Here is a 240,102-nt window from a genome sequence, read left to right as displayed (position 1 = left end):
TTAAAATAGTAACTTGTCGATGTTGAGACTGATCAAGTCTTGTTTTACTACGTAACTTACCAATCACGTTGGGCTTTACTATTCATCATCCTTACATTATACATCACATATGTTTTGATTCTTTTTTTTTTATTCCTACTAAATTAATTGAGTTCTTCTACTCATCATCTCTACATCACATACTTGTTAAGAAAAAATAAATAAATAAAAAGATAATAAAAAATTATATATGGTGTATGGTATAGAAATGATGAGTAATCTTTTTTTTTTTTTTCTAATTTCATGAATAACCCAATTAGAGCATTGACAATAGTTATAATTTGCATAATACCAAGTGACTTTGCATTTGACTATTCCATTTAAAACCAATTCTCATATTAGATTATCCAAATACTATATATAATAATATTAATTTTTTATTCTTTTTTGTAATTTTTTTTATAATATTTTGTATTTCTAATTTCAACAAAATTAAACAAATACTTTTAGCAAGCACCAATTTCAGCCCATAATAATAATAAAAAATAACACAATAGCCAACTGGAACAGCTTCTAGCCCATAATCAAAAGTTCCACACAAAATACTAAATCACATAAACAAGATAACTAATTCCACAATAACATTACACAATTAAAACACAACGACAACAGCAGGTGCTATACAATTCACCACAAACATGCAGCAACACATATACAATTCTATTACTTGCTATACAATTCCACAGCAGCACAATCACCATTTTGTTCATAACATTTCACCTCATCACATAATCAACACAATCACCAAAAATCCTAAACCACATTTGGTCACATAGTTGTTGGCCAACCACATGTATTTCCATCACACGTGGTTGGACAGCCACTTATTAGATCAGACAAATTGTACTTTACACATCTACTAATATAATTTCAACGTGGACATAGGCTGGACGAAAAGTTACACATCGCCACAAGGTGTTGATGGATCCTTAGATGTAGATGTAGTAGCAGACTTATTCTTTGCACCCTTGTAAATTTCATTCTAAAGACTTTGAAAACAATCTTGTTGCACTGAATTTATGCCAACAAGATCTAATTTCATAATCTTAGCTTCGAACTTCTTGTCAAGTGCAGGTTGTTTACTTCTATCCCATTCTGCCTTGGTGACTGCTTCTCTTCTCTCCACCATTTACATCTTTCTATCATCAGCCATGCGAGCTAGAGTGTAGTTAAATTCAGCATTTGTTCCTTCTTTGGGCTTCCTCTTTCTCTCCCTTAGTTTCTCAGCATTCTTGCTTGGAGGTCTCTCATGGATGACCTTGACGTTGTCATATAAAATGTCGTCTCAGTTTAAAATTGAGTTAGCATTGGCCAGATGTTTCTCAGGTGGTTTCCTTCTCGTTGACAACATTGACATATATTTTTGCCATTTTGGTTGGTGTCTCAATAGACACCAACAATGCTCCATGGTGTAGGTTGCCTTCTCAACTTCTTTATATATAATTTTTGTCTTCTCAATCTTAAATGAACCAAGTGATAAAGTTAGTATGTAAATGAGTCCAAACATATAAAAAATTAAAGGAGAAACAAAATTAATACATTATCTTGCTCTATGCACCACTCGGATGTAAAGACTCTATTTGTATTACAGCAACACAAAACTTATTTGTGCATTTTTAGATGGATTGCGATCGATTGGTCAAATGACACAATAGAATGTTCAGGAGCGTTTGGTTCTTCATACTCATTATAATATTCATAAATTATTTCTCACATTTGTGTGAAGTTTTGGTTAGTCTCTCGTATAACACCAATACTAATGTTTAACCAAGCTGAAACAATGATATTGTCCTCCTCTATGGTAAAAAATACATCTCATTGATCGCTCAATACTGTGGTTGATGGAGTTATATTGTGGACATATAAATCTCTTTTATGAAAACTTAAACTTTCAACAATATTGTTGAAAGTAATAGATGTTATCATCAAGATACCAGATCCATCATTATAGAGGTTACTCTCAGAGATATTATTAGTCGAAGAAGATCCAATTTCTCTTACACAGAGAATTTTATTGCTCTTTGAATCATAAGGTAAAATACACCGAGATTGATCTGTTGTTGTTATTTTATTAGCTCGACATTATTTTTAACTCAGGATATCTCTCTCTCATTTCTCGGTGAATTTCTTCCTCTCTCCTCTAATTGAGAATTAAGCATACCAAGTTTTTTTTCTTGACTGTTTTCTAGTTTCTTCAAAATTGATTTATGGAAGAAGTTAGATAAAAGAGTAAAACAAACGGTCTTCATGATATTTAAGTGTATTTACTGATTTAATTATTTCATCTTACCACTTGCCATAAAAGTTATCAAAGATTATAAATTCCGCATCAATTTGGGAGAATGATATATAAAGCAAACCAGCTAAACGTAATGATAATAGCGCCATACGGAAGAAGTGAAATCTAAGAGATAATTCAGAACGTAACAAACATATAAGTATACAAGAATACATATGAGAATATAATATATAAATACTGTTACAACCATTTATATCCAAAGGATAAAAAGTAATATTAAAATTGGAAAAAAAATCATATAGAAGACATTGAACTAACTAATATAAGATCAAATAATATAAAAAAACCGATGAGATTTTTATGAATTTATGTTTATTTTTTTTTATTCAGATAATATATAAAGATTTGTACGAAACGATCGATAGATTCATGCGTGTTTTTTGATAATAAAATTTTCTTAATATTAGACTATGCGACGTTTCATATTGTATTTTACTTGTATATTCTGTTTAATAAATTAATATATTATGATTTTACGCCTAACGAAAAATAAATAAAAAAATAGATAAATAGTAAAGAAATTTCGTTGTTGAAATTAACTTAATGGTAGAAGAAATATATAGTGGAAAAAAGCATCTTTATTAATTTGGAAGAAATGGTTTTCGTTAGTTTTTGTAAATGTAGAAACTTTTATTAATTTGTTCTTAACATTCTTAAGAGACAACAGTTAGAAACAGTTTTATTCATATTATGTTAATAAATATTTACGAGAAATATGGAAATATGTATTTTATATTTTGTTTAAAATCTGATCAAAACATTAATTACAATTAGAATACATATACGTCCATAATAACATTAAAATTATTACTAAGAAAAGTTCTTATTGTATGGCTAACCACAAAGAAAAAGAATTTATATAAATCAAAAAAAGATTATTTAAATATTGCTATTTTCGTCAAAGATATTTAATTGTATGCATATTTTTAATTATTAAAGAACTATAATTTTTTACCGCATTAAATTTATAACTATAGTAATAAAATTATTATTGTTAATTTTAATATTTATAATTCGATGCATATGTTATATATTTGTTACTTCCAAAATAAATACATAACGTGATAATTTTAAACTTACAAACTACAGTACTAAGTTTCAAATAATTTAATCATATAATTATAATATAGACTTTCATCATTTACAATTAAGAAAAAAATTTAAACAAACTATACTACATTACATATTTTAAATGTACCTAAAATAGTGTTATTAATTTCAGATTACCTATCATCCTTTACAACTAAAGAAAAATTTTAAGCAAACTATACTATATTAAAAATTATAAATCTACCTCAAATAGTGTTATTAATTTCAGGTTAGTTATTAAACTATTAAAGTTATCTGGACATGAAAAAAATATTTACGTTTCGAAATTATATATCTAAACAAATCATTGAATAAAAATTATTATTAAAAGAAAAAAAATAATATATAACTAACTACAGATTTAAAATTTAGATCAATATTTACAGAACTCAAAATTAAACAAAACAAAATGTTGGACAACATTAAAATTTAATTTTTGAAATTTTTTTATTAGAATTTTATGAACAGTTGATATCAATTGAGAAGGAAAAATAAAAGACTATACCTAATTGTTAAGCCCAAACTCATTTCTAGGGCAAATGTCTCCTACAAGTGCTTTTTATCGGAGTCAAATGGGAACGTGTCATGTAAGGAGTTGATGAAAAACCTAAGTCTTTGCATTACAGGAGATCCCCCCCCTCTCTCTCTCTCCCTTTCAACTTCTGGGCTTCACCCCTTAACTGAGTCACCATTCATACTTGTTTCAATCGAACAATGAATTTATGCAAATGCTTCGTAGTGTTGTTATGGCTCTTCCATTCTTCATTTCTTTGCAAATGAAAAAAGGCAAAACCAAATGATTTTTTCTTCATAGCCGCCATCGATGATCCTAGAGGAAGTCATAAAGCTCTTTGATTTTTACTGATTCGACCTCAAAATTTTTAAGAAACAACTTTCAAATGTACAGAAATTTGTCAGACTTCAAAATAAACACAGATCATCAAATTCAAGAAAACCCGCAAAAACCAAAGATTTCTTGCATCCACAAGTGGGAGACGAAAAACAAACGAAATGAAAGGGGAGAAATATTTGGTTTGCCTCTGTTCATTTGCAGAAAAATTTGGTTTTGCCTCTATTCATTGCTAATGCGTGGGGATTCTTAAGTTCAATCTTAACTCTGTTTGGTTCCTGAGAAAACTTGGGAAATGAAAATAAAATTGTGATTTTTCTCCTAAAGATTATAGGAATATTAATGGCATTCGGGAGGATTGAAATAACAAATATAAGTGTATAAGAATATTTTGGTGAGAAATTGAAATAAAATCTACAAAGTTAACGATGAATCAATTGTGTGAGTAAGAGACCAATGTCGAATCAATGGTTAACAGTAAAAACTGTTTCAGATAGGTAGAGAGAAAGAGGAAGGTAATTTTGGATTAAGAATTTTGTGAAGGAGAGAGAAGGAGAGGGACGAAAGGAGAGAGGGGGGTCGGGGGGGTTCTGCCCTACAACGCGAAGAATTGGATTTTTCATCGACCCTTATGTGACACGTTCCCATTTGATCCGATAAAAAGCACTTATAGGAGACACCGACTATAAACTATTCTCTTCTGGCATTATCTATTTCTCAAAGTCCAAGAAATTAAAATTGAAGCTCAACCCTCTCTCCCCAATTTTACTCAACCCTCTCTACACCCCCCCCCCCCCCCCCCCCCCCCCCCCCCCCCCCCCCCAATTTCCACACGACATCGTTAACCACCAAACCCTAAAAACTTTGTCTCTCTGTATTTTCTCACCATCTCTCTCTCTCTCTCCCCCCCCTCCTCTCCGTTAGTGAACAACGCTGCCTCTTCTCTCCTCGCGTCGCCGGCTCGCCGAGGTTCCACTAACAAAAGCCGCCACGCTCTTCCTCCATCGGTGTATCTCGGTCTCAGAAACCCTCTGTTCGGCCTCCATCTCATTTTTTCTCTCGCTGTCACTCAGTCCCAATCTCTCCTCCCTTTTCTCTGTTCCATCAGCTTTCCACCAAGAGCAACCGTAAGCTTCCAGAAAATCACACAAAACAGCGTGTGATTTCAACAGAGACGACGAAAACGACAGCCATTGGGTCTGAGTGTAAGGGTCTTTTGAGATCTCCCTACTCTCTGTTGCTGTAATCATCTGAGGAATTGCTTATTTTCTTGTTCTCGTGTACATCGGTATGATTTTTTTTCTCAACTTGTAGAAATTCCAACATCTCACAGATTCTGTTTGGGTTTGGTTTGTGTTTGGGTTTTTTTTACTCATACCCACCCTCCGTTGGTTGCCGTCAGATCGTGTATATGGGTATGATTTTTTTTGTGAATCTTTAGAAACTTGAACAGATTGTGTTTAGCTTTCGTTTTGTACAAATCCGAGTGTTCATTTCTATAGTGGCTGAGGAAATTTTTTTCTCTTCGTTAGATCTACACGTATTAGATTTTTTTTGGATTCGGTTTCCTTTCGTGTATATGGGTATGATTTATTTAGTGAATTTGTAGAAATCTCAAGGGATTGTGTTTGGATCTGCCTTGCTTTCGTCTATATGGGTATCATTTTTTTGCTGAACTTGCACAAATTCGAACAGAATCTGTGTCGGTTTGATTTTGGTCTCATGCATATGCGTATGATGAAGTTAATTATTCTGCAAGAATTAAGACATCCTGCAATCAGAGAGAGGAAAAAAAAGCGTACCCAGGAGATGCCGAGATTGAGAAGAAGGAGAATCAATTAGAAGCCCATCGAAAGGTTTGTGTGGAAAAGTGAGGAGTAGAAAATGAAGAGACGAAGAAGATGAAGGAAACGGTTTCTGGAAGGTTAAAATCAAATAAGTACAAAACAGATAGAACCATATAAATGTAGAAAGACCAAAAAGTCAGTCGGTAGAAAAATAACCAAAATGGAATTTCGTCATAAAACCAGGGGCAAAGCAGGAAAAAAATAATGGACGAAAATTCACTGTTCACTCTGGATTCGTACTTATTTAATAGAGGTAGATATGAAAATTTTGAATGGATTTCTTTGTAACTTTGAGCATAATACCTGGTCTTGTGATTTGATAGATATACGTGAGAGAATTGCGAGGAGATGACGACTGCAGCCCGACCCACTTGGGCGCCTGCAAAAGGCGGTAATGAGCAAGGCGGTACTCGAATATTTGGTCCATCCCAGAAGTACTCATCAAGGGACCTTGCAGCCCATACAACATTAAAACCCAGGTGGACTTTTCTCGAATTGTGTGCTTTTGTGCTAGATACCTCTATCTTGGGGAGTTTATGTCTGTAACGTGAGTATACATTCTATTTAGTGTGCTTGAGCATGTCTTCAATTTGGATGGTCCTATTTTTAATGGTTCCCGTGATTCTAGCTTCCCTTTCCCTCTCCCTCTCTCGGGGGTAGTTTTGTGTTTGTTGGCACTAGGATTTTACTTCGTATTCAGGAAATCTGGCTCCTTTAATCATTGAATGGAGACTCAATGTGGATTTTAAACTCCTAACGCGAATTCAAAGTTGTGATAGAAAGAATTATTAGCTGTAAAAGGATCTTAAAGGGAAGAATATGGTTAGCCCAGGAAATTCAGGAACTGTTGTATAACTTCAAAAAAGGGACAGGAACGGGGTCTGAAGTGCCTTTTCTTTTACCTTTTAATTTTTGTTTCTCTTATTTTCTTTGGGATTGTGGATGGTTCAAGATTTTAAGTTCTTACATTTGTATTTGAGGGTGATATGTTTATAATTATTACCTGCTCATCCATCTGCATTTCAAACGTCGTGTCTGTATATTCAGTACATATGAAGTTATATTCTGGAATGTGAAATGACTTATCAAAAAAATGATTTGTACAAGGCCCAAATAGACAAGGCCCCTGCAACCCCTTTGTAAAAAAGTGGACCCCACCTCAAAAAGTGTAAAAAAACCTATTAGTATTTAGTGGGACCTACTTTTTTACAAAGGGCTTGTGTGGGGCTTGTACCTAGCATTACTCGGAATGGAATACCATTCTTTGTCTATGTTCTTGGTCCAATCCCGCAGTTTCTTTTCATTCATGTGTGCAAGTGCATATTTTTTCATGCCTGTGTGGGAACTTTCTCTGACTGTTGTATGCACCTCCAGAAAGGAAGGGCAAGACACCCAGGATGAATTGCAGAAGAGAAACCTCCGTGACGAGCTTGAAGACCGTGAGCGTAGGCATTTCTCATCAAAGGATAAGTCCTACATTGGTAAGAAAGGAAAAGGGGAGAAAAGAATATCTTCCAACTTTTTGTTATCCTGCAACTTCTTATTGTGAATTTATTGAATTTACCTCACTCACGAATTGCATCAGGAATGTACTTGCTAGCATTTTGCCTTTCAGTTTAATTGAATTGTATGTTGTTGTAGATGAGAGGGATCGCAGGAGAGGAAGCCATCTCCTATTGGAAGGTGAATTTACTGGCTCACCTGATGTGTGCATCAATTTACTGTGTCTAATATAATTACATGGTCTTTTAACAATGAAATTACAGGGAATAAGAGGGACACTGAAGATCGTATTGCTCCACGTAGCGTAGATGCAGATGATTCTGATGTGGAAGTAAAAAGTGACAATGAGAGGTTATTACACTTGACAGATATTCACATGTGCAACAGAGACAATAGTCTACTTTTGATCGCTATGTTGCTTTCTTCCATTAAGTTTGGATGTTCTAAGAAGGCATGCTTCCTATGTGATATCTAAATGATGGGCCTTTTGAATTGAATAAAATATTCCAACTTATGAAGTGCTTCAGCAGGGGAAAGTAACTTTATTGTTGCTGGTTCTCAGCTTCTGCTGGGGTTCTAGTTTTGGTTTCTAGGAACTCCAGTGGCAATACCTCTAACCTCCCAATGGTTGCCTCTGTGCTGTCTGTTTGTATATTTATTTTTTACCTTGTTCTTGAGCATTTGCAAGTACAATTTCTTCCTGGTCAGTGCTTTTTGGGGATGGGGGAGCTTGGTTGCTATTTTCTTCGGATCAGTACTAATATGTATAGTTTACAGGCAACTTTTGGAGTTTTCTTTTTTTTCTAAGAATTGTGGGCACATTTCTTTTTTCAAACAATATTATTTTCTTTTCTCTTTGGCAAAAGAGAAGAAAATGAAAAAAAGTTTTAGCATCTGGAATGGCACACCCTGGATTCCACTATTTCTTAATACATATTATCTGCTGTGCTAGTGATGAAAGTGACGATGATGAAGCGGCTTTGATACTTGAGCTTGAGCAAATAAGGAAGGAAAGAGCAGAGGAGAAACTACGGAAGGTGTGTAACATGTGCTACTTTATTTAGGGGGTTCTGTAGTCTACTTACATAAGCTAGGATAGGTTTGAACACTACTTATTGGAGGCCATGACTTGGCTGTATAAAATTTGGTTGTGAGGATGTTATTTGATTGCTGGCCAAAACAAAGGGAATGATATTTACTGTTTTCTGGGTCATTTTTTCAAACTCTTAAACGTATCACCGTGAGCGTGTGAATTTTTTTTTGTTTGAAGTTGTATGTCTATGCCCCAAAACGGAATTATTCTGTCTGCAAACTCATCACCATTATGTATCAGTGACTTTTGCTACAGTAGCATAACAATGCTTTGTGCATCTGTAGGAGCGACAAGAGCGGGAGGAAGAGCTTAAAGTCAAGGAAGCAGAGCTTCTCCGAGGAAACCCACTGCTCAATAACCCAACATCTTTTAACGTGAAAAGAAGGTCAGTAGCTGAGAGGATCCTACTCTCCACTGCTCTATAATTTTTAGTTGTCACTCGAATCCTGTGGTAATACAATGTTTTGCGTTCATTCATTGGCTTAGATGGGATGACGATGTGGTGTTTAAGAATCAGGCTCGTGGTGAAACCAAAGCTCCTAAGCGCTTCATTAATGACACCATCAGGAATGACTTCCACAGGAAATTCCTGCATAAGTACATGAAATAGCTTGTTATTTAAATCTTGAGCCCAGAAGCCGAAGTAATCTTCGAAAGAAACCTCTGATGTGCAATGATTATATGTGTACTAGAATGTAGTAAATAGCTATGCTGGACATGGATTTGGTTTTCATCAGGATTCAGAACTGAATTATGGAATTTAATCTCTATCCTGACTAGAGTTTGATCTTTTTGATTTGTTTGATATATAAACGACCTTTGTAAGTGATTTGCCTTTGAATTAAGTTCTCTCCGACATCCATTTTAAACATACATTAAGAAACGTACTACACCTATCTGCTACGGGTATGTTTGGTTATCAAATTTATTTCAACTCATTATTATAATTTTTTTAAATTTTAACATAAATATAATAAATAATTTAATTTTTTAAATTTTTAAATTTTAAAATAATAATAATATTAAAAAATAATATTTTAATAATATTTTATGATCTCAATTCAATTAGGTTAATGATATTATTTTGAGACAAGAAATGAAACGTACCCATCTGTTCAGAGATTGCATCAGTTTAATTTTTTCTAGCCAGGCAAAAGGTAGGCACACAACCGGTAGAGCATTTGTTAATTCTTCCCACCATTCAGGAGAAGTGTTAACTCCCGAAGCCAAAGTACAGGAACGACAAGTAGTTCAACCATCGCATGCACATTTTCAATCGTTGATGTTTCCCGAAACAGAGCTTTTACAAATTAATGATTTGGAATTAGAGTTTATTTATGAGCGCACAGGATGGATCTTTTGCAGCTTAACCAAATGCAGGCAAAAGAAAAGTGAACCGTCAAACTTGAGAGGGTTCCTATCATTGATTGGCGTAGCACCTAACCTTCCCTTGGCTCTGGCTCATGTGGGGGACACAAGTACAACAACACCAACAACTTTGCCAGTTACCTGTTAAAACTTCAATTCAATTCTTGGGATGGCAGCAACTCACTTTCATATGTCTGTCGACTTTACTTTCTTGTGATAGCAGCAAGTTAGCAGCAACCACCCTTTTTTTCTTTTTCAAAAAAATAATACAACGTAGTATTATTGTGTGTGTATATTTCATTATCATCGTCATCATCCTAAGATATGAATCGACCTTTGTATTTTAAAGTAAACGTTAATCTAATTCTTCATCACAAAATTATTTTACGAGTCGTGCTGTATAGAAACTCTACTCTTACACACCATTTAAAAAATATAATTTTATGGGACTTATATCTAGAAATTTTCTTATCTCACTCAAATTCAATTACTCCATTCTCAAAACAAGTTTTTTTTTTTTTTTTTTAATCCTCACAAGAAGACCCATAAGTGCTTTGTAAGGATCAGAATGTTTGAACATGTTCAAGATAGTGTATCGAGAAAAATAACAAAAAATAAAATTATGGGCCTCCAGATGTGAAGAATATTCCGATAGTAAATTCTACACTATTTAATTAAAAAACTATTCAAACCTTGTTTAGGACTTTCATAAAAGTTAATAATAATAATAGTGCAAAATAAATAAATAAAATAAAATAGGGACGCGGCATGAAATATACATGGACAATTTTTCAAATCTTGCTTGTCATGTACATAAAAAACAGTACTGAACGATCATGTAGGCTCATGTATTGACTCTTTCTTCATTACGTAAATTAATATTTCTTAACTTCTCCGCAAATCCATGCACATCCTACCTAGTATTGTATTGGGAATGCTATCCTCACCCACCTATATATACTCCTGGTATTGAAAGGAGAAAAAAAAAACACGTGGCATAACATTATTACATCATTCGCTCCCACAATAGAGCTGGATTTTCAAATCTCGTCCAAAATATATAATTAACTACTACTGTTGGTAGAACTTTATATAGGACTTGGCATCTATATATATACACTTGCAACCTCAACAAAACATCCAGCTTCTTGTTTTGTAGTGTAGTAGTGTGTATACATAATGATGATTATTACTGCAGCTTTTTAAATAATATGTGATCCCACATATGCTTTTGTCGGGTTGTTATGGGGTTCTTCGATTCTTTGTTTGGGAGAGCTGCCAGAAAGTTCATCAAACGGAAAGACAGTGATGCAGGAGAAGCAGGTTTTATTGAAAGAATGAATCTCTGTGCTGCATTAATCTCATTCTCTCTTTTTAAGTTTCAATTTCCTGCATGTAATTAAGATGTTTCAATCCCCGCAAAATTCTTTATTGTTCCTGTTCTTTTGTGTATTCCTCCTTCATCATCGTTGTGATTTGTGTTTGCTACTCAAATCAATTCAAGTAGATGCATGGGTTGGTATATGATATAGTCAATAAACGGGCTTATTTGTTAGTTTAGTTGAATGTCAATGACATTTTCCTTTTCTTCCATTTTTCATCAAACTGCTTCAATCAATGTGATATTTGTCCTTGGTTATGGTTAATTTTAAATCTTGGCTTGATGCTCTTTAGTATTGTGTGATTTCAGCAATGAGAGAGTCTCACATGCCCTGAAAATTATAGTATATGTTAGGCAATCACAATTTCTCTAACCTCAGTTTCTAAAACGATCATGCAGTTTCAGAGATATGAACTACTATTACCTCTGAGACATGACGAACATTAATTAGTAATTCATGTTTCCAAACAAGGTACTTCCATTAGGTTTCATTCTTTTCTGAGGTATGAACTATTATTATCTGTAGCCACTTATCTATCACCACCAAGGAGTTCTCCACAATGTGGATCTTTTATCATGAATGTATACTGTTGTTTGAATTCTTTTGATCTAGAATTCATTCTACTTCTCTTACTCCAAATTATCAGGTCGAGCACTGGAAGATCTCAGAAGTTCTCTCTACAATGAGCTACGAACCTCCGAAAGTGCGAAGCGCCAACAGCAACGGTTTTGTGGGCCAGTGGTGGCATTGACCTTTAATTTCATGGTTGCTGTAGGCATCATTCTGGCAAACAAATTAGTCCGTCCCTTTTCTTTCTCTTCTTTTTTTGGTAGTTTATGCTTGTAAGGAGTAAGCAAGTCACACAGGTTTTTGGCTTGGATTTGAGCTAATAGCTGATAGTTTTAGATGACTGTTTTTTTTTTTTTTTTTGGGAAGGGGTGGGTGGTGGTTAAAATTTACTCCTTTAATCTGTCTGGCATATACAAGATCAAGTCTAGAGCTTAACATTTAGTTTTTGTATGTTCTTACAGGTGATGGGGAAAGTAGGATTTAACTTCCCAATTTTTCTTACATTAATCCATTACGCTACAGCATGGCTTCTACTTGCCATTTTTAAGGCATTCTCACTGCTCCCAGTCTCCCCACCATCTAAAACTACTCCCTTTTCTTCTCTCTTCTCGTTGGGTGCTGTCATGGCTTTTGCCTCTGGCCTTGCCAATACCAGCCTAAAACATAACAGGTTCTAATCCAATATTCTACGTCTTTATAATAAATTCCTATTGATCTATGTCTTTTGAGTTTTGTGTCCTCACTCTTCAACTCATGGGCAGTGTCGGTTTCTACCAAATGGCTAAAATTGCTGTTACTCCTACCATTGTTCTTGCAGAGTTCATCCTTTTCAGGAAAACCATCTCTTTAAATAAGGTAGGCGAAAAATTGTCGCATATTTTCTCCCTGTCGCTTTCATACTTATCGGGATTAAAATCATGACTTGCTAGTTTCATGCAAGTCATCAGAAAGTCCATGTTTGTGCAGGTTTTGGCCCTGGCTATTGTCTCTGCAGGTGTGGCAGTAGCAACTGTGACAGATTTGGAGTTCAACTTATTTGGTTCTTTAATTGCAATTGCATGGATTATCCCAAGCGCCATAAACAAAATCCTGTGGTCTAATTTACAGCAGCAAGGCAATTGGACTGCTCTTGCGTAAGTAGTAATTCAATCCGGGCTTTTATCCCTGACAAGAAGATTTATATCAGATAGTCCTCTGTAAACAACAATTTCTTTTTGAGTGTAGGTTGATGTGGAAGACTACCCCGATTACAGTTTTCTTCTTACTAGCTCTGATGCCGTGGCTGGATCCACCAGGTGTACTATCATTCAAGTGGGATCCCAGCAGCACTGCCACCATTCTTATATCTGCTGCCCTTGGTTTTCTCCTACAATGGTCTGGAGCTTTAGCACTTGGGTGAGATACATACCCTAGTATAATTCTCTTTCTTCTGTTGCCCTCTTCTAACAAATTTTAACTGCTTTTCTTGTAGCAACTGCTCTGGCCTCTTGGCTTGCTTAATAATCATATAAAAAAAAAGACAGATAATGATTGCATTTGTGTAAATGTAAGTATAAGGATAACTTCTCTTAGTTCCTAATATCTGTTCAATCTTACGCAGCGCAACATCAGCAACTTCTCATGTCATTCTAGGGCAATTTAAGACTTGCGTGATACTACTTGGAGCGTATCTTATTTTTGATTCGGATCCAGGGTTTGTAAGCATATGTGGAGCTTTTGCGGCTCTCTGTGGAATGTCAGTTTATACTTCATACAACTTGCAAGAATCTCGTGAAAGTTCGAGTAAGCAGCTTCCAAAGATTAACTTACCACCTCCTTCAAGACCAAAAGCAAACAATACTGAGGAGACCTCAGAGTTGGATGACAAAGATACCACAAACGTTGTCTGAGATGTGAACTAAGCAAAGCTTTCTTTGAAAGGGATGTCAAAGTTCTGTACAGACAACAGCAGTCTCATCACTAAACCAAAGTCCAATGATCATGCCAACTTCGTTTCTATGCAGACCATGTTCTCAATGAAAGTGTCGTGGGATTTCTTTCTCAGGAAACATTTTTATCATTGCAAAGAATACAATACGTCTGTAACTGCAGCAGTAAAAATGAAAAGCAAGAAAGATCGATCTTGCAATCAAAACGTCCGAGTTTGCCAATTAAAACAAAGCACAGGTGTCAATTCTCTCATGTACCAATTGCAATTGTATGATCCAACAGGTTTATGCTCGACCAGAATATAATTATACAGGTGGGGGCAAAAGAAGAAAGACTGATGTTCCACCTATTTTATTGACCTCTAAGCTTCCTATAACTCTTCAAGAAAGTACAAGTTCTAATAAAACAGCAACTGTTCACTGATAAAAATAACAGAAATACGTTAGTTACAAAAAGATTTTACAAAAGTAAATTTACAAACTGACATGGCTTGATGTGGTATATCTGATTGTAAAATTACTTTTACTGTAAAGTAGATCTAACGTATCACATGAAACTACGTCAATTTGTAAATTTATTTTTATAAAATTTCTGTAGCCGTTGCACTTCTCCAAAAATAAAACGCTGAAAAATAAATGAGGACAAAACTAACTCTAGGACACCACCTGCTTCCTGTCAAAAGTGTAATCAGTACACGAGACTTTATACTCAGCTATCTCCACAAAATATCATTTCCGAAAAGATCTGGGCCAAGTTCCATATTTACACTCAGGCTTGTTTCTCGTACTCTCCCAGACTTATCGACATCAATCATCTATTTCTATAATGCAGCCTCCCTCATGCCAGATCAAAAATTACTAATCCAATTCATCTGTGCATGTTGAGGCTGCTGAAAAACACCAGATGGAGGACCTCCTGTCTCAACAGCTCCGGCCAAGGCTTGTGACTGTTGCAGAAGTGTTGAAGAAGCAGTTAATGTCTGCCCCGCATAGATTCCAGTAAAGGCACCATGGCTGGCCTGAGCGGGTGAGAAAGACATATGCTGTCCATGAGGGGAGAAGTTATATGATGAATTGACTGGTAAGCTGGATATATCTTGGCTCGGAATCCAGACAGCTGAAACTTCGCTCTGCAAAATACAACAGAGAGAACTTTAAACATGGTATGAAGAAATAAGAAGGTTTATGAGGTACACATCTCCAGATGGGTTACAATGGGGATATTCCACACTAGAAATTGAAAACAGTTGAGCTTACAAGCCTCAACAAAAAATTTTAAGTTGAACAAAAAGAGGGGTTGAGAAAGAATTAAAGAAAACCAACCAGTGGCCCAGTCGTGTAGATATGATTTTCCTTCAATTGAGATGTTGCAAGATCCTCAATACCAGCTGAGCTTCCAGAGGTCACTGCTGAACCAGGACCGTAACCAACAGGGGGAGGTATGAATGAACCACCAAATGAAAGTCCAATATGATTTGGGTTACCTGCATTAGCTTCAGGCTTCAATTGAGGCAGAGACGATTTAACTCCAGCGTGAGCAGCAGGTGCTGGACTTAGATACACATTGGCAGTAGAAGGCTGCTGGGGAAACCCAATGTGGCTTAAATATTGGTGTAAATGTGGCATATAAAATGGATGGTAGTAATGGCCATACGGAATGAAGTTAGGAGGATAAGGCTGCCTTAAAACAGGAACCGACTGTGGAATCACAGAGCTCTGAAGAGGTGGAGTTGGAGTACGACTAGACAAAGCCAGAGAATTTGCACTCTACAATACAACATAGAATCAATCAGAAGCATACAATAACATCTAAATTTCAGCAAGAATACAAAAACAATAACAACCTGAAAATAAAAGCAAATTATGATGACCTATAATTCTGTGCAGCTGTATACAAGAAAAATCTTTGCCCATTTAGTAGGATTCCATATAAAACCATCAGTCTCAACAAGATGATTCTTACATATCTCACGAATTGTGCATTAAAATATAAAATCTCACTCATGGTGGGGATGCTATGCAACTGCCAATCTAGAGAGATGCCAGCCTGTCTTGTACATAAATTAGGATCGAGTTTGACAAATTGACATTGTTCCCAATAGATAAAAAAATTAAAAGAAAACTTCCACAAATTGATTGGCAATAGTGATCTGCCCAAAGTAGAATTTTCAGGGCACTCTAAATCAATGAATACAAATGACAAATGCAAAAAATTGGAGAAACAAAAATTGCAAGTGTGCAAAACTACAATATGAAGCAAGGCCCAGTTTTTTCATATGTTAACTAGCGTACAATAAAAATCTGAATTGTTTGAACAGAACCAACAAAAAGTGAGATATTAAAACAACTTTTTTTTTTTACAAGTAGAGTATATTCAACATCTTTTTTTTTTTATCGGTAGTATATTCAAACAACTATCAGGAACAAACAGATTAACATGAAAAAAGGGATATAAGAATGACAGTGAGCAGCAGGAACTTGCCAAGTTTGAATAACGAGATGTTTCCTGAGCCTGAGATTCAGATCCTCCAAAGTGCACAAGTTGGCTCCCTAGCATGGTCGACACTAAACCAAGATTGTAGTTTGGTGCATTTTGAACAGTTGGGTTTGCACCTTCTGGAGGCGACGATATTTCCTGCTTCAACTCGTCATCTTTTGAGCCCGCACTAGCCACATTGGATTCTGAAGGATTTACCTTTTCAAGAACAGGCTGAGGGAGAGATTCTTTGTGATCAGGAAAATTATCATGTGCATTTGAGGATACAATTTGATTGCTGCATGTAGATATAACATACCATGCTTAGTTCAAGTTTTCTTTTTCCTTTTTTGATAGGAACAATAATGGTTAGTTCAAATTTTTCAAGAAAGAAAAAGCCAGAATTCTTTTATTTATCGAGCATTGCCCATCAACCTTTATTTTTATTTTTTGAAAGATAAGAGATGATCTAAGGGTGATGAAAAGTATTGCATTTATAAAGTGGGATGAAAGTGGAACAGTAGCATGTAGCATTAATATTTATTTATATAAATGAAACGAAAAGCAAACCACAATAACCTGACACCCCCCCCCCCCAAAAAAAAAAAAAAAAGAAAAAGAAAATAAAAGTAAGAAAGGCAAATCCACATGGTCATAATTGACAACTATCTACACATTGATGTTCTTGTGCAAGACCATCCACAAACAGTAGAGAGAGAAATCAGAGTCCACTCCAAAATTGAAATGACTAAAATTAAGCTAAAAGAAATAAACATTCACCAACCTAGAAGGTTCCTTGGCAATTTCATAAATCCCCTGAGAAGACTCAACAGCAGAAGATGAGTTATTGCCACCACCAATTCCACCAACAGATTCTATATTTAATCCAGCATTAGAATCAAAGTTCCCAAAAGTTAATCCATTCTTCAGTGCTTCAGAGACCCAAAAATGATTTGGAAAAGTAACACGTGGCCTGAAATTAACATTCAACTCATTGGGTGATGGAGAGATGACTTCAACTATAGTAGTTGCAACTTTGGATGAGATCACTGTTTCAGAAACAATAACAAGTACGAAAGTAACCAAAATTAAACAAGAAATCTTCATTAGAGAGCAAAAAAAGCAACCAAAAATTAATGCTTTACAATTTTTTTGACAAGTCATTAATACTTAACAAATTTGGAGGACTCAAAGAACCATTAAAATGAAACCAAAAAAATAATTCTACCAGCTAATTAATACCTCCTTCGGGAACATCAGACTCTTGTGTTGAGCGGCTAGCAGAATCTGAAGAAGAGCTAATGGCCAAAGAATTGTCTGATACTGAAGAAGGTAGAAATGACTGAGAAACAATATTTGTTTGAACTGCCCTGGACTTCTCCGATGACTCTTTTTCGTGGATGGAGCTCACATCCCGGGAGGCTGTTTTTTCATTCTTAGGCAACTCTAAGTCACTAACATCTTGGGGAACATCTTTTTTTCCTTGAAGATGATTTGGTTCAGCAGCTAGCCTTTGGCTCCCTACGTGTTCAGTTGCATATACGGCACTCGGATGCTGGGAGAGAGCTGGCGTCAGAACTGGATCTAAAACAGAGGAACAGGCACTGGACACGGTTACTGGAGCAGCAGAAGGTGACAGTTGGTCAGAATCTGATGTAGACTTTGCTTGCTTAACTACTTCTGCAGGGCCAGTGGGAGAAATGGCTGCAACAGCAGCATATTTTGGTTGTGCACCCCCCAATTTGTTCACATCAACTGCTGAACTATCTTTAGGGACGTTGGTAAGACCACCCACAGATGAGTGGGAGGAAATTCCATTATGTGAATTGCCATCTGACAGACTTCTGGGTCCATTTGGTATGACAGTTGAAGATCTGTAAATGATAAAAAAACTGTATTGTAAATTTAAAAAGGCTATATATAGTTCCAAGGGGTTGGGGTTGGGTTTGGTGTATTTTTGGTTGTTTTTCACGGGCTTTTTGGGTTATTAGGGGTTTTCTATTATGGGCAAGGTGTTCTCTTGTATACATTCAGTGTACTTGGTTGCTCCTTTAATATATATAATATTTTTACTTATCAAAAAAATACTAGAATTAGATTTTTGATCAGTATATAAGAATGTTCCAATACTAGAATTAGATAAAACACAAAACGCTGTGTATGAGTAACTAAAACAATAAAATTAAGAAAAAAAAAAAGCAATAGTGAAAAAAATATACTTTTTTAGGAGAGGAGCTGCATTTTTTCCTGTTTTCTGTGCAACCGAGAAAGCAGAGGGCATAGAACGTCCTCTCTCTGTGTTGTGACTGTCACCATTTTCCTCTCTAGCAGCCACATTCCTTCCACCACTATAATCTGACAAAAGCCATTCGTAAGACGAAGTGAGATATAAGTAACAAAAAAAGTAACCCAGAAGCAATATAATATCTGTATCTATAAATGAAAACAATAGGACAAAAAACAGCAGGGGTTTTAAAAGTGTGCAATAGCTTAAGTTGTTTGAAGTAATTGCACATAGAGACAACAATTTAATCAACAAATATCCATGCTGTCTTGATCATAGCTATTTCACTACATTAGAAGGATAATATGCCACTAAGTTTTAAACGGATAACATTTTGGGCACAGACAAGCCAATGTACTAAATTCTTAGTTGCACAACTCAGAAACTAAAATAAGGATCTCCATTCACATAATAGCGAAAAAGAATGGGGCCCCAAACTTCAGCACCATAAACTACTATACAGTAAGTATAGAAAGAGTAGTGCTACACCTACAAAGGGATATTACAAAAGAAATGCTAGTATGCCCCCTCATTTTGACCGTTCATGTATTTAATTTTTTTTTTTAAATTTGCTTAATGATTAAGGAAGTGACTATTAGTGTATTGGTATTTTTTTTTTAAATCTTTAAACATGTTTTAAAAATGTTTGAAATAAAAAAAAAAAGGTACAATTTGCACTAGGGGGCACACCAAGTGGACAAATTGAGGGGGCATATTGGCACTACCCATTACAAAAACAAACTTACAAACTAATGTGGCACAACGTGAGATGTCAAAATCTACTTTACAATAAATTAAGTTTTATAATCTGACATACCACATCAAGCCACCATTTTGTAAATTGTAAGTCTACTTTTGTAAGATTTCTTTGTAGACAAAGCATTTATCTAATCTTTATCCAGCCATGCAAAGTAAAAATTTGCCAAAATATATTAAAAGAGTACCTTGACCACCCTAGCCAATCTCCCCTGCATGAACCTAGAACCTTCAGATTTTCTGTTGCTCAAATTCTGCAATATCACAGGCTCTAATGAATAAATTCATCTAGCAAGCTTGATACAGTAAGCAAAAAAGAAGAAGAAGAATCAATTTATTCCACCGCAGTGAGTTGCATCTTAGAGCATAAACTTCCAGAAACACAAGGTTAAGTGAGACATTTATCAGGGAACTTGTGGGAAAATTACTTTAGCCAGTGGACAAGGACAATGATATGTTACCTCTTTCCTACGATCACGTCTCCTTTTCACCTCATGGAATGTATCTGCCAACCAAAACAACACATACCACCAATTTAATACATGTCACTGTTTAATTATTTATTTTTACTTTTTCATTTAAGTGAGGATACCACTCATTAGATATTGCACAGAATTGGACGATGAGAAACTGTAAACGGAATAATAATAAAAAAAAAAAAAAAACAGAAGAAAATTTATTTAAAAAATAAATAAAAGAATTACTTTTACCCTCAGTTTCTTCGCAACCAAGCACAAAACAAATCAATAACAGCAATGAAAACAAAAGCTGATAATAATGAAACTTCTACTAGTTCCGGATTATTATTAAGCAGTTGTTTTGCTGTGTTCTCTAAAGACTACAATTTTCCCTTTTTCTCAGCCAGCAAACAAAACTTCTAAAATAACACGCAAACCCAGGAAAAATCCACCGATCAAAACCGCAGAACAAGAACCTCCGCCCTACCCCCTCCCCCAGAAAAAGAAATAAACGAATACACATACATGTAAGCAAAAATCTAGTGCATAGAGAATGAGCTAAAGCGCAACAAAAACCTAATGCAGGGAAGGTAAATGGATGGAAAAAGCATGGCATGTATACCTAAATAAAGGAGCTTCTGGGCGGTCTCATCGGGATCCATGGAGCACTCCTTGAGCACGGCGTAGATTTCATCGTCGCTGTGCTGCTTGCCCGTGATCTCCCTGATGTCATGGATCGTCCTCCGCACGTGGGAAGGGATCGACGTCGAAACCCTACCACCTCCTCCTCCTCCCCCGACAGCAGCCACGCCGTTCATGTTTCTTGTTGTGTTTAAGACACAGCAATGAACCAAAAAGAGGCTGTACTATATATATATAACTATATATTTATATATATATATATAGACACACACAAGCATAAACAGCAAACATGAAAAATAAAAGGAAAGCATTAGGTTAGCAGGAAATCCTTGGGTTACAAGCAAATCCAATAAACGGATTTCTCTTTTATTGGAAACTTTTGATTATTTTATCTCTTTTTTCTCATCTTTGATTAGTTTAAAAAAAAATATTATCTCACCATAAATTATTTTCATGTGTTAATTAAACACAATAAATATTATTAGAACCATTTTCAAAATGTCAAGTTTGTAACTTTGGTTAACAAAATTATTCTTACTTACAAGTGTTGTCTAAATAATTCATTTGTTGTACTTCCACTCCTACCAATAAGATGTGATATTCAAAATATTACTTTTGTATTTTGATATACATCAGTCACTATCCACCCTCATATTCTATACTTACATTTTTTTTTTATAAGATGTGAAGTATAAGATAATGAATAATAGTTGATAAAAATAATTATTTGTTACTTTTACTTTTGGGTAACGCTACTTACCCCCACATTTGACAACCTTTCATCAATTTTTTTTGGTTTTTATTTAATTACTTTACAATTATAGTTGGCAACCATTAATAAAAGTCACTATTATTTAAGAAATTTATTTATTTTTATTAAAATTTGTCAAATACGGTTATGAATGAGGTTGTATATAGCATTTTCCATTACTTTTTAGTTTTTATTGACTAAAGGAAAAGAAAAGTACTAGATTTATAAAAGCAAACTTAACAAATGATGTGGCTTAGTATAATATGTTACATAAATTTGAAAATAAAAAATTTTATAGAATTGTGCTATTTCTAAGTTTGATATGTCAACATTTAATTATAAAAATTAAAAACAGTATTTATTAGTTGGTACGATATGTTTCTCGACATCACTTATATTTTTTTAATATGTCAAAAACAAAATATTAATTATATTTGTGATTTTATTCAAATGACCATACATACAGATGTATCAATTATTAAAATAGTGAATATTATAAAATTTAAGATTTGAATAAAAAAAACTAATAAAATTGGGCAAAGTTCGTATATGTAGAAATAATCACGTCCAAATAGCTGTTAAAAAAAAAGAAATTGGTATCTATAATTATAGAATATGTAAATAATGCACATTCTTTTCAAAAAATATATAAATATAAAATTTACATAAAAATTAATATTTTAATAATAAAAATCACAGTTTTTAAAAATAAATATATAATATTAATATAATTATATCTAACGTTACTCTCTTCTTTCTTTCTTAGATAATAATATCTAATGTTACTTTAATTTAATAATATACCTTACTTTTCAGATCTTAGCACAAACATCTCTGAAATGTAGAGGGAGGGTAGTGGGACACAAATGGGACTAGATCTCCAAGGAGGGGTAAATCAGAGATTTAAGCTGTACCTCTCCCTTTTATATTCTCCGCTCACTTATCCTCAAAAACCCTAAGCATCCTCATCTCTCCCCCAATTGCCTAACCCAAAGCTCTCGATCCTTCCATTTCTCCCTCTCTCTTTCTCGAAAAAAGTCCTAACCCCAATCACACGCAATGGGTTCGAAATCAAGGAGCGATAATCCGCACTCAGGCGATGGCGCTAGTCCTGGGTTCCTCTCTCTCTCTCTCTCTCCCTCTCTCTCTGTCTTATTTAAATTCCGTTTGGTTCCCTAGAAAATTCTGGATCTATATGATTTCCTGATTGGTTTCTATTTGGTCCTGCGTTTCCTTGGGGACCAGACGGGACGAGTTGTTTGTTTTCTATGTTTTTTTCCTAACATTATGTTATGTCTGTGTTCTGAAACGCAGAAAGATTTTTATTGGAGGATTGCACAAAGAAACGAGCTTTGGTAAGTTTTTTTCTTTCTTTTCCACATTGTTTCTATTGTTTTTTCTATTTCAATTGAAGACTTAAAATGGGAAAACTGTTTCCAGAATTTAAAACCGATTTTCTGGATAATATATGTTTCGCTAATTTATTGATTAATTTGAAGAAGAGGTCTACTTAAAGCATGGGAGAAGCCTTCTGCTCGTACATGGCTATACGTGTAGTGCAATTTATACCTTTTTCTATTCATTTGGTTGATCTGATTGATGAATGCAAGGTGTTGTATACCTATATTGCTTCTCTTGGGTGATTTGCGTATGAGTTGCCTCAGTTGGGTTAGTTTGATGAAGTATGTGACCGTAGATGTAATTGGATTAACAGATCACATTTGGATAGCGCCTTAGTAAGCTAGGAATCTTGTTTGTGAGTTTATATATATCTTACCCGTTTTCTTTCTGTTGTGCTTTTTTTGGCTGTGTTTTGGAACTATTAGGGACGTTTCGAAACCACTTTGAGAAATATGGAGAACTGACTGATGCTGTGATAATGAGGGATCGGTACACTAATCAGCCTAGAGGATTTGGGTTTGTTACCTATGCTGATCCGTCAGTAGTTGACAAGGTTATTGAAGACACCCATATCATCAATGGGAAACAGGTGACGGTGTCTCTCTAATGCTTCCCTTATATTATGATATAGAACATCATCATTTAATCATATATTGTTGTAAATATATATGTTCTCTCCTCCTTCCCCGCAGGAATGGATGATGGCCTCACACTTTAGCTGCTGTAAAACATCAGGAGAAAAGAGAGTTCTATAAAAAAAATTTGTGAAAAAAGTTTTTGACACTTGATTTCCCTAATATTGGTCTTTAGTTAATTTTTATTTGCTTGGTAGTTGGTTCTTTAGAAACCACACACTGTAGGTCATTTAGTAATAGTTTTTTCAGATCAACTTCTGTTTTTTGTTTTTTGATCAGTAAAACAAGAGCATTTTTAGGATATAAATAGGCATAGTCCAAGTACATGGGACATGTACAAGAGTGGCACCTAAGCATGAGTGTCCAACTGATAAACTTCTAAATCGTACCAAGCAGTGTGAACCATTAACATTTTATTGGTTAAAATACATAGATTGGATGGGACTTTGAAAACCAAAGATAACTTAGGTTCTTATTGTTGTAGTGAGGTTATATAGTTGGAATTAATAGAAAACATGTCAGTCCCCTGAATGGGATCTAAAAAATTCACTTGCCATCTTATGTGGTATGGTCATGTCAATATCTGTGTGTGCATTTATGATGCCTTTGACTCATTTATATATTATATGGAGTAATTGTTTTTTAGAAAACTTAAGTTCTGCTAACTAAGTCAAATTTGAGCAGGTTGAGATAAAGAGGACTATTCCAAAAGGCCAAGGGCAATCAAAGGATTACAAAACAAAGAAGATTTTTGTTGGTGGCATTCCATCTTCAGTCACCGAAGGTAGAGCTATTAGTTTATGTTATTGCCTTATGTCTTGATTGAAAATTGTCTTTGCGAAGGTTTTAAATTAATGCATGCTGTGTTCTAGTTTATGTAGCATGTCTTTTCTCATCTTTATTTAATTAGTTTGTTTAATTTTTTAGATGAGTTCAAGAATTTCTTCTCCAAGTATGGGGAAGTGGTGGAACACCAGATAATATGTGATCATGAAACGCAGCGATCTCGAGGCTTTGGATTCATTATTTTTGACAGTGATGAAGTTGTAGATGAAATGTTATCAAATGGAAATATGATTGAAATGGCTGGTACCCAGGTGAGCTTGTTTAGGTGGGGTCTAATAATTCAGCATGTAAACCAGTTCTTGTTTATCATGGAGCATGCATCATTGCATTCTCCGTATAAATTTATAACATATATGTTAAGGGTTTTTATTTGCTCGGTTTTGGGTTTTTTAATCAAAGAAATTGTTGTATTTAATTGCTTCTAATTTAGATGGAGGTTGTTACAGGTATAGACCTTCTCAGGAAAGGGCTATCATGGTAGTTTATGCAGCAGAACCTAGGTTAACTAAGTTGCTTTGTTGTAGGTGGAGATCAAGAAAGCTGAACCAAAGAAATCCTCAAACCCACCACCTGCCCCTGCATATGGTAGCAACTCTAGGTCTCGTTCTTTCAATGATGGCTACAGTGGCTTTGGCAGTTCTTATGGAGGTTTTGATGGAGGGTATGGTCCTGGTCCCTATAGGACACCGGGTGGTTTTGGCAGTAGGATTGGTGGTGGATATGGTTATGGAGGTGGTAGTGGAGAATTTGGGGGTGGTTATGGGGGTTTTGGAGCCAGTAGCTTAGGTGGCTACCGAAGTGAATCTTCCCTTGGTTATTCTAGTCGCTATGGACCCTATGGTGGTGGTTTTGGTAGCAGTTATGGAGGTGGCTTAGGTGGATATGGTCGTGGGGGTGAAGGCTACGGTGGTTATGGCAGTTCAGGCTATGGTGCTGGTTATGACTCTGGGCCTGGTTCTAGTTATGGTGGAGCAGGTGGGATGTATGGAAGGGGAGGCTATAGTGGCAGTAGTCGGTATCACCCTTATGCAAGGTAGAATTGAAAGGCAGTAGTCAGTTTCGTCCTTGTGGGAAGTAGAAATGAAGGGTTTTCACACAGGCTCCTCTAGTTATGTTTCTCATGCATTGATAGATACCTTCTTGCAACTACTAGAGATCCCCTTTTACTGCTAGAGGGGAAGCTTTAAATATCAGAAGAGTTCTACTAGCCTTTTTTCCATTGTATGGCATAGAGAAACTTATAGATTGATTCAGATTAGCCTGTCGTCTACTATGGAAGTCATGTTCTAGTGTAATTTCATTTTAGCATGTTATGTAGAATAATAGACCGACCATCTCATGTGGTGTTTATTATAATCTACAAAAGTCGTGTTTTAGTGTAATATTTTTTTAGCATGTTTTGTAGACTGTTAGACTATATAGCCATCTTAAGTTTTGTTGTTATAATCTACTTTAGTTTGATCTAGATGGGCATTGTGTTGTTGGTATCTGTTTAGCCTGTTATTTTTTATGTTAGCATTTTGGATCCGTCGCTGTTTAGTGTAGATAGAAATGTCTTCTGTGGCTTAGTTTGTGTTTATGGGGGATATTATTTGGGGGATAGACAGACTTAGATATGCAAACAATTGTGTTTTGACTCAGAACAGAGCCCTTATTTCAGTACCCAAAGAGTACAGATACCTAGTGTTCTCATCTTATATAACATCATATCATTAAAAATTGATACTGATGTATATTATTTAATGGGAAGATCATATATCATCATCATCATCTAAGTACTTTTAACCCTCTATTTAGGGTTTTATGAGTTGCCTTGTGCAATGGACCGATATTTTTACATGCAATGAATGAAGTGGTGTATGGTATGGCATTAATTTAATATCCATCCAATGTAAACTTGATGTTGTCCTTTCTTTTCCTGTTACTTTTCGTAAATTGATGAATCAATTATAGTTTCGAATCGTTGGTCTACGCGTTGTTTTATGAATAAGGTTAAATACAGTTTCATCTTCAAAATTGCTATATGTTTTACATCTTGCATTAAGGTAAATTAAATTAATACGTTTTATCTCCATACAATTAGAAATTAATAAATAACAGCCTCTGGCACAGGTGTTGTCTCGTTAAAGTTAAAAACTTCTTATAATTTCATTTTCAAACTTTACATTTTTTTAATTTTAAAATTTTTCATTTCATAATTACAACTTTTTCAAACTTAAACCTAAAAAATAATAATTTTTTTGAAAATTATAAAACAAAAATTGTAGTCAACTAATGGTTGAACTATATCATATTTTTATTTAATTTTTTTTTTTGTTTTTATTTTAAAATTTTAATAAAACATTCTAACTTAAATTATTTCATTACTTTTAAGAGAATTTTCATTATCCAATATGCCCTAATTGTTAAGGTGGGGAAAGATGAGTGATATTATATAATTCAAGTGTGTTTATTAAAAATGAAGCTGTGATGTTGAATTAAGGGCGTAAAAAAATATTATTCACTTTTGAACTTCACAATTTATACTCGTAATTATGGCTTGTATGTATGTATGTATGTATGTATGTATGGGACTTGAGGATCATGCATGTTATGATTTGGACTGTTAGTAATTAATTGGCAATTTCCAACCACTGTTAGTAAGGAACAAGCAATCCAAATGGTATGTGAAAAGAAAGGATCGCTGTCATGTTAATAAAGACCATCTTACATGGAGTGTTTGGGTCATTTTACTTTGTATAATAAGCAAATCAAATATATTAAATAGATATTATTAATTTTCAATAAAATGGAGAAGATGATATTATTTTAGCACCAAAATATAGCTCTCCCTTTGTGTACTTTGGGTTGTCTTTGATCGATTCAATCAAGTCAGCCTTCCCTTAACCCAAAAGCACTTTGGCTGGCTTGGAGGTTCAATTTTTGCAGAGAAATGATAGTTACAGTTATGAATACGCAAGTACCACGTAATCACTTTGAAAAAAGTGAATATATACGAGATTCATATGAAAAAAAAATTAATTTTTTAATAGTTGACTTCATTCTTTTTCAAAGTGACTGCACGGCGTTTGTACATTTTACGACTGCATGTAGTATTACTCATTTTTGCAAGACCTCTCCTTTAAAGGGATTCTTTCTTTTTATTATTGCAAGACTACGAATTATCTTTAAAAGAGTTATGGTATAATGTCAACTTTAAATCTGAAATATCCAAATTAGGCCTGTGCAAAAAAGTTAGGATCTGATCCATCTGTTTGACCCGACACGAACCCACCACAAAAAAAAAAAAAAAAAAAATCGGGTTGAAATAACTTGCGGGTCGAACCAGCTGAAATCGATATCCTTTTAAGTCGTATAAGAAAAAGTTCAATGAAACTGAAGCTAGAAGCTCAAAAACCCTAGCCTCCATCAAGAACAACATCTGTGGTCTCTACGGCTTCCATCACCCTACTCTACGTCGCCATCAAGAACAACGTCAATATCGAGTCCTTGTTCGAGAAATTGCACATGGGTGGTGTTAGCTCCTCCACCAAGGTTCACGCTCCCCTGAAGATTCTTCTTCTTCTTCTTCCAATGGGTTTGTGGCTGAAAACGAGACAATGAGAGATGGTTGAGATTTCGTAAAAGGTTCTGTTGTCTGAAAGGTTTTAGGGGGTTCCTGTATTTTTTACCAATGTACAACGAGAACGAGATGTGCTTTTTGTTTGTCTCTGTGGATTTGTTTAGTGTTTTTTTTTTCCTACTTTCCTATTTTTTGCCATTGGGGTTCTCTTTTTGGTGCTATTTGTTTTCTTCTCGGAAGATTCTAAAGCTCGATGCTTTTCTTTGCCTTCTCGATGTTTTCATGGATGTTTGGGTCAGGTCTAGAAGTTGAATCGATTCGTTCTGTTTGTATTAATATGATCGGATTGTATAGGGATAGTGGGATTTGTAAGTTTTTTTGGATTTGATCGAACTACTCTGTAAGCTGTACTCTGTAACAATGGTTGTTTCCAATTTGTTCCCATTACCTCCTTCTAATCTCGGGTCGAATCGTCCCATATCGGGTTGATCTACTATTGAGCCGGATTGGGTTGGGTCGGCCCCAAACATGAACTGGGTTGATCGGGTTGCAGCCTTAATCCAAATAATTACAATTTTTTTATAATAATAATAATATTAAGTTATAAATCAATTAGAAGTCTTTCCTTATTGATCATCATTGTAAATAAAATTAAAGAAAGCAACGAAAAATAATCGAGCCGGAATATAAACGACGTCGTGGATACTGATCTACAGAAGATTCCTGAAAATATTCTAGCCCAGTGCGGTGCCTGTGAGCATTGAGCACCAATCTTGCAGGCTCTGCGATCTGCCTCCCAACGAAGTTCTCCACATATATATATATAAATATATTCTCCAATCTTTCTTTGGCGTAAGCGAGTCAGTGATTGTTTCAGTAACTCACTGAGTCATGGGCGGCGACTCACGTTACGAGATCGCACAGGACGCATACGTAAAGCTTATCCTCCATGCCCTAAAGCACAAGGCCTCCGCCGTCAACGGCCTCCTCCTTGGTCGCGTTTTCCCCCAAAACGACGTCGTCGAGATCACCGACTCTGTCCCTCTCTTCCACTCCCACATAGGCCTCCTCCCTCAGCTGGAGATCTCCCTCCTCCTTGTACGAATTTTTTTTCTCTCTCTCTCTCCCCCTCCCTTCCTCTAACGTTTTCATGGTTTATGATCCGTTTATTTTCGGGAAAATGAAAAACTAAATAAAATATCTTCCTTGGAAAAAGGTTTTCCCAGATTCATCTGAAAGCCCATTTTTTATGTTTTCATTTCGTATGTGTGGGATTAGGACAGCTCCAGGTGCAAAAGTTCACAGCATATTAGAATCTTAACTATTACTATTGAACTAAATAGATTCATATTTTCCAATCCAGTGTTTAACATACAGCCTACTGCGTCATGATGATTTAAGAGCAAACGGAGGATGAATTAATTAAACGTTAACCTGGTCGAAAATCTAGAGGACCCTGGTCGAAAATCTAGAGGACGCTAGTCGCTATTTTAGGGATATTCAATTCTATGTAATTACGGTTCTGTATAGTTATTAAAGGCTCAAGGCTCTGTTCTTTTTGTTTTTTGTTTTTTTGGGTGGAAATAACTTTCTGTTATCCTAGTTTTCACAATGCCACAAAAAGCGGCTTTATTTCTTTGATTATAACGGGAAAGGTTTCTTTGGGAACTTTAGTTGAAAATGTGAAAAAAATAGGGTTTTTTTGTTGTTATTGAATTCTAGCCTGGTTGGGTTCTCTTTGTAGATAGAGGAGCATTATGCCGCAAAAGGAATAAATATTGTGGGTTATTTTCATGCCAATGAGAGGTATGATGATTACGAGCTTGGCGGTGCCGCCAAGAATATTGGTGATCACATCTACCGGTACTTTCCGCAAGCTGCTGTTCTTTTGGTATGTGATAAGAAAGATTGATATACAGATTTTGGAATGGTTTTTTTTTTTTTTTTCCTTGTGTTTAGGGCTTGGTTTTTATGTATTTCTATTTCAATCCCATGTTGTTTTGATTCTTTGCAGTTGGATAATAAAAAGCTTGAAGCTTTACCAAAGAGTAGGGACTGGAGCCCAGTAATGCAGGTCAGTACTTTCCATCTTTTGCATTGGTAAAGGTGTGTGTTTGCTTTTTATAGTTTCGTAATGGCTTCTAATGTAAAACCAAGTGACTTTTAATTTATCACGCTTTAAATTGAATTAATCATCTGATCCATTGGTGTAATACCTTAGATTTAATGTGTGAGGATAGTGAATGAGATCCTACATTTAATGAGAGAGAAGTTATTGTGATTTATAATGATTCCAAGGAGTTCCAATTATAGTATTGATTAATATAAGTTAATAAAAAAAGTATTGATTAATATAAGTTCAGTTGTGGTATAGCATTACTTTTGGGTTGTTACAAATGGTATAGAGTCAATCTATCAGAACTATGGGACTTGAGTTGTGCCACATACAATGGAATGACTTGACGAGGACATCCTGAATTTAATGATGAAATTTAGTATGAGAGGATTGTAAATTTATTTATTTTTTTATAAGTAAAATAAGCATTAGATCGAGAGGATCGTAAATGAGATCTTATATTGCTTGGAAGGGAGAAATTCTTACGGAGTATGATTGTCCCAAGGATTTCCAATTATAACATTGACTAGTCCTTTTAGAGTATAAATCTAGATTTGGCTTGAGCTCTCTTTGAATCGTTACAAAGGCTCACTAGGTTTTTTGAAGTATTTGTTTAAATCAAATCATACATCATTTTTAGAGTTAGATTTATTTGATGCTTCAAATATTTATATGTATTCCAGTCTACTATGATTTGGCTTCTCTCTGGATAGTGGATGGTTTGTAATATTCTGCCAAATTTGAAACCATGGCAGAAATATTAAATATAGTCCATGATGTTGCAGCATTGCGATTGGAATAGCATATAAAGTAATGATATGTTTCAACATTATGAAACTGTGCAATTGATTTATGTGCATATATGAAATTTTATTGCTGTGGTGATGGGCTTTGATTGGGATATGCAGAACTTTCTGGAAATGGTGGGGTGATTTGTATATATGATGGGAACAACTTAACTATATATGGTCCTTATAAGTTACTCTGTCACTCCCTAGAAGAAGTTGTCTTGTGAATAATCTTGCTTGAAATAGCCCCACCCCAACTCACTAGTGTTGCATTGAACGTCGTATTTTTGCTTATACTTGCTGCAGCAAAACTCTGCCTGTTAACATGCTTTAGAGAAAGAGCTCATGTCCTGGCATGAATGCAGAGGTGATTGGAGGAAAAAGAAGCTGAAACTTTCCACTTTCATGGCACCCTGTTTCAGTCACACGGGCCCTTCAAAAACAAAAAGCACCATGTATGTTTGATCATACACATAAGTATAGTGCATGAACATTTGGAAGAGTGAAGTTATCATGTATGTATGATCAGTAGGAAGACTGTGCGGAGTTTATGGAGCAGCATGTATGTAGATTGGGTATACTTGGCCTCTTCAGGGGCATCGGGAGGAATTGTGGTGATGTGGGATAAGCGTGTGGTGGAGAAAGTGGAGGAATACATAGGGAGATATTTGATAGCATGCTCATTTAAATGTGTATCAGATGGTTTTGTGTGGGCATTTGCAGGTGTGTATGGGCCTAATCAAGATGTTGACAGAAGATTGTTGTGGGACGAGCTGGTAGGGGTGCATAGCTGGTGGGAGCTCCCTTGGTGTATTGGGGGGGACTTCAATGTGGTTCGTTTCCAAAGTGAAGTTTCTGGAAGTAGAAGATTGAGGCCAGCAAGTTTGGAGTTCTCTGAGTATATTTTTTACTTGAATTTGATCGACCTTCCACTTGCAGGGGGTGTAGCCACATGGTCGAATAATCAGTCCTGGTCCCGTTTGGATCGTTTCTTAATTTCACCTGAGCTGGAAAGCCATTTTCCTGATGTCTGGCAAACACGTTTGGTATGCCTAGCATCGGATCATTGGCCTATTTTGCTTGATTGTGGAGGTATTCGCAGCGGTAGAAGGTATTTTAAGTTTGAAAACATGTGGTTGAAGTCTGAAGGTTTTATGGAAAGAGTCAAACAATGGTGGAGCTCGTATCATTTTGAAGGGACTCCCAGTTTCATTTTTGCAAATAAACTGAAATGTTTAAAAAGAGACTTAAAGTTGTGGAACCAACAGTCTTTTGGCAATATAGAGGATAACAAAAATACTAAGTGGGAAGAAATACAGGAGTTAGAAAGGCTACAAGAAGGGAGACCACTTACTGAGGAGGAGCAAGCACAGAAAACTTTGCTGGTTGCAGATCTTGAGAGAATAATTCTACAAGAAGAGATGTCATGGCGCCAGAAATCAAGAGCTCTTTGGCTAAAGGAAGGGGACCGGAGCACAAAGTTTTTCCATAAAATTGCAAACTCTCATAGAAGAAATAATACCATTGAGATGCTGAAAATTGAGGGGGTCGAGTGTAGAGAAGAAGAGGTAATAAAAGATCACGTGGTTGGTTTCTTTGGAGAGCTCCTCACTGAACAGGTGGGGTGGAGTCCTACTCTGAATGGTTTGGTTTTTGATACTATTGAGTCGGGGGAAGTTGCTAGGATGGAGAGGGCTTTCGAAGAGGAAGAGGTTTATGATGTAGTTAGGAAAATGGCAAAAGATAAGGCCCCCGGCCCTGATGGTTTCTCTATGGGTTTTTACCAAGAATGTTGGGAGGTGATAAAGGAGGATCTTATGAAGGTGTTTCAGGAGTTTTTCTCGGTAGGTAAATTTGAGAAAAGTCTCAGTACCACTTTCCTTGCTTTAATCCCTAAAAAGGTAGGGGCTTTTGAGATTTTTGATTTTCGGCCTATTAGCCTAGTGAATGGTACTTACAAGATCATTGCTAAAGTGCTTGCTAATCGTTTGAGTGGGGTTTTGGGGAAGATTGTTACTAAGCCTCAAAATGCCTTTGTGAAGGGTAGACAGATACTTGATGCGGCTCTAATTGCTAATGAATGTTTGGACAGTAGATTGAAGGCTGGCAGCTCAGGGCTTATGTGTAAGTTAGATATGGAAAAGGCGTATGATCATGTTAATTGGGATTTTCTTCTATGTTTACTGGGTAGGTGTGGATTTGGAGAAAGATGGAGGTCTTGGATCAAATGGTGTATATCCACGGTAAGATTCTCTGTGTTAATCAACGGCAGCCCAGAGGGTTTCTTCCCGAGCTCTCGTGGTTTGAGACAAGGGGATCCATTATCTCCATTACTTTTTGTTATTGTTATGGAGGCATTAAGCAGGATGATCTCGGCTTTAGTGACTAATGGTTTTATTTGTGGTTTTCAGATTGGATCGCCGAGTAGGGGTATCACTACCATTTCACATTTGCTGTTTGCAGATGATACGCTTATTATGTGCAAAACTGATCCATATCAGTTGAGGGCTGTGAAGGCATTGCTGCTTTGTTTTGAAGCAGTGTCTGGTCTAAAAGTGAATTATGACAAATCTGAGTTGGTGCCTATTGGAGAAGTTCAGAATTTGAGGGAGTTGGCTGGCATTTTGGGTTGTAAGATAGCGTCTCTCCCTATGAGCTATTTGGGATTACCACTGGGTATAGCCCCGAGGGCGCGCTCTATTTGGGATACTATGATTGAAAAAGTAGAGAGGAGACTGGCAGGTTGGAAGAGAATGTATTTGTCAAAAGGGGGCCGGACTACGCTAATTAAAAGTACGCTTTCTAATCTACCCACTTACTTCTTATCCTTATTCCCTATACCGGCAAGTGTGGCAGGTTGTCTTGAGAAGCTACAAAGAGATTTTCTGTGGGGGGGCTTAGGTGAAGAGTTTAAATTCCATCTAGTTAAGTGGGAGATGGTGTGCCGTCCTATCTCCAATGCCGGTTTGGGTATCAGAAATTTGAGGGTGTTCAATCGGGCATTACTTGGCAAATGGTTGTGGCGATATATCAAGGAACCAGAAGCCTTATGGAAGACTGTGATTGAGAACAAATATGGTGGTTTAGGGGGGGGGTTGGTGTACTAGAGAAGTTAGAGGGGCCTCTGGAATGGGGCTATGGAAACATATTAGAAGAGGATGGGTGGTTTTCCACCAACACACAAGACTGCAATTGGGTACAGGTTCCAAGATCAGATTTTGGAAGGATGTTTGGTGTACCACTAGTACTTTACAAGACTTGTTTCCTACACTGTTCTTGATTGCAAATGCTAAAGATGCCATGGTGGCGGAGGTAATGGAAGTTGTAGGAAGGAACATCCACTGGAATATCAACTTCAATCGGGCAGCACAGGATTGAGAGTTGGGGAGTTTTGTAGATTTTTATAGTCTTTTGTATTCTTGTAGCCCAAATACCCAGCATGCAGATGATCTGTGGTGGAGACCAACAAGGAAAAGGGTGTTCACTGTTTGCTCTTTTTACAAGGTACTCACACAAGTTCCTGAGATACAATTTCCCTGGAGAAAGCTTTGGCGTAATAAGGCTCCTCCCAAAGCTTCCTTCTTTGTGTGGACAGCGTCTTTGGGAAAGATTTTTACTACGGATAATTTGAGAAAAAGAAGCATAATCATAGTAGACTGGTGTTGTATGTGTAAAAGAAGGGGTGAATCATTTACTTTTACATTGTGAGATTGCCAGGACTATTTGGGATGAGGTGCTCAGCAGAATGGATTTAGCGTGGGTTATGCCGAAAACTGTGTTGGATGTTTTGGCTTGCTGGACCTCGATTCGAGGTGTGCGACAGATCAAAGCGGTTTGGAAGATGATTCCTATCTGTATTATGTGGTGCTTGTGGCAAGAGCGCAATGAGAGGATTTTTGAAGTCAAAGAGAGATCTATGGCGGAGCTAAAAATGTTATTTTTTAGGACTCTTTGTACTTGGGCCATTGCTGTGGACTTTAATGGCATGGACTTTCATGAGTTTTTAGTTTCTAATGCTCCTACATAAGTAGGGCATATTCTGATTTTGTAATTGACAGTTGTTTGGATGAATATATACTTATTTTACTTATAAAAAAAAAAAAAAAAAGTTATCAGATCACCTAGTGACCTCATGGATGCTTAATGTCAAAGCTATTGCGAAAATTGGCCTGGAATCAAACTTGCCTCTTTTGTAAACTTTGTTAGACTTTATTAGAGAGAAATTGATATGCCCTGGAAACAATTTGATAGAGGCTATTTGTATATGTTGAAGAGCTGCATCAGACCATCTTTAAGTGCTACATTCCTTCAAGATCCTAACTTTTGTATAGCTGCTTCAGACCATCTCTAGTGCCACTCTACATCAATTCCAACCGTCCACCTGTATTATCTCTTTTTTTTTTCTTTTCTTTTTGAGGGAGCGGGATGGGCGGGCGGGCGGGCTTGGTTGGACATTTTATTCTCCCTTGATTGTGATTAAGTTATGGTGCTGTCCAGAGCAGCATGTTGGTCTTGGAGTAACTAATTCATTCCGATCAGGTGTATATGATCTTAAGGTCATTTCCTTTCTAACTGTGTATGCTGCTGATTAGGAACTTGGACTTTAGGTAAATTGCCAGGTGAAGATTTATATGAAAGGACTTATAAAAAAAGGTTTATATAATTGAGTTTTCAAAAAACACTTGTAAAAAAAAAAAAAAAGTTTTCAAAAAACTTGGAAATAACGTTGCTGTTATTATTGTCTGTTAGCCTTGGTGGAATTATTGTTCTTTGTTCTTCTTGATGGTGTTTTACTTTCTTGTCTTTTTCTCAATGCGGTGTGCCTTATGTTGGATTTTTTTTCTTTTTGATAAGTAGTCGTCTGTTAGATTTCCGTTGACCAAAATTTCATATGTTGTTTTTTACTTGTAATTGTATGTTACTTTTCATTAAATCAGCTCTACACGAGGGATGCATCAAAGAATTGGAAGCCCGCAGGATCTGATGGAAGCAGCCAGTTGAACATTCGGGAGCCATCGGCAAATGTAGTACTACTGGATTATATTTCAACTGAAAAATGGAAGGATGTTGTAGATTTTGATGATCACCTTGATGATATCAGCAAGTGAGCGCCGAGACCCATGTCTTCCACGTCTCTTGTACCTCCAATTTATGTTGTTATGTAGTTAACTGTTACTAATTGAAACTGTACTCGCTCGGTGATATGCCTTTTATTTGTTTATATTTTGTGCAGGGACTGGCTGAATCCCCAACTCTTCAAGTAATCTTGTCCTTGGTTCCTGCTACCAGATTGTAATGCAGCTGGTTGATGTTTATGGCTAACTCAGTTTTTATTATACTGGATTTGGGATGATAAGGCTAAAATGGATTAGCTGGGCCTGGTTTTGGGGACAAGGCTAAATTAATCAGAGAATTTGGTCGACCCCCACGTAGCTGTGTGTGTTGCTTTAGAGAGTTTTTTTCTTGGTTTGGTTTGCATACCAAATGGAAATGTATTCTCTTGTTTTAGATTGAAATTCGTGGAGAATCTCATTGGTTTCTAGTATCAACCTAGTAAAGAGTATTATTTGTCCAGGTTTCTATGGTATTGGTACTCATGGGTGACTGTTGCGGTAGATGAAAGTTTGCATTGGTGGAGGGTCATGAGTCGTGACAACTCAATCACAATTTTTACACAATTATTTAGTAAAAGAATATTTTAAAAATTTATTTAGACTTTTGCTTTTGATTTGATGAGTTTAATTTTAATTATTTTTTTAAAATAAAGATTATTTTATTTATTTTAAAGTTGTGTATAGGTCGTAAATTTGAAATTTAAATTTTGAATTTAAAAAAAATTAACAAAATGAGTATTGTATTAAAAAGTGCAAGTGATACTGAAAGGACATATAGTACTATTCTTTTTAATTAAAACGAAAATCTACCAGAGTTTATCATTGCGGGTTTCCCTTCCAATCCCCTGCCCTCCCTATCTTGATAACAAATAATGATTCCGTAAGAGCATCCATTTTGTAAAACCTATTTTTATGTAAAATTTGAAGGAAAGTTGTACAAAAGTGTACCCGCATTTCATATCTATTTTCAATTTTTCTACAGTATTGCTACTACATGTAGTATGGATTGTGCACAAATATAAACATTTTTCTTTATTTTCTCTCTTTTCTTGTACTTTTTCCCTCACAACAATCTCTCTTCTTGTACTTTTTCTCCCACAAAATATTAAAAAGTATAATATTTAAATGATATGAAAAAAATAGATAAGTTGATGTATGATATATTGTAAAAGTCAGTATGTAAAATAGAAAAAATAGATTTTGGTAATGTAAGGATATGATAAAGAATCCATTGGGAATGTTTTAAGAGTAGTGTTATACACTACATTTCCATCCCACTTTTATTCTGCTATGTAAGATATAACACATTTATCATTATTGAATGATAAAGAATTATCTAATAAAAGATCATTCAATGATGATAAGTTATATCTTATATAATATAGTGATATGGTAGTATGGTATATAAAATTCACATGTGCATAGCATTTAAGTACATTTGAATTTTCTTTTTTGCCTTTATATTTAAACACATTTCTCTTTCTCCCTCTTTCTCCCGTCCCCTTCTCTTCCCCCCTTTTGATTTTCACACGTCCTTGCTCTTCTTCTCATTTCCCCTGTTTTGTTCTCTTGCTCCCTGTAGAATTTAGAATAAGAAAAGTGTTTGAAAGTATATTTCCAATTATCAAAATGTTTATCATGTACAGACTATTTAGAGGAAAATTAATGCCTAACAGATGCCGTGAGTTGTGCCTACGAGTTACAAATTTCAAATTTAAAAACAGCTAAACTTTAGACTCCAGGATTGATGACTTCTCCTAATTATTTGTCTCATTCTTCTACATGCAGGTTTTGTAGTTAGCTTGATCCTCGACACTCCCCTTTCTCTCCTCCTTCACGTCACCGCCATCGATCTCCTTCTCATTCATGTTCTGGCGAGAACATAAGCTAGGGTGGGCAGTGAATACCAAGGATTTCGGCTCCTCTAACTTCAGCATTCCAGCGAGCAAGACCTAGAGAGAATTTCATTGGCATTTCCCTTCCATTTCCTCCTTTAATGTTCCTTCTTAGTTCGGGTTTTTGTATTTCATACTCAATATTTACTCTATTCCAATTTTTTGATGATTATTCCTTTGTTTGATGATTAAGGTAATTACTAGCATGCATTGTTTTCTTCAGCAAACTATTCTTTTTTTCCTTTTTTTCTTCTTTCTTGTTTGTATTGATTAGGTTGTTATTAATGATGGATGGGTAAGTTGATGAGGTTCGACTTGGACTACATGGGAAGATTAGGAAGCAGATCTTCATATTAGGCCTAATTGGCAGTTAGTTTTTTTTTTTTTTTTTAATTTTTTTTTGGGGATTGTTCTTTTCTTTCTCAATTCTTCAATGATGGATTTCTCAATTACAAGCTGATGAATCTGTGAAGATAGTTGCAGATTTAGAGCTAGGGTTTCAGATGAGTCTGTGAAGACGAGTCTTCTTTCTTGGACAAAGACGAGAACATAAGGGTTGCTTTTGTAGGTTTTTGCATGGGTTGATTTTCACCATTTCTATTTTTTTTTTCATGTCATTGGGTGTGCGGAATGTGTTAAATCTTGGAGCTATTGTGTAGCACGACTCGATTGTGCCTATCTCTCATATTCAACAAATATTCAAAAAAGAAAATATTGAAACAAATTAAACTTGAAAGTAATGTTATGCAAGGCTTTGCATGAGAAGGAAAAAAGACCCAAGGGAGGAAATACAAGGCCACAATTCTTCTTCATAGTATTTATATCGAGCTTCGCTTACTACCAGGTGGTCTACCAGGTGGTGTCGAGCTATCTTTTTCCTTCAATATCAGCTCTTTCCTTTGTACGTTGCCACGTTGGACTTGGAAGGACTCTGTCACCACCCAACAGATTGGTGGAGGTCTTTATGGCTTCTTGGGCAACCCTTTAGCCACCCTCGACTTTGCAATCGACAATACTTTGGTGCGTTTGTCTTGATTGTCTATGTTCTTAACCTGATCGCTTATTGGAGTAACGCATATGACGCTAAGAAGTTTCCAATATTTTCCTCCCACACTTGACCATACCTGTCAACCTTACAACTTATCCAGAGTTCTGAATCCGAGACTTTCCATATTGATTTTGGAGTACGCTACAATACCTACAGCAAGCTTTATCTGAGTGTCTTCTTTGCCCTCACTTACGGGTTGAGCTTTGCAATGCTAGCAACTAGTATTTCACATGTTGCCCTAATCTTCCATGGAAGGTAGGTTCCTAAAATTAATTACTAGTTCTTCCATCATTCTTATGAAATGACAACCTTTTTCATGAACTTTGTTTCTTTCTATGTTTTAGTTAAAGAAAAATCGAGCAGAACAATTTGGCAACTATCGAAAAATACTACAGTTGTAGCAAAAGATGATCTCTCGGATGTTTCACCAGACCCTGCCTTAACCTGTCCCCAGACAGCCAGCCCTCACCAAGCTGCTAGCATTGCTAAATGCTTTGCCACGAAGCAAGCTCTCCCAAATATGACAGATGCGGAAATGGCTAAAGAAGTCAGATGAATAAAGTTGTTGGGCAACTGTATGCACTCGGGTACATTGTTAGTATTCTAGGAATTGGCAACATTGACAGAAAGAGGAAGAAAATGAGGTAGGAATAAACTTATACAAGGCTGGTGAAGAAGAACTATGAAGCAGTGCCTCAATGGTGGTTTCATGCCATCTTATTAATTGCAATGGTGGCTCTTGCCTTGTACGCTTGTGAAGGTTTTGACAAACAACTCCAACTTCCGTGGTGGGGACTTTTACTTGCTTGTGGTATTGCGATGTTTTTTACCGTTGGGCCGTTGGGATCATTCAAGCCACAACAAACTAGGTAGGATCTGTAGCATTATGGTTTTCACTATTCTCTGCATTTTTGTACTTAAACTTTGTTAACATCAATTGCAGCAACTAGGGTTTAATGTGATTACAGAGATGGTTATTGGGAATATTTACCCTAGGAAGCCCCTTGCTAATGTGACCTTCAAGACTTATGGCTATAATAGCATGGCACAAGCACTCAGCTTTCTTAATGACTTCAAATTAGGTCACTATATGAAGATCCTTCGAAAATCCATGTTCATTGTACAGGTGGGTACCTTAAGCATAAGTTTGTCATTTTCTTTTCGTATATTATTAATGTGGTTTTCTTAATCTATATTCTCAGTTAGTTGGAACCTTGGTTGCTTCAATCGCCTACTTCAGCATAGCATGGTGGGGTGGCTTTTGACAACGATCGAGAACATTTGTGATGTATTGTTGTTGCCAGATGGGAAGTCCATGGACATGCCTTTGGGATGATGTTTTCTACAATGCTTCTAATTAATGTCGTGTTTCGCACACTTTTAAACCAGGCTTTGACAACTTAGGTATTTAGAAATGGGCATGCGAAAGATATGAAAGAAGACAACTAGGAGAGGGCGGCCTTGAGGCCGAGGAGTCTTCGATGCCAAAATTAGTCAATTCTCTAGAAAGTTTGCAAATAAGTAAATGAGTCTAGAGATTCGAGAGCTTTCTTGTACCTGAGGCTTGCTATTTATACCATGAGTTTGGGGTGGTGCAAATCGTGTTTGTCTCCACGGAGTTCACGCCCCTCTTACTATTCCTACTGTCAGAGTCCTTTAATGTGGCGTGGTTCTGCGACGGTACCATAAATGTGGCGTAGTTCGGTAGTGGGACCATGAATGCGGCGTAGTTTTCAGACTTGTTTTTATCCTTTGTGAGCCGTAGATGTTCTGATGTTAATGGATCAAGGGTTTTCTGCATTTCTCATTGCGTTCCATGCAAATTCCCAAGTTCAGAACGCGGCCAAGCGATGTTAGGCTGACCTGTCCTATCAGTTACTTGACTCATTTCCCTGGTTGACACCTTACTCCCAGTATGGTCTTGGTGACCCTTGGGTCGGATATTGGGTTGAGGCCCAGTGGGTTTTGTGAAGTGAGAAAAATCTCCTTACACTTCCATTACATGGGGAGTCATGGGCCGGCTCCGAATGAACTGGTTCTTCCTCATCGGGTTCCTAGCACCTTTTCCCGGCTGGCTGCTTTCACGCAAGTTCCCCAACCAAAAGTGGTTACGCCTCATACACATGCCTATTCTCCTTAGAGGTACAGCGGGAATGCCACCAGCTAGAGCAGTGAACTACTGAGCTTGGGGAGCTGTTGGAATTTTCTTTAACTTCTATGTTTACAGAAAGTTCAAAGGATGGTGGGCTAGACAGAACTACATCTTATCTGGCTGGTTTAGATGCTGGAGTTGCCTTTATGGGAGTCATACTTTTCTTCGCCCTTCAATCCAGGGATATTATTGGACCAAACTGGTGGGGTCTAGACGGCCCTGACCATTGTCCATTGGCTTCGTGCCCCAAAGCACCTGGTATTTTCCATTGACATGCTTGATTTAATCACCATGGCCAATTTAAGGTCTTGCACACATGTTACATTCCAGGTCCTCCAATGCTGATAGACGAAGATGAAGCAACGCTACACCATTGCTGATGAAGGTCCAAGATGAAGCAGCACTAGAGTTCATTATATTTCAAATATGTTACTTCATATAGGGATAGGCATTGTAAAGATGCAAGTAGTTATTATTACTATGGTTATTATTGTTGTTATTATTACTATTTTGAAGTTCTCAGTTGACGGATAGGAATGCAAGTTTGCCTACAGATGAAGTGGCGTGGCATACGACAGAACAAATCTTTGATGTGAAATTCAATTGAATGCTTTTCAAAATGATGAAAATTGCATAATAACAATCTACATGGAGAAAAACTACCAGTAATCCCTGCATGTACAAGAACCGTTTTTGAAACAATGGAACCGATTTCTGTCTCGCACAACTATTTCTCGATCGACAATCTCTGAGATAAGTTTGAAAGCAGCATGACAGTCCTCACAAACACGAAGATTTTTCAGTATCCTAATCGGCATTCTGGATGGTGTTTTCATCAACCCAAAAGCCAGTGCTAATTTCTCGCTATGACGATATAGAAATTTCTCCTTCTCATTCTCGTCTATCTCCAGCAGTACAACTGAAGTCTTTGGTACATATCCTTTTAGCTTTATTTTTTGAAGTAGTTTGCCCCACATCTGGAATATCTCCTCAGCTTGAGGATGGGATTCGTCCCCAGCAACAAACTCATGAAGCACTCCATCTACCGTGATTGAACTCCACCCAGGGGTTTTCTTCACTCCATGCTCTCTCATCAACTTTCTCACTTTTGCCGCATCCTCCCAGCGTTGTGATTCCGCATAAATGTTTGATAGAACCACATAGTATCCATCATTAAGTGGATCCAGTTCAGAAAGGTGTCGGATTGCTTCTTCAGCCATTTCAATGTTTTTGTGGACTCTGCATCCACCGAGCAAAGCTCCCCACACAACCCCATTGGATTTTATAGGCATTTTCATGATAAACTCGTAGGCCTCTTGAAGAAGGCCTGCCCGACTAAATAGATCAACCATACAACCATAATGCTCAATACTGGGAATTATCCCGTAATCTCTAGTCATGCTGGCAAAAAATTCGCGCCCCTTGTCTATCATTCCCATGTGGCTACAAGCATGCAATAGTCCAATGAAGGTCACATCATTCGGCTTCATGCCTATCTGAATCATCTTACAAAAGAGTCTCAAAGCTTCCCCAGCTTGCCCATGCATTGCAAGCCCTGCAATCATTGCCGACCACGACACAATTGTCCGTTCTTCCATCTCGTCAAATAATTTACGAGCATCCTCCAAGCATCCACATTTGACATACATATCGATCAAAGTGTTAGAAATATGAATATTCTTCCTAAACCCACTTCTGTTTGAGTAATCATGAACCCTTCTGCCCAAATCCAAGGCACCCAAATCAGCACAAGCTGCAAGAATAGCCACCACTGTCACCTCATTTGGCTTCAGACCTTCCTCTTCCATCTTCATAAATATGTGAATAGCCTCCTTGGGCTTCCCGCAGTGGACATAGCCAGCAATCATAGACGTCCATGACCTTACACTTCTCACGGGCATTCGCGAAAAGAAATCAAAAGCCTCCTCAATATCTCCCCTCTTCCCCAATTGATTTATCAATATATTCCACGTCACGACATCTCGTTGTAACATTTTCTCAAACATTAGCAGAGCATCGTCAAGTGCTCCGCACAGAGCATATAAATGAACAATCATGTTTTGCAAAAATAGATTGGACCGCAACCCAAGCTTCTCCATATAACCATGAACAATTCTGCCATGTAAAATATCCGATAACTGGGAGCACGCCTTAAGAACAAAAGAACAAGTGAAGGTGTCGGGAAAAACATCGAACTGACGCAATTGATAGAAAAGCAAGATTGCATCACTCGGAGAATCGCTTTCAGCAAAGGTTTTCAAGCACGAGTTCCAGAATGCGATGTCGGGCTTTCCGAGGCGGTCGAGGATTCGTTGGGCGTAAGCGAAACTAGGGGTGAGAGCGCAAACGGAGCAGAGCCGAGAGAGAGGGAGAATTGAGAGGGAAGTGTTGGTTTTGACGAGGTGGGCATGGACCTGTTTGAGTTCAAAAGGGGTGTTGAAGTTGTGGAGAAGATCAGGTGTGAGGCTCCGTGGAGGGCGTGAGTGAGGGTTTGTAGGGTGAGGAAGAAGGTGGACTCCTCCCAAGTATGCGGAGGAAAGCATCACCGTTACCAAGACCAGAAGGGCTACAGGGAAGGCCGCTCAAGTGCCGCACACCGGCTGACGTGTATTAAAAAACTGAAAAAAAAAAAAAAAAAAAAAAAAAAACAGAACTATCTCGTAGTCTGCAGTTTTCCTGGTCGAACGGCTGCTGGAGAAAGAAGATGGGAGAGAAGGGGGACTGTAATCCGTGGTGATCAGCTAAGGAAAGGTGAAAGGTTGTATTTAAAACGGGGGTAAGATAGATATTTCACAATGCTGATTTGGACGGGTGTGCGGGGTTTGCGATTAGTTAACGGGGCTGTTATAGAATTTTTGTTCTCATAAACCCTAAAAACCCTATCCGAGAAAACATTCGATTCGACGACTTCCCCAGCTATAATGGCCGGCAATAAGATAAAGGGTGCTAAACCACAAAACCCTCCTCCCATAAAGAAGCAAAGGAGTGACTTTTTTACTGCTAGACTTGCAAAGAAAGATGACTTTTCTGACCATTCTGACAGCATGGATGAAGTAGAGCAACACGAGGAGTTTGATGGAGAAGAGCAACATTTTGGCTCTGGTTCAGAAATTTCTTCTGATGGGGATGATCCTCTAGCCGATGGTTTCTTCAAGGAAGTGATGATGAAGAAGGTATTACGTTTCGCAATCGTTAAGGTTCATGATTTATTTATTTCTTTTTGGTTATTTGATATTCGGATTTGTTTTATTATATTTGTTCAGAGAAAGGCTTGGGCTCAGACTCGGGTTCAGATTCGGATATCCGAATCTGATATCGAGGAGAAGTCAAGAGCTATTGATGCTGAAAGGGACAGGGCCCAAAAAGAAGCAGTGGAGGAATTGCATCTCAACATTAAAGCGGAATCTGATGAGTTTAGATTGCCAACCAAGGAGGTTGATTATTGTTGTCGCGTTACATGTTGTATTTTAATTGCTTGACTTTCGAATTTTATTAAATTTTCTTTTTGATTGGCTTCTATCGTCATGCTTATTTCTCTTCTACTTCTGAAATAACTTAGGAGCTTCAAGAAGAGGCACATCGGCCCCCCGACCTTCCAAATCTCCAAAGGCGGATAAAAGAGAGTGAGCAATATTTCTATTATTTGTTTTATGCGTTTACTATTTTCACGGTTCATCTGCTTCCGTTTTCTTCAAAGTTGACTTTAACATTTATCTTCAGTTGTTCGAGTGCTTTCAAATTTTAAGGCCTTGAGGCAAGAGGGAACTACAAGGAAGGATTACATTGGGCAGCTTAAGAAGGATTTAAGCTCATACTATGGCTACAATGACTTCCTAATTGGGGCTTTAGTGGAGGTGGGTGGTCATCTGTCTCGCTCTCTCTTTGGTCCCCTTTATTAATTATATCTATGCTTCCTCGTGTTTCCGGGACTTGTTTACAACAATTTGTTGTTTTTGTTGTAGATGTTCCCCGTTGTTGAACTTCTGGAAATTATTGAAGCCTCGCCCGATATGTTTGCGAGCTAACACTTTAAAGGTGACGTAACAGTTTGTATGTAGATGGGTCTGATATGTGACTGAGCATTGGCATTGGCTTCGTAAAAAACCTAGACAAATGTAAAATATGATGAATTTCATCAAAAGATATGCATTAGATTAGCCAAAGATACAAGTGTGAAACTTTGAGCTACAGTAAATGGACGTGTTTCTTCAAATTTGAAGAGCTACTATTCACTCATCAAATTTATTTTTTATTCACTTTTTATCTCCAGCTGTCTTGCAATAATAATGTAAGAATCAAATTAAATTATTAATTAACATATAATTAGTGTAATTATAAAATATGAAAAAAATAAAAATATTATTATTAAAAAAATAATATTATATTATTATTTTGATGAATTTAATGGCTAATCCAATATAGAGTTATGGATAAGGAAGTTTTAGATATATGGAAAACATGTACTTTTCATCAAAATTTGAATATGAATTTGATGAGTCCAATGCTATTGCTTATATGAACTGAGAAGTTATTCTCAAAAAAGCTTGATCTGAGACTTATTTTGCAATTTTCTACTCAATATCTTATATCGTTTAAAATATTATTTTAATGTACTTTAGACATGGAGGCGGGATTTGGCAGATGTTCTGATAAACAGAGGTGTAAACCTAGATCCCTTGAGCAAGTGGTCAAAAGTAAGGAGTGCTTTATCTGTTTATTTTTTCATTCTTTATTGATCTTGTTTTATAACAACAGTATAAGACATACTAATGCTTTCCATTGGTAGGCAGTTTCTTTAGTTAACAATCTGCCATGACTCCTGATTTTATTTTGCATATTCCATGTGGTTTACTTAGGGATCTCATTCTGTTTGTTACAGCTTCAGAGTGCAAGCTCTTTTTTGCCTGTTATGGCCCTTGCTTCTCAAGAAAAGGAACGAATCATTGATATGGCGTAAGTAGTAGTTACAGATGAAAGTACTCTCTCTCACTTAGTCACTCACACACACACACACACACACACGCACAAATGTCAATCAATACATTTGGTACCCAAAAAAATATAAACTTCTGAAACATTAATGATTGATGTTTTCTTCTCGGTAGCTATTTTTGCTTATTGCGTTGCCAGCTTGGTCGTATATGTAAGCATTATATTTATTATAATATAAAAGTACGAATTTACAGAATATTTATACAACTCTTTCTACAAGTACAATTATCATATTTTCTATTTTTACAACAATTTCTATTCTGTTTCAGGGCTGCACCTGGTGGCAAAACGACCTATATTGCTGCGCTTATGAAAAATTGTGGTATGTGGTAATATCTAAATGAATGTTCTCATTGCAGTTGTTCCCCCCTTTACATATTACAATCATCTGTATGCTCAGGATTAAAAGTTCGACTCCATGAATGGAAAGCCACTCAACAAGTTGTAACTGAATTTTCTTCATCCTGCTTCCATTTATCTAATTAATGAAGCAACCAATCTTGTTAAACAGATTTCTGTTTGCATTCTTTTATGTGCTACTTAGAAAAAGAATTCTTTTATGTGCTACTTGCCTTCTACGATGGAGAAACATAGTATGAGCTTTATTCTTGTTCATGCCTTAACTTATATTGTATATTTGAGGTGGAATTTTCATTATTTATATATCAGTTTCATGTTTCACTGTTAAAAAGAAACTTATCAAAAGTGTTGTATAGTGAAAGAACAAATTTTGTGTAATAAGTTTTGAAAACTAATATAAATGTTACTTATCACCATGCTTGCTATAGAGAAGTTATTACTCGGTGTAGATATTATATGAATGAGTGTATAATGTACTGTATCTCCTTGGAAGAAAATGTGCATGATGCTTTGTTGTTAAGATGTACACATGCTGCCTGGTCAATAATCTCTTTTCTAATCTGAGTATCATATAGAAGTTCCATAGTTCTATTCCCTTAATTTTCTGGTGTTCTGATGCAATTTTCACCAGGAATTATTTTCTTCAAATGAGATGAAGGCCCCAAGGCTTAAGTCCCTCCCTGCTAATCTGCATCGCATGGGAGTGACGAACGCCGTAGTTTGTAACTATGACGGGAAGGAGGTTTGCTTTTTGTTTCCAGTAATTCGTCTACAATCTACAGAAAGTCTTGTTTGAAGGACTCTTATTTTGTTCATATTGTGAATTGGTTCTTTGTTGAATAGAAAAATGTTCTGAAAGACTTAAACTCAACTCATGTATAAAATTTTTCCTTTGTTTTCCCATTCTTCCATTTCAGCTCCCTAAGGTTTTGGGTGTCAACGCAGCTGATAGAGTATTGCTGGATGCCCCTTGCAGTGGGACTGGGGTAAGCAACAGGGCTGTCATGGCTGATGTTGAGTTATTTACTCCGTGTCTTTTCCTTATTTTATTGAGTACTTAAATATATTGAGTGATTTCTCCTTTTTTGCAGGTTATTTCTAAAGACGAGTCTGTTAAAAACTCAAAAAGCTCTGAAGAAATACAGAAATGTGCCCATTTGCAGAAGATATATTGTACTTTTTGTCCTCAATAAAATCCTTGTTTTACTATTAAAAAAAATATTGTACTTTTTGTGTTAGAAGGGAGTAGAAACACGAAGTAACTGTGGTATCATGGTATCAGTCTTAGTACAAATATTTTCAGATACTGGAAAGAACTGCAATTTAATGCTAAAATCTAAAGTTGGAATCACTAGTCAGTGCTCCAGTTTGCATAATATCTTGAAACTGAAATGCCCCAAAAATTCTTGTCATGCAACGTTTTTATCTTCCCAAAGAAAGGGTGGAATTACTCTATACTCTTTCTTCCTTACATTGATCATTTAAGATGTTAGCATGTAAAACTCTTTTCAAGCTGTTTTATTTTTTCTGTAGCAACTCATTCTTGCCGCAATTGACATGGTGGATGCCAATTCGAAATCTGGGGGATACGTTGTCTACTCTACCTGCTCCATAATGGTTGCTGAGGTTTGTTTATAAGGATGGTTTGAAATTCCACTTATTCTTCCCCTGCCCCCTTCTTTCGTTTCTTTCCCATCTTAAAGTTGCATCTTGCAGAATGAAGCAGTTGTTGACTATGCACTCAGGAAGAGGAATGTTGAATTAGTGTCTTGTGGGCTTGACTTTGGGCGTCCAGGGTAAGGATATTTCCACTCTTTGTGGATCACATCTGCTGGCAAAATTAATGGATTTCCAAGTTTATTACGGTTTTCTGTCTACCAGGTTTATCCGCTTTAGGGAACAACGCTTTCACCCATCCTTGGAAAACACAAGGCGTTTCTATCCTCACGTTCAAAATATGGATGGATTTTTTGTGGCGAAAGTAGGTATAGATCTGTGATATGATTTTTTAATTAGATAGCCAACATTTTTCTTTCATGGCTATGCTTGTGAGTGTATACGTGCATGTGGTTTTGATTAACTGCACTTTCCGCGGGGGGGTGGGGGTGAGGGGTTGGGGGGGGTGGTGGTGGGGGTGAGGGGTTGGAGGAGCCACACCTTTGATTAAACAATTCAAATGCTTCTGCCCATTTCATGTGCGCTTAAATTTGTCATACCCAGCAAATGGAGTAGTATTTTTTGTACCAAGCATCCTTCAGGTGCTTCTGGGAATACTCAAACCTTTTAGTGTCTCAATGGCAACTTCTACCAGAATGAGTTTTCTTGAAAAGTTGTCCAAAAAATAAGCAACTCAAAGCCAGTTGCAGAACCTTCTGAACCATCCGAAATGGTGGAGCAAGGTTCAAGGACAAATGAGAGCAGCAGTGGAAAGAATACCGACGAATTGACGGTTGGCAATTTTAAAGAAATTGAGGTTTTGGGAAATGGTGTTGTTGAAAATTATAAAGAAGAATCACGGGCAACTGCCAACGAGGGGAAGAAAAGGAAGTTCCCATCAAGAGAGGAGAAGGGGAGAAAAAGGAAATTCCCATCAAGAGCAAGGTAAAAGCTGTCTCAATAATTGATCAACCTCTTTGTGTCTATTTAAAGAATTGCATCTATAGATCCCGCTGGAACATGGAAACTTGATATGGTTGGCAGGGAAGAGAAGAGAGGAGCGTTGAGGAGGAAAGAGAGGCTGCACCCGCTGAGGAGTGGGAAGTAGAGTCACCAGCTGCAACTCATGAATCATGATGGATATAGTTCCAAATGGTTAAAAAGTTGTGGTACGCAAGGAGCGTTCACGAGAGAAGCTACAGCTAATGTTTGCTTTTTGCAACGCTGCGATCACAACAGAATCGAGGAATTGATCACCAAAAAGTTTTGGCTTCTCGAATATTGTTGTCGGAAAATTATTATTATTATTATTAGTCTTAGACACCTATGCCACTGTTACTCAAAAAAAAAAGATATTGGATGGAAGAAGACATTGAAACGATCGGGTGGGTTTTTAGTGGTTGATGGAAAAGATTCCACACTTGTCTGTCTATAAAATAAAACCATGTTTATTTTTTTATTTGTATATAATTAATTATATTTGGAATAAAGGAATCCTGTTTCTCTGGCACAAAACAAAACGTATATAGGTATAGGTATAACACAGAGTGGCCATATACAGCGAGAGAAAAGCACCACTCATTAGATAGGACGGACACAGACAGTCCTAAATATTTGTGTGTATAGTTGACCGATTTAATAAAAAAAAAAAATTATTTTTTAATTTTCACATTTTCTTTAAATAAAAATCCAATTCAAAATGGGTCAAATCGAGAAAGTGGATATTTTAATATTTTTCACACCAATAAAAGTTCACTAAACAAGCATTATCTATATTAAATTAAACCAAGGGCGAGAGCCCAAGTTCCAATAAATGAAATGGAAAGAGTAGTAATGGAGATTAGAGATTCTTTCAAAAAAAATAAAAAAAGGGGGTAATGGAGATTAGAGATGGGTATCATCAGGCCTTGTGACAAATTGTTGCCTAAGATTTGCATGCTATTTTATCATTAATGTGTCAAGATGTTGTCGCCACTAGTTTTTCAATATACTTGATTGATTTGCAATTAACCAGAAAATTTGGTATTTCTTAAGTGAGAAATGCTAGCAGATATCACCATGCTCACAACTTCTGTGTCTTTTCTTTTGTTTTTTCATTTATATGTAAGCAAGCAATTTCGGTACCAACCATAGGAAGACAGGTTCTGTTGAAGGGCAGGAGTGGATATAATTTAATTACACCTCATCATCTTGATGCTGTTGGAATTAATGTTGAATATTGCGGTGACATGTGAATGGAGATATTGAACACATTTCTCCATTGTTTCCTTGTGGATGCCGATTTCATCCCATGAGGAAAAAGCTGTACCATAAATGCTTGTGGAGAATCTAATCGAGACCAGCCAATTCAGGATCCCTGACCTCTCTCTCTGATTCCTTGGACTCATCTCATTTCATGTTCAATTTACCATTCTTTTTTGTTTGGGCCAAGCTGCTTGAAATCAATTATCAGATACAATCAACGTTCGATTAAATACACTTAAAAATGTGATTTAGGCACCATGTGATATTTGTGATTAGAATGTTTCATCTGCTGCTTGTATTAGCCTTTGTTGAAAATTGAAAAATGTTTTAACCACAAAGAGATCTTATAAAAATAAACATACAAATTGACGTAACTTGATATAATGTATTAGATTATAAAATTATTTTTATTGTAGAATAGATCTAACATATTATATTTAAATCATATCAATTTATGTATTTAGAAATCTCTTTTATAATTGTATCACATCTCTTACAAATTTAGTCCATCATCACCCTCAGCCCCCCAACCCAATAATAAGCAGTCCCCAGTTCCCCACCTCTTCCAGCGACTCTCCTCCACGCATAGCCATCTCTTTGACTTTTCAAAAACACATCCTGGCCCTCCATCCCCATCATCCCTGGCCTTTTCAACTACTTAACACTATCATGGACCATTTGCCTTTAACTTAATTATCAATAGCCAAAAAGGCGAAAATAGGCAACATTTGTGGACAATTTAATAGGCAAGGAACCTCACAAAACACAAGCATAAAACCTAAAAGAAAGATGTTGTATTGGGGGCACAATAGTCATTCAGAAAGAATTTGAAGCCCTAAATGGGAAACTCAAAAGGCACAAAACATGAGGGGACAGGATGGAGCCAGTGGAGGCCCATGTGTTGATTCAGACCCTTATGTTTTCGGGAACAAAATTCATTGAAATAATTGAACCAGAAATAGAAAAGAAAAATCCTCCGCTTTTAACTTTGACCCTCCTCTCTCTCTCTCTCTCTCTCTCTCTACATGGATGGTAGCCCACAGAGACGCCCAAAGCTTTTTCTCACACACTCAAAAGCTTTTTCTTTTCCTTTCCTCTCTCTCTCTCTCCCTCCCTCTCTCTTTACATTTTGAGAGAAAGGAGTTCTCACAAATTGCTCTCTTTTCTCTCTCCCTACAGTAGACAGTAAGTGCTCTTTTCCCACTCTGCTAAAGCAAAAGGTCCCCCCTCCCCAAAGTCCTGATCTTTGAGGCTCTTTTGGGCTTCCTTTTTCCTCTTTACTTTTCTACTGGGTTTTCTGATTTGCTCAAGTGGGGACTTTCTTTTTCGCTTCTCGTTGCATTCTATATTGATTTTTAGCGTCTGGTGTATTTGTGGGGTTCTTGGATCCAAATAGGTGGGTCTTTGTTTTTGGAGATCTGTCATTTCTCTTGACTTTGCTCTTATCTTTGGGTCTTTTGGCGTTTGTTGTTGTGTATTCAGAGCTATGAAGAATCTACATTTAGGTGGGAATTCGTTGAGTTTCTCTTACTTTTACATGGTTCTTTTATCCATTACATTTTTCCTCTTGAAAGTCTAATTTTTCATGGACAGAAGGATTGGCATTTTGAGGTAGATGTCTGACGTATTCCTGTCTTTTGAAAAATTCCAACCAGCCTTTCGGTTATTTTTTTCAATAGTGTATGAGCTATGATCTGGGCTTGCCTGCAATTTCTTGTTTGTGTTATGTAACTTTTGTTTTGTTAATTGCTAATCAAATCTTAAACTTTAAGCTACAAGAGCGGAGATTTTTCACCTCCTTGTTCCTGCTTAAAAGATAATTCATTGTCTAAGTTTTTTTTTTTTTCCAATTTAAGACGGGGGTCATGTAGATTTAGTGGCAACTAATGATTCTTAATCTCCGATTAAGTTCCTCTTTTTACTCTCAGTCTGAACTCGAAAACCTCCATTCAAGCATTTTATGTATTTTGAACGGTGGTGATTTGTCTGACATGTTCCTCTTTTTGCTCCGAGTTTCCTTTAATTTTTGTGTACTTGTTTGTAGTCTTAATTCGACACTTTGGTTCAAGCATATTTTGTACGTTTCGGTGTGGTGATTTCTGTGATTGATGTCTCACAGATTTTACCCTACTATTGATGGATTTGGAGATGGAAATTGTTGGAGATGTCAATGATGGTGGGAGTCACGTCGTCAAATCGGGGGTTGAGTGATGGGTTTTTGTAATCTGATCTATTTGACTGCATTCCGTGGATGGCCTCAAGATCTGGTGCCGGAACTTCTCCGGAAAAGCAGAGAAAATTAATCGGCAGTCAAACAACAGAAAGGAATTTCCGCAAGCCTCCACCTTTACAGATTACGAAGACTAACAAATCGGAGCCAGTTACACCAAGGAAATTACCTAAGAATGTGCAACTAGTCACGTCAAAGCAGGTTTCTGTCGAAACCAGGGAGGAAGAAAGATCGCTGAGCTCTCGTCAAAAGGAGTCCAACAGTTCTTTAGCTGAGAGGTTAGATTCGACGTTATTATTGGGTGAGCCAAAACAAGTGCCAGCTTATGTAGTCTCCGTGGGGAAAAAAGAGGCCAAGGGCTCAGTTGAAGGTGGGGCTGATCCAGAAAAGAAAACTTCAGAGCAAGGAATTAGCCCAGTTTCAGCTAAAGTCAGTGATGGAACCAGCAGTGTTGCCAAGACTAGTGGCAGTGCCAAAATTAGCGATCGAGCTGATTTTGTTGACAGCGGGAAGAGCAGTATCTGTAGAGGCAGCACAAGCAGTGATGTGAGTGATGAAAGTACTTGTAGCAGCTTAAGTAGCAGTATCAACAAGCCTCACAAGGCAAATGACATACAATGGGAAGCAATACAGGCTGTCCGAGCAAAAGTTGGTGTATTGGGTATGAGTCATTTCAGACATCTTAAGAAGTTGGGTTGCGGGGATATTGGAAGCGTGTATCTTTCAGAGTTGGCTGGAACTAAGTGCCATTTTGCACTGAAGATTATGGATAAAGCATCTTTAGCAAGCCGGAAAAAACTGCTTCGGGCGCAGACAGAAAGAGAGATACTCCAGTCTTTAGACCATCCTTTCCTCCCGTCCTTATATGCCCATTTTGAGACGGAAAAGTTCTCATGCTTGGTGATGGAGTTTTGCCCTGGAGGCGACTTGCACACGCTTCGGCAGAGGCAGCCAGGGAAGCATTTTTCTGAACAAGCAGTAAAGTAAGAAACCCGTGCCTACTCAATATCTACGTGGTTCATATATGGCATTCAATTTTTTCAACTGTTTGTGTCAGTCCACGTTCATCTCATCTTGGTTCACTGGTTTATCGAAAACTCATTGTTATAAGGTGGGTTGGGAGTTTTTATGAGCGTGTATCTATTAGTCTCATGCTGTGGAAAGAAATTTTGGTTTTGTCTTGCCGTTTGTGACATGATGAAAAACGACCTGTGCAAACAAAACCGTATCAGCTGGATGTATATGGACCTCCAGCAATAACTCTAGGAAAAGTTCATATTTGTATAAATATGAAATGGTCAAGTATCAATTTCCAGGGGATTTTATATTCTTTATTAGATGTTGTGCATAATTGGCATTGAGGAGCAATTTTTCTTATGCATCATAACAGGATTTAAAGTTGTCACAAATTAAATAGGAATCAATGGTAAATCCCTGTGCATCTAGAAGATCTTTCCATTAATTTTTTTAACCTTCTTCCTTGTATCGCTAAGCTAGCATGCATAGGCGACGCCAATGTATATGGCCTTTGTCTGCTTTATGCTGAATAAAATTTATTTTTTTAACCTTAATTATTTATCTTTGCGATAGTTTATTCAGAGTTTCTTATTTTCTTCCACGATGGAATTTCCTCTTTGAAAAAAGAAATGGGCATCCCTAGGATATTGGAGAGGCTGATCAATTCTTCTTTCACTATTTATTAATGTGAACCAGCTTTCTTAGTCATTAGAGGGAATGACAGAGGGGCCACTGTGCTTTAGATTCCGTGTGTGCATCGGAAAATAGTCGTGGGGTTGTCTTAGTGGCCATATCAATAGAAGACTTATTTCTAGTTGTTTTGTCAGAATTGTTGATAGGACATTTGCGGAATGCACTTCACTAATGCCAAGATCCTTGGTGCAATAACAAGATATATGAACCAGCACAATGATGAGAAATTTATGAAATCATGGGATAAATAACTGGAATAGACTCTTGGGTTGTGATTCTTGGTATGAGAGGCCAGTATTCATGTGCTGCTACACAAATTAACATGAAAAGCTTTAACACAAATTATGATTTTGGTATCAGGCTAATATAGCTAAAACAAGTTTTCTATATTATTCGATAGTGGCCTTTGGTCCAATGGCACCGATCCGAATATCTTAGTGGTGATGTCTGGGGCTTGAATCCCCCTACCCATTAATAACAGCAGATCTAAAGGATTATGACGCTTCTTATAGATTTTTCTTGCTAGCCTTTTTATAGAATAATTACATAACTAGAAGAAGTTCCATGTGAGTTGTATTCTTTAGTCCTGTGTTGAATAGCCGTTCCAAGTCAATTCTCTTTTCTGCCTTGCATAAACAATGGCTTGTGATATTAATTCATTCTTGTTATCCCTTAACCTTCAATATGCAGGTTCTATGTAGCAGAGATTCTCCTTGCTCTTGAGTATCTACACATGCTTGGAATTGTTTACCGTGATCTCAAGCCTGAGAATGTACTTGTGAGGGATGATGGCCACATAATGCTTTCTGACTTTGACCTTTCCCTTCGCTGTGCGTACAGCCCTACGCTAGTCAAGTCTTCTGCACCCGAATCTGATCCTATGCGCAAGAACCCAGTTTATTGTGTCCAGCCAGCTTGCATCGAGCCCTCCTGTATTCAACCATCATGCGTGGCACCTACAACATGTTTTGGGCCTCGTCTGTTTTCAAGCAAATCTAAGAAAGACCGGAAACCCAAGAATGAAATGGGAAACCAAGTCAGTCCATTGCCAGAGCTTATGGCAGAGCCAACCAATGCCCGCTCAATGTCATTTGTAGGGACTCACGAGTATTTGGCACCCGAAATTATCAAAGGTGAAGGGCACGGCAGTGCTGTTGATTGGTGGACTTTTGGGATCTTTCTCTACGAGCTCTTGTTTGGTAAGACTCCTTTCAAGGGATCAGGGAACCGAGCAACCTTATTCAATGTTGTGGGTCAACCACTGCGATTCCCAGAGTCACCAGTGGTAAGTTTTTCAGCAAGGGATCTGATAAGAGGGTTACTAGTGAAAGAACCCCAACATAGGTTGGCATATAAGCGAGGAGCAACAGAGATTAAGCAGCACCCCTTCTTTGAAGGCATAAACTGGGCATTGATTCGGTGTGCTAGCCCACCCGAGATCCCCAAACCTTTTGAGATCGAGCGAATTCCAGTCTCCACGGCATCAACTAGTGACAAAGCTGCTCCCGCTGCTTGCCCTGATCAAAATTATTTAGAATTCGATTTCTTTTAGTTACTTCAAGAACCAATCTTTTTTCTTTTCCTTTACTTTGTGAGAAACATGTAGATTTTTTGAGTTGTTGGTTATTGGAAAATCAATTAGTTTTTTTTTTTTCTTTTTAATCCATAATGACATTATGTTTGATATTTTTATGAATCAATTTCAAATTTTTATTGCAGAAATATATGTTTCAAGTCCATGAAATTCCTCGTGCGAGGAGCAACTTGCTCATACTTGCTCATTGAATGATTGAAGCATCCATGGTAACGAGCTCATAATCGGGCTTGCGCGCACACATGAACATATTCGCATCTATCATGTATGTTATGAGAGTACAATCGGGAGAACTTAAAAAATCCTGCTACAAGAGTTGAGTCCATCATTTTCCTCATCCGATTGAGCCAAAAGTGTGGCTCCTGCTGTCTAAGATAATCTCATCTGGATATCTTTGGCTCAACGATCACATATTTTTCTTGTTTTGCTGCTCCAATCTGATGTACTTACATTTGTCAACACTAGAAAGCTCGGGTTCTTGTCATGATATTGAAAACCGAAAAGAAGTCAGTGGAGTACGATGCATACTACCCTGCCCCCCTTCAGCTTTCTTGGAAGATCGAATGGCATTCAGCCGCAATAGTTGCAAAAATCTCGCATATTAGCACGGAAGTATGGCTGGACGAAGTTGGGTTTAGCTTAGCAGAAAATAGGATAGATGTAAAAACAAAACATATCATTATGGATGGACATGGCCGCCACTTTGGTCAACCTTAAAGGATAAAAGTAAAACATTGCGGTGAGCGTGGATCGAACACGCGACCTTCAGATCTTCAGTCTGACGCTCTCCCAACTGAGCTATCCCCGCAGGCATGCATGTGTGAAGCGCTACTAAATATCATCTTTTGTTTCTTTTCCTTCTCTCTATCTTGCATACTTCTATGTATAGGACTTAAATATATGGATGGTACTAGTGTGCCGTCTGGATTTGATTGTTTAACATATTTAAGTATTTTTAAAAAATAAAAAAAATACACTAATATATTAATAGTTATTTCCTTTGTTAGTAAATAAAAAAAAAAATTAAATATATGAGCAATTAAAATAAAATAATAAAATGAGGCGCATAGTTCATTATTCTAAATATATAACATATGGTGCCATCAAGAGTGGATATTTTTTATATTTATTTAGATATTTTAGAGATTGGAAATTTGAGCATTGAATTTAAATAAATAATTATATGAGAGAAAGGAAATGGAGTATTGGGAGAAGAACAATATAGATGGCATCTGCCCTTTTCCTATCTTTTCTTTTTATTTCCCAATGAGTAATAATTGTTTTGAGTGGGTGATTGGGTTACAACATGCCACGCTTTTTCCTTACCATCAATTAATGTCTTGACAAATCCCACCAATCTTTGATGCCAATTGATATTGTCCCTCTCCATTCCTTTAAAGCATTGGTTATGAAAGTTCATATGGCTTTTTGATTTTGAGGTCCTTGCAAAACATGTCTTTTTCTTTCCTGTCCTTTGTTTTTTTCTTTTTTAGTAAAAATTGGTGAAGAAGCTTTTTTTTTTTTTTTTTTTTTGTCATTTAACCATTATAAATATTAATTTTGAGTTTAAAAAAATCGTCAAATCAATGTGAAAATGTGGCATTTCCAAATGGGTTTTGAAAACGAAACCAAACATCACCAAATCATTGAATTTTGCTAATACGAAGTTTCTTTGAATTGTTCATTAACAGTTAGTTAATAGGTAAACAAGCAAGCAGAAAAAAACATGACAAGGAATAAAAGATAAGGGAGCATTATTTTATACCCTTTGCCTTTGGTTCTCATTTATTTACTGTTGGAGATACCAAGCAACAATGTTTAGCATATATTCCTTTTTTTTTTTTTTTTAATTAAGGCAGCCTAGCCTGCCTGAGTTTGTGTCTTGTTTTTGAGTGAAAACCATCCAACACAGCATTCTTGGTTCAATTCTTCCAACTTCTTTTATCATCTTCCATAAAACAAGTCTTTGAGTAACGCTAGACACTACGTTTTTAGAGCACCACATTTACATAATAGTGAGATGAGTGTTGTATATACAACATAAAAGAGCATAACAAAACTACAAGGACAATCGGCCTTGATAGATCATGAACTCCTTGTTTGGCTTTTATATATATATATATATATATATATATATATATGGAGTTTGTACCTCTGATAATCACATTATTAATATTCATAAGATTTCAAGTTTTAAAGTTTTGAATTAGAAAAGGATATGCACATGAAATATGAACTCTATATAAGCCATGAGTCTCATACTATTGTAAAAACTGTTACCTTCATTTATAAAGATCTGAAAATCTAACTACTGATTTTGCAATTATCTCATTAAATAATTACAGATTCTTTATATACTCGATGTGACAGAATCATTAACGTCATTCTCGTGATATTATCCACATTTATATCTGTCATGAGCATTATGAGATATATTTGAATGAGGTTGAAAATATTCTATACGAGAGAAATAGGTTAATAACATCGATATTCACACTCGAATATCAAATAATTTCAATATAAGTATAGTTCTATTTAAAAGTTTTACACTATATATCATCTACGTAATATAATTTAATTTAAAAAATAAATTTTAAATTTTAAATTTTAAATTTTATAAATTAAATTATACTATATAAATAGTATATAGTATAAATAGTAATTGTGGTATTTATAATCTGGTATTTAATTCTGTGCAAATAATTTCAGCCCTCGGATCTATTCAGCAAATTAGCCGCTCATCAATTTAGTATTAATTTGATAAATTTCAAGTACAAATAATAATTCAGACGAGGTGGATATACAAAATACAATAAACCCAAAATTTCTGAAAGGGGCACCCTCACGTCTCTCTCAACTTCGGAACTCTTAAACACGGAGAGCGGGAGAGAGAGACTGAGGATCAGAAAACTCTAACCCAGTTGAAGATTTTCACGAATTCAACTAAAAGTTTCTGAATTTCTACCAACTCTGGCGGAGTATTTGAATTTACGCTTCAGAAAGAAAAAGCAGGAAATGGATGTTGCTAATGAGGAAGCGATCAAGCAGTTCCAGTCGTTAATGGAAGAGGGTAAGCTTAAAAAATCCCACTTGTCTTTTGCTTAAATTTCTTCTTTTGACTTTGTTTCGCTTAAAATGTTTTCCCTTTTGTCTCTTTGATTTTCGCAGTAGATGAGCAACTGAAGAACACATTCAAGGTTAGTTTCCCTGATCTGTATCTGTTTTGATGCTGGGAAAAACTTGTGATTTCCCTTAAAGTATTTGCTGCCTGAGAACACAAAAACCTCTTCTCAACTTAGCCTAACTGAATCAATTTAAACCCCCCCTCCCCCCTCTCTCGGCACCCCAGGAAGGGGGGTTGAAGATCAGGGCAGCTCAACCTTTGAGATAATTTTGCGGTCACAATTCATTTATTCTTATTTTTTGTTCTGCTTTCTGAGAAAGAAATTGAATGACTGTTAAATCATATGTTAATTTCAGTGTGATCTGGGTCTTCGATCTTGCTTTTCTTGGATTTTTTTTTTTTTATCTTAATTAATTGACTCGTTGCTGTCAGGTTCACCTCATTAACTTTAGGGTGGATAAGGTTTTTGACTCTGTAGTTCTAGATATTATTCTGCTTTAGGATGATGTTGGATTCCCTGTGAATTGGCTGATTCCTTTGTTATCTTAATAGTTTGATTTGCATTTTATGTAGAGCTAATGAGATTTTGGCTAAGATAATAAGTTTCTTATAAATATATGTGTGTTTGTGTTTTAAAAATAAATTTGAAATTCTGTGCTTTTTTTGCTCCATCTATTGAGCCTTTCCTGGTTTCTGATGCTTTTTTGAATTGGTGTACAGTTTTTTCAATACTTACTGATGATCTGTGTCTGTCTTAACTCGAATCATGTACCATGACATTCAGAATATGCACCAGGGTTCTCCAATCGAGACATTGGTACGGTTTCTCAAAGCCAGAGACTGGAATGTTGCCAAAGCACATAAAATGGTTAGACCAATTTATGTCACTCTGTTAAGTTATTGTTTTCTAAAAATATTATCGTCTCCTTCAAGCTCATTCATCTTTGATACTTCTGCTTTTACTAAACACACAAATCTGTTCCAGTTGGTCGATTGCTTAAAGTGGAGAATACAAAATGAGATCGACCATATACTAGCAGTGAGTTTCATCATTATGGCACTTATAAAAAAAAAGTTTGATCAGTATGAGATTATTATTATTCTTTTATAGGTTATCATTATGGGTAAATTATCTAAACACGATATATTGTGATTAAAGTCTCTTGAAGCTTCTCTTTGGTGCTTGTATATCTAGTCTGTTTTGCGAATTCTTGCAATCAGCAAATACATTGTCTTCTTGGCTCAAGTGAAAAGTATCATATGAATAGTAAAGTTAGAGATCTACAAATGAGCAACTGATAGGCAAGAAAGGGAAACCTAAGACTGGAACTGACACTCAATGCACATTTATACTACTCATTGGATGGGACTTAGTGAGTGTGCATCTCATATGATGTATATTTAGTGTGAATATGTACATATGCCCTGTAAAAACCTTATTTAATATGTAAGTTGTAGTAGTATTTGTTCACAGGAGAAAATTAGCGTCCCGCAGTTCTGGGCTAAGAGCATATATTCATGACCATCGCCAATCATATTATAGGCAATATCTAAGACAAGCTGGTATATTCTTTAATTGGCACTTCTGGTCTATATTGGTATTTTGTGGTTGATTTTTGACCAAGGCCAAAAGAGTAAAAAAATTTTCATGATGAGATGTAATGATGATTAGGCATCTAACATTTGCATTGTAAGTTAATCTTGGCCTATATTGAAATAAAGTTTTTGGGTGTTCTGTCCTCTCTTCTGCTTTGCATGTGTGGATTTTAGTCTTCAATTACTTTGATTAATGATATCTCAAAAGCATGTATTGATTAATCAAAGCCATGTTGGATAAGAAACTCTACACTTAATTCGGTGATCAAGAATTTATTACATCACAAAATCTTCTTTCGTTTCTCTGTACAGAAACCTATCAGCCCCATTGATTTGTACAGAGCAGTGAGAGATTCTCAGCTTGTAGGATTGTCTGGTTATTCGAAGGAGGTATTCCTGTGTTTACTTTAAATTATTGTGGCTGTCAATCTCTATCATGTCCCATCCAACTTGCCCAGGCTGGTCTGGCATCTCAAAAGTTAGTTTGCTGCTAGTATTCTACTAAAACTCTTTGTGCCCCTACGGGCTCTCTCTCTCTCTCTCTCTCTCCGGGGAGGGAGGGTGCTTATGGTATTTTATTGTTCATTCATTGTTAAGCAAGGATTATTTCATCCTTGCATTCATAATTTTGTTTTCTTTTCACTTTTCATGCTAAATTTTTCCAGGGACTTCCTGTCATTGCTGTTGGGGTTGGGCTCAGCACATTTGACAAAGCATCTGTAAGGACATTATGCTATATTTTCTTTAACTTTCACAATAATAAAGTTCCATTGGATTAATGGGATAGGGTTTGCAGTATAATGGAAGACATGATGTGGGATTCACAGTATGCTTATTAGAGGATTTTGGTATATAATGGAATACTGGTTTTAAGGGCACAAAGTTCTCTCTCTTTTTCAGTACCAAGAATGTGCATTAAGCATTACGTAATTTCTCCTCAAATCTCTGTTTAAGGGATCAGGAAAGACTGCAAGTGGCATAGATATTAATAGTTACTCACGATGGATGTGCTTATGTTCATCAAGTTCGCTGGCATCTCTTGTTGACAAGGCTGCATTAAACACTGATAAGTGCACATTTAACAATTGCATTTTCTTTATTTCATATTTAGTTTCTTTTAATTTCAGGTACATTACTATGTGCAGTCCCACATACAGATGAATGAGTACAGAGATCGCATAATACTGGTGCATAATTAATTTAATCATAATTTTTTGTAAGGAAGATTGCTTAATCGTATATATGACTTGTGAAACCGTTCCTATGGCCTGATTTTAATTTTATTCTAGCCTTCTGCAACAAAGAAGCATGGACGGCATATTGGTACCTGTCTGAAAGTTTTAGACATGACTGGTTTAAAGCTTTCAGCTCTGAACCAAATTAAGGTATCTATCTGTATTCTATAATTTGCTAAGAAAGGTTTATTAGGTACTTTTAGATTTTAGAACCCAATATTCATTTTGCACTCGATATTTCCTTTTTTCAGTAGATAGTTTGTCAGCTATCAGATATCAATACGTTCAATATGTGCAAATTCTTATGTGATACTGAGATAAAAGCATGCTGGTTACCTATGAGTGGATTATCAATACGTTCAAGACTTTCCATTTGGAAATGTGATTTAGTGTAAAAACAAAACCAGCCTTCTCTCTGTATGTTGTTGCACTGGCAACAGGAAGCATGGGTCATCTTGGCTTACATATCTTTCATATGAAAATGAATCATAAGGTCCTGAGCAGTCTTTTCCTGTGTGCATTTGTGGCTAACACATGATATATCTTATTCTATGTTTCTCAGATGAGTTTGTATTATTTTATTTATATATCTTTAAGAAAGGCAAGTACGTTCAATTTCAATATCAATTACTAATATTTTGCTGTCCTCATACTACGGACCATGTATTTGACGCATTGCACTTCTGGTTCAATCTTGATGCAGCTTTTGTCTGCTATATCTACAATTGATGACTTGAATTATCCAGAGAAGACAGAAACATACTACATTGTAAATGTCCCCTATGTATTTTCAGCATGTTGGAAGGTTTGTGCCTGTCATCAAGTTTTAAAAAGTGTATTTTCTTATTCTGCAACAAAATTCTTAGTGCTTTATCTGTTGGCAGGTTGTGAAGCCTCTTTTGCAAGAAAGGACAAGGAGGAAAGTCCAGGTTCTGCAAGGTTGTGGGAGGGATGAGTTACTGAATGTAAGCATGTTTTCCTGTTTGATTATCATGATGTTAAATTTTTATCATTATTCACAACATGCAAATCCAATTTTTCTTATGTTACCATTGCTTAGTTTCTTAGAAGGGTTTGTCTAAGTTATGACTCATGCAATATAATTTCTATGTTGCATCCAGCTGGTGAATCTGTAATATGAATCTCTTATGTGAAAATTACTTAATCAAGGTGGGTAGATTTAGTTCCTCCAATTGATCTGGAAAATGCATTTAGAATCTTTCCTAGTCCTTGAATGCGACTTATCAATTGTTGTTTTTGTAGTGATAATGTTTATGGCCCATGAAATTGCATGCAACTGAATTGTTCTCTGACCACTGTTTCTATGACATTGTTGATTTGTATCCAGATAATGGATTATGGATCCCTTCCACATTTTTGTAGAAGAGGGGGCTCTGGATCGTCCAGGCATTATGGAAATGGGGGTGCTGACGATTGTTTCTCCTTCGACCATCCATTCCATCAACAGCTCTACGAATATATCAAGCAAGAAGCTTTGCTTATGGAGCCTGTTTCACTTACCAAGCAGGGTTCAGTTCATGTAGATGTTCCGGAGCCAAGCCTAGAAGATGCCAAGATTGCAAAGACCATAGAAACTGAGTTCCACAAGTTTGAAAATCGGAATGGTCTTGCCAACTCATCGAATGGCTTTAAATTTACCAGTGATTGAAACTTTAGGAATACAGCCCCCACTTGCTAGCCCACAGTACTACACTGTAACCTGATACTCAAACGGCCGGACACTCTCGTCGGTGACTACAGTGAGAGAGGTCGCACTCCAATTATCAGACTTGAAAATGTTTACTTGCATCAGCTCGATGCAGGTTTTTTTTTTTTTTAAAGGACACAGCCTAACACGGTGTAGTTTGACATTATCACCTTAGGGTGGATGATCAAAATTAGTTTGATTAATGCATGCATGCAGCGTGAGAACAAGTGTTATAAAGCAAGCATAAAACTTCAAAAATCATACAAAGTCCCCTTCGAGTATGCTGTTTGGGCAAAGGTAAGCTAGAAGATTCCTTGACCGCCAAAAAGTAGCGCACATGCTTCCCCTCCTCGTTTTGTGCTCGTTGATGGCAGTTTTTGAGTCAATACATAACACACTTTTTTTTCTCTCTTGTATTCACGACAGGCTGCTGCTGCTGCAGCAACAACTGCATCACTCCTTTTTAGGAAAAAAAAAAAGACATTGTGCTGCATGATACTTTCTCGTTGCCCCATCAAAGTTTGGTTTATAAAAACGCCATTAGTAAATGCTTTAATTTTTTAGATGCTTTGAATTATCTGGCAACTGGCAACTGGGGGATAAGGTGATTTTAAGGATTGTGGTTCAACTTGACAAAAGAGGAAGAAGAGTTTGATGAGGAAACTTTTCTCGATATAGGACGGAAGCAGGTAAGATTGGATGTTGTGGGCAACAAATTCCAAATGATAATCTAGAGTAGAGTAGAGGAAGAGTTTTAACCTGTCTTGTTCCAAAACGGCAACCAAATTAATAATTTTGTCCCAATAATGAGTAGTGCTTTCCATTCTTTTGGTGTGTTCTTATGCCGTTTTTCCGTGCATTGTACAGATCTGTGTCTAGTTCATCAAGGATTCAAATAGCTCGTTTAAAAAAGAAAAAGAAAATAAACGCCTACTTCATCAAATGGACATGCCTTGAAGCTCTGTAGGGCGTTACATTAGGATACAAGGAAATTAAGTCAGTTTCTCGAACAAGATATATGAATAATGGGACATATCTATTTGATGATTTTCTCCCACTCTGTACCCTTCTAATTCCAATGATCCTTCCGCAGAGGCGTTACAACATGAAATGACACTGGTATCCTTTTAAGATAGGAAACAAGAAAGGGAAGAGTACTCTAAACATGTATCAAATCAAAACAACCATTTGATTGGGAGTTTTATCTCAGCTGTTTGTAGCAACTATAGGCAATGGCAACTGAAGCCGCAGCACAAACAACAGCAAGAGCTGCATAGGTATCTTCACGCTCCCAGCTCTCGAAACATGTTGGCATGGCACAAACTTTGCGTGTACTAGCACCTTTACCACTATTCATCCGGAAATTTAGTTTCTTGCTGTTCTTTTTTTGGGCCGTCGCCTTTGCTGTACCCACATTGGCATCAAGACTGTCTAGCTTTTCTTCTAACACAGGGTTCTGACAGCAGTTGGACTTTCCCTTTTCCTGGCAACCCGCCAATACCTCAACTTGAGGTCTACAGGCAGCAGTGAGCGTCTCACTCTGGTGTGTTTGTGTCAGTTCTTCAGTCTTTTGTTCTACATTTATCTCTCCATTCAACTGGAGCCTTAGTTCTTGAGATTTCTTCTGTTCTTCTTCTGATAAACCCATTTGCCCCCTGAACTCAGCATCAAATGTTTCATTAAGGCCTAGCCAACAATCCCAATTAAATCATACTTGGAGATAGAAAATGGAGCAGCATATATGTGACACTATACAATAAACTCTATGCCCCGTTTGGATACAGAAACACTCTCAACCCATCTCATCTCATCTCATTATTACAACTTTCCCAAGTTCCTATACAAAATATAATAAACAATTCAACTTTTTCAAATCTTAAAATAATAATAATATTAAAAAATAATATTCTAATAATATTTTATTCAACTCATCTAAAACCATTTCATCTCATCTCATCTCACTATCCAAACGAGCCCGTGCTCTTGGCTCTACATGGGTAAACCACCAATTCCCAATTACCACTTTCGTTATCATTATTTTATTTTTTTTAGCAACCCAAAATTGTACCTCCCAACATTCCTACAGCTAAAAGCAGTATCATAAGTGGATCCAGTTCGCTGTAGTCTGCTTCTAGATTAACTAAGGGGATAACTAAACAAATGCGATAAATGCAAACTGCTGAAAGCAATCCTACAGTTTACCAAAAAACATAGAAAGAGGAAGGTACAAAAAAGATTACCTCCACAACCTATCTACAATATCTCCTTTCACAACATGCTGCTCAAGCAATGCAGGTACATCCTCTGGAGTAACATAACCATACCTACAGATTTTATGAATTTGTTTTCAATAAACTATATACTGTTTGAATGAAGGACGAAAAACCACACCTGCTAGATAACAGATAAAAAAATGGAAGCAGTAAAAACAGACCGATTAACAATCCCCTTACCAGTGCCCAGTGACTTCTCCATTGAGATTGGATCTAAATATGATAATATTTCCTGCATACTTATGGCCTCCAATGTGTGAGCATGGGCTAACAGACACTGTACTTTGAAGACCATGTAGTTCTATCTCTCCTTTGAATCTACTGACAAGGGCAGGTCCACAAACTCCACAACGGCGATCCTGGGACATATGAGAACATACAAAAACATAGGCACCCTTTAATGTTTCAGGAGTTCCAGGAAGCCATTCAACATCCTTAACAAGCACTTCCTCGACGAACGTGTCAACATCAAAATGTGTCAATCTCCTGCATTTTTCACTAAATTCTGTCAGCATTAAATTTGAGGGAGAGCTAAAAAAAGCATCTCAATAGATGCTGAATGAGCAAGAAATTTACCTGTATCTGATCATCTCTGGAAAGATTAGTACATCTCCATTTGATGTCTCAGTTCCATCATGTCCCTCACATATTGTCAAGCGGGTCTAAAGACAAAACAAACATGATTGACACAAGATTGGGGAAGTGAGGAAAACAGCAAGCAACATGAATGATGCTATTTTAGGCAGCAAAGGATTTACAAATCATGAGTTCTGATAACATCGAGGATCAACAAACAGAACCATACACCATCTAACAAGAAACATTACCATTATTAAATTACTCAATTCATTTGCCTTAGTAACTCAAATGATGGTATATACCCATTGCCATTATGCTCATTATAAAACAGCTATACTTTGTAATGGTTGGAAAATATGTATGTGCGTATAGATACACATACAAACACATACTAATGAGCATATACCGTTTGTGTCACAGTCCAAGAACAGTATACATGGGCCATGGGCCAATTTGGGCCTATTACTTTACTTGTTGTTTTTCTTTATGTTATGTAAGGAAGTGGACCATAGAGAAGCTGGGCCGTTAGCTTGTTATTTCTTTTTATCTAGTCTGTTAGTTATTAGTTTTGGGTCATGTTTTATTAAGGTTGAGGCCTTTTCCAGATGTTGGGCAAGGTTCTAGCATATATGTTCACTGTAGCTACCGAAATGACCTATCCAGAAAAGTTAATGCAAATGCTACTTCTCATTCTCTTATAATCTTCTTCATTTCTTCAATGGAGGTGCTCCCCTCGAAGTGAGTAATTTTTTTGTATTTTCTCGTATATTTTCTAGTCACCCAAACACCTACTATCAGGTGTGTTACAAGTAGTATCCAGAGCCAATCTTTCCTTGGCATTGGCTTCATCAATCCGTGAGAATGGAAAACATCATCTCATCCTTACTCAATATCAAAGAGCTAATGGAACACAATCTTCAACGCTTCAATGTTCTTCAACAACATCTGAAGGATTTTCGGGAGAGCCAAAACAAAATGCACCAAGTATTTCAACAGTCCCTTGACGAATTTGCTAGCAACTTTCAGGAAAGCTTCAACCAATTAGAAGATCGAATTGGTGATATACAAGAGGAAGATGCAGTGACTGTGGAAGGTGACTTCGAAGTCTCCAGACTCGATTTCGAAACTGGGATTTCCAAAATCATGTATAGAGTCAAAGAACGGCGAGAGAGGAAAATGAACCGTGCGATTTTGGGGATTTCTCAAAGTTGGAATACAACATTACTACGGCTCCAGCCTCAAATTTCACACTCAGATTTTTAGATTAGGGAGTTTGATCCTGGTGGTGCGACTTTCAGTGTCTCCATTTTGAAATTTCTCTGTCCTCACCCTCTTTTTTTCTTTCCCATGAGCGCCAAATTTTTTTCCATTCTCTGTCCTCACCCCAACGATCCAGCAACAGAAGACCCAAAATCTGCTGCGTAGAAGACCCAAAAATCGGCGACAACACCTTGAATCTTGAGTTCTCAAATTCATTTTTTATTATGTCTATAATAAAAAAGACAGAGAATTGGAAGAAGCTCCATCACTGTGCACCTTCCCTTGCTCTCAACCGGTCCTCTGCCTCCGCTGAGTCGACCTGCAAGAAGACCTACGAGTTCCTTCCATGCACCACCACTGTGCTGGGCAACCTGTTCCTCATCGTCGTCTATGGCGACCTCATGTTACTCTCCGCCACATATTTGTCCAATGGGAGTGAGCTCTTGTTAGAGATTCGTGGCATCTTGATTCTAATTTCTGTAAAATCTGGGGAGAATGAGAGTAACGGGCGTAGCACTTGTGTTAGGGTCAAGAGAATTGTTTCTCGCCAATGCACCTTCGATTCCGCGTCTTGCAAAAATGAAGCACTATGTACGGACCATTTCAGTCACGGTGATATGGAAGCGTATTGGAGGTGATTGGTTGTGTTCAAAATTTACAAGAAAAGTTACAAAAGTATGAGGGTTCTTGCCAAGGATCGAGTTCCGAGACCACGAAGTTGATGCCGTGGAGAAATGGTCACTGGCGTGTTCAGAGTTTTTTTGGTCACCTGCAAACAATAAACAATGGTTCTAATCTCGAAATCATGCCCATAGTTCTGCAAGCAAACATGCCCCCTTCTGACAAAGGCGATGGTGTGCAAGCAATGGCCTATCTCGAAATCAGAAGGGCTGAAAAGGACTGCACCGTGACCTTGAGTTTAGATGATCGATATATAAAAGCATACTCACCTCGATCAACAAGTATTTTTCTGCATGCATACACTTGTCTTGATGGTCATGGAAGGGTGAAAGAGTTCAATACCGTTGGAAAGAAGACCCACAATGCCTTTTTGGTATTTAACAAAGCAAGCCCAATGAGTCTAGAAAGTGATCTTGAATTCCCAGTCGACAGGATGGTTGAAATGGGAATGATCAAAATGGCCATGGAAAACCTATATAAGCTAGACTCTGGCAATGGGCGATTACTGGTAATGCTTCTAGTCAATCTCACGAAGTTGGATGCTGGTATTGCTTCATTACTACAGACTGAAGACGAGAGGCACGGACTGTATTGTATGAAATTTGTGAGATCATTTTGTAGAACCTCCAGCGAAAGTAGTGATGATCCATTTGAACACGTCGGTTCAATAATTGTAAAAATCTCAAAGCTGGAAACAGGAAGCAATCTTTTATTGGACCCTAAACGAGGTCTGAAGCAGATTATTAAGAACCATGCATTTCCTTCAAGATGGATTAATGAAGACTTGGGTGAGACTAATCTTTTACTAGTTAAAGAAAATCATTGTGTAGATTCTCATGCACGTGAGCCCTGTATAGATTCATTGAATAGTCTACAGAAGCAAGATGTGGAAAGTGCGGGTAAAGGCTATTCATCTTTTCATAACATGGAAGATTATAATGGGGTATTTTCTACTTTGTTTTTAATCTCTGGTGGAGGGAAATGGCAAATTCGTATGGGGTTGCAAGTTTTAGGAGATACAAAAATTGCCCATCAACTGCTTTATTTTTTGCCACTTAAAGTTATTTTTAACCCCTTTGATAGAGGAAGGGAAATAACTCCCGTGGAAATGAATTGTGATGGCCAGGACACTATTAAGATTCTGATGGACCCCTCATATGAGGTGCAAGTGGCATCACCTTGTGATTATTTAGCATTCACTCCTCTGCTACCCGATATTACACATAGTACAAAGTGTCATTTTGCTATTGTTGGTGGTGGCCCAACTAGCCTGGAGTTTTCTACAGAGCTTCATGGAGAGTTTGTTTCAGGTCACCTTAAAAATATGGGCATTGATGAGCATTCACTCAAAGCTTTCACATTCTTTGAAAAGGGGGACAACGGAACTTCTAGAGGCAGTATAGGGGCTTGCAAACTTGATGGGTTGCTTAATTATCGAGCATTTGCTGTTGCTTGGGCAACTTACCAAGATGTCTCACTTGTCTAGTTAGATCAATATCTACTGGGGTATGCAGCAACACCCATCGACGGGGTTATTATTGTGAAATGTGAAGTGGCTGTTGGTATAAAGAAAATTTTTGTTTTTGACCTAGGTGGTGGGACAATCGTGACCACACCTTGTGGACAAGGTGTTTCTATGGGGGAAGGTTTGTCACAGTTCAGGAACAGTATACATGGGCCATGGGCCAATTTGGGCCTATTACTTTACTTGTTGTTCTTCTTTATGTTATGTAAGGAAGTGGGCCATTGAGTAGCTGGGCCGTTAGCTTGTTATTTCTTTTTATCCAATCTGTTATTAGTTTTGGGTCATGTTTTATTAAGGCCGAGGCCTTTTCCAGATGTTGGGCAAGATTCTAGCATATATGTTCACTGTAGCTACCGAAATGACCTATTCAGAAAAGTTAATGCAAATGTTACTTCTCCTTCTCTTATCATCTTCTTCCTTTCTTCAATGGAGGTGCTCCCCTCGAAGTGAGTAATTTTCTTGTATTTTCTCGTATATTTTCTAGCCACCCAAACACATACTATCAGGTGTGTTACAGTTAGATTATTCGTAACTGCATATTTACAATACAAACATGGTGATCAGTCATTGCTTTTGGTGGATTGTTGAAATATGAGGCACTCTCTTGGACTCGATACCCAAAAAGATCAAGATAACAGAAAGCAAAAGAAAATGGACAAAATTCAGGCTGAATGAGCCATGTTATAGCCTTAAAGAAAAAGAAAGAAAGAAAAGAGGCCCTATGGTGTTAATATATGCCGCTAGTTCTTTTTCTTTTTCTTATATACAAGTATCCATTTTATCATGTACAACTTAAAGGGCATAATTGTTTAGATTATCCAGAACTAAAATACCAGTCTTCTCAATCCCACATTCCTCAACTTCATAAACACAGACGATCCACAAGATACACCCCCCCCCCCCCCCCCCCCCCCCCCCCCCCCCCCCCCCAACAAAACCAAAAATAAATAAAAAAAAAGCCCTGAAAACGAAATAAGTCCACAGATGATCAAACTAACGAAGAAAATCACAAACCTCCTAAGAAATCCGAAAACAAAACCAATCCATAGAAAGCTAACAAAAAAAAACCGAACTGAAATTAACAAATGCAGAACCAACACTCCCATAAATAGGTAGATTTGTAGTCATGTTTAAGGGGTTGTTTGGAAGTGAGAAAACTGAAAATCTACTCATCATCAAAAGTGAAAGCAAGAACCTTCAAATACTTCTAAAAACATAGTCAATCCTCAAAACCCAGAAACCAATCCCAATGCGCTCAAATCGCAATGAGCCCATATCAGAACTGAAACCAACAGTCAAAATCAGACCTGGAGCAAAAACAAAACCTTTTTCAATTCTTTAAATCCAAAGCAAACCTTCAACAAAACGGAACTTAAAACCCACAGATCACAACGACAGAACACGTACAGACCTCTTTTTTCATATCAGCCTTCCTAGCCATCACAGCAGCGGAGAGCAGCCTCGGCAAGCGATCGAACTCGGAGGCCTCGATTCTTGGGGGCCAGACCTGGGGATTCTTGTAACAAAGAAAGACATGGCGCTGGTAGAAATCGACTGTCCCGGCAAGTCGACTCGTCCCGAAGTCGGGGCGAGAGAAGCCAAACTCGGCGTCGCTGATGGTTTCGGATAACAATCCCTCGCTCTGGAAGCTTCCGAAGCTGCCGATGAGAGAAGGGGTGTCAGTAAGGAAGCTGTCGTGCGGGTCGGAGGCAATGATTGGGGACGATGAGGACGAAGGGTTAGTGAATGCCAAAGCATCGTCTCTGTCTCTGTTGCTCGCCATGTCTCTCAAGAGAGAGAGAGAGAGAGAGAGGGGTGTCTGCGCTTGAGAACTGAGGGGGAGGAGAGAGAGAGAGAGTGTGTGTGTGTGTGTGTGTGTGTGAGAGAGAGAGAGAAAGAGAGTGAGAGAGAGCGTTCCAGTTGTATGGGAACTTGAAGGAGGGGAAGTTTTGGACAGGACGCCACATGTGACGCCGGGGGAATTTCAGTCTCCACCCCACATTTTCGGCAGAGGTTTGAGGTTTCCCGTCCCCTTCTTTGACAAGTAAAAGTCTTACCTCCTTTAACATACGTAATGAAAAGAAAATTAGTTGACGTATCTGTCAACCAAAATCAACGGACGATAATGATATAAATAAATTATTTTATTTTCTCAACTCAACTTATTTTATCTATTTAATTTTTACAATTTTTCAAAATTTTAACATTAAATAAAATAAACAATTAACTTTTCCAAATTCTAAAAAAAAAATAATATTAAAAAAATATATTATGAAATTATTTTATTCAATTTTCAACTTTCATCTCATTTAATATGTGAAAACAAACTAGGCAATCAGCCTCCTCTCCTCCCCGTAGTTATCAAGATTTTTAAACGTATACATTTTGTTGATTCCGTAAGTGATACTATCAGCCAGAAGGAAAAAAGCAGGGTCTACAACCATGAAGCTTTGCTTTCACATCATCAACTTTGAGCTTCAAGAGGCAGGCAAAAATCATTGATAATTTCATAGGATGCAATGTGGAGGGCCATCTGATCTCTCATCCACTAAAGAAGACAACCACTTACGCAATTGGTTTATCATCCTGATAGCTACCAAAGTAAAAATCTCAGATTTCTACTGTAAACTTTCAAATGAATATAATCTACTCGCTTGTCTCATTTACAGATCACACTTCCCTGAACTTGCTACCAAGCTCATTTCCTGACAGTTCCACTTCTTCCTCTCCAAACAGACGAGAGAGAGAAAGGGAACCTAATCCCATTAGTCTCAAATATACACAAAACGAAACAAGTTCCACTCTCAACCATGCATTAGGTCTGGCAAACCCAAATATCACACAGGTTTCTCGCCAGGCAAGTATGAGGGAGACCCACCCTCAATCTGGTTCTTTCTTCTGTTAAAGATGTTGCTGATGCTAGGCAGAAGTACCTTCTTTGAAACGAACATCTTCTCTTTCTCTAATTTCTGGGTCTCGATAATATCTGCTGCTGGGTTCTGCTTTTGAAGCCTAAAGTGGAGAGGTGATGATTCTGACAGCATCTCTGTTTCTGCCAAAATCCGAGATGCAGCTTCAGCTGCCTTCTTTTGTTCCTGTTCACGCCACCTCCGGAGTTCTCCCTCCACTGCTCTCTTAGCTGCTTCAGCCATCTCTGCACTCTTCAAAGCAGCTTCAGTTGAACCCTTCATACTCTCAATCTCCTTCCGAGTTGCCTCTAACCTCTTGAGGGCCTCATTTTCACTAGCCTTCACAGCTTCTACCTGTGCCAATGCAGCAGCAACTTTCATTTCTGCTAATGCGTCAGACTCCTCAATTTTACGACTCAAAGACTCAAACTCTTCCCTTGATATTGTGATATTGGCACCAGACTCAAAGGTTGAGGCGTGTGCAGCATTAGTTTTCTCAGACAAGGCTTTAATTCGATCAAGGGCTCTTGCCTCAGCTACTTTCGCTTCTTCAGCTTCTTCCAGAGCAATTCTCAGCTTATTTTCTGCTTCTTCTAATGCAATGTTGGTAGCTTCAGTTGCTTTCTTCAACTCCTCTACTTTAGTCTTCATCTCTTCTGCTTCTTGCCTTGCATTTGCGGTTTCTGAAGAAAGCTGGTTAAGTGTGGAGATCAGCTCCTCAGAAGTCCCTCTTGCTTTAGACTCGTCCACTAAGCATGCCTCAAGCTCAGACTTAACTTTCCGGTGCTTTATATGCAGATTCCCAGCAATGGATTCTGTTTCTGCTTCCTTCGCCTTTAGTTCAGCATGTTCCTTCTTCACATTATCCAGCTCCAACTTAAGAGCTTCCACCAAGCTTCGCAGGGAGGTTTCCTCTTCTGCAGTTTTCTGTAGTGACTCCTTGGCATCATCCAACTCTGAAGTGACAGTTTTCATGGAATCTAAATCTGAAGCCTTTGCATTTTTCATTTGCTTTTGCAGAGCCCCAATTTCACTCACTCGGTCAGCCAGCTGTGCTTCAAGATTTATGGTGAGTTCAGGATCCAATTCTTTCTTCAAAGCAAGCAAATTCTGTGCTGACTCTTCTAGGGTAGCTTTATATGACTGTATCTGGACATCCTTTTCAGCAAATATCTTTGCTTGCTCTTGCTGAGCTTCTGAAGTGGCAAGCTTCACTTGCTCAAGCGATTCCTGCACGGTTGAAATTTCCTTGGAGAGCTCAGTAATTTTTTCCATGTTTGCTTTCGCTGCATCTTTGGCTTCTGCAGCCTGCTTGAAGGCAGCAAGTTTTGCTTGCAAGGAAGCATCAAAGTCCTGATGAATTCTCCTTAATTCTTGCTTTGCAGCATCAAGTTCAGTAATCACTGTCATGTACTGCTCTCTTGTGTCTTCTAAGTCTTGTTTCAAAGCACCATTATTTCCAATAGGATTGTCAGAGTTCCTTGTGGCTTCTGTAGCCTTGATGGCCGATTCCTTGGATTCAGTAAGCGAAGTCAACTTTTGAGTCAAACCCTCAACAGTTCTTTTAGCTCTTTCAAGCTCTACAAGGGCTTGCAGTTTTGTAGTTTCAGCATTCTCTAGTTGTTCCTTCAACTTGTTTAGCTCTTTCTGAGCCAAATGGAGCTGTGTCTCCTTGGCCAGTATTCTCTGCAATGGAATAGACAAAATAAATAATCTTTGGAACTCAAAGAGAGCAACTGAATAATGGGTCTAAATACTGAGTAAACCTTCACAGTGTCACTTTGGCCAACAATTTCCAGTAATTGAAAATCTTTTTTTTTTTTATAAGTAGTAATTGAACATCTTAATAGAACTAAGAGTGCCTGGATATTAGGAATGTTAAGTGGCGAAAAGAAAATTTGTTGGAAGTTCTTTAAAAAGGTAAAGATAACATAAGTTTATCCCCCTAGTCCCTCCTTTAGAAATATCTGCTCCCACTTAATTCAAAAGAAGAACCAAAAACTGAAGTACATATGTTAGAGACACAAGCACTAGTAAAAAAATTTAAGGAACACTTCCAGACTTGCAGTAGATGCTCCCCATACTTTGCTGTCAATATAGACAATGTGATTGTCAAATCTAAAAAAGATTACAACCACCACAAGTTAACAAGCTGGAAGTTCTTTAAAAAGAGAAAACAGTCATTTCTTATTCTTTTGTAAACACAAGGCACCATGCCTGCAATATTATAAAGATCGCCGATGTTTGTGGGTAACCTGTAGTCCTTTTAGTTTATTAAGCTAAATAAAACAAAAATCTGTACTAATCCCATGGATATACTATATAACACTTGTAAAATAGAACCACCAAAAATACCTCTGCAGAGTGAGGTTTTGCCTTCTTAATGGTAGGTCTTTCCCCTGATAAAGCACCTTCACCGAAGAGGTTGACAGCATCTTTAACAGATTGAAATGGTGCACTGGTGTCTATCTCTCCCACCTCTGCTTTGGGAGTAGGAGAGTTGGTAGCATGTCTTTGGTCTTTTGCAACCATAATGCTTTACTATTTTCCTTATTTCTGTCAATCACACCTGCTGAAAGCAATTAAAAAAATTTAATTTTGAAATTGTTTGAAGAAAGGAGAAAAAGAGAGAGAATGGCCACAAGAAGTTGAAAACACAACATGTATCAGCAAGTTGGGGGTAAACTTCAACCCAAAAATCATAAACCTTAGTATTTCTAAAGAAATTTGCTTCCACGCTTAAGGGTTAAAAGGAATAGAAAGGCAGGAAAGGTATATATATCTTTACATGGCAAGATCGCATGACTTCCTAAAGCAGGATCCAACCATTCACAAATAAAAAAATAAAAAAAATAATAATTAACTTCAAAGAAACCACTCTCCAACCTGGAAAAATTCCAAAGAGATGTTGGTATCAGCCATGATATTCTCAAGGAAGATGAGCAGTCAATTTTGCAAACTCATGAAGAGATTCAGTTCAAATAAAATCTGAAGCCAACCTCAAATTTCAACCAGAGCTATAAGACAAAAATGAACCCCAAATGAAAAAAAATAAAAAATAATAATCAAACTACCAATATAATGGATCAAGAAAGAACAAACTCACATGCAATGAGACTACTATATAAGCCCCCATCTGCAAACACATAGCCACTAATCCTGATGTGCTAACAAACATTCTGGATGAGTGAACACAATGCTAACCAATACTATCATTCTGAACATGGAAAAAAGGACAAAAAAGTTACCGCTTCCAATCCAAATGACTCACTGATGCCATCTTTACAATATATAGTTAACAAATGTATCTATTAATTTCCAAAACTTTTTTTTGATAGGTAATCAAAGATATTATATTCAAAGATATTATAATCAAAGATATTATATTAATTTCCAAAACTCCAGGCTCGAGTTTCTTAACAAACAGAGAATCACTGATGCCATCTTTACAATATATAGTTAACAAATGTATCTATTAATTTCCAAAACTTTTTTTTGATAGGTAATCAAAGATATTATATTCAAAGATATTATAATCAAAGATATTATATTAATTTCCAAAACTCCAGGCTCGAGTTTCTTAACAAACAGAGAATGGAAAATATAAAGGGGATTTGAAATCCCTAGAGATAGAAATCCCCATAATTTTGCATACAAAATCCCATATAGTATCTGCATCTCCCAACAAAGAGTAAGTGATGAAAGATATAAAACCTCAAACGGGCTTGTTTGGATACAGAAACTATCTCATCTCATCTCATCATTACAACTTTTTCAAATTTCCACACAAAATATAATAAACAATTCAACTTTTTCAAATCCCAAAACAATAATAATATTAAAAAATAATATTCTAACAATATTTTATTCAACTCATCTAAAACCATCTCATCTCATCTCACTATCCAAACGAGCCCTAATCATGTAAAGCAGATCATATCTTGTACTACAGAAAAGCATGTCAACTCCAAATAAGTGACACAAGATATTTGGTTGCCAACAAACAAACTTTTGAAAGACGGCCTTTTTTTATGAGCAATGAAAAGACGTAAGGTTTTTAATCAGCCTTCTGAGAACATAAGTGCAAGGAAAAAGAAAATGCATATATGTTATACCCTGCATCAGAAGTTAACAAGGAAACTGGTGGGCATCATCTTAGTTGCAAGCTAAATTGCTTTACTTTACCTATAAATATTAAAAAAAAAAAAAAAAAAAAAATTAATTGACTTAATTTGTGACCGAACTTCTCATTGATGTATTGTTTCATCCAGATTGAATACAAATCACGATGTCCATCATTGGACAGATATCTCACCATCCTTTTTCCAAGTCCCCTCGACAGCTATCTCATCATCCTTTTTCCAAGTCCCCCACCAAAGGAAAATCCGGAAATCTAAGGTGGACCAAACACACTCCATATAAAACTTGTGATCCACATGGTTATTTGACTCCCAACCCAGAGTTGAGATCTAAAAAAAAATAGCTCTAAAATATTTTGCTTGGCACACCACCACCCCCGCACGCGCATTTAGAACGCAATGCAGTTGCTCACTGCTTTTGTTACAAGTTTCCAAGGCTATACCACACTTTTTAAGACAGAGCAAGAGAACAAAGTTCCATGTGAAACATACCGTATTGATCAATGGCTCTTTGAATAATACAACTGCCCAATTTGTAAGTACTAAACTCCAATCCTACTTGACCGTGCGCGCATATACACACACAAGCACGAAATTAGAAACTTCGAAATTCTCCATGAAACTTTTATTTAGACTGCGGAGAATGCAAAAGAAAAATGCGAAAACTGAAAGTAGCTGGAAAGAAACAAAGAGAACAAGAACTGAAATTTGATAGATTACCAAGCAAAATTGAGCAAGAAAAAAGGAGCTTGCAAACCATTAAAAGAACAAAGGAAAAAACTTTCTTACACAGAAACCCTAAACAAACCTAGAAATCATTCAAGGGTCAAAACAAAAAGAGCCACTCCTTAAAGCCACAGTACCACGAAACACGATGTTCCAATCAGAGACAATCTTCCTTCGATCATCTTCTCCGATCTTATTTCTTCTTGCAAAAGTAACAAAGGAAAAAGGAAGAAATAAAAGCAACTTTGAATTTCAACACCCAGAAAACAAGCCCACCAAGAAAAATTGTCGGCTGTGCAAGATCCTCCGAGACAATTGGTCGAAAAAATTTCCCAGACTAGAAAATGCAGTTTATGGGATTGGAAAACATACGGAGAATAATTTGTAGGGTTTGAGATCGCAATGGTATCCGAGAGAATCAAAATGTAAAAGAAAGAGAGATTGGATTGGAAAGTTCGAAAGCTGTTGCCTGTAGAAGACAAGTTTCATATGAGCAAATCGGGGAGAGAGACGCCTGAAAATCTAGTGTGTTGTTTATTTTGTGTATTCTCACTATGTGTGCTTCCAATGTTGTGCTTATTGTACATTTTTTACCCATTTAGAGGCTTTGGTGTCTTATATGTACAACCCAAAGAAGCGAGGATGAGAAGTGGCCGAAGCAGGGAATAGATGGCAGTGGAGTTAAAGCAGTGAATATATTTTTTAAGAATAAATATTGATGGAAATTACTATTTGATAACATCTATTTTGCACACATGATGTGGCATTATCTAGACCATATATCTCTCCAAGTGAGTGTTGAGAACAATCAACTAGAAGTAATCATACAGTAAGTATAAAATGTTCATTGCTATAATAGCTTCTCTATAGTATTACTCATTTTTTAAATTTTATCTAGATAAATTATTCTGTAAAATGTTCAGCAAATCATATAATAAAATAATTAATTATAATATTGTATTTGTATTATTATTTTCAAGTAATTATCTATTATTTAAGTGATAAACATAAAAATCTGTTTAAAATTTATCATAATAAATAGTACCGTTATACAAAATTCTTTAAAGAAATACTACTTTTTGAATGATTTAATATGCTAATTAAACAAATAATTATTTAAAATATATTGATATCCCAAATACTATTAAGACTCAAATGGAATTAGGGTGAGCCCAACTTTCGAGCCTATCTAGCTAAGCTAGGAGCTCTTGACACATCAACATATAATATAATAGAAATATTTTGGACTTCGAATTAGTGTCCTGAATGAGATTTTTTTTATTTATTTAATAATTAAAAAAGTATTTTTTATTAATGTTGTGAATTTTTAATTTTTTTAAAAAATGTTTATGATGTTTCAAAAAATACATGAAAAAAAATAAAAAAAATTACTTTTACCTTTTCGGTGGGTCTCGGGCTACACAGTACTCATAATATTACAAAAAGAGTGGTGCTAGAAAGAAACATGGGATCCGTACGTGTTGTCCCAACCATTTTTGTAACAAGCCAGCTGAAGGCTGTGAGTAACAATAGCATGCATGGATGATTGCACGTGTTACGTGTAATATTTAATACTCTTCCCTGCGGATTGATCGAACCTTTTAAAGTCCAAATTAAACATGCATGCATATATGGTAACCAACACACTACGTAAAATACGTCTAGATGTTAAATTGAATTGAGTTGAGTTGAGTTAAGATGATAAAATATTATTTTTTAATATTAATATTATTTAAAAATTTAAAAAAATTAAATTATTTATTATATTTAGTATTAAATTTTAAAAAAAATTATAATAATAAATTAAAATGAATTGAAATAAATTTGGTAGCCAAACGTAAAATGATCAATCACAAGAAGCTAACTAAGGCATCAACCCAAGATCAGGAAGGATCGATGCATCCGCGTGCAATATGATTGATGGCAGAGATCATAAAATCCTCGTTACAAACATTTGGCCATTACGACATCATAAACATGTCTCTTTGGATATTAAAAATATCTATAAAATAATTTATAAATATTGATAAAATATACAATAATAAAATTATATATAATTATAATGAAATTAAAATTAAAATAAAATTGTTTTGGATTGAGGCACGCAAATCTCGTTCTCTTTAAAGAGATTCAAACTTTTTGCGGTATACAAAGTTCTTCAAATAAACAGATATAGCAGAACTTCTCTTGACTTATTTTTTCAGAATATAACAATGTAACTGATCGTCGTATAACTCAAACATACTCTGCATAAATAGTTGAACCTAAAGCTCGACTCAAATAACACCTCTCTATTGTCAGAAAAATCTCTCAAGATAATATGCACACTTATTTTTTTTTTTTTTTTTTCCGTCTCCAACTCCTCTATGTTGTACGCAAAATAATAAGTGACGCTTAAACAGCCATAGTAATAACCCCTCTAGGCTCTATGTGATCTTTTTTTAAAAACAATAACTAATTGCCAAGTAATTAAGACCTCAATAAAGATGCAAGGAATTATGAGTAATTAGGGATGGAAACGTACAAGAGGCCATCAAATCGGATTTTACTATTTATTGGAAAAATAGACACTCACGTAGAGAGTTTTCAAAGACCACCGTCTCGTTTATTTTATAAGATAAAATGAGATGGAAATTGATAATTGAATAAAATATTATTATAAAATATTTTTTTAATATTATTTTTATTTTTATATTTAAAAAAATTGAATTGTTTATTTTATTTTATGTGAAAATTTAAAAAAATTGTAATAATTAAATAATATGAAATTAAATGAATTGAAAAATTAAAACATACGTGTATTTTGAAAAATTAAAATTATAAAATATCCATTTCCTTCACAAGTTAAAATTCCTTCAAATTCACAAATAACGGTGTGAATTAAATTTAACAATTTGATATTTTTCTCAATACTTTTATAAGGTCGTTTTATAATTTCTGCTTGACTACAAATTTCATATTTTTTAAAATCATTTGTCAGTTTGGAAATTAATCATAAACTACTCGTAGTTGCAACATATTTACCATTGATATGACATAAGCGTGCATGCCAAAATTTATATAAAAAAGCACATAAAGAGAAACATCATATGCTTTGTTCTTAATATTCAATTTAAACATTCCATTACAAGCATAGCCCTTGCTCACAAAAACTCTATTTTTTGTAATTACATATTGATCAGATCCTATAGTTTATTTGAAGCCTACTTTGTTGAGTAAAAAACTCGACATCAAATTCTTCCTCATAGATGATGTGTAAAGTACATTTTTTAGCATCAATATACATCCAGATGTGAATTTCAGCTCAACCTCACCATTCACAAGCATAATAGTATTCTCTTCTTCAAAGTGAATAAAATTTTTGAACCAATCTTTATTATAGCAAACATGCCTATTGGCATTGGAATCTGCCCACAACCCTTTAATAAATTGAACCATGTTAATTTTTATTATTGTTACAAATAGCTCTTCAATTATGTTAACTTGATGATTATTTTCTTGCTTCTGAAACTTACAAATTCGAATAAAATGTCTATTTTTACCACAGACAAAACAAGTTTGATTTTGTGAAGGCGATCCATGATTCTTATCATTTCTTATCATTTTGGCTTTGAAAGCCTTTTTGTGAGGTCTACTAAATTTTGAAAATAATCTAAGGAGATAAATATTTAATTTGATTGTCAACAATCATAATTATATTGAGTGATAAAGATCATTTTGACTGCTAACATTTATTATATATATAAAGATATATGTGAAAAATATTAAGGTGATAGTTTTTTATCATTAAATTTGAAAATAATAATAAAAAAATATATTGAAAACCATATGATAAATTAAAGCATCTGAAATTAAAGCATCGTCTTCGATCCAAACTTTACAAAAGAACAGTTAAAAGGAAAAAGTCTTTTTCCTAAAAAAGTAAAATGTCTTTTTCTTTTTTCATAATAAAATATGAAAGCTGGGTCCGTATACGTGGTCCATATATTTCCATGTTCTGGTCCCTCGCTGGCAAGTGGCAACCTGCACAAATTCATGCAATTTTGTTCTGAGTAATTAGGTCCAAGTTTTAAATGTATATGTACATTCTCTATTTTAAAAAGAGTTTTTGTTATTCATCATATTTACATATTATACTTATTTTTATTTTTATTTTTATTTATTTATTTGTTCTTTTAAACTAATTAAAATGTTATATTCATCATTCATACACCATAATATTTGGTAGGAGAAAAAAAATAAAAAAATTATGTGTGGTAGTGTATGGTGAGAGGATGATAAGTATAATCTTCCTTAAAAAAAAAAAAAAAAATTCAAACTTTTCTATAGTGAAATTCACTTTTTTATAAAGAGGTTGCATGAGACTTGTGAATTTTGAGTTTGTATATATCATTTATCTTTTATTTTTCTTGGATCTAATCAAACTCATGCATGCAATAGTAATGTATATTTGAATAATTACAATTTAGATTTGTGTGACTCTTGATCCTTTTTTTTTTTTTAAATAGAGTATTGCTTATTATTAAAAAAATTAAATTTATCATATAATTCCCCTAACAATCTATTGTTTTTTTTTTAAAAAAAAAGGTACTCTAAGCTTATACATCTACAAATACCATCTCTCTATCTACTCTATTATAATAAGTACCTATTTAATTGTGAATAGTAATTTTTATTATTTTTTTATTAGCTTTTCTTGTTTTTCGGTTAAATCTTGTTTTACTAACAAGCTTATAAAACCCTTAATCATTTGACGTGTAGTTTCCTTATAAAATTTAATGAAGAATCTTATTTTATCAAAAAGTCATTAAGATCCTTGATCATTTGAGGTATAACTCGCTTATAGAATTTAATGAATAATCATATTTTATCAAAAGATTCTTAATAATCTCGCAATTATTATGTTAGGTGCACTCGGAGACTAACGAATCGAGACCGTTCCCGTGTGTGTATATATATATATATATATAATTACAGAGCTGATTACATGAGTAGATCTGAACTATTGCTTGCTTAAAAAGACCACGCCAGCTTCTAATTTCTTCGAGTTTTACTGAAATTCTGCTGTCTCGGATTTTGACATATTAATTGGTCACGAAAACAACTGCTGGCCGTCTGATCACTACTTGCAGAACTTATACCAAGAAATGGAGAATCGCATCGAAAATGTGCCGAAGATAGGTCGCTTCAAACGTCACAAGCATTAATTCTCAAGTTTAATACTTTTCTTTTGGAGATTGTTCAAATCTCGAGGTAAGAACTTATCCTCCTATAAATTTCATTTTGTGGATCAATTTTAATCAAAGCTTATGTTTTGTTGTATTATCGGTTGATGAGAAAGTAAGGGAATGAAAAAGTGAGAATATCAAGGTATGTTTTTTAACCTTCTGTTTTAAGGGTGTTTTGATCTTCCAAACATTTTTTTTCCCTTTTTTTTTTTTTCCCCTTTGTCGACAGATGAAAATTAAATTACCCAAATTTGCTATTGTCCTGCTGGCACTTTTTTCAAGCCTGCAAGTGGTGTTTGGAATTAGGTTTGTCATTGACAGGAAAGAGTGCTTCTCTCACAATATCCAATACGAAGGGGATACGGTTCATCTCTCTTTTGTTGTAATTAAGGTCGATGGTGCTTGGCATTATTTTCAAGATGGCGTAGACCTCGTGGTAAGCTCTACGTTTGGCTTTGTTGCTTTTTTCAAGTTCTTGAATTTTTTTGCCATAGCTTTGTTGCTTTTTTCAAGTTCTTGAATTTTTTTACCATGCTATAATGTTACCTCTTGTACATATATTTTCTTTAAAGAATTGTCATTAATGCACATGAACCAGTGCTTGGGACATGAAACCATTCATCTCATGGCTTTGTTGTAGATTATATTTAGTCCTAACAGCGTGATGTTTTTCCAAAGGGGTGTTAGCTGGACTATGATTCTAAGCCCATGAGTCCACTTTTTCTAAGTCCTGTTTGTTGGTGTGAAAACCTCCATTGATCCTATTACGTGTTGAAAATTTCAGGTTAAAGGACCTTCTGGTGGTCATATTCGTGATTTTCGTGACAAGATAAGTGAGAAGTTCGAGTTTGTGGCTACCAAGGGACTCTACCATTTATGCTTTACTAACAAATCTCCCTATCATGAAACAATAGACTTCGATGTTCATGTTAGCCATTATACATACCATGATCAGCATGTCAAAGACGGTAAATCATTCTTCTGTTTTCTTAATCATTGTTTTGGTATTTGTCATGCCCTTTGAATTACGAATTTCTGACTTGCTGGCTTTGTAATATCTCCAGAGCATTTGAAGCCTGTGTTAGAACATATATCGAAGTTGGAGGAAGCTCTTTACAATATTCAGTTCGAACAACATTGGCTAGATTCAGACTGAACGTCAGGCAATAGTATCTGTTGGAACCATGAATACCTATATAGAAATGATGAATAGAAAAAAAAAATGGTGCTAAAATGCTTTGATGCTTGCATCTTTTTTCTTTTTGTTGTTCTGTCCTTAGGATTCCACTAGGTCTCCTTTTCTTTTTCATGGTAAAAGGATACAATCACATGTTTTTAAATGGTGCGCAAGATTGTAAGGCTTACGTTTATAATTTTTCAAAATTAATAGATTATGGTTAAAAGTTCATACACACTTATGTGCACATTAACAACATAGAAACCTCTCTCTCGTTTATTTGTGAATCATTTCTGAACCTAACATTGCCATATCAATTTGGAAATGCAGTAAACGATGCAATGAGCTGGAGAGCAGTTCACAAGGCCTTTTTTGAAATCAGCAGCACTAATTGGTGCGAGTGTTCTCCAAGTTCACCTTCTTCGCCGCCTGTTTGAGCGGAAGCTTGGGATGTCTAGAGTTTAGATATGGAAGTCTCGTATGATGTTTATCAGTTTGAAAATTTTGAAGCCAGATTCTTCCTCTACGCCGTCGGTTTCCCGTTTGTTATTAATCCAGGAAAAAGAGAGAGAGAGAGAGAGAGATCAATTTGCCAATTCTTTGACGACCATTCCTTGTGATTGAGGATGTCGTAGAGGCACAAATACATGCATTTCAATTTTCGGCCATGTTGATTAGATTATGCATTAATAATAATAATAATAATAATATGAGTATGGCCATATTGTTTCAGAGAATTGGTATGGATGAGTAAGCGTTTACCATGCAAGGTGATCTGATCGTTGTTCATCAAATTTTCTGCGATGTTTGATATAAACCTGATCAGTTCCACCGAAAACTCGAACTTTAAAGAATGAACTAGAGCTTCCATCAAAGTTGTGTGTCCCATTAAACAATTTAACTTTTTGACAAGAGGTTTATATAAAGGCGTTCTCTAAAGTGGGAGGAGTTTCTTGATTGTCTCTCTCGCTCGCACTGGATTGCCATCTCTTTCCTTCGAATATAATATTGTTGTGCAATGTCTAGGTTGGTTGTTCAACTCTCATTGAAGTTGTGGTCATTGCTAGGTGCAACAATTTTGTCTATGTTTCTTTCTGTCAACAAACCTAACCATGGCTCCATTATTGATGATCATGCCTCTATTTCTCCATCTTTAATGATCATACCTTAACTGTAACTTCTCTTTTTGACAATGAGGGTTGTCTGCAGGCACCTGGCACTTGGTTGAGAGCGCACTCAGACTGGGGATAATGAGCAATTTTATGTACAATCTCCAAGCAACGCAAGTCTAGGCAATTTTATCTTTAAAATTTTTTAAATTACAAAAATATCCTTCCTAAAATAATATTTTTTCTCATTTAATAAATGGCATGTACATACAATTCCCAAATTGCGAATAAAATTTCTCAGGAATAATTGCAAACTCTAGATGCTCGATGCTTAGCCCCCACGAGTATTGTTCAAGTCAATTACACTCGTGGACATACTTAAACTAGTTTTGAATTGGGGGGAGAGCTAAGTCCAATTGTAATGATAATTTGAATGGGTTAAATTTAATTTTCCCTATCATTGAGATTATTAGAGTGGGGAAGAGGGTAGTTTGGAATTCAGTATTTCTCCTTTCCTCTATTCCCCATATCTTAATTATCACACAATAATCCTCTGCTTCCACTATTTCTAGTTCTCCCAACTAAAACTTTTTAGGAATAGTAAAAATTTAAAAAAAAAAAAAAAATCATATCATAAACACGGGCAATCTGATAAATACAAATAACCAGAGAAAAGATACCACAGGCAAATCTCTACAGCTCTAGCGGAATACAAAGACATACGGAAAGAAATATCTGGGTTTCTTATAAATAAACCGCAACATCAATACATATAAGTTACAATAAGTGTTCGTCTTCTTCACCTATTTTCTCACCATAAATTGTTTTACAGCACACGCTAAATTCCAACAGGGCCATCATGGCTCTACAGTTCCCATCTTCTTCGGGCAATATGGCCTTACAGAAAAACATGCTCTTATGTTGAAGCTCTTACGAAGTAAGGAACTTATCAGGAGTGTGTAGGTGGGTCTTGAAGGCAGCAAAACCATTTTTTCTGAAAACCAGTCCACATAGCAGAAATGGCAGTCTTCAATCTCAAGCATTTTTTTCAAAAAAAAAAAAAAAAAATTTATAGTAATCTAGTTAAAATGAAGGTAGATATAATTGATATATATATATATATATATATATATATATATATGGACCGCACAGGATGATGTTAGAGCTACAAATACTTCTCTCAATAATTAAAAGCCTTTCTTTCTTTCTCTTTTACTCTTTTTTTTGCAATAATTTTATCACATTTAATCAAACTGATATTCATCAAGTGCAATAATATCTCAGGAATGTATCCAGTGGTAGAGAGAGAAGGAAAAGGGAAAAAGAGAGAAGTTATATAACATCTTACAGCCTGAGGCTTGCCAACATCCACTGCAGGCTTACTTTGAGAATCAACCTTTCCTGGTGACTCTGGGTTCCCACCGGTCTTCTTTTCATCCCTAGCCTTATTAAAAATCACAGTAAATCCCTCAGCCGAAGCAGGATCATTGACATCCCATTCCCCAAATTTTGGCAATGGTTGACCCTTGTCCTGAAACAGAAACGTAAAAGATTTCTATCACGATTGAAGCCCAGAAGATCTTCATCCACCTTTCCATTATGAACTTCAGAAATGGTACATATAGTATACCAATCACAATTAGCAAGAAAAGCCATTCAATTCCACCCAAGTACTTTTCATGATAGAACTGCATGTAAATTCGTAAGACTTGTAAAAAATGAAGACTTAAGAGAGGAGGGGCTGAGCATATTATATGGAGCATTCTTTATCCAACAGTAAGGTGCAAACAAGCATATACATGAAAACAACATAATGATATTGCTAACAGTGCAATAATGATCAGCTAGGAAAATGAATTAAACCTTTACGAAATGTTAAATAAAGTTTGAATATGTTTGTTTAACAGTCAATTGCCACAAATCAAGTAACAAATGACCAATTTTTTTTTTTTTTTTTTTGATGATGGGGGAACCACCCTACGGCAGAGCCCTTAGGACTCACCCATGAAACCTAAACCTCTGGGGAGACTAGCACAACTACCCACTGCCATGGCCTCCCACTTCAATTGCAGTTTGATCCCAGGGGGAATCGAACCTGTGACATGGGGCACATGCACACGAGCTCGCCCTTACCACTTGGGCTACCCACAGGTGGGTGCAAATGACCAAATTGAAGGGATGCTTTAACACAATTGCTACTTATGTAGTCATAAGTCACCAAACATAATTAACAGCTCATAAAACCAATGTGCTGGATGGGCATCTGATTTCCTATTTTCCAAAAAGGCTGTGAACTACTCAACACACTTATCCCTATGCATCACACCAAGATTCTAGACACTCTTAAATTCATAAAAGGACAGATCTTCATCCTGTTACATCCTGATTTTATCTAGATTGACTGGCCAATCATGAACCCCAATACATCTCTATAAAAAAAATGATCACTATAATCCTGCCATAAGACTTTGAAAACACATGGCATTCTTACGTTAGGTGTCCTGATACAAGGCATTCTCTTAAAATTATATTAGGCCCCTCGGCCCCACCAGCCAATCATACAATGAATGGGGTCGCTCCAGCTTTACACACCAAATAAGGTGCCCAACCACAGTAGCACATTCACCTCATCCTAAAGACCCAAATTCTTGATCAGCTAAACTCTAATAGGTTGGAAGTTTTGTTTGACTAGATGAAATAACCCATCAGTAAAATCCCACTGTTGGCCCATTTATTGCAGCTTTACATATATTTTGTGCTAATTTTGAGAAAAAGCATATTTGAAATAACCCAGGTTACTTCAGCTCTGTAACTCATGGTGAAGTGTTTAGACAAAAACTATGTAATTCTCCACAACTTTCTAGTGCCAGTGCCAGTGCCATAAGACAGCTTGTATATCTATAGTTTACTACATAACATTCATAGTTAGATAATCAGTGCACAATCAAAGAAATTGCATGTAAAAATACTAAAACTTCATAGTTAGATAATCAGTGCACAATCAAAGAAATTGCATGTAAAAATACTAAAACTACAGCATATTCCTTTTTGGCAGGTGAAAGGAACACGTGTATACTAAAACTACAGCATAGTCATAGCACAAAACCTAAAACATGCCGGAGCAGCATAACACCAAGAGCAAGTACCAGAATGATATCGCAAACATGTCCTAGTCTCCTAGATCCATACAACTATACAAAGCTAATATATATAGCAAAATAGATTCTCTAATAATGTCATAACATACTCAATTTGAGACAAATATAACTCTGTGTGTGTGTGTGGACACACCAAAAAAATCTGACCTTTTGCGGCAAAAAAAAACTCTATTTCGCAATCACTCTATGCTCTCCATGATCGTGTTTTCTTTCTTTTCCTATTGACTGTTGCAAATAAAATTTCCTCCAACAACAGAAAAACGAATACAAAGCTAATCCGAAATAATTAAAAAAAAAAAACAAATCATTGGATAAAAAATCTTGGATGATCGGTAAAAGAAGGTGAACATTATTTAGAATAAATAATATTATCGATCGAAGTTAAAACAAAAATGATAACGATAGATTATGGAAAAAACAAAGGATCGAATCGATTATCAATCTTAACGAACCGGAACTGAAGCTCGAATCGATCAAACATATATAAATTCGAGTAGAATTAGCATCAAACACAATCAAATACAGAAATGTTGAAACAAGAAACAAAAAGATAACTGTTTCTAGAAAGAGAAGCAACGTACCGACATGAATTTACAGGGAGAAACTTTTCTAGGAAGAGCAACAAAAAAGAAAACAGCAAGTGAAAACAAGAGGGAGTCGGAGAGAGAGATAGAGAGAGAGAGAGAGAGAGAGAGAGAGTAGTGATGAGGACGCTTGTGAGCTGGGCCAGAAATGGGCCTTTGTTTGTTTGGCATGTGAAAGGGGGTATTAGTGACATTACACAGAATAGCGTTATGTTTGACGGAAATAATACGTAGACGTCAAACAGCGTCGGGCGTGACGTGGAGGGTTGCACTGAGAGAAAGCAAAGGCACAGACTACAGAGCAAGTTGATTTGATATCCTTATTTTGTAAATCCCATTTACACATGTTTAAATATATAAAATAGATTAAAATGTGTTTGAATTTTGAATATACAAAATAAGTTGATATATGTTTAATTTTTTATGAGAAATTGAGAAAATAGTAGATTTCATCAACGATTAGTTTAAAAGAGTGAACTCAGCATCCAAACATACCGTCTACTCCACTCCATGGTAATCCATGTTGAACATAACATGAATCGGTTTGCTATGGGTTTTTGTTTAAGAAAATTGCTGGAAATCTAAAACTGGTGGCTGCTGCCATATCTAGTTTTGCATAGCTCTTTCAGGGTTGAAAGTTCCCAAAGTATATATATATCTATATATATATATATATTATATATATATTTACAACCAAAGTGGTCTGAAATCTAATCTCTCCATTATCTTCATCAAAGGTATTTAACCTGCTGCTGCTACGAGCTAATAATTTGAGAAAATCTAATATTACCGTTCACGTTAAGGGGAAAAAGAACTGTCTACAATTAAGGCCATTACATATACATTCCCAGGCTACCATCTGCTGCTATGTAGTTTACAAAAAGCCTTTAATATGAACAATGAAATATGTGTGCAATAACATTTTGTACACTTCCTACTACCACTCGTTGACCGGGCAAGAACCCAGCCTTAAATTTTCTAGCCATTTGTTACTGAGCAGCCAGCCTGTGATTCCTCAAAAGCATAATTTCGTCTGTTGAAATGATATAAACAACTGATTGCCAGCCTCGGGGAAGAAAAATTAGCTGAAGAAACTTCCCCCCATTGCCGACCTGGAACAGTTGTCTTCATCTGCAATTAAGAGGAGATACCAATAGAATTCAATGTTGTAGCCATCAAAACACGGTATAGACCACACAACTACACCAGGGATTTTGACCCATTTGGGTGCCAAACAGAATGCGGGGAAGGAAAGAAAACTCGCAAACTTCCTTTTCCCCAAGCAATCTGTTAGCTATCCTTTCCACTCATTCATTGTTTTCTAGATCCAATCAAGCCCAAAATAATTCTTGCATGATATATATACCCTCTAGGACCTCAACTTCCAATACTGAAAGATCTAGGGATGCAGTAAAAACACATCTTACCTTTTATACCAAAAACATCATTTAAATAATAACAGTACAGCAGATGATCAATGCGAAATTTTAAAAATAAATTAATGGAAAAATATGTCCAACTGACATGTACAAGGGAACTTTCAAGGTAGATTGCTGGCACTGTGGGGCCACAATTCTACATTTAGCTTTGGTCAGCCAAAGCCAAACCCTTCATTGGCTTCATGGATAGCAAGTAGCAGGCGTTCTTGAAGCTGTTCCTTGGAGGTATACTCAGGAAGGTCAAGTTGATTAAAGCTGCATCACAATGTGGAGAGTTGATTAGTTTAAGACCTAAAAGAACACGCATCGACTCCAAGTACCCATCTGGCTAAAAAAGATGGGGTAGATATGTTTACACAAACCATGTATGAGCCGAGGGTAGGCGGTCAGGAGCTCCATATGCCTTGTGAATCTGAAACCTTTGAGGACCAGAGATACCTTGCAGGGCCCTAAAACCCTCCAAAGGAACCTGAACAACCAAAAAGTTGAACAAACAATTCATAATTACTACAACCAAAAGTAAAGTATCATACACACACACACAAGAACCACTCTTAACAAACAAGAATCCTGAACCAGCTTGAAATGCCCTTCCCCAAACCACATGGTTCAACATACCAATAATGAGAATAAAAAAATGCATACACCACTTAAAAGGCATACATTACAAAAAGCATTTCAGAAACAGGAGATTCTGGCACCAAGACATTAGCTTCTCCTATGTGCTAACCACAACTTGCATGCCAAAAGTATAACATGTCAGATGAGGAAACAACCACAAAACATTACCCAAACAAGATAAAAGAAACCAAAATCAAATTAACTGAACAAACCAAATCTGCTCATGGGAATTAGAGAACAAATTCTTGGAAAATTCCATATCTTCAGTAGGGTTTCATGGGAAAGAAAGATTGGCATTAAAAAAAAAATGCAACACAAAACATGGGTGATGGAGACAACGTGAAACTTGTGTTGCAATTCTAACTAACATTTTATCTAGTGCACCAAATCACCTTAGATGTTCCAGTGACAAATTGCAGCAGTCTTGCCATGTCTTCCTTGTTAAAAGCCTTAACCACCTCCCAAAACCATTGAATAGCACTAGATGCTGCTGTATAGCCAGTGTACTCCGTGTTGGCCTTCAAATCATCCACTGCCAAAGCAATGACACCAACCACATACTGTTAAGTAAACCAGAAGCACACTGTAAATATTAAATTATTACAAGGGCAGCCAACTTACAATCAATTTCTGGAAGTCCACTTATAAGTAGCTCAAGCTCTTTGTCATTGAAAATAGAGATAAGTTCCCGTGGTACCAATTCCTCGAATCCTTCTAAAAAGGAAGTAATTTGAGGACGGATGGCATTTGTCAGGATATGTCCAGCAACAAGGTCCACATACTCATGCTTTGTTTCTTCTGTAACCCTTATATTTCTTCCTCCGGGTTTAAGCTCATAATCAGTAACCTTTTAAAAAAACCACCACCGCCAAATATTTCTTATATTAGATTACTTGATATTGAAAAATATTCATGTCTTATGAAAATAAGATTGAAACTTCTGAAGATTTTACAAAGCAAAGAAGCTTGATATATTCAAATTTTATGCAATTTAAGAAGAGATTATAATTTCTAATTTAAATACCTCACTTTTCCCATAAAGGATATGCTTTTCTTCATCTGCATCCATGCTAAATGTCAGGTCAAGAATGTCACTCACATCATTCTGAAACAGGCCAAATGAAGGAAATGACACAAAAATCAACACTTCATACAGAATAAGCCATAGGAAAGCATGAGTAGAACCACAAGGGTTAACAATACTGAGAACAACAACAACAACGATAACAGGAAAAGAAATCGGATTGTGAATATATGAACCCACTGACCTCTAACATCCACTTTAAATTCTTGTAGTAATCAGGATCAACTGCCTCTATATCATGGTAGGTCACCTTGGCATCAAGTATGTGCTTGTAGAACGACCGAGTAAAATAAACATCCAAAAGTTGCCCATCAAACAGTGCTTTTGCAACCTAAACAAAAGTTCAAAGAAAAATTGTAAAAAAACTTCTTAGACTAGAGTTGCAAAAATATTTAAACAAAATGAAAATATGAAAACAGCCTCAGAACTGGTGTCTCAAGAATTACCACACGGCCCACAAACTTGAAGTAAGAAAGATGTTCTGTCTGGTAGACAGAATTGGGGTTTGGCTGGAAAGTTGCGTTGTTTCCCACAGTAGTGAAGAGCAGTGCTCCCTTGTCAAATAAAACCCTTGACAGTAATTGATACCATTCTCTAGTCAGACCTCCAGCATCAATACCCTCTTCACCTTGGAATTGCACATTCAATCGTCCCTTTAAGTCCGGAGTGGGACGCATCCGCAACTGATTGTAAGAATCCTCCAAAACATAGGCCCTCCGAACACTTATCCGCAGTGGACCAGAGAGGTGCTGCTCATGCTGCTGCCTGATTCTTGAACGGAAATATGCTCGCTTATTGTCAAAATCAATCAGCCTTGGTGCCTTCAGCAACATCGAAAGTGACTTCTCTAGTAAACCTGGATTCTGTCTGATAAAAGCATTCAATAGCCGACGATGCTTCTCAGCAAACCTTGTAAATGTGACTCCACCATCAAGCTTCTTCTGAAAATCCACACTGCCCTTGGTAGTTGAAAAGGTTGAACTTCCAGCAGATTCGTTTACTTCTCTTGCAGTTATATTGGCATGATCTTGTTGTGCAATGGACAGGTTTGCTTGTAACTTTTCACACAGAACAAAGAATGCCTCGATGAAGGGCAAGAGTCTCTGGGCTCCAAGAGGAAGAGGAGATGAAGAAGTCGTCCCCTGGACATGATCTCCTATGTTTATGTTCGACATAGTCTGAGAGGAGGAGCTTTGACCCAACTGTGTCTCAGTTACACTTATGCAATCACTTAATTCTTGCCACAGGGGCTCAAGTGCAAGATTCAGCTTTTTCATAGTAGCCTGCTCCTCCTGTTCCCCATCATTCTCAAGTCCTGTACTCTCATTAATTCTAGATGAAGTGAGCGAGCTAAGTGCTTGTAGAACACGTAGGATTGCTGCACCAGCCATGGAACCAGCACTCAAACCAAGCATGTGTGTTTTCCGCAGAGTGACAAGCTCTTTGACAGCTGAACTGCTCAATCCATGGGCTGATTCAGAAAGCTCCGACGTAAAGAACTTTCGATGGGGTGCAACAACAGCAGCCAACTTCTTCAACACCTCACCAGCAAGCATATACACTTTATCTGAAAGCCTAGATAAGTAACGGACAGGTTAGTCACTATCAAAACAATAAGGCATGAAAGAGAAAGGGTGAGGGAGGGGATAATGCAGAGTGGCAATGGATGCATAGCATAGATAAAAGTGAAACACAAGAAAATGGTTAGCGGGACATTAGAGGGAATTATATACGCTACAATATAGTAACAGAACATCTAAACCATTCAGTAATAAGAATCAGAGCATTAATCGTACCCCTCACGACCAAGGATGCTGCACAGATTGCTAAGTTCTGATTGGGGCAATCGCAAAAAAATACTATACATATCAATGCTCCTCTTTTCATCTGAAGCAGATGACTCAGCACCACCACGGTTATCTTCTTGCTTGGAATCTGGTTCTGATATAGGAGGATCTTTCTGGACATCACCCGGAACTTCATTAACTGGCAAATCTAGGATATTTGCTGTTGCCGTTTCAGATTGTGGCTGATACTCTAATTTTGATGCTGCAGTATAAACAACTACTTGAAGCAGACCCATGACCTGAAGCATTTAGAAAAATAAATACATTAAAACAAGATGGACTCTCAGTTCTTACATTTAAATCATAGAAAGAGTATCAACCAAGCTAGTATATAATACATAATTAGAAAGAGCAAGATTGTGGCCTGAACTATTTTGAAATCACTTGACCATGATATCAGATATACCTGCTCAAGGTGAGCAGTGCTGCGTAGAAAAAGTGGCCGATTCAAAAGCTTAAGGAAGAGTATCAATGGAATATCCCCATCCAGAGAGCTTTCCAAAGGTATTGATGACAGTCCTTCCACAATTTTCTCCTTGCCTTTATCCTTCTTGGCTTCCATACATATTGGACTTAGTGACTCTGGAACAAGTGAGGGATCAAAGTAGAATAACGCATTGGCAACAGCAGAATGATTAGTAGCCAAGTATGTGAAAATCTCAAAAGTTCGATGCAAGACCAATGGAGGAAGACCTGTAAAGGGGCAAATTTGGGATAACATTAATTAAAAATAAAAACAATGAGCAACCACAAAAACAAGCAGATGGATATGGTGATATCATATGAAAATCTTACCATCTAATAACTGGGATCGACCATAAACAACATTTGACTGACAACCATATAGCCTCTGGGAGTTCATTGTTGGAAATCCACTGGCTGAGCCTTCAGCCTCTGGCTTGATCATATCAAGCAAAAGACGAACTAGAATTGCCCTTGTCACACTATGTGCACATAGGTTTAACAAGAGTCTCTGCAAGAGGCCTTTGCCAAGGGGCTAGATGCATGGTAAAACAATTAGCCAATCATCATAATACAGCATAAAGCTCACCCAGATATATCACATTGCCAAAGCAAATTCCAGAACCATACTTGACTCAGTTTTCCAGATTTTTATTTTTATTTTTATTTTTTATAATTAAGTCAGTTTTCCAGAATTTCCAAAGATACCGAAAATTCTCTTTAATGCTTGGGAACACAGATTCTGAATTCTACAACAATTTTGACCTCTTTCCATATGAGATTTTTGCTTTTGCATTTGTCTATGACGAGTTGATTCATGAAATCATCAGTTTGAAGTAGTAATTTATCACAGAAAAATTCATAATTCCTTCAACAGATCGATGCAAATTTTGTTCATAATTTAACCTACCTTCAAAATAGATGCTGACCACAATTCTTTTGTATATAGCAACTAAAATTTATTTTCAACTATCATACACTGTCGCAGGAAATCTGGTAAAGAAAACATAAATATTTCCCGACTAGAGCTAAAATAGAACATGGTATTACCTGCGCTAATCGTAGGAGTCGGACCAAAGCTTTCAATGCATTTGCATCCAGAAGTGGCGCACCTTCAATTTCCTTCACCTTCAAGCTATCTGCAATGGTAGAAGCTGCCCTCCGACCTAGTGCAACTCCAACACCCCTGTCCATCACATGTTGCCTGTCAAAACCAAACCCATTCCTCCGATTATTTAGCCTGTGGCTGCTTGCAAAAAGGCTGCGAGCCTGATAATGACTCATTGCCCGGTCCCTTAGCAATTGGGCTTCGGCAAGTAGTGGAGAAGGCAATGCAGACAGCACTGCTTCTGATGAAGTCAGAAGTACCTGAAACAGAAGCAAAAGACGAAGGATTGTTATAAACAATAATATAACTAACAGTTATCGCAACTCAAAACCTAATCAGAGAGAAAGTTGAAGATGCAAACCTCTTCACGCAAATCAGCAGGAAAAGTGGCAATGATTGAAGCATTATCCATGTCAACTGGTTGTCCTTCAGCCTGCTGTGCAACCCTCTGAGTTCTTTGTTGGGCCAAAACTTCTGCTTGAATATCTGGAGGAAGAGCAGCTAAAAACTCAGGGTCAATATGTTCAGCCAAAGGTGGTGCATAAGTTGGAGGCTGGATAGACTGAGCTTGCTGGGAAGCTAGTACTTCTGATCGTAGGTCTTCAGGTAGTGCTTCCAAGAAGGTGGGATCAATGGCATTAGCACCAGGCACCTCACTATTCAAACTAGTCTGCTCAGCCTGGTTATTGTCAATAGCAACCAGTGTATTTTGCCTTGACGAAGGCTCATTTGTACCATATTCAGAAGCAGACACGGGTTGCTCAGATTGATTTTCTCCAACATCAATATTATTCATAACAACATCAATACTTTCATGGATGGAAGAAGCATGACAACCATCTGAATTAGGCATTGGCAAACCAGAAACTGCCAGACCATGATTACTGGCCTGATCATCAGTTCTTGAGAATCCATCACAATCGGTGGCCTGAAGTAGCACATCATGTAGACCTGCAGGTGCTTCAGAAACCCCATCACATAGTATATCAGCATGGACGTCTGCAGATGAGTTGACAATTTCTGCCAATGTCCCTACCTGCTCATCAGCATTGCCATTTCCTTCACCAATTTCCATGTTATCAAGCCCATCTGGTGTAGTGTTCAGTGAAAATGGTTGGATCAACATAGGTTCGTGCTCCTGTAAACATTCGCCTGCATGTTCAAGAATGGATTCTGGATTAACTTGTTCTCCTTGAGTTACACTCTCAACTGTGGGGTTAACTGTGGCTTCATCACCATTTTCTTCATGCTGTTCTTCGCTTTGTTGGCCGTTGGCGTTAGCACCCTCTGCCATCACCAGACTATCATTGGATGGAAGGGCATCTGGTTCCTTCTCCTGCACTCCCATGTTTTGGGACTGATTTTCATCAGGACCTATAGCAGGAGCAACACTGCGCAATTGGGAAATGAAATGTTCCTCTACCGCTTGAGCAATTGCAGCAGCTTGAGCACCAGCTTGTGGCAGACCATCATCAGTCCACCGACCATCACCAGGGCCTCTTCGTCCTGGTAACTGCAAGGAATCCATGCCTACAGAATAATCAGTCAAAGGTGGGGGTGCTGCCCCAACCAAACGGTCACCAAAGAGACTGCTTGGAGCATTATCATATGGAAGAAAAGGAGAATCAAACATGTAGAAATGAGCTATGTCAAAGCTCCCAGATGGCAAAGCTTCTACATCTCTGGAAGAATTCCCACCAGATGACCACATTGAGACCAGATCCCCTGACTGGGATGATCTTAAAAGAAGAGGATGTTGAAAACCATTTACTTCTGCAACAGATCTCTCAAAGGAAGACCTACCTGTTTGACGACGCCGTTCAAAGCCTAAAGGCCTTCGAAGACCAAAAAGATCATCCACATTAACTCCTTCAAAAGGCTCAGCTGCAACATCAATTAGACCACCTGCAGCCCCAGGTTGCCCAAGTACCTGCAAATGATCTAACCCATCAAGGGCTTCCCTCCATCTTACCTCTATGACACGATTCTCATGAAAATCATCATCATCCTCCTCGTCAATCATCTCATCATTGTAGTCATCTCCCAAGCCTGTGTCATCATGGTCTTCTACATCCGTATCAGCTAGAGGCATCATGCCACCACCATCTTCTGCTATATCCTCATCGTCATCCTCCCCCTCATCATCATCCTCATCATCCTCGCCTTCATCACCCATGTCATCATCTTCATCACCCATATCATCATCTTCCCTGTTCTCAACCCTAAAATTCATATCAATTTGGTCAGTGTTGTGCAAAACACCACCCTCTTCCATCTGTTCATGCATAAAATTCATACCAATCTCCATAGGTGGATTGGTATCCATTGTCTCCTCCATTTCTATCCTCATATCTTGCTCCACAGACTGATTAGGATTTTCATCATGGTTACCTTCATTTGAAGAAACTCCTTGATTCTGCTGTTCATTCTCCTCTGCATCTCTGGCTTCCTCTTGTCCGTTTGTATTCTGATTATGCTCCAAAATGTGAACAGCTGACGGTGCGGTTGGCTGATCATCAGGTCTTCCACTTAACCCCATGGGTTTTTTCTTGCTTGTCCTCTCAGATTTAAAAATTTGCTCACTAGCATTAGCAGCCCTCGTTAAACATTCCAAAGCCTTAAGTATAAGATTCACAATTTTAGGAGCATCAGGATGGTCCAAATCGATCACTTGAAGAATGCTAGTCAAGCACTGAACCATTCCTCCATCTATCATGCTTCTTGCTATGTCAGGCGAGCACCCACAACCACCAGGCAAGTTGCTGGAGGATGAATTTTTTGACAAAATAGAATACACCAAATCAACAAAAGCAAAGACCTTATCTGGCAATAAAATGGTCTTAGTAGAATTGCTCTCTATGTTTGATAACAAGAACAAGGCTTTCACAAGTTCACTAATTACTCGCCTACGACCTTCACCAGATCGACCACACAGAACAACTAGGAACCACGAAGCCTTTTCAGACAATTTACCTCTCCATTCATCAGGTCCTGCAGATTTATCAACAGAAACTGGAACCAACTGATGTAGAATATGATGAATTATTCCACCACCATTTCCAGGACCATCTTGAGGATTAGATCCCCTGAGTTGACACAATTCCAGATCCCGTTTGAGTATAACTCCAACTGCATGTACATACATCAGAAGAACGTCACTTAATAACTTGAGGACAAAAGTCACCTTAGCAAGCCCCGCAGATCTTTCAGCTTCAGACTCTAATTTCATTGTCTCATCGACCTTTGATTTACCCTTTACCTTTGTAGCAGGTTCATCAACCTCCATAGAAGATAATTTACTCACACCAACTTCGTGGTTTTTTGGCAAACCATATTTTAACACTATATCAAGAAGTTGATCGATTACTTGAGTGAGATTGGCAGGGATCTTTTTGTGGCTTTTAGAGCATTTACCAGATCCATCATGAATCTTATTTTCAGAAATCCGAACACATTCATTGGAAGATAATCCAGCTTCAGCGGAGGATGCCTTTGATTTGTCCTTTTCCTTCTCTTTTTCTTTTGATAACACCACAAAGGTCCTACCTGCAGATGTCTCCAACTGACAAACAGCACTGGCAGCTTTCATGAAAACCACAGGATCCCTAGAGATAACGGGTGCCATTGATGTCAAAAACGTTCGTGCAGAAACACGCCCAGCATGCCCATTTCCAGTCAGAGTTTGTCGTATCTCTAATTCCATTGCTGTTTGCAGTGTCTGGGGATCTTCAAGGAGATGACGCACAATAGCAGATGCAACAGTGTCATATCCAGGGAAGAAACAACTTCTTGGGAGACTAAAAAGAGCAGCCAAACCTCCATTTTCAAGGAACTGCAAAGCTAGGGAATGTGTTTTCGTCAACCGAGCACATACTTGCAGAACAGCCTGCATGATCACTGCTGGGACATGCTGTTTTATCAAATCACAAGCAACTAAAAGCAACTTATGACTCTCTTCAACAGTCAAATATCCGGTCGATTTTCCCAATATTTTTTCAAATGTCGTACCAGAGTCATTCTCAGGGGCATCTGAAGCTGGTTTTTTCTCTTGAACAGATGCAGGAGCTGGAAAAGAAGTAAGATTTCCAGGCAAATCCAGCAGAGACCCTGCAGGTGTTCCTTCCATATTCTCAGAACAAATTTTGGGCCTGGACTGCAGCATGTTATCCAAGATAAGCAGTAAAGCACTAATGCACTTTGGGAACACAAGCTCCTTTCCCGACTCATTTCTAGCCTTACATTTCGTTAAAATATCTATCACAGCTGGTACAATACCATTCTCAGCAGCAATTTCACGGGTACTTCCATCCTCAAAAAGTAGTAACGCTATAACATGTGATAACATGCTCAATGCACTGATATCCTTTGGAAAGTCCAAAGGGCAAAGCTTCAGCTGCTGAATAAGATAAGATGCCACTCTTTGACGGTCTTCTCCTTTGTTCCTATTGCAAAGTGTAGTAAACAAATCTGTTAAAGGAAATGCCATTGTATCACTGCTCTGAAATAGTTTCACCGACGCCACAAGAATATCATCAACAGGGGGTGCCTTCATATGACCATCTTCTGTCGGGACATCTATTGACTTGTCCGCATTATCAACTTTAGATGTTTCTGATGAACTTCCCAGTGAAAGAGCAAGTGCTCGAGCTAGTTCATCATCCTCCTGTACAGGATCCTCAGCATGACTAAACAGCCATTCCATGGCCATTTCAACACTATTTGTTTCCACTCGTCTTAATGCTTCTTCCGCTCTTGCTCTTGTAAAACCCATCTCAACAATGGTGGCAATAGTAGCTTCATCAGGTGGCGGGGGCATGAATCTCTGGTTTGTAGTCCCAGCAATGCCGCTGCGATTACGTTTCACATCTCCCACACCAGAGTATACATGTGTAACAAGTGAAAGAATGGAAGCAATGAAACCCAGACTACAATTGGGAAACATGGGGTGGTTCCAGACAGGAAGTACAACATCCAGAACCTGCGATTGCAGCATACGCACAAAGACTTCAGGATCCCTTGGAACTGGAAATAACCCGATTGAAAGACCAACTGCAACCGGCTGCACAAGAAGCTGTGCTTGGGATGCAGAGGTTGGAGATATAAGTAAAGAAGAATTAACAAAATACTCGAGCACACGGCAATAGCTCTGTAGTGTATCAAGCAGCCATGTACTGTGAGACAATTTACTTCCTTCACCCGCCTTTTCATTCTCAAGACCTGACGTGGATGTAGAGCAAGGTAGTGTCCACAATAACTGACTTGTAGCTTCAAATGTTGTCAGTAGCTCCTTAAAGGTACCGTGAACATAAAAATTATTAACCATTGCAGTATAACAAGTGCGTCGCCTGCTGTCAAATGTAAGTGATGCCATGTCGTCCACTACCTTTCCAAGATATCGACATTTCACAGATAATGACATGTCAATACCCGCAGGAGCAGAATACCCAGAGAAATTAAGAGCATCAAGAAATACTTTAGCCAGGCCAGTTCCAAGAGTTTTTGCAGCTGAACTCAATGACCCCAAGTCGGCTCTACGACGGTTTGGTGATGTGAATCCCTTAACAAGAGCTGTGTAGAAAGAGCGCAATGTTGACGCAAGCTTGTTAAGAATCTCCAAAACAAGAACATCAGGACTTTTCTTCTTCATATCCTGGGAAGAAGATGTCTCCAGCACATTAGACGGAACTTCAGAATCCATGTTCAAAGCCTCAAGTTGCCGGCCCGTCCTTCCCCGAATGCGTGTCAACCCATGTCGACTGCGACGGTGCAGACCTTCACCAGAACGAACAACTGACAGAAACTCCCGGTCACCAGCCCATAAGGATTGAGAGCCATTCCTGAGGGACATTGGGTTCATGTATCTCACCACCGGTATGTTTGCATCATCATCACTCTCTCTTCCAACAGCATTAGATGGAGCAGCCTCTGAACTCTCAGGTTCTTGGTCAGCATTCCACTTCTCATCCACCTTGGAATCATTGCACAAAGAAATTTGCCAGATTATTTCCCTGTATGCGCTCCCAAGATCTCTCAATACATCAGCATCTGCAGTGCCAAGCTCTGAGACCACACTAGAAGTCCCCTTCAACAAAAAATTAGATAGAGACAGAATGCCTTCAAGACTGGAAAGATTTCTCAAAGCCTTTGTTTGCAGTGCGGATTCAATTACAGCAAGCTGAGTCCCTCCAACGGAAGCTAAGAGCTCATTTGTTGATTTCAGATGCTCCCTCAGAAATGAACATACTGCCCGAGCAAGAGAAGCAGAATGCTGTGGTGAGAAATTCTTGAAGGCAACAGAGATATTTTGACCAACGGAAACTGAAAGAGGCATTAAAGGCAAAGTAAACAATTGCAGAACAGCTTCAATCCCCTTCTTCTCTACAAATATACGACATGTATCAGAATTCTGAAGAATTGTTTCCAGAAGACGAGCAACATTGCTCACACAGTCAGAGAGGAATGACTCAATATTAACTGTTGAGGAATCAGCAGATGGCTCAGTTGTCTGCTCCAAATGATCCATCTGGGATGCGTCCTTATCATCTGTAAAAACCAAGTTCTTCTCTTCACCATCAGTTTCCATGGGAACAGGAGTAGAAGAGCACAAAGGATCAGTTGACAAGTCAGAAGCATCAACCCCAGATCCAATTCTCAAAATGGCATTCAAGATCTCAATCAACATATCCACTCCAGGCCCGCGCAAAGAAGAAGCATGGCGCATTAGTTCATCCAGTCCACTAGACAAGGATACTGGGGTATCACTAGTGAGGGCACGCAAATATGTTCTTGAAGTAAATATTTTCACAAAACACCTCAAAGCATTGCGATCTCTAACAGCCTGAAGGCCATTATTGTTCAGGCACAAAGCATCCAAACACTGAGGTATGCATGTTATGGCATCAGAAGAGCACAGAACTCCATCCATTATAGCATCCAAGAAGGCAGAAGGAAGACCGGCTGCATCCAACACAGGAAAACAAGTGGGATCTTTGTGAATCAAATCACTCATGACAGTAGCTGCAAGTGAAAACACCCCACCACCAAAATCTTTTGCCCTTCTAAAAATTAAGCATAAGCAATATGGTAAACTCTCTTCTGATCCATAAACACGTGCAGTATTTCCAGGGGCATAAGTTCCAAGGGAAATAGCACGCAGTAAAGCTTTCATCAGCAATCGCCTGTGATATGAAACTAATGCTTCAGAATACAGAGGCTGCATGTCATCTAGCTCACTGGAGGAGCCTGCAACCACTTGCTTACTCCCACTACAATCAGAACTTTCACCTTGTTGCTTTGAACCATTTTCTATATGTGACACTTCCAACTTCAGACGAGAGATGGTATCATCCAAACCACCCAAGTCCCTGAATAACGCAGCAGCTGGATTGCTGTAATCCATAAAAGCTTCTAGGATGTGCACAGTGGCGCTTACCAAATGCAAGTGCTGTGGATTTGTGTCTTTAAGAAGGGGTAGAAGAGTAGGAATAAAGCCTGCTTCGCGCATGGCTGAGCAACCTGAGGAAGTCGAGACCAAAACAGTGACAAGATATAACAGAGCCTCGGCAAAAACTACAGACCACTTTGAGGCCTCGCTAATAACAGAATCAATAGCCTTTTGCATGAGGCTGGATAGGATGCCACGGTGACCACCCGATGTGACAGCAGTCAAGACAGAAGGCTGGCGAGACCTATCTTGACAAAGAGCAACCAAAGACTGCAGACATAGAATTCGAATCTTCTCAGGAACTGCATCTTCATAGCTTAATAACAACACTAATTCATTGACAAACTCAGGCTCAGTGTTGAAGAAAGAAACTAGCCCTTCTGCATCACCACTTGCTTGAACAAGAACCATAAAGGCATACAAACGAATGCAGGTATACTGCTGACGAGAAGCTAAAGAGCCAAAAGCCCTTGCAAACCGCAGTCTTGTCAATAGAGAAAATCTTAAACTGGTGGGTACTTTGTATTCTGCAACTAAATTGCTTAAAAGCTCTAGATCAGTCTCTAGGCGAGTATTGATGTTGGATAAATGAATTATCTGCAAACCCTGGGTTGAATGTGCTGCAGCAGGGTGTTCACGTGACGACTCACTGGACACATAAAATTCAAAATGCAGGGTGCAACCCAACTCATAGGCAATAGGGTCACAACCATCCTGTACAGCAGTTGCAATTAATCCAAGCCCCTCTTCCTTTGCCCCCCAACCTTGTGCAAGAGCAAATAACTTTGAATTCAGAGAAGCATCTCTAATAGAGTACTTGCCAATCGTTTTTTTTCAAAAAAGCAGCCAAAGTCTGCAGGCATGCCTCAACAACATCTGTATCTGTGGAAGCAAGCAGTAAAGAAAGATGCTGCTGCAATTACATAAAAACCATGGGCATAAGAACTTATGAGGGGTAAAAGAAGAACAAAGCTTCATGTAAGAACTTTAAAACAGAATTAAAAACCACTACAAAGAATAACAGCAACAACATACTAGTATGGTCGTATTGACCCTACTCCAACCAAGTACTATTCCCAAAAAAGACAAAAACTACAATTATATTTTTTAAACAGAAATATAAGTGTACCTCATAAGAACTATAGAAGTGCTTGTTTGTGCAATTCTCCAAAACTATTCTTATAACACGGAGAATTTGAATGATAGCTTCTCTTGGAAAGGGAGGATCAGAGTCCTGAAAATTATCCTCAACCCGTAAATCCTTCCTTGATTTTATGTGCTTCTCAAAATATGAATCAAAATGATTAAAAAGATCCACCCAATGATGGAAATCTCCCTGCACCACCAAAATAAACATAAATCAAACCACATAGCAACAACCAAAACATCATAACATGTAAGGTGAAAAAAAGGCACCTTATCAAACTCCCAAATGAAACCTTTGAGGGGTTCTTGAATATCCTCGAGTGGAACAGCAGTGACACTATCAATGAAGGATCTAATTCTTGGAGGCTGAAACAAATAATCAGGTAAACATAAGTCATGTTTGGGTTTCGTATTTTTTTCATTTATAAAAAACATATTCAAGCCAAACATCTTTTAAATCTTAAAAAAAATCATATTTCTAAAAGACTTCCTCTAAGCATATGCCTAGGTTTTCGTAAAAAAACACAAAAAAACTTTCACAAACCCAAAAAACATCTCTCACAAAAATTTTATCCAAACAAAATTTGCAATCTCTATAACCGCTTTTACAAACCCCAATAAAAGCTCATCTCTAAAGGTTTTTATCTAAACAATTTCTTGTTTTTCCTACCCACTTTCACAAAACTCAATAAAAACACATCTCAAAATTTTTTCAGAACTTCTAAATTTTTTTAAAAAAAATTCTACTAATCAAACATGGCCATAATTAGTTAATCTTTTAGGCATGCCATATCACTGGGAAACATAGTTGTATCTCACCCATTAGAAATATCCAAAAATAGAAATAAAAAACGGAAACCAGATTAATCAAAGCAATTTGCGAAGTACATAGCCCTGTGCTAACAGTTGCCTACCAGTTGTTAATCACAAAATTAAGACTACCAGAGCTCCCAGAAGGCTTTTCCAATGCCAAAGGCTAAAGGGACAAAACTTTCACTACCAGATATCCTGAAAGGCTTTTCTATGATCAATTGTGGTAGTGATCCCAAATTCCTCGTGAAAGAGTTCTCATTTTTTTAAAACAAGATATTTTCTTACTTCAGGTAGCGGTGGCAATCGAATTCACTTCCTTACTTTGCCAATTTTCCCACATTTCCCAAGCAACCGAAAAAGGAGTAAATAACATATATTGGGGCCTTAGTTATTTCATTGAAAAACAAACCAACCTTTTCAACAAGAAATAAAGATGCGGCAAGCGCTCTAATAAGTAGGACAACTGTATGAAATTAAAAGATAGCACTTCTTGACTCTTGGTTAGCAGTTTTTTCACCATGTGAACAACCATCTCACTGAAGCAGTTGTCTTCAGCTCAATACACTGAATATTTCCAAATTCACAGGCCCCATGTGATAAAACTCAATAAAAAAGATATTATTCTCCAAATCCTAACCTTTATCTCGGAGTTTCTGGGTAACCAAGCAGAGAATGGGAAATATATACACAGAAACAACCAAAAAAAAGGCAGTAAAACAGCAATCTGTAAGCCATCTAATTCACAATCACAGCAACGCAGGCATAAATGATGACTACGGAAAAGCAACCATTCCGCATAAACGATAATACCAGCACACTCATTGTATTCCAACATTTCGGGACATAATACATAACTATTGATGTATGTATGAGAGAAACAGATAAAACAATATATATACACACGCACACAAGCATAAATTTAGGCAATCGAATATTGTTTTATTAGTGAATATGCTGACCACTTCTAGTGCCCTCCTCTTCTTCAACTTCATCTTGGAATAAAAAGCATTTCAAGAATCCAAACCGCTTCAAGAAACCGATCAAATCCCCCAAAAAACCGAGGATCGATCGGAAAATCAGAAAACTCGAAATCGAAGACTAGAAAACGTTTGTTTCTTTTTTTTTTAAAGTAGGGTTTTCAGTCAATATTCACAATGATCGGATCCTACGACTATGATTCCGATGAATAGTCCGGTAGAATTGGAACGAAAACAGAGAGAATTCGAGGTTTTTAAAGTGGGGAATTGAGGTTTCGATAGGATCGCACGGAGAGAGGGATAGAGTTGGAGAAGAAATCCAACTGAAAAACCAAGTGCCGTGTTTATATAGATTGGTGAAGAGGAAGAGACGAGACGAGAAGAAGTCGGAAATTGATGAAACTAATATAATTAGCAAGATTACTCTATTTTTTTTTTCCTTAATTTCGTAATTTATTCTATTCCATAATTACCCTTGTAATTATTTTAGCTGTTGGTACTTGGTTTTTCACTTTTTTCTTTTTCTTTTCCCCCAACTAAAATGGATTTAAAACCAAAACAAAAACAAAAATGCTCACTCACTCTTTGATTTCTGTTCAAAAGTTTTCCTAATTAACTTAACGAGAAATGAGCAAGGTTAGATATAATATTTTTTATTTTTTATTTGAAAAAAAATGGGTTTATTACTAATATATAATTATTTTTTATATAAATTTTAGATTTATTCATTTTTTAAAAAAAAAATTACGAAATTTACCCACTCTAAACTTCCAGATATCATTTCTCTTAACGTGTGTACACACACATACCCAAAAATCAAAACTCATTATGCATATAATTATATTATAAATCATTTTATAACTAACTAATATTATAGTGTAACTTCATCAAAAATATTAAATTTTATTTGATATAACTATCATCCATTTAAAGTAAAAATAAACAAATAATTATTAAAAAAATCATAGTTGTGTGATTTACTCATCAAAATTCTCACCTGTTAAGCTGTTAAAAAATATTATCTTTTAATTATATTGATTAATGATACATATCACACTTTCATCTTATTTTTATCTCACTTTATACTTAATTATATTTTTTTTATAAAAAAGAAAAATTCAAAAGTTGAAACATGAAGGCAATGTCATTTTCATGTAACAGAGTGAAGAGTTCAATGAGAGTGTGGAATATATATATATATATATATATAACAAAAATCTTTTTACAAGCGAATTCGCGCATCAAATTGAGTACTGATGCTGACATGTAAGACATTCATTTAATGAAACAGTTTAAATTAAATACGGAAATGATTTTCATGAGATAGAAGACATTTTCTTCTCTCAAAATTTGTCTTTCTTTGTTTTTATTTTCAATAAAAAAAATCATGTCAACATCAATACGCAGTTTGGTGTACCAAACCGTTTGTGCCTAGCAAGGTTTATATAAAAATATTTAATTCTCTATTTTTCATTTTCCTGCCATTCAAGTTAATAAAAAACGAGTAATGCTATATGCAATCGTGGAGTGAGTAAGCGCTGTGCAATCGCTTTAAAAATAACGGGATCTACTATTAAAAAATTATTATTTTTTCATATAGATCCCGTATTTATTCATTTTTTTTAAAGTGATTGCATTGCACTTACACACTCACGACTATAACTATAATTTCTAAAAAAAAATTGACCAAAACGACTATGCTCATTATTATTATAACTCATCTAAGATGAGTGTAACCCGTTCAACGTAACCATTTTTCACAGCCATGGAATTTAGAAAGACTTTTATTACACAACTTCTATCACACTTCACATTCTATATTTTTTAAAATTTTTAAATTTTTTTAAATTTTTTTTGAGTTTATTCTTTTTAAATTATTTCAAGTTTTCTATTCATTATTTATATAATAAATATTTGATAAGAGAAAAAAAAAATTTTAAAAATATGAAGTGTAAAGTGTGAAGAAGTTGTGAAGTTTTATTCATTCAGAAAAGGTTACTTTTATGGTAAAACTGGTCGTGCACAGTATGCTTGGACTTATCTTAGCGATGAAGGTTTGGGAAGACTAGAGGCCCACAGCAACTTTATTCCACGAACATTTAACAGTGAGAGAGAGAGACCCTTTTTTTCCCCAAAAAAAAAAAAAAACAATGAACAAAGTAGCAGAACCAATAGGCATTTGCAACGTGTGGACTTCATATTTTGTTTTGTGTCTGTTAATTTGTCCACCGCTCATTTTTGGAGGAATATACGCATGTATATTTACATATTTGATAAGTTAGTATTTGATTTGTAATGAAATTTAATTTGAAATTCAAATTGTATGGTGTCAGTAATATGAATATCTTTGGGAAATTTCAAATAAAAACATCGCATGACATTTTGTAGACGGTTTAAGAACAAAAAAGGGTTTTGATCACTCATTAAGATTGGGAGTTAATCATAAGGAATAAGATACATGTAAAGATTATAAATCCTATGCTGGTGTATCGACGCATTTTATTGTTGCTACATTCTTATGTTCGCTTTTTCTAATCGATAATCAAGATAAAGTGGTCGTGAAAGTCTTCTATAGTCAGTCCAGACAAACAAGATGTAACACATATTGATTTATCGTGACTTTTAGTTGCAGGCTTACAGTCTGTCTATTAGATTATGTTAAAACCGCTTCAAGCCACTTCCCTTTAGTGGTAAATGGGTGGGAGCCAATTTTTAACTCCAGATCACTTTTTTTTAATCCATTTGTGTTGCATTTATTTATTTTAAAATGATTATTGAAGACTCCTACCCATTAAGTTTAGTATCACGTAACCACTTAGTTTGTCTTATCTGTAAAGATTACCCTCCTTGCATATATACGTACTTATCTTTACACATGTAGAAACTCAAGGTGTGAAAAAAGAAAAAAGGGACGGGGGGAGTCCTTTTTCATTATGCTTTGCTTGGTGTAAAGAACCATTTTAGGCTACCTAGCTAGGTACCACTGTTTTGTTGCAAGGTGTCAAAGAATTAAGCATTGGCTCTCCATAAGATACCGCTAAACGAGAGACAGGGTATAAAACATAGGAAACTTTCTCAACCAATCCACATGTTTCTTGTTGCTTTGGGGAAACAGATTACTTAAAAGAATCCTTTTTTCCTTCGCCATAGGGATAAAGGCAAGAGAAAAAAGGCAACAATTAAAGCAGATTATTCCTTTTTCTTTAGATTTAATTCATACTTACTCCATTCTTTTCTTTATGGGGTGGGAAAATAATCTTAAAACTTGACATGGACAAGCTGCTTTGGCTTTAGGAGGTTTCACTCCCAGTGACAGACTGAGTAGGATTATAGTGTGACCAATTGGTAAACTAATAGACTACCAAGAACTGACAAAACTACCGCAGTATTTTTAGTCTCATCTTGCTGAATACAGTCTCGGCACAAACTCTTGGTCCAGTACTTCATAATAAATTAAAAACCCAAATCCTGTCTCCTCTATCTGTCTCTCAAGATTAATAGGTCTAGTTACATGCAAAATGGAAATTAAATTTACAAGACATTTCCACCTTATAACGCACGACCCTTTTACTTGTAAGCTTACAACTGATCTTAATAAAATTATATCTTCTTCTATAAGTACTGCTGAAACTTAAAAATTGATCACTTGAACTACCCCCTGAGCATGCATTTCTTTGTCGAAGATTATTCCTCTTAAAGAACCTCCTAGACTGGCTGTCTTCATCTATTATGATATCCCCAACAATGTATAAATGGAAGGCAACAGTTGTACCGGCATCATCCTATAAAAGATCACCATGGACAACTCCTGTTCAACCTAGATCACGAGTCTTGTTGCTCCATATTCATGTTTTCTAAAGAATGTATAAATCGTCCCTTTGTTGTAGCTCAACCTGAATCATAAGTCTGATTTTTGGTAAGCAGGTATCAAGGTTCATAGAAATAATTACTCATGATTCATCCATTCTTATCATGCGCTCAGCAGAAAAATTTACCCCAACCAAGAGGCTCCTGCACTCTAGGTCCTCCTCAGTATGAGCATAACCTAATAGTTGTCCTGGTCTGCCAGGAGGCCTCCAAGTGGTGTCAGTCATCACTGTCACTGATCTCAAAGACTGAACTTCTAATATTAAAAGAGGAATTGGGTTCTGGGACTTTTCTCTCTCTGAATCTGCATAGAGAAACTGCAGGCTTTTTCTTACTCCCAGAATTTGCGAGATTACATGAGGCCAGAATTAGACGTTTCCCAACTCCAGATCTTTGAAGCTTATCCTTTGAAGAGTCAGGAGTTGGGGCAGTTGGCAATGGCGACAGCAACATCCTTGGGGGTGTTTTGACAGTAAACTCTGGGAGAGCCTCAACTTGCATGTTTGAGTACTTATCATCTCGTTTAGCCTGTGATTGTTCTTCCACCTGACTTTGAAAGGCTCTCTCCGTGGCATTGACACCTGAGTTTGAAGGGCTGCCAAAACTGCTTACCTCATTGGAAGCTGGAAAGTATCTCTTGATAATACCTGTGACTGATATTACTTCTGATGACACCTCACTTGGGGCCTCTGCGGATGCACAAAAACCAAACCTCTCATTGGCAGTGACACCAATTCTACCGCTGCATTCCTTCTTTATTTCACTTGCTGTGCACTCTCTGAGATGGAGATTCTTCCAACTTTTAATTTTCTTTTTCTTTGGAATAGAGAAAGTGCTGGGAAGTTCTTGGGTTAAAGGTTTAACGTACTTTGATCCTCCTAAATTCATTTTCTTACATTCTCCTTTTGAGTCAGTCTTACAAGTGCTTATAAGCAAGTTTGGTGGTTCCAAATAAACAGCATCTTTGCTACCATTGCACGAATGTTCCCCAACTTTTCTTGCCACACCCATGGATAGACCTGACCTACTTAAATAATTCAATGGCCCAGCTTGCATATGCAGAAACCATGTTCCTTTCTTACCCTGGAAAGCATACTTTATAGGCATTGACTCCGGCAGATGGTAAAGGCGTGATTTTTGCTTCACCTACTAAACGATGGAAACAGGCTCAGAAGCATTACTGAATAAAAGAAAAGCAGAAAAAGAAAAGAATTCAACTACAACATAATTGAAAATATAATGGAGTAAAAATAAAAACGATAAGGCACCATTAATCCTTGGATGGTGATCTTTCCAGCTTCTGGGAAACAGTTGAAGTGCACTCCTTCAGCTTCTCCTACAGACAGATTTGAGACTAATTAGTATTCCATAAACTAGAGCCCGGAAGATATATTTAGATATTAAATGCCGCATCAAAGTTGAATGATATGCTCAGCACATGAATTGAAAGAAGAAATCATTGCGACGCAAACTTCAAACAATGAGTCAGTCTTCAGGTGAAACTTCTTTTTTTCTTTTTTTTCTTTTTTTTTTTATAGGTAAACCAATAAGCTTTATTAATAAGAGAATAGGCATCGACCAAGTATACAGTACGTATACATGAGTAACACCAAACGAGGATTTGGAACCGAAATAATCAATTCGTGGACACTTAGCCCATTAAGATCTATTGCCCCCGTCCAAAGGAGCGAGGTTTAAAAAAGTAAGCTTTCAGTCTTTCCATTGTCCGCTCGTGATATATAAGATGCAAGTAAACAAGAGGCTCTTCAATTGAGATACATACAGATTCATAATATGATAAGTTAAAAACAAAAAACAAAAACAAGAAGGAAGAAAGTGTTGATCGGATCTCCACCAGCAAAAAATTGAGACAGCTAGACACGTTTTGGTAATAAATATCATCATAAGTAACTCTTGAAAGAGATTTACTTATACAACACTACCTAGAATTTAATCTGCTCAAGTGGCACCACTGGGAATGGAAACCCAACAACAAATTTATATACCGCAAATATTTCTACAACCCAGAGTAATCCACATAATGGTTTTCCACAGTAAACTGTATTTCTATACTGCAAAGAGTATCGCAAATCATTACTCATACTGCAAAAAAGAATGGCTAGAACAAGCGAGGGCTACAGAACACAATGTCGTAGCGAACTGATTTTAACCATAAACCAGAAGAAGATAAAGACTAATACATGAAAAGAAGAAAATGGGAGTGAGATTTTTGGCTTACTCTTGAAATCTCTTGCTGTGATATCTGGAGGGACGGCCATCGCTATGCGCGTGCCCAAGTTGGTGTCAGTGAATACTGGTACCACTTCGGCTGTCGAAGCAGCCATTTAAATTTTAATCGGTCCCGTCCAGAGGGAGGCAGAGAAGCCAAAGCATTCAAAGTTCAAACAAAAGGAACATGTCAACAATATGGTCAGGGCAAAGTCGCCGCAGAGAAGAGTAGGTTAAACTCGATTCCTAGACAGAACCCGCCATCATCCCAGGCCCGGACTAGGATACTAGGAGTGGGTGGCCGGGTCCGCCACCCCTTCTGGTCGAGGCGGGGCCCATCCACAAAATGGGAGATGTGCAGACAGATGCCCGCACGCAAGCTGGGCGTAGGGACGGGGACTGAGCTGGGCCAAGCCCGCTCGATCCAGCTTATATATTTATATATATATATAAATAAATTTTTTTAATAAAATTTTAAAATCATGTGATTTTATCTCATATATTCTCATAATATCTCACTATTATTTATTATTTTATTATTAATTTTTACATATTTTTTTATTATTATTCACTATTATTCAATATCCTATTATTACTTTTTCATTATTTTTTCAATACTATTCACATAATACCTAAAAATACATCGCTACCCAAACACAATCTAAGTCTTCCTCGCGTCTCTCTTTCTTTTCTCTCTGTTTAAACTTCTCCTCCTCGTCACCTCTAGTTAGTTGTCATTGCAGCCTCTCTCCCTTTCTTAGTAACCCCCAACCTCTCTCTCTCTCTCTGAGTTTTTTTTTTTTTTTTTTTTTTTTCTAAGCAAGTTTGCATATATTATAAATAAATAAAGTACTACAAAATTTAGAGAGGATCTTTTCTGTTATCAAGAAATAACAAGCATCTAGATAAAAGGTTATTGGGTATACAACAAAAAACAATGTTGGTTGCTGCCCATTGCGCCACAAAGTGTACACATCAATTTACAAATCGATGAATTTTGGCAAAATTCCAAAGCCTTCAAGTAGCAGAGATATGCTTGATATCTTCAATGATGGGTTCAATATGCCATTGAGTAGAGGTTTCTCTATTGTTTATGGCTTCTATTACCAACTGCGAGTCTCCTTCCAAGATTGCTATTTCTTATTGTCTTTGGGAGGCCATTTTCATGGCTAAGAGAGTTGTATTTGCTTCAGCTACTAGAGGATTGGAAGTGAGAACCTTTTCTGTCTGGATTTCTAAAATTTTTCCACTATGGTCCCTGCATACTATTGAGGCCACTGAAAAGAAATCTCTAACTGCTGCGTCAAATGAGAAACTCTGAAAATTGTTAGGAGGAGTCTTCCAACTGCATACTTGGCTTTGTTTTTTTGTTTTTCATGTTTCTTTATAATCCCGGTATATTTTGTTTAACTGGATTTTTGCTAGTTCAAGAGAGAAATAAGTGTGATTGTGGAGTATGTCATTTCTTTACTTCCAAATGAAATCCAAAATTTGTTGTTTAATCATCTCTCTCTCTAAGTTGGTTGTTGTTGTGGGTTACTTGGATTGTTTGTTGGTCGCCATCCGTCATGTGTGGTTGGACGGCCGCGAGACCAATCTGCCCTCCAACATCCAGATAGGGGACTTGCCCATGGAGTAGCAATCTTATAAGATACTCTTATTAAAGAAAAAACCAATTTATAAACTTATGTGGATATGGTAAAATGCTTATATAATATAATTTGATTTGAAATAAAATTTTTAAAATTTAAATTTTGCAAATTAAATATTATAATTTTTAAGGAATGTGAATGATGCATTCTATACACCGGTTTGATAATATATTAGTTTTCAACTTCTCCTCAATTGGTTCATAGTTGTTTCCTCAATTTTTTAGCCGATAAAATGCTAATTTATTAGAGTATATAAATCCCTTTTAGGTAAAAATCAACATGCACTTGTAATGTTTATGTGTTATATAGGAGCGTTTCTAAGATTAGTAAATAAAAAAAGAGTGTTGATATTAATATATTATCTTAAAATTTAGATCATCTCTCTCCCCTTACTCATTTTTATGTTAATGATGGGAATTCTCGTGTAATTTACTTTTATAAGAGAAAAGTGCTTCATTTTGTATATATAAAAATGGTCACATGGTATATCAAATAATTAGATCATCGAGAAGATATGTTTATAACTAATAAATACTTTATAAATAAATAAAAAAAGTAGCTCGATTAGAAGAATTATATTTTTTAATAATTTTAACTTCATATATTATTTATTTATTTTTATTTAAAGTCATATAACTGGAGAATGGATGATTTTGACACTTCCTTCTTAAAAAAATATATATCGCAATACAATCTATTCATTTTGATGTTTTAAATTAAGTATATTTTGAAGGAAGATTAATAATTATTGCACATTGAAAATAATCTAAAAAATTGTTAAATATATAAAAGGACGTTAATAATCGCGGTGCGCAAGAGGGTGTATTTTCGTAATTCTGTAAACACTTGCATATTATTATCCAACCCGACCTCTTCCTCTCAGAGACAACTTGAGATGGAAGTTGGATCAACAATGGCGCACCTGCTCCCTCTCCGTGTGAGTTTCCCTGCAGCCGAGAGTCAGAAAGCTTCGTCGAAGCCACTAAAGTTTGCCAAGAGAACACGGGAGTCCAAGACACCTATTTACAATCCTAGAAAAGGTAGAAAGTAAGAACTTCCTACTTGGTTCCCGAGAATTTAAGAAAAGGAACAGTTGGGTTCCCTTTGGAAAAAAAAAAAAAAAAACATTCACTTCAACGAGTGTAATAATTACCATTGTGCGAAGTTTAGGCTGATAATTACGTGTTTTTTTCTCAGCAGCCTGGATGGCGTTCTTCAGTAATTGGTTTCGTTTAATGCTAATGGAGAAAAGGCAAACTTTTTATTTGGTTAGGGGGAAGTAGCTGGGAAGAATGAAATGGGTTCGATGGAAATCTATAGGCATCCATCTAAAAGAGTGTAATGGCACCATTGGGCCTAGTTGTGGTTTTGAATTTATTTCTCAGAAATTAGGGGGAGGGTGTGCATACTAGTATTCGTAGTTTTTGTTTAACATGCTTCTAATTTACATTTTATGTCATGGTGATTGACTCGAAAAATGTGCAGGTTCTCACGGTGCCTCTAACAAGACCCAGAAGCTGAATTTGGAGGTCTCACCCCATAGGGCTGGTAATTATGGCTCCTCTGTGTGTGTTTCCCTATGTATGTTGTACAGTAGTTGGATTTTGGTGTTTGTTCCGAGGTTAATCAATTATTCATTTATTTGTTAAAATGAACTTGTCTTTGGGATATATCATAGGCTCATCTATATTGGTTATAAGAATATTTTTCAGAATTTATGTGCTTTTTTCAGTTTTCTCATGTCAATTTATTTTTGGCTTTATACAGTATCTGCAGTGAGGCTGATGAGAATAGAGTTCGGTGGTGCTTTTGCTGATCTTTTGAATGAGAAAGGGAAGGGTTCTGGTGATAACGAGATGGGATATGTAGCAAGAACTCTTGGATTTCGCACCCGGGAGTTAGATTATCGGGATCTTAGATTGGTTCTCTCTCTCTCTCTCTCTCACTCTTCTATCTCTGTTTTTGTACATAATTTTATTAATATTCTAAATTACAGTTACACCTTTTCCCTTAATCTCATTTCATTTTTTCAAGTAATAACTCAGAAAAATCTTGACCATTTGAAGGGTTTAAACCTTTTCGCATAGATGTTTTAGTGGAGTGGAATGCTAATGCTCTTTTGTAGTCTGCCAAATCTACCAGGGAACTGATCTCTTCCATTTACATCTTTACGTTTTCCTTTTTAACTTTTTTTCCTAATTGCTATATAGGTTACAGATATTGTTGGTGGTACCATCCGTTGGAGGAGGTTTCTTGATTACTTGATCTGTTCAATATGCCATGATGAGAACACATTTAAAAGCATGGAGCCTCTTCTCTTACAGGTATTTGCTTTCACACTTCTTGTTAGCTTATTTGTTTGCAACATCAACTACTTTGTAAAAGCAGGCAATATGACCAATACAATTGAGTGGCCTTGCGTGAAGGGCAGATTTTATGAAATTAAGCCTACACACACACATATATACGTGTTTCTATAGTGGGACATATGCTACTCATTTATTCATATATGGGCATCTCCTAATCATTTACTCAGTTACGTGCAAATTTTTCTAAATCTTTCTGTATAGATTCTCAGAATAGGTTTCTATGAGATTATCAAGCTAGATATGCCACGATATGCTGTTGTGGATGAGGTAAATTTCTGCTTCTTTTTTTAATAAGGTTATTGTTGGCTAATTATGCAGTTCTCTGTTTTTTATTTCGGCTTAAGACGATTATCAGCAATTATGGATTAAATTAATTGGAGATATCTGTGTTATCATTTTCTTTGTTAAACCATTCGAGGTTGATATAGGTAGACTGAGCATTTTGTTATGAAAGCGGGTCCTAGGTGTGGATTTTTAGGATGCACATTCATCAATAACACATGTCAATCATTAACTGATCATACTTTGCCCACCCTTTTAGTGACTTCTGAATTTTCGGAAGGTTCTAGTTGTTTTCATGACATTACCATTTTGCTTCTGCCATGAACATGTCCTACGTACACCTATCATAAGTAGGGTTCAAACCTTTGAATGTGACAAAGTTAGGTCAAGTTGGGCATGGCCTAGTTTCAGTTCTGGCCCTATAACCTCCTAAAGCTTCACCCATGGGCATATAACTATTTCTTTAAATGTTTTCCAACTTTTCATTCCTTTATCGTAATTGCTACATATCACTGCAGAATGTGAGGCTTGCAAAGGTTGCCCTTAGACCAGGTGCTGGTAACATGGTCAATGGGATTCTGAGAAAGCTTATTTTGCTTCAGGTTTGCCATTATCAATTCATATGTGTTTTTCTCATGGTGTAGTTTCGAGGAATTTGTTGAATCCCTAGAACTTTGGGTTGCAGGAAAACAACTCTCTTCCTCTACCCAAAGTGGAGGGTGATGAACGCACACAAGCACGTGCTCTTGCCACCCTATACTCTCATCCTGTTGTAAGTACATAGTTGCAAGCTTTTGCCACTTCTGATAATGGTTGTATTAGATAGCCTAAGAGCATCCTTGGGTTAGAAAAATATCACAAGTAACTGAAATTTCCCCAGACCTTAAGAGTTACTACAGTTTAAACTTCATTCATTAAAGGCCAATTCAACTAAAGGTCCAAACACTGGGTTAGCTATCTGATCGACATTTCTTGTTATACACAAGAAATATTGAAACAATCTTCCAGATGAATGAGTTGATGCTTCATATGTTCTCTGAACAATTTGGTCAACTGTCAAGGCCTTTTCACTGCATCCTAGTGGATTTCTTGTTTGGTAAGAAGCATGCTTAATTTTACAACCATAGAAAATAGTTTTCTAGATCGTTTAAAGGAAAGTGATATTTAAATCTCTTAAAACGAGAAGTCTGTAGAAATAGACATGCATTCTCTGAGCATATTCGTTATATGTCTCCTTTCTAGTGGATGGTACGGAGATGGACAAAGTATATTGGGCAAGAAGAAACCATTAGATTGATGACCTGGAACAACAGTGATCCCAGTTTCAGCTTGAGGTTTTTTGCTGCAATATCTTGTTCTCCTTCTATTTGATCTAAAACAGATATAATAGCTGCCTTTGTATGGTAATGTCAGGGCGAATCGTGGGAAAGGTGTTTCAAGAGCTGACCTTGTTATGAAGCTTAATTTGTTGAAGGTACTTGATTAACTTTTTGAAATTTCCGTAAAACTTTTGAGGGTGCTTATTGCTTGACATAAACCACTTTATGTAATACCACAACTCACTACCCCATCCCCCCCCCCCCCGGGGCAACTTACACACGCACATAACTCAGTATTTGTACTTTTTATCACTTTTCTTAGTGTTCCTGGTGCTAGACAAACTTATTACCAATTTTCTTCTCTTATGCTTCAGGTCCCACATGAGCTTTCTTTGCATTTGGATGACTTTGTCCGCATGAAAACCGGGTTGCAGGTACAAGTTCAGTTTTTGGTTTCTTCCAACAGCCACAGATTATTTAAATGGAGCACAAGAGTTTTGTTCCTGTTATATTTCCAAGTTGGTTTTAGGTGTTTCCGCTTGTATACTTCCTGTGTACTTGGGCTATGCCTATCTACTTGCATTAATAAATCTCTTATTACTTATAAAAAAAAAAGGATATATTTCCAGGTTGGTGTCTAGGATTGTCACAATGCAGTTGCTAGTTGCTGGCATTTCTTCTGCACAACAACAGAATCAAGTGCAAATATATGGCTTCCATATTTTTTAACTTGAAAATTATCCACAGAATTTCAATGTTGATCAGTAATTCACTACTATTAGTTGTTATGTGGCAATTGTGCGTGCGTTATTTTTCTTGGGGTGGGGGCAGTTACATGGTTTCCTACAGAAAGTGGGCACTATCGTGATGCACTATGTTTTACCTATAAAATGGAGCACTCAATTTCTTGTTTATTTTCTACTTACTTATGTGCTGTCTTCATTTCAGATTGTCATACAAGCTGGCTTGCTGAGAGATGGTTTATGTTCTGTTCAGGATGAGAGTGCAGGTTATTTTATCCTAACTTTCATTTGGGCTTGAGTCAGGTTATGGTTTCCACTAAAATAGGAAGTGGATTTTTTATTGAAAATTTTTCCATGGACATGTGGCCTTGGCGAATATGATGATCCTGTCAACATGACTAGGTGTTTGATAATCTCATCAAGACCATAGTGCCATAGATATTTGGATAGGCCATGCTTAGATATGTCCTGACTTTAGCATTTCAACTAGACTGTGTTTGAATTTGTATCTTGATTTATCATCAGATTCCTTATCACAATCTCACTGCAGGTATGGTCGTTTCTGTTGTGGATCCTCAACCGGGTGAGAGTATAATTGATTGTTGTGCTGCTCCAGGAGGAAAGACTCTTTACATGGCATCCCATTTAAGTGGCAGGGGTATTCTTCAATTTGGAAAAAAAAAAGTCATTTGCCAGTTTGAAGTGATTACTGCTATTTAGGAATGATTTTAAGTATTTATTTTTGCTTAAATAATGACTAGTCTGAGGTTTATTCACTTTCTTTTGAGAAAGCAGAAATGCACATCAATGTTTCTTCTTATAAGTCATAAGAGGGCTCGTGAGAGCTTTGCCATCATTCTGTCAATTGAACACAGAATATTGTGTTCTTCCCCCCCCCCCCCCCCCCCCCCCCTTTTTTTTTTTTTTTTTTGTTGTGAAGAGAGAGTGGGTGTACGTGAGCACTTCATACAAGCTTCAAACCCAGAATCTTTTTTTCCTCACGTTGCCTAAAACCAACTAAGGTTAGGTTTTATGAACGTGGAAGATAAAGCACCAGCTTGATCTGTCAGAGAATCTGATCTTGTGGCAATTTTGATTGATGATAATATCATTATTTGCTTTAGTAAGAGAATATTTCTGACCTTTGTAATCATGAGTAGAGTTTTTTATTTTGCCAGAATAGGATAACTTGCTCTATGTTACATTGATTTTTAAAATTTTATTTTCTCAACTTCCCCCTTTGAGCAATCACAAATGATATGAAGATGTCTCATGGTGTCTCAGGCATGGTAACAGCAATTGACATAAACAAAGGCCGATTAAGAATCCTTAAAGAGACAGCCAAGTTGCACCAAGTAGATGGCGTCATCAGCACCATTCATGCTGATCTTCGTATTTTTGCTGTAAGTTGTCTTAAGATCTTACATAAAGCTGGAATCTCTTCTGGAACTTGTAATTTTGTATGTTTTTCTCATTTTACAGGAAAAAAATCCCGCGAAGGGTGATAAGGTTTCGTTGGATGCTCCATGTTCTGGACTGGGTGTTCTCTCAAAGGTTATTGTCTAAGAACCACATGTATCTCCATGTCTTCGTCCATGTTAACTATTAAGATTCTATTATTTTTAATTATTGGCTTGTATTTACCTAATGTTGTCTGCCTATTTGACTTTTTGAAGAGAGCGGACCTGCGCTGGAATAGGAAATTAGAGGATGTTGAACAACTGAAGAATTTACAGGACGAGCTATTTGATGCAGCATCTCTGTATGAGCCAAAGTTCTTCCTCCCCCTCCCCCTTCACTCTCCTCTATAACCGAAACACATCGCCAACATAAACGCATTTGTTTTTGCTCAGGCCAACATGAATCTTGCTTCTTAAAAAAATTATGTAAAAGTCTTTAAATCTATGTTATTCTAAAAGTGAGATTCTTGTTTATCATGGTTCACAATATCAAAATTTGAACCTTCACTCTTAGTGGTGCTTGCTCATTTAGATTTGAAATGAATTATCGAAAGGTGAAGATCAATTAGACTACTGCAAAATTCAAAGACTAAGCTTCTTTCTCCCTTCAAATAAACCTGTAGAAATTTATGGAGTTCATATTTTGAATGATGCTAAAGGACTCCACTCCCCCTTCGAGCCTTCAACATCTTTGATAGCTAGTGTGTGTAGCAGTCGAGTCTTCATATCCATTGATCAACTAATGCATTTTGTCTATTTGTTTTATTGTGCAATTATAGATTGGTAAAGCCTGGTGGAGTTTTAATATACAGTACCTGCTCCATAGATCCTGAAGAGAATGAAGAGAGGGTGGCTGCATTTCTTCTCAGGCATCCAGTATGTTTTCTGATGATCTTATTATATGATGTGGCATGTTTCCTGCTTATTCACTCAAGAAGGATACAGACCGTTCCATAGGTGATAGTTCCGAGTTTTAGGAGCATTAAACTTACCAGTAAATCCAGGAAATCCAAATGCGTTGATACAAATGTGCAGAGGATGAAATCTATTGTAATTTGTATATCTGTCATTGTCCATAGGACGTCTAGGATAAGTGATCAAACTGAAAATATAATTTTGAAGCTTTTCTACCGTGCATTTTCCTTACGCATAAGTTTTATTGGGTCTCAGGAATTTTCTATAGATCCCGTCGAGAGATATGTACCATCTGATTTTGCAACGGAGGACGGTTTCTATTTCTCCAACCCCATAAAACATTCGCTTGATGGGGCCTTTGCAGCTCGTCTAGTTCGAGACTCAGAAAGCAGACGTAAGTATTGTAACCCTGGTGATTTCAGTAGGTCTATTTTAAATTCTTGCAAATATTGACAATGATGATTGATGGGAATATAGGTAATAGTTCAATAGAAGCTTAACTTGGAGGCTTATCTGGAAGTTGATAAAAAAATGCAACTTCAGTTTCAAGGAAATATACGTCTGTTTACAGGCGCGGGCAATCTTGTATCTAGGATGATTCCATTCCCATAATGAGGATCCCTTCTTTTGTTTTGTTATTTTTCTATCCCCCCTTGCTGCATGACTGATACTCTCTCAATTCGCAAAGGCGGTGGTACACCATGAATGATTATGAGGCCGGCCGGAGCACGGGAAGGATTCAATGTGCAGCACAACCACAATCAAAAGGGAGGCTCAGCCTTGGCGGTTGCAATCAAAATCTGACTTGGAAGATGACGCTAGTGGAGCAGCTCCGCCAAACAATGGCTTTTAAATACTTTCATTTTTCTGTATAAATGTAATTGAGACAATCAGCTGTAGTACATCCATAATTTATTTATTTTTTTAAACAAAAAATCTCTATATTTTACGGAAGGCTCTTAAATTTAGTTTATTTATTAATTAAAATTCCTGGCATCTGTTGAGAATATCATGTGCCATAATCTAAAGGTTATTGAGTAATGTCATTGTTTGTACTTTTGTAGCTTCTAAAACGACGTGCCGTTGTTTTAAATTCAGTAATTGAACTCGGTCCCTGCTCCCCGTCTGGACCGTATGTATGTCTGCTCCTCCAGGAACCTATAGACACTGAACGCAATATGAAGTACAAGCACCACCGTGCAAGGATGGCGCTCTCACGGGCTCTGAGCCTCCCTTTCTCCACCACCTCAACCTCTGCCCAACCGCCGCAATCCGCCCCCTTCCATCTCAAGCATGTCACCAAGTCCAACTTCGCCTCGGCCCTGGCAGACCTTCGCCGCCTTGTCCGATCCGCCGACTTCGTCGCCATCGACCTCGAAATGACTGGCGTCACTAGTGCCCCTGGCGTGATTCCTTCGAGTTTGACCGCTCCGACGTGCGGTATCTCAAAGTTAAGGACTCCGCCGAGAAGTTCGCCGTCATCCAGTTCGGCGTCTGCCCTTTCAGCTGGGACCCTTCCAATCACTGCTTCCTTTCTCATCCGTAAGTGCCTTTAATGCTGTGTTTGATTTCACACCCAAAAAAGACAAGGAAAAAGAGAAACCAAATCATGTCTTCTTTGTAGGTTCGATCCATTGAGAAAAAAATGCATGTAAATTAGATATCGGGCAGGGATTAATAGAACGAGCAAGATATATGATTTTTTGGTCTTATGCTCAGTTTGGTTGCACGGATAATTGCGCCTCTGGTTTGGGAACTGGCAAGCTCGTTTTAGTGGAGTTTGGTTAAGAAAGTGTACGATAATGAACCCGCGCACCCCTAATAAAAAGCTCTTTTTAGCGTCAATCATTCTCGTCAATTTTGTTTGATGAGACTGACAATGATTTATTTCCTTTGGCAGGCACAATTTCTACGTGTTTCCTCGTCAGGAGCTTCCGGTAGATGGCCCCTCTTACGAGTTCCTCTGCCAGACGACATCAATTGATTTCTTAGCTAGATACCAGTTTGATTTTAACGCATGCATACATGAAGGTAGTTATGTATTGGTTTTTGTTTTTGCTTTTTAATTGCATTTGGACCTTACGCTAACTGTTATGATTTTGACTGGTGCACATGCTTTGTTGCTTTGTTTGCGAATGTCCTGATATAAAGAATGTGCTTGAATGTGGATATAGTGATTTAAAAATATTATCTATAAACCTTGAGAAGGGGGAGGGGGAATCCATTTCTTGGGTAGTTTTTGATGTAGTTTGATTACTTTCTTGGTAGCTCTTCAAAGAAAAGTTTGATAATGTGGGCTTGCTGCAGCTATTTAAACTATTTTCTCTATTGCTCGAGTGTTGTGTTGTACCAACTACTCTCGTACTTCTACCGTGTTAATTCATCATGCTTTCTATATGCTTTAAGTTTGAGAGCTTAATCTTGGATAATCTCAGGAATATCTTATTTATCCAGAGGACAAGAAGACGATGCATTGAGACAACTGAATATGGCATATGAGGATGAGTTATCATATACATGGTGCAGCTCGAAAGAAGTTAATGACAAATCGTTAAACCGCATGGCTGATGTTCTGTTCACTGAACGAATCAAGATCAGGTTCAGTGAATGGTGTGATGGGTTGTTATGGGATAGAAGTGGGGGGTTCCCACTTCAGTGGACCTCAGATAATGCAAAGCAACAATTTAAAACCATTTTCTTTAAGATGCGTCCAGCTCTTAATCTGACCGGGTTTACTTCTCATCAGCTTAGGCTAATTAAATTGGTAACGTGTGACAATCTCAATTCATTTAAGATTCTGATGCTCATTGACATTTAGTTTGGAACATTATCCTTAGGGGCTGTTTGGAAGCTTTCCAAATTCAGTCAAACCTAGTCTATCCACACATCCTATCTTCTCAAAGAAAATAATGGAAACCTGATTTCAAAGCATTGGTTTTTGATGCATAGATGGACTTTGGTAAAGCTGTATATTCCCTGAAAAACAATTTATGTATGAACATTAAAATCCTTAAATCAAATATCAATTATATCTTTTTCTAGTATGCCAGATAGTAAAGTGCAGTTTGGATGATTGATGGTTCAAAAAGATTGCAAATTGGTAGTTATGTTTTTCCATTTATTAATAGATTTTTATGTTTTATTGGTAAATAAGATTTTATTGATCATAATTATAGGCAAGAGCCCAAGTACACGGGACATATACAAGAGCAACATCTATGCGTGATGTTCTTGTGATAAAAGAAACAATTTCTCAGTAGATTATGCTTGGTGCATTATACGGTGAAGACTCTGCAATGAGTCTGCGTAATACTTCTTTCATTTTAGGCAGTGTGTACAGTTAATCTAGCAGGAGTCACATGTATACGTGTCCTCTGTATATCTAATCGGATAGGATCTGCTGATTCTTTTATTTCCTTATGAAGTGGCCGCCTTCTAAACTGTGAAGCCCTTTTTAAAAATCTCTGAATTCAAGTTTGGTTTGCAATTTATATTCATGTCTAAATTCATTCATCTATTTTCTTTATTGTGGGATTTTTGGGATCTTTTGAGTTTTAGATGCTAGTTTTTCTCTTTGGGTGTTACTCTTTTTAGTTCCCATGTCCTAGCTTGTGCTTTTATTTCATAATGAATTGATTATAAAAAGAATGTAATTTTGTAGAGAATATTGTAATTCTTTTTTTGCGCAAGGTCTTATCTCACTGAAAAGAAATTGGAAATATGCAGGTCATTAACAAGCACTTCAAAGATCTTACTTATATTCGTGTGAATGGTGAAAACAACTGTTCACAGGTGCTGGTAGTGTATACAGAAACCAAGGATGATAGGGACTTCATTATGGTAAGATAACTTCACAAGTCCTTGGGGAAAATTTCGGGAAGTCCACATACATGTGAAAGTCAAGTTTCCAAATGTTCTTCTCATTTAAAGGACTGTTTAGTGACATTTTTGAACTGTCACAATTATTAAACTTGTCACTTGAATTTGTTTTTCCCTTCAAGGAGGTCCTAGTGATTTCAAAATTGGGCTAGCTAGCATTTTATAAAATTTCAGCAGAGAAATTTAATTTCAAGAAATCAAAGGAGAGAATTATTAGAAAGATAAAAGTTAATGTTAAAAATATGAAGTCTCAAGGAGTGGATTTTTGGCATCTTTTTTATTAGCGTGATGTTGCTGAAAGTGAATATGGAGGGAAAAAGAAATTTGAAATTTATTTGTCATGTGATTTCACATTTCTTTTTTTCCAATTTTCTGCAGAAAGAGGTAAAAGATGAGCATCTCCGAGGAGAAGAGAATAAAATCAAAGCTGCAATTGGGTTTCGTCATGTCATTGACCTCCTTTCCTCAGAGAAGAAGTTGATTGTTGGTCACAATTGCTTTCTGGGTAAAAATTATCATTCCAAGTTTCATGAAGAGGATATAACAATTATTTAAGTATTACTAAAGAAGCTCTCTATTTATGACACAGATATTGCACATGTATACAGCAAATTCTTAGGTCCTCTTCCTTTGACTACTGAAGAATTTGTCTCCTCTGTTAATAAGTACTTTCCTCACATTATTGACACAAAAATAGTCTTGAATACCAATTTTTTACTCCAACAACGGATGAGAAAGCCCAGGACATCGCTATCCGCAGCTTTTGCCTCTTTGTGTCCACAAATTGCTCTTAGTTCTAAAAGCACAGGGCTGGCTTTACAACAATGTGTGCAGGTGGAGGTTCAAGTGGATGATTTGAGGTTTGCTTGCCCTTCTGCCTATAAAGTATATCTTGGTAGTATTTTGTTATCGGGAAAAGTACACTTTGCACCCTCAAACTACCAGGAGTTTCACCCTTTGCAACTGAACTACAAAAACTGACACGTGACCCAATTCAAGTGCCAAAACCGTACATTTTGCACCTTCATTCAATTCTGGTAGTTACACATTACAATTAATAGAGGTGCAAAGTGACGGTTTTTAGTAGTTTGAGAGTGTTGGTTTTGGTAGTTTGGGATATCAAGTGCAAAACCCCTAGTAGTTTGAGAGTGCAGCGTGTATTTACCCCTTTGTACTAGTTGATGCTATTAAGCTCCGTAGGGGTTGCCACCCTCTCTCTAGGCATACATCGGAGTTGTCATTGAGACTTGAATAGTAAAGAAAAAGTTGTTTTACCATTTTGGCTTGGCATAAAGGGTCAAATAGCGAAATATTGTTCCTATACTTGGCTTTCTTGTCCAATCTGAGTGGATAACTCTTTCAAACACTTTTGCAGGTCATCCAACTGGAACTCTGGAGCCAAGCATGAAGCTGGTTATGATGCTTTTATGACAGGATGTATCTTTGCCCAGGCCTGCAGTCATCTAGGCATTGATTTTAAACTCCATTTGCCCTCTGAAAATTTAGCTCACAATGAAAAGCTCCATAAATATATCAACCGTCTGTATCTCAGTTGGACCAATGGAGACATTATTGATTTTAGTACTGGAAACAAGATTACAGAGCCTTTGGGTACCATGAACTTCAAAAAGCAGTACCCCAAGATTCTGTTTGAGAACATCATTCTAATCTGGGGATTCCCATCCAAGCTCAAGGCAAGGGAGATAAGAGAATGCATCTCTAAAGTCTTCGGCCCAACCTCTGTGACTTCTGTCTATCACTTGGATGAGACTGCAGTGTTTGTTCAGTTCAGCAAAGCAGGGTTTGTCTCTGACTTTCTGGTTCTGAAGGAAACTTTGGAGACAAGTGATAGTCTAATCTTCGTTTTGCATCCTCTTGCAAAACTGTTGGAAGGTGGAAACACTTGTGCTGCTACTTATGAAATCTATAAAGAGATTTGCAGCTCACCCATTTCGAAAGTCTTGTTTGCAGATCAGGCAGAGGCGGTCGGTATTAAATCAAAGACTGAAGTGGTAGAAACGAAAGTAGCAGTACAGAGCCAAGAACATGAAAAATTCAGCGAAGAAAATGAAGTAAATAATGTTCCTAAATCGGCTGAAAAGTCCAAGCAAGGGATGGTACACAATGTGAAGGAAGTCATCTTGTCTGGCCGTTACAAGATCACAGATTCCTTATATACGGCAGAAGGCAATCAGATTAGAGCTAATAACATGTGACTGAGGGCATAAGCTGTCCGATTCGTTTCTTCGATTTACTTGTACCATTTCCAAGTAGGTAAAAAATTCCCTGTTAAGCAAGGTATTTTATTGAATTTATTTTGTCAACTGTTAGGATTAGGAATGTAACAAGTAACAGCAAATTAAAGGAAATGATCAATGTATGGCTTTCCCATCAGAATTGCTTTCTTTTCATTTTTTTAAGTACAGTTTATACCATGCAATATGATCTGTGAAATAATTTCACACTTCGTTAATAACTTCGTCTTATCATCAAAATGCAGCTCAGTCCTGGCCATATATGCATGGTTGCAAGCAGTGACTCAGATTATGATAAAATGAATTTCCGTCTCAACTAAACGGTTCGAAGCAGTTTTATGACACCTTTTGCAATGAAACTACCGTGTGGATATCTTTTATTTTTACAACATTTTAACTGCTATTTAGATTCACAGTGCCTTGCTACAATTGAGATTTTCCAATTTTGTCACCACAAAAAGGAAAAACTACAATTAATTAGCAATAAAATTAAGCAAAGCAGATAATTAGATGATTAATGCTGATCATGATCTCCATATATATGGCCATGCATGCATGCAGTAATTAATCTACAATCCCACTAAATTAACCTGATATATGAAAAGTACAACAAGGATCAATCTCCTATACATTAGGATTACCATTGTCACTATATATATAGATCATAAATTCAATCCTACACGATGAACAAAGAGAGAATAACCAACACGCCCCCAAGAAAAGTTAAAAAGCATGATGCAGTACTATTAGACCGCTTGATGGTAGAATTCAGCGAAGGCGGCCCCCAGTTGAAATAATCCCAACCATCATCGTCGCCAGAATCACCATTATTTCCTTTAGGTGAAGGTGCAGTTCTTGGGGTCTTTGCAACTTGGGAGGACTGCACCATTACACGGATAACAAGTTTCTGACCTGCTTTGCAGTGACCAGGCTGCCCACTGATGAAGTAGAAAAACCCGTATCGATCAATCCGTAATAGTGTATTTCCATCTGAAAATTTTGAAATTGGATTGAACACAATGCAGTTTTTGTAATCTGTGTAGTTCACTGCCAATACTGAGTCATTCGGCCGGTACCTGAAATCTGGAAGACGAAGAAAGAATTTTAAACGTACGATATATGGAGCTGCATGCCAGTAGTACTAGTGTCATTTGGTTAGATGGAAAATATTTAACCAAGAAAGAAGAAAATTTCAGAGTAATTAAAGATGGATACAACGTCGATCGAGTGCTCCCAAAAATTAGTTCAACAAGCAGCATGCACGTACGTACGCTCCTCCATTAAATTAAAAAAGGGGCTGCGTATAATGCATGCATGCATGGTAGTAGTACGTAGTACTGCAAACTTACAAAGAGTATCTCCAACATGGAATCTATTATTTGTTGCCCATTTGTCGTAATTAGTCAGTGTCTCATTTCCAGAAGGCTTGATCCAACCTCTCTCACCACCAACTTGGAACTGAAACGACGACGCAGATACAGCAGCCAAAGCGATACAAAATATTGTAGTAAAAATGACATGATAGACGAAGGGTACTACTAGTTTCGTTTCTGAAGGAATTAAAGCCATCGATGATCTGTACGTAATTCCTCTCATCCAATACGCCTGGAGCTAAAATGCAGCGAAGTGAAGGAATTAAGAGATCATTTAATGAGCAGTTAAGTCAGTTATTTCGTACGTGGGTTAGAAGTGGCCGGCCGGGTAGTTAAACATAGTCGCAAAGATCATCACGTACTAACTGACCAGTACATGGCGCACGTGCGTATCTGGCTTCTCGATAGCTCGCTAGGATCACTAACAGGACACTGCATGCAGCTGCAAAGATGATGGCCCCGGCCCTCTCCCGGTACGTATCATGTTCAGATCATTCGGTTATAGCTGATCTCCGTCACCAACAACTCGTCTCCAAACTCCTCATCGACGGAATTGCTCCTCCCTCTTGGCTCTCGGCCCATCAGATGCCAAAGGTAATTAATTTCAGACCTCTTCCCTAACGCTATCATATCATCTCCATTATTCTATTTCACTTTTTTTGTGGTTTTCTCGATCAATTGGAAAGCGTTTTTTTCTCGAACTACTTTTTGTACTTATTTTTACAATAGACTGGCAATAGGGCTTGGATTTTAGTAATTTCTTTTGTTTGATCTAGAATTCACCAGTCAATTGAAAATCAGTCTCCGAGAGAGAGCGCCGCCGGTCCGGGATGAACCGTGAGGATGGGGTGGCGTTTAGCGCGGTTTGGATTTCAAATTTTTGACTAAAGGAATTTTTTTTAGCCACGGTCAAAAGTCAATCTGGCAGTGATTTTTAAGTTAGACAAGAAGGTCACGAGTTGACATACAAATTCGTATCCTAACCTCCCATGTCTCCCCCACCGACGGAAGCATAAAACACGAACGATTTGGTGTTATTGCGAATCGGAATTTTGGCTTTGGCTCCTTTGGCTTCCATCTACCTACCGGCCCGCCGATGGTAAAGGTAAGTATTTTTGTGCGATTTTCTCCTCATCCCCTAACAGAAATCCAGGGAAAAGCCTCCCCACAATTCTTACATATCCATCGTATCATACACATCAAGTTTTTGATCATTTGTCCAATCGACAGTTTCAATTCCATGTGCGCAGACTCACCTTCTTCTAATCCTTCACAAATAAAAGGTTACTAGAAGACATTCTATTATCCACGTGGCCTCTTTTTATTTAATTAATTATTTCACTTTTTTTACGATGTTACAGGTGATCAGTCCTCGGTCATCTCCGTCCCACGCTCGATCAGGTTCAGAGAGTCCTGCGTTGTTTTGCCGCGGAATCTCTCTCTGTCTCTCCCTCTCTCTGCGGGTTGGTGGTTTTCCTTTCCTTCCCTTGAATTCTTTACCTATAATTTTATTTCCCCTACTAAACATTTGTGTTTCAAAATATATGCATATATACTCGATGCAAACTTGGCTGTTTGGTTTTTCAGGTGTCATGGATATCCCATTGCCTTTCTCTAAACTAGCGTTAGGGCCAAGCGATCAGGACGATTCGCCAGGAACCACAGCCAAGTTAGTATTACCTATTCAAGTACTTTTTGTTTCGGGGGAAAAGAACTCATTTCATAGTTTCAATTGTATAATCTGATTCAAAAAGATTTCTTTGGGATGCCCGCATGCGCCCCAACATTCCGATTTTTCGAAAATTCCGTCCTTCATTCTGCTTCTACGATATGCTTGAGAATACAGTAACTCCCTCTGTTTTAAATTTAGGGAGAAGATAAATGTAGCTCTAGTGGCGACCGGAAGCTTCAATCCTCCGACATATATGCATTTACGCATGTTTGGTATGTTCTGGGGAAACCTTAATTTTATCTCTGAATTTTGATGGCTGTAATTTCCAATTTATATTTATGCGAATTGGACGCTTTTTTTGGGAAACCTTAACAGCACTTTCCTTACCCGTTGTGCTCTGTCTGAGATAAGGAGCAAGAGGCTAGACGGAAGACCTCTAATCTACCAGTGTGTTATGGATTTCTATGGTGGTGTTTTCAGTTATGAAATTAAAGTTTGGGCTCTGGTTACACAACCACCCTGTGAATTTTGAATTGCGACCTACCATTTGAGATAGAGCTCATTGACTGGTTCGTGAATTTAGTTCTAAGTTAAAGTCAATACATCGTTAAACCAATTCATATGGGATCTCACTTAATTGATGCCCTACCAAAAAGAGTGGAATGGTTGCTAAATACCTTAAATGTAAACTCAAATATAGAAATTTGTTATTTACTTTTATAACAATGCATGCGTACTGGTTTGTCCTTGCCAAACTGACTCCTGCATGCATTTCATTATGGACCTGATTTCTTGCTAGTTGTATGACAGGATGGGCTATAATTCGTGTTCATGAATGGTAAAACTTGTGGAAATTATTACTCGGTGCTATTTTACATGTATATTTGACTGTATTGAATTATTATTTTGCTTTTAGATGGTATTATATTGATTTGATCAATGTCAATTTTTTCTTAGAGCTGGCAAGAGATGCTTTGAGTGCAGAAGGCTATTGTGTTATTGGAGGTTATATGTCACCCGTTAATGATGCATACAAAAAACAGGTAATTGTTGTTTTTAGCATATTGATAGCATATTGATAGACATATAACTTGTAAATGGTTATTCAATCAGCAAATGAATCCTGATGCACATTTTACATCACATTTCCTAAACCCTTAAAGCTAAAGGCCATATTACAAAGTTTGTCTAGCTCAATTTCTCCAAGACCTCTCCTCATCTCCTATCCCCACTTTAATAATAATCTGACTGACTCTGCTAATGGGGAAAAACAATCTGAAAACCCTAACCCCCCCCCAAAAAAAAAAAAAAAAAAAAAAGAAAAAAAAAAAAAAAAAAAAAAACAAAAACAAAAACATGGAGAGGCACTTTGCAATTCAATAGGAATACTGCTTTCTGGGAACTTCCTTACCAAAATCACTCATATTGGACAACCTCCTCTTCCTTTTATTTTTTTTCCTTTTTCATAATTTTCCCATGGCAGAGGATGTGGATACTCAATAATCATTTGTAAAGACCACGATTGACTGTTACCTTACATCATAATCATCGATTACTTGGTTGAATTTGTTTTCTATTGAGTTATTGCATGCCTTAGTTATCACCATCCTGCCTTCTGAACTGTTATAACCTTTTTTTTTTTTTTTTTTTTGTCATCAAACATCAACATGCTCTAACAAAGAAGTCACTTGATTACTTGTTAGGGCCTTCTATCTGCTGAACATCGGGTACAGATGTGTCGTCTAGCCTGCAAAAGTTCTGAATTTATAATGGTTGATCCATGGGAGGCAAGTTACATGCTCTCTCTCAAGTTCATTGTTGCAAATTTCTTGGGATTAGAGCTGATGCTTGATTTGATAGAACTGTGTTTCACTTTGATATATTCTAGGTTCTTATTCGCAAGTGTAAAGTCCAACGTTTGGTCTTACCTCATCATGTTTGCATAGTGGGAAATTAATTTTGAAAGTTCTAAACCCTTGTTACAGGCAAGCCAAAGTACCTTCCAACGCACTTTAAACGTTTTATCTAGAGTTAAGGGTACTATAAGTGAGAGTGGGCTTCTACCCAGAGGTATGTTCTGCAAAACTGGTATATTTTATTTGCTTTCCAGTTATTAGGCTACCAGGCTGAGAGAACTCATGCACTTACATGCACAAAAATTTGGATTTAAGTGGAGGGGTCTGTTGTTGAAGAAAACCCTTTATAAGGGAGAGGTATTTCTAGTTAGTTTTTACCAATGGGAGGGGCACATTTGGGGAAAGAGAGGGAAAAGGCGGCAATTGGGTAGCTTACAACGGCCCTTACACGTGAAATATGTTTGTTGCTAACATTAATTCTATTTTTATATTCAGCAATTTTTTATTTATCATTTTAATGTATTCCTGTTCTGAATTGGGTGACATGTGTCTTCATTGATGTTTTAAGCAGAATGGCATTGACTTGCTCTCTCTCTTGCTCCTTGTAGAATCCCTCAAGGTTATGCTTGTCTGTGGTTCTGATCTGCTCCATTCTTTTAGCATTCCTGGAGTCTGGATCCCTGATCAGGTATATACTAGTACTACCACCATATTTATCATGAGATTTGGGCATTTTCAGTTCTTTATTTTATGAGAATGCCAAAATTCCAATCATGTACAAAGTTAGTATATAAGAATTTATTTAAAAAGTTTCTATCATTAGGAGAGGAAGAATTTTCTTGGTATATAGATATGAGCTCTTTATAGGCTATGAGTGGACCTTTTGAATTGATATGTTCTTCATTGCAGTGGACTATAGTATCTAAAAATCTTGTTATTGTTCTCCAGGTCAGGACCATATGCAGAGATTATGGTGTGGTCTGCATTCGCAGGGAAGGACAAGATGTTGAGAAAATTATATCCAATGATGAAATTTTGAATGAATACAGGGTAACCAGAATAACCGACTCATTTTGTACTACTATGGATGACCATGCAAATTATTTTCCCAGATTTTATCGTTTGATTAAATTACAGAAATCATCTGAAAATTGCTGAACTGGTCCAAATTTTAAGTTGTCTACTGAAGAATTGTATATTTCCTCTCAAATTTTAAGCTTTCCTAGGGGCTTTAATTGGCTGAATCCTTCTACTTCATGGCTGCTTAACTCTGTGGCTCGCTGATCCATGCAAAACATAGTCTCTAATATTGGATATACATTTTGCAGAATAACATTAAGGTCGTGGATGAGCTTATACCAAATCAAATCAGCTCAACAAGAGTAAGGTAAACAACAGTTTTTATTGACAAGCTAATGTGACTTTTGAATTTGATAAAATCGACACTGAAGAGTTTTTCTTTCAAATTAAATGTACAACAGGGACTGCATTTCCAGAGGGTTGTCGATAAAATATCTTTCTGCTGACGAAGTGATTGATTATATTAGACAAAATCATTTGTTCTTGAACTGAAGTTGATAAATGAGGTTCACCATCATATTAGTAATCTTTATCTGTATAGAAAACATAATTTATCAAATCTTTCAAGTACATGTAGCGTTTGTTTGTGTGCAAGTAAATACAAAGAACACTCTTGGAAGTGGACTTTCTGAATGGTGGTAATGTAACGTTAAATACTTCAGAGGTAACAACAACAAAGGAGGACATAGCCAAGAATAATAGAAGGAGATCCTAAAAAGAGAGCCATTTGGCCAAGCGTTACAGTAAAATATGGTAAAAAAAAAAAAAAAAAAAAAACATATCGAAATGAGGGAGAAACAATCCATGTTTAAAAAAAAATGAATAGATGTAGGAAAACCATGTTTATAAGTGCTCAAAGCGAGGGAGAAAGAGACAGGCTTAGCGAAATGCCAGCGTGAGAGAATTGAGAGAGACGGCTGCCGAAACTTGGAGTTTGTGAAATTTCGGAGAGAGAAAGAGAGAGAGAGAGCAAATAGGAAATGCTCGCTTAATGATCTCGAGATGATCTAGCTTGCCAAAATAAATCATGCCAACCCACTAAACATCACTGCTTCCCCTGCCCATAGCTGGGGAGACCGAGTGTAGCATCTAACAAAATTCACTCAGTCCCTACCTAATTTACTTTCGCTACTCTCTTAATCAACCTCATATATACAAAAGTTAAAACCCAAATCATGGCCCTTCATTTGCTAATTGCTAATATCTAAATTTGCGCTTACGACCTTGTGACCACTTCTTAGATGTTCCAGTACCGTTTACACTTTCTTTTCGCCTTTTAACATCGCTGTTACTGACAGAATCTGCTGAACCTTTGGAGGTTTTATTGTATTGAACAATGTTTGTCACAATGGCATAGACAGTAACCTCACTTTTCAGGGTCAAGGTGGCCTTCCTCTCAATAACTGCATTCAGTCCACAGCATAAATCACGAATTGCTGTGTCTCTAAGCTTCTTAAGTATGGCATCTTTCTCACTGTTAAAACAATCAGTTGAAACCTGCAAATTAAGTGAAAGGGTTTGTCAGGCTTTTATTGGAATGAGAGACCATTATCCGGTGCAAATTTGAGAACAAAAGGAGTACTTGCTCAGTCTACCTAGAAAATCTAGGCCAAAGGTCAATGAATATCTAGAAACATGCCTACATGTACATATATGAGTGCTCAAACAAGACTCGAGAATTCAATTCAAGACTTATTTCTTTATTTCTGTTCTTTTTTAATTTCTTTTTTAGTCCAGCACAAAATAGTTTTCAGAAAATGTTCCTCATTTCTCAATGCTGCTATACGTGAACTAAAAGTTGTTAGTCAAAAATAAATTTCTATGTTCAAGAGAAAACTATGCCCCAAACAGTGAAAAGTGGCTATACACTAATGGGGCCGTCAAACTAGGGGAATTTCCCCTTGAATTACATGATGTACGCTTGCGGGAAACTCATTCCAAGGGCATGTGCAGCCCCAAGATTAGTTGAAACTTTGTCCCGAACACCCGATGCAATTAAAAAAAGATTATACAAGTCAAAAACCATGTCAGAAATGCCAAGCTCTAGATCTAGCTCAAATGGTGCCTACTCCCCTTATAAGAATGGGGTGGAGGGAGGAGTCATAAATTCAACAACTACTTGGTGCATATATAATGTAAAAAACTATCAACCAAAAGAAATGCAATTTATTACATAAATAAGTAGAAGTAATCTATCCTCTCACCTTAAAGTCAACAGGGATATTAATTTCAGCGGACTGACAGCCACAACCATTACTGAAGTTGAGTTTTAAAAGCAATTCAAATGATCTTGTCCGCATGGTTCTCCTGATACAAATCAATAACAACAATGTAAGCAGAAAAGAAGGCAGCAGAATATATAATGCATGACCAACATATCAGTGATGGCATGATTGAAAGTCAACAGTTAGAAAATTTTGCTAATGAACGGCTGAGCAACTTGATGGCAATCCAAATCACTAGTGAGGACCCTGCATGATGTACTGATAATGTGCAATGAGTACCATTATGGGATTTTCTCATTTTGAAGTAAATTCATATTCAATACAGAGAAAAAAAATATGATGTCACATATCAAAATTAAATTTCCCAATCCTTGGTAGAAATTATACACAGCAGAATACATTATGACATTCCCAAATTACCGAGTTAGATAGTCTAGCAAGATCCACATCATTTTCGTTTTCTTTTCCTAGCAGAATACATTATGGCATTCCCAAAACCAGTCAGTAACTACAACAATCTTCACATGCGATAGCATTAGAGGCACCTTTTTAACCAAAGTGGTTGCATATGTAGAATAGCTGCTTTATAATCATGCTTGTCCAAGAAGGAAACCTGGGTACAATGCAGCAGAAAGATTAGCCCAATTGGAAGAAAAGACAATGCAAGAACAAAATGACTTGGTAATTGAAATGTCTCATGTGACACAGGGATCCTATAGCCACCCTAAGTTTCCCTATGGAAATTAACTACACAAGTGGACCACTCTTACATATTAGTCAATTGCCTTTTAATTTATGTTTAATTTGATTACTGTACCCCCCAACTTTGAGGGTTAAGAGATAAAATATCGCAGAAACTTGTGAGACTTCGAATAATGTTTTTCAAGGGAAATGGGCAGCGGCATGAATTTCTTAACATAAATCACCTCAACAGATTTGATGAATGGCAGTGGGGCTCTGTGTCCGTGTACACTTGCTACTTGGAGGGTCCAGTTCACATATTTTTTATCTGTACTTCAAGTAGACAGACTATGTAAGAAGCTATAAGACCAGAGCCTCAAATTTATTACGAGGCATTCCTATAACTCCTGGGTTTTTGTTGCTTCTAGAATAATGCCCAGGAACTTGAATTAGAAGGAATTTAAGAAATACCATATCTTTAAAAAGAAATACAATTTCACACACTGGGTTAGTTGATTTGACATTAACCCAGATAAAAAAATTAATCAAAATCAGATTGTGTTAAGATACATATATCACTTTTATAAAATATGTCACCAATACGCTTAGCCCAGTCAAATTGAGTGATGTGACTTCTAAAGATCTGGTTCAAATGGAATTTCCTAATGTCTGTCAAAACAAAAACCAAGAGGAGAGAGAGAGAGAGAGAGAGAGAGAGAGAGATTTCATCCTAACAAGGTATGCATTAGCCAAAAATAAATAACAAAAACTAAAGCATAAACTATAGTTGTTAGCGGAAGATAGAACAGAAACTCATAAAAAGACACCCTGATGATAAGTATGGGCTCCACCGCCAGATCTACTAGTAATCCCAATGGCAAACAATTAATCCAGTAAAGTATGTAGATGGTCAGGCCCATCATGGCCACACCAATTTGTCATAGCTCAGAGCGTAGCATAAAAAAGGGGCACATTGGAAGGATAACAGCATATGCGTCACACATATATCACACAAGTTCATGTGACTTTGAGTATCATAAACCAAAGTATAAAACATATTGATTATAAATCCAAAGAGAGTTACCTATACTCAAGGCTTGAGTTAGAATGACATGGAAAAGATCAATCCTGACAAATGGCGGAATCTGCAGGTTAAGTGAGTCCATGACACCTGCAATAACCTGTTCTGTTGCAAATCAATACTTGGCAAAAGGCCAAGTCAAGACAGAAAATATGACGGATAATGAGCAACTAAATACTAAGTACACTTACATTATATGCATGTTGAAAAACTTCAAGTTAAAGTATACTTTTATTACTAAAACTTGAATGCTGATCAGTTATATACATCCAATACATTGTATAGACTTGAGAGGGCAAAGAAGACCTCAACTAGGTAAAAGAAATTTCAAAGGTTGCTTGGTGCAAGTTTCACCATTCCAAAATCAGGGGGAAAATGAACAGAAAAGATCTCTCCGCAATCAAAAGACATAAATTGCAATACCTTATCTACACACCCGTGGATCACCAAACTTGCTTTCTTGTCCTTTGGGGTTTTCTGTAAAGTTAAAGAAACCACAACTTAAGTAACCAGAGCATAGATGGCTAAGCATAAATGTATGATGTCATACCAGTGAAAGTGACAATTCAATATTGCATCAGTTTATTTTACCTTGTATATGGAACTGGCTACTAAGCAAGAAAGAAAGAAGTTTAAAGTAGAGGGTTTAAAATTTTAAGTAAAGAAATCATAGAGCACAAGTTAAATGTCAAAACTTATCGAATCATCCTATAGTCAACTGGTATAAACCTTCAGCCAAATGCATACATCCTGATATGTTATCTAATAGCAGTAATGTGGTGACATATAACTTCGGAGCACTGGTTAGCAATTGCTACTTGACACACAGGAAATCATTATTCAATAATAACAGAATTAAGTTACTAGTATTAGACTAAGTAAATATTTTTTTATAAGTAATAAGAGAAGACTGTTTGCCAACTTCAACCACTCATCAGCATTCAAGATTTTAATTTAGGCAGTAATTGAGCTCTTAGGGGATGCTTGGGAAATGAGATGAGATAGAGAATTTTATGAATAGTAGTAAGATGGTTTGAGAATAGTAGTGAGATAGTTCGAGTTAAGTATTTTTTGAGTTTTGGAAAAGGAAAGAGAAAAAGTTGAATAAAAAATATTATAAAGTTAAAATATTGTTAGAATATAATGTTTTAATATTATTTTTGTTTTGAGATTTGAAAAGGTTGAATTATTTTTTGTTTTTTATTTGAAAGTTTGGGAAAGTTATAATGATTAGTCTGAAAAATTTATAATGATTAGTTTGAAAGTGTTTGTGTTTGAGTGATGTCTGAGAAGGAAATGAGATGGGATGGGATGGGATGGGATTGGAAATACTTCCAAACATCCCCTTAATGCACTTTGGTTTTTCTGAGCAAGCAGTGAAACCATTTAGAACAAAAGAGTTTCTGAGTAAGCAATGAACTAGAACAAAAGAGGAAATACCTGAAGATTCACAATGACAATCTTTCCCCCACCACGGAGTGATTTAAGAGGAAGGTTACATGCTGGAGTTATTTGCAAACTACGAGGAGAAATTATGCACAGTCCATAAAAAAAAGTACGAATGGAAGAAAATTAGAAATAACAAGGGCCCTTATATTCAGTTTGCCCAAGATATAAAGAAAAGAACCGATAATAAGATTTCTGTATTTCTCAAAAAACAAAAGTTGAGAATGAAAGAAAGATGATTCACTGCAAGGATCAAACCTTACTCTTACCTCGCCCCCAAACATAATACAACATCAGCCATCCTGCAGTGCTTCTCAGCAGGATCCATCTCCTTCGAGGGTAAGGCATCCTGCATATATATATATATATATATATATAGAGAGAGAGAGAGAGAGAGAGAGATTTCTCAGAAATTTAACTAAATTAGGCACCAGCTCAAACAAATTACTATTTATAATTAGTATACTTGCATTATAAACAAAAGGATTAGCTTGAAATTCCATGTCCAGCAAACCACGATAAACCAATTGCAATTTAGATTCTGAACCTCAACAAAAATAAAAATTAAAAATCTTTTAAAAAAAGGTAACTAAAATTTGTACCTCCCAGTCAAGAACCGTATCCTTAAGTTTTGCTCCACATTTTGCATCAGAACAACGTCTTGATGTCTCCTTCAAACCAATAGTTTCCAACTCAAAGTCCCGCAAGTACCTAAACAGTAAATAGGAATCTTAAGCTTCAGAATGGAAAACAGAAACTTTAGGTGTATAATAATAAGAGCATCAACAAGTTATTATATATTCAAACCAAAACAGCCCTAAGAAGGAAAGGAGAGGCATTCAAAATCAGAATGCTATAATTACAAATCAGTTCTAGTGAAAACATTTGGTCTTACTCGACTCCACAGGAAGGGCAAGCTTCCATAAAGGAATTTCCATGCAATTCAGCAAGTTTCTCCCTTGGAATCCCGGACCAAAGATGGAGGCCATCAACATTCTAGAAATTAAAAATAATATGTTATGAGAAATGAAACCAGAAAAATAAATTCATAGAGTTCCATATAACGCTACATATGACCCACTTCATGGAATAATGCCGAGAGACACAAGAAACACAAAGGATTTATGCGTTTCAACATTATTTTGTACTTAGCATGATTGGGAAAAGAATCAGCAAAAACATAGAATGTAAACCTAGCATTGGCAGTATGTCTGAATTGTTGCAGATAGCAAAAACTATATGAACCAATGGAACAACACAAGCTAATCTCAAAAATAACAATTAATCGAATGAAATAATGACTCATGCAAGCATCAAAAGAGAAAACAGATTCTAAGCAGAATTATAATAAGACTAAATTTGGCATTCATCTACATAGTTTCAAGCTAAAGTATCTCCCACGTCATAGAAGCATACATGGTTAAAGAATGACACAAGGCATCCATACCTGACTAATAAGAAACTTCAAAATACCAGCCTTCTCTAGTTCAACCAATGCTATATGAGTCAGGCTAGGCATTGCACGGTGAAAAGGCAATGATGCTTCAGGCAAGGCTTGACCTTCACGCTGTACTATAATTCAGGGTCAGAAGAGTCATACAAAGGGATAATTATGGTGTTGATTGCTATCACAACCATGGTATGTTGCACATGGGATGACATAAGAAGCAACTGCAAAAGAATGCCACTGTTCGACAAGGTAAAGAAAATTTTTCTTTTTTTAATTTTAAATTACAGGTCATTGTCTTACGAGTAAGATTCCAACAATAATAACAAAGAAATCCCCACGTTATGGATGATTCAGAAGGCAAAATTGTATGAGAAAAGTATACCGTCTGCTACTTGTTAAATTTAATTAGCCCATTCCAAGCTCAATAAGAGTTATTTAGGTAGAGGATGAAGGATTATTTAAACTAATATGCTTTGCAAAAAAAAAAAAAAAAGATTAAAGGAAAGGAAAAAGACGACGAAGAAGAAGAAAAACAGAGGGTGTATTAAAGCTCCTGAAAAATTTCACAAATTTTCACCTGAAGTGTCCATATTCCTTTGGGGCCTCGGAAATCAGGTATACCACAAGAAGTTGATATTCCTGCACCTGTAAACACCACCAGATGCTTACTCTGCAAGTAGAAACAAAAAACTTAAAAAAGTTGATTAATATCATCAATCAATAAAAATAAAAGATGCGTATTTTCTATAATATCCTCGATGATCCCAAACCGCGACCTTCCATCTCTCAACTTTAGAGAACATGAATTTATGATGTACCTCGACTATCTGCAGAATGCAATATAAATAATTATGAACTGCATCTCCACGGCCCTAGGCATGTATTTCGAAGCGTCCAAAGTCCCAAAGCAAGTGGTTGATCAAGAATGCCACGCATAATTATATTACAATTGCTACTTAGCCAGAACATGAATGCCAAAACCAATATATGAGATATCATAAAACAAGTTAGAATAGCACATGGTTGCAGAAGCAGAAAACTAACCATACTTTCTCCAGGATTAAGTACAGAAAACTATGTTACATTCATGGGTATCAGGGTGCCTTAAGATCATCAAAGTTATCAAACCGAAAGAACAATGACAATCAAATTGAAAAAACAAACAAGCAAACAAACTACGGAGCGAGAATGTGAATGAAAAACAAAAAAGCCCCACTTTTTCTTGCAAAATGTAAGGCGAGTCGAAATATTCCGCCATTCCAACTTTTCCCACATCTTCTATGTACGAAAGCTTCTCTGCATAGCCCAGAGACATGGTCACTGATTGACTCTAGCTGCTTTCTACACCCCTTTCTCTCTCTAAGAGCTAAATCTCTCTATTTCTCTGAAAAGTTGATCAAAGCGAATGTGGGAGTGGGAGAGGGAGAGGCTCTTTATTTTCCTCCCTGCATTGCTCACATGGGGTATGCTGGTCTAATATTGAGGAGACCCCAAAAGCCAAAGGATCACTGGCTGCAACCTGCATTCCCTGCGTAACCGAAGATTAGCATAGTCCCATGATTTTTTTTTAATTGAATTTGGTTTTTTAAAGAAAAATAAAAAAAATACAATGCTACTTAACCTTCAATTCTAAGTTGATTGTTTAACTCCAAATAATATATATTGTACTTAACTTTTTATTAAAATCTATTCCAGTTGTTATTGGAATATGAATTAGAGATAAATATATAAAATGCGATCTATAATATTTATTATTATTTATATAAATATTTTAAGTATCATTAAATTAAATGCTTACATCTGGTATTCCTTTATCATTTCGCCTCAAGCATGTTTCTATTTCTTTCTATTTGAGTCATTTAAATTCGCGTAAGAAGTTAAAAGACATCCTAATCCAACATTTTAATCAATGATATATTTTTAATATAAAACATGAAGTATTTGAGATTGAGTAATGTTATATTTTATACTGTCATCTTATTTTAAAGAATCATCTATTAATGATAAATATATCACATTTTATATAAAAGATTTAATACCATTAATTTTCTGTACAGCAAAGATTCTATTAAGAGATATGTTATTATGTCACCTGAAGTAGTTCGATAGAGGTGTCTTATTGATGTGTCATCAACATGTGATATCAGTGATTTATTAAAAAAATTAAAAATATAAATATAATTAGGTAGAGAGAATTTGAAATTATAGTCTTCATTTTTTTATATTTTCAAATTCTATTTTATTTTTAATATTTTTATATTTTTTAATAAGTCACATGATACTAAGTGATGGTGATGTGATGTGCCACATCAATTGGACGACTCCAATGATATATTTCAAGCAGTAGAGCAGCAAGACTCTTCTGTTAGTTTGTATATATTTGCTCATGTATACTTCCTGTGTACTATAGATTTATGATTTGTGTTTGTGTATATTTTACTTATATGAGTTTTTTCAATACTTCAATGTTGAGATTAGTGACTAGTTCTAATTTGCTAGAGGAAGGACCAGAAAGTTTGTGTTAAGCATATAGTAGGTTTTTGTCTTGTTTACGCATTTGGTGTCCTCTCTACCGGTGTAATTAGCTACAAAGCCATCTTCTTTGTGGTCAATGAAGAGGACAAGACAATCCTCCACTCTAGCAGCGAAATACATCATCCATAAACAAGCTTTGAACTAACTCCCTATGAATTAGTTCTAAGAACCAAAGAAAGAAGGAAGAGGCGATGGGCCTCATACATCAGAATGCAAAAGGCTAATGGAATTGAAACAATTAAAAGAGTTGGAATTCGTAGGTCTTGACCATGTTTGGCCTGTTGGCAGCTTGAGCAAGTTCCAAGTTCTAAGTTCTATTTGTATAAATAAAAATCTATTTTGTTACATGAGTACTTCTTCATATAAATGATATAGGATCTATGGAGCGATTACTTTCATAATAGAAAACTGACTCAAAAAACTTCCAACCAACATCTCCAATTGCATCTTGGTCGTGTTTATATATATATATATAGGAAGCCATTTAGCTGGCGCTTTGCTGGCAGAGTATGGGTTTTTCTAAAATGGGTTGCTTGAATTTTAAGCCCTATACATGAGAAAGATAAACATAAATGATAGAAAATATAATAAAATATAAACTAAAATGAAAAAGAGAAGGAAGATAATAGGGACTTTGGAGGCTACATATGTGCTGTTTTTAGCTATAATTGAGTACAAAACATTCATTGATCGCTAATTTAAAAGAAATTACATATAGATAAGATAAAGTAAAATAAATATCTTCATCATAATCAAAATCATATCTCTTAATTTGATACTAAAATAAAATTAGGTAATTTAATAACTATGGAGTCAAATTAGGATAATAATCAAATCAAATTTTTGATTTGTTATTATCTTCAACATCCTTCCTCAAAGTCAAGGTAAAAAACTTTGAAATATTAGGTTTGAAATTTGAGTGTAACCTTAATATTTATTGATTGATCGCCAATGAAATAATGAAAGTGTCGTTGGTAATGAAGTGACTAGTAGCTAGAATATCAAACATGGGGTTTGTGACCAACAATGCGTTGACAATGGGCAAGAGCCAACAAATAACTAACAATAAACTGAAAGATTGAACCAACAATAGGTTACATATGGCCTTGGTCAATTATAAGATCAAAATTGCCAAGGTCTTTTTGATTAGATGTTATAAGGTCTACTCTCTAAATGGGTGAACTAGGTTCAAGCTCTCCATCCCCTGAATAAATAAAAAGAAATTATAAGACCAAATCAAAAGGCCAAAAATAGATTTAGAGTTTTAAACAATACTCACAACATACTAAAACTTAATAAAAAATAATTTACAACTAATAAAGATATTCCAAATACATGAATTTGAGATAAAACATAGTTGAACGACGGTAAAAATTTTGTAAGAGATAACAAGCATTAAAAACTTTAAAAGAAATAGTCAACAGGATCAAAATAACTGTTATTTCTTTGAATATTGAAAATTATGTAAAGATTGTACATGGTATTTATCTGTCCCTCAATCATGATCCTTTCTCTTTATATTTTTATAAGGGGGAGATACAACTATTTGCAGAGTGAGCCAAACAAATACTCCCAAAGAGTGAAAAAAAAAAAAAAAAAAAAAGGCGTAAGCAAAGTTGTGCATGACTTGCCCATAATTTGTGAAATTTAAGGCAAAGTTGTGTATGACTTGTCCATAATTTGTGAAATTTAGTCCCAAATTGAAAGAAATAAGATATGAATAAAGGGTTCTGGTCTCAATGCGGAACCAGTACGTGTATTGGTTTATTTATATAGCTCAAATTGTTACAATTACAATGATAAGAGTACATTTGAAATAGACAATAGATATCAGGTAGACGATATGCAGAAGCAAAAGTTGAAAGTAAATTAGGTTGTTGATGCCGATATGGATGTTGCAGATGTGAGAATATCTGATAAGTGTTGAAAATGTTTATGAATAGTAGTGAAAAAATAATAATAAAATATTTAATAGTAATAAAAAGTAGATAAAAATTAATGAATAATAAAAAAGTAGATAAAAAGTAATAATAAAGTAAAGAATAGTAATTTATCAAATGTCCATAATTTACTTGAAACAAATGACCCAAAACGTGCATACACAATCAAAAAGAAAATTATATTATAAAAAAAAAAAAAAAAAAGGAGGGGGAAAGTTTAATATAATTTTCAGTGCTTGTCCCTCTCTAGGTTTACTAACCAACCAAACAATGACTATCACATCCAGCCAGGCTGGAAATGTGCTTTGTTGAATTCCAAATTCAATCCTTTGATCAGACGATGTTCAAAAAAAGTATGTATCTTTGTGATATCTACGTCATGTTTGATGGTAAGGATTTTTTTTTTTCCAAAGGTTGACTATCTATCTCTAGTACGCAAATATTGACTATAAAAGGACAAAACATACAACAACAATCACTCTACATCAAATTAAAAATTTATTTTTTCAACTTAATAATAAATAAATAAAAAATATCCTTGTAACCGTTCAAAGTACCTTTAAAAAAAGTAAATCTTTAATACTCAATTGTAATTGGGTTGTGTCATGATGAGTGATGAGATTATATGTGAGCATCATTTCAATATTTCTTATCAATAAATTAACGAATTGCAGCCAAATAGATCAAAAAACACAAGGAAAGATGATTTTCGTTTTAAAAAACATGCATACTAAAAAGTAATTTTGAAATTAAAAAAGAGTGTTACATGCACTACTCGTAGCTCACAATTATTGAGGCATAAACTGTCGGTCATTCCATTAGGATGAGAAATAATTTAGTCATAAAATAGTTTTATAAAAATAAATTTATTGATATGATCTAATAATATGTTAGATTGTAAAATTATTTTTATTGTAAAGTAAAACTAACGTATCATATAAAAACACATCAATTTATAAATTTATTTTTATAAAATATTCTTATGACGGTAGTATTTCTCTTTATCAAATTAATTAAAATTAAACAAAATTTAATTATATAATAGAATAAAATAGAAAATAATTTATACAATCATAAGATATATAAATTATATATAATCTCTTTAAAAAATGAATAATTATGAGACCCAACTCATTCACTATTTTTCAAGTGGATTGCACAAAATTTGCATATTTAGAATTACATTTCGTTTGGATTCGAAGATGAGTTGAGATGAATTGTGAATAGTACTGAGATGGGTTGTGAATAGTAGTGAGATTTATGAATTAAAGTTGATGAATAGTAATGAGATGAGTTGAGATGAATTGAGATGAGTTACAAATACAAACCAGGACTTAGTATGACTAGTGCTACCGTCATAAAAAGATTTTATAAAAGTAAACTTACAAACTGATGTAACTTAATATAATATAGTATATTACATTCAATTATATCAAATTATATATATATTTTTATAAAATCTATTTATAACTAAAATATCTCTAATTTCAAAAATCATCGTAGTCAAAAGGATTTAGGGTGCGTTTGGTTATCAAACTCACCTCAATTCATCTCAACTCATCATTATAACTTTTTCAAATCTCAATACAAAATATAATAAACAATTCAACTTTTTCAAATTTTAAAATAATAATAATATTAAAAAATAATATTCTAATAATATTTTATCATCACAATTCAACTCAACTCAACTCACTTTAACATCTAAACAGACCTTAATAATCAAGCATAAAGTTGCGTTTGAACGAAATTATTGCTCGAGCCTTTAGACCGATGGTGGTCCATAGCACTCCCCTATTCACGTCAAGAATAAGACGACGGCGGCTATGTAAGCGGGACCCATCCAAAAGCTTCCGAGAGATCCCATGGGTTCGTACAGAATGAGTGGAACTACTACGCACCGCGCACTCGTTGCATACGAGTTTTTCCCCGCATGTAAATTGGTCGTTGGCAACAGCCCTCAACAGCCAGTACCACTTTCTCCCTGATGAAGCTCAATCAAACAACAAAATAAGCCGTAGCCAGTATATCTTTTCGTTCATCACTTATTTTCAGAATAAGCTGTTATTGTCCTGATTGTGTAGTTAGAGAATGCTTTCTGAATTGATTTATGTTGTAATTCCTTGATACATGAGATTTTTACGTTGCTTCAATCGTGAAGAATTCTTCTAGTTTTTATCGGATTTTATCATTTTTTATTATTATTACGAAGAATTGTACGAGGACAATATGGTTGTCACTGTTGTTTTCTTCGTCCTTCTTGTCATCCACAGTTTCAGGCTGTATCATCCGATTTGCTAATTTCGGCTGTGGAATCTGACCATGTCAGTTCCAGCACAGGTGTGTGAAAATGGAATTGAGCATGTTGAACTGCTTCCGGCGACCAACGATGACCATGGAGGGATCATTGTGGAGATGAAGGAGGCCATGGACTCCGAGGTCTTTGTTACTTTGCTTAGAGCTTCTGTCTCTGAGTGGAGGCGACAGGTTGTCATTTCTTGCATACAAATAGATGAGGTTGTTGCATTTTCTGATAAATGGTCTGAAGCTCTGAAAGTTTGTTCAATCTACGGTCTCAACTTTACTCAGTAATGACAAGCGTTGGCTTAAAATCTTCATCTCACGGTAACAAAAAAATGGACCAAATGGGATGAAGTGGTGTAGCTTTTGGGCCCCTCGCTTAGTTTATGGTGTTTCATTATAGCCCGCTTCTTCACTTTCTTTTACTCCTTTCTTTCCATTTTTTTCCTAGTTAATGTAATAAGTTGTCAATCACGCAGATTATTATCCGTTGGTGAAAATAAAAGCTTTTTCTTTTCTTGTTTTCAAGTTTGATTAACTTTAAGATGTAATTCGCAGGGCAAGAAGGGTGTCTGGATTAAACTGCCCATTGGTCTAGCAAGTCTGGTGGAACCTACAGTGAAGGTAATCATTTTCTGCTTCTAAGCAACTTAGTGGTGACAACAAATTGCCCTTCTATAGCTATAAGCATCTCAATACATCTTCCTTCAAATGGAACTGGCCGTGTTGGAACTGCAGCATTTGCCATATCTAATATTCTAAAAAGATTAAAAAGTAAGTCTTCATGTTGAATTTTTGAGTTTTAACTCGGTTTTCTTGAGGTTTTGGCACTGTGCTATCTTGCGGCCCATGAGCTAGTGAAGGTACCTAATTAAGGCGTAGAAGCATCAACATGATTGAGTAAGGGTCTTAGGGCGCTTAGTCCCGAGTCCTGCAATTAATTTAAAGAAAAAAAAATTGTTTGGAATTTTGTGTCTATTTCCTCATCGATATATGTAGGTGGTTCATCAACACTATGTTTCAAATTCAATGACCATTTTCTATGTAATGCATTGTTGATTGAGGCATCTGATCCTTTAAATATTGATTAATTGATTTCTCTTTCGTGCAACACTGATATAATGCTGACAGGAGGGATTTTGGTACCACCATGCCGAGCCAAAATACCTGATGTTGGTTTACTGGATTCCTGAAACCACATGTACAATTCCTGCAAATGCTTCAAACCGTGCAGTTATTGGTGCTATCGTCTTGAATGATAAAAGAGAGGTAGGAACTTCCTCTGGACTTACTAATATCTCTCCTAATCATTGTGAATAAACATACATTATGTCATAGAAAATGTCCAGTCAACACCCCCCCCCCCCCCCCCCCCCCCCCCCATATTGCTGAATTTGAATCTCTCTCTCTGTCTCTGCTAGTTGCTTGTTGTTCAGGAAAAGAGTGGTAAATTCCAAGGAACGGGTGTGTGGAAAATTCCTACTGGGGTTGTGGATGAAGTATGTACCTTAACAAAGCTGTTTTTCTTTATTTGAAAACTAAATGCATTTTGTTATCAATCACTAAAGGAGTTCTAAAATTTGCAGGGTGAGAATGTTTTTGAGGCAGCCACAAGAGAAGTAAAAGAGGAAACTGGAGTATGTGTTAGATGCATATCGATAAATTTTGTTTGTACCTTTTAATTTATGTGCTGGTATGATTGTCTTATGAAGGCAACTGGTTTTTACTGATTCAGATTGATACAAAGTTCCTGGAGGTACTAGCAGTCAGGTATACATTTTTTATTGCCTATACTAGACCTTTGGGCTAGAGCATGATCCTAGGGTTTTGAATTTGCTTATTCTAACCCTAGAGTTTGAAATTCTTGTTCAGTCCCCTTGGTTTGTAGTTTGTTCACCTGAAAAATTATTTGGCATGAGAGAAAAAAAAAATGGAGTTTGCTGAGTTGTGACTTGGTTGAATTTCTGTTGGTTCAGTTTAATGAGCTGTTAGGATCAGGTATGCTGGTCCTTGGCTTTTGTTTGTGAAGGTTACATTGGAGGTGTCTTTGGTCGTTGTATGCGTTGGTGTGGAGGTTGCCGGTTGTTGCTGTGGTGCTTGGTTGCTGTGAGGTTATCATCAGCATGTGTAGCTATGGTGTTAATGAGTAAAAAATCGCACAACAGGCCGGAAGGGGAGAAATAGTTATTCCCAGCTCGCTATGTAGGAAAAGTAAAGAGATTGAGACATAAATTTACGTGGTTCAGCATAATGCCTACGTCCACGAGCTTTTGAGGAGGAGAAACCCATTATAATATGCTTGTTTACAGTCTCTCATATCTTCTCATTTTTCACTATACAATGGAAGCCGGAGATCTACTTGCTGGAGAAGATATTCTCGCTAGACCTCCCCTTCGAGCGGTTGAAGAAGCTGAAGAAGCCGAAGTCCTCTTTTATCTCTTCTTCCTCTTTCCGCGTGCCTCCCTTTCCTTTGCATGTCTGACCACCTCTCCCTTCCTCCCTTTCTCTTGAAACTGCCATTTTGACACACTCTTCTCCCTTTCCTTCCAGCTTTTCCTCTTGTTTCGTAGTCGTGGCCTTGTGAGCTGAGCCTAGATATTTTGTTCCTTACATATGGCACAATCATTATTGTTGGTGGTTTGAGGCCATTGCCGGTGTCGCCAAGAAAATGTGGTCTCGTTGAGTTCGTCTGCATAGATGAATTATTTTTCGTCCAGCTCTCAGCTCCATCTTGCTTTGTCTTTTGATAGCTCTCTTCTCATACTGAACCTAGAAATTTCAAAATTTAGAAGCCTTTGCGTAGCATATCCAAAATAATTTACAAATTCTGTTGAAGTTAACATACTGCATTCATTTTTTTTTTTTTTTCTGTTTTATCTTACAGGCATTTACACAAGACATTATTTGAGAAGTCAGATCTATTATTTATTTGCATGATGCGTCCTCTATCGCTTGACATCCAGAAGCAAGAAATAGAGATTGAGGCAGCCCAGGTAAATCTTGGTTGACAATGATAAACGAAAACACATTTTTCTGTTTTTTCTTCTTTTTGATTTGAGAGTTCATAATATTCTCAAAACTCAGTTAGCTGGTGCAAGCAGGCAATAAAAATATTTTATTCTAATGTGCTGCATAAAATACTTCTCCATAAACAATCTAGCTTCATCAGCGAATAAAACATGCTTACACACGCACCCCCATATTGTCTATGACAAGTTAGAACTGGTAATGCTGGAAAAAAACTAACATAAAAAGCACTTGAGCTTTAATAGAAGTGGGGGAGAACTTCAAGTCCCTGTTGCATACACACGTACCAGTATCAAGTTGGAAACCCAAATATTACTTGATGTCCCTTTTTCTTGGCTGCCAAGGTTGCAGATGAGCTCTCTTGCTAAAAGTGAGATCTAGAATATCTGTTGAGATCAGATACTTGAAACCCCTAGCTATTTATATTGATTGTTCCCCCTAGCCTCCATGATGCAAATGTTCCATATTTTCATAATTGAATCATGAACCTGCTCTCATAATGGCCTAATGCATATCATTAGTGACTAATATATTTTTTGGCATGGTCCACTTTTTTTCTATTTAGTGGATGCCATTTCAGGACTTTGCAGCTCAACCTTTTGTCCAGAAGCACCAGCTTTTCAAGTACATTATTGACCTATGCTTGGCAAAGCTACATGGTGACTACAGAGGATTCTCACCGCTGCCTATAACGTCAACTTTCAACAACAGTACGAGTTATTTATATTTGAACAGCCGGGATCTGAAGTATTCTGAACAATTTCTCAATTCCTTCTGACGAATTCTAGGTGAAAAATATCACCTAGAATTGGTATTTGTTGTCGGTGTATCAAACCCCTATTTCCCATATTATTTGATATTTTTAATGAATAAATACTCGATACAGAGCTGACCAATGGCATTCTTTTTTTCTTTTTTCATGTTTTTCTGTTCTACAAACATGTCCCAATTCAGACACTATTATTAGAGCATGTGAGAGTTACCACCCTGCGGGGTGGTACAAGGGTCTTATAAGGATTGTGTCTGTAAAGAGAGCTGAATGGAAGAAAGCACTATGTAGTATTCCTATTTATGACCACCAAGGCTTGGTTGCATTGAGCTGGAAAATCCTACTTTATGCTGTGCTAGTTTACTGCTTCCATGAAGGTGTCTCTTGAATTGAAACGTGTCATTAGGTTGATTATATTTAAGACCAGAAATCATGGACTGAAGTTAGTGTATTCTCAGTGTTGTCACCATTGTTGACAGCATATAGGTCTTTTATGTCATAAAAGAAGACAATTTTAGAGCGGAGGACAAAGGAAAAATGGAAACAAACAATGACGTTGCCTGCATGTGGACTGTGTTACCTGTACATCATTATGACAGATGGTTGCCATGCGGCACCAAATCCGGGGTGCAGAAGAAAAAATGTGAGATATCCAGATTCCAAAGGTCAGTAGGTTGTTGGGGTTATAAATCTGAAGAAGGGTGTAGAATCGTCCGAACCATTCACAAAGCTCCCCAAGGCCCAAGTGACATTCTATCTTCCTCTAGATACACCCTTAAATTTCTTATCCTAGTAGATACTTGATCCTATCCATCCTAGTTCTGTTTCTCGATTTTCTTCCGAGGTTTGACTTTCTAGTAGGAAATATAATGTTTCTAGCAGAATATGTGTTTCTCATAGCAATATGGTTGTTGTCGGCGCCCAAACTTGGTTGCTCAGCGTCAGGGGAAGTTCCTGGCGATGTCATACCTTCTTCACCTATTGCTTGTATGAACTGCACACTTTGTCAGTCTTTATGCCATGCACCAGCTCCTCCACCTCCCTCTGGCTATCCTTCATATGAAACTCCACCGCCGCCCGCCCCAACATATGAAGCACCTCCAACATATGAAGCGCCACTGCCACTGCCACTGCCACCGCCACCGCCACCGCCTGCTCAAGGAAGCTGCCCAACAACTCCTGTTGTCCAGTGCTGCCAATACCCTCCTCCCACTACCTACGGATATGTGCCTTATGACAACTATTCCGCTTCATCTCCTCCGCCTATGTTCCTTTTTCCCTGTATGATGTCAGTATTTTCCTATGCCGTTTTGTTCCAAGTGTGACTCTTGTTTTCATATTTTAAGTCGATCGGAATACATCATGTTTTATAAATTGGAAATAGTTTTGTAATAAATAAAACCCTATTGATTGCTTTTCAGATTTCAATTCCTGGCGTGTTTTCGATATGAGATGATTGACTATATGTATTCGAGGATTAATTAGACTGAATCCCCACGAATCATATATTGTCATAAAAATTTTAAGAAAAAATGAAGGATTTTGAAGGTAGAAATACATTTTAGTTCAGAAAAATTATATTTATCATCAATTTTATCATTATCTGCTTAATATCTCATAATTTGACATCAGATCTACAAGTTAAACATAAGAAATAATTTTCAATTATTCAATATCATTAATTTATTTTAACAAGATAGACATGGCACACGTAGGTGGCACAGTTAATTGGACCGCCAAAATAATGGTGTGCCTTAATTTGTTAGGCTTTTAGATCAAGACCCAAGAAGCCCATGGGAAGGAATACGCATCCCGTAGTTTTCAGGATCTCTCTAGTTTTCAATCCTTTGTTTCTCTATTTCAAATACCCAGCAAGATGGCCTACAACAGCTTGCAACAATGATAGTGATGAATGCCTGAGGATCCAAGATGGCGGCCACTGGTAAGTTAATAGTTCTGGATGAACAGCTGAGGAGACAATTGGATATCCTGAGCTCCAAAACCTATAGGCCAATGTGGCATAAAGCGTCTGTTGGATAGTTGATTATCTCATAGGCTTTGATGGGGAAGCATGCCACTAATGTCCTCTATTCAATCAACTTGCAATAATGATCTATGATGAATGTTCGATGCGTACAGAAGAAACTTTGACCACAATTCTAAAGTTCTAAAAGAATGATGCTGATAATTTACCCAACAATGCTTTTTTTTTTTTTTTAAGTAAGAGATACATATTATTGATATGAATAAAGTAGGCATAGCCCGTGTACACATGAGTATACAGAAAAACACGATAAATTAAAGACAAGAAATCATGATTTACCCAACAATGGTATTTCAGTTTATCTCATTAATTACAAAGACATATTACGCTTGTTTTGGGGCAACAATAGTGGATCAACATAACTAGTGGAATAAATCAAAGTTTTATTCCATTCTTTTCCCTAAACAATAGGAATAAGAACAACAAAGATAAGTTCGAATGTTAAAAGAGAGAGATCTAAGTGCAAACACACCTGATTGGAAAGAAAGCTGAAATGGCTTCAATAGATGAGAGGAATGTTGGGAATGGAACTCCGAACAGGGGCCACTGAACATCATTTCAATTAGTTCCAATTGTTTCACATTGGTACTAGATAGACAGGCCTCTACATCCATAAGATGCTAGCAAAAAGAGAACACCTGTTTCATTTGATACTAAGCATTTACACCATCATAATACCTTGAGTTGGACTAAAATTCACTGAATACCCGTTGGAATACCCAGACACTGACCAAAGTCTGGTATCAGCAATCTCCAATATCAGCATGCTCTCTAACAAAGAGTTCTATCTACCACCATGACTTGCCTTTCCGCAATGGTTGTCTGATATATGGATTACAAGTTCTTGCCATGTGAACCATCAGGGGAACTAGCTCTCCACCATCACCACCTGCTTGGCAAGAGCCTCTACAGTCTACACTCAAGGCTTCCCTAAGCAGCACAATGAAAATCGATCTACCATGGCAACATACGTAACGCTCTACACTGACAGAGATGTGATGAAACCAGTAGAGCATGGAAAAATGTACAATAGTTACCCCTGGTCCCGTTTCCAAGGCTCCTCCTCAATGCAGGATATCCTATTTCTTTTAGTGAGGCTCCATTACCAACCAACATGTTCAATCTTTCAAATCCAGAAAACTGCAGGAAGATCACCTCTCTTATGGTGCCGCTACTGCTCACAAGACTAGATTTTAGATAAAATTCTCCAACCAATTGATAACTATCTTCTCATCTACTATCTTTTCCTCGTCTACCAAAGGAAAACATTTCAAAGAGAAACTACGTGAGCAATAATGACATGAATTCATCCATTGTAGAAAAACTTAGATTGCCTACCCAGGACCATTCAAGTACGCCTAAAAAACCCCACAATATCCTAATGTTCGGTATACTTCAGTATCCCAAACATGAACATCAACCATCAATGTCAAAAGGCCACTTCTAAATTCCCATTATATATGGTACAAGTCAACAACCTGCTACCAAATCAAGAGTTTCCTCCATTTCATTGGGAAAAAAAAAAAACGTAGTGATACAACAATACCAGGAATGAATTATGCAAGTTTCTTCCTTTCATAACGAGTACATCCTAGTGTAAAAATCTAGAGCACTTTCTTTAAAAATGAATTAAGATCGGCTAATAAAGCTACAGATGAGAACCAGACGGTTGCTCAAAGAACTTGCCTGTCAGCAGCTTCAGCAACAATGGGTAATCTGGGCACCTGACCCAGCAAGCAAGAAGAAGACCCATAAAGCAAAGAAACCAGAAGGAACAGAAACACAGTGCTGTCCAAGCTCATCAACAAGTCCAAGCCCCACCCACCCCTTGGATTGAAGCTTCTCTCCAAAACATCAGGAAAAATCAGCAGCACATCAAGCACAATAGCTTGCATGGTATTGAACCTCACGTACCTAGTAAAGTTGCGGTTCCTCACAACCAAGAAGTAAAGGATCAAGAACACCAAGAACCCATTAAAGGGAAAGCTCTTAAAGACCCTTATAGCAGGTACCAAAGGCTGGATAAGAGCTTGCATGGGAGTGATCTGGGTGATAACGTACTTTCCGTACTGTATGCCATCGAAGAAGGGGTAGAAGTAACATACGGCTGAGATTAAGCGGTCGGGGGCATCAGCTGAGCCGCTGCCATTGGACTGGGCATTGATGTGTGTTCTTCCGTGTTTTCTGGTTGGGTATATGGATTTCTTCGTCAGGTTAAGTTGTGTAAAAGAGGAATTAAGGAACGTGGAGTGGAGGAGGGGCCTGAGACTGGAATTTAGTGGGTAGAAAAGGTTGGATATCGCCATATTCTTTGAGAGTGTTCGAGGATTGGTTTCTGATTATTTGGGAATAAATAATTTCCTATAGTGAAGAAAATATCTTTTTTTAAGATAAACGTACCTAACAAACAACGCAGCCGTCATCGTTTTCGGCCTTTTCCGGAGGCCGCAATAAAAAAATAAAAAAATAAAAAATAGAAGAAGCTACGGTTCTAAGAGCACTTTGAATAGATTCTTCTTTTTATCTTTTAAAATATATCATTAGAATGTATTTTTTTATTTTATATACTAATTTTTACAATATATTATTTATAAATTTATTTATTTTTTTTATATCATTTTAATATTATATTTTTTAATATTTTTTATTCATTTCAAATATGTTCTCTAATTATCAATAATATTTTCATATCTTTTAATATTTACAATACTTGCTCATATATAATATTGTATAATTATGTCTTATTTTAAATTAATTTAAATTTATAAACTAAATCAAAATATAAATTAATTTAAAAAAAATTATATAATAAAAATATTCTCAAAGTATATACAATGAGTTGTTGCACGTCTACAAGGATAGACAAAGCGATTGGAGTCATATGCAGTTTTTTTTTTTTATCTGAGTCATATGCAGCTTTTTTTTTTTTTATTCATACACAGCTAGCTTTTATATATATAGACCGAATATTGGAGTCACCCCAGCCAACAAAGAGGAAAGCGTGGGAATAAGAAAGAGAGAAAGGGACCTAAAATAAAAATAGGAAATCCGGAAGAAATGGGGAAAATCGGACACTAAAGAGAGAGAAATTAATTTAAAATATTTACAGCTATAAATAGTATTTTCTACATGTAACGAAATTACTATAGTAAAATCTAAAATAAAGATGATATAAAACATCCATTGGACCTCACTTTTGTGCAAATTTCTTTATATTTTAAAGGCAATTGTATTTTACATCATCCATTGGGAGTGCTCCAAGGCCTTGATTAGTTACGAATAAGATAAAATAAAAAATTAAAATTAAAAAAAATATTATTATAATATAATTTTTTAATAGAATTTTTATTTGAAAATTTAAAAAAATTAAATTATTTTTTATATTTTGTATGAGAGTTTGAAAAAATAGTTATGCTTTTTGAGCGATAAGACTTTTTTTAGCCTTATAACAGCACCCAATCAAAACTGACATCTCAATATTACACAAGGTAAAACTATGAGAATGACTGCATAAGATTTCTACCTAAAATTAAAAATCCTAGAAAGTATTTTCCATTTTCTCTTTGTTGCTATCTCGACGTTGTGCCTCTTTGTTCCTTTACCACTTATTGCCGCCACCAGCCAGTCTGACGCAGCCACCATGCAGTCCAATGCAGTCACCATCGTCGTCCTCCATGATTTGTTTTAAATATGCATTTTTATTTTGGAGTCATTCTTGCCAATAACATTAAGATTTTGTTCCGATAATGCACCTCACCCATGGATTTCAAGTCATCTTCGTTTGGGAGTCATTTTCATTCTAGGGTGTTCGCCAAAAACAATAAATTACATTTTTAGTATACTTTTGAAGATGCATTTTTCATTTCGAAGTCAATTTTCGTATGCTCATGTTCAATTGAACAAGATTTTCAATAATGTAGTATTGTTTAATTAATAATGCATTTTACCTCTTTGAGTCGATCTGTGCGAGGAGAGAGGATGTTCTGTTTTTGGAGGGGGGGAATTTTCATTCTATTGTGTCGCACATCCACTGTTAATCCATGGGTGAGCTACGTAGCAAAATATTACTGAAGGTTGTCTTGAGCCATTTATAAGCATGATCGGTGAGAAGATATTTCCTTGAAAAAAATATAATGATTAGATGAGATGAGATAATTTGTGTAACCAAACGAGTCTGCTAAAGTTGCCTCTAATGTGATCTTGTCACGTGATGGCCACGTCATTGATTTATCTAAAATAAAATAAAATTGATGCTTGTCTTGGAGCATTTATTGTGACGGGATTTTGTTGTTTGGATTCGCAAGGGAGCGAGAGAGGTGGGAGGGGAGGCGGGAGGGAATCGGATTTTTGTCATAAATGGAGCTATGTCGCTTTATTTCTTGAGCGGTGCTACTTTACTGCTTGAGTAGCACCGCTCGATGTTACTGTTATTTATAAAATTAGTTTTTTTTTATTTATTTATATTTTTTAATATATTTAAATATTTTTAAAAAAATATCAATACATTTAAAATTATTTTGTTCATATAAAATAAAATAAAAATACCGAACAATCAAATCAAACGATATAATTTGAGTGGCATAATAGAGTTTTCCTTATTTCTTATGCTCGGTGACAGGTGCTGTGTTGTGTCAAATGAGACTCTGACAACACTCAATTTAAAACGAACAAATGGGATAAATCGGGGTAACCTTATCTTGTCGGTATACTTTGCAGGCAGCAAAGTAGCAAGACAAAAAATGAAAATTCGTAACCCGTTTAAATTGTCCGAATATTGTAACGACGACTTTGAAGCTATTATAATTCTTAATCGAGTTCATAAAATTAGAACTTCATTTTGTGTTGATGTTTACAAAGTTATCTCTGCTACATGTACGCAGAAGTTTTATACATGATATTAACACGTTTTATATGCATGAAATTGTATAAATTTCGTGTGAGCTTTTGAAAAAAAATGTGGAAATCTTAATCCATATGAAATAAATATTTTTTTAACGGTGGATTCTATTTTTTATTCAAATAGAGTGTGTAAGACTTGCATATATCCTAATATATCTTCCTAATTTATAAGAGCAATGTTACGTACAGTTCTCAAATAAGAATTACATTTGCAAGCCAGTCAATTTTATTTTTAATTTTTTTTAAATTATAATAATATCCTTATAAAAATAATATTTTTTTTCATTTAATAAAGAGTTTACACATACATTCTCTATTTGATGAAAAAAAATATTATTTTTATAATGATATTATTAAAAAAAATTTTAAAATTTTAAAGATAAAATTAACTAAATTTATAATGTAATCTCTATTTATCGTTCAATAAAAATACAAAGAAGGTTTTATTAAAAAAAAAAAATCTGGTTACAATGCCAAACAAATGTGAATAATGTGGGACAGGCAGGGGGGAAAAGGGAAACAAAAAAAAAAAAGAAAGTCGGGAAAACTAAAAGGACAAAGCCGCCACAATACTCAATCCGCTCAAAATGATCCGTGCCTTGTAATTCGAATCCGAACCCGAGTCATCACTAACCGGACCTTGTGCAGTCTCCGTCGACAAACTCCCCGGCGCCGGACTCGGAGGACTACTGCTAGATGGAAACACTACTGGTGCCTCCCCAGGCGTCGCAGAACTTGATGGAATGTTCGCCGAAGCCTCAGGAGCGATGCCACTTGCTGGAACGTCTGCCGTTTCCGGGGGGCTCGCGGGTGTGGTACTCGGAGAAGAAACCGGTGCAGGGAACCGTATTGGAGAAGGCCCATTTGTCGATGGACTCTGGGTCGGAGAAACGATGGGCTTCGGCGGACTTGCTGGAGACTTTTCACGGGCAATGGAAGGAGATTTAACAGGTGAAGTCGACGGTGATTTCGCTGGCGAAATGGACGGAGATTTCGCCGGTGGGTTCGAAACGGGCGCGGGACTTGCTGGAGTGTACGTAGGCGGAGATACAGTCGGAGACTTCGAAGGCGATGCCGGAGAAATGGAAGGAGAAGGTGCCTGAGCATTTGACGGAGGGGGCGACTTTGCTGGTGGCGTCGTAAGTGTTGGGTTTGGCGAAGGAGCAGGCGCATTGTCTGCTTGTACCAGGCCGGACCGCGTGACACACAGAACAGACATATAAAGTAGAAGAAGAAGAAGCCTATGCATCTTTGGAAATCGAAGAGTGAAGAGAATCTATAGTGCGTTATGAATGTGTGTGTATCTTGAAGATTGTTTTCCGATGAATAAGAAAAAGGTTTCTGAGAGATTGAGGATTATATAAAGGAGTCTGAGACTTACATAAACGTTGTGACTTGCGATTTTCAGAAAATTTTGTCCAAGGAAAATGTGACCGTTGGCGTTGGGGCGGCGTGGGTGCATTCGTGACCGGCTATGAGGAGTGGAAGTAGCCGTTACTTGGAAGGATGCGACTCGCTAAACCGGTCAACTTGTCGGACTCGAGACAATCCTGCTTCAATTGGGTACATACACTTTTTACATAGATATTTTTTAGAACAAAGGAAAATGTTAAAAAAAAAAAAAAAAAAAGGTACATTTTGTGTATGTGTATGACATTCAGTTGATTTGATTCTTTGAAGTATAAATTTAGACAATATTTTTTTCTTGAATATAAGTTAATGAGATTTCACAATTTTGTGAAAGATTAACTAACTCTTATTATATATAATAAAAAAAATATTTGTAACCGTGAATTGTTTTGATCAGCTACTATATTTATTACTCTATAATTCATATCTTATAAAAAATACCTCACATTTTATGAAAAAAAAATTACCAGATATGGAGTATGGAAAGAAATAAATAATAACTGATGTATATCAAAACTCTATATATGTATATATAATAGAAGTAGAAGCCATTAGCTTAAGGATTAAAAGTCTATGAGCAATACTATTTTGTTGATAGTAATGCTTAGATATAATTTAATCTCGCATATTTTTAAAAATAGTTAGTGTGAAGTGTCAGCCAGTTCACTTCCAATTTCCGAAATCATTCACATATATAATTGATAGATAAGGCAATCTTAGAGGGGAATATGTTTCTTGGAATGAAAACACTCCACAAAGTAACTTGCAATAAAACTGAAAAGATCACCTTAAACTTGCAATAAACTGTGCCTTTCCATCCATAACTGAAGTTCCCCAGCCCTTAAATTTCTATGTATTTCTTTATTTAAATACTCAATAAGTGTGAAATGGTTGACGGCGAAGAGAATGAGACCACGACGCGTTTCGGTTAAAAATTATAATTTTCGTCATATTAATTATTAGAGAAATGATATTTGTAATCGTAAGTGTATAAATACTACATAATTATTTTTAAAAAAATAAATAAATATAAGATCTACATAAAAATAAATTAATTTTTTAACAATAAACTCTACTCTTTTTCAAAATGACTGTACGATATTTACATATTTTACAACTATATATAGTATTACTCTAATTATTAATAACTAATAGGTCAATATATATTATTACGTAAGCTAAAATTATAATTAGAAATATGATTTTTCATCTCATATTTAGTATAAGAATAATGATATAAATCTCAAAAAGATAAATCTTATATAAATTTTTTATAAAATAATAAATTTTATTAATAAATAATAATTTTTTTATACCTTTTTACTTTTTAAAATAAAGTCTATTTTTTTATAAAAATTTATATAAAATTTATCTATTTAAGATTTATACAAATAACTTCTCTTACCACAAATCATTTACCTTTCGTCCAGATAACAAATGGTAGATAGTCCAACCGAGCAGTCCAACTTCTGTTGGAAGTACTGATACGGTGGATCGGATGCGTACACCCATGGAAGCTTACCTTTGTCAATCCGTGGATTAGTTTTGGACCATTGGTAGATTTTTTTTTTTCCCGAGAGAGAGAGAGAGAGAGAGAGAGAGAACCCAGAAAATTCACACATTTGCTCACAAATTTCCAGATTAGGGTTTCTACAGGTCTTATCTCTATCTCTTAAAGACCGTATTTTTCTCCTGGTAAGATCTCGTGCCCAATCTGCTTTGTTTCTTGCTATGTATGTTTCCAGAAAATGCTTCCATTTGACTACTTAAACCACCCTCAAACTTCAACCAAAACGCACCTAAAACTTAGATAAAAGGCGGAGGAGGAACCGGGGGAGGGGGGGAGAACGTTTCTTTTGAAATACTGAAAATAAACTATGGATGACGGTGAGGGAGGGTTCGGGGAGGGCTCGGATCAGATGGATCAGTTCCATCGCAACGAGGCGATCTCGGCTGTTGCCGAAGAGGTTTTCCTTGGTGAAGAGGACGACGACTACGAGGATTTGTACAACGACGTGAATGTCGGGGAGGGGTTCTTACAATCTCTGAGAAAGGGCGAGGAAATAGGGCTTAGGAATGATGAGAAGGAGAAGGTAGAGTCGTTACCAAGGGTAGCACCGGAGCAGCACGGCGTGTCTATTCCAGGCGTTGGTGAGGGTAGTGGTGGCGGTGGGGTCAGGCCTTCTGGGTCTCAGACTAACCAAGGGGTTAGAGGAAGTGACGTGAAAGGGACGGATGGATCGGAGGCTGGTGGGGTTAGGATTGAGTTAGGGCAAGGGGGCATGATAAGTAAGATGAACGAGGTGGAGGAGCAAAGTGAGAATAATATTAGTAGTTTAGGGGTTCAAGGGATTGTTGGGGGGAAGCAATCACATGGTGGCGCTGTAGGGAATGTAGGGAAGGTGGGGAATGAGGCTTTGGTGAGGCAAACTAGTGGAGGAGGGGGAGGAAATGTGAATGGGATTGCTGGTAATGGGGTTGCTAATAATCGTGGTGTTGGTATTGTTGGTGGTGGCGTTATTGGTGGAGGAGGAGGAGGAGGAGGTGGTGGTGGTGGTGGAACAATACTGTTTGTGGGCGATTTGCATTGGTGGACCACAGATGCGGAACTGGAAGTGGAGTTGTGTAAGTATGGGCTCGTAAAGGAGGTGAAGTTTTTTGATGAGAAAGCGAGTGGGAAATCAAAAGGCTATTGCCAGGTCGAGTTTTTCGACCCAGCTGCTGCGACTGCGTGTAAGGAGGGGATGAATGGGCATTTGTTTAATGGTAGGCCATGCGTTGTTGCATTTGCATCGCCGTATAGTGTTAAGAGAATGGGTGAGGCTCAAGTGAATAGGAATCAACAAACGACAACAACTGCGCCAGCAAGGAGGGGACCTAATGATGTTGCCGGTAAGCCTAGTGGGAACAACATTGCAACAGGCGGGAATTATCAGGGTGGGGATAATAACAGGGGTTATGGGAGAGGGAATTGGGGAAGAGGTAACATGCAAGGAGGAATGGGGAATAGAGGGCTAGCTGGGCCAATGAGGAATAGGGGTGGGATGGGAGGGAGGGGTATAATGGGGAATGGTGGTAATGGGTTTGGTCAGGGTAATGGGTTTGGTCAGGGTATTGGTGCAACCCCGCCTTTGTTGCACCCTCAGTCTATGATGGGTCAGGGTTTTGATCCTGCATTTGGTGGGCCTATGGGGAGAATGGGTGGCTATGGAGGCTTTCCTGGTGGTCCAACGCCTCCATTCTCGGGGATTTTGTCTTCTTTTCCCCCTGTTGGAGGTGTTGGTTTGCCTGGAGTAGCCCCTCATGTGAATCCAGCATTCTTTGGAAGAGGGATACCCATGAATGGAATGGGGATGATGCCCACTTCAGGTGTTGATGGCCCTAACATGGGAATGTGGTCAGATCCTAGTATGGGTGCATGGGGTGGTGAAGATCATGGTGGTGGGAGAGCCGGGGAGTCTAGTTATGGGGAGGAAGCTGCATCTGACCATCAATATGGTGAAGCGAGTCATGATAGAGCAGGTTGGTCAAATGCTGTGAAGGAGAAAGATAGAGTTTCAGAAAGGGACTGGTCTGGGTCTTCTGATAGAAGATATCGGGATGATAGAGATCCAGGTTATGATAGGGACGGGCCTAGAGAAAAAGATGCAGGCCATGACCATGACTGGTCGGAAAGAAGGAATCGCGATGATAGAGATATTGGTCGAGAGCGGGAGAGGGAGCGTGATCTGGTCAGAGAGCGTTCTCGAGATCGGGACCGCGACCGTGAGAGGGATCGTGATAGGGAGCGGGACCGTGACAGGTACAGAGAAGACAGAGAGAGGTATGCTGATCATCATAAGTATAGGGACCATGAAATGGATCAAGAAGATGAATGGGAAAGAGGGCGGACTTCAAAGGCTCACACTCACAGTAAGTCGCGGATATCACAAGAGGAGGAACATCGTTCAAGATCAAGGGATGCTGATTATGGGAAGAGACGGAGGCTTACCTCCGAATAATGAAATCTTATGCTCCTTGTGTTATGCTATCCATCAAGAAAGGGAACACACAGAAACTTAACAAACTTTGGATTCATCATGCTCATTTGGATTCTCTTTCAAGTGGTGTTTGCAGTCCTTAATGTGTTGAGCCTCGTTTTCTCACTCCATTGCATTAAACTTCTTGATTGCATATTCATCACAGAAGCTTGGTTTTATTCTAGCGCGAAGAAATGTAAGTTCCCAAAATTCTGTTTCTTTTCCCTTTACAATTTGTTAGGAGTGTTCATGAATCTCCTCTGGAGGTGGCACTCGTGCTGTTGTGCATTAGATACAGTGCTTTTTGCACATATCGTGGCTTATTAACCTGTCAATGTAGTCAAGTATGCTCATTGTAATGCCAGTCTTTATTTTTAATTGATTTGTTTGTGCCATTTTTCCTGTTCTTTTTGTTATCTTTTCTGTCATTGTGTTACTGCTAAGACTGTAGAAAATGTAGTTTGTGCCTGACGGACCAGTTTAATACTTTCACAATATGGATATGCTCATGTTACTTAAAAAAATCTGTTCATATTGACACCTTTCATTTTGTAATATTTTGATGCTGCAATAAAATTGCATTACTTATACCAAAAATTGTTCTGGTGCCTATTTTGAATGATTTTTTATTCTGAGGAACTTGGCAAAAATGCCTATTTGGTTGTACTTGGTATTGTTTTCTGTCACCGCAAATTTAAAGAAAAAATAGTCTGTTTAATTTGGAATGGTGCTGTTTGTTAAGTTTTGACTTCAACAAGCTGTTATGCTATTGCTTCTAAAGTTACTACATTGTTCGTTTTTTAATTTATGCCTTGTTTGACTATGAGTAAAAGATTCTGTACTTTTGGTTTCATTTAAACCAGTGCTTTAATTCGCACTTTTGGTTTCATGTGTTAAATATAGAGATATTGTTTCTTTGACATATGTGTTCTCACTAAATTTATCATTTCGTGCATTCCATTTGTGTGAGCTCCTTTTCCTTATTCTAGTTTCTCTTGTCTTTAGGCCTTCATTTGCTTATGAGATTATGGTCAACATGAATGGGTGCAGAATGTGGCTATGATATCATTCATCATCACTACATTGATTCAACATTTTTATTCACTATAGTTTATTTATAAGAGGTGTCAATTGGCCATTGAAACTTCCCTCTCTGTTTGCTCTCACAATTTTAGAACCTTTGATAAATTAGCATTATTGTTACCAAGAGCAAGATTATTATGAAAATCTTTATTGCTTCGAGAAACGATAACATCAACGACATACAACTTGGTATATTAAACATTGTAGATCATCAAGGAGAAGAAAATATTCCGTCTTAAGGAGAAGTATAAATCCACCCTGGGTGTCTTCTGTGTGTTTATTTATTTATTTTTTAATGTTGGGTGTGGTGGGGGGAAGGTTCATCTTTCATCTGCCTTCAGTCACGAATTTATTTGGACATTACTTGAGACACGATGGGTGGGCTTTGGCGTGTACAAATCTCCATGTCTATACTTGGGCAATTTAGAGTAAGATGAACAGGTTTACTTTTAATGGTGGTGAGCTCGATGGAAACTCAATCAAAACTACTCCTAGTTTGCATGCATTGGGCACAATATATAGTGGTTCTGCCTTGGATTTTACTGCCCTTTTGAATTTGCAATCATAAGCACTCAAGAGGATGTAGTTGACATGTAATGATTTCTTGATATTTTTATCGTCCTCGAAAGAGGTTCAATGGTAGTCCCGTGACTGGCCAACCTGTATGTGGCATGCTAGAAGTCACCCTGATTAAGTCTACCTTCAAGTGCAGGCAACTTCTGCTTTATGCTGCTTGTAGTTGCATTACTTTATTATTCGCTGCTAGTTGCTAGTTGCTAGCATTAATTTTGATTGTGGCAGTGAGATCTAGTTTACATTTTATGCGTCCTTGTGGAACAACGACGGATTTAGCTGTTCCGATTTTTTCATATTAGACGTGATTAGTGATTACTTGCAAAGAACACGAGATATTTTTTATTTTTTAAATCTTATTATCTATGTTAGACCTTCATTTTGCTTTCTTATGATTACTTTGTGTGAGTTCTTTTGGTAGGTACTTTGTGTTAAGAGTTAGAGAGACTTGATATCAAACGTTTCCTGTCTTATCATTGTTGTTGCTTTCGTCTAGCAATTGGGCGCTGTGATGCTTCTCTTTTATTATTTATCGTTTTAAGAATTGACCTGATAGTTTCAAATGTATTTATTTTCTCACCTAATTTTTTCTCTTTCATAGCTTGAAAGACAATTGATAATGGAGAACAAAAGCTGTTCAGCAGATCTTCTGGTTTTGGGAGATAAAGAGGACTTCTAACTTGTACAAGGGAGAGTCAAAGGCATGGTGTTTTCTCGTTGCGTGATTGATATTGTAGTCGCATCCTTTTTCTTTCTGAGTTTTCAGCTTTCTTTTCGTTTTTGTTGTAGTCCATTAGAAAGAACCTGTTGAAACCAAAGCTGTCGAGGATGATATATCTTGAAATTGCTGTGAAATGTGCTAATATTCTAGATTTAATGTATGAATGGTGATGTACTAGGATTTAGCTGAGAGGACGACAGTAATGTGCCCATTTTCTGATTGTATTGTTATTGTTGTATCCTTTTCACCCCTTCATTTTGTTTTGTTTTGAGTTGACCATGTTAACAGCCCCTTTTTCTTGTTTTGTTTTTGGTTCTGTTGAAGATGTAGAGTTACTAACCATTCAATTAGTGCAATCATTTCAACCCGGAGAATTGTATAGTTCATTGTCTTTGTACATACCTCTTTATATGAAAGTTTTGATGAGTTTTCGTAATGTAAATACATACTCTAGTTTCTTCCCTCTTTTTGTTTTTTAATGCTTTTCAGCGGCTAATTTGTATTTTTCTCCCCCATCTGTTGTTACTACTCCATGAAGACAGATCAAATGGACCCAAGTCGATGCCATCCTTGTTGGATTGCTCGGATTAAGTACCCTTTGAAGTTCAGTACCTCATTGTTCGTTACATTTCCAACTCTCCCAATATTAGGAGATAATCTTGATGAATAAAGTTTAATAATATAGTAAAAGTAATAAATACTGAGATGATAAAGTTATAACAATTTAATTTATAAAAAATGAATGAGACAAAGTCGGTAAAAATGATGCATTTTTTGGTATTTGTTTTTATATAACATCTTTATTTAGTGACTTAATAATATTTTCAAATTAGGTGGGTGGGTTACAACCTTAAAAAGTCTTTTTGGACATTATCTCGTTTGGATTCAAGAAGTATTTTATCTCATTTCATTATTATAATTTTTTTAAATTTTCACATAAAATATAATATATAATTCAATATTTTCAAGTCTCAATTTAACTTTTTTAAATCTAAAAACAATAAGAATATTAAAAAATAATATTCTAACAATATTTTTTTCAAATTTCATTTAAAACCCTCATCCATCTTTAATCCAAACCAGCCAAATTGGAATTGTAGGTACTCTCTCCCTCCCCTCTTGGATTGATCATCCTCCCTCCTTATCATACATACATATATATATACATACATATATATATATATATATATATTTCATGTAATGTTTGCTCATTTTTACCATAAAAAAGGTCAACTATATAAAACACAACTCTCGGTGTCCTCGTTGGGATGATCCCATGATGATGCAATTGTTCTTGCACTTAAATTAAGGTTGTCACATAGCTCGGCAATTACCAGTCTACGCAAACCATATGAAGAAATGGTGATGACATGAATGAATCTGAAACACAATAGTCCTCCATGAAAGGTCACTTATATTGAGGACAGGAGAATTCCTACAATTTATGTTAATGTATACATACATTCAAGCCGCAATCCTACAGCACAGCTCGAGTCCTCTGCTAATTTCTAGTAACTACTGGTTTGCTTTCAGGCAAATAGTGTATTCTATGAGATTTTGAGCGACGATGGGAGTAAGTGGGCATAACTGGAATTAGAAAGGAACATACAAATAGCTAACTATTTCCCTGCAGTCGCGTTCAATCCTATTGTTCAGGTTTCCACTTCTTGGCTGAAAGACTGGTTTTCATCTTTTTCGGCATCACCTTCTCCATCTTCGTCATCTGCCTCATCAGCCAGTTTAGTAAGCTCTGCCTGGATCATTAGCTTTATAGATGACTTTCTTGGGGTGAGATCCATATTGAACTTCTTACCTGAAAATTTGTCAAGAGTTTTGTTAGCCACCAACTAATGCTAAGAAGAGCTTATCAAACCTCTGTCCATTGATTGTAAGGTTTTTATTTCAAAGGTTTCTAATAATTTTTTCGATAATAAACCAATAGTGGATCAGTTCATAAAAATGAAAACTGATAAAAATAGGTTATCATATCAACTGAATGTGGACCTTTCCCCAGATCTTAAATGTATATTTTAACCACGCAATACATAAATTACAGTAGCGGACATTGCCACAGTTTACTATATAATGCAGCAGATGAAAGTTTTAATCTTTTTTTTTTTTCGTCATCAAAATATGTAGAGCTCAGACAAAGGTGTAATTCAATATAATCCAATTCAAGAAATCAATTTTTGTTTGATAAGTTATTCATTTTGTTTTATAAGTTATTCAAGAAATCATAAACCACTACCATAGTGAAAATGAAGATGAAGACATCATACCAAGTTGCGTCAGGATATCGGTAAAAGTGGCCTGCAAAATAAAGCTATACAATTTATTTAAGCACGACACAACCATTTAATAGCAAATATGATTAAGGTATTAAACTCAACAAAGCCTTTAATTAAAACAAATTTCAAGAGAATTACCACAACATAAAATGTTTCCACATCCTCTCAGTTTGATTACCAAGATGTAGGAAATAAAGCAAGCTGGAAATATCACTAACAAAAAAAAAAACATGCTGGAAATATTGCAACAGGAATCCATTACAACCTCTTATTATTTAATAAACATCCAAATACCTCAGCAATTAAAATGCCATTTTTCTCTATCTTTTTGTGCTCCTACTCGTAATGACATGTAATGAAATATAGGCATGCATTAAGATGTTGAAAGAGAAACATCAGGGAGAGACGGATAGACAAGCATGCATACAATGATATATAAACGTTGATACTTGAATACATATATAGTCGTGAAATTAATTGTATAATGGCTTCAAAAGATGAGAATCTAAAAATCTTAAGCTACAGAACTTGCAGGAGTTTAGGAAGAATAAATGTAGGCCCACAAAAGCATGTCCAGCACGATTACCGTAACAGCATGTCCAGCAATACTTCATTCTTGCAGGCTAAATACAACAACTCAGCATGATTACCACTTTTAGTCAAGATCATTCTGAATTTCCATTACAACCATTATAGACAATATCGATATCGACAGCTTACCGTATTAAAGTCAACTTCTTTAAGAATTTCACAAATTGCATCCCTCAACTTATCATCACTTGGCCTGAGTTTCTCTTTTTTGACCTTGTCCTTCACTTTAGCAGCCTTTTTGCCTAAAAGAACAATAACAAATTTTTAGTGTTGCTGATTATGACCTAAAATAATATAGGAGCTTCATAATTCCTCTGTTTAATTAAGTTCAGTTCACAATTACAACTTATTTCTAAGCAAAAAATTTAGGCAACTATAATATTAATTGCATATCTTCAAATATATTAGCAAAACCATTATTTTTCAGTCCATCGTACCAACAGAAATACCACAACAGTATGCGAGCAATAAGGGGAAGGAGAGAACATGACTTGTACCAGATTTTTCCCTGGAGACAGATCTAATTTGAGTTGAAGCTTTTTCTTTTGCCGCAACCTTTTCATTTTTCCTCGTCCTTGAGAATGCTTTTGGATTTGTATCATTGTCATCATCACCCCTGGAGCGTTTAGAAGATGATTTCTTGGGTGTTCTTTTAGGAGGTATACTGGATTTAGTTGGAACTGTGATTTTCTTGGTTTTAGCTTTCCCAGCAGTTTCCTTTTTTCTAGTTGATGTTTTAGAACTTCGTTTGTGTTTCTCCACCTCCTCTTCAGATTCATCTTCAGAATCAATTTTCTCCTCATTTTCAGAATGCTTAGGCATCTCATCGTCAGATTTTTCTGGAACACCATTCTCATCCTCCTCCGCTTCATTTTCTTCATCCTCTTTCTTTTCCTCTTCGTCAGACTCGTCCTCCGCTTCAATTGAACTCTTTTTCTCCTCTTTTGATGTATCCTCAGTCTTTCTTGGGCTCTGGTGAATGGGTCAAAATTTTCAAAATAGAACAAAGGACAAATGGAAAAAGATGGTACAAAAATTTTCTATATAGACAAAAAGACAATGTGAGTTTTCACATCCTTCAGTTTCTTTTTAATCCCTAGGATATATACAGTTTAGTTCTTCTCAAGGAGTTTGAAATCCTATAATGATCAAGCATATTTTAGACATGCATTAGCCTTTGCTTAGTCCAGTAAAAGAACTTAAAAAATTGTAAATATACAAGAATAGATTGAAGAAAGGTTTACATATGACAATAAAAGCAACAGAAAAAAACATGAATATAGCAGAAGTCACAACCACCCTTCTTTAAACTGGGCGTTTCTCCTATGTATACTTATCCCCAATATACTTGGGTTGTGCCCCTAGCAATCTTTAATAAAATGTGGTGTCTTTACATAGATATGTCTGTGTGCATAAAGAAGTCGCAAGACACCTACTGATCCTATTGAAATGCAAACCCCTGGCTGTGGACACACTTGGGAGTTAGATCGAGACCAAATACAGTCTCTCCCTCTCAGCCTATTACTTGGAGTCCTTCCTCTCTCCTACCTCTAAAATCCAATTTATAGGTATAACTGAAACAATGAAGAGCTTTTTTCTTTTAATAAGTAAAACAATGAAGAACTTAGTCAAGAAAAAAAAAAAAAAACTGAAACAATTGAAGAATATTAATGGATCACAACCACACAATCAAATTAGCATTGTGTCAGAAACATATTTGGAGGGATTCTTGAATCCCGACAGCATATCAAACTTATAAAAAAAAGAATATAATCAAAACTATAACAGCTATGCTATGAAGTAAAACGGACTTGGAAAACATCATGGCCAAGGCCAAGGAAGGAGGACCGCTTACACTCTTACAAGATTGCCAGATGATATGGAATACCATAGTATTCACTTATACAACTTTACGATGGACTAGGTTGGCAAGACATTGTAGTGGGGAAAAAAAAAAGGAAAATGTCCAACCCAAGAAGGAAATGTCTATATATAATTTCCACCCCGATCTTACCCAATGAAGAGGGAATTACCAATTTTACTGTCCTTCTTTATCTCAAACCATATTTTGACGTCAATGAGATGAGAATAACACCTTTGCTGAACGTTTTGAAGCTGCACTTCCAGATGATGAACTTCCTCTGACCACCCTCTTCCGTTTTTTGGTGGATTTACTTGACTAATTATCATAAAAGGATAAAAAAGTATGAGGATCCATTACAAGATATAAATTCTTTGTAAAAATGGAAGGTCAGTAGAATATTAGTGGTCACGTAAACAAACCTTCTCTTTTTCTGCAAGAAGCACAGTATTTGTAGCATGAGGGGCCACCAAAAAGTCTATCAGCTTAGCAACAATGTCCTCCTGGATGTGCACTTTCAGCTCATTAAAACAATATCCCTTGACATGTAAAGCTTGAAGAGCATCAAAGCTAGCTCTTAAACACATGGTGCAAATGTATACTCATAGCAACTTTGGTTTCAGTAGAAAATATTCAAACTGTGATTAAACCCGGACAGCAAAGAGTGCAGGTGACACCACATCACTGAAACTATCTGGCTACTCGGTTTACATGTTCACATGAACGAAAGGGTGATTAATAATACCCAGATTAATCAATTTGCAGCATATAATAAACAATTGAAAATCTTCCACCACCAGCCTCCTAATTCAGTTAGTGAAAACTAAAAGAACCAATGTTTAAAATTGGGGCCGGAAAACAGATTCATTCAACCACAATTACATTCTAGAATCAACATGCAAAAGTAGCAAATCAACAAACCTTCCTTGTAGTAGCCTTGGCAATTGGAATGTCAAGGACATCACAAAATTCTGACAACTTCTCTTTGTTACACTTGTCAAATTTCTCTTTAACTTTGATCATCTGTTTTTCCTGTATTAAATGGAATCTCAGAAAGATCAAGTCTGCCACACTACAGCTTGCTATAAAAGCTCATACAAAGGAAGGATGTTCATTCATAAATATTTAATCCTTTTACCTCATTTTCATGCCACACAAAACCAGAAAACTGAGATATATTATTCTTAACCTGAATAGCCTGCAAAACCAAAAGTAGAAATTTACATTGAAGCAAGATTGGTGTAGTCAATGGTAACATCTTTATATATATATATATATATATATATATATATATATATATGACGTAACGATAATTTAAGAATAATACGTCCCCATCGGGGTCTTAGCCAATGGTTACATCCTAGATGAACCAAAACAAAGAATCAAATATTCTGCCTTACGCAGTTCACCATATAACCAACTAGAAAGGTGGAAAAAAGAGCAAAGCCAAATGTATATGCAGAAACACGCACTAAAATCCTCAGAATATGCATTACCTTCCCTCTCCTTCCAAAGAGAATTGTATGAAGCAGTTTGAAAGTGTCATCAGTCTTTCTTCTTGATAGCTTGAATGCAACTGAAGGAGAAAACATACTCAGGTTCACTTAATTTCATCTACTGCCCGTAGATATCATACACTCACAACATGATTTGCAGAATATTTGGTCCATAAATATCTCAATGCATGCCTATAAAAGCCAGGCTTTTTACCGTTGGATATTTTTATTATTATAAACATATTTTTTCTTCATCCTTGCCTTAGAACAGGTAGATCTAGTAAATTAAAGAGCTTGATCAGGTATAGAAAATTTAAAAAGAATGTATGAATAATCAGCCTATCTGAATTAATATCAGGTTGGGACAGAAAAAGGAAAAAAAAGATTTGCACATAGTATTATAATTTTTTTTTAAAATATATATATAAGGACTGCAGACGTGTTGTTAAAATAAGTTAATAAGCATACCGTTAGGAATATCTTTAAGTAGGGTACCACAGCCCTGCAATTTCAAAGGTAAATTATGAAGGGGAAAAAATCCTCAGCAAAAATACAATTTGAATTTTACGGAATAAAAAAAACTTTAAAAAGTTACCTTTTCAATTTGGAATTCCTTGGCTGCTTCTTTCTCAATTGATGCCACCAGCCTTTCAACAGATTTCCTTTCACGTACGGGGCGGTCAATAGTTGGAGTCCTTGGCTCTGGCTCCTTCTTCTCTTTAACTTCCTTTGTCTTCTCTTTTGCTTTCTCTTCAGTCTTTCCTTTCCCGCGCTTCTTTGACCCCTTTGCTGCCTTACTCTCTGCTTTCTCATCATCCTCGTTTTCTTTCTTCTCGGCCACATCAGCCTTTTCATCCACTTCGTATTTAGAGTTTTCCTTTTCTTCAATCACTTCTTTTGCATTTGGACTAGCATCTTCTTCCATTGTCTCTGTTTTCTGATCCTCTGTTACTTCTTTTTCATTTTCTTCGTTGCTTTCCTTGTTTTCTTTTACTTCTACATCTTCATCAATTTTCGCAGCCTTGTACTTCTCATCCTTCGTATCTTCTTCCATGTCTTCTACTCCCTTTTTCTCCTCTTTCTCCTCGGTCACAGCTTTATTCATTTCCTCTGGCAGGCTAGTCCCATTTGCTGCTGTCTCAGCAACTTCGGCCACTGCATTCTCCTCACCCATAATCAACTTAAGTCAAGCAAATGCTCCAACAGCAGATGCCTTTTACCCCCTCCTAATAGAACTTGTCAAGCTTGGACAACAAAATAACTGCAGTTCAAAAAAATACCATGAATGATGGTTGAAGTCAAGAAAGCAGAAAGACTCAAAAGGGTTGAATAACACTGTCTTTTAGTAGCACTGCCCTAAATTTTGCCCTTTCAAGAAAACAATAAATTCGTACATTTGACGAAACAATTCCATGGATGGCACCCTCAAGTTGTGGTGCAAACCTGGCCCTTTGAACCAATATACTCCTCAAATAATAACCCACGGCACAAAATGTATCCTTGAAAAAAATTCCCTCACCATTAAACTCAAATGAACTACAAATGCCCAGAACAAACAGACCCACAGAGTAAAATCTAACATAATTTGGAAAACAGGTCAAAATGAAAGCCAATGTATAAGGAAATGGGCTATGTTGAAAGACGTCCACCAACAATATTTTCAAGAAGAACATACAATTACAAGCGTAAAGTAGCAGGCGTAGTGGATTAAAGTGCAATTGCAGATAGCTTAACATAATACAAAATCCCCTCTCCCCCAAACAAGATCTACAAAAAGGTCAGAAACTTGAAGACAGCCACCAAAAGAAAGAAAACATAAAAGTGACAAATATGACAGTCAAAATAAACAAAATTAAAGCAAGAATAACATCTAAATGACTACCAACCGACGAACAAACTATAAAAAAAAAAAAAAAAAAAATCAAAACTTTTAACTTGCGTGCAGCTCTAAAAGTGTAAAACTCAGCTAAAACAAACCTCACACTGACATGAGCCATGGTTCAGCTAAGCCAGCTGAACCCCTGGTTTTCTCAAGCCTAAATGGCAAGAAAAAAAAATCTTGAATCCAAATTCAGAATCTCTGAACGTTTCTACATTTTCTCGTCGACCAAAGAGAACTAAATACCAATTTCACAAATAAGAAAAATTAAAAAAAAAATAAAAACAGAAAACGAACCTAAAAGGCCAAAATTTTACGGAGAACCATCTCAGAACCCTAAGCTCTGAACCACAAATTCCATACCAGATCACTAAGAAAATTAACAGGAAAGAAAAAAAAATAAAAGAATCGTGACAATAATTGAAAGAAGATTTGTGTAATACTGACTTACAGAGAATCTGGATATAATTTTTATTGGTGAATTTGAAGCCTTCTATCAGATAGTCTCCGTCTCTGTACTCTCTGAGTGTACTCCGAGTAGGGGGAACAGGTTCTGCTGCTCTCTCTCTCTCTCTGGGGGGTATTTTCGGGATTTAGCCAAGTTTGGACTTCAAATCCGGATTTAAAATACAGAAATTCCACGTCGGAATTTTGGGGTGTAAGAAGCGGGTTTGGAAGTTTGAAAACGGAAAGAAGAAAACGGACGGCTGATATGGTGTTTGGATGCTGTCTGTGAGATTAAACGGCCGATAATGACATCTGGCAGCATGGTGGGAACGAAGTCGAAGGTATTTGTCAGCGGTTTTAGGACAGACGGTTGAAGACGCTTCCGGATAAACGAAAATCTGGAGAAATTCCACCATACAGTACACATTTATTTTTATTTTATATATTTTTAATTTTTTCTTCAATACATGTATAGAGGAAGTAGAGTGCAACCGGTCAGATCTGATTTTGAATAAAATTTAGTATTAAATTAGTATGTACTGATGCCCATTTTACATTTTTACAAATCGACCGTATACTAATTATCTCCTAAATTGATACTTTCGATTTTTACCTATTCAAGTCCGATTCCGTCTGATTTTTTTATTTTAAAATATATATGCTAATTTATATATAGATTTTAAGCATATTACTAATAGTAATATAGTATTAGACTATTAGCATTAGACTATAAAATGTAAATTATAATTAATATATATTGTATACTTATATATATTGGTATTACTAATTTACTAATATATTATGTATTATAAAAAAAAAAACATTGAGAATTTATTAGGCCATAAAAATTGGGTAATAATATTTGAGTATTTTTTTTTTGGTAAATAATATTTTAGTGATCTTATTTACAACTTTAGTATATAAATTCAAATCTTTTGATATTTAGGATTTTTTTCAATTAATGTAAATTATCAATTTCAGTTTAAAGTTTTACAATTTTAGTTTATTTTTAAATTAATTTATATTATTATATATATAATATTAAAAAAATAATTTAAAATATATATTATATAGAACCGGTCCGGTCCGATCCTAAAAAATCTAAAATCGGCCGGATTGATTCCAACCGGTTTTGCTATTACGAAAACCAATTCTGGACCGATTTGACAGTTCGGACAGGTCCAGTCCGGTTTTCTAGTTTTGTTTTACACCATTAAGAGTAAGGCTACTAAATGGAATAATTCATCTATAATGCCACAATTAAACTTTAATTATTTAAGCAATTTTGATTTTGAATCGACAATTTACTATAAGATTATAAGATGAGTTATTTTATTCTCAAATCGATATATAAAATGCACAACTTATATTACTAAAATGATAAATTTTGATTTTTATGATTTAAATTGTAAAATTTATTTTTTAAATCAAATTATATTATATAAATCATCAATTTGATAATATAATTTTTTTTTATATATAAATGTAGTAATTTGAATAGGCATAATCCATATATATCTCATGGGAAAAATATTGGGAGCAGCCACTTTTGTACACTCTACGTGACATCATCCAAACCATATATCTCTCAAATTCGAAATTATTACCAGACTGAGAGAGAGACAATGAGAGAGAGTCGATGAAGGATGAGAGAGAGAGTCGAGGAGAGAGAGATGATGAGAGAGAGAGCTGCTAATGAGAGAGAGAGAGCTGGAGAGAGGGATGATGAAAGAAAGAGGGGTAGAAGCCATAAGGTCTGGTGCGTTTTGCACAAAAAAAAAAAAAACAAAAGACTAGAAACAACCATATAGTATGAGTAATGTGTGCACAACTACAATGAATGTCTGGTAGCAATACTCCTATCTCATGATATATAGTGGATATTTAAAGGATGTGTATGTAGATTCTTGCCTTCTTGATTGTTATCATAAAAAAGATAAGTGTTCATGAAAATAAATTTATAAATTGATATAAATTCATATAATATATTAGATTTATTTTATAATGAAAATAATTTTATAATTTAATATATCACATTAAATAAAAATACATCTATAAAAATAAAATTCATAAAAATAAACTTTTTTGTAGCTAAATAATTGATCTATAAAAATACGTCTCGTTATTTGTGAAAATAAAAAGAATGCATCTCGTCAGTTTACGAATGCCATGAAATATCAAAAGGACAACTTTACAACTTTAGGCTTCATTTGATATATAAATTCATCTCAATTTATTATTATAATTTTTTAAAATTTTAATATAAAATATAATAAATAATTTAACATTTTTAAATTTCAAAATAATAATATTATTAAAAAATAATATTCTAACAATATTTTATCATCTCAACTCAACTCAGTTCAACATCTAAACGAAATTTAAAACTCGTTTGGATGCTTAAAATATATCAAATTGTGTGTTGATAAATTATTTAAATATAACATTTAAATATTGTTTTTATTTTAAAGTTTAAAAAAGTTGTATTGATTTTTATATTTTATTTTATAGTTTGTAAAAATTGTAATGATCACTCGGTAATGGTGATTAAATAAAAATGTTAAAAAAATTAAAAAATATATTATATTTGAATAACGTATGAAAATAAAATAGTAGAAATGATATTTATAGGACAAATATTGCACAATCCTTTTAAAAGAAGTGAATAAATATAAAACTTACATAAAAAAACTAACTTTTAATAAAAAATTATATATTTTTTTTAAAAGATTACATAACGTTTATATACTTCACGAATTTATTCATAAAATAATAAAAAATTTAAGAATTTATAATCTCACCGCATTAATGTTGAGTACATTTGGACTCCCCGGTTTGAATATCGGGCTTATAAGCCACTTTAGGGCTTGGGGGGAAATTATGGCCCAAGTGTTTCCATGGGAACTCCAGCCGAGGTTCACTTTTCAGCAAATCCTCTTCATATGTATTGGTTGAAATAATTTGTTTTGGAGCTTAAAATTGGTGTAAACTAATGAAAAGGCCACCCCATTCCCTTTCAAATAGTTCATAGAAACCTTTTGACACATAAGAGAGAGAGAGAAAAAAAAAAGAAGTAGATCATAAAAATGTTTGTCTTTCTACATTTTAAAGCCTCTATCGATTGATATAAAGACTTTAATTCTTTTCCCGATAGAATAATTATTTTCATCAGTTACTATTCATCCCCACATCTCTAACCTGACAATTTTTTCTTTTTTTTTTTTCTTGGTGATAAGCAAGCAACTTAACAAAATAGACTGGATCCTTTTCAGGGGAAACAAACAGGGCCTCAGCGGTGCCTATGCACATCACGGGAAAGAACATGAAAAAGTGCAAATCCAACTGGGATTCCATGCCAAGCAAAATCATCCAAACAAGAAAGCCTCTTTTACTTTGTTTATCCTTGAGTGCTTATTAAGGGATTATAAAAGCAAAAAAGGCTAAGCTAGGCGTGCTCTACTAGTCAAGAGTCAAGCCTTGTAGAAAAGGCCAAGTAAATGAAAGGCAGAAGTCCCACAACTGGATTAACAAAAAACTAACAAACACCTATACCCTCATCTGAACCCTAATCCTCTCATGATCATCATTCATTGAGATCAAAACTTGCAACCAATTGATCTCTTTACAGTGCTAGTTTCAATCTCTAACCTTGAACATTTGATGGGGTCCCTTTGAAAGATCAATCTCGATCAAATTTTCTTCCTCATTCATTTCATTGATCTCTGTCAAGAGCTCCATTAAGCTTTGTTGCTGGAAAATTGAATCCGGCAAGAGATCATGAATATTGGAGTACTGTGGCTTTTGCTTTGGCTCTTGATCATGATCTAGGACACCTGACTTGCTGCCCGGAAGGGATATTTCAATGAGGCTATCATCATCTTCATCAGAAACCGAAACATCCGAGATTGCCTCATCTTGTTCCATATAGTTGGAACCCATCAGATTGAGATCAAAGTTTTCACCTATTATAGAGTCATTGCTGCTTTCACTGTCTGATGAAAATAGAATATCCAGAGGCGATTCATCTTGGTGCTCTTGCATCAGACCATTTTCTTGTTGTCGGGTGGCCTTGGTCTTGCTAGCTGTTTCTAGTAATGGCTCATGAAGTGTGTCTCCAACTTCTTTTCCATGCAGGATTTTCTGGTGACAGATGAGATCCTCATCATCTTGCACTGGATTATAATCCAAAATCACCCTTTTCTTCTTGAATGTGACAATGAACATGGTTGATAGAACCAAAATTGGAATGCTAAGAAGGAAAGGAGACAACCCAAAACTAACATGGAATGTGATAACTAAAGAAGGAACAAGGACTGCAATACATAGCCCAAAGGTTCTGGAGAAGCACAAGGAGGTACAGATTCGATTCTCAGCTGTTTTTCCCATGTCCAACATTGATAACAGAAGGTGGGAAAGATGGGCCTAACAAAAATTAGCAGAAACAGATGAAAAAAAGGTTGGATTGCAAGAAGTATAATTCAAAACTATGATAAATCTTTTGGAAGGTTTTTTACCACATGCTAAGAAATGAGCCAAAGACAAATTGGTGCTTGCTAAAGAATAAGTCAGAAAGTAGAAAGATCATATGAAAATAGCATGTGAACAGCTTCCATTTACCTGATCTGAGCTTCCAAGGAAAATGTAGCCCTGCAGCAAGAAGCTTTAATCAGGCGCTGAAATAACTAGCCGTTTCCCAGTTTCTCTCACTTCAAAGACATAACTGGTTCTTCTGTTTTCACTAACACCAAACAGTTTGTTCTCATCTGCAATCGATTCTCTAAAAGAAAGCAAAACCCTTGTTTTCCACTATCGTTTTTACAACCTCAAAGCCTTGGAATTACCAAATGCATGTCGAACGTGTCTCTGCTCCCCACATGCCCACAAATTATGAGACCCTTCAAAACAATAGCAACTTACAAGAATGAGAACTCTATGATCTATATACAACTGCTTTCAGGAAGGGTAAAAATCCTTAATTTTTCACTTTCTTCTTTCCACAAGCCAACAAAACCCACTAACAAAAAGTGAACACACTAAAAAAGGCAACTTCAAAGTTTTCCTTAATAATCACCCTTCTAGCTAACAAATTTTCCCAGCAAACAAGCATCAAATAAGCAGAGTTTGTTTTTTCCACGGACTATATTGCAACCCAATGGATTGCTCTGAATCAAAACCTTTACAAAAATGAAATCTAGTGCTAGACTTGAAATAAGGATCTGCTAGTATTTATTTATTTTTTAATTTTCTTTCCATCATTTTTTTAACATCTTAAAGAGTTCCACTAACATTTTCCTGAAATAATAGCACCCCACCAATTTTGTCAGAACTCAGAAATTCTACTTGAAATGTAACAGTTCTCAGTAATGATGACCCATTTTCAATTGTCTGCAACACAACTCACGAGTGTTAAAATTTGATACATTCAACGTTTCTTCATGTCCTCCAAGTTTTAATATAAGCCCATAACCATGAAGAGACCCTTTGAACGGTTTTGTCAGGTGCCATTACTCCTATTTTGTCACAATTAGCAAACAGAGGGAGGTGATAAAAGGGTGCAAAGCAAAGCATTCACTGCATTGCATTTTGGGAAATTGCATACATTCTTGATTCAATAAACAAAGAAGGGTATCATTTATGAGCATATTATATACAAGTATTGCTATAGATTAAAGAAATAAAAGCAGACGGTCACAAACACCGGAATTAGCAAAAGAAGAGGTGTCACTGCTGGATTTGGGAACCTTTTGCTGCTTTCAAACAATGCCTCGGGCTAATCAATTTCTCGTGCTCATAAAGTAATTATGTATGTAAGAAGATTTCCGGATATCGGCAGTCAAAGATTTGTTAATCCAGGTCAAGCTGGTAACAGGGGATGACCAACCAACATCGGAGCTTGTGCACTTTGAGTTTGACTCGCATTCCGATATCCATGTTCCACTTTTGCTTCCATGGCATTTAAAAACAAATGGGGGCGGCTACTATGCCGCCCCATTTTGACGTAATTTTTTTTTTTTCTTTTCATATTTTTTTAACATATTTAAATATATTTAAAAAATAAAAAAAATACATCAATACACTTAAAATTACTTCCTTAACCATTAAATAAAAAAAATAAAAAATAAAAAAATAAATTTTGATTAAGTGTCAAATAGAAATGTCAAATTAAGGAGACAAGTAGACTTTTTCAAAACAAATTTATCATTTTTTTTCTAATTATATTTAGAAATTATTTAAATATTTAAATAAAATAAAATAAAATAATTTTTAATGAATCGAATAAAATATTTTTAAAATAACGAATTTCATTATTGTTTTATAATAAGTTAAGCTCACCACTACGACCGGATATAAAAACTTAACGGTTCCCATCTGTAATCCACAAATCTGTGGGTGACCGCACGGGAATTATTCCCATGGTAAGTAATTACATTAGAAACTGATAACTCTCATTTTCCACTGTCGGATTTTAAATATGAATGGAAATCATGTACTGTGGGTCCGACACTCCAACCTCCGATGTTGACCAAAAGACGCTCGTGATCAAATCTAATTATGATTCATTATAAACTTACCCAACCCCTCCTGATCTACCATGCCACGTACTCAAATTCTCCTTTCGTGAAATCACGAGTTCACCCTCAATCCCTTCACAACATAGCTAGAATAAAAGTATTCTAGTTATAAAATAATTATATAAAAATAATTTTATAAATTAAAATAATTTAATGTAATTTAACAAATTATAAAATTATTTTTAAAAATTATTTTTATTATAAAATAAATTTAACAAATCAAATAAAATTATGTCAATTTAAAAAGATTACTTTTTTTATAAATATAGCAAGAATGAAATTCATATCTCACAATATATTTCATAATTTATTTTATAATATATGTTAAAAAAAAATATTTTTTTATAAAATAATTTATAAAAAATATATATTTTTAAAATATTGTTATGTAAAGTTTTAGAAAGAGTGACGTTTCAATTTGTCAAAACAGATCTAAAGAGATTAAAAACATAATTTAATTAAATGATATGGAATTATAAGGAGCAATAGTTCTAGGGTTAGGGTTTTAAATTTTTAATTACTGTATTATCTTCTTCCTTATTTGGGGGATTCTTTAGGGTTTCTAGTTATATAGCTCTTTGCTTCAGACGCTCACAGATACAGAGTGCTGGGGCCTTTTTCTTTGTATTCGAATCGGTGGCGATTGGCCGTGTGATCGTTTTCTAGGCTTTTGCGCCCTTTGGCCGTTGAAATCCATGTTCATCAGCGTCCCATGGACTCGTCTCCAGTGCCAACCCATCCTCCACTTGAAGAAGAAGATGAGTGGGGTATCGGTTTTTCTTTTAATTTTACTTATATTTTTTCCGTGGCCCCTTTTTTGTTTGCTGGGAAAATGCTGGAAAGAAAACATTTCGAATTTCATTCGGGTTTCCATGCGATATTAGTTTCTAATTCTCCGATTTTTTTATGGTTAAAAATATTATTTTGATTTGGTTATTTTAGTTTCACTATGCTTGCCTTTCTGGGCGTGGGCACTTATTGTATTATAAGTTTTATCTATTTATTATTGGGTTTTTCTCCCTTCTCAGGAGCTGTTTGCACATTTCAAGTGGTAGAAAAGTTGAAATATTTAAGGGGGTTTGATCAGGACTTGAAGTCATAAATATGCATATGAATATACATTTTTTGACCAAGAAAAAAAATCTTATGTAGGGATTTAGCTAAATCAGATAAAAACCTGAAATTTGAAGTTCCATTTTTATGAAGGAAATTAGTTTGTTTCCATTGTTCTATTCGTTCGATATGCCCATCATATAATATAAAAACCTGGAATAACGAAAGTTCGTTTACATGGTCTAATTAGGTAGTTGGAGGTTTTTAGTTGTCAGCTTGAGGGGAACATCCCATGAACAATGTTTCTTGCATACATGCATGTACTTGGCCATAATCGGCTTTTGGGCAAACATAGGTAATTGAGGTTATGGTTGTCAGTTTGAGGGAAACATCACAGGAGCCATGTTTCTTGCATACATGCATGCACTACGCCATGCTCATGTAGTTGTATTAAGCGATTTTATCTTAATATAGGATAAACAATGCTACCCTTCATCCTAAACCTTATAATCTCCAGTCACCTTTGGTGATGTGGCTGGCACATGTCAAGTGGCTTATTCTATCAAACACTTAAATGATAGCCACTTGGTGATGTGGCAGGGATGACAACATCTAGGATGAAAAGGAGCATTACTCATATAGGATAAAAGACCATTTTTTAAATTGTGATTATAGGAATCCAGGATCTCATCTTCATGCTTATTTTTGTGTGGAGAGGAAGTACCTTTTGAACTAGAGCTCCTTGTCATCAATTTAATCTACCTCAAAACTGAATCTGCATGTTGGATTTATATATGATTAATCTCAATTGGGTTATTTTCCCCACAGAAAATTAGCTTCATCTGTAGACAAAATTTACAAAATTTTCACTTTTCACTTTTTAGGTTTACTTTACTTTAGACAGTGATGGGAGTTATACGTAAAATACAACACAAGGCAGCTGTTTTATGATGTTGCTTTGGCTAAGGCTGTGTTTATCTTGCTGTCTTATAGAATACAGTAACGTTTCAAGTGAATGGTTCCTCTTTTGCATGGCACTTAATAATTAAGGACACTTTGAATTCACTGAGTTTGACTAATCTTAAGTTCAATTTGGAATCTTTAACTCTTTAGTAATTGCTATTGCATTGTAGTGTGCGTTCCATGGATTGATTTGTAGTTTTATTACATGTTAGTGAAAGAATGAAGTAGATGTGATGTTAAAGGTTATTAGGAGGCAGCCGTTTTGATAATTTCAATGATCTGTTTGCAAGAAATCCATCACTGTTAAACACACAGAGTTCTCTGGTCTCAGCAGTGCTAACTTCTGCAAATTTTGTGAACTGTTTCTGGCAGTACTAACATAACTCTTTGGCCGGTATTTGCATTAGATACCGATGGATTCGTGATTCCAAGCTTGGAAATTGGAGACCCAGATCAACAAAAGCTTGATGCTCCAGAAGTAGAATCTCCAAAACCTCCTTCTCCAAAGGTCTGCTGCAAGAATCCTAGATTCTTAATGAGGAAGATAATCTGTATACGATGGGACTACTTATGCACTTAACCTCGTATCATAGAAATTTTTGAGAAATTTTTGTTATTGCACTTGTGCAGGCCAAAAAGGAAGAGAACATCTACCTAGGACCACACGGAGCACCCCCTTCCCAGTCAAAGCAGCAAGAGCAGAATTCTTCTGGTCGTAAGCAGCGGTTCAAGCAAAAATTGAAGGAAGCAGACCAGAGGACTAGTGGGACAGTTCGGGAGAATAAGTTAGAAAGTCTTCGAGAACTTGTGGGTGGTGGCAAAAGAACTGTCAACATGGAGAAGGGCATTTTCAAGGATTGGCTAGACCCACATTGCCAAGAGTCTCAATTTGAAAAATGGAATCCCCAGTGACCAGAGTATCTGATAGCTTATTCAACTCGGCGCCAATCGGCCTCTTTTTCTTTTCTGCTGTAACGCTACCGTAAGCTTTTATCATTTTGCAAGATTGAAATCATCGAGGTTATGTATCTAGGCGATAAATTTTCTATTGGAGGACCTTGGAGTATTGCTACTGTTGCTAAAAATGATTTAAAAGTTACGGTTGTTTGCCAATATACCCTTTTCCATTGCATTTTCGTGGCTCAAGGTAAATTGTCTTCTTAGACCTACATGTTTGTTCATTTCTCTTGAAAGAATGATCATATATCTTGTATAGTTGCAGTTGACTCATTTCTCTTGACAAAACTTTAATTGTCATCCTTTTGTAATACATCTAGAATGTGATACATACTGTTGTCTCGAAGGGTATGAAGAAAAATCTCCATATCCTAATAAAAAGAGATGGTTCTATCCTGATCAACGCCAACCTCTGATTGTGGAGAAATATTAGCTGCATGGGGCGGGCTACTCAAGCTTTGGATGAAAGAAAGATATGAGAAACTCAAGGTCAAACTAACTCACTGGATGCACAAAAACTGCAAGGCAGGCGTGTTCATTATCTTAGGGGTTCGACTTTGGACTTTGGACATGGACTTGCACTTTGTTTGAGCTTTCGTTCATTGGGCTTCAATATTGGGTAACTCTCGGCCTCGAATTACCGGGTCCTGTTTTAGATCTTATCTCCCCGCCCCCACAAACCAACAAAATCCTCGTTTAAACCCAAACCCATCATTAAAATCAATTAATTTATAACCGACAGTTGCATGCAGCGAAGGGACAGTGACAAAACGTCCTTGTGATTAATTTTTTTTTAACCAAGATGACCTTAATATCCCTCCTTGTCTCTTTGGAATAGTGAAATAAAAAGATTCTCCTTCTAAACAGAGTTGCAAACATAGTTTTTTTGAAAAAAATATTACAAAATAGTAATAATATCAAAAATCTTGTAAGAATGCAAAAGGTAATAATATAAATTCCATTTAATAATGATGATAAAAAAACAAAAGATGATGAAGGAAGAACAAGCTTAAGGATGGGTAATTTAAAATCTATTTGGAATATCAGGCGGTTTAAATAGTAAGATGAGATATCTGTCAAAATAATAAAAAAAATCATTTCTACCAATAAATACTGAAGAAAAGTGAGTGGAAATTAGATAAGCTGTAAGCACACGGTGACACGAGTAAAAAGAAAATCACGGTACTCACTCTCCTCCACAGACCACCCAAGAACAAACAAGCACTTCATTCTCGCCTCAGAGAATCTCTGCATAGTGGAACTGCAGTCCAATCCCTCCCCTTCCCTTCCTTTGTTAAAATCCAACACCAACACACCTCTCCTTCTCTTTCTCTCGCTCTCTCTGCCAAACCCAAGAAGCCATGGAGATCCCGGAAAAGCTTCTCGAGTACAAGTTCCACATCATCTTCGCTCTCACTCTCTCTCTCACCACCGTCTTCATCGTCCCCGTAGCACCCAGTTTCGTCACCATCTTGGCTTACTTCTGGCCCCTCTTTCTCTCAACCGCACTCTTCCTCTTCGCGGTGATCTTCTTCGGCCGGACTTCCGTGAAGGGCACCGACGTCCACGGCGACGACAAGGCCGTAGAGGGACTCCTCGATTACGTTGCTGGGCAACTTGAACATCCGGTAGAGAGCTTCAAGTCCGAGTAGCAGCACGAAACAACAAAACCCATGTGTAATTTCGAAACTCCTCCCAACCCCCTTCCCTTTTTTTGTTTTTGTTTTCGTTTTTGTCTCTGGTGAACTGTAAATTCTTTCCGGGGAAGAATAATTTTGTTCATGACATTCGGATTCATCTTTGCATTATTATCTAAAAAAAAAAAAAAAACTGGGTGTATAATTTATTATGTTTGGAGGAGTGCGGTGAATCCGGATAGACACTTGAGACGCAAAGCTAGTTTCTTTAAGACATGCATATTTAGGTGAGAAAACAAACAAAAGGCGTAGGATGTGATTGAGAAACGATGGGCTCATCGAAGTGGGGGATGTCTTTCTAATTCTAGGACTAGGAAACCCGTTTTATTACACGTCAGTCCATTTTTGTTTCATTTTCCTTTCCTCTGATATTATTTTACCGGGGTGCGTATCTTATACTCTGCCAAGTGTGATGTGGAACGTTGGATACGTTTGTTGTGGGCCCATAATTGGCGATGATGCTGGTATGGTTACATGTCATCCCACTGAATTATGGGTCCCATGAACTTGTGGTTGCTCGAAACTTCAAGAGGGGCTGCATGATTGATTATATATTCGTTTGCCGGTGGTGTGGGACCTTTGTCAAATCCATTGTCATGGCATTGAAAATGGTTGATTGCACCACAGTATAAATATAAATATTTTAATTACATAATTTATATGTTTAATTAAAGGCTCAAGGCTTTCCAACATGAAAGCGGAAAAAGCAGTATGACGACACCTTTTGCAGATCTTCAATCATATGATCATCATCTATTAGGGCTGATCTTTAATTTCTAAGAATTCCAATTAGTAAGACTCTTCTTTTTTATACAAAAAGATGTTTCATTTTATCATTATAATTTTTTTAAATTTTTATATAAAATATAATAAATAATTTTATATTTTCAAATATAAAATAATAATATTATTAAAAATAATATTTTAACAATATTTTATTCAATTTTCAATTCAATTTATCTCATTTTAACTCACTATTCAAATAACACTTAAATGATTTTAGCTCAGCTTCAGTCTGTTACTTCCATGGCCATCATCCGTTCATGCCCAAGAGGTACAGGCCTGAAGAAGTACTGTTGGTGTTTTGTATGCGAATGATAATTGAGACTGAATTATTGGGCTACCAATATATTGATCATGTCAAAAGCCATGAACCAGATGTATCGATGATGAAAAGTTGATTTTACACAGAATATTTCACATCTCTTTACAAACCAATTACCAGGTTCCCATGGTATGGTCACCTCTCTCGTCTAGATGATTGAGCAAGCATTATATCAGAAACCGACAAAGTTCCAGACTGATCAACATCCAGATCTTCGAACTCTTCCATTACAAGTGAAATGTCTTCTTCAGTTATCTTCCCCATCTCTTTCAGCTTATATAGGATGAACTCAGCAGCACTGTGGAAAAAGAAAGCAATTTGTGAGCTTTAGTAATATATTAAATAATCTGTGCATTGAGAAAGATTGTTTTTTTTTTTTTTTCTTTTTTTTTATACATAGAGCATGTGGAGAAAAGCATCCGTGACAAGAAAGATGTGCTCTAAAAAGAAAACAGATAAGATAACTCACTCAACAACCCCATCATCATCAAGATCAGCTGCTTCAAGATCTACATTTGTCACCTTTCGAGCAAGAACCCACTTGACAAGTGCTCTTTGTCTTCTTTCAGTGTTTAACTCAGCCAGGTATAGAAAAAACTGAGCCAAGGTAATAGTACTTGTCAATATCCAAACGACAGCAAAAGCACGCCCCGCTTTAGTAGAGAAGCTCTTATCTCCGTATCCCAGGGTTGTGATGGTAGCACAGACACAATAAAATGCATCAACAAGTTCTAATTTCTCAACAGTAGCTAGGAAGGTTGTCCCAGCTACTATGAGCACCATAAGAAGGACAAAGACAGTTATACATTTGTATTTCACTCGGTTGGTCTCAGCCTCCTTCAGAATATCATTGGGACCAACTTTTTTACGCATATTGAAAGCTTTAACAAGTGATATTTCCTGCTTCTCTACCAAATAATCTGCTGCTTTACTCAGGACTAGTCCAATCAGAGCCATTCCCGTGAAAACAAAAGCACAAGCAAGTAGTTTTGTAAGGGCGCTATCAGGCACCAAGTCTCCATATCCAACAGTGGTCATTGTCACGATACAGAAGTAAACAGCATCCAGAATCCCATCTGTTTTCTTCCCCTCAATCTGGTTCCTTACAAGATAGAAGCATACTGCTCCTATACCGAGATACACAGCGAAGAATATAGCTACTTTCTTAAAACTTGGGTGTTCTTTGCCAACATTGGAGCCGGAATTTGGAGTCGAGCTGATCACATCTTTCTCTGGAGGAACAAACTCTGCGAGAGGAGCACTTTTACACCGCCGATATCTTCTTCTATTCAGACCTTCTTTCTTGTTTTTCTGAGCTGTGGGCTCCAGTGATGCTGACAACAAGGGCTCTCTCACACCATTGCTGGCCATTAAAATGATTCAACAAAATTGAACAGCGCTAAAAAACCTGTACCGTCACATTCGAGTTATACAAATTACAATAATAACATAAAATGCTTTATTGATATCATCTCTAACAAAGATTAGTCATGTCGCCAAGGGTTATGATCTAAATTCAATAAAAAACAGAAATCCACCAGTCACATTTAGCATCTGAAATGTAGAAGCAGTAACTGCAACTCATACTGCTTCTTGTTCCTTTCTATTAATATTCAATACCTTGTGCGTCGTCAACTTCCGATTGGAAGCTCGATTGCCGACTCGATTCAAGCAGAAATCATTGACTTAACAAATCCAAGTTTATACATTTAAGAATATGGGCTTGAGGAAACATGTATTCCCTCCAGCAGAACAACTCTAATCATGGCTTCAATTGTGAGTTTCTGTTGTTTCATTCACAAAATCAAAGATCTATAAAATAATCGAAGTAACTAACTGGCTGTGAGTCCAAATGCTTCACGCGATTGGATCAGCAAGATTCTCACAGCCCTCTACTCATGCATGGATAAAAAACAAACCAACTGAAGAGAAGAGGAAGTGAAATGAAGGGACACACACATATTGGAGTCAAACTGAGGTTTTTAAAAGAGGTTTCCATAGAAAGTAACATAAATGGATGGGTTTCCAGCAAGATTTAAAGAGAGAGAGAGAGAGAGATGCAGACAGGCTTACCAGTGTAAAGCAGGATTGGGTTTCGTTTTCCGATCGGTTTGAAGTGCAAATTCTCGAGGAATTCCCCGCGGAAAGATCTAACATTTTCAGCCACTTCGCAAATTTCAAGTATTTATAAGCGTTGAGACTTTTTCTCACAATTTTTTAATTCAATAATATGTAAGCGAGGATGAAGGCGAGAGATCGTGAGATGGACTGGGCCTAGACCTTAAACTAGTGGGCCGAGTCTCTTGGCCCGTTGTTTACTTCTTCTCTCATTTCAGTCTTTCTATTTTTTTTTTATGAACAGTCTTTCTATTTTTAAATCAGTCCTATATATTAAAATTTTAATTTTTTTTTATAGTTATCATATTTACTTAATTTTTTTTTTTGAAAAAATCACACAATATTTACGCACCATATAACTGCAAATATCGTTTCTCGCACTAGAAGTTTAAACTTTTATTTTATTTTTAATTTAACGTGTTAGCAACATGGAGAACACGATTTTACACCAACTAAAATTATTTGCTAAAATCATTCCATTCTAATGAGCAAGGTGTAGCATTAGGGTCTGATAAAAATCATAAGATAATCTTACAATCATTTCAATATATTTTGTCAAATTTCGAGATCTTCCTATTTCATATCAATAATCTAGTTTTTATTTTTAAAATTTTCCTTATCTAAGAGAGGTGGAATCCCTTTTTTATTGAAACTTAACTAATTGAGAAGTTATTACAACCCTAGATAAAAAAAATATGAAGTCGAGATTATAAATATGAGTAATGTTAAATGTAATCTTATGATGTGTAAGTTTTGTGCACTCTCTTTGAAAAAAAGTTGAGTCCACTAAAAAACCCGTTTTTTTATATGGACCCTAAATTTCTTGTACTTTAACCAAAAAAAAAAAAGCATGCTAGACTTGTATACATACTCTATAGTGTATAAATAATTTTCCTACCAATACAAGAAGCTATTGCAACGCCCACATTCTTCTTTTCTCTCGCTGGATGACTAGGGGCGAGTCGATCAGTACTGCCACCTCACATGAATTGGTAAAGTCACTTGTCTGCTTAGAAGCATCATACAATGATCAGAAAGTAGTACTGATCAATTAAGGTTCTTTGATTGATCTGTTAACAATCAATGTCAAGGTGTTCGAATTCCTCCCTTACAGTTCTTACAAGAGAAATATCATCTTCGGTTATCTTGCCCATTTCTTGAAGTTTATATAGGATGATCTCAGCAGCCCTGTGGATCAGAAAATGGAAAGAATATATAAGAAGATTAAGTTGTATATATCATGTATAAACAAGATTAAAAGAAAATTTGCTGATTTACTTCCTAATTATGATGAGTTTCACATTAATCATACGTGCATGGTGATGGTGTTTGTAACAATAAAATTAAGAGAAAAAAAAAACTTTTAAGCATTCAAGTTACCTTACACAACTATCATCATGATCAAGATCATCTGATTCATCTGGTACTGCCTCCAGTTCATCATCTATCGTCTTCCAATTACTAAGAACCCGCTTGACCAATTCCCCATGTCTGCTCCCTGTGTTTAGGTCAGCAATGCAGGCGAAAAACTGAGCCAAAGTAATAGTACTTGCTAGTATCCAAAACACTGCAAAAACACGCCCTCCTTTGGTTTTGAAGCTCTCATCTCCGTATCCCAGAGTTGTGATGGTAATGCTAACACAGTAAAATGCATCAATTAGGTCCAACTTCTCAACAGTAGCTAGGAAGGTTGTCCCTGTGATTATGAGCACCAAAAGAAGCATAAATACCAATAAACACTTGTATCTTCCTCCAATATTAATGGTCTCAACTTCATCTTTGGTACTTTCAGTTGGACCACCATTTTGGTATATATCCAAAGCTTTTACTAGCAAATCTTCATGCTTTTTAACCAAAGTGTCTGCTGCATTGCTCAAGAGTAATCCAACCATTGCCACTCCTGTGAAAGAAAGAGCACAGGCCAGTAGCTTTGTGAAGATACTATCAGGGACAAGGTCTCCATATCCAACTGTGGCCATTGTTACAATGCAGAAGTAGACAGTGTCAATAAGTGCATTGGTTTTCTTTCCCTTCATATGGGGCCTCAGGTTGTAGAAACACAAAGTTCCTTCTATTAAAGAGACAATAGAGAATATGGCTATTTGCATTAGAGTAGGGTCTAGTTTCTCTAAAATGGGTGATTTAGAAGAACTAGCAGTATTTGGAGCACCACGTCCAGTTTTGGCACTTTTACTACACTGATATAATCGTCTTGATCTCTTGCGAGCATCTGTCATGTTTGTTTGAGACGTAGGAATTACTAATCCTGATAGCATGAACCCTTTCACTTTTGCATCATTGCCAGCCATTGAGATGGTTCAGCAAAAGATAAGGACCTGCATGCACGCGAAGTTGCATCAGGTTCGATCAAAATAATTATTAATTCATGTTATCCAAATTGTCTATGATTCTATATTGCATACTACTTTCAAATCTTCATTAGAAAAAAAAAAATCACAAGCAATAAAGTTTCAGTATTTTGAGTTGCATATAAATGGTTTCTATAAACTTTTAGGACAATATACCATTATCAGTGCAGAATATATTGAAACCTTTTCTTATGAAAATAAAACTTAGCATCTGGATTTTGTGATGGATGAATCATGTTCAGGGTCCAAACTATAGCTTAATAGCAACACTAAACATCAACCTTGCACTTCTCTCGGTTTATTGAAGAAATCTTATTAATTTGTTGCTATATTCTTTTCCAGATTCAGAGACGCATTTTTCCTTCCTTTTTTTTTTTTTTCTCTCTCTTTGCAGACATCTCTTAAAAAATAGCATTTAAATACAACGTGATTATCCTATATATATAATTTGAATAAAGAATGAAAAGGAGGGAAAATCAGCAAATCAAGTCAGTATTCTGACAAAACAAATCAAAGAAAGATTGTATTCAATTAATTAAAAAGACATGTATGATCCTAAGAGCCTTTGTGCTTGAATTAAGCTCAAACAAGGGGGGTGAGGGAGAGAGAGAGAGAGAGAGAGAGAGGCCCTCACCAGTGAAGAAAGAGAGCATTCCGGGAGGGAGAGTCTACGTATAGTACCAGTGCAGAAAGACATTTTATGCAATTCTTGGTTCTATCAGTACAAACCAATCGAAAAGTAAAAAATTGTTTGAAGATGCTCTTAATTCACAATATAAAGTTTTGGAATTTCCTTTAGAATAAAGGAAAAGTTCGTATTCGAGAAATCTCATTGGAAAACTAGGCCCGGTTTGGATAGAGAAACGGTTTCATCTCATCTCATTTCATCATTATAATTTTCTCAATTCTCATATAAAAATATAATAAACAATTTAATTTTTTTCAAATATGAAAACAATAATAATATTAAAAAATAATATTCTAATAATATTTTATTCAATTTTCAATTTTTATCTAAATTTATCTCATCTATCTTATCTCACTGCCTTACATTATATACATATTGGGTTCTAATTTTCATAAAAATCCATGTGGCTCCCATGGGAATCACATTCCCATATGACGCCCACGAAAGAAAGGAGTTCATTTTTTGAGATTCCTTGCCCTGCGAGTCTGCATAACTCTTGCAATTTCACTGATTCGTATTGCAAAAGAAAGAAAAAATAGAGTTTAATGATCACCTTCCATCATGCTTTCCATATATAAACAAGCTCACTTCCTGATTGCTTTTTATATAATTTAATATGATTGATTATTGCGGGAGAGATTTTAGGACAATCTTATATATGTGGTATTGTTTTTTGGGATCTTTTTGACACCAAAGATATTTATGGTATTAATGTACTTAGAATATTTCTCATAATAGTAACGACTTAAGAATCAAGGTCAAGGCATGGCCATTTTTAATTACCCTTTCGGCAGTCGACCTTCAGAAATATTTTCTGGGTCCTAAATAGGGTAGAAAGAAACTCCATCAAAAGGTTTTGGTGATGGATTACTCCTCTGCAGAAGTGGTTAGATTAATGGAAAACAGATGTTAATTCTTTTGTTATTGGTTGTTGTTACGTTTCTTTTATTTTTTATTTTTTATTTTTTTGGCCTTTGAGATGATTTGTTAGATATTCTTGGAATGTTGTCTTTGCAGACGTGTGTTCTTAAAGTGAATTCACAGTGTGAGACGTGTAAGAGGAAGGTGATGGAAGTCTTGCAGAGTCTGCGTGGTATTTTTCCAATTCACCTTTAATTGATAATTCATTTTATTTAAAATGTATTCTGTTTTAGCATCAAGTCTTTTATTTTATGAAATTGTTAGGAGCTTACAACATAACGATAGATGCTGATCAAGGGACAGTGAAAGTTACTGGGAGAGTAAATCCAAATGTACTTCTGAGGGTGTTGGAAAGATATGGTAAACATGCAGAGGTAAAATGGATTAGATTTGAAGGTGAGGTCAGGGAAAGAGGTTATAATTATTATGGAGAAAATGGATTTGTTCCCTCTCCATATCATGGGATGCCATGCAATTATCCAGTGTTGGGAGGTGGGTATGATTACCCACCATATGGAGGAGGGCTTGATCACTATCCATTGTATGACACCTGCAGCCACATCCCTCCACCACCGCTGCCAATGTATCGGCCACCGACACTTTATCACCCAGTAGCGCCGCCCTTTTTTCCTGTTCCATTAGGACCCCAACCAATGCCCAGAGTGGATAGCAATTATGAAAGTTGCATGCAGATGTGAGGTACTGATTTTTGGATCACGTTGGTTTTTAAGGATTTAGATGTTTACGTTCTGACTTCGTATCAAAGGCTTTAAGGTTTACAATTTCGAAGGGTCAACATGTAAGGGGGGTTTCAAGGATTTAATTAAATGTTGCAGGGTCTGTATGCATTGTCTATCTTTTTTTTTTTTTTTTCCCCTGAAATCCAAATTAAAACCTACACTAAAAACAAGGTCACCCTCATGCACGATCAGACCATTCATTCACAGTCCCACATTATAACTAATTGTAGAGATTGCAATATTATTTCAAACAGATGGTTAGTGTACCAGATTTCGATGTTATCAAAAGAATGAAGGCAGTTTCATGCATGAATACATTAGTTGCTTTCAATGGAAGATAAGATCTAGAGTACTTGGTCATTCCTACAACGTTGTGTCTCTCTCTCTCTCCCATTAAGTCCCACCTAATTTGGAGGGGCCAGAATCTCTCTCCAACTCAAATTCACTCCTGTGCTGTTTAGCCTTTAATGAGTGGGAATCGAATATGTTCTTTTAAAATGAGATCAACCTCAAAATTTGAAAAAGAATAGGACCCTTCTGGAGAGAACCTGCTTTCTCATGTAAATCCATCTTGGAGCTGTGAAAATGAAGGCTCTGGAGTTTCCAACCACATACTCGATTAAAAGTGTACAGGATTCAAGGTATATTGGGCCACGTGTACAACCTATGCAAGCAAATGCCACCTTCAATCCCTTTCAGCTATTGAAAACAATTCATGTCCTTTTGTTGTAACAATATTTTCTTCTTAAGCTTTTTAACTCAGTATATTTCTGCTTTGATTACAAGGCTAAGGCCTGATATTGCATTGTCCCTGCTGAAGCTGTGAAAAGCACTGTGGCAGATAGCAACAAGTTCAAAATATGAAACCTCTGTTTCAATGTGATCAAAAGAATTTCAATCACATTGAAACAGAGGAAGGGCTAACCAACTAATGTGCTCATCAAGTTTGTTTGTGTCTTGATGATGGACTGAAAAGACCCAAATTCAATTATTTTCATATTTGCCTCTTTTACTCATTAGCATTATGTTGTTTTATGAACAACTATATCGGCATAGCCTAACAACTCATTTCAAAATAAAATTAAATAATTTCTATACATTGGTCTAATTTAGATAGAAACAACATAGCATATGGTCCTTCAATGGTTTTGATGCTGTCTTTGTGAGGTTTTTAGATAACTAGACGTCACACATATGTATTTAAAGACGTGTCTGTTTTTCTCCAAACTGAATCATTTAATTCCAGCAGAGAATCTCAATCCCCATGCGTTAAGAATCATATGGTGTAGATGAGCACGCCCTGTCATATTCTTTCAAGTTGTATAATCATAAGTCAATCTTAAATATTGGTTAACTTTTGTAATCAGGACTTGAATCAAATGGTGATTTGGTTCGATTATCATGACACTCCAACCCCAATTTTGTTCATAATTTATTATAGATGGACATTAGCGTTCATGTCTATCTCAAAACAACTGATAAACTGAGAACTTCAAGGAGAAATGAGCAGTAATAACCGGCCAAATGGGTTATGTCCCACTTCAATGACTGATCAATTTCTCGTACGGCCCACTCATAATCATCATTTACACAATCCTTGACATTCTTCATCCATGGTATCTAAAAAGAAGATCTAATGTGCTTAGGGTAACATATCAAGGTTCATATGTAGCTTCCAAGATCTGATGCGTTTGTTAATGAAACTCTTGTTTATCATAGAACAGTGCCTAAAAAGTTTACTGCATGGATTTTACCATGCTTATTTTAGGGTTTGGGCAGCATGTTATATCAACCTATACCTGCAGGGCCACACATCTAATTTTCCTCCCCATGCAAATGGATCGTGTGGCAGCTTTATATACCAAATAACGCAAAATATGGTTGCAATAAGACTACAGACACAGTATTCACTGACTATTTATTCATATTACAACAACAAACAAGTACACAGATAACAAAATTACAAAGATGAGACAAGAGTTCTTAGAGTACATTCACATACAGCTAACGAAGTAGGGTGAACAAGTACTGGAACTTACAATTCGCAATCGGGATTAGAGACACAGATGATTTTTTGAGTAAAATATATTTCAAGGGGATCACTAGACCATAACTAGCTGTCGTTGAGCTTCAATTCTTATTTCTTCCTTCACCCTTCTAATAAAATCATCAAACTTCTTGTTTAGTTCTTCTGTACTCAACTTCTCATTTCCTTCATCTTCTTCTTCTTCTTCTTCTTCTTTATTGATAAATGAGCTAGTTGCTGACTCGTTTGGTTCCTCTTCATCTTCTGAGACATATACCACACCTTCTCCTTCTTCTTCTTCTGAAATAAAAAACCTGCTTTCTCCTCCTTCCTCCACAGCTGTCTTTTCAGTTTCTTTTTTCACATCTTTGATCAAATAGTCTATTTCTCTCCTTTGTCTCAGGGCAACATTCTCTGCAGAACCGACGGTTTCTAACATAACCTTGTTCTCCAACACTGCCTCTGTGGTCTCTAATGTTGACGATTCGGGTTGCAAACCATGATCAACACATGTGATGGATTCCACCTCGTGACTAGACCCTGACAGAGATCTTATTAGACCGGAGTATTTTGCAAGGAGAACCAGGAGTCCATTGAAAAGGAGGAATATGCAGTTTTTATCAACAGTGTGGCCAAATAGTTGGAAAGGGAATGCGGATAAGAAGTCAAAAGACTGTGGGAAAGAAAGCGAGGATGAGTGAGAAAAGAAGAAAGAAAACACAGAAACTGAGAGTACCAACTGTGTCACCTTCTTTAGAAACTGCATGCTTATAAACTGAGTCAGGGTTTGTAGTTTGTAGTACTCAGTTAGATCCATTCTGATATCTGTTCTGGTAGAAGAGGCAGAACTTTGGAAAGGGAATATGTGGGTGGGAAAGGAGTTTAAGCTTTAAAGGGTATGAAACAGATTTAAGTTGTAGTTTCAGGCTTTCTCATATTTATATATATATAGGAGTTCTAATCTTGATTTACATCCGTGTGGATGGGTTTACAAAGCTACCCTTGGTTACCATGCAATATAGAAGCAAGAAATATCCCTTCAATGGTATCCCAAGGTAGCAAATTACCCTTTGAGAAAAGTCACATCATTGTTGAAGGTTCCCCTGACCAAAAGGAGAGGTCTTTGTTCCCATTTACTTCACTATTTTGAACTTTCCAGCTGTTTCTTATTAAGATAGACCAAGTAATCTCCATCTTACCAATTAGAGGTTGACTGCCATCTGGCTTTATGATTGAGGGGTTGCATTTTCTTGAAGGTTTGAACCAATAACCATGAGCAGTGTGTAATACAGATAGAGCCAGAGCCAGAGCCAGAGTCAGGGACAGGTAATCCCCAAAACCGCCCCATAAATTATGAGTATGTGATATTGTGACAATGGTCCAATATATGTGTCTGTAATGCAAGAGCAATAAACTCACATTGCAGCTAAGCTGACACAATGAAACATCTGGTTGTGGGTATAACTCGTGCATTATTGTAACTTGAACAGCTTTACTCAAATCATGCACCCTATGGTCATGTAAAGATGGCATAATTTGCCATGTGTGGTTCTGGGGCTCACCTTGGGGTTCAATTGTTTACACCATTTTCGGGGTTTTGTCGGTTCGGGTCAAACCCACCCAATATCCGATCGGGTTGAACCACTTGAACTTACATTTCATTCTAGACAAAAGCATATGAAAGCTATCGAAAGACTTGAGTGCATGATTGTTTTCCCCTTGTTTGTGGGATATTTGAGTTCTTCTTGAACCATGAGAACCAAAATGATTTGATGTCCTTGATATCATCTGATCTTCATGACTGTATAAAAGCTCCTTTTGTTTTGGAAGGGCTCTACGTTTCCCCCCCAAGTTTCTGGCTTTCCTCCACACCCAAAACAAAAAGGGAAAAAAACAACGTATTTCAGTTTATCTGCAGCAAGATTTGAATTACTATAACTCTGCAAGGCCCTATATTTGGATACAAGTGTAAGATTTTAAAAAATTTTCCAATAAATTAACCAAACCGTTTACTTATTTCGATTCTACTCTCGATTTAGAACCGCCCAACGGCGACTCCCAAATACTCCCTAGTCCTAACTTTCAAGTAGGTATGTAAATCAATCCAGTCTCGTGTGGTGGGGATGATGGATTAAAATTTTTTATCTTATCATTTTTTTTTTTAACCGGATTGGACCGAACATCTATGGGGACCGGACTGAACCGGTAGCTATCGGTCTATCGGTCCGGTCCGATCCAGTTGATTCGTTTGGTCTAGTCTAAATTTATTATTATTATTTTTTTTTTTCAAATAAATTAATAAAAAAATTATTTAAATTACTAAATTAAAATTAAATGAATTATTAATATGTAATATATAACTAAATCATTAAAAAATATTTTATATAATAAATGATAATAAATTAGATTGTCTACAAAAACAACAAACGACTTTGTACATATTAGTTTACGTGTTCTGTACTATTAGTTTGTTTTTAGTGACGGCTGATATTGTTCTTATTTTTAGTATCGGCTGGTACTGTTTACGTATTATTAGAATTACTGTTTCGAGCAGATTTCAAGCACAATTAACATCCATTACCAACAAAAAATATTTGAAAAAATTAGCCGAAACAATGTCACAAGTTTCAGACAGTGACGATGAAAAAGAAGCACAACATCTTGCCTGCCTGTTGAGAAGGAGAGGCCTGATGGGCTGGCGATAATGCAGGTTGCTGTAATAGAGATAATCTGACGAGATGTTGTGCTGGACCTGAACCTCTTCTCCTTCCTCTTCCCATTCAGGAGAGTCTTCGAATTTTTAGTTCACAAAATGACAGTCCACCAGTATTAAACTGTTGTTCACTACTTCTGTTCTTCTTTCTCAAAACAAAATTAAATTGGATTATGAAATGTGAATACATCATTAAATCTCATCTCTCTCTTAAAACAATTATGTTTCTAGTCCGCCAAGTTTCTGTCAAATGGTGAAAAAAATACAATTATAATTATGTTTTAAAGATGTTTTTAAAAGTTACAAAAACTCCAAAAATTCTAATCCTAATTCTTTTCTAACAAATTTCTTTTTTTTTTTCATTTACTTTTTTAATCTTAAACCGTTGCACATAGTTAATCCAGTTCTAATTCTTTTATATTTTAATTTTTGCTTTAAGAAGCTTATCTATTTCCTTTTTTTTTTAATTATTTTTAAATATAAAAATTTAGTCGATTTCAATCCAATCCGATCTAAAATTTATAGATTCCGAAATCAGACTGAATTCTCGTTCCGTAATTTATAAAACCGAAATCGATAGGTCTGAAGTTCGGACCGGTCTGGTCCGGTCGCTTTTCTCGGTCCGGACCGACCAGCTTACCAGCAGGCTTCCAGCTCAAAGCCCCTCCCATTTCCAAACAGGCAAACACCTCCCGTCCAAAACCCTACTTCGAACGCCAGTCAACACGCGGAGATCTCAGAGATTAAATAAAAATTCCTAGGGATGTCCTTCCCCATACTCCGATCCCGCCTCGCCTCCTTGCTCACGAAGCACCACCGACGCCCATTAAGCTCCGACGTCCAGCCATTTGCCTCGTCGCCTGCATCTGCCGCTGCTGTTGCTCCTCCTCCTCCTAATACTACTACAGATACTCCTCTGGGTCCTTTCGATGCGAGCGTTTCAAGCAGCAACAAAGGTTGGAGGTTTCTCAAGTACGGTCTCATCGTTGCCCTCACCGGAGCCACCGCCACTGCAGGCTACGCCTCATATGGTTCTTGCTTTTTTCATTAATACGATGTCGTTTTTGTTTTGAAAACTTTATAAGATTGATAATCAATCCTTTATTTTGTAAGTAAATACTAATAATTATGAAATATGACATTCATATGATAATTAACAAGGGTAAAGAAAAATTTGCTTTATTGTTGTTTGTGTGTGCTTGTTTCCCCTTTTGAAAGCTAAAAAAATTTGTTTGGTTTTCGCTTAAAACAGTGAACGCTAATTTCATTGCGGTTTCTGGATGAATAAGATAACGAGAGCTGTAAAAAAGACGTGAATTTATTTTACAGCGTACACTTTGGATGATATCGACGTGAAGACGAGGGCATTACGATCATCAGTTAATTTCAATGCGACGGACGATGCCTCGGCTGTTGAAGTAAGTGTAGGGTCATTCTTTCTACAAATAGGGTAGTTCGGCCATTTGCTGCAAATGTTTTGATTTGTGTGCACTTTGCGTGTGCGTTTGCTGCGTTTGAGGTTGTGCGGTGCTAGTATTTGCAATACAATATCGGATAAGGAGTAACATTTTTCATCGATCTCCCGTGCAGAAATTTAAAGGTTTGCTTAACTCTGCTGCAATGACAGGTAGGAACCTTGATTTTCCATTTGTCGGCTTTCATTGGATGGTTATTTCTGAAAGCATACCCTTTGTATTTAATCATTTCATCGTATTGCCATTCAAGTCTTAAAAGTAATATTTCAGGATTATGTAATTTGATGTTAATGCGGTGGTTGTTGCTGACGCTCACATATGAACTTAAGACATATTGAAAAACACCAAGATGTATAGATTCCCTACTGACAATGGCTGCTATGATAACTGATTGTACTGAGTATCAGCAGCAGTTGGAGTATTAGTTTTCTTGTAGGTTTTTAACCCCTAGGGGTTGGCTCAAGTGGTCAAGGCCTTGGGCTTGGAGGTATGCTCTCCCTTGGTCTAACGTTCAAATCTCCTTGGGTGCAAACAATCTTTAGGGGCCATCAGATTGGAGCCCATCGGACTGGGAGATTTTTCCCTTGAATTATCCGAGGTGCACTTGCAGAAAATTCCTTGCTGAGAGCCTGTGCACCCCCGGGCTTAGTCGGAATGTTGTTCCTGAACACCCAGTGCTACTTAAAAAAAGGTTTTCTTGTAGGTTTTGTTGTTGTCTATGTTACAAGGTAGGCTTCATTTCTTTCTAGTAACTTAGGTGTTGTGTAAAATATACAATTCTATCTATAGAAGATTTGGCCTGTTTCAAATTTTGCCATGTGGGCAGGGTATACTTCTTGCAGACAGTAGAGGAGACTCCCCCCCCCCCCCCCACCTCTCTTGAAGAAGGCATAAATATTTACCATATTGGTGGATATAGACTTTATGATTATCATTGCACCTCATTATTGTTAGAAAAATAGAAGATTTGGCCTGTTTCAAACTTTGCCATGTGGGCAGGGTATACTTCTTGCAGACAGTAGAGGAGCCTCCCCTCCCACCTCTCTTGAAGAGGCATAAATATTTACCATTTTGGTGGATATAGACTTTATGATTATCATTGCACCTCATTATTGTTAGAAAAATAGAGCATATGGGCAATCTTGTGGGCTCCATTTCATTCTATTTGTAGCTCTCATTCCCCCCACCCCTGATTGATGAAATAGCTAGTTCATTTTGTAATTAGTAGTTAGTGAAGAATCTATAGGGAGCGAAATCTAGTGAATGTCATTACTCCTTATGTGTGTGCCTGGGTTGTGAAGACGGTCTGGCTGGCACACTACATGGGTTTGAGGCTGTGTGGAAGATGAATTAAGAATATTCTCAGTCGGTTTGAAAGCCAAAAATCATAATTTTTCTTATAGTTAAGCAAGAACTTTTATTGATAGCAATCGGCATAGCCCATATACACAGGCCGCATACAAGAGAAACATCTAAGCATGATTAAGTCCAAAAACCATCTTTCTAGTTATAATTTATATTGATATCAACATTGATTCTTTTTTCCTCTAACATATCAGTGCCTGCTAAAGCAATTGAGCTTTACTTGGAAATGGGGAGGCTAATCGAAGAGCAAGTTCAGGTACATGCTTGGTTTTCATCTGTGATTTTCTACTCTAGCACAACCTTCCTTGTGTTTACCGAAACTTTTCGTGCTTCATGGCAGAGTTTTGCTGAACCATACGCAGAGAAGCTTCTTCCGGATTTGCATCCTGCAGAGCAACATGTTTTTACACTTGTTCTTGATCTGCAAGAGACCCTAATTCACTATGATTGGACGGTAAGGCGAGTACTTTTTTTTTTTTTTTTTTCCCCTTAATTTGAAGCTTTTAAAGAAGGAAACAAGATTGCTTGGCATTATCAAACTAGTTGTTTAATAGTGTTATGCTTGCTTAATATGTGATGTCGGGATTCAAGTATTGGTTTCACTTTTGCCGTGTGTTTATTTTATATCAGGTTCTTGTGCTCATGGTTTTTGTGAAATTGCTTAATGTTGTAAGAAATTAATCTTTGTGGTATTTGAAGCGAGAGAAAGGCTGGCAAACTCTCAAAAGACCTGGAGTTGATGCTTTCTTGGAACATCTGGCTCAGTTCTATGAAATTGTCATATATTCTGACGAGCAGAGTATGGTAATCTGATTGTTCACTTGCTATCTTGGTCATCACTGCTTTCTTATTTTAATATAGCTATCATTATCATGCTTTCTATTGATATGTGCAGTTTGTAGATCCTGTTGTAGAAAGGCTGGATCCTAAGCATTGCATACGATATAGGCTATCTAAGGGCGCTACCAAGTACCAGAATGGGAACCATTACAGAGTATGACCAATTGTTGATTCACATTATTTCCCCTGCATTATATTCTATTCTTTTCATGCGTCTTCAAGATTATTGCAATCTCTGAATTCTATCTCTTGTGCTGTATTTGAAATTCTTTGATTGTTATTCTCAGCTTTTTGCCTATTTCCCATGATTTATATTTGGAAATTATTTGTGATGCTAGACCAGATTGAGAAGTGTAGACAATAATATATTGTTTCCCTTGTCAGGATCTTTCAAAGCTTAACAGAAATCCTGGAAAGATTCTTTATTTGAGTGGCCATGCGCTGGAAGGTTGCCTTCAACCAGAGAATTGTGTTCCTGTCAAGCCATGGAAGCAGCATGAGACAGATGATACAGCTCTTTTGGATTTTATACCATTTCTTGAATGTAAGCATTGTACAGTTCCTAAGTTCATTCCATATAATATTGAATGAGACGCACCTTTGCTCATAAAAAAAGAAAAAGAAAAAGAACGGGACACTCCTTTAGTGTTTATAGTTACCATGTTGTTGAACTACTACTGTTCTTGTGTGAATACTGCCTGGTTTGTTAATTTCTTGATTATATGTATGAAAAAGTACTGCCTGGTTTGTCTACAGTTGTTGCCCGTACCAGTCCACCTGATATCAGACCAGTACTGGCATCATACCAAGGGTGTGAGATCCCAACAGAGTTCATTAGGCGTTCTAAAGACTATCAGAGGTAAAGAAAAAAAAAAAACGCTGGTTTTGTTGCGTATTTGTTTGTTTTTGGATGGGAGAGGGGGGGAGTGATCATACTTCTTATACTGCAAGTTACATATTAATGGTCATACCAAATGATGCAGGCGAATGGAAGAACAGAAGCAGCATGGTCGTTTATGGAAGCGTTGAGGCCAGAATAAATTTTAAAAGAGGTGAAGGAAATTGCAGGGCTTGATTATTAACTTGGGGTGACGAAAAAAAAATAAATACAAGGCACTGCTTTTGAAGGTATGAAGACAAGTTTCTTTCAAGCCAAAAGCCATTTTGGCTAAAGATTTTGAACTGCATCATATAAGTTCTAGCAAGAGAATTATGTAATTCGTTCACTGACATCTGAGACTGCGATTATTGCATCTAGATTATTTTTTAAGCGCGAGAAACACAATTCTGGCTTTTACATAAATTGAATAAGTTTTGTGCTTGTTGATAAGTAGGTTGTCCTTGAGAAGAACAGGGTTGTGACGTCACAATTGCCAATTGCTTGAAAACCTAATATTTTTTTTTTTTTTTTTGGTGGGGCTTTTCCTGCAACAAGAAAAAATTACTTTGGATGCTTTTTAGTTATTTCTGAGTCTTCTCCGTAGAATCTACAGGAACTGAAATGTGCATTATTACAAGTCTTCTGGGTCGTCTTGGCCTAGACCAGGCTTTACGGCGAAGTTTCCTGGAAAGGTGGTGGCATTTTGGATTTTCTTTGTACCCCAAATGTCAATGCGGTGGCGTTTCGCTTTCTCAATAACTGGTTCAGTTGAGTTTTCCATCAACTTGGGTTTTCTTTTCTTTTCTTTTATCTTGGCGTGGCGTTGGGGACATATGACTGCTGCATCTTAGCTGTAGGAGTTATCAGTAGGAATCGACGGTGATGCTGGAGCCATGCACTTCCATATCTAAGACCGGGGTTGACAAACTATGTTAACTCATTTCATTTTATTTTATTTTATTTTATCATCATAAATTTTTTAAAATTTCACATAAAATATAATAAATAATTTAATTTTTTTAAAATTTTAAAATAATAATAATATTAAAAAATAATATTTTATTAAATTTTTAATTTTTATTTAAAATTATCTACTAAATTATAAGAGCCGCAAATTCTATAGTAGTTGCAGTCACGCGAGGCTTTAAGAGCGTGCCATTCACGGAATAGACAAATTAATCAATAAATAAATATAAAGGTATGGTTTCAATCCATCACATCAAGAGACTTTGGAAAACATATCAAGAGACTTTTGAAAAATAACGTTATCTATTAAAAAAATTCTTTAAAAAGATCAGCTTGCTGAATAGAAAATTGAAAGATAAATTAATAAATATAAAATATGATTACAAATTTACAATCCATCACATCAATAATATTATCTATTAAATATTCTAAACGATGCTTAAAATATGAATAGAAAATAAGATATCAAAATTTTAAAATAAAATAAAATAAATAAATAAATATGAATAGGCTGGTGAAAGTGAAACAGCACGCCCTCAGTAGAGCGAGTGACTTGGGGGTGAACACTATACAAACGCCGACCAAAACTTTGTCTGTTAGTGTTTCCAACCATATGTTTGGTGTTGTACTACACGCTCTTTCTTGACTTTGTCGTCTTCGCCCTTTGTACTGCCTGCCTCTCTCTCTCTCTCTCTGGCCTCTCGAGTAGTACAACCTACGAAGATTTCTTTCTATACATGTGACAAAGTTGAGAATGTAGAAAAACTGAAAAATCCTTACCATATCCCTAACCTCACACTCGCAAATCGCAATGCCTCGCTTCTTCCTCTCCCTCTCCCTCCTCCTCCTCCTCCTCCTCCTCTCCGCCTCCGCTCACAGCGGCCACGACGATGGCGATGTCGACGCAATCGACCACGACCTTCGCTCCAGGCCTTTGATACTGGCTAAGATATGGTGCTTGCTAATTATCTTCATAGCCACTTTCGTCGCCGGCGTTTCCCCCTACTTCTTCAAGTGGAACGAGGGCTTCTTGACTCTCGGGACTCAGTTTGCTGGTGGTGTTTTCTTGGGCACGGCGCTGATGCACTTTCTCAGCGACGCCAACGAGACTTTCGAGGACTTGACAACAAAAGAGTACCCGTTTGCTTACATGTTGGCTTGCGCCGGCTACTTGTTGACCATGCTTGCGGATTGTGTAATCTCCTACGTGTATGGCAAGGGAAACGATGCTGCTGATCTCGAGCATCAAGGTATGTCCCTGTTCATCAAAGTTTTTATTTTTTTATTTATTTTCTGTATCTGGTATTCAATTCAATTCCATTATAGGATTTCAAAAGATTAATGCTTTTTAGTACATCTGTGATGGGAATGTAGCGTTTGATTGCTTACAGGAAATATATAATTGGTTTGTGTCATTTTGAAAGGTAAATTATTGTCTTGGATTAGCGTACGAAAGGTTATGATTTGTATTGGGGAAAGGTTGTTTAGCAGACGAAAAGTTAAGATTACTTTTCTATTTTAGTATATAGATGTCAAGGCCACCATTGCAAGGGAGACAATTTAGCTTTATGGGAAAAATAATATGCCAAACACACGAGTGAATAAAAATTTTATTACAAGGGTAGCGGAAAAATCACGGCCAGAAATAGATGAAGCTAAACAAATTCAAACAATCGGGTATCTCCTTTGTGGACTCCAAAACCAGGAGGTGAACAAGTTGTGGCAGCTTGATTGATCCCGTCATTCATTTTTTATTCTTTCATTTCAGGTGGAGTTGAGCAACGGAAAAATATTAATAACGGCGTGACTTCACAAGCACAGCATCAGGTGAGAGATATGCTCGTTCATCTCAAATTAGCATCGGAGGAGAAAACGACAGTCTTCTATTTTAGATTAACTAGCCTATACTTAATTGTCTGGGTTGTAATGTTGTACATATGGTAGATAACTTTCAGTCTTTTCTGTAACTGAGTCAATATCTGCTTGTATGACTTAATAGGTCCATCATAGCTCCGTTGCTGCTGTGGGTTCACTTGGGGATAGCATTTTGTTGATTGTCGCCTTGTGTTTCCATTCTGTCTTTGAGGGTATTGCGATTGGAGTTGCCGATACAAAAGCTGATGCCTGGAAAGCCTTATGGACAATCTCTTTGCACAAGATATTTGCAGCCATTGCCATGGGTATTGCTCTCCTCCGCAAGATTCCGAACCGTCCTCTCTTGTCATGTGTAGCCTATGCTTTTGCATTTGCCATTTCAAGTCCAATCGGTGTGGCCATTGGAATCATTATAGATGCCACAACTCAGGGTGCTGTGGCAGATTGGATTTTTGCCATATCAATGGGTCTAGCATGTGGAGTTTTCATCTATGTATCCATAAACCACCTACTATCAAACGGTTTTATACCACAGAAGACTGTCACCGCAGACACGCCATCTCTCAAGTTTTTTGCTGTGTTGTTAGGCATTGGGGTTATAGCTGTTGTGATGATTTGGGACACTTGAGGTCATGCCGAAGTGGATGTGTTTGGTTCCTGCTTGATTGAACTTTGTTGGAAGTCGGCTCTCGTCTCCCTTCACAAAAGAACATATGCATACTGTATAGTTGAGACCTTGATTGATTGTATTACACGGAAGATAAGTGCTAGTTTTTTTTTTTTTTTTTTTTTTTTTTGTCTACCTTAAGTCAGTCGTATGTTATTTGAGTAGTGTGACATATTCCAAGTTAATAGAGCATTGCGCTGGGTATAGTTTCTACTTCAACTCTTGCATATGTGTTTTGCAACTGGCATGGGTTCAGTCCAAAGATGATCTTTTTAAATGGCAGAGCAAATTCTGCAAAGTCTAAACAAATAATCTATCTGGTTTTTGTACATTGTAGGCGTAATTGTAGGCTAATAATGGAGGAGGTAATTTGTTAGCATCGTTTTGGGACTGAAGTGAATGGAGGATTTGTCCGGTAGGCTTTTCCTTGTATGTTCACTTTCGGTGTCTCAGAGAAATGGCAAAAGGCCCATACCGAGTGTGGAGAGATTTGGCAGAAGGGCCAAGCATTAGCAGGACAAAAGAATATGAAAGAAGGTGGGGAATCTGAGCATATACTACAGCAAATGACAAAGAAATTGGGAGAATATACTTCGGCCGAGGAAAGCAAGGGCTTTACCAAGCGAATCAACCATTGGAAGATAATTTCTCATGCACAGAGAAACTCTTGGAGAGAAGAGGGGTCGGTTTTCTGTTCTTGAACATGCATGCTATGTACAAAAACATCTCTCTAAATAAAAACATATATATATATATATGAGAATACCTGCAGACCGGTCAATCTACTCTTCTTCAATAAACATCCCTTTAATAGTTGGGCGCCACATATGCATTTTATTCTACTTAGTTTGGGTTTGCCTACACCTAATGAGACCCCATACAACCGTCCCTCACTTCTTCGTCTTCCCCACTATTGCATTTCCAAACGATCTCGACCCCCACACTCATCTCGAAGGTAACTTGACTTCACGACGGAACTCAAATCTCGACCCCATACTCATCTCCTCAGTAACTCGACCCCTCGATGGAGCTCAACCCAGACGGTGGCATGGAGGAAAATCGATTTCCAGAGAAAACTCATTTGAGAAAAAAATACATGTTGGTGTAGAGCATTCCAACGTAAAAGCTGCCTAAGCACAACAAAACCCACGAAGCTTCGTCGCCCATGAGCATTCTTAGCTAACTCTCCTCCACTCATTCTTATCCTTCTACGAGTGAGACCAATCCCAAGGAATATGACCATTGCCATGAATCACAACACTTTCCATTTTCTATCATTTCAAGCTCTTTTTTTTTTTAATGAAAGCCCAATAAACAGATTGAAGCAAAGCATAATAACAAAAAATATTTGCTCGTTCAAGGCGAAGATGACCCTGTAGAGACATGCACCTTGCCCACCATCTCAATCCTTCACCCACAAGAATTTCGAAGGGGCCTAGTAAAATCATAACCAAGATCCAAGGGATTCGATCATAAGCCATAATTTTATATAGTTGATGCATTACATATTGATGAAATTCCAAATGGTCGAGGGAATTCACTCATTGCGGCCCCAAACAATCATCCCTGTAATGGAATATTTGGTTGTGTCGTTACCGGTGCGTTCCAGTTCAGGCTTGGACGCGAATCCCATGAAGAAAAATACAAAATACTCTAGCACTACCCGTGCCCCTACCATGCTTTTGTTGCTTTGGTCGCGCACCTTTACTTTTCTACCACGTCTCTTCCGATCCTCTTCTTTCCCAACACCATGTACAATCCCATCACATTATCACATCTTCCTCTCCATGAAATTGACGACCTTTTATTTTTCTTTTTGCGTGTGATTGAGTATTTGTTTCTGTGGCCTTAAGGTGATGGACTGGTGGCGGCAAATGCTGGTTGTGGTGCTTTGCTTGGAGACGCACACGGGCTTAAGATGAAGACTTCAAGTCGAGCGTAGATGAAGTGAACTGTTTTGCAGTGTTTTGCAATTCAATATTGTGCGCATGAGTCTAGCTTGATTATGGTATAGTTTCTAAGGTGGCGCCCTACTATTAGAGGGTTGCTATTCTTTAAAAAATAGATAGACCGCTTAGAAGCGACTCTATATATATATGTGTATCTGGTTCGGATAATTATTTGTGGTCAATCATCAAAGGGATGCATGGAGTTGTTAGCAGTATCATCAACTTTGGCCAAGAGTCCTTGAGTCTTATGAAATAAAAGTAATCCTAACTAAGTTCATCTTTATCTCTTGAGTACATGTTGTTAATGAGTAATGTATTTATCTCTTATCGTGTTTATCTTTTTATTATTATGTAACGATGTTATATGTATCATTTAAGTAGAAATTTATTTTCAAATCTACTTTTATCGTTAAATACTTCTTTCTTGTGATGCTGACCCATTTATCCGCTCCTAATATTATGGTATCCTCAATGTTTTTTCGTGAGTTTAGATGTTAAATTGAGTTGAATTGAATTGAGTTGAGATGATAAAATATTATTAAAAATTTATTTTTTAATATTATTATTATTTTAAAATTTAAAAAAGTTGAATTATTTATTATATTTTATATTAAAATTTAAAAAAAATATAATAATAAATTGAGATAAATTGATGACCCAAACGTTTAAAAATATAATAAATACTTATATTTTGTATCCTTGATACTTTTTAATTTCTTGAATGATCAATTATCCTCGTTTTAAGCATTACTAATATGTTATTAACATTCATTTCCTATGGTGATAATGTAGAGTCTCACTTGTTAACTATCCGCTCCTAATCTTTAAGAAAAAAAAATTAAAAACTGCATCATCGTCTCACTTGTTAATTTTCAAAATTTTAAAAAGATTTAACCTATGATTAAAAAAACGCATAAACTAATTAAAATAATTTGGGAAAAAGGGTCGTGATCATCAGCGAGGATGTATTATAGTTCAATTTATATTCGTAATTCATCTCAACTGATTTCATTATTATCTATTAATTTTAACTCATAAATTTAATTATTATTCATAACTCATCTCACTACTATTCACAATCTATCTCAACTCAACTTCGAATCTACGTAGTCTCGCTCCAACATAAATGGATGTCATAATCCAGTGCTAAAACATCCGTGGTTTCATCTTCAGGGCTTCAGAATTCGGTTTCGTGGGCGATGAATTTGGACGATCTTCACAAGGTATGGGATATCAAAACCCTGAAAAAGCCTGGAGAAGACGAAGCGAGGAAGATTCTGGAGAGAATAGCGAAGCAGGTCCAGCCCATCATGCGTAAACACAAATGGAAGGTCAAAGTTCTCTCCGAATTCTGGTAAACCCTGCTTCTTTTCGATTCCACTTTTCCATTAGTTCACTACAAATCGTGGAACAAAAGGAATCAGGGAAAAGATAAAATTAAAAAATTGAAACTTTATGCTAGTTATTTAAACACCATCATCTTGAAAACACCATCATGTTTAGAAGCCGATTGGGCTTAAATGAGTGAACTTTTTTATGCCCTAATCAAGGATATGACCATTACTCGATCGAAGCCGATTTGGTTTCTCTTTGCCTTTCAACAAACTCTTTTTCATTAGCCAAGACGAGTTCTTATTGATTTTCTGTATTTCGTTTCAAGCTTCCCCAAAAGCCATCACTCCTCAATTACGTTCTATTTGATCTCTTGGAAATTGCATGATGTGGGTTAGTTTTGATTTTAATCTAAGTTTTCAGCATGCTATCTTTCAAATTGAATGGTAATTAAAAATTAGAGAATTGGCAGTCCGAACAATCCGTCAATTCTGGGGTTGAATGTGGGAGGTGGAGTGCATGTGAAGCTGAGGCTCCGGAGGCCTAACAGGGATTGGGATTTCTTCCCTTTTGATCAAGTTCTTGGTACAATGCTTCATGAGCTTTGCCATAACGTCCATGGCCCGCACAATGCCAGCTTCTACAATCTCTGGGATGAACTCAGAAAGGTCTTTCTAAATCTTCTTTTATTTTATTACAGTTAGAATTGGACTCCCGTTTGTTTTCGCATATGAGATGGGATGAGTTGAGATAAAGTTAAAAGTTGAATAAAATATTGTTAGAATATATTTTATATTATTTTTATTTTGAAATTTGAAAAAATTAAATTGTTTATTTTATTTTGTATGAGAATTTGAGAAATTTGTAATGATTAGATTAGATGCGATGAGAATAGTTGTGAAAACAAACAAGGCTGAACTTTTAAGGGCATTTTATGAAAAAATTATTGTCAAATGTACTTAATGCTTCTTAAGTAATTGAACGTCTGTAACCCTTTAGAAAAGTTCTTTTTTTTTTCCCTCCATTTTACATTAGTGTGGTCAAAGTCATCGCAGCCATAGGCAGAACTATGTTCATGCATCAATGATCAAGTTTCCAATTCCAATCGAGGATCAACGAAATTTATTTATTTCTCCAAAGTTCTGAAGATATTGCCTTTTTGATGAGTAGATATACTCAATGCAGAAATAAAAGCAGTCCTTTATAACTGGATGACTTATGATAATGTGCTCCATTTGAGGTCAGCTTTTGTTATCCATTCAAAATGTTTTTGTCCAACTTTCTGCGCTTGCTTGACCGGTTGTGTGGCACTGCAATATGTAGCATAAATTCACATATAAAGTAATAAGAATAAAAGATTTGACCTTTTGTCATTCTTGTACTCTTTGGATCTGTTTTGTGAACATCCTAGACCCACTTTCCTGCTTTGAAATTGTTTCTTAAGAAAACATGTATAAAGCAGGCTTTTGGTGGCACAATTTTCTGTTTTATATTTTTCTTATTCCTTTTTTATGCACGATGCTTTTGATTCCATGCAGGAATGTGAGGAGCTGATGGCCAAGGGAATAACAGGCACAGGAGAGGGCTTTGATCTTCCTGGGAGGCGTTTGGGTGGTTTCTCCCATCAGCCTCCTCTTTCATCTCTCCACAAAAGTGCACTGGAGGCTGCAGAAAAGAGAGCACGATCAGGATCTCTGCTACCATCTGGACCCAGACGTCTTGGTGGTGATAATACTATTATGGTTGCACTTAGTCCAATACAAGCTGCTGCGATGGCTGCAGAGAGAAGATTACAGGATGATATCTGGTGTGGGTCTCAGTCTTGCAAAGCTTCTGGGGATGAAGAAAGTAGTTCTGGTATTTTACATGACTTTGTATCTTCAGAACAAAGTGGAGGAAGCTCAAGGTCAGATGGTGGTTCCATTGCATATTCTGTGGATGCAATCTCTCAGAAAAGAAGTCAGGAGTCAGATCAAAGCGCCCTTTGTCGACCTTCCAATGATCATCTGAAAGCCAATTTTGTAGATTTATCTATCAATACTTCAAAAAGAAGTTGCAAATCAGATACCACTTCATTTTCTCAATCTACTTGCCATCCAGAATCTAATTTTGTAGATTTATCTAGTCCGTTATCTTCTGATCTGGGGAGTAGTTTGGATACAATACGTGACAGAACGCTGAATGCCGAGGAATTGCCAATGTGGGAGTGTGGAACATGCACTTTATTGAATGCTGTAAGTGCCCTAATGCATAAAATTCTTTCATCTATTCAATTTGTTATGGACTGTTTCTTGTTTGTATGTCCTTTTAGGATATGGAATTAGCATTTTCGTTTAAATTTACTTTCTTGATACTTTTGTAAGCCTGTAAGGTTAATTCATTTTGTGCAGTCAAGTTTTATCTCACTCGTAATAGTTAGAACAGGTTTATTAGGAAATGTATTCATCAATTATTAGGAAAGCTGATAGAAATTAACATAGACTTTGATAATTGCAGGTTTTTTGGTTATATTATTTTTTACTTGTGCATAAAAACAAGAATTTAAACAGATGCTTGTAAAATGAGTGAGTACTGTAGATATTATATTATATTGAAGAGAAAGGAAACTTATTGCGATGAACCAGTTGAAATGTCTGGTTTCATTGTGTCTGAGGACTGTAGTTACTAGCAGACATTTTATTTTTCTTTCATGGGAGTTGTACCCAGAAAATGAAAGCCTGAAAGGTCCTTTCTGCCTTCTGGTGTGAAACCTGAAACCTATAAACATGTCGTGTTTCGTTTTTTTGAAACCCAGATTGCCTTCCTACTTCCTAGTATAACACTAACAAGTATTTTGCATGTGAATGATTGATGGTCTATCACTGCAGCCATTGGCTCCAATATGTGAGCTCTGTAGCACTCAAAAGCGAAAAGATGTTCATACAAACTACAAAGTCTGGTCCTGTAAATTTTGTACATTGGAAAACAGTGTGAAGTTGGAGAAATGCTGTGCCTGTGGTCAGTGGAGATACTCACACGGAGCACCAGTGTCCATCCAAGCACGGAATCTTGGCACTTGAGGGATACCTTTCAATTGGCCAACAATGAACAATCTTCCAACATGGGTATTTTTTTTACCAAGTTAAAGGAAAAACAGTAATTTTGCACGTCTACTTTTAGGTCAAGTTGTTATGGCCATTTTCTTGTGTCCATGTATTTATTGTCAAGGATCGTATTGCTGTTGTGCAAACTGTTCATATCTTGAGAATAAGCACTATGTAAACTTTAGATAGATAGATAGATAGATAATAAGTTGCTATAAGTTGCTACGTGAAGGAAAAATGTGTAATTTGCAGGAAAAAAGATCATTTCAACACGGAAAAATGTTAATTTTTATGTATGATACCATAAATAAATATAAAAAAACACCATATAAACATAATTCAATATGCTTAAAGCACATCATAGTAGTGACAAATTATAAATTATAAACCATGATTCTCTCTTCAATGGAGAATTACAGTCCAAAAATCACTAGGGGATAAACTTTTTGGATACGACCTTATTGTACAAGTTCAATATGTGGAGAATAAAGACTTGTTCAAATGTCCTGGGAGTTGGAATAGAGCTCCAGTATCTTCTTTAAATCTCAAATTTGTATAAGCTCATGCGAATCAAATAAAGTTTAGGAATGCTACTAAAATGAAAGTGCATGAGACATCCCAAAGATGTATTAAGTTTGTTTGTTTTGCTGCAGGTCCCAAAAATGGGGGGAAAAAAAAAGGGAAAGAAGCATCCACTATAATTTATGACTAAGGAAATTTTTCAGTTCATCTCATCTTGTCTAATCATTATAACTTTTCTAAATTTCTATATAAAATAAAATAAAAAATTCAACTTTTTCAAATCTTAAAATATTAAAAAAATATATGCTTACAATATTTTATTCAATTTTTAACTTTAATTTCAACTTATCTCATATTAATGCTTACAATATTTTATTCAATTTTTAACTTTAATTTCAACTTATCTCATCTTATCTGTGAAAACAAACGAGACATAAAACTTCATATTTAGATTCACAATACTCTAAGATCAGCTTTCAAATTGGAAAAAAAAAAAATCAAGCAGAAATAAAAATGTTTATTAATATACAAGGCTACAAGCAAAAAAAAAAAAAAAAAAAAAAGAAAAAGAGAGAGAGAAACTAACATAGAAGCAGGCCCATGCAGCCGAAACGGATCCGGCCTTCTTTGAAGCAAACTGGCATACGGCCCCGATTAGAACGAGGTTTTTTTTTCTTTTTTGTTTTTTTTTTCAATTAAATTTGTGCACCCTTTTATTTCCTCTCACACGCGCGCACTCTCTTCGAGCTAGCATTGTTTACCTATTCTCCGTCTCCCGCTCCCCTGTTCTTCTCTCACGTTCATCAGCGCAGCGATGTACCTTTTCCAAGTTCTCTTTTCATGTCCAAACCTGTTTTAAGATATCCTTCTTCTTCTGCTTCTTCTCATCCTCCGCTCTCCCTTGTACCCAAAAAAAAGGGGCACGAAAACTCTTGAACTCACCTCTGTTGAAGTTCTCAGCATCACAATCACAGGTTCTTTCCAAGTATTAGAACTTGAACAGTTATTGCTATTTGTTATTGTGTTGAAGTTTCAGCCTTGGGATCTAAACTGAGACTCCCTATTCATTTTTTGATGGTTCTGTTGGAAACAGCAGCCAAAGCACGTCTTTGTGCCTCTATGGGCTTTAAAGCCTTGACCTGCTTATGCTGATTTCGGTGTTTCTGATCTGCTCGTAAACTTTCAAAGCACCTGTCTTTTTGGGTTCTGGTCAATTTTTGCCAAATACCAAGTTCTAGTTTATTAGAGTTCTTCTGTGGGTGGTTCTTTGGGTCCGTCAGATTAGGGTAAGCGTTGTTCGAGATTTGTGCTTTTATTCAGCAGATTAAACATTCTGATTAGTCGCAACCTGCGAGGCTGTTTAAGGGAATTAAATCCATTGAGTTTGATTTATTGAGTCTAGTCCCACTTACATGGGGCATCCTTATGCTTTGTACCTGGGGTTATTTGATCTGCTTTTTTGTTTTCAAATTATGGGCTTTTGAGAATCCTGGTCCGTTTGACGTTCGTCCGAGTATTTCTATGCTATTTGACTGATAGAACATGAGTTTTCCTTGGGCTAATAATACTAGGAGTATAAACAATTGCAAGATCGTAGATTTGTCTGAAGAATTTCTTGGTTACTGGGTATTAGTAGCGTAATCAGTTGGGTTTGAAGTGTTCTCTATTTCTGTCGAGCGCTTCAGCCATGTATTTGAATTTCAAGTGGGTTTTTGGTGTCCTGTATTCTTGTTAGCCCCCTTCTGCTGCTTTCGCTCAAAATGACTGGAACTAGTCACTCTTTTGTGGAGTGGAGAGAAGAGTTTGTGTCGCAGGAGCGTGGCAATCGTGTGGTTCACTATTTCCTGAAGGATTCCTCTGGGGAGTCCATCCTTGCTGTTGTGGGAACTGAGAGAAGTGTTAGGCACATGTTCTATGTTGTTTCCGGGGAGTTCTTGCAGGTATATGGGAAGGAAAGTTCCATTCATGCTGGTTATAAGTGGCGATCGAGAAGAGAGGTTGTAGACTGGCTTACGTCTATGCTATCCAAGCAGCATTTACATGGAGGGTCCGGTACGTGTTACCCCTTTTTAGTATTTGGGTTTCCTTTTATTTCTTCCTAATTTATTTGTATATTGGGTAATTGCTAATTTTTGTATTAATAGCGTTGAATGTGCTAGACTGATACAGAGATATGATAAAAAACTGCGTTGAAAATTTTTGGGGCTTTATGATGGCAAGCATTGACAAAACGTAATTCAAATTTTGATGTTTCTTGCGGTCCTTCATATGTCACTTCTTTTTTATTTTCTTCCACATCTTGTGTTTTATGGGTCTATTCCAGGATATAATATTGTGGCCTCGCTCCTGCATATTTTCCAAAGTTATCTTTTCTATCGGTGTTGCAATTGTTGTTTGCTCTTTTCTTCGGAGTGATACAATTATATTTAAATTGCTTGAGTCATTGATTCATGAGATTATCATTTCTCAGCATTGTGGAAGTCTAAGTTCGTTACTGTACCAGTTATAATCTATGTTTTGAAGAAGGTTGTGCCACCAATTCTCTCTCTCTCTCTCCCTCTCTGCCCCCCTCAAAAAAAAGAAAAAACTTTTATACATATGCGAATGTCATTAAACTTTATTAAAACAAGATCTGAATTTTTAATTGTAAACAATATTCATTACTACATGGTCTATCAAATGAAACGAGGTACTTGCTGTAACAATTCATGAGAAATCAAGTGTTAAGTTTATGTTATTCTCCATCTGTGTTATGAAATTGGATTGCATGGCACATGCATTATACATAGCTTTCATTGAGGGATGGAATCATAAGTAATATGTTTCGGTCAGTGTATGTGGAGCTTGGACTTAAAAGTTCTGGCAAGGCAACAAGCTGTGGTTTTGGATGTTGTAATGGGAATACAAGGGAAATTCCAATCGAGTTGGTGCACTATGAGCAATTAATTCATTGCAGGAGATTTTCTATGTTCTATTTAACATTTTAATTTATAAATATAAGGTGGTTGTATATTTGTTGTTCCTCTTGCTAATGTTCTTATTAAGTGTGTGTGCCTTCAATTTATTATTTAATTTTTATTGTAGTTTTTCTCTTGAATATTACATTTTCTATACCATTTTCAATGACAGAATTACCAAAATTTGATCCAATACAAGCTTTAGGGTCTCCCAACTCCGCAATGGATGGAATGGGTGCTCCACAGACTCAAGCAGCAGATGATACAGTATATTTTTTTCACTGTTGTGAATGTATGTTGTTGTTAATAAATACTTTCGATGTTAACCTGAAACCTGTGTATCAGGGCCAAATTGCCATTTTCAAGGGACATCATCCAGATATTGTCTGGTCAGGTGTTGCATGGAAATGTGGCAAACAGCTCAAGCATTACCCATCATTTTGCAGAAATGGGACTACAATAGCTGTAAGCATCTTCCATCAAATTAAAAAGGGAACACAAGATATGGGTCAAATGAAATATTAAGAGCATGAGGTGTTAAGGATGTTCACTTCTCAGATTAAGTCAGAATAAAAATAGATCAAGAACGTGCTGCAATATAATAAAATTTTATTTGAAGTCATTATCCTGGAGTAGTGATTCTAGTCTCCTGTTGATAATCTCTCTCCTCAAATGCTTCATAGTAGGAAATATGCTCCTCTCTCCCATAGAATGAAGTCACTTGCATGTTACTCTTGTTCTTCATTCTTATTGGCATTCTTCTCTTCCTCTTAACAGTTTCTCATCTTTTCTGGTATCCAGATTCAATCCTTCGTCTTTGTCATGGCTAAGGGGGAAAGTCACTATCTTGCTTATCTGGAAGATTTGTATGAAGACAAGAGGGGTCAGAAAAAGGTGAAAGTAAGGTGGTTTCACCATACTCAGGAAGTCGAGGGCATAATTCCCATACGAAATCCTCACCCAAAAGAAGTTTTCATGACTCCATATGTACAGGTCATTAGTGCAGAGTGTGTCGATGGTCCTGCCACAGTCTTAACTCGTGAACATTATGAAAAATGCACCTCTTCTTTTCCTCATCCTCAATGCGCCAGAATACATCTGTGTTATAGGCAGTTCAGAAACAACAGAGTGAAGCCGTTTGACCTCAGCAAATTGCGTGGCTACTTTGATCAACAAATTCTCTCTTGTTTGGTTCCCAATCCCTTCTCAAGGCCTGAGTCTATATGCCTTAGCCTGACTGGAGAAGAAGCTGAACAGTTGAGTTCAGGTGAGAATGTAAAGGTGGGAGCTAAGAGGACAAGAAGTGGTAGGGCATTTCGAAGTTTTGCTGCAGATCATTCAGGGGCCAGAAATTCTGTTAGAATTCACCAGACTATAACATATGAACCTTATGAGAACTTAGACTATAGTTTGTCAGGCAGCAGGAGATTGCTTTCCCTAAAGCACGTTGGGTGTCACCTTTGGTATACTCCACTATTTAAGGTTGATGAAAAAATAGAGTTGCTCTGCCACGATAGTGGCATTCGAGGCTGCTGGTTCAGGTGTACAGTCTTGCAGGTATCACGAAAACAGATGAAAGTTCAATATGATGATGTGCAGGATGAAGATGGATATGGAAATCTTGAGGTGTGTGCAAGCATTTGATCACTCTATATGATGTTTTCCATATGGTTGAAGCTCTAAATAGATTATTTGCACCAATGGTATAATTTGATAATTGAAGTAATTTGAAGTCATAGCTTTTGCAGAGTACTACCACATTTTTTAGTTACATTTTTAATTAGCCCTTCATTGCAATTTCAAATATATTCTCATATATGTAGTTCCATTACCTTAAAAGAAAATATGATCGACCAATCATGAGTTGCTCTAACATAACTTGATTACCTCTCCTATAGTTCTATGATATAAGTCACGTGCATCTCCTAATTTTCTTTTGAATCCAGAATTCCTATCTTGAAAAGAAAATGTTCTCCACTTTGTAGGAATGGATCCCAACTTTTAAAATGGCCATGGCTGATAAACTTGGCATGAGCATCTGGGTCGCTCTGCAATTAGGCCAGCCCCTCCTAATGAGGAACAAGTAGACCTTGCAATTGAGGTTGGGACTGCAGTTGATGCATGGTGGAGTGATGGCTGGTGGGAAGGAGTTGTGACTGGATTGGATGATTCTGGTGATAGTACCATGCAAATTTACTTTCCCGGTATGCTTATCAAGCTTCATGTTTATTTAGTACTTATCAAACTATTTTTTTTTTTTGAAACGCATGTTAATTTAGTTTTTGCTACTTTCCCCTTCACTTTGTAATATAGTTTATATGGTGGTTAGGTGAGAGCATACTATTGAACGTACAGAAAAAGGATCTAAGAAAATCCAAAGATTGGATGGGAGATCGGTGGGTTGATATACAGGGAAAGCCCGACATACTCTCAGCCCTATCTGCAACTATTGGCTTGGACTCTAAGCTTTCCCCATCCTCAAACATTGCCAAGGACATCAAATCTGGTGTTTCTATGTCATGTGCTGATAGCAGTACTAGATTTAATTTTGTTGTAGACGAAAAGCTCGACTTACCTGCAGTTGCCAGTTCTGATGGCCTTCCTGAAGACATGGAAAGGGTCATTGATAATAATGTGGATGATGTCCAAGGTGATGAAGATGATGACAATGACAAACATGACAATGATGGTGAGAGTGGTGATGAAACTCAGAATTTCGATTCTGGGCAGAATTGTAAAGCAGAACTCATGGAACTGGCAGGACAAGATGCTCAATAGGAGTTTTATATGCCTTAAGTTATGATGGCGGTAGTACATTTGGTTAGTTTTGACTGCTTGGATCGGTTGTTTGGATGCTTGTGAATAGTTATACGGGTATAAAAGAAGCTGATTGCATTTGGACTTGACTTTTGTAACCTTTGTCGGTGTATAGGTTTGAGGTTTAGAATTTAATGATGGTTATTGGATTCGGAGCGTATTAGAATTTAAATTCCTCTGCTTAGAAGCACTAGAAAGGTGTCCGATTGATTCACTTCTTGTATCGTGTACCCCAAATTTGTACTCTTATATAAAGTCAAAATCACTTTTTTCTCGTCTTATTTTGGATTGCGCTGGAAACTTTTTTATATTTTCTGCTCTCTTTTCTTCATTTACAATCTCACACCCACATACAAACACACGACATATAACCATGAGATCAGTATCAATTGCCATCATCTTACAGTGACATCAAGGAATTAGTGCATTGAAATAAATAATGCATGTTCTATCATATCTCAATACAATGTGAGTACATACAGTTTTAGCTTACACCATCTTGATTATTCCCTTTGTTCTACCCTTGAGATGGAAAAAGAAGAGGAAACTCAAAACTACTGTACCTTGCGCATTTTTGGCCTCTAGGACATGTAGAATCCTGGGTACTGGAGGATGAAGAGATGATTAAAGAAATGATAAATCAATGAAAGCTATAGGAGAGAAGCACTAAAGTTTAAGCCATTGTTCTCCGTTTATGAATTTCTTGTCCAGGAAAGGTCTAACTTCCTCATAACTGAAAGACTTCGACCATGACACACGGCCTCTCTTATCTGCTCCTCTGCCCCTGCACTGGTATTCCCCGAACACCACAGTCCTGTATGAGCAAAATGTTCAGTTTCTCAGTTAGATCTTGGAAAAGTGTTATACTACAAAGATAATTATCTAGTCGTTTAGATTATACTTCTGCCTGGACGGTTGCATCCAATCACTCCATCCTGAGGGAGTAATTATATCATCCATATTACAGTGTGAGAATACTACTCTTGAATAGTCTCCCCAAGCTCTTCCCAAAAGGATACTGCCAGTTCCAGTGATGCTGCAGTTTACAAAAGAGAACCCTGTATTTTCATATGGTAAATCCCTGTGATGAGCTGTAATTGCTCCCCAATTCTTAGCGGTCGACTGAATGACACAGTCCTGTTTCAAACACCCATTTCAACTCTTAGAATCATACAGAAAACATCCAAGACTTAGCTAGAAATGTATCGATCTTTTTTCCGGATTGGTTTAGCTGTACAGCTTAAATATGGTTTGTCTTCACAAAATAATGATGCTTGGCATTTTACCTCATAGAGTGATCTTGATCTTCCAAAGATGAAGTCAACACTTCCTTGAATGTGACTCTGGTAGAAGTAGTGTGATCCAGTGTCATCCAACAGAGTGTCCTGCGTCCCCAGAATCCCGACTCTATAGAACACTGCTTTGTCACCTGCTATTCTAAGTGCTACTGCTTGCATTCCGTATCCTCCAGGCACTGCAACTACTGTGTTCTGCGGTCACCCATCAGGTTAAATAACGATTAAATTAATGCTGTAAATAGTACTAAATCATGCAATTTGTTTGTTGATATTCTGTTTTGTGACTCTGTGTTAAAAGAAAATTGGTTGTCACCTCAAAAGTGATTCCAGTTGCACAAAAGTAATCAGACTCTATGGCTACAGAAGCTGATCCATAGGTTCCAAGTTGAACTCCGTTGCGATCTTTATCCGATGCTTTATCGTTCCAAGTAATTATGGTATCAGACATTCGGTGCTGGTTCCCAATCAATGAAATATATGGCTTGGAACTTGGCACAAAGACCTTCTCTCTGCGGAAAGATAAAACTATACATAAAATGTTTCGATTCCCCCATTAAGTGATAAAGTTCAGTATATATATGAAGTTCATTATAGCATATATCTATAGAATATGACTCAAAACCATGAGAGAGAGAGAGAGAGAGAGAGAGAGAGAGAGCAATCCAGTACATATTGCGCATGCAACTACTTAATTCTAGCACCCACGTAGCCACTACTTGTTCCTTTTTTTTATGGATGAACCAAACAATATATGAAGATTGAAAGAGTGCAGAACTTAAAATCGACTTTTGGCAGTTCTTTGAAGTATAGAACACATACAAATCAATGCCTTCAGATTTAAGTGACCAAAAAATAGAAACACGCGGATTATGTATCTAAAACTGCTAAAACAATCATGTATTTTAATTACCTGTATATTCCTGGGTGAATATATATTTTAACTCGCTGTGTATTGTTCTCTGGAACCATGTCAACCGCTCCCTGAACCGTCAGAGAATCTCCCCTACCATTCATGTCAACCACAATAACCTGCCTTTGTTCATATTTATCATCTCCGATGATCAATCCTGCGGCCACCTTATTCTCATCGACCTTCAGATCATCCCAACTAATATAGTTCTTTCCATACACGTCCTGGCCTTCCACAGAACTGATCTCTTGAATACCAACCAAGAAAACCACAAGAAAAGTTGCTCTGAAAACAGAGTACAAACCCATGAGATTTTCAGTGATCGGCTCTAGTGTATATATTAATCTCTCTGGATATCTCTGATAATTCCAAAGCGCTTAAATTGCTTTGCCACCCAAAAGAACTCCTAACAAAACCACGAAACAAGCAAAACAACCAGCAAACGCCATGACCTTCTCTATCCAAATACTCTTATTTTCCTTGTGCATGCAGGGTTTCTCCAATTTTGAGGGTTAATTAGAAGCTTAGGAGCTGGTATGGAGGGGTGTGAAAGTGGTGAGAGTAATAAATGCGGGAGCGTGGTGCAGTGCCTCTTGCAATCCTTGCATGCGAGACTCCAACTCGCAGATCATCAACAGCAAACAGATATCATACTAGCGTATGTAAGTAAAAACTATATATAAAAGTCGTGTTGCAGTTATTGTAGGAGAAAAAAAAAACTAAAAGTACAAAGATGGTGCTCGTACGGGAAGTTTAAACTAGAGAGAATTCAAAGAGACTCCATCCAATTAAACTTGGATTTATCACTTGAAACGAGAGAGAGTTCCTTTTTGGCTGATCTTAAGATCATGCATGCAGATCATGATCAAGGCGAGTGGTTAATTAAAGATAGAGAAGATAACTAGGAACTGAAAAGAGCGGTTAAGCTTCTTTAGCCGGTGAAACTGACAAAAACAAAAAGCCCCTCGGATTTTTCAAAAAATGTGTTTGTATATATATAGAAACAGTACCCTTTTTCCACGATTCCATGATGGGCGTTGAGAGTTGGCTTTTTAGGCTATTGGGTAAAGACTTGTAGAGTGTTTCTCGCGGACAGTTCACCCAAAAGTTGAGTTGAGGTCATGCCCACTTTCCTACTAATCTGATTAACAAGTACATCAATATCTTCGCAGCAGTTAAACTCGGGTAATCCGCCTAACAGTTGAAATATTTAGACAAGTGTTTTGTTTTTGTTTTTTTTTTTTTAAGTTGGAGGAGGGGTTTCGAAGTTCATATCTCCATTTTACAAGTTGAGATTATGTCAATCAGACCACATGCTTTTGACAAAGAAGTGTTATAGATACATATAAATTACATAAATGCAAATTTATAAAATAACGTAATTTTATGTGATATATATATTTTTTCTATCTAAACTTTACCTAAAACGATTGTAACATATAGGAATAAATAGAGAGCTATCTTTGATGTTCCATTGGAGTGTCCCATACCCTAATAATTTTTTTCTGTTCTGAGGTAAACAGGGCATGTGCATGCAGTTTTATAAATGAATAACACGTCCAAAAGTCCTCACGCTGATCATTACGCTGCCTGCTCCCTCTGCCTCTCTCTCTCTCTCTCTCTCCCCGCCCAAACTACATACGTTTTGTTCTCTATATAAGTCATGCTCTTTCCGACACTGAACTGAAACTTGAACTGGATTAATTCAGGACTTGTATATGACTGAGACTGGGCTCTTGGGTAACCGCCCAATAGCCATAGGCATTAGTCGAATGCATATTTGGATTTGACACAATTTTCCTATCCATTTATCCTTCATATTTTGTAACTATCTATTTCAAAACTTAATCATTACAGGAAATTATAATTAATTAAGCTCCAACTTTATTTCATCCTCACATACTTTGTTAGACAAATGCAAACTAAATGTTATTTTACTCCCTATCTTCTTGCTATTTAAGATTCTCGCATATTGTCAAAGGTCTGTGGCCTGATTGACAAAACCTTCAACCTCTAAAATGGAGGTTTAGAATTCAAAACCCCCCTCTCCAAAATGTATAAAAAAAAAAAAAAAAAAAAGAATTCTCGCATATTGTATTAAACAAAATGCTCTTTCAGACTCCATCCATCGTGCAATTCTTGCCAGCTATAAGACCGAAGGATTCATCCAAGTTTGATATCCCATCTCATACTCCATATCTCCCCAAATCATCAGTTGAAAACATAGTAATCGTGCTTTCTCAATCAACAACTTGTTCTAAAAACCTATAAAAGTTCTATATTTATATCATTCTATTAGGAATTCTCTTATTTATTTAATAAATTTTTTAAAACATATTTATATGTATGAGAAAATATACTAATCATCTAAATATATTTTTTTATTATCTCATAATGTGATATTAAATAATAAATTTACAAGTAAAATATAATAAATAATTTTATATTATCTTATGTCATATTTTAAACTGTAAAGGGTGTGTAATTTTGGACACCATTAAAGCCCAGATTGAAGAAGACTTGGGTTTGGGCTTTGGGCTTTGGGCCAAGGGTAGTCATGTAATCAGCAAAACAAAAAAAATAGTGAAATAGAAAATGAAAAAATTTGGATAATACTCTCTCGGCTTTTGGCATCGCAAGCATAGCAGAGGGAGACTCTCACCCATCACACTACCACAGCAAACAGAGAGCTTTCTTCAATGGCAATTTCTTCATTCTCTGCATCCCTAGTTCCTTCCATCCCTCTTTCAAATTCTTCTCCATTTAATTCGAAGCCAGCCCTCTCTTATGTTCCTTTCTACGGTGCTAAAACCTTAAAGCTTCAAGCCTTTAAACCCTCACTTTCATCGACTAGGGTTTATGCTGCTCCTGAAGTTCTGGAGTCCCCAGAAGCCCTAGACCCACCTCCAGAAATCCTAGATGGTTCTGAGTCTACAAGCTTTGAGGTTTTCATCTCTTGCCCTTTTGGTTTTTTTCTTTTTTTTTTTTTTTGCTTGTACTCTGTTTAGTTCCTGAGAAAATGTGGGTAAAATAAATTACTTTTCCGTTTCATAAAGCTATTTGGATTAGTAGGTTTTCGACTTGCTTTTCTGGTAATTAAAAACTGATCGTGAAAGCAGTTGCTATGTTGTCTATGAAAGCAAAAGGCAATGCTATATGGCTTTGAATTTAATATTAATTATCGGTGTTTAAGGTTGGAGGTTCCGAGACTCCCAGCACGTCTTCGCTCAGTATCGGTGCAGATTCAGACAAGGTATATTTCTTACTAATGTTTGGTTGGTTTTCCGTTATACGTGCATATATTTTTATTTTTTAACCCAAGAAACAAGAAAGTTTACCGAAGAAAATAAGCTTGATTGGCCGGGTCGATGTGTGTTGGGATGACAAACTTTTTGAAATGGCTGTGTGATACTGAGTGCAATTGGATGTAATTCCATGAGAATAACGTTCATTTCTAAAGAAATCTGTGAAGAAACAGAAGAAGACATTTGTTTCATGGGTACTGCAAATATTCTTTTCTTTTTTCAAATGTGTTGAACATGTGGCTGATCAGTGTGAGGGACAAGGAATTGGTTGCTTGTAGGTCATCTTACAGTATTATAATTTAAAATTAAGTGAATCGTTTGTTTCTCAGAGGATTGACATTAGTTGAGTCGAGTTCATTTTCCATTTTCTTTTTTGATTAATCTGAAAATGTTCTTTTAGATTCTGATTGAGGTCAGAACGAATTTCTTTGAATCTCGACATCTGCTCCCATTCTCTTACAAAACCGTTACTTTTCTATCAAAAAACTGTTACTAACTAGTTATCATTCAGCGCCATGCCAGGTGGCAAGTGGCAAAGAGAGATTCTTTTCCTTGCTTCTTTGCTGATTTAATTCATGCCGTTCACTATCACCAGTTTATCTTTAAGTTGTTGAAGACCAATTACAAGGCCTACAGCAATGAAACCACAGTGCTGACTAGAAACTGTCCTCGATGTGACTGATCAAATTAAATCTTTTTTCTTTTGAACTATGTGTGTGTGTGTATCTATATTGCGTGTGTTTCAAGCAGAATCTTGACTCTCTCTACAAACGAGTTTTTGTTTTGCAGATGGCACCAAAGCAGAAAATTAGAATTAAACTTAGATCATACTGGGTGCCGTTAATAGAGGACTCCTGCAAGCAGATAATGGATGCTGCGAGGACTACCAATGCAAAAACCATGGGTCCTGTTCCACTACCAACCAAGAAGAGAATCTTTTGTGTTCTCAAATCACCGCATGTGCACAAGGATGCCAGGTTCCATTTTGAGATCCGGACTCACCAGCGCCTCATTGATATTCTTTACCCAACTGCACAAACAATTGATTCTCTGATGCAACTTGATCTTCCTGCTGGTGTTGATGTGGAGGTCAAGCTCTGAAGAAACAATACTACATCTCAGGTAAATTTCTTACATTTCTAAAACCATAGTCGCAATTTCTTTTCCTAGTTTGATCATCATCGTTACTGTTTGTTTTCATTACCTTCATTACCAGTGGCAGTGAATAGACATGATTCGGTTATATAATTTGCAAAAATATTCTTGAAGCGCTATGCATTTAAGATAGAAGTAATAAGGATATTTGGATTCTATACTCTTATACTAATAGAAAAACTTGGATTCAGCTATGAATTGCAGAATCCATCTTTCTCTTCTAACTTTTCTAGTAAAATTAATTTTTATTGGCTGCTGAAATGCTTCCTTGATAGCGGTTGCATATTTAGGTCTTACGATCTAAAATTTGTTGTTTTAGCTCAAATTTACTTGTCTTGGGATCACAATATTTACGAGGTTCCATTTTGAGATCCTATACAACCAAATGCATGCATGTTACGCTCAATGAGAAAATAGGCTAATTTGATCATAATGTCTTTGCAATTATAGTTCCTTTTGTGTTGCGTTAGACTTTAGTATCATAAAAAATTGATCAGTGCAGCATTTTGGCCAAATATTTCTCGATGATCTTCGATAGTTTCTTTCTTGTAATCTTAATCGTTCGCGTGTATACTTATTCTTGCTTGTCTTCTAAGGTACTGACTGGATTGCTTCCTAGAGCAAATCTATATCTCTCCTGAAGATTTTCATCATCAAGATTTGCCTTGCAGAGAGAGGGGTGACCGCTAAAGAAGCACATCGAACTGTTGAACCTTTTCCCACAAATTTCTCTTGATCCCAAAACATTGTCCAAATAGCAAATGGGAGTTATTTATTAAATCCTTTCTTTTATTAGGGAATTTGGCCTCCTTTATAAAGGGTACTCTTACGTGCTTTCCCTCCAAAGTAGAACAGTTCTAACATGGCCGGGTGTCTGATTATGTTATAGAGAGCAGCCCCATTCATACACATTTTTTGTTCTCCTTGCTACTTGGGCTTGGAACCTTACGAATGTTTGCAAGAGAAGAGAGGGTTCGTTCATACAGAGAACATTTACATGCCATTCATATTTTTAAAAAACTTTCTATCCATAAGGACCAAAACTGGAAATTCAATTCAAAGTTCAAACTTGGGTATTTCTCTTTTCTTTTTCCTCAAAAAAAAAAAAAAAAAAAAATCAATACTGCTCTTTGGGGTAATCTATCACTCATATGCACCTCTGTGTACAACTATCCAATCCTCGATGTCTTGATATTAAGAAAAATCATTACAAATCAATTGGCGTGTGAGATTTAGGTGATGCCCAACATGTACAACTTTGAATGCCACACATTCATCATTGATGGATTCAACATCTTTAGATTTCTCATCTCTTACTCACTTCATTTCACCACCTCCAAATGTGTGGACTCCACGGCTGATGGTGGTGCAATCAAGAACGGAGTGTTTTTAACCACTGTTCACTAGGGCTGCCTAAAGCTACACATTTGTCTATGCTATTGCTTTGTTTAACCAATGATCGATTGTATTGAAGAGGAAGCAAAGTCTTTCCATAAATTGATTTTTATACAACTTTCCACAATCTCCAACCCCCAAATTGGATTGTCCATGACTTTCGACCCTCTCTTTGATGACTGTTCAAAAATTGAGAGAACGGGTGAGGAGGTCTCACATCCATTTTTATTTTTATGTTTCACATGTGACTTGTTAATTGTATTATTGTAAGGAAAAAGCTCACTGCCAGTCGGGTGAAAACTCAATTTTAACCCTAGCCAATAAAAATTTGCCACATAGGACGCGCAGCAGATCAAAAGTTACACCCACATGCATTGGATTACTTTATTTTATATTTATCTCTTCCCCCTCTTGTCTCCCTCCCTCCCCCCCTCCCCCCAACTCATTAGAGACAAAAAGAAAACACATAACCCAGTGAACTAATTAATTAATGTTGGCATAATACTGTATATTCTGTGCAGGAAGCTAAATAAACCTAAAATGGCCGACTTAATTGAAAAATGTCGAGCAAGAGATCAAATCGAGCAAGAGACCAAATCAGGCAAAATCAAGTATACTGAAATAATTGGGGAAAAAAAAAAAAACTAAACCCAGATAAATACATCTTACCCACCAAACATATCATCAACAAAATCATAGTACTGACAAAAAAAATAGATGAAGAAAAATGGATTTATCAAAAGAATTTGGAGCTTTGAAAACTAGTGGAAAACTTTACAAAGACAACTTCAAGGAAGTCAATATATATATATATATAGAGAGAGAGAGAGGGAGAGAGAGAGAGAGAGAGATTTTGTTACCCTCAACTTTAGAAAAATTTTATTTATTATCTTCACACTACACATCACATATATTTTTTTATTTTTATTTTATTTTTTTCTCTTATTAAATATGTGGTGAGAAAACATTAGGATCTGAGAATAAAATGAAGGCCTTGTTAAATAAGGGAAGGGAGAAGCACTGAGATAGTAACATAACTTTCATTGAAAATTAAGAAACTTTATCAATATTCTTTACTACAGTTTATTTGGATGTTCGGTTGAGAAAGCGTGGTCTCTTGACTCTTAAGGTAGTTCTAATGATCGTTTGAGGTTGTCGGGGGTGACCAGGCCTTACTGTTATAGATTGGCCTAGCGAGGTGGACAGTCTAACAGATATTCTTGAATAATACATTTTCTTCTTTCTATTTCATAATTATTTTATGGGGTATTTTATTTTAAGCAATCGTTTCTAATTAGAGGAGTGGGCAGGATACCAATAAATACTCAATTACAATTAGGAAAAATCTCAGACGGTCAAGTGAAAATCCCATTTAACATCAGCCAATAAAAATCCGCCATGTATGATTGCAACAAACCAAAATTTACACCAACATGCAGTAGATTACTTCATTTTATTTTTGAATCTTGATATCTTTGATTCTTCCCCTCTTCGATTACTTCATTTCCAGAAGAGTAATGCTAGAGAAAAGTCATTGTAGCAGTGTACACTTTGCACTCACTGCATGACTGCTTCTATTTGATTATTCCCAACACTCACTTGAGGAGATGTGTGGTCTAGATGATGTCACATCATGTGTGTAAAATATATGCTCCTAATAATGACTTCTATCTATATTTATTCTTTCCAGAATATGTAAGAGAATATATTCTCAATATTACAATCAATATCTTTCATGTTTGAACACGTATGAAAGAAAAAAAAAAAAAAGGAATTCTAGCCTTTATTTAGTATATAGTCATTGCAATCTTCATTCCAACCCCTCAATATTAGTCATATATTATATTTTAAGTGATTAACAAATAAAATAATTTAAAATAAATCGATTAAAAAAAATTAATCATATACACATAACATATTACATAATAATATTATAAAATGAAAATATTTTTATAAAATGATGTTATTTTTATAATATATTTTATAAAAATATATTTTATTTAAAATATAATTATATAAAATGTTATGAAAAATATTGGTTGTAAATCATTTTCTTAAAAAAAAAAAAAAAAAAACACAAAAGGATGATATAGTTTAGTATAGTATTTTAGGACTCCCAAAATAAATAAAATTATTGACTGACGCGTCAGCGGTATGACCGTTGTTAGCTGGAAAAATCAAGGCATACCCTTGCGAAGTTCTGCTGCAGTGCTGCTGACCGAAACGGGCAAAAGTAGAAAGGAAAGTAAAAAAAGAAAAAGAAAAGGAATAGTAAAAGAAAAGAAGACCGAAGCTCGCCAACAACTAAAATGTTGCTGACAAATCTCAATCTCACCACAACCCTCTGTAGGGTTTCTCTTTAACCGCGACGCCCCATCTCCCACCTCCCTTTTCTCTCAATTTCCCACTAAAACCCTACCATAACGCTTTTGCCTTTAGTTTTTGGTGATTTGTTTTATACTATAGTCGATATAGTTGGTGGAATATCCTTATTTACTTTTATTATCCCACAATATTCACTTGTTTTTGGGTGTTGAATTTTTGGTTTTTATGGCGCTTGAAGCTTCGATTTTCAATGCGCCGAGGTTCATTTCCGGCCCGAAATCGTTATGTTTGGTGCCTTACTTCGATCGGCAAACGAGAATGCCGATGAAGATTTTGGAGAAAAATAAGCTGCACCCATTGCGATTACCATTGAATTGCCTTGGTCCTTGTGGTTATAGGAGCTATTTCAGTGCTAGATATCAAGAAAAAAACTTGGTTTTAAGTAGTGCTGGTTCGAAATTTGTAGGTGAAGATAGTGAGAGTTCGTGTTGTAAAGATGGGGTTTCAGTTGTGAATTTAGACTTTTTCAGAAGGTTAGTGACCCGCGGGATTGTTTTGGCGGCAATGGTTTGTGTGGTTTTGGTGTTTGGGTGTAGGAGAGTCTTTGCGATGGAAGGTGCGGTGAATGCTGGTTATGGTGTAATTGGGCAGAACATTTTGTTGTTGAGGAATGCGTGGCCAAAGACTTTACAGGTTCTTCGGGTTTTGAAAGAGCAAGGTCTGGTTTTGGCAGCGCTTTTGGGTCTCTCAGCATTCTTCTCAATGGCAGAGACTTCGATTACTACGCTTTGGCCATGGAAGGTACATGGTCTATTCCCTGATATTGGAGTAAGTCTTTGTGTCGTGATTGCTAATTTTTATTGTCACAATTGACGCATTTCCCCACATCTTAGAATTAAGTTTAGAGTTCATAAGGGTCGCGTTAGTTCATGCAATTTTTGCGTTCCCCTCTTTATGAAGATAACAAACATTTTTTTTTTTTTTTTATAAGTAAGAAGTAAATTATATTGATGTGAATGAAAATAGGCAAGCCTATGTACACAGGAAGTATACAAAAGAAAATGCCTAAATACATTCTATAAGCGCTAAATTAAAGAAAGGAAATCATGAACATTAGTTCCATTAAGCACAATGGCTGAAAATCAGAGCAGTAATGTTTGTAAAAAAAAAAAAAATTCAGAAGCTCCGCCATAGTGCGCTCCCTATCATCCAAACACCACGCATTCTTTCCGACCAAATGCACCACATAATACACAACGGTATCATCTTCCATGCTGCCACCACCTGAGAACAGCCATGAATGTCCTTCCAACAAGCAAGTAAGTCAACCACCCTCAATGGCATTACACAAAAAACATCAAGTCTTCTAAAGATCTCATTCCACAATGTACTTGTCAACTCACAATGCAATAATAAGTGATCCACTGACTCTCCATGTCTTTTGCACAAATAGCACCAATCCATCACTATGAGTCCCCTTCTCCTCAAGTTGTCTGTGGTCAAAATGTTCCCAAGTGCCGCAGTCCATACAAAGAAGGAAACTTTGGAAGGCACCCGGGATCTCCAAATACTTTTCCACGGGAAAGATATGTTACCTTGTGATGCCAGTAATTTATAATAAGCCTTCACAGTGAACTTCTTACTGCCATTGGACCTCCACTGTATCCTATCCCCCTGTGCCGTTATCCTACTTGTGGAGTATAACAAGCTGAAAAATTCTGAAACGGTATGCAATTCCCAATCATGATTAGCCCTATTAAATAGGACATTCCACCGGTGAGAACCATGATAAAAAGCACAAAGATCCGCCACAGAAGCCTTCATGTTAGTAGCAATACTGAAAAGAGCTGGGAAACATAGAGATAACAAACAGTCTTAATCTTAGGAATATTACATCGATAGCAAGGCAAAGCCTTAATGTAGTGTTCATTTTATTGTGTCTTATACTAGTTGCTCTCTGTCTTGTTTGATATGCAGTTGGTGTGGGAGTGACTAACTTGGATTATGATCCTGGTTGGCAGGTTGTATTGTGAGATGTGCATGTTGACTTTTAAATTTGTTTTGCAATGTGGCTCTAGAACTTCATAGCTTAAAATTGCTTATTTCATATGGTTCTAAAATAGAAGATTCTTTGATCTTGAAGCTACCTAATCTTTTAACTTGTATATCCAGTTAAAGTTAATTTAGATTCTCAGACCATGTGGTTATGCATCTGTCTAAAAAAATTCATGGGTACTTACAGTTGTATATAGATTGATATTCTCTTTTCATTTTCCAGTAAATGATGGGGTCTATTATAATCTTCAAGCTCATTTGATTATCAATCTGTATTAGGTGCGTGAGTTGGCTGAAAAGGAGCCTGAGAACGGCGTCTTCAGAAAGCTTCGCAGTGATGTCACCCGGTTCCTAACTACTATACTTATTGGCACAACGTACTGACCTTTCCATGTTTCTCAGTGTTTAGATTTTATTGGCTTGAATTTAAACTGTCATTTATTTTTTTGTATTCTATATATTTAATCAGAGTTGTCAATATCGGAGCTACTGCTTTAGTCACAAAAGCCGCAACAGCAATATTCGGTGAAGCTGGTGTTAGTGCAGCAACTGGAGTAATGACCGTATGTCCCAATATCCCCTTGTTTGATCAATAGGAGATATGTAGTAGGAAGGTTAAGAGTTTGAGTTATAGTAAATGGCTTGAAGACCTAGACTTGGAGCATAGAATTAGTGCCAAAGACTGAATAATACAATATCATCTAAATCCAAGCCCTAGGTTTTTAAAGTTTGCCTTTTCCTCCTGACTATATCAATACCTGCTGTTCTATAGACTTGCCAACTTAGCAATAATAAAAGCATTTGGAGAGGTGAGAACTCAATTTTGGAGAGAGAACTTAGAACTTTCCTTTTTAATACCTTGTTCCATTTGTTGATTAAAATCAGCATTCATAAATTACTTGTATCACTAGGCATTGCTCTTGTGTATGACCCGTGTACTTGGGCTTTTGCCTATCCTTATGATCAATAAAATCTTATTTACCAATCAAAAAGAATTTGGAGAGAGAGAGAAGTAGACAAGCGGAAGAAGAAGAATTTAGTTGATTCTCCCTCTTGTATACATTCTGTGTACTTGGGCGTTGCCTATTCTTTAATATCAATAAAATTTTCTTTTACCTATGAAAAAAGAATTTAGTCGATGTCCCTATTAGTGTTTTATTAGGCAATAGCAATTGTTTTTCTTGAACTTTTGTCTTCTGCGACTTATCTTTTTCAAGTTTGCCCCCTTTATCCATTCTCAGCCTTGCCTTTTGTTCCACTGTGACTCTTTTTAAACGTTACTTATTTACATTTTAATAAACAGAAAAAATTGGGAATTTTGTTTCAATTTTGCATGTGGAATCTTGTTTAGAAATTAGGTAGAAAGGCATTTTTGAAAGCTAACATTGTTAAATCGTCTTTTGTTTTCCTTTCCCTGACAACATCCTAGCATGTCAAAGTATAAACAAAGATGAGGAAATTTATATTCGTTTCATCATATGTTTCTTACAGATCGGTTATTGAATGGTTTTTTTCCCTTAATGATACTAGGTAGCCATTTTGCTCCTCACAGAGATCACTCCAAAAAGTATAGCTGTTCATAATGCCACTGAGGTTGCTAGGTTTGTGGTAAGTTTGGATGGACTTTTTTTTTTTTTTTTTTTCAAACTAAAATATGTTTATAAATATGTTTTAGCTGTTCATCTGTTATACGTGACAAGATTTTATCTGCAATGCTTCTAGGTCAGACCAGTGGCGTGGCTTTCCTTGGTATTGTATCCTGTGGGGAGAGTTGTTACATATTTATCTATGGGGATGCTAAAAATCCTTGGTTTAAAAGGAAGAAGGTGTGCTTTATCAACTTAACTACATCTTGATCTCTTGGGCCCTTGGCAACTTCCCAGTCATATTGTATTATACCTCTCAAATCATTTAAAAATTTTCCTTAGGTTTTCTAAGTATTTTTCATGGAATATATATATATATATATATATATATTTTGTTTCAATGAGGTTGAACAAGTTTACAAAAAATAAAAGAGCATCTTAAATATACGATGAGGAGAAGTACTCATTTTGTGTTTTGCTGGTGCTGCTTGGCAATCATATATTGCTTTTGAAATGTTCGTTATTTTTCTGTATAATTTGATCATGAGCCATTCAAGATACTATGTATTTTGGAGAATAAAAGAATGCAGGATCATAATGAGTATGGTTGTGATCTGAGGGAGGTTGAAAGATTTTTTTGTCATCTAAAGTATTAGTGGTTGTCTGGTTTTTAAATTGGCACAATAGAACTCAGTTTTGAGCATTCGTTTGTTCCAACAAGACAAAGTTTACATTTTTTCTTCATTTTCTTTCCAGGTAATAAGTTAATGACAATGTAAATAAGTAAAATAACAATATCCTTGTAAAAGAAAAACAAGTAAAATAATCTTTAGTGCTATAGGTCATCATTTTTAGCAACCAAAATTTTAGTGATGGCTTTATTTATTAAAAAGGTTTATCTCTTGGGGTACTTCATTGTTATTCTTCCTCTCCCTACCTCCCATCCCCCCAAAAAAGATTGGTATTGTTAATGTACAATGGATGTTCAACTTGAAGGAAATGGTTCCTTTTATTGTGAATGAAATGGTTAATGTTTGTCAACTTTTATTGTATCAGCGAACCATATGTAACTGAAGAGGAGTTGAAACTGATGTTGCGAGGGGCAGAGTTGAGTGGGGCAATAGAGGAGGAAGAACAGGTAATAGAGTGGGCTAATGTGGAGTGTATTGTGCTTGTAGTATTCTTTGTTTTGATAATATAATGATTACGTGTTGCAGTTTCTGAATGATTAGAGTGAAGAAAATTGAGCAATGTGATGCATCTGTCACCAAGTATTTCATTCCTACCTTGTAATTTGTGTAGATAAATGAGAATCTATCTCGAAGGCATTTCGGAACTTAATTTGGATGGTTTCTGTTGCCCACACTTTTCAAAGTGACAGGAGAAGTGTGGGCAACATATGCTCGCATGCCCACTTTACACCCTATGATAAAATTTACATTTTGACATTCGGAAAAATCTCAATTGGAAGAGTATTGTGCTTGAAGTGCACGTGCTATGTCTCAGATGTTTTGCTTTCTGAACTCACATAATGATGTGCCTTCTACTCGGCAAAAAAAAAAAAAAGTCATTTTCAATTTTTGCAGCTTTCTTCCTTTGTTTTCTGATTAATATGTTCTTATTCTAAATTTCTTGTCAGGATATGATTGAAAATGTGTTGGAGATTAAAGATACCCATGTTAGAGAGGTGATGACGCCTCTTGTAGATGTAGTTGCAATTGATGACAGTGCTACGCTTGTAGATTTTCATAATTTGTGGGTGACCCATCAATATTCAAGGTACATAGACATTAAATAGACACCTTGCGGATGTACCAAGATCTTTTTTCTTTTCTTTATTTATTTTTAAAATCTGCAATAGGATAATAATATTTCTGTGCTTCCAGGGTGCCTGTTTTTGAGCAGCGTGTTGATAATATAGTGGGAATTGCATATGCCATGGATCTGTTGGATTATGTTCAGAAGGTTTTCCAGTTTCTTCTCTTGTTTCTCCTGCTTTTGAGTTCAATTGATTTCTTTATTGATTGTATGCCACAATCTATAGTGTGCAGAATTATAATATGTTTGATTTTGAAGGGTGAGCTGCTAGAAAGTACTACTGTTGGAGATATGGCTCACAAACCTGCATACTTTGTGCCTGGTAATCATTATTTTTTACTCCAATTTGTGGTGGGAGTAATTTGCATTTTAGATTAGTGTCTCTTTATGCCTAGTAGAGCAAGAGAACAGAAGATATGGATAGAGTACTAGGGCAGAACATATTATCTTACCCCAAGTCTATTCAACACAATCTGGAAGTTTATTTTTCTTGCTTAAATGATTGTAGGTATTTTCCCACTATTGTAGATCTTCTGTCTAATAGGATGGAACCCCCCACCCCTTTGGATTTTTATTTCAAGAGTGAGTCCGACTCAACTAATCACCTAATTGAAAAAAATATTAAAATCCAAAGAAAGAAACACAACTTAGAGTCAGCTAGAAGGCGCAGTCAACAGCCAAAGTATTGTCATATTCTTTAGTAAGGCATTTCTAGGAACAACTAAATGGTACATCACTTAGTTGCCATTTTTTTACGTTGTGCATGAACTCTTTGGTTTGATGGATCAAACTGTTGAACATCCTGTTCCATGGATCAAAATAGTCTCATGAGTATTATCAATATATGATTAGTTGACCATCTAGGAGTGTGAATCTGTGTGACTATCATTTTCATTTATTATTTGCTTTCACTCAAATGTTCATAGTTTTTATGGAAGTTACAATACAAGTTTCTTGACCCTGCTTGTGGCTTAAACTGCTGGTGTCTATTTACTATCTTTCAGAAGTTCAATTTATTGGCATGGACACGTTTTCTTTTGCTTTTTCTCTTTGTGATAGGCAGATTGTCATAACATATGTGTTTGTATGTCTAGCTATAAAGTTTCCAATGAATCAAGTCATATTATTGATTTTGCAGATTCAATGTCAGTCTGGAATCTCCTTAGAGAGTTTCGCATCAGGAAGGTTCACATGGCTGTTGTGCTTAACGAATATGGTGGAACTGTGGGAGTATGTACACACCCTCACCTCTGAATCCAACGAATTGATATTGAATCTTGCTATTTAACATTGAACGCTGAGGAAATATATGGTAGCAATTACAGACTCAGATGCTAGGATATGAAATCAGTATGGAATTCCTGATGTGAAACACCAAAACATGCTATTGCCCCATGGACATTTCTTTCTGGTCTTTATCATCATCTTAACTTCAATTGTTCCCTTCAGTGCTTCTGTTGTATACCTCCAATATACTTGCTTGCACCATCTTTTGACGATCTCATAAAGTACTTAACAAATCAAGAGGTGAAAATAATGTTTTCCAGGATGGCAAGAATACAGTAGAGTTTCCCACTAAGTAATTGCTATGTGATCATAAAATTTAACTTAAATCTTATCTTGCTTTAAAGTTTGCAGGATTATTTGTGCGGCAAATGCACTCATAACCTTTATTCATTAGTTTCTTGTTTGTGATGCAAACAGCTTGTAACCCTGGAAGACGTGGTTGAGGAGATTGTTGGTGAAATTTTTGACGAAAATGATTCAAAGGTAAAGCTCACTGATAGTCTGTGCAGTTTTTAGTTTACATTGGAAAATATGCCTGATTTCTTTTTCTTGATGAGTGTATCTTGTATACTGTATTCTCGAATGATTACATATGATTGCAAAGCTTTGGATTAATGAAAGAAAAAAATCTAGGTGCAAGACTGGTATCGAAAGATTTTAATATTTCATTGTCTAGTATATGACATAAAATATCAGAAATATTTGGCATGTGGCTCCTTTGTGTTATAGCCAATTGACTCTAGTTGATGAATAAAGAGACATACTTTTACTTTTTTTTTTTTTTTTTGTCTGTGGAGGTTCTGACATTTGAGCAGTCTTGAGAAAATGATAGCTTAGCATTCTCTGTTTTGTTACTTCGTGGAATAATTGTTGGATTTTGTCTGCTTTGGCATCATTCTATCGATCGGCAGTATTTGACCCAGTATGGCCCAGTTGTTAGATTATACTTACCAGACGTTTCCACTATTGCATATCTTAAAGTGGCTTTTTGACCATAAGTTTTATATCACTCCTCAATCTATTAAAATCCAGACATCTACAGGTAAACGCTATTTCCTTCATTATTGAAATTTGTATTTTGGAAGACATTCTTGGTAGGATGTACTCATCCCTCTAAGGCTTTGTGCTGGTTGCTGACATAATAATTATATGATCATTAACATGCTGATTTTTGTTTTCAACTTCTCATTATTTTGTTTGTAATATAACAGGAAGAGATTCAGAAGAAAACTGGCTACATTGTAATGCGAGCAGAGGGAATATTTGATGTGGATGCAAACACTTCTATTGATCAACTCTCTGAAGACTTAAATATCAAAATGCCAGAGGTATTTGCTAATCTATATATTGCTTAAATTGTTGTGTTCAATTAATTCTTCTGATATGTAAATTGCCTAAGTTACACTATGCATGCTCTTTTGAGGTACTAAATTATTTTTCTTGGTCTGTATAGAAAGGTGTCAGCGGTTATACCTTTTCTGTCTTGGTTTCTGTGGGACAATTACTCAATGGCTAAATGATCAATCTAATCTAGACATTTATTTGTTAATGTCAGACCGGTACATGTGACATATTGCCAATGATTATAACTAACCCGGATTACAGGTGGATAGTGAATGCAATCCAGCATTTCATGGCAAAGAGAAGTTCCCGGGGTTTATAATGATTCCAATGGGGCTCCATTTGTGACAATGGCTTGCCCTAGATGTGGCTTGAGCTTTGGGTCATTAGAATAACTATGCTATTTAAGATATTTAAGGATATATGTATTTTCAAATTGTATAGAATCATATAAATATTTCAGCATGTCTTGAAATAGACTTGTCTCATAATGCCTGTAATCCATGACGATGGTTGATCTTGTACAGCCTGAAAATAATGACCTCTGGTTCTGTTTTGGGTTTACCAATTCGTAGTTTTACCTTGTGTGGCGAGTAGGCTTCTCAAACACCCAGCATGCCAACAAAAATGGATCATAGGCACGTTCTACCCATAGCCTTGCTTAGTCTACCGATATTTCTGATCATGACTGATGAGCTGAACTAAAATATTTTGCAGTTGCCTATATTCGTGACAAGAATTCCTGTTTTCATTGCTATTAATTAACAGCCTTCCTACATACTTTGTAAACTGTATCTTCTTCCTTTTCTTATGTTTTCGTTATTCATATGTAGATTATAAGGTACTTATAAAAAAAAAAAAAGAAAAAATGTAGATTATAAGGCAAAGATCAAATGAATGAGACTGTACCGTAGTATTCATGCAATTTCCAATACACTTCGTCAAATTCCCATTGTGTTCACTTTGCACCTGTTGTGATACAGGGTCATCAATATGAGACAGTGTCGGGTTTTATATGTGAGGCATTTGGGTATATCCCGCGGACAGGTGAGAGTATAAAAGTGGTCCTTGAAAAAGCAAATCAAGAAGAGAATGATGAGTCCAAATCTGACAACCAGGATCAGAAGGAAAAGCATCAAATTTTTAAACTTGAGGTACAGTTTGGATTCTTTTGAGCTTGCGATTAATTGGGGAAAACATTACATTGGAATCTAATTACAGGGCAGATGTATAGAATCTTTCAACGAGACACTTCTTTATCAACTCCCTCAAAATGGAATCTATTCCAAACATATTTGCCATGGTTGCCTTCTAAGCAATACCTTCTATGAGATTCCAAGTTTTTGTATTTCCTTGTGCTTTCTCTCAGCAATTGTGCTGCATATAAAAATTGAAATGTACTTTATCTTAATTAGCTGCATTAACGGAGTAATGCTTTTGTGATATTGTCTTGGTACAGATACTTGCAGGAAATGCCAGGAAGGTCAGTGCTGTTCGATTTGAACGGATTAACAATGGTGACACGATGTTGGAGACCAAAGAGGTGACTCGGTTGTTTCCCAAAATTGTGAAGAGGAAATGGAGTGGTGATGAGGAATCGGATGGTACAGAATATGATGAGGACTCATTCCCGAGGAGACAGGAGGATGGCCTCTCTAATGAAGATAAAGATGATCATGATAGTCGCAGTAGACAATAGTTACACTTCTGTTTGTATTTCCCTTTCTTACAGAACCATGGAAGAGGTAAAAGATTGACAACAAAGTAAAAAAAAAAAGAGATTGAGTAATGATCAAACATTGTAAATTTTTTTACAGATGAAGAGAAGTGTCAACATCTGAATCAACAAAATTATTTGTTCTGTCCATGACGGAATCTGTCAAACCCAAGTTTGCCAAAAAAGGAATCTCTGTGACCTGGATATCAGTGTGCATGCTATGAGAGTTTGGTTGGAGGTAGAGGGAGCCTTGCGGCAGTGGACTAGGCGAACGGATCAATTCAGAGTTAAAAAGCAACCTGGTAGCATCGTAATGTGTGGCTGGATTGACCCGCTCTGGTTCAGTTAACAGCCTCCTCAAGAGCTCCTGAGCCTCTCTCATCTCCTTTGCTCTCTGCAATTGTCTAAACCTCTCCTGCAGAAGGGCAATGGAGGAATGAATGACACCGGCATCACAGCTTTGCCTACCCATTGGAGAAATATAATTTGCCAATAACACTGATGTGGTGCCTTCTGATGTGTCCTTGGTTGCCTGATCCTATATATATATATATAGCAGTTGTGCGTTCTAATGGATTTTTGAAATGCCGAAGAATCGGGTGTGAGGTGTAAAGTCCAAGAAAGGCAAAGTTATGTGACCATCCTTGTTTAGTAGATGTGAGGAGGGGCAAAAGGACTTGGTTAGGGAGAAGATGGTTGGAAGGAAAGTCCAAAAGGAAGCGTAAGGTAGGTTTCGCTGAGGGAATAAATTAGTGAATCATGCCCCTGTCAGCTTGTCTCCAAGGGCAGGCTATGGCTTTGGAGAAGATGTTCCCCTCGAATGCTGGGATCTTGTTATTTTACATTAAAACATTCTCTTTTCACTTTGGTGGAGTGCAAGAAAGAAATTACAAGTGATGATGAGCAGACAGGACAAGAACCATTGTTACTGTTAGAAGAGGGAATTAATGGATTTTTGAGAAGAATTTAATAATAATAATAATATTATTTCATGGAGCCCTTTTTTCTTTATGGAAATGAGAGAAAGACTACCCACTAAAGGGCACAAGGCTTCATCCCTCTCCGTTTGTCCCCCCACTGAGAAATGGCAAAGCATAGCCTGCCTGCCTCCCTCTCCAAACCTTCTTCTGTTTGTCCTTGAGTAGTTGGAAGGAGATGGCATGAAAGCAAAAGGGCTATGGTTATTTAATACTTTTGGTGACTCTTCTTGTAGGACGCTTGTGTTTAACATCATAACTCCCTCCCTCGATCCCTCCTCCATTTGTCATTTGAAACCATAAAAGGCAGCTTTGGAGAAGTGGGCGCATGCTGAGAGAGAAGCATATCCATTATAAACTTGCATGTAGTAGTTATGTCAAGGCAGCATCTCTATTCAAAGTAGTGTTGGTGAAAGAGCTTGTTCCAATTTCAATTAGGTATACCCTTGGATGTGTTATTTCTCTCTCTATTCCTCTACAAAACAGGCTCCAATTTAGAATTTTTATTTGATATTTTGGCGATAAAAATTACTTCCAGTTTTAGAATAAGTGGTTATATATATGTATATATATATATATATATAATATTAACATTTGACTGCATATAAGATAATTAGAAACATGTTAAAACTTCATAAATTTATTTCTGTATGTGGGGGGCTTTAATCATAATCAATCAACCATCTACGCATAATATTTATACGTATCGAGTGACTGTCCTATTTTATTAGCATTTTCTTTTTCAATTTAAATATTAAAATTTTCAAAATTTTTAATAATTTCTTAACACATCAGCACGTATCGTTAAAATGATTATTTTAAATAAATAAATAGAAAAATTTTCTATTTATTTTTAAACAATGGAATTATTTTGTTCATACATACTTCGAAAACTACAAAATGGGCTTTCGGCTAAAAGAAAAAGTGATAGAAAAT

The 240,102-nt window shown here is 36.4% G+C and overlaps 38 protein-coding genes, 1 non-coding gene and 2 pseudogenes across 74 annotated transcripts; 23 read left to right on the top strand and 18 right to left on the bottom strand.

The window, feature by feature from the left end:
- Positions 1 to 5,114: 5,114 nt before the first annotated feature.
- LOC121237286 (protein CWC15 homolog) lies at positions 5,115 to 9,545 on the top strand. Its single transcript, XM_041133967.1, has 8 exons — positions 5,115 to 5,482; positions 6,448 to 6,603; positions 7,499 to 7,605; positions 7,766 to 7,807; positions 7,891 to 7,978; positions 8,580 to 8,664; positions 9,005 to 9,105; positions 9,207 to 9,545. The coding sequence occupies exons 2-8, from the start codon at positions 6,473 to 6,475 to the stop codon at positions 9,328 to 9,330; spliced, it is 678 nt and encodes a 225-aa protein (XP_040989901.1). The 5' UTR covers positions 5,115 to 5,482; positions 6,448 to 6,472; the 3' UTR covers positions 9,331 to 9,545.
- A 1,541-nt stretch (positions 9,546 to 11,086) lies between these two features.
- LOC121237194 (nucleotide-sugar uncharacterized transporter 2) lies at positions 11,087 to 14,327 on the top strand. 2 transcript variants are annotated; one of them, XM_041133815.1, is made up of 8 exons: positions 11,091 to 11,411; positions 11,869 to 11,941; positions 12,117 to 12,268; positions 12,502 to 12,710; positions 12,802 to 12,895; positions 13,007 to 13,173; positions 13,265 to 13,435; positions 13,641 to 14,327. In XM_041133815.1, the coding sequence occupies exons 3-8, from the start codon at positions 12,233 to 12,235 to the stop codon at positions 13,927 to 13,929; spliced, it is 966 nt and encodes a 321-aa protein (XP_040989749.1). In that variant the 5' UTR covers positions 11,091 to 11,411; positions 11,869 to 11,941; positions 12,117 to 12,232; the 3' UTR covers positions 13,930 to 14,327. The 2 variants fall into 2 exon arrangements, with proteins under 2 accessions (XP_040989748.1, XP_040989749.1); XM_041133814.1 differs by lacking the exon at positions 11,869 to 11,941 and having other exon boundaries at positions 11,087 to 11,411.
- Positions 14,328 to 14,474: 147 nt separating this feature from the next.
- Positions 14,475 to 20,827, bottom strand: LOC121236716 (GBF-interacting protein 1). Its single transcript, XM_041133145.1, has 9 exons — positions 20,565 to 20,827; positions 19,946 to 19,989; positions 19,673 to 19,738; positions 18,669 to 18,799; positions 17,687 to 18,336; positions 17,229 to 17,493; positions 16,451 to 16,742; positions 15,292 to 15,735; positions 14,475 to 15,098 (listed from the first exon to the last, which is right to left on the bottom strand). The coding sequence occupies exons 1-9, from the start codon at positions 20,758 to 20,760 to the stop codon at positions 14,817 to 14,819; spliced, it is 2,370 nt and encodes a 789-aa protein (XP_040989079.1). The 5' UTR covers positions 20,761 to 20,827; the 3' UTR covers positions 14,475 to 14,816.
- Positions 20,828 to 22,277: 1,450 nt separating this feature from the next.
- LOC121236460 (heterogeneous nuclear ribonucleoprotein 1-like) lies at positions 22,278 to 25,599 on the top strand. Its single transcript, XM_041132886.1, has 6 exons — positions 22,278 to 22,450; positions 22,650 to 22,690; positions 23,162 to 23,325; positions 24,056 to 24,155; positions 24,299 to 24,468; positions 24,742 to 25,599. Exons 1-6 carry the CDS (start codon positions 22,395 to 22,397, stop codon positions 25,252 to 25,254), a joined length of 1,044 nt encoding a protein of 347 aa, XP_040988820.1. The 5' UTR covers positions 22,278 to 22,394; the 3' UTR covers positions 25,255 to 25,599.
- Positions 25,600 to 28,611: 3,012 nt separating this feature from the next.
- On the top strand, positions 28,612 to 36,257 carry LOC121236461 (ER membrane protein complex subunit 8/9 homolog). The gene is made up of 5 exons (XM_041132887.1): positions 28,612 to 28,877; positions 29,524 to 29,670; positions 29,794 to 29,853; positions 35,621 to 35,787; positions 35,917 to 36,257. Exons 1-5 carry the CDS (start codon positions 28,671 to 28,673, stop codon positions 35,945 to 35,947), a joined length of 612 nt encoding a protein of 203 aa, XP_040988821.1. The 5' UTR covers positions 28,612 to 28,670; the 3' UTR covers positions 35,948 to 36,257.
- A 2,171-nt stretch (positions 36,258 to 38,428) lies between these two features.
- Positions 38,429 to 41,464, top strand: LOC121237942 (annotated as a pseudogene).
- A 1-nt stretch (position 41,465) lies between these two features.
- LOC121237939 (pentatricopeptide repeat-containing protein At4g21065-like) lies at positions 41,466 to 43,562 on the bottom strand. Its single transcript, XM_041134873.1, has one exon. The coding sequence runs from the start codon at positions 43,433 to 43,435 to the stop codon at positions 41,552 to 41,554; it is 1,884 nt and encodes a 627-aa protein (XP_040990807.1). The 5' UTR covers positions 43,436 to 43,562; the 3' UTR covers positions 41,466 to 41,551.
- Positions 43,563 to 43,813: 251 nt separating this feature from the next.
- On the top strand, positions 43,814 to 48,344 carry LOC121237943 (26S rRNA (cytosine-C(5))-methyltransferase NOP2B-like). Its single transcript, XM_041134880.1, is given in 17 exon segments — positions 43,814 to 44,036; positions 44,039 to 44,065; positions 44,156 to 44,192; positions 44,194 to 44,326; positions 44,452 to 44,515; positions 44,613 to 44,746; positions 44,855 to 44,886; positions 44,888 to 44,927; positions 45,512 to 45,593; positions 45,749 to 45,845; positions 46,154 to 46,206; positions 46,876 to 46,886; positions 46,888 to 46,986; positions 47,162 to 47,230; positions 47,336 to 47,410; positions 47,778 to 47,870; positions 47,990 to 48,344. Coding segments are annotated over 17 exon segments (1,284 nt in total). The 3' UTR covers positions 48,005 to 48,344.
- Positions 48,345 to 51,109: 2,765 nt separating this feature from the next.
- On the top strand, positions 51,110 to 55,806 carry LOC121237940 (serine/threonine-protein kinase D6PKL1-like). 5 transcript variants are annotated; one of them, XM_041134875.1, is made up of 3 exons: positions 51,110 to 51,649; positions 52,264 to 53,357; positions 54,775 to 55,806. In XM_041134875.1, exons 2-3 carry the CDS (start codon positions 52,396 to 52,398, stop codon positions 55,634 to 55,636), a joined length of 1,824 nt encoding a protein of 607 aa, XP_040990809.1. In that variant the 5' UTR covers positions 51,110 to 51,649; positions 52,264 to 52,395; the 3' UTR covers positions 55,637 to 55,806. The 5 variants fall into 5 exon arrangements, with proteins under 5 accessions (XP_040990809.1, XP_040990810.1, XP_040990812.1 ...); XM_041134876.1 differs by having other exon boundaries at positions 51,111 to 51,329; XM_041134878.1 differs by having other exon boundaries at positions 51,111 to 51,364.
- Positions 55,807 to 56,413: 607 nt separating this feature from the next.
- TRNAF-GAA lies at positions 56,414 to 56,486 on the bottom strand. Its single transcript has one exon. It is a non-coding gene; the product is annotated as a tRNA-Phe (tRNA).
- Positions 56,487 to 58,490: 2,004 nt separating this feature from the next.
- LOC121237705 (phosphatidylinositol/phosphatidylcholine transfer protein SFH2-like) lies at positions 58,491 to 63,548 on the top strand. Of its 2 annotated transcripts, none has more exons than XM_041134558.1 (11): positions 58,491 to 58,748; positions 58,850 to 58,875; positions 59,587 to 59,670; positions 59,788 to 59,841; positions 60,711 to 60,788; positions 61,064 to 61,117; positions 61,526 to 61,585; positions 61,688 to 61,783; positions 62,337 to 62,438; positions 62,518 to 62,598; positions 62,982 to 63,548. In XM_041134558.1, exons 1-11 carry the CDS (start codon positions 58,694 to 58,696, stop codon positions 63,300 to 63,302), a joined length of 1,011 nt encoding a protein of 336 aa, XP_040990492.1. In that variant the 5' UTR covers positions 58,491 to 58,693; the 3' UTR covers positions 63,303 to 63,548. The 2 variants fall into 2 exon arrangements, with proteins under 2 accessions (XP_040990492.1, XP_040990491.1); XM_041134557.1 differs by having other exon boundaries at positions 58,847 to 58,875.
- A 696-nt stretch (positions 63,549 to 64,244) lies between these two features.
- LOC121237304 lies at positions 64,245 to 71,728 on the bottom strand. The gene is made up of 5 exons (XM_041133992.1): positions 71,071 to 71,728; positions 66,191 to 66,276; positions 65,795 to 66,100; positions 65,582 to 65,665; positions 64,245 to 64,996 (listed from the first exon to the last, which is right to left on the bottom strand). The coding sequence occupies exons 1-5, from the start codon at positions 71,440 to 71,442 to the stop codon at positions 64,543 to 64,545; spliced, it is 1,302 nt and encodes a 433-aa protein (XP_040989926.1). The 5' UTR covers positions 71,443 to 71,728; the 3' UTR covers positions 64,245 to 64,542.
- A 546-nt stretch (positions 71,729 to 72,274) lies between these two features.
- On the bottom strand, positions 72,275 to 78,006 carry LOC121237246 (WEB family protein At5g55860-like). 17 transcript variants are annotated; one of them, XM_041133889.1, is made up of 5 exons: positions 77,497 to 78,006; positions 77,200 to 77,262; positions 75,675 to 75,785; positions 74,924 to 75,140; positions 72,275 to 74,254 (listed from the first exon to the last, which is right to left on the bottom strand). In XM_041133889.1, exons 4-5 carry the CDS (start codon positions 75,098 to 75,100, stop codon positions 72,497 to 72,499), a joined length of 1,935 nt encoding a protein of 644 aa, XP_040989823.1. In that variant the 5' UTR covers positions 75,101 to 75,140; positions 75,675 to 75,785; positions 77,200 to 77,262; positions 77,497 to 78,006; the 3' UTR covers positions 72,275 to 72,496. The 17 variants fall into 17 exon arrangements, with proteins under 17 accessions (XP_040989823.1, XP_040989829.1, XP_040989833.1 ...); XM_041133895.1 differs by having other exon boundaries at positions 77,571 to 78,006; XM_041133899.1 differs by having other exon boundaries at positions 77,710 to 78,006.
- A 4,884-nt stretch (positions 78,007 to 82,890) lies between these two features.
- Positions 82,891 to 84,303, top strand: LOC121236715 (annotated as a pseudogene).
- A 1,368-nt stretch (positions 84,304 to 85,671) lies between these two features.
- Positions 85,672 to 88,853, bottom strand: LOC121237907 (protein NOI4-like). The gene is made up of 3 exons (XM_041134836.1): positions 88,687 to 88,853; positions 86,296 to 86,478; positions 85,672 to 85,941 (listed from the first exon to the last, which is right to left on the bottom strand). Exons 1-3 carry the CDS (start codon positions 88,690 to 88,692, stop codon positions 85,897 to 85,899), a joined length of 234 nt encoding a protein of 77 aa, XP_040990770.1. The 5' UTR covers positions 88,693 to 88,853; the 3' UTR covers positions 85,672 to 85,896.
- A 605-nt stretch (positions 88,854 to 89,458) lies between these two features.
- On the bottom strand, positions 89,459 to 106,015 carry LOC121236925 (E3 ubiquitin-protein ligase UPL1-like). Its single transcript, XM_041133437.1, is given in 17 exon segments — positions 89,459 to 89,820; positions 90,214 to 90,383; positions 90,491 to 90,597; positions 91,142 to 91,281; positions 91,371 to 91,596; positions 91,774 to 91,854; positions 92,018 to 92,164; positions 92,280 to 93,408; positions 93,630 to 93,919; positions 94,087 to 94,373; positions 94,476 to 94,677; positions 95,193 to 95,510; positions 95,612 to 103,528; positions 103,530 to 103,607; positions 103,824 to 104,030; positions 104,111 to 104,206; positions 105,613 to 106,015. Coding segments are annotated over 16 exon segments (11,361 nt in total). The 5' UTR covers positions 105,646 to 106,015; the 3' UTR covers positions 89,459 to 89,820; positions 90,214 to 90,280.
- A 2,984-nt stretch (positions 106,016 to 108,999) lies between these two features.
- Positions 109,000 to 112,123, bottom strand: LOC121236926. Of its 2 annotated transcripts, none has more exons than XM_041133438.1 (3): positions 111,737 to 112,123; positions 110,766 to 110,833; positions 109,000 to 110,643 (listed from the first exon to the last, which is right to left on the bottom strand). In XM_041133438.1, the coding sequence occupies exons 1-3, from the start codon at positions 111,840 to 111,842 to the stop codon at positions 109,717 to 109,719; spliced, it is 1,101 nt and encodes a 366-aa protein (XP_040989372.1). In that variant the 5' UTR covers positions 111,843 to 112,123; the 3' UTR covers positions 109,000 to 109,716. The 2 variants fall into 2 exon arrangements, with proteins under 2 accessions (XP_040989372.1, XP_040989373.1); XM_041133439.1 differs by lacking the exon at positions 111,737 to 112,123 and adding an exon at positions 111,441 to 111,660.
- A 2,095-nt stretch (positions 112,124 to 114,218) lies between these two features.
- LOC121236928 (probable ribosomal RNA small subunit methyltransferase B) lies at positions 114,219 to 121,394 on the top strand. Of its 5 annotated transcripts, XR_005934844.1 has the most exons (19): positions 114,222 to 114,418; positions 114,864 to 114,926; positions 115,146 to 115,300; positions 115,589 to 115,702; positions 115,949 to 116,014; positions 116,548 to 116,631; positions 116,715 to 116,801; positions 117,272 to 117,363; positions 117,443 to 117,503; positions 117,723 to 117,782; positions 118,297 to 118,357; positions 118,642 to 118,749; positions 119,376 to 119,494; positions 119,574 to 119,645; positions 119,768 to 119,853; positions 120,331 to 120,427; positions 120,722 to 120,860; positions 120,944 to 121,021; positions 121,155 to 121,394. XR_005934844.1 is itself a non-coding variant. In XM_041133442.1 (18 exons), the coding sequence occupies exons 1-18, from the start codon at positions 114,274 to 114,276 to the stop codon at positions 121,076 to 121,078; spliced, it is 1,650 nt and encodes a 549-aa protein (XP_040989376.1). In that variant the 5' UTR covers positions 114,222 to 114,273; the 3' UTR covers positions 121,079 to 121,394. The 5 variants fall into 5 exon arrangements, 4 of the variants coding, with proteins under 4 accessions (XP_040989379.1, XP_040989376.1, XP_040989377.1 ...); XM_041133442.1 differs by lacking the exon at positions 120,944 to 121,021 and having other exon boundaries at positions 121,038 to 121,394; XM_041133443.1 differs by having other exon boundaries at positions 120,944 to 121,394.
- Positions 121,395 to 121,490: 96 nt separating this feature from the next.
- Positions 121,491 to 126,739, top strand: LOC121236927 (poly(A)-specific ribonuclease PARN). The gene is given in 8 exon segments (XM_041133440.1): positions 121,491 to 121,861; positions 121,864 to 122,008; positions 122,367 to 122,497; positions 122,902 to 123,230; positions 124,193 to 124,306; positions 124,724 to 124,850; positions 124,935 to 125,205; positions 125,721 to 126,739. Coding segments are annotated over 8 exon segments (2,175 nt in total). The 5' UTR covers positions 121,491 to 121,644; the 3' UTR covers positions 126,562 to 126,739.
- Positions 126,740 to 127,164: 425 nt separating this feature from the next.
- LOC121236714 (early nodulin-like protein 1) lies at positions 127,165 to 128,169 on the bottom strand. Its single transcript, XM_041133144.1, has 2 exons — positions 127,950 to 128,169; positions 127,165 to 127,683 (listed from the first exon to the last, which is right to left on the bottom strand). The coding sequence occupies exons 1-2, from the start codon at positions 128,167 to 128,169 to the stop codon at positions 127,277 to 127,279; spliced, it is 627 nt and encodes a 208-aa protein (XP_040989078.1). The 3' UTR covers positions 127,165 to 127,276.
- A 17-nt stretch (positions 128,170 to 128,186) lies between these two features.
- LOC121236393 (nicotinamide/nicotinic acid mononucleotide adenylyltransferase) lies at positions 128,187 to 133,214 on the top strand. 3 transcript variants are annotated; one of them, XM_041132812.1, is made up of 12 exons: positions 128,187 to 128,567; positions 128,750 to 129,078; positions 129,335 to 129,440; positions 129,561 to 129,642; positions 129,844 to 129,917; positions 130,603 to 130,688; positions 131,349 to 131,432; positions 131,631 to 131,715; positions 132,110 to 132,189; positions 132,450 to 132,551; positions 132,830 to 132,888; positions 132,983 to 133,214. In XM_041132812.1, the coding sequence occupies exons 2-12, from the start codon at positions 129,070 to 129,072 to the stop codon at positions 133,071 to 133,073; spliced, it is 858 nt and encodes a 285-aa protein (XP_040988746.1). In that variant the 5' UTR covers positions 128,187 to 128,567; positions 128,750 to 129,069; the 3' UTR covers positions 133,074 to 133,214. The 3 variants fall into 3 exon arrangements, with proteins under 3 accessions (XP_040988746.1, XP_040988747.1, XP_040988745.1); XM_041132813.1 differs by having other exon boundaries at positions 128,211 to 128,567; positions 129,335 to 129,436; XM_041132811.1 differs by lacking the exons at positions 128,187 to 128,567; positions 128,750 to 129,078 and adding an exon at positions 129,143 to 129,256 and having other exon boundaries at positions 129,335 to 129,436.
- Positions 133,215 to 133,778: 564 nt separating this feature from the next.
- Positions 133,779 to 140,887, bottom strand: LOC121237913 (NAD-dependent protein deacetylase SRT1-like). Its single transcript, XM_041134845.1, has 14 exons — positions 140,676 to 140,887; positions 140,514 to 140,538; positions 140,042 to 140,134; positions 139,462 to 139,581; positions 138,910 to 139,010; positions 138,617 to 138,725; positions 138,284 to 138,363; positions 138,009 to 138,087; positions 136,992 to 137,045; positions 136,572 to 136,668; positions 135,733 to 135,815; positions 135,352 to 135,419; positions 134,786 to 134,888; positions 133,779 to 134,078 (listed from the first exon to the last, which is right to left on the bottom strand). The coding sequence occupies exons 1-14, from the start codon at positions 140,777 to 140,779 to the stop codon at positions 133,779 to 133,781; spliced, it is 1,416 nt and encodes a 471-aa protein (XP_040990779.1). The 5' UTR covers positions 140,780 to 140,887.
- A 4,936-nt stretch (positions 140,888 to 145,823) lies between these two features.
- On the top strand, positions 145,824 to 151,464 carry LOC121237828 (nudix hydrolase 10-like). Of its 3 annotated transcripts, none has more exons than XM_041134719.1 (9): positions 145,824 to 145,963; positions 146,213 to 146,426; positions 146,799 to 146,864; positions 147,372 to 147,509; positions 147,662 to 147,739; positions 147,827 to 147,877; positions 147,976 to 148,010; positions 149,125 to 149,233; positions 149,833 to 151,464. In XM_041134719.1, the coding sequence occupies exons 2-9, from the start codon at positions 146,262 to 146,264 to the stop codon at positions 150,043 to 150,045; spliced, it is 855 nt and encodes a 284-aa protein (XP_040990653.1). In that variant the 5' UTR covers positions 145,824 to 145,963; positions 146,213 to 146,261; the 3' UTR covers positions 150,046 to 151,464. The 3 variants fall into 3 exon arrangements, with proteins under 3 accessions (XP_040990653.1, XP_040990655.1, XP_040990654.1); XM_041134721.1 differs by having other exon boundaries at positions 145,847 to 145,976; XM_041134720.1 differs by having other exon boundaries at positions 145,902 to 146,094.
- A 2,041-nt stretch (positions 151,465 to 153,505) lies between these two features.
- Positions 153,506 to 154,451, bottom strand: LOC121237830 (protein TIC 20-v, chloroplastic). Its single transcript, XM_041134722.1, has one exon. It carries the CDS (start codon positions 154,384 to 154,386, stop codon positions 153,754 to 153,756), a length of 633 nt encoding a protein of 210 aa, XP_040990656.1. The 5' UTR covers positions 154,387 to 154,451; the 3' UTR covers positions 153,506 to 153,753.
- A 3,075-nt stretch (positions 154,452 to 157,526) lies between these two features.
- On the bottom strand, positions 157,527 to 158,228 carry LOC121236713 (vegetative cell wall protein gp1-like). The gene has a single exon (XM_041133142.1). The coding sequence runs from the start codon at positions 158,226 to 158,228 to the stop codon at positions 157,527 to 157,529; it is 702 nt and encodes a 233-aa protein (XP_040989076.1).
- A 1,730-nt stretch (positions 158,229 to 159,958) lies between these two features.
- On the top strand, positions 159,959 to 165,028 carry LOC121237827 (uncharacterized PE-PGRS family protein PE_PGRS54-like). Its single transcript, XM_041134718.1, has 2 exons — positions 159,959 to 162,604; positions 164,666 to 165,028. Exon 1 carries the CDS (start codon positions 160,267 to 160,269, stop codon positions 162,388 to 162,390), a length of 2,124 nt encoding a protein of 707 aa, XP_040990652.1. The 5' UTR covers positions 159,959 to 160,266; the 3' UTR covers positions 162,391 to 162,604; positions 164,666 to 165,028.
- A 1,132-nt stretch (positions 165,029 to 166,160) lies between these two features.
- LOC121237202 (myb-like protein X) lies at positions 166,161 to 173,720 on the bottom strand. 2 transcript variants are annotated; one of them, XM_041133830.1, is made up of 12 exons: positions 173,352 to 173,720; positions 171,617 to 172,265; positions 171,490 to 171,523; positions 171,022 to 171,101; positions 170,664 to 170,723; positions 170,447 to 170,557; positions 169,948 to 170,028; positions 169,760 to 169,843; positions 168,162 to 168,636; positions 167,794 to 167,906; positions 167,065 to 167,095; positions 166,161 to 166,598 (listed from the first exon to the last, which is right to left on the bottom strand). In XM_041133830.1, the coding sequence occupies exons 2-12, from the start codon at positions 172,193 to 172,195 to the stop codon at positions 166,438 to 166,440; spliced, it is 1,809 nt and encodes a 602-aa protein (XP_040989764.1). In that variant the 5' UTR covers positions 172,196 to 172,265; positions 173,352 to 173,720; the 3' UTR covers positions 166,161 to 166,437. The 2 variants fall into 2 exon arrangements, with proteins under 2 accessions (XP_040989764.1, XP_040989763.1); XM_041133829.1 differs by having other exon boundaries at positions 171,617 to 172,282; positions 173,352 to 173,719.
- A 2,958-nt stretch (positions 173,721 to 176,678) lies between these two features.
- Positions 176,679 to 178,545, bottom strand: LOC121236409. The gene is made up of 2 exons (XM_041132835.1): positions 177,965 to 178,545; positions 176,679 to 177,769 (listed from the first exon to the last, which is right to left on the bottom strand). The coding sequence occupies exon 2, from the start codon at positions 177,740 to 177,742 to the stop codon at positions 176,984 to 176,986; it is 759 nt and encodes a 252-aa protein (XP_040988769.1). The 5' UTR covers positions 177,743 to 177,769; positions 177,965 to 178,545; the 3' UTR covers positions 176,679 to 176,983.
- Positions 178,546 to 180,391: 1,846 nt separating this feature from the next.
- Positions 180,392 to 183,050, top strand: LOC121237810. The gene is made up of 3 exons (XM_041134694.1): positions 180,392 to 180,686; positions 182,343 to 182,443; positions 182,566 to 183,050. The coding sequence occupies exons 1-3, from the start codon at positions 180,632 to 180,634 to the stop codon at positions 182,845 to 182,847; spliced, it is 438 nt and encodes a 145-aa protein (XP_040990628.1). The 5' UTR covers positions 180,392 to 180,631; the 3' UTR covers positions 182,848 to 183,050.
- A 1,089-nt stretch (positions 183,051 to 184,139) lies between these two features.
- LOC121237923 lies at positions 184,140 to 184,677 on the top strand. Its single transcript, XM_041134855.1, has one exon. It carries the CDS (start codon positions 184,254 to 184,256, stop codon positions 184,542 to 184,544), a length of 291 nt encoding a protein of 96 aa, XP_040990789.1. The 5' UTR covers positions 184,140 to 184,253; the 3' UTR covers positions 184,545 to 184,677.
- Positions 184,678 to 185,720: 1,043 nt separating this feature from the next.
- Positions 185,721 to 187,918, bottom strand: LOC121237512 (two-pore potassium channel 1). Its single transcript, XM_041134258.1, has 3 exons — positions 187,768 to 187,918; positions 186,164 to 187,102; positions 185,721 to 185,992 (listed from the first exon to the last, which is right to left on the bottom strand). The coding sequence occupies exons 2-3, from the start codon at positions 187,063 to 187,065 to the stop codon at positions 185,830 to 185,832; spliced, it is 1,065 nt and encodes a 354-aa protein (XP_040990192.1). The 5' UTR covers positions 187,066 to 187,102; positions 187,768 to 187,918; the 3' UTR covers positions 185,721 to 185,829.
- Positions 187,919 to 188,620: 702 nt separating this feature from the next.
- On the bottom strand, positions 188,621 to 190,962 carry LOC121236416 (two-pore potassium channel 1-like). Its single transcript, XM_041132839.1, has 3 exons — positions 190,816 to 190,962; positions 189,193 to 190,148; positions 188,621 to 189,000 (listed from the first exon to the last, which is right to left on the bottom strand). The coding sequence occupies exons 2-3, from the start codon at positions 190,119 to 190,121 to the stop codon at positions 188,886 to 188,888; spliced, it is 1,044 nt and encodes a 347-aa protein (XP_040988773.1). The 5' UTR covers positions 190,122 to 190,148; positions 190,816 to 190,962; the 3' UTR covers positions 188,621 to 188,885.
- Positions 190,963 to 191,280: 318 nt separating this feature from the next.
- LOC121237684 (heavy metal-associated isoprenylated plant protein 32) lies at positions 191,281 to 193,355 on the top strand. The gene is made up of 2 exons (XM_041134528.1): positions 191,281 to 191,962; positions 192,055 to 193,355. Exons 1-2 carry the CDS (start codon positions 191,872 to 191,874, stop codon positions 192,486 to 192,488), a joined length of 525 nt encoding a protein of 174 aa, XP_040990462.1. The 5' UTR covers positions 191,281 to 191,871; the 3' UTR covers positions 192,489 to 193,355.
- A 1,277-nt stretch (positions 193,356 to 194,632) lies between these two features.
- Positions 194,633 to 195,373, bottom strand: LOC121236712. The gene has a single exon (XM_041133141.1). The coding sequence runs from the start codon at positions 195,371 to 195,373 to the stop codon at positions 194,633 to 194,635; it is 741 nt and encodes a 246-aa protein (XP_040989075.1).
- A 2,478-nt stretch (positions 195,374 to 197,851) lies between these two features.
- On the top strand, positions 197,852 to 202,635 carry LOC121237768 (mitochondrial import inner membrane translocase subunit TIM50-like). Of its 3 annotated transcripts, none has more exons than XR_005934969.1 (11): positions 197,852 to 198,300; positions 198,599 to 198,687; positions 198,860 to 198,896; positions 200,304 to 200,365; positions 200,450 to 200,563; positions 200,809 to 200,913; positions 201,005 to 201,103; positions 201,334 to 201,493; positions 201,706 to 201,808; positions 201,933 to 202,077; positions 202,443 to 202,635. XR_005934969.1 is itself a non-coding variant. In XM_041134645.1 (10 exons), exons 1-10 carry the CDS (start codon positions 198,033 to 198,035, stop codon positions 201,976 to 201,978), a joined length of 1,083 nt encoding a protein of 360 aa, XP_040990579.1. In that variant the 5' UTR covers positions 197,852 to 198,032; the 3' UTR covers positions 201,979 to 202,279. The 3 variants fall into 3 exon arrangements, 1 of the variants encoding a protein (XP_040990579.1); XR_005934968.1 differs by having other exon boundaries at positions 202,434 to 202,635; XM_041134645.1 differs by lacking the exon at positions 202,443 to 202,635 and having other exon boundaries at positions 201,933 to 202,279.
- A 682-nt stretch (positions 202,636 to 203,317) lies between these two features.
- LOC121237297 (zinc transporter 11) lies at positions 203,318 to 205,556 on the top strand. Its single transcript, XM_041133985.1, has 3 exons — positions 203,318 to 204,045; positions 204,564 to 204,622; positions 204,795 to 205,556. The coding sequence occupies exons 1-3, from the start codon at positions 203,607 to 203,609 to the stop codon at positions 205,296 to 205,298; spliced, it is 1,002 nt and encodes a 333-aa protein (XP_040989919.1). The 5' UTR covers positions 203,318 to 203,606; the 3' UTR covers positions 205,299 to 205,556.
- A 2,845-nt stretch (positions 205,557 to 208,401) lies between these two features.
- Positions 208,402 to 211,871, top strand: LOC121237839. Its single transcript, XM_041134737.1, has 5 exons — positions 208,402 to 208,640; positions 209,091 to 209,286; positions 210,157 to 210,560; positions 210,633 to 210,852; positions 211,486 to 211,871. Exons 1-5 carry the CDS (start codon positions 208,486 to 208,488, stop codon positions 211,675 to 211,677), a joined length of 1,167 nt encoding a protein of 388 aa, XP_040990671.1. The 5' UTR covers positions 208,402 to 208,485; the 3' UTR covers positions 211,678 to 211,871.
- A 1,037-nt stretch (positions 211,872 to 212,908) lies between these two features.
- LOC121236895 lies at positions 212,909 to 218,269 on the top strand. Its single transcript, XM_041133399.1, is given in 8 exon segments — positions 212,909 to 213,197; positions 213,317 to 214,275; positions 215,353 to 215,447; positions 215,526 to 215,645; positions 215,982 to 216,806; positions 217,166 to 217,217; positions 217,220 to 217,384; positions 217,510 to 218,269. Coding segments are annotated over 7 exon segments (1,998 nt in total). The 5' UTR covers positions 212,909 to 213,197; positions 213,317 to 213,983; the 3' UTR covers positions 217,959 to 218,269.
- A 29-nt stretch (positions 218,270 to 218,298) lies between these two features.
- Positions 218,299 to 221,157, bottom strand: LOC121236894 (pectinesterase QRT1-like). The gene is made up of 5 exons (XM_041133398.1): positions 220,206 to 221,157; positions 219,609 to 219,804; positions 219,284 to 219,487; positions 218,899 to 219,134; positions 218,299 to 218,811 (listed from the first exon to the last, which is right to left on the bottom strand). Exons 1-5 carry the CDS (start codon positions 220,511 to 220,513, stop codon positions 218,664 to 218,666), a joined length of 1,092 nt encoding a protein of 363 aa, XP_040989332.1. The 5' UTR covers positions 220,514 to 221,157; the 3' UTR covers positions 218,299 to 218,663.
- A 1,655-nt stretch (positions 221,158 to 222,812) lies between these two features.
- On the top strand, positions 222,813 to 225,574 carry LOC121237695 (30S ribosomal protein S10, chloroplastic). 2 transcript variants are annotated; one of them, XM_041134546.1, is made up of 4 exons: positions 222,813 to 223,150; positions 223,399 to 223,458; positions 224,300 to 224,632; positions 225,339 to 225,574. In XM_041134546.1, the coding sequence occupies exons 1-3, from the start codon at positions 222,905 to 222,907 to the stop codon at positions 224,609 to 224,611; spliced, it is 618 nt and encodes a 205-aa protein (XP_040990480.1). In that variant the 5' UTR covers positions 222,813 to 222,904; the 3' UTR covers positions 224,612 to 224,632; positions 225,339 to 225,574. The 2 variants fall into 2 exon arrangements, with proteins under 2 accessions (XP_040990480.1, XP_040990478.1); XM_041134544.1 differs by having other exon boundaries at positions 225,262 to 225,574.
- A 2,700-nt stretch (positions 225,575 to 228,274) lies between these two features.
- Positions 228,275 to 238,323, top strand: LOC121236923 (DUF21 domain-containing protein At1g55930, chloroplastic-like). The gene is made up of 14 exons (XM_041133434.1): positions 228,275 to 229,186; positions 230,720 to 230,817; positions 230,910 to 231,003; positions 231,971 to 232,048; positions 232,163 to 232,266; positions 233,083 to 233,164; positions 233,666 to 233,805; positions 233,913 to 233,991; positions 234,103 to 234,166; positions 234,983 to 235,074; positions 235,549 to 235,614; positions 236,343 to 236,459; positions 237,456 to 237,626; positions 237,932 to 238,323. Exons 1-14 carry the CDS (start codon positions 228,611 to 228,613, stop codon positions 238,169 to 238,171), a joined length of 2,001 nt encoding a protein of 666 aa, XP_040989368.1. The 5' UTR covers positions 228,275 to 228,610; the 3' UTR covers positions 238,172 to 238,323.
- The last annotated feature ends 1,779 nt before the right edge of the window (positions 238,324 to 240,102 follow it).

Source organism: Juglans microcarpa x Juglans regia, chromosome 6S (assembly GCF_004785595.1).
Source record: "Juglans microcarpa x Juglans regia isolate MS1-56 chromosome 6S, Jm3101_v1.0, whole genome shotgun sequence".
Taxonomy (NCBI): domain Eukaryota; kingdom Viridiplantae; phylum Streptophyta; class Magnoliopsida; order Fagales; family Juglandaceae; genus Juglans; species Juglans microcarpa x Juglans regia.
Note: the sequence above shows the minus strand (reverse complement) of the source record. Positions and strands in the feature narration are given on the sequence as shown.

Excerpts from the sequence above, each read along its gene's own strand:
- LOC121237828 (XM_041134719.1), top strand. The coding sequence starts at position 146,262 with ATGTCAGTTCCAGCACAGGTGTGTGAAAATGGAATTGAGCATGTTGAA. Across the intron at positions 147,878-147,975 it reads AAGTAAAAGAGGAAACTGGA|ATTGATACAAAGTTCCTGGA; the intron begins GTATGTGTTAGA and ends TTACTGATTCAG. Across the intron at positions 149,234-149,832 it reads TAGAGATTGAGGCAGCCCAG|TGGATGCCATTTCAGGACTT; the intron begins GTAAATCTTGGT and ends TTTTCTATTTAG.
- LOC121237512 (XM_041134258.1), bottom strand. The coding sequence starts at position 187,065 with ATGGCCAGCAATGGTGTGAGAGAGCCCTTGTTGTCAGCATCACTGGAG. Across the intron at positions 185,993-186,163 it reads GATGATGATGGGGTTGTTGA|TGCTGCTGAGTTCATCCTAT; the intron begins GTGAGTTATCTT and ends CTTTTTCCACAG.
- LOC121236416 (XM_041132839.1), bottom strand. The coding sequence starts at position 190,121 with ATGGCTGGCAATGATGCAAAAGTGAAAGGGTTCATGCTATCAGGATTA. Across the intron at positions 189,001-189,192 it reads CATGATGATAGTTGTGTAAG|GGCTGCTGAGATCATCCTAT; the intron begins GTAACTTGAATG and ends TCTGATCCACAG.
- LOC121236461 (XM_041132887.1), top strand. The coding sequence starts at position 28,671 with ATGGGCGGCGACTCACGTTACGAGATCGCACAGGACGCATACGTAAAG. Across the intron at positions 29,671-29,793 it reads CGCAAGCTGCTGTTCTTTTG|TTGGATAATAAAAAGCTTGA; the intron begins GTATGTGATAAG and ends GATTCTTTGCAG. Across the intron at positions 35,788-35,916 it reads CACCTTGATGATATCAGCAA|GGACTGGCTGAATCCCCAAC; the intron begins GTGAGCGCCGAG and ends TATTTTGTGCAG.
- LOC121237286 (XM_041133967.1), top strand. The coding sequence starts at position 6,473 with ATGACGACTGCAGCCCGACCCACTTGGGCGCCTGCAAAAGGCGGTAAT. Across the intron at positions 7,808-7,890 it reads AAGCCATCTCCTATTGGAAG|GGAATAAGAGGGACACTGAA; the intron begins GTGAATTTACTG and ends ATGAAATTACAG. Across the intron at positions 9,106-9,206 it reads TCTTTTAACGTGAAAAGAAG|ATGGGATGACGATGTGGTGT; the intron begins GTCAGTAGCTGA and ends TCATTGGCTTAG.
- LOC121236928 (XM_041133442.1), top strand. The coding sequence starts at position 114,274 with ATGGAAGTTGGATCAACAATGGCGCACCTGCTCCCTCTCCGTGTGAGT. Across the intron at positions 119,646-119,767 it reads GACTGGGTGTTCTCTCAAAG|AGAGCGGACCTGCGCTGGAA; the intron begins GTTATTGTCTAA and ends GACTTTTTGAAG. Across the intron at positions 120,861-121,037 it reads TCGAGACTCAGAAAGCAGAC|GCGCGGGCAATCTTGTATCT; the intron begins GTAAGTATTGTA and ends GTCTGTTTACAG.
- LOC121237695 (XM_041134546.1), top strand. The coding sequence starts at position 222,905 with ATGGCAATTTCTTCATTCTCTGCATCCCTAGTTCCTTCCATCCCTCTT. Across the intron at positions 223,151-223,398 it reads CTGAGTCTACAAGCTTTGAG|GTTGGAGGTTCCGAGACTCC; the intron begins GTTTTCATCTCT and ends TCGGTGTTTAAG. Across the intron at positions 223,459-224,299 it reads TCGGTGCAGATTCAGACAAG|ATGGCACCAAAGCAGAAAAT; the intron begins GTATATTTCTTA and ends TTTGTTTTGCAG.
- LOC121237194 (XM_041133814.1), top strand. The coding sequence starts at position 11,333 with ATGGGGTTCTTCGATTCTTTGTTTGGGAGAGCTGCCAGAAAGTTCATC. Across the intron at positions 12,896-13,006 it reads AAACCATCTCTTTAAATAAG|GTTTTGGCCCTGGCTATTGT; the intron begins GTAGGCGAAAAA and ends ATGTTTGTGCAG. Across the intron at positions 13,174-13,264 it reads GGCAATTGGACTGCTCTTGC|GTTGATGTGGAAGACTACCC; the intron begins GTAAGTAGTAAT and ends TTTTGAGTGTAG.
- LOC121236894 (XM_041133398.1), bottom strand. The coding sequence starts at position 220,513 with ATGGGTTTGTACTCTGTTTTCAGAGCAACTTTTCTTGTGGTTTTCTTG. Across the intron at positions 219,488-219,608 it reads CAACTGGAATCACTTTTGAG|AACACAGTAGTTGCAGTGCC; the intron begins GTGACAACCAAT and ends GGGTGACCGCAG. Across the intron at positions 218,812-218,898 it reads ATGCAACCGTCCAGGCAGAA|GACTGTGGTGTTCGGGGAAT; the intron begins GTATAATCTAAA and ends TTGCTCATACAG.
- LOC121237304 (XM_041133992.1), bottom strand. The coding sequence starts at position 71,442 with ATGGCGAGCAACAGAGACAGAGACGATGCTTTGGCATTCACTAACCCT. Across the intron at positions 66,277-71,070 it reads AGGCTGATATGAAAAAAGAG|ACCCGCTTGACAATATGTGA; the intron begins GTCTGTACGTGT and ends TTTTGTCTTTAG. Across the intron at positions 66,101-66,190 it reads CCAGAGATGATCAGATACAG|GAGATTGACACATTTTGATG; the intron begins GTAAATTTCTTG and ends TGAAAAATGCAG.
- LOC121236714 (XM_041133144.1), bottom strand. The coding sequence starts at position 128,169 with ATGGCTTTAATTCCTTCAGAAACGAAACTAGTAGTACCCTTCGTCTAT. Across the intron at positions 127,684-127,949 it reads CCATGTTGGAGATACTCTTT|ATTTCAGGTACCGGCCGAAT; the intron begins GTAAGTTTGCAG and ends TTCGTCTTCCAG.
- LOC121236712 (XM_041133141.1), bottom strand. The coding sequence starts at position 195,373 with ATGGATCTAACTGAGTACTACAAACTACAAACCCTGACTCAGTTTATA.
- LOC121237246 (XM_041133885.1), bottom strand. The coding sequence starts at position 75,100 with ATGGTTGCAAAAGACCAAAGACATGCTACCAACTCTCCTACTCCCAAA. Across the intron at positions 74,255-74,923 it reads CAAAACCTCACTCTGCAGAG|AGAATACTGGCCAAGGAGAC; the intron begins GTATTTTTGGTG and ends ATTCCATTGCAG.
- LOC121237202 (XM_041133830.1), bottom strand. The coding sequence starts at position 172,195 with ATGGGTGAGGAGAATGCAGTGGCCGAAGTTGCTGAGACAGCAGCAAAT. Across the intron at positions 171,524-171,616 it reads AGGAATTCCAAATTGAAAAG|GGCTGTGGTACCCTACTTAA; the intron begins GTAACTTTTTAA and ends TTGAAATTGCAG. Across the intron at positions 170,724-171,021 it reads TCTTTGGAAGGAGAGGGAAG|GCTATTCAGGTTAAGAATAA; the intron begins GTAATGCATATT and ends TTGGTTTTGCAG.
- LOC121236716 (XM_041133145.1), bottom strand. The coding sequence starts at position 20,760 with ATGAACGGCGTGGCTGCTGTCGGGGGAGGAGGAGGAGGTGGTAGGGTT. Across the intron at positions 18,337-18,668 it reads AAAATGCAGCTCCTCTCCTA|TTTTTTTATCATTTACAGAT; the intron begins AAAAAGTATATT and ends TTTACAATACAG. Across the intron at positions 15,736-16,450 it reads CATCTCGTTATTCAAACTTG|AGTGCAAATTCTCTGGCTTT; the intron begins GCAAGTTCCTGC and ends GTTGTATTGTAG.
- LOC121237768 (XM_041134645.1), top strand. The coding sequence starts at position 198,033 with ATGTCCTTCCCCATACTCCGATCCCGCCTCGCCTCCTTGCTCACGAAG. Across the intron at positions 198,688-198,859 it reads ACGATGCCTCGGCTGTTGAA|AAATTTAAAGGTTTGCTTAA; the intron begins GTAAGTGTAGGG and ends TCTCCCGTGCAG. Across the intron at positions 200,366-200,449 it reads TAATCGAAGAGCAAGTTCAG|AGTTTTGCTGAACCATACGC; the intron begins GTACATGCTTGG and ends GCTTCATGGCAG.
- LOC121236926 (XM_041133438.1), bottom strand. The coding sequence starts at position 111,842 with ATGGCTGCTTCGACAGCCGAAGTGGTACCAGTATTCACTGACACCAAC. Across the intron at positions 110,834-111,736 it reads CACAGCAAGAGATTTCAAGA|GAGAAGCTGAAGGAGTGCAC; the intron begins GTAAGCCAAAAA and ends ATCTGTCTGTAG. Across the intron at positions 110,644-110,765 it reads TCACCATCCAAGGATTAATG|GTGAAGCAAAAATCACGCCT; the intron begins GTGCCTTATCGT and ends ATCGTTTAGTAG.
- LOC121237705 (XM_041134557.1), top strand. The coding sequence starts at position 58,694 with ATGGATGTTGCTAATGAGGAAGCGATCAAGCAGTTCCAGTCGTTAATG. Across the intron at positions 58,876-59,586 it reads AACTGAAGAACACATTCAAG|AATATGCACCAGGGTTCTCC; the intron begins GTTAGTTTCCCT and ends CATGACATTCAG. Across the intron at positions 60,789-61,063 it reads TGTCTGGTTATTCGAAGGAG|GGACTTCCTGTCATTGCTGT; the intron begins GTATTCCTGTGT and ends AAATTTTTCCAG.
- LOC121236923 (XM_041133434.1), top strand. The coding sequence starts at position 228,611 with ATGGCGCTTGAAGCTTCGATTTTCAATGCGCCGAGGTTCATTTCCGGC. Across the intron at positions 233,806-233,912 it reads GTGACCCATCAATATTCAAG|GGTGCCTGTTTTTGAGCAGC; the intron begins GTACATAGACAT and ends CTGTGCTTCCAG. Across the intron at positions 234,167-234,982 it reads ACCTGCATACTTTGTGCCTG|ATTCAATGTCAGTCTGGAAT; the intron begins GTAATCATTATT and ends TTGATTTTGCAG.
- LOC121237907 (XM_041134836.1), bottom strand. Across the intron at positions 85,942-86,295 it reads ATGTTGGCAAGCCTCAGGCT|AAAAAATGGTTTTGCTGCCT; the intron begins GTAAGATGTTAT and ends ACTGGTTTTCAG.
- LOC121237923 (XM_041134855.1), top strand. The coding sequence starts at position 184,254 with ATGGAGATCCCGGAAAAGCTTCTCGAGTACAAGTTCCACATCATCTTC.
- LOC121237913 (XM_041134845.1), bottom strand. The coding sequence starts at position 140,779 with ATGTCTCTGGGCTATGCAGAGAAGCTTTCGTACATAGAAGATGTGGGA. Across the intron at positions 140,539-140,675 it reads ATTTTGCAAGAAAAAGTGGG|TTTTCTGTACTTAATCCTGG; the intron begins GCTTTTTTGTTT and ends AATGTAACATAG. Across the intron at positions 139,582-140,041 it reads AAGGAATATGGACACTTCAG|CGTGAAGGTCAAGCCTTGCC; the intron begins GTGAAAATTTGT and ends ATTATAGTACAG.
- LOC121236409 (XM_041132835.1), bottom strand. The coding sequence starts at position 177,742 with ATGTTGGACATGGGAAAAACAGCTGAGAATCGAATCTGTACCTCCTTG.
- LOC121237830 (XM_041134722.1), bottom strand. The coding sequence starts at position 154,386 with ATGGCGATATCCAACCTTTTCTACCCACTAAATTCCAGTCTCAGGCCC.
- LOC121237810 (XM_041134694.1), top strand. The coding sequence starts at position 180,632 with ATGGACTCGTCTCCAGTGCCAACCCATCCTCCACTTGAAGAAGAAGAT. Across the intron at positions 180,687-182,342 it reads TGAAGAAGAAGATGAGTGGG|ATACCGATGGATTCGTGATT; the intron begins GTATCGGTTTTT and ends TATTTGCATTAG. Across the intron at positions 182,444-182,565 it reads CAAAACCTCCTTCTCCAAAG|GCCAAAAAGGAAGAGAACAT; the intron begins GTCTGCTGCAAG and ends GCACTTGTGCAG.
- LOC121237839 (XM_041134737.1), top strand. The coding sequence starts at position 208,486 with ATGAATTTGGACGATCTTCACAAGGTATGGGATATCAAAACCCTGAAA. Across the intron at positions 208,641-209,090 it reads AAAGTTCTCTCCGAATTCTG|TCCGAACAATCCGTCAATTC; the intron begins GTAAACCCTGCT and ends GAGAATTGGCAG. Across the intron at positions 210,853-211,485 it reads CATGCACTTTATTGAATGCT|CCATTGGCTCCAATATGTGA; the intron begins GTAAGTGCCCTA and ends CTATCACTGCAG.
- LOC121236460 (XM_041132886.1), top strand. The coding sequence starts at position 22,395 with ATGGGTTCGAAATCAAGGAGCGATAATCCGCACTCAGGCGATGGCGCT. Across the intron at positions 22,691-23,161 it reads GCACAAAGAAACGAGCTTTG|GGACGTTTCGAAACCACTTT; the intron begins GTAAGTTTTTTT and ends TGGAACTATTAG. Across the intron at positions 23,326-24,055 it reads ATATCATCAATGGGAAACAG|GTTGAGATAAAGAGGACTAT; the intron begins GTGACGGTGTCT and ends AAATTTGAGCAG.
- LOC121237940 (XM_041134875.1), top strand. The coding sequence starts at position 52,396 with ATGGCCTCAAGATCTGGTGCCGGAACTTCTCCGGAAAAGCAGAGAAAA. Across the intron at positions 53,358-54,774 it reads TTTTCTGAACAAGCAGTAAA|GTTCTATGTAGCAGAGATTC; the intron begins GTAAGAAACCCG and ends TTCAATATGCAG.
- LOC121237827 (XM_041134718.1), top strand. The coding sequence starts at position 160,267 with ATGGATGACGGTGAGGGAGGGTTCGGGGAGGGCTCGGATCAGATGGAT.
- LOC121237939 (XM_041134873.1), bottom strand. The coding sequence starts at position 43,435 with ATGCTTTCCTCCGCATACTTGGGAGGAGTCCACCTTCTTCCTCACCCT.
- LOC121237684 (XM_041134528.1), top strand. The coding sequence starts at position 191,872 with ATGTTGTCTTTGCAGACGTGTGTTCTTAAAGTGAATTCACAGTGTGAG. Across the intron at positions 191,963-192,054 it reads AGTCTTGCAGAGTCTGCGTG|GAGCTTACAACATAACGATA; the intron begins GTATTTTTCCAA and ends TGAAATTGTTAG.
- LOC121237297 (XM_041133985.1), top strand. The coding sequence starts at position 203,607 with ATGCCTCGCTTCTTCCTCTCCCTCTCCCTCCTCCTCCTCCTCCTCCTC. Across the intron at positions 204,046-204,563 it reads TGCTGATCTCGAGCATCAAG|GTGGAGTTGAGCAACGGAAA; the intron begins GTATGTCCCTGT and ends CTTTCATTTCAG. Across the intron at positions 204,623-204,794 it reads CTTCACAAGCACAGCATCAG|GTCCATCATAGCTCCGTTGC; the intron begins GTGAGAGATATG and ends ATGACTTAATAG.
- LOC121236713 (XM_041133142.1), bottom strand. The coding sequence starts at position 158,228 with ATGCATAGGCTTCTTCTTCTTCTACTTTATATGTCTGTTCTGTGTGTC.
- LOC121236393 (XM_041132811.1), top strand. The coding sequence starts at position 129,214 with ATGTGCGCAGACTCACCTTCTTCTAATCCTTCACAAATAAAAG. Across the intron at positions 129,643-129,843 it reads TCGCCAGGAACCACAGCCAA|GGAGAAGATAAATGTAGCTC; the intron begins GTTAGTATTACC and ends TTTTAAATTTAG. Across the intron at positions 132,190-132,449 it reads GAGTCTGGATCCCTGATCAG|GTCAGGACCATATGCAGAGA; the intron begins GTATATACTAGT and ends ATTGTTCTCCAG.